The 202,500-nt window shown below is 49.1% G+C and overlaps 15 protein-coding genes and 1 long non-coding RNA gene across 23 annotated transcripts in view; 8 read left to right on the top strand and 8 right to left on the bottom strand.

Annotated features, from left to right (window-relative positions):
• Positions 1–15,726: 15,726 nt before the first annotated feature.
• On the bottom strand, positions 15,727–18,594 carry LOC120809983 (uncharacterized). 4 transcript variants are annotated; one of them, XM_078094375.1, is made up of 4 exons: positions 18,479–18,594; positions 17,831–18,186; positions 17,548–17,773; positions 15,727–17,365 (listed from the first exon to the last, which is right to left on the bottom strand). In XM_078094375.1, exons 2-4 carry the CDS (start codon positions 18,155–18,157, stop codon positions 15,984–15,986), a joined length of 1,935 nt encoding a protein of 644 aa, XP_077950501.1. In that variant the 5' UTR covers positions 18,158–18,186; positions 18,479–18,594; the 3' UTR covers positions 15,727–15,983. The 4 variants fall into 4 exon arrangements, with proteins under 4 accessions (XP_077950501.1, XP_040020093.2, XP_077950500.1 ...); XM_040164159.2 differs by having other exon boundaries at positions 17,548–18,186; XM_078094374.1 differs by lacking the exon at positions 18,479–18,594 and having other exon boundaries at positions 17,831–18,446.
• Positions 18,595–19,095: 501 nt separating this feature from the next.
• Positions 19,096–36,326, bottom strand: megf8 (multiple EGF-like-domains 8). Of its 2 annotated transcripts, XM_078094372.1 has the most exons (44): positions 35,893–36,326; positions 35,069–35,258; positions 34,808–34,971; positions 34,521–34,730; positions 34,225–34,405; positions 34,044–34,132; positions 33,419–33,632; positions 33,133–33,316; positions 32,868–33,019; positions 32,612–32,722; positions 32,384–32,535; positions 32,189–32,290; positions 31,949–32,096; positions 31,454–31,617; positions 30,922–31,125; positions 30,465–30,662; positions 30,080–30,322; positions 29,869–29,987; positions 29,632–29,763; positions 29,354–29,467; positions 29,141–29,224; positions 28,538–28,777; positions 28,214–28,398; positions 27,885–28,107; positions 27,560–27,803; positions 27,344–27,476; positions 26,835–27,085; positions 26,624–26,734; positions 26,417–26,535; positions 26,096–26,333; positions 25,846–26,017; positions 25,572–25,735; positions 25,346–25,481; positions 25,024–25,255; positions 24,806–24,932; positions 24,517–24,727; positions 24,098–24,312; positions 23,802–23,997; positions 23,511–23,679; positions 23,230–23,422; positions 22,979–23,149; positions 22,752–22,882; positions 22,409–22,541; positions 19,096–22,104 (listed from the first exon to the last, which is right to left on the bottom strand). In XM_078094372.1, the coding sequence occupies exons 1-44, from the start codon at positions 35,920–35,922 to the stop codon at positions 20,578–20,580; spliced, it is 8,706 nt and encodes a 2,901-aa protein (XP_077950498.1). In that variant the 5' UTR covers positions 35,923–36,326; the 3' UTR covers positions 19,096–20,577. The 2 variants fall into 2 exon arrangements, with proteins under 2 accessions (XP_077950498.1, XP_077950497.1); XM_078094371.1 differs by having other exon boundaries at positions 25,346–25,735.
• A 118-nt stretch (positions 36,327–36,444) lies between these two features.
• On the bottom strand, positions 36,445–42,585 carry trim35-28 (tripartite motif containing 35-28). The gene is made up of 6 exons (XM_040164160.2): positions 39,451–42,585; positions 39,025–39,120; positions 38,157–38,387; positions 38,043–38,065; positions 37,693–37,811; positions 36,445–37,567 (listed from the first exon to the last, which is right to left on the bottom strand). Exons 1-6 carry the CDS (start codon positions 39,859–39,861, stop codon positions 37,032–37,034), a joined length of 1,416 nt encoding a protein of 471 aa, XP_040020094.2. The 5' UTR covers positions 39,862–42,585; the 3' UTR covers positions 36,445–37,031.
• Positions 42,586–44,705: 2,120 nt separating this feature from the next.
• cxcr3.1 (chemokine (C-X-C motif) receptor 3, tandem duplicate 1) lies at positions 44,706–48,736 on the top strand. Of its 2 annotated transcripts, none has more exons than XM_040165588.2 (3): positions 44,706–46,167; positions 47,119–47,538; positions 47,617–48,736. In XM_040165588.2, exons 2-3 carry the CDS (start codon positions 47,128–47,130, stop codon positions 48,352–48,354), a joined length of 1,149 nt encoding a protein of 382 aa, XP_040021522.2. In that variant the 5' UTR covers positions 44,706–46,167; positions 47,119–47,127; the 3' UTR covers positions 48,355–48,736. The 2 variants fall into 2 exon arrangements, with proteins under 2 accessions (XP_040021522.2, XP_077950494.1); XM_078094368.1 differs by having other exon boundaries at positions 46,127–46,188.
• A 69-nt stretch (positions 48,737–48,805) lies between these two features.
• Positions 48,806–53,302, bottom strand: LOC120810746 (C-X-C chemokine receptor type 3). 2 transcript variants are annotated; one of them, XM_040165584.2, is made up of 3 exons: positions 53,213–53,302; positions 51,480–51,833; positions 48,806–51,213 (listed from the first exon to the last, which is right to left on the bottom strand). In XM_040165584.2, the coding sequence occupies exons 2-3, from the start codon at positions 51,828–51,830 to the stop codon at positions 50,467–50,469; spliced, it is 1,098 nt and encodes a 365-aa protein (XP_040021518.2). In that variant the 5' UTR covers positions 51,831–51,833; positions 53,213–53,302; the 3' UTR covers positions 48,806–50,466. The 2 variants fall into 2 exon arrangements, with proteins under 2 accessions (XP_040021518.2, XP_040021519.2); XM_040165585.2 differs by lacking the exon at positions 53,213–53,302 and adding an exon at positions 52,724–53,151.
• Positions 53,303–53,708: 406 nt separating this feature from the next.
• cxcr3.2 (chemokine (C-X-C motif) receptor 3, tandem duplicate 2) lies at positions 53,709–56,317 on the bottom strand. The gene is made up of 2 exons (XM_040165586.2): positions 55,525–56,317; positions 53,709–55,241 (listed from the first exon to the last, which is right to left on the bottom strand). Exons 1-2 carry the CDS (start codon positions 55,651–55,653, stop codon positions 54,138–54,140), a joined length of 1,233 nt encoding a protein of 410 aa, XP_040021520.2. The 5' UTR covers positions 55,654–56,317; the 3' UTR covers positions 53,709–54,137.
• A 1,759-nt stretch (positions 56,318–58,076) lies between these two features.
• On the bottom strand, positions 58,077–61,671 carry LOC120810382 (lysosomal thioesterase PPT2-A). The gene is made up of 8 exons (XM_078094369.1): positions 61,290–61,671; positions 60,403–60,556; positions 59,915–60,010; positions 59,696–59,800; positions 59,544–59,627; positions 59,345–59,429; positions 58,788–58,842; positions 58,077–58,666 (listed from the first exon to the last, which is right to left on the bottom strand). Exons 1-8 carry the CDS (start codon positions 61,464–61,466, stop codon positions 58,523–58,525), a joined length of 900 nt encoding a protein of 299 aa, XP_077950495.1. The 5' UTR covers positions 61,467–61,671; the 3' UTR covers positions 58,077–58,522.
• A 1,967-nt stretch (positions 61,672–63,638) lies between these two features.
• dhx16 (DEAH (Asp-Glu-Ala-His) box polypeptide 16) lies at positions 63,639–72,002 on the top strand. Its single transcript, XM_078094367.1, has 21 exons — positions 63,639–63,923; positions 64,612–64,814; positions 64,929–65,164; positions 65,450–65,621; positions 65,711–65,767; positions 65,863–66,117; positions 66,211–66,444; positions 66,611–66,802; positions 66,917–67,027; positions 67,112–67,227; positions 67,316–67,526; positions 67,671–67,769; positions 68,100–68,252; positions 68,459–68,599; positions 68,713–68,875; positions 68,971–69,089; positions 69,482–69,549; positions 69,655–69,817; positions 69,928–70,089; positions 71,103–71,276; positions 71,533–72,002. The coding sequence occupies exons 2-21, from the start codon at positions 64,617–64,619 to the stop codon at positions 71,662–71,664; spliced, it is 3,156 nt and encodes a 1,051-aa protein (XP_077950493.1). The 5' UTR covers positions 63,639–63,923; positions 64,612–64,616; the 3' UTR covers positions 71,665–72,002.
• Positions 72,003–72,174: 172 nt separating this feature from the next.
• Positions 72,175–73,701, bottom strand: LOC144389494 (uncharacterized). Its single transcript, XR_013453595.1, has 3 exons — positions 73,522–73,701; positions 73,079–73,347; positions 72,175–72,915 (listed from the first exon to the last, which is right to left on the bottom strand). It is a non-coding gene; the product is annotated as an uncharacterized LOC144389494 (long non-coding RNA).
• LOC120810640 (uncharacterized) lies at positions 73,181–74,860 on the top strand. The gene is given in 7 exon segments (XM_040165374.2): positions 73,181–73,313; positions 73,741–73,897; positions 73,900–74,295; positions 74,298–74,392; positions 74,395–74,556; positions 74,558–74,602; positions 74,604–74,860. Coding segments are annotated over 7 exon segments (1,038 nt in total). The 5' UTR covers positions 73,181–73,235; the 3' UTR covers positions 74,709–74,860.
• Positions 74,861–76,685: 1,825 nt separating this feature from the next.
• On the top strand, positions 76,686–79,364 carry mgat1a (alpha-1,3-mannosyl-glycoprotein 2-beta-N-acetylglucosaminyltransferase a). The gene is made up of 3 exons (XM_040166050.2): positions 76,686–77,128; positions 77,228–78,100; positions 78,184–79,364. The coding sequence occupies exons 2-3, from the start codon at positions 77,489–77,491 to the stop codon at positions 78,880–78,882; spliced, it is 1,311 nt and encodes a 436-aa protein (XP_040021984.2). The 5' UTR covers positions 76,686–77,128; positions 77,228–77,488; the 3' UTR covers positions 78,883–79,364.
• Positions 79,365–80,264: 900 nt separating this feature from the next.
• Positions 80,265–82,010, bottom strand: LOC144389493 (axonemal dynein light intermediate polypeptide 1-like). Its single transcript, XM_078094370.1, has 6 exons — positions 81,599–82,010; positions 81,395–81,465; positions 80,937–81,106; positions 80,678–80,856; positions 80,418–80,582; positions 80,265–80,314 (listed from the first exon to the last, which is right to left on the bottom strand). The coding sequence occupies exons 1-6, from the start codon at positions 81,677–81,679 to the stop codon at positions 80,285–80,287; spliced, it is 696 nt and encodes a 231-aa protein (XP_077950496.1). The 5' UTR covers positions 81,680–82,010; the 3' UTR covers positions 80,265–80,284.
• Positions 82,011–83,503: 1,493 nt separating this feature from the next.
• LOC120810461 (semaphorin-7A) lies at positions 83,504–102,955 on the top strand. Its single transcript, XM_040164989.2, has 14 exons — positions 83,504–83,799; positions 88,244–88,383; positions 89,519–89,581; positions 91,311–91,406; positions 91,617–91,722; positions 93,248–93,355; positions 93,738–93,877; positions 93,971–94,149; positions 95,427–95,535; positions 95,759–95,966; positions 98,710–98,825; positions 99,065–99,237; positions 99,346–99,401; positions 99,819–102,955. Exons 1-14 carry the CDS (start codon positions 83,721–83,723, stop codon positions 100,163–100,165), a joined length of 1,920 nt encoding a protein of 639 aa, XP_040020923.2. The 5' UTR covers positions 83,504–83,720; the 3' UTR covers positions 100,166–102,955.
• A 2,873-nt stretch (positions 102,956–105,828) lies between these two features.
• On the top strand, positions 105,829–115,998 carry tlr18 (toll-like receptor 18). Its single transcript, XM_040166075.2, has 5 exons — positions 105,829–105,916; positions 106,609–106,663; positions 112,035–113,028; positions 113,451–114,633; positions 114,748–115,998. Exons 3-5 carry the CDS (start codon positions 112,043–112,045, stop codon positions 115,204–115,206), a joined length of 2,628 nt encoding a protein of 875 aa, XP_040022009.2. The 5' UTR covers positions 105,829–105,916; positions 106,609–106,663; positions 112,035–112,042; the 3' UTR covers positions 115,207–115,998.
• Positions 115,999–117,974: 1,976 nt separating this feature from the next.
• s100a1 (S100 calcium binding protein A1) lies at positions 117,975–120,150 on the top strand. 2 transcript variants are annotated; one of them, XM_040166079.2, is made up of 3 exons: positions 117,975–118,103; positions 119,491–119,668; positions 119,872–120,150. In XM_040166079.2, exons 2-3 carry the CDS (start codon positions 119,528–119,530, stop codon positions 120,043–120,045), a joined length of 315 nt encoding a protein of 104 aa, XP_040022013.1. In that variant the 5' UTR covers positions 117,975–118,103; positions 119,491–119,527; the 3' UTR covers positions 120,046–120,150. The 2 variants fall into 2 exon arrangements, with proteins under 2 accessions (XP_040022013.1, XP_040022011.1); XM_040166077.2 differs by having other exon boundaries at positions 118,083–118,535.
• A 79,125-nt stretch (positions 120,151–199,275) lies between these two features.
• Positions 199,276–202,500, top strand: part of prdm1a (PR domain containing 1a, with ZNF domain) — a 10,400-nt gene continuing 7,175 nt past the window's right edge. The window contains 5 exon segments of the mRNA XM_078094366.1: positions 199,276–199,436; positions 201,672–201,800; positions 201,802–201,912; positions 201,914–201,958; positions 201,960–202,052. Coding sequence (XP_077950492.1) covers positions 199,410–199,436; positions 201,672–201,800; positions 201,802–201,912; positions 201,914–201,958; positions 201,960–202,052 — 405 coding nt within the window. The 5' untranslated portion in view covers positions 199,276–199,409.

Genomic DNA, 202,500 nt, shown 5'->3' with positions numbered 1-202,500 from the left:
AATTGGAACACGAGGATTCACAGAGTCGATGCTTTTCCTGCTCCAGTTAGACGTTTATGAAGTTTGTGCACAACATGACAGCCTCTTTCATTTCTTCGTTAATTGCTCTTCAGCCATTGTTCATTGGTGGATCATGAGATGTCATTTAAAGCGTTTTCTTGAGGTTGATGGTCCCCTCATGTGCCGCGTCATGACTTAAACCTGACGTCTGCCGCTGAGCTCGAGCTCACGCGCCAAACACCTCGCGAGGTCGCTGACCGGCTGCTTCCCGCCTCCCTCCGTCCCGCTTTGCTGCACCCGCCCTGGCGTTGGTGTCTCGTGTGTCTCCCTCTCTCCCCCACTCTCTGACCACAGCACGCAGGGTGGCCAAACCTGGTAAGTATTGACAGGGAGCTCCAGTGACACGGAGAGAGCCAGTCAATGCCCAGACACCCAGGGCAGGGGTCAATGACAAAAGGCAGGCCGCCGGGAAAGAGGGAGGCAGGGAGGAGAAGCGGGAGAAGGCGGGTGATAGATGGCGAGGCGAGGCGAGGCAGATATTCGGCGAGATAGTGTAACTTTGAGGCGAGATAAATACAAGGTGAACGAGGAAAAAGCACATGGCGGAGGAACAAAGAGATATGAAAAGAAAGAAGTTTGTATTTCAAGGACGGCGTCGGAACGACCAAACTAGACTCGCACATCAAACTATTGTTTAGTGGGAAACACGAGAAAATAAATGTAAACAAGAACATTTAGAGAAGACAACATGGAAGTTCAAGAGGAACGGCGACGCGTGGAATGAGTGGGATCGACATGGACGTTCCTTTGAGATCGCGGATGGGACGAGGGAGAAAGGAGGCTAGACACACACACACGCACACACACACAGACACACACACACACAGCGTGGGTTTGTGTATTGACACAGAGAAAGAGTGTCAGGATATATTGAACGGCGGGCGGTAAGTGAGCCCTCCTCTCCCGCCCATCCCCTCCTCCAGCGCTCCATCTCTCTATCGGATATCAGCCCCTTCTTCTCTAATCATTTCCTTCCTTTTGGGCCTCTCTTCTTTCTAATGCAATTATCTCCTATTCCTCCTTTCTTTCCTTCTCTATCTATCTGTTTCCATCCTGCTCTGTGGTACTTTTCTGTTTTACTTTGTAGGACCCCCCCCCCCCCTCTTTGTTTCTCTCATGTTCTGGATAACAACACTGTCCAACCATTGTCGGTTGATTGTTCCTCTTGTTTGCTCTTACCTCTTCCTCTCTCTCTCTCGCTCTCCTTTGTTTTGATCTTCAGCGATCAGCCTCCCGGAGCCTCGGTGTGTGACAAAAAGGTTCTCATTAATCAATATCACTCTCCAAATGTGATAACATTCTTCTCCGAGACTCTGCGATATGGCAGAGAGAAACGTGCACAGCAGAGGGTTTGGAGAGGACGACTGTTTGGCTGCTTGGTCATTTTACCCGGTGGACGTCCTCTGATGACCTCGTGTGGGTTACATGTGTTCATACTTTTCCTCTGAAGATACCTTTGCCGATTTGTTGACTGATACGTCACACAACTAACTTACTATAAGAAAAACCGTAGTGCAATAACAATAATAAGCTCTGCTTGCTTTATGTTAATTTGGAAACTCACAGATCCAAGCGATAATTGCCAGGTCTCTTCCAAGGTTACGATGCTGTTAATTGGTATTGAATGTAACATTGTACACAGTTGTTTTTTGTGATAAAGGTATTTAAAGATTAACTCTTGACAATCTGCTTTCAAAGCTCAAAGAGAACCTGCTGCAAGTCAGTAACTGTAACAACGACTTATTCCAATTTGTGCATCAACAATTTGCATTATTCTCTAAATTATCGTCTTTCAGATGGTGTTCTGAATGCTTTTAAATGTCTACAGGTATACCAATACATATGATCATCTGTGCAGCCCTCTATAATACATGTACATGTGCTTTATGAAAATAAAAGTGAACTGAATCAAAAAGGGGAAGATTGTGTCCTGGACACAGAGACGTCTTCCCGTCTCTTACCTGGCTGGGACACATCTCGGGTGGTTGTGTCAGGTGACGCATCCACAGGCCCCGTCGCCCCCCCCTCCCCTCCTCCTAGAGCTAGTGGAGATTTCATCATATTTCCAGATTGAACGACGCACCGACAGCATCATCCCGCCAAAGACGATACTCTTTAAACCAAAGCGCCCGTCATATTCCCCCGAAAATGGAATATAAATAACTAAAAGGAAACAAAGCCGTCAGGAAATCTAAATTTGATAACAGCTAGAAGTAGAAAGACGGAAGGATCGCATCCTTCTCACGGTGAAGTATTACAGTCTTTGCAGACGCCCTGGGCTCTTCTCATCAGAGAGGTGGAGATTGGTTTGTCTCTCTGCCAGTTTACCTTGACACCAACCATCTCCACCTCCCCCCCCACCCCCGCTCCTCTCACACACTTGGCTGAACACCTGTTATGTGTTTACAGACCAAACTTCCATTAATTGTGTATTGTGATGAATTAAACAGGTGAGGGGAACCACAACCCGTTTCCTGGTCCCTTCCTCAGTGATCACTGACATTAATCTGACGGCGTCTCCCTCTGCAGAATTATTAGTTCGTTCTTCCGTTCTGTTCTGCAACACTTTATTTTCCGCCGTCTCCGACGCGGCAGACAGGAATGCGAGCGAAAGAGGGGGGGGAGGGCGATATTTCACAACCAAGCACATTGGCAGACAACCACCTTTCCTCGTAAATTGGTGAGCCTCGCTTCCTGCGCGCCCGGCGCTCTGCCGGAAACAGATGGTTCCCGGAATGTCCTGAGGCAGAGTTCTGGAGAGCTGCTAGTAGCCCGAGAGGCGCGTGAAGGAAGGAGGGGTGCGCGTCGTCTCTCTGATGAACAGAACTTCATCCACCTCCGTAACCGCACCGCCTTCCGGTTTGATTAGGATACTTAATAATAGTTACACTTACGCTCTCTCCACGCCGTCACAAAGAGACGCACATCACAGCCTGACGGTGTCGATGAGCGGTTCAGCCTTCTTGATTTTACAGTAGGTCAATAAACATGATGTGATCTGTATCAAAGCACGTTTTAATACTAAATCCCATGAGACCAGATGACAAATTTGTCAATTGGGAATATGTGCTTGACATGACAAATACTGGTAGGCCAAATTAGCTAATATAAATATATATATATATATAATTAGGAAAATTTATCTGTGAACAAATGAGTTTGGGTGCCACCCTGATGGTTTCAGCACCTTGGAGAGCAGACGTCCCGGCCTGAGCACGTGGGGCCGAGGCTCCGCTCAGCACCTCGGACAGCGAGGCCAAGACTCCTCCCCGGCCACGCCCCCCCCCCCCTCGCCCACGCCCCCCAGCTTCCACAGAGACATCCTGCACACCACATCCAAACTCCGACCACTTCATGTGTGCCAATGTTTTGACCTTTTCACCCGTCTTTCTTTATACCGCCAAATATCTTGCAATAAAATAGTAAATGTGATGTATTATAGAATAATTTAGCTCCACCGCAACCACCTTTACATGTAGTCATCCACTAAATAGCATCAAAAAGGAGGCGAAATATAGAATATAACTAAAGTCAAAATCTCAAAAGCGGGAAGGCACCACTTAGGCCCGTTAGGAGCCATTAATGGACTGAAAGGATCCTCTGCGACTAGTCCGCTGTAATCCACTGCTCATCCCGGTTTTACGCCCCACTTGTGCTACACCCGATACTCTGATCCAGACTTCGGCACCCGACGATCCGGCCCTTTGTTGTTGAGCACGGCGGGGTTAATCTCACTGACCCGGCGCCACCTTGACCACCCACTCCCCCCCCCCCTCCCCCCTACCCTCCCCGGCCTTGAGCTTGGTTCACCGCCGCCCGGACGCACAACGCTTCCCGGGAGAGAAAGCGAGAGACCCCTCGATCGTTTCGTCAAACACGTCCCCGCTGCGAGAGCGTGCGCGCGCCGCCGACCTCCCACTCGCGCCAGCAGCGGGGATAAGGAGCGAGTCGATGCAACAGCGCCAACACGGCCCGTGATCCGTAAACACGAGCCAATGGTTCGCGCGCGTAATGAGGGCCTTCACGTGAGCTCTGCGCAAACACCCGCGAGCGATGCGCGCGGAGGGACGGGGGCGCGCGGGACGGTTCCAAGTGACCCGGACGGACGGACAGCCAAAGCGTGGCAGGAACGCATGTGCGGTCTGCTTAGACCTCGAGAGAGGCACCGATTAGTACGCGGTCTCATTGGCTTACGGACGGGAAACAAACAACATACTGGCGTCTAACAAACAAACATCCAATTTCAACACACACACACACACACACCCAGACAAACACTTGAACTCAAAGAGTGAGACGGGGAGAGAGAGAGAGAGAGAGAGAGAGAGAGAGAGAGAGAGAGAAGCACCTTTCACCGTCCCCCTCCTCCCCCTCTACCCCCCCCCCCCTCCCCTCTTCTCTTCTCTTTTTCTCTCCGGAAAAAAACGGCAAGGAGGCGCGACTCGCAGGGCCGCACATAGCTGATCAATATTCGATTTAGTTGCTAATTTAGGGCCTTTCTATAGCTGTCATCCCGTGATGTATGAGTCCTAACCCGAGGTCGCCGCGGAAAAGAAGAAGAAAAAAAAAAGAAGGGGAAAAAAATCAAACACCAGTCAACTTTTCACTTAACAATAGAGCGACTTGAATATTATTTATGGGCGAAAGACCCACTTTATGGGTGAATTGCTCCTATCGCTGGTGGGATGATGAAGCGCCTTGTAAGTACACGCCACACGGGCTCTGACACCCGCGTAAACAGACGTGCAGTGGGGTGGGGGGGCAAGGGGGGGGGGGGGGGGGGGGGGTGCACGTAAAGACAAGCCGCTACTAAAATAGGCTAAAGCCGCGCAAAGAGGGGAAATATTCATATCAACAGACGTCAATATCTCGGTCTCTAGGAGTTTACAATGCAATCCGAACGCATACATGTGATTAATGTTGTTGGTGTGATAAAGAGACCCCCCCCCCCCCTCCCCCCCACACCGGCAGACTCGCACGTGCACACAGGCAGGTTTGGAATGACACAAAATATATCCTATTTGTCAAGAGGACTAATATTATGTATTATGGACCTAATTGTTTTTTGCCACACACACACACACGCACACACACACGCACACACACGCACACACACCCCGTCAAATCTGAATGCGGCGGTTTTATTTTGCCACTTAATGTCTTCCCGATCGATCACTGTTCTAAGGATGTTATCAATAATGCGAAAGCTTGATTAACTTCAACGTTTCCATAACAATTCTACCACGTTCATCCTCTCTCAAATTTTTAATTAACGCTTGCTTAATTAGTTCGAGATCATTTGGGAGTGAGATACTTTATTTCAGGCGGAGGGCTCGAGGAAATTAACATAGAAATCTCTGCTGATAAATTGATAAATTATCAGGAAAGAAATGTTGTAGGAATTCCTAGGCGGAACGAGTCATAAACAGACATCCATCAAAATAAGACAGAGTGGGACAATGTATAATTCTTTGGCAGCATTTTTTTTTAAATTATTTAACGACTCCTCTCTTCTAATTTCTCCAAATAATGAGGGTGTAAATTCTTTCTGCACGAATCATTCACAGACAAAGAGACCCATTTATAACATGCAGCATAAACAGGAAACCAATTTCCTCAGGTGACAAAGGATATTTTAGGGAACAGTCCGCCCGGCAGCTCAGGACATCTGAACGAGCATCGTGGAGCTCAATTAAAGTGTGAGTAACTTTTGGTGATCAAGTGTAGAATGTCTTTGCATGAAGCAGCAGGCCAACCACGGAAATTGTTGATGGGAAATATCTGTATATTTGTGTGGCAATTGATGATTAAACGCGAGCGATAGGCTGCTATGTGAGCCATCGAATGAATAAAAGGCATTTTAATTAGAGTGATTAGTTAAGGAATCAATGAGCTGGCACTGGCAGCGCTCACTGCGATCAGCTAATGAAGCAGAGGAAAACTAAAGTAAGCTTTTACCTTTGACTTCAAACTCCCTTTGTCATTGGCGGGTTACTTCAACAGGAGCTTTGCAATGTTGGAAGAAGAAGTGACTTCGGCGCTCCACAGAACCAGCTGATATTGGGTCCTTTGTAACGTCGCTGAGAGATCATGTGGCTGTTTATAGGAGCTCTGTGTGATTCTCGCCGCATTCGGAATATTTACGCAGGCCATTGAGTGTGTTTAAGAGTCTCTTTGCATATAAACTAGGACACCGGGAGAGTGTGTGTGTGTGTGTGTGTGTGTGCGTGTGTGCGTGTATTGGCTGCTGCCAGCTGCCATGCAGCCTCCAGGTTGTTTGGGGAAAGTGAGAGTGTGATTTCCCCAGACCCTGCTCTCCGGGGACGCCCGGCTCCCCCTGTCTTCTCCCCAGAACCCCAACGGTTAAACGGACAGGTCATTGATGCACACGCACACGCACACACACACACACACACACGGGGGGGGGGGGGGGGGGGGGTGGCCTGCCGTTCGATCCGCTCTCCCTGGATGGGCCCCAGACGCCATGCAAAGGCCACATTTCCCTGGTCGTTACCGGCAAGTCACAGAGAGTCTCCCACCTCACGATAATCGGATCAAACCTGGAATCGCAAGTCATTAGAAATATTGCAGGAGGCGAGTCACGAGGAAATGAGCCGCTGAATAATAGCCTGCGCTGCCAACGAGACTTGTAATTGTAAATATGATCCTACCCCTCAACCACGCGGCGTAATGAGCACCCGCCATTGTTTAAATGACTCAAATGAAATTGGTGCCGACTTACCAAGCGTGAATGACAGCTCGCATGAAGATGTGTGCCGGGAATGAGATACGATGGGGGTCTGCAAACGCGCGGCCGCTTTGTGTGTCTGCGCGTGCGGGTGGAGGCGAAGCCCGAACGGGGTGTTTAACAGTGGTATTAATAATCTCCATGATCTATGAGCTCGTCTGGTGTCACTCAGCCATTAGAGACACAGTCGCTCCGTGTTCTCCACACCTCGTTTCCTCCCCCTTGCCCGTGTCAGCCCCCCAAAATAATTGCGTGTTAATGGGTGAGGAGGAGGGGAGACGGGGTGGGGGGGGATTATAGCCCGAGGAGGGAAGTATAGAAGAGTTATTGGGGAGGTGGGTCGGTGTAAAAAGGGGGGATGATTAGGCGTGATGACTGACCCTTCCCTGGCGGGGCGGGAGGTGCGAGGCCGTGATTGGGGGGACAAACAGCGAGCGGGTGAGACGAGGAGAGACAAGATCTGAGCGCGTTAATGGAAAAGTAAAGGTAATCGCGTTGCTGTGAGATAAGAAGATCCAAAGCCAGGTGAGGAAGCCTAACGCCAGTCACAGGTCCTAATCTGGGAGGAATGAGCCATGAGAGGAAGAAGGAACTGAAGGACACCAGCTAACAGGTCTCCCCTGACCCCTGTCCAACTCCCACTCTCCCACCTCTGCACTTCCTCTGCCTCGTTTCCTCTCTCCTTCCACCCTCGCTTTCCCCCCACTTCCATCTACGAAACAAAGTTGCCTGGCAGTGACGGGACCCCAGAGGCCGTGAGCGAGGAAAGGCGGGAGTCACCCTCGTCCAAGCGAAAGAGGTAAGAAAGCAAATACGGTAGAGAGAGAGAGAGCGAGCGAGAGCGCGCGAATGGAAAGGGGGGAGTGAGGAGATTGGAGCGTTTCTAATTTAAATAAACCCTTTGGCAGACTGAAACTGGCAGCGAGCTTCCCCTTTGCTCACAAGGAGAGGAGGGAGAAGAAAGGGAAAGGGGGGAAGCGGTGAGGAAAGGAGAGATGGAAAGACGGATATAGAGATGTCTCAGTGCTGCTTTGCTTATCCGCATGGGAGAGTTAGAGGCCGCGGGACGGGGAATGAGTGTGAAGTGCAATAAGAGGGAGCGAGATGGAGGAGACAAGATGCAGAGGTTCAGGGTGGAGAGAGCCGTGTGTGAATGAGGTGGAGTTCATCCACCCGCACACAGAAGTCGGTCCGATCAGTCCGATCTCACCACAACTCAGGCTGAAGTTTTTTTTGGATGGATCCCAGGTTTAATCTCGCCGAGCCGCCCCACTCTTCTCCGTCCCTCCCCCCCGTCCGTCCGTCCGTCCCTCCGGCTCGTCACAGCGGCGGCCCGCTCACCCGTCCCTGCTCCTAATGGGCTGCCGCGGTCTGAAGGCTCACCGATGGACGGCGGAGGAGGCCCGGTCGGTCTGTGTTTGGCGGGTGGGAGGAGACCACGGGGAGGCGATACGGCTCGGAGGTCGAGAGAGGAGAAGAAGCCGCAGACGAAAACCTTTCGCAAAAAAATACGAAACATCAAGACACAGTTCTTGTTGTTGCAGTGTGGCCGATACATTTCATCTGGAAATGAATCGATTGGCCTTAAGACATCAAGTCATGTGGACTCATATATAAAATAAAGCTCTTTTCAGGAGGGTTATGCAACTTTATATTTATGTGGCTGAAGGTCATGTAGAGCCTCTTCACTTCACCACTCACCGCGTCCATGTAGACCAGATACTACAGCTGTATTACCGAGTCAACAGAAGACTGTTGACAAAAAAAAAAAAGAGAAGATGAGAAGGTGTCGCGTGTGTGTAAAGGCGCTAGTTGTATAGAGGCCCACAGGTAGGGGCGAAGCCTATAGGATGGATGGTGAGGGGGTAGAGGGAGAGAAGTAGAGGGAGAGAGAGGGAGGCAAAGGGGGGGGGGGAGGCACTCCGACCCCCTCCTTCAAACATACACACCGAGAACTGGCTTCGCTGGAGTGGAGAACCATAAATCTTCATATAGCGGCTGTTTTGATTAATGCAGCCGAGTCGAGCTAGGGGGCTGGACCTATCCCATTACGGCCTAATGGAAGATGGAGCGGCGCTGTCTCCACCACTAGGCCCCTGTCATTTGTTCCACTTTGCAGTCCATTTGGCCGAGAGACTACAAGCCACTCCATCAAAAATATTTTCAGAGTTAATTTCCGCCCGCTTAATTCGCCTTGATTCGGATTGCGTATCGAATGGCAGGATCGATTTTCGCCTGGCGTCTAAATTAAATAAAAGAGAGGGGGGTATACTTTAAGTCTGCGTTTTCTTTCTTTTCTCCATTCCATTCTTCCACCTATTTTCCAGACATCCTTTACCGCGGGCGCGTTCATTCTTTTTTCTTCTTTCTTTTTTTCACAATGCATCTCATTTCCTCCTTTCTCTCAGATTGTGATGGACCCGTGTTTGCAGAGGAGGAGGAGGAGGAGGAGGAGGAGGAGGAACGCATCTGATTGTAGTTACAGATGAAGGGAGACCGATTGAAAGAGCAGCTGAGGTGGACGGATTTATGGATTTGTCGTGAATTACAAACCGATACATAAAGACCTGGACACGAGGGGGAAACACCTCCTATGACAGGTGCGTTCCACGCCGAGGCAGAAGGAGGAAGATTCCAGATCCTCAGACAGCTGCACAACGTGCAGATAGCGAGGGACGTGCCCATCGGCCGGGCCTGCGCTGGGAAAGTGGGGTAAATTAGGGGCATCGGGGTATTGAAGGGGTGAAAAATAATAGGGGGGGGGGGGGGGAGTAGCAAAAAAGAAATGAAAAGAGGCAAAAAGCACGGTGACAAATTGGTCGAGTGTGTCGCGAATTCCCTTTTAGATTTAAAGGCGCGTGTAGCCTATCGTCATATCTTTCCACAGTCATTTATTTTCTCATTTCTCTCTCTCTCTCTCTACCCTCACTGCTCTCTCTCTCTCTCTCTCTCTCTGTGGATTTCTATGGTGGTCACGTGGACAGAAGAGGGAGGGGGGGGGCAGCCAATAAAAGTCTCTGGCGACAACTGTTTCCCCCATTGGTCTCTTGTCTCCTTCTTGCGTTCTCTCTCCTGCTTTGCTTTCTATTTGTTTATTCGCTGAAGCGGCTTCGCTCCTCCTTATTTCCTCCTCCGTCGGCTGCGTTTCCTGCTTCGAATCCTCTCTCATAACACAGGACTACGAGCGATACTCCTCTCCAGAGGGGCCTATTGATTTTATTCCCCCACTAACAGCAAGCCCCACGCTTTGAAATTACCAAATCAGGAAGCTGTAGGATCCATCTCTTGCATCCACCTCAGAAATGTTCCGATAAGCGTCTCAGAAAGTTCTCAGAGGCTTACGAGTCGGCGGTGAAGGCCGGCGAGCTTCGGCCCGGGAGACACGGAAGCCACTCGCAGATCGCCGGAATCAACAACGGGCATCGACATTTGAAGCGATTCGGTTCGATTGCTCCGTCAAATCGAACAGCATGTAGTTGATACGACACATGAGCGCTGAGGAAGACCCGAAACCAAAGCGCTCCACTCAAACACGACTTTCCCCTCCAATTCGGCACACCGGAGGTCTCTGGTGGGAAGGTGCCACATTCCGATGTGATGCTTCTAGACTGTTACAAAACCAGCAAGACCACAAGAGTTCACAATTAGTACAAAGACCACAATGACATTTTAGGCAAAGTCTCGCATTCAAACTTTGACTTGAAAAGAACCGCTTTGTGCGCTCAAAGAATCCAGAGAACTTATTACACAACGACAAAATCGCCTGCTGAAATTCTCTCATCAAAAAAGGGAAATGTTTTAATTCGTTGGTGAATAAAATGCATCCCTCAGGCGAAAGGTCATTTAGAAACAGTTCCACCTTCAGGTAGTTTGTCCCCCAGAGAGCCCGTCAAACATCAGAACGTCCCGCTTGGCTCGTTTTACGCTGCCTCAACAAACACACCAAGTCGTCTTCTGGTTTTTGGGGGGGAGACAAAACTAAAATGAGACGTTTTCTGGTTTCTGCCACGAAAAACAGCTTTAGACACCTGAAGAATCTCATCACAAATGCTTATTTACGGAAGATCCTCCTTCTATCCGGTTCGAGAAGAGCCAGATTCATATTGTATATGCTGTACTATTACACCACCAGAGCACCTGGTAGTTAAATCCCAGTAAGTGGAGCTGAAATTATAACATATATTGAAACGTGTCAAAGAACTGTAGAGTACGAGCAGCCTTCTGTTAACCAACCGACACGTTTCCCTTCGTGTGTGGCGCCGCACTGAAGGGCTTGATCAATTGAAGGGTCTGCGGGTGTCCCCGGGGGGGGGGGTTCGCACTTCCACGGCAAACAGGACTGATGGCCGACCCACCCGGCGATGCGACCCGTTCACTCGTCTCTATTTCGGTCGCCACATCTGTTATTGTCTGATTCTTGAGAAAAAGAAGACGCGGGCCGAGCGGCGGATAATGAAATCAAAGCCCAACACACGCGCGGCCAACGAGCCCCCGGCAAGAAACACACCGTGTCAATATTAATCTCCCTGACACAAAGTCGAAATGTGGCATCTGTCACACATCATCTTCCCTCTCCCCCCCCCCCCCGTCTCTCTGCCGAGGGGGAAGAGATGGGAGGGAGGTGTCTCGGGGCGGGAGCCAACGGGGGAGAAGTTGTTGGAAATTCGAGGACATGGACCGGAAAGGGCAAAGAACTCTGGGACTTTAGACGAATACTTTCTTGTGGTTATTGTCTCGGGACGCATTGGGGAGCGGTCAGGCCTCCGACGCAGATGAGAGTCCAATCCAAGGGACGCTTTTAAGAGGCCGCATGTTGGGAGAACTTCTAACCAATGTTTGAAGGACTGGACAGAAGTAGACCGGCTTTCATTGGTGTTTGGTAGATATCAGAGAACTGGACTACAAGTTTATAAGAAGCTCCAAGAAACATCACTGAAACGGTTGCACCGGATCACCTCTTCCTTTATTATCCAGTCCCTTCAGAGCCGATCCCACCTGGGTGCATGCACGCTCACCATATCGCAGTATCCTTTGAATAGCCAAAATGAACACGAATGAATGAATGTACAGAATGAACTACAGGGAATGCCTTCAGGGAGGTTTCGTGAGGTTCTCAACCTCCAGATCCTGTTGTTCAGGGTTAAAATCGTAGGTCGGCGTGAGACGCGAGCTTCTGAGGGGCAGCGAAACCGGCGTTGCTCCCACGACGAGGAGCTTGAGGGAAGCGATCACGCACCAGGTCTCTGCGACGAAGTATAAACCGTCCCCCGATGTTTCGCCTTTAGTCTTCCCGTGCTGGAGGTTTTTCTCCCCCCATCCCGTATTCATCCTTCAATCCCCCGTCCCAGCCCGTTATCTCGTCCTCCCACTCCTTTCACCCAGTACACTTTCCTTTCCCCTCATCCTCTTTCCGTCCGCTTCCTTTTCCCTCCCACCTCTCTTCGTCCTCCTCCTGCCGAGGTCTTTTGGACATTTCTCTTAGTCCTTTCTGTACCCCCTCCGACTCCCCCCCACCTCCCCTCCGCCGCCTCTCTTTCGCCTGTGATGAATGGGTCTGTCTGCTCGGTGAGGTTCATATTTACTGAGCAGGCCAGCGCACACTGTCAGTCCCTCTCGCCCTCCACATCTCTATCCCCGCACGAAGGAGACGCCGGGTTACGGGGGGGGGGATAAAAGGAGGAAGGGGGCCGCGGTCGAGGCGACAGCAGCGTAGCGTAGCTTCTCAGTGCGAACATTAGAGGCAGTTGGGAGGGAGAGAAGTCTTCCTCACCTCTTGACCAAGCTGTCAACGCGGTGATACTAATAGGGAATAAACAGCGTCTCTCCTTCCCCCTTTATGTGCGACTCGGCAGCCCACTCTCAGCACTCAATGCAACACAATTTAATGGCGTTTTTCTTTTTCTCTCTCTCTCCTCCCTTTGTGCGAGCGATGCTTTTAGGCACATTTGGACCGGAGAGGGAGAGAAGCAGGAGGCGCTGCCGGCTGCAGCTTACCAAAGGCCCCACAAAACACCCGGTTTCATCTACGCCCACACACACGCGCACACACACCAGTGGGTTTGCGGGGAGTCAAACGGTGTGTTTTGACCCGTGCGTTGCCCCCGTCATGAATAAGAAGAGTGGATGTGGGCCCGTCCCGCCGGAGCCCCGGAGGGACGGGCCCCGGGAGCCGCAGCGAAGCCCCGCAGAGCCGGCGTCTCTTCCCACGCGCTGACCTCCGAGGCCAGCCGACACCAAAAGCGCCGCAGCGTGACCACAGAGGTGACACCCGGCGCCAACGCACAAAACGCGCCGCTCTGCCAAATTGACGAAAATATAGCCGGTAAACACACGGAGAATTGGACAGCCCAAATTACATCACCAAAAGAAAATGCCCTCAACTGGACTTTTATAAGATTCAATATGTAAGTAATTCGATTCTCCTGAAAGGCGAGCCGCTGTCTGTCAAGGGGGGCGGATTGGAAACGTCTCGGCCATTTGTTTCCGCGACAGAGACGGGATAAATAAATGTTTGGGTTTCATGTTTGGATTTGAGGATGATTTGCAGGAGAGCATCCGTACCAGAGCCGATTGTGTCACAGCAAACATTCCCATAATGTGGCTGTACGACAGAATCCAAGAAGGAGAGTGGAAGAGAATCAGGGGAAAATAGGAGCAGGAGGAAAAGAGCCAAACGCTGACAGAAGGGAAGGAACGCATCATGCCACAATCATCTGAATATTAGGGAAAATTGGACAGGGGAAAGGCGAAAATTGGCTGTGGGCAACATTTCTGAGGAGCACAGAAGAGCCAGAATGCACCGAATGTGAAAACAATGGTCGCCATCAAAACGTGCGGGAACAAATGCACTCTGGGTGAATCACCGCCGTCTATCACTGTTGTAAAAGCCACCGTGCAGAGACAAATGACGGGGTCAAAGGTCTCGCACAGGGAGCTTTGTTAGCTGGAACCAACCCTGTTAATGATGGATGAGACGGAGTGATGCGAAGCTCCACAGAGCAGAGAAGAAAGAGAAGGGATTCTGCACACTTTCTCCTGCGAAGAAAACTGTCCAAACTTCTGGGCGAGAGACGTTTCCACAGCTCCCCTGATCCCCGAAGCGTCGTTTCCACAGCTATCCGTTTCCCCCTGGTGCCTCCAGAGAGGAACTGCTGCCGGGGGGGGGGGGGGGGGGGGGGGGGGGTCTCTGCACCGCTGCAGGCCTCGAGCTGGGAAGGACCCGGCGAGCCGGTGCAGGCTGCAACCCCTCTATCCTGTCCGGATGCGTCCCCAGACCCCTCCCCCCCCCCCCCCACCCGGTACCCCGTCCCCGGATCATGTTTGTCCGAAAAACGGCTGCTTTGCAATCAATCTCAATTTTCCAAATCTATTAAACTTTCTTTGCGCGGCCTCGTCTCCTCCAGGCCGATCTTTAAAAGCCGCGCTTGTTCAACAATTATGATAACTGCAACAGGGGGAATTAGAGAATGCAGCCATTCATCTCTCTGCCCCCCCCCACCCCCACCTGCACAGACATGACGCGGCTAAATGAAAAATGGACACGCTTTAAGAAGTATTGATTCCAGCTTCGGACAAAAGGTACACTCAATATTATTTACTCTTAAATACATCTTTGTTATCCGCTCCGTCCTCGTAATTGCGGACGTAGAAATAATAGAGCAATTCCCCCCGAATTGACCGAGGCGGGTCCGGCTGAGGGGCCTCGTCCTGGGGGAGGAAAGGAGGCGAAGATGTCCTCATCCAAGCGACAAGGAGGGATTAAAAAATAGAAACAAAATGAAATTACAATGTTACAATTTCGAAGTTAGTAACATTAGTGAAGGTCATCTGGTCCCCGAGCCCAAAAACTACTATAGTACCACGTGACACCTTAAATGTCTAACACATATTACCAGAAATGCTTTGCTGGTTTATCTCAGTAAACACGTGTAACATGTATATTTAGCATGTCGTGCTGCACATGTCACATTGTTATGCAGATTAATATTCCTGTCAGGACACCAGCCAATAAGAAAACGGTGCTTCTCCTTCTGCTTTTCTTCCACTGCGGAAACGACGGGTGGAACAGAGAACGGACGCGGGTCCAGACGCTGGTCTGACCTCCACCTCCCCTCCACCCCCCCGTAGTCATGACCGATGGGGGCTTCTGCCAGGGCCTCAACAAGCAAACGGGACATCCAGACTAAGCTTATGAACCCGGCATCCGTCAAATAACTATTCAAATACTGAGCTCTAGAAAACTAATTAATCCCCTAACTGTCAATTTAACATCTCAAAGTAACTTCTTAAAACATCAAAGTCGTGTTAAATAATCAATTAGAAATATCAAAGGAATTCCAATCCTGGAAAGCGAATTTGTGCTGCTAGTTTAATTAGTCCAAAATAAGCTCAGAAGGGTGTTGCGCGAAGCAGCGGTCTGAGGCGGATTAGCTCAGATTAGGTGGGCGGGCTCGCCGTGTCTGCAGGTACGAGCCTGCAGGCCTCAGACTCTCTCTGCTCCTCTGGGACTCACTTACAGGTGAGATCCCTCCACCTCCCCGGTTGCTTCCTCTCTCGCTTTGTTCATTCGTACCAGTGTGTATGAACGAACATCTAATGAGGTCATGTGTTAATGTAGTCACATGGTGTGTGGGTTGTTAAGACGAGCGCCTCGGTCCCGTCGGCGCGCCCCTCGCTCCTCTTCTGCAGGACACAACGTGCAAACGAATAGAGCAGCATACAAACGATGATTTCTCTGTTTCCATCAACAGCGCACGTTCAGATTTTTGGTCTACGCCTGTAATCTATATTCCAGAGCGAGATCCATTATCAGAACAATTATGCATTATAAAACAAATGTGGATTGAGTTCTATCATCACAGGTACAAGAGTGAACTTAAGCGAGTGAATCAGGAGCCGCATGAGCAACAAACGACAGCTGAAGAGTGTCAGACGTTTAATGGGAAGGAATCACAATTCACCATTTAATGGGAAATTAAATTAAAAAAAAAAAATCTTCGGCCACCAAGCACACACAGAGCTCATGCATTCAGCAAATAAATTATTACATATTTCATTGTGCAGGGGGAGAAATGCTAACATTAAATAATCACAAACAGATGCCGGTTGGTACATTCGTTATAGCGCCCGTTGCGCGGCGGCATCCACCCTTTATTTGCGGCTCTCTCACCGGCGCTCAGCGACATCTGGCCATGTGACCAGAGAGGTGGTGGGAGCGGGCGAACCTGCGGAGGCAGTTGGGGCAGGAATACGGCTTCTCCCCCGTGTGCGTCAGCATGTGCGTTTTCAAATGGCCCGACAAGCGGAAGCCTTTCCCGCACTGCGGGCAGGCGTAGGGCCGCAGGTCGCTGTGGCTCCTCCTGTGCTTGCCCAGATCCCCGGAGGAGGTGTAGCGGTTGTGGCAGTCGGGGCATTCGTAGGGCTTTTCCCCCGAGTGGACCCTCTTGTGCTTCACCAGGTCGCCCGACTGGGTGAAGCTCTTGTCGCAGTCGCCGCACTTGTAGGGTTTCTCCCCGGTGTGGGTGCGCTGGTGGTTTCGCAGGTGCGCCAGGCGGATGAACCTGTTGCCGCAGACCGTGCAGTGGTAAGGCCTTTCCCCCGTGTGGGTCCGCAGGTGGATCTTCAAAGCCCCGAGATCTCCGATCTTCAGCCCGCACTCCCCGCACTGGTGAGCCTTCTCCGTGGTGTGCAGCTTGCTGTGCACCCTCAGGTTCCTCTGGGTGTTAAAGTTCTTCCCGCACACGCCGCAGGGGAACGGCTTCTCACCGGAGTGAGTCCGCAGGTGGAGATCCAGACTGGACTTGAACCCGAACTCCTTCCCGCACTCGGCGCAGGAATACTCCTTCTTGCCGGAGTGCGTGGTCAGGTGGCACTTGAGGTGGTGCGATCTCAGAAAGGCCTTGCCGCACACCTGACATTTGAAGGGCTTCTCCCCCGTGTGTATTTTCACGTGCTGCCGCCAGCCGCTGCGCTCCACGAACCTCCGGCCGCAGTCCCTGCAGGCGAAGGGCCGGTCGCCCGTGTGGGTGCGCATGTGGTCCTGCAGGCTCTGCGGGGTGCCCATCTTCTTGCCACACTCCTGGCACTGCACGCCAACGTCCAGGCATATCGGCTGGTCCTCGGACTCCGCGTTGGCCGCCTCGTGACACAAGTGAGGCCCCTGGCCCCAGGTGGATTTGAAGCTCTTCCCGCAGTCGGCGCAGCTGAGGTGCCCCCCCGCGGCGACCACGGACATGCTGTGCCAGCGCTGGCAGTGATTCTTCAGGTTCTTCAGGTACTGGAAGCTGCGCGCGCAGGTCGGGCAGGGGTGCAGTCTGCGGGGCGGGGCGGCCGGGTGGGCTTCGCGGGCGTGCACCCTCAGGTGGACTTTGGATTTGAAGGTGCCGCTGCAGACGGCGCAGGTGTGTTTGGGGATCAGAAGTGTGCTGCTCGCAAGGCATTTTTTCAGATTGGCAAGATACTGTTTCTGATGGACCCACTTGACGTGCTTTTCCAAGAAGTCCAGGTCAGTAAAGGAGACCGTGCAGTGAGGACACGGATAGAAGTCACATGACGACTCTATGTCGGAGAGAGAAACACGCAGAAAGCAAAGAGGTGAAGAGTAAGATCTTATGTACACAGACAATATAGAAGTATTTAAACGTATGGGAAACAAATACAGTAAATGTGTCGCATCAATGAGATCTATGTGAAGAAGAACTCTTCTCTTCTTCTACTGCAGATAGAGGGTCGGCCCCTACCTGTGCAGACCTCCTCTCCATGATCTCCTTCAGAGGTGCCCGTTGCCTCCTGCTCGTCCGGCTCTTCTTTAATCCACGACTCACACTCCTCCTTCACGGCCGCCTCCGTCACCTGAGGACCGGGTCGTTGGTCGGAGTCACACTCCTCCTTCACGGCCGCCTCCGTCACCCGAGGACCGGGCCGCTGGTCGGAGTCACACTCCTCCTTCACGGCCGCCTCCGTCACCTGAGGACCGGGCCGCTGGTCGGAGTCACACTCCTCCTTCACGGCCACCTCCGTCACCCGAGGACCGGGCCGCTGGTCGGAGTCACACTCCTCCTTCACGCCTCCCTGCAGCTGGTCCACATCTGCCCTGAGCGTATGGGAGTCTGGGTTGGTGTCTGAACAGCCGGGCGGGTCTCCAGTGTGCCCCCCACCGATGTCCTGCGGAAGCGGTTCCTCCTTGATGCGGATGTTGGGACCCCCTCCATCGGTGTCCTCTTCAGGAGAGTCCTCCTCACCCACCGGCTCCAACTCACGTTCATCCCGTCCTCCGTCCGCGCCGTGTGGTTTCTCTCCTCTCTGGGCTCTGGGCAGCAAACACTGCTTCACGGCAGATTCCATCTTCATGTTGTCACCATTGGGATTTCGCCTCTTCACTGTGGACCAGAGGAACACCTCGTTGAGAGGAACATCTCGCAAGGGAGAGAGGCAGAGTCATCAATGCGAGCGGAAACACGCCTTCGTCTACTCGTCGCTCTGTTGTCTAACGGCAGCATCACAGCTAAGCTAACCCACTAGCAGCGGTAGCGTATTAGCAGCGGCAGGCTAGCAGCGGCAGGCTAGCAGCGTCACGTTCGGCGACGCGGGTGACGTCATTCGGGACGTGTCCGCTGTGGAGAAAAGACAACCGCGTTGAATCGTCGCCGTCTCTAAAGCATCGGAGCTCACGTTCGCTTCGGCGACAACAACGCCGGAGGAGCGGCTCACTTCCGGCGGCGGCGGCCAACCGGGCTCGGACCTCCTTCCTCTCACGTCACGGGACGTCCAGTCCCGTGACGTCACCAACGCCACAGCAACCGTTTGGTTGTTATTTATTTATTTATTTATTGGGGGCTGTTTACTCAGATGGGGAAGTACTAAACCAAACGTAATTCATTTAACGAAATTGTCCACAAACACAAATACAACGAAAGTAGTAAACGCTCCTAATTTAAGATCATTATATTATAATTTTTGTTGTGTAATTTCACTAACCAGTGTTCAGGATGTGATATCTGATTGATATTGATGTTCACTGGTTCTGTTCATAAAATACAAAAACAATGTATATTGTTTGCATTAGGAATGATCCTCAGTGACATACATCTTTACATTTAAAGATCTATAAACCAGTCAGATTCCTAATTATTGAGTTTGAAATGAGCACCACGGAGATGCAGGTTGGTGCCGGCTTACAGTGAAAATGAAGTTCTTGACTTACTCAAATAACAAAGGGTAGATTTTAGGTCAGTATTAATACAAGATAATAAATGATGATGGAAATGTCAATTCATCTAAAACAATGGTTTGCAGAGCCGCAGCATTCTATTTATTGACATCTCATTTATTTCCTCAATCTCAAGTCATAACTGTCCTTTTGAAATCAACAAAACATTTAGAGGAACAGATTTCCTCCTCTGTACAAAACAAACTGTCATTTTCCACAGACTTTATTCAGTCAACTCAGGACAGAATCTTAATGCCAACTTCCGTACAACACAGTTCCCTTCTTTGAAAACAAGAAAACAACTAAAGTTATGTACAAAAATGTGTTAAAAAACAAAAACAAAGATACGAGACAACGAAAACAACGCATTAATGCTTTTTGTGAAGGGTTATAAATAGGGGCTGTATTATTTGAGCTTTAGTGTACTTGTATACGCCGTGAGTATTGAGTTCATGATAAAATACTCGTGCTACCATGATTCTGTTCACGCGGACTTCATCCACGACGCCGCGCGTCCTCCCCGCCGTGCTTCACGAGAGAAACGGGGCTCGCTGCCTCCACGCAGTGCAAAAAGGAAAACAAGTGTCAACAAACACTGAACCAGTAAATCAGTCGCATCGCAAATAAAAAACACAAAGTACAAACACAATAAAAATCTCTCCAGGAGAACTCGTTCCATCAACATTGTAATCTCAGTATTTCCCATACTGGATCTTTTTTTTAACCACATCCAATTGTTTTCTAAATCAAATCATAGCCAGGATTGGATAATACAATCTAAGCAGACAAGTTGCCTGAAAAAAGCAGTCCAGCAAAAGTAGCCAAACACCAAAATACATTTCAAACCAACAAAATGTGATGAAATGCTTTAAAAAGGACACATCTTCATTTGGATGCACGAGTTCATTTGTCTTACAAACCTTTTTAGTGTGTGGAAGCAACAATGAAAACACGATCCTTCATTTCTTTACAAGAACCATACGGCGTACGTGTTACCGTCATTAAATGCAAGCCGGTCGACTCACACACACAAGGCAAGAAGTGAAGGCAGAAGCACAAATAACAAACAGAGCAGTGAATTAATATGCAAAAAACAACTCGGGAGTCTGTTCAACATAAACAGTTGCAGCTACAGACTCACTCGGATATGAAAAACATCTCACAAGCAACTCGGACTTCTTTAACGGCGCTAAGCTGGCAGTCAGATTCGTGCACGCTGTGCGGAACCGGTTTAAGAAGCTTTTGTTCTCATTTGCCGGAGTGATTGTCACTTTAAAAGCACATCTCGGGTTCCCCAGAGCGCCGGCGTTGGTCTGTGAGAAGAACCTGCGCCGCGTCCTCCTGCGAGGAGACGGGGCGGCCGAGCTGCGTCCCAGAGTCAGCCGGCTTGGTCGCGTGAAGCGCTGAAATCCAGTACAGCAATACAATAAAAGACACTTAATTCATTACACAGTGTATTTACATCTCTGTTCAGAACTCTTTCTCATTCGTCACATGTCGAACACTTTACGGATTCATCCCATCGCCTTTGTCTCCGTCCCCTTAAATAATAACGCCGCTTCTACATCGCCATAGTGGTGAGGTGCTGATGCCCCAGCAGCCCCTTGCGCCCGGCCCCTGGGTGCCCGCCTCCTCCGTTGCCGTGGCCGCAGTATTCTTGCAGGTTCTGACGCAGAGTGACGAGTGCGGAACCCAGACAGGCACGATTCGGAGCCAAGACGCCCCCCGGCAGCTGGAAGAGGACGGTGGCCACGCCCGCCATGCCGTCGTCGGTGGGCTCCAGCGTGATGGGCCCCACCTTGAAGGTGGAGTAGGAGAAGCCCATGAGCTGAGAGAGGAAGGGGTCGGAGCGGCAGAAGTGCTGGTAGCCGCTGTACGTGGACGGGTGGTGATGGTGGGACGCCGGGGGGCCAGAAGTGGCGCTGGGGTAGTGGTGGGTGTTCAAGTAGTGCAGGGGCAGGTGCTGGCCACCGGTGCCCCCTCCACCCAGGGTGAGGTGGTGGTGGTGGTGGTGGTGAGCTGTGGGCCCGGAGTCATGTTTGTAGGAGACGGCTGCTGCCCGGCCCCTCTGGCCCACCACCACCCCTCCCAACTTGTTTGTGCGTGCGTGAGCCAGCGACACAGTGCCGCCGCCGCCGCCGCCGCCGCCGCCCACCCCCCCACCAGCCGACGGCAGGTAGATGAGCTGAGGCTCCTCTGGCTCGAAGTATATGGTGAGCTTGGCGAAGGGCCGCGACGCCATCTTGGTCATCTCCTGGATGTGGCGACGCTGCTCCCGACGGAAGTCCAGGAACTGCTTGACCTTCCACAGGAGGACGCAGACGGACAGGAAGAGGAAGAAGCAGGAGAAGAAAACCGAGAAGAAGACGAAAAGGTCGATGTGGGCTTGATCTTGTCGCAGAAACAGCAGGCCCTGGGATTCCCCCTGCCGCTGGTCGGTTCCCACGCCCCTCAGAGCGATGTAGAAGCGGCTGGACTTGAGGGAGTGCACCTCGTGGGGGAAGGTGATGACCACGCGGTCGCGGACACCCCGGACGATCAGCACCGTCTGCGGCTTCCACACGGTGATGTAAGTGATGAGCCCCTCCGCCCGCTCCCACGTGATCTCCCGCTCTGCCCCCGGCACTTTGCCTTGCAGCTGCAGGGGGGTGTGGGAGAGCACGGGACCCCCGAGGCCGGACGAGGCGTTGGCCCACACCTTTATGGGGGACGGAGGGGACTCCTTCTCTCCGCCGGCCGCCGCCGCCGCCGCCCCGCCACGAGTCACCGCCTCCTCCTCGATCCGGATGGCGTGCACCCCGCTGTGTCGGTCCACGTCCACGATGAAGATGTCGTGGGAGTTGGACACGTACACCTCCACCTCGCCGAAGGTCACGTCGATGGTGACCCGAATGTCCACGTTGGTGAACTTTGGCTGCGCCGAGAAAAACACGGTGCGGCCGCGGGGCAGGTTGCGGATGGCGGGGTCGTGGAAGCAGTTGGCCTGCGACGTGGGGTCGAAGCAGCACTCCGTGTCCACGTTGAACTGCCGGTAGCACTGGCGCCCGTTCACCGGCGTGCCGTTGAACGAGTCTTTGCACTTGGCGCACTGGAAGAAAACGGATTAGATGGATCAATGATCTCCTGCGTGTAGAAAACTACACACACCTCACATGCAGTTTATTCAGGACAGGGTAAATGTGCACGTATGTGTCTCCATCACCAGACCCGTTTCCATTTATTTATTCACTTGAATCCATTTAGATAATTCTGCACTTAAGTTCTTAACAAAATGCTAAAACACTCGGGACATTTTAATTGTTAAGTCCTCCAGACAGGACTGATTAACAATGGGTTTCACGTGCATTTATTACATGATACGATAGCCACCTACATGGGACAGAACATCTTACCTGCTGCCTGTAGCAGTCTTTGCGGTCACTCTGGGGGCTGCTGAGGCAGGAGGACGTCTCTGTGTTGTTCTGGCAGGGACATCCTGTCCCATCGTGTTCGTTGCACGTGTCCGCATGGCCATTACACTGACATCTGCAAGGACAAGGATCAGATCCACAACCCTCAGAGGGAACATCTCAGAACTATGCGAGACGGTTAGCAACAGGCAGTAAGCGTGCGTGTTGATGTCTCGTATCAGAACGGCCTTTCATGTGTGGACTCAGAAAGGCCTTTAAAACCTTTAAAAGAGTGAAATATGTGACACGCTGTGACGCTGGTCACGAGGAAGAACCCGTCACTCACTTCTCACACTTGCCCTGCAGCAGGAAGAAGCCGCTGAGGCAGCTCTCACACTTGTCCCCCACGCTGTTGTTTTGGCAGTTCACACAGACGGCGTTCTCTTCTGTGGGACCCTCGGACATCAAGCCCGGAATCTGACGAGCGGGACAGAGGGACAGACGGACCCCGGATAAGAACGACGGCAGTGTACCCGCGTGTGGCTCATTACATCCAAGGGGATGAAGACTCACGCTGCTGGGCTCCAGGTGGTACTGGCCCGGGTTCTCGAGGGCCTTCTTAATGTAATCTCCGGATAAACACACAGCGCTGTTTCCTCGGCAAAACTCCCGACACGAACGGCAGGTGCCCCCCCCCTTGGCCGAGCCCACAAACAGAGGCTTGCACTTCTCGCAGTGTCTGCCCTGGAAACGGGAAAAGAATCAGAGTCTGGGAGGGGCGGCGCCATGCAAACGTTGCTTTAACGCCCCTATAAAGCACTTACTACGGTGTTATTGTGGCACTCCAGGCAAACATCTGGTTTGCTGACCCCGGCGCAGTTGCTGTGCTTGTTGCAGCTGCACTGAGCGGAGCAGTTCTCCCCCACAAAGCCAAAGTGACACTGGCAAACGCCCGGGGACACGCACGTCCCGTTCACGCAGCCCTGCGCGCACACCGGCTCGCACTGGCCAGAGACACTGCGGACAAACAAACAGGGCGGATTCTGGTGAAAACAGATCCCGTCGCACTGCAGCGCGGCGTGCGTACGATGCCGCCCGCTCCCACCTGCTGAGTATGTAGCCCTGTTTGCAGGTGCAGTGGTAGCCCTGCGGCTGGTCGTGGCAGTCCTGGGTGCTGTTGCAGTGGTGATGGCCATTGGCGCACTCGTCCTCCGGTGGACAGTGAAGGAAGGACCAGCTGCTGTTCACCAGGGGGCAAACGCCCTCACTCACACCTGGAGGGGGGAGGGAGGGAGGGAGGGCGGGCGAGTGAAACACAAGCAGACATTTAGGTTGATTTCGGGTGGAACGAAAAAGGATCCGGTTACACATCGAACTTATTCAAGATATTTCTCACCATCGAGACCTCCCTGCAGGCAGCGTCCGGCCCCATTGCCCACCTGAGTGCCACACCAACCACACTGGGGCCTGGCAATGCACTGGGAGCACTGGGTGAGCTGGGGGCATTGGGGGGAACAGGAGTCCCCCCCGGAGAGCAGACGGCCGCACTGACCCGCCTCACAACGCAGGGGCACAAAAGAAGGGCTCATGCACTAGAGGGAGGGGAGAGGCGGCGCATGAGCGGGTTTGGTTTAAACGACAAAACAGCAGCATTACTGGGCAGAAGCTGCAGCGCGGCGGCGGCGTCCTCACCTGCTGCAGCGCCATGCTCCACACGCAGTGCTGCCAGCCCCCGTCGGAGCCCCGCGAGCCCAGGCACAGGCTGCAGTTCTGGAGGCTGTGGCAGGGCGGAGGGCACGGCATGGGGGGAGACGATTCCACCTGCATGGGCGAGACGTTGAGCAGTGCGTAGCTGAAACACGTCCAGTCGTAGGTGGGGTTCACACTCAGGATGCGCCTGGTCTCACCTGGGAGGAATCACAACGCAAACCACACGTGATGAGACGGAGGACGACCTAAATGTTGATCAGCAGAGGAGCGAATTACCTTCAGCTGCAACATTGATGATTCATCCATGATGTCCTGGATGTAACCATCATGATAAAGGAATCATAATCTACTGAAACGTAAAAAAAGAGAGCGCCGGGGAAGTCACGAACTTCTGTCCCTACCCGTGCGCTTGAACTGGCGGGTCCACATGCACTTCCCAGAAGCAGTGCACTTGGGGCAGTCGGAGGCCTCGCAGCTGGTCTCGGTGCAGTTGCTGGACAGGAAGATCTCTCGCTGGTTGATGCGACAGTCGTGTTCAGACGTGCAGCTGACGGAGCTGCTGATGCAGGCACCTTCTGGGCAGTTTGTGCACCACTTGCACTGTAGAGCCGGCTGGGAAATTCAGTGAGGAAAAAGGGATTTCAGTTGGTACGCAGTGAATGCTTGTCGGAGAGGGGTCGCGTAGGTCACCTGTGACGGAGCGGAGAATGTTTTCGGGTGTCGGGCGAGACACTCGCTGCAGGTCTTCAGTCTGCGGCACTGGTCCGGCTGCCGGGGGGTCGGCGAACAGGAACTCTGGCCGGTGAAGCAGGCCATCCTGATGGAAAGGAGGGAGGAGGAGAAATGGCGGTAATTAGCAGCTGGACGCGAAGCGGCTGAGCAGAGCCGATTCAAGCCGAACGCGTCACCTCTCAGCGGCATCAGAGGAGGCGCAGCTTCCTCGGCACCAGACGCAGCTGCCGGTGGTGACGTTGCAGGCCTCCGGGGTGGGCAGCAGCGCGCAGGGGTCAGCGGGCACCGACAGGGTCAGGAGCCGGCCCAGCGTGACGCCGTTGAAGCCTCCCGATAGGTAGAGACGGTCGCGCCAGCTCGTCACGGCAAGAGACACCGAGCGATTCACCGGATCCCCGACAACCGAGACTGAAGATGGAGATGAAGGGTTACGTACGCGGTCCTGCTAACTGGAGGATTTGATCACCACTGAATCTTATTAGACATTATAATGGTCACCTGGTTGTATCCAGGTGTTGCAGTTTATCTGGTACAGAGACACCGAGTTGCTGTAGTCTTCTGCTTCTGTCCTCCCGCCGACAATGACCATGGTGTCCTTGATCATGGCTGCAGCGTGGAAGAAACGGGACACGGGCTGCAAGGCAGAGAGATGTTCGGATTGATGAGTGATCAGTGCGCAGCAGGCGGAGGATCGTCTACCGACCAGAGGACGCCGCCGTCTTACCTTGTTGCCCTGGGAGGGGACCAGCAGAGACCAGGTGAGGTTTGGGTAGTACAGACTGTAGAGCTCGCCCGAGGGCTCCACGGTCTCCACGTGAAAGCGGTAGCCTCCGAAGACGTATATGGCGTCCGTCTGCTCGTGGTACACGGCCGAGTGGCCATATAAACCTGTTGGAGGACGCGGGGCGGAACTGGTTTGAAACACAGTCGTGCCTTCTGCCCATAAAAGTGCTGCATCAGTCAGTAAGCTGTAACCGAGGAGAGAAGGCATCAGAAACCTGTGGGCGGGGTGCCAGTGTGGGACACGGTGGTCCAGTTCCCGGTGCGAGGGCTGAACTCCAGCAGGTGGTGGTTGAAGCCGTTGTCGGGAGAGTAACCGCCGACCAACAGCACAGACGAGTCTCGGCGCACAGTCAACGTGTGGCCCGCCAGCGGCGGCACTAAGGAGCTCTGGAGAGACGGAAACGTTCGATTCGCTCAGAGGTAAAAACACTCGTTTAGATATTAGATATTTTTAGTAAGTCTAACCTTGTGTTCTCGCCAGACTAAACTGCTGAGATTGAGACTCCAGGTGTCCATGGCAACGCCGTTTTGAGTGACACCCCCCGTCACCAACATGAAGTCGTGACTGGCGCCGTGGCCCCCGGAGCCGGACTCGCGGCTGGTCAGCAGGGCGGCGGCGTGGTGATAGCGGGGGCCGGGAGTCGAGCCTTCTTCCACGGAGCTCGTCAGCATTTGGGTCCAGCGGCGCTCCGACACGGCGTATCTGAGCAAACCGGGGGGGACAAAATGTCCTTCTGTGCTCTTACACGCGGCGTAATTCCGGCTATGAAGTCTCATGGCTCTTACCGATAAACATTCCCCAGAATGCCCTCGGACAGAGAGAGTCCCCCATACATCCAGAGGGTGCCCTGCGGTCCGGACACCAGCGAGTGTCCCATCCTGTGGAGGAACCTGTGGGCCTGGTTCTGCGGAGTACGAGAACGTGTGTCAGTGAGCGCCGAGATTCAGCGGGAGGTGCGACTGTGGATTGACGCTGTGCTTTCGGGTCCCTACCGCGGTCAGCTGGGTGTCCAGCAGCGTTTCCCACACCAGGCTGCTGGCGTCGCGCTGAACGGAGCAGTCCGAGCCGGCCCAGCCGGGTGAGCACACGCACACTCCCAGAGACTGGGGCCACAAAAAGACGTGCGTAAGCAAAGCAGGGAGACTCTGAACCCTAAACGCATTGTGTTACCGCTGAAGATGGTCACGTGGTCACAACTCTTACTGTGTTACAAGCTCCTCTCCCTTCTGCGATTCCGCAGTCCTGAGGGCAAATGGGCCGGTCGCAGTGGGGTCCCCCGTACCCTTTAGGGCACTGACAGAGCCCGCCCTGGCACAGGGCTCCACCTGGACAGGCGGGGGACCCCTCGCCCCCCTCATCAGCGCTCTGGAGACAACGGCGCACCCAGAAAGACGCATTGAAGCCTTGAGGTTTGGTTGAGGAGACATTGGCCTCAAAGTAGACGGAGATCACACCTGGTGTTAAAAGACAGAGGGCGACATTTTGCTGCTGACGGTTTTCGTTAGCAATAAGACTTAATTACTTCAAAAGGATTTGATTCAAGGTGTTCATGATTGACAGTAAAAGGACTTCCGATGGAGGCGACATCAGCTGAGCAGTTGATGGCGTCCACAAGGACGTGTGGGTGCACGTGGCTCGTATCCGTTCTGGGCCTGTGTCAGGGCACATTTCCACCCACAACGACCTCTACGGGATGATAACCGGACGGGTACCTGAGGTGGCCTCGACGGTGATCGGTTGAGTCCTGGTCGTGCCACAAAACGCCCCGATCAGGTTATGATCCGAATGCACGACTCCGTTGGACAGGAAACGAGGGAGGCCATCAAACACGTAGACGTAGGAGCTCTGAGGAAAACAGAAGACGCGTGATGCCAAGGCGGAGCACACAGGTGCCTCCGGTGGCCAGTCGGGTCTCCGTCTGCACTCACTTTACAGTGCGTGTGGGAGTCTGGGTGCAGGGTGAGGGCCACGGGGGGACACGGCTGTCTGGGCGGACAAGGCGCCAGCTTCTCCGTCACCGAAAGGACCCACAGGCAGTGAGAAAGTCCGCCTCTCCCCTCTGTGCCACTTCGCCATCCCAGCGACGAGGAGAGGGGCACGGCGGCGGAGGAGGAGGAGGAGGAGAGCAGCACAGAGCGACCCTGGCACTGCCGGTAGCACGTTCCATTGTTCCTGTGGGAGCGAGAAGGTTGGAAGGACGGGCGAGTGTGCAAAAAGCCATTTCACCATGTCTGTGTGGAGACATCTCCTCACCTGGGGTCTCCGTAGTACCCAGCCAGGCAGGCCTCGCAGTGGGCTCCCTGGGTGTTGTGGGTGCAGTAGCACTGGCCCGTCTGGTTGTGACAGTAACCTCGGGCAGGGTCGCCGTGGCCGTTGCACTCGCATTGCACACAGCCGCCGCCGCCGGCGCCGCCGGCCAGGGCCGACCCGAAGCTGCCCGGGCGGCAGTGCTCGCAGTGGGGTCCCACGGTCCAGTCTGAGGACAGGGAAGGTACTTCAGCAGAGTCCGTTCCCACGAGTGAGCGCGGGAAGGATCGGGGAGGAGAGAGAGAACAAGCTGTTGAAACGCGTCAAGCGGTCACCTTGGCATTCGTCACAGATCCCCGGCGCCGTGATGCAGGTGGAATGGAAGTTGCAGCCACAGTCGACGTCACATTCGACTCCGCTGAGAACCAGGGTGGCCGGGTCCGACGTCCAGCCGAGGGAACATTCACACTCAAACCGCGGGCTGCCGCTACACTGGCCCTCGCGGCACTCGTTGTAGCATCTGAGGAGAAGGAAAAAAGGTCAAGGTGGGGTCAGAATGTCCAATTCGAGAAGAAACCCCCCCCCCGACGATTAGATGTCGAAGAAGAGTTTTAGACAAAGAGAGCGGACGCATGAAGCGACGGAGGAGCACTTCTCACGTCTGGTTGCAGTGCAGCGTGCCGTCCCCCGTGTAGCCTCGCTCACAGTGGCACTCGTACGAGGTGGGCGTGTTGATGCAGGTGGCGAAAGGGTGACAGTTGTGGAGACCCAGCCGGCATTCCTCCACATCAGGGCAGGTGGGGTAGGACCACACCGCATCTCGCTCTTGGTCGTCCAAGTGCTCCAGCTCCAGCTCCATCTCCAGGGGCCGCGGCGGGGCCGAGGTCTGGGGCTCAGGGCTGGAAGAGCAGGACGAGGTGAAGTATACCACGTGCACCTGAACTTACTGCTCCATGGAGCAATGCTGCTCTAGGTTGAGTGATTCCAGAGAGCAAAACCCAGTCGTTTATTTTGGTCAAATGGATGTGACTGATTACAATGTGATACAAGGTTTTCTTTAAACACATAAACTGGGAATTTATTGTAGAATCTTGCATTTGGGTAATTTTACTGGGAAAAGCAGGAAGAGAACAAATACATTTACAAACTTCCAGAGATGCTCCCTTCACAATACTGACAAAGTCTAAAAATACGCCGATAGAAGAAGCCCTCGTCACATGCCTCCTGCAGCAAATCATAAAAGTATGAAGTCGAGATTTTACTTTGCAGCGCGAGCCTCAGCCACAGCCACACTGCAGTTATACGCTGAGGGGTCGTCCACTCCGGCCCAGTCTCCCCTCAGACATCTAAAAAAAGAGGAGTAGAAAACGTGACTACGCGTACATCAAACACATCGGCAGATTGGCCCGTGAGGCCTTTGGCCGTATTAATGTGATGTGATGCCGCTGCGTTGGTTGTGCGCTCGCCGTACTTACTTTCCAATTGTGGGGTTGTTGTAGTCGCCGCACCAGCCGCACTGGAACGTCCTCAGGCAGTCTGTGCAGGTGCTCAAAGCCGAGCACTGCTTACACTGGGGAACCGAATGCACGCTGGAGAGTAAGAGAATATTAGATTACTGATCTGCGGATCACTGCAATTCCCTGAAACCAGAGAAACTCTCATTCCTGATCACGTGATGCCAGCGTACTGCAACAGAGCATCGGCGGCCTGTGTATAAAAATGAAAAGAAGACAAAGGAAGAGTGCCGGTTTACCTGTCGTACCAGTCCCTGCACTCTCCATAGGGGTACTTTGTGAGGTAGGCAGCGAAATAGAAGCAGGCCTGGGCGGACTCACACCATGCGCACTGGCTGGAGTTGGAGAGGCACTCGCCACACGTCTTTCTCCTACGCAAGACAAAGGGGGCGACAATCAGGTGAGTGTGAGGTACTTGTTAAAGACATGCATGGTGTGAATTCACCTGCGTTAGACAAAGGAGTCGTTCCACTCACTGGTTGCAGATTTTGGGACAGCCGGCCGGGTCACGTATGGATCCGTCCAGCCTTCCGCGTCGACTGCACTGGTAGTCGCCTTTCTTACTGGAGTTTATCTGCCACTCGCAAAAAGGGTCCTACGGGACAAATTTCAGCTTAGCCCGAGGGAGGAATACACTCCCAAGTGACACGATCTTAAAACGCTGCGTTGTGTGTGTGTGAGATGCACCTGAGTGCAGGCGGAGCAGTCCCTGTACTCTTCACACAAGGTGCAGTGCTGGGGGGCCAACAGCAGATGGCGCTGCCCCTCGGCCTTGCCTCCCTCGGGACAGGGCTCCGGGCTTTCCCTCAGCAGGCAGCGGGACAAAGACGGGCACCACCCACAGGACTGGTCGGACAGACAGGCCAGACAGGACGTGTATGCCGAGCAGGAACCGGAGCGGTACGGCTCCAGGAAAAGGAAGGAAATCTCCTAGAGGGAGGGCAAGTAATTAAGAAAACATCAATCACGGCTTCATTTATTAGAAACCCATGGAGCAGAAAACTGGCAGAGATGAAAAATGGGAAAAGAATAATGCAGCGCTTTTTTTGTCGACGCCCCCTCCAGTACTCACACTCTTTCCGGGCAATGTCCTGTTCCATATCAGGGCCATCTCACTGGTCTGTCCTGAGCCGGAGTTGTTGAGGTAGCCCTCGGCCTGAACGAGGTAATGGTTGCCTCTGGTCAGGTTGGAGAAGAGTCTGCTTCCGTCAGTGCGAGCCAGCAGCATCGACGCCCTCTCCTGGGGGGCCGCCCAACGTCCCACCGCCTCCTGTCCCGACGGGTTGAAGGTGCACAGACAATGAGATACCAAGAGCAAGTGGACCACGGTTGGGTGGAGGCTTTGGGAGTTACATTGGCATTCTAAAAAAGTAGGGAAGCAACTTTAAAACAAAAAAAAGTACACAATCACAATTTGTTACCAATTATTACAGAACCTACGTCTACTTCACGTCCTATCAAGTAAGGCGGTCAAAATGTCCAACGCGCAAGGAGACAAGGGAGATTGTTTGACATGCACTTTCCCTCACCAGTTGCCTCGAGTTGGGTCCCGAAGCCATTTGAGCCTCAAAGTGGAGCCCTTGGATGCGAGCCCACATGGAGACGGTCTCCGTGGGGGCCGGGGCGGGTGGAGGGGCCCCCCACAACGGGTGCACGAAGCCCCTGAACTGCAGGGCTACGTCCATCTCTGTGGTGGGGCTCAGGCTGATGGTGGTGCTGCGGAGGATGGACACCTGCCGGGAGGGTGGGTGGGAGTGGAAACACATCAACGGAAGCACTATTCCCTACAAACGGCTCCACGAGTTTGAGCAACTACTCGGAAGAGGAATATATTCTCTATGAGGTGGGAAAGGAACGAGGACGGACACGTGAGCAGCGGACCGTAGAGGTCGAAAGGCCAAGGTGAGAATAAAAGAGAGAGAAATATAATATTATTATACCACTGAAGTCAGAGGAGGAGTACATTCAACTTGCCAAAGGAAGGTTGGAGGCAGGACGGAGGGTAAGCATTTACAACCACAGCCGGGGCACAGTTAGCACTTTGAGATTTGGACTCCGTACCTTGTCGGGCTGGGAGTCATTGCGGGGGTGCTGGAAGGTGAGCAGGTGCAGTCCCGGGACATAGTTCTCGGTGCGACAGGAGTGGAGGGAGGTTAGGAAACGGGGACGCTCCCCCCACCAGCCGTACGCCCCCGAGATCTGGTCCACACGGCACGCACTTCGCTCTGCGAGACCGAGAGGGAGGGGGTCAGCACACAGGGAACACATGTGACCTCCAGAAAGCCTCATCACACCGCAGCGTACGGAGAAACCAGCTCCATCGGCGACTTTTGTGCGACGCGTGTTCGGAGAGAGTAAAGCCAAGTGACCTCGCTGCAGCAGAGGAAGTGTGCGATCGGACAAAGTCAAATCACGGTCTGAGAAGCAACCTCAGCCCATGCAGTCAGGTCACTGTGCTCCATCTGCGAAAACACGTCCAACAAAAGTCCCCCCCACCCCCCACACTCTATTTCTACTACTTCTTTCTGCCCTCCTTCTGCCCTCCCCGGGTCTCACCTGACACCGGCAGGCAGGACTCGTTCTGAACACACCAGCCAAACTCCCCGGGGGCCCAGCCCAGAGACGCCGGAGTGCTGCTGAACACCAGACAAGACTGGCAGTCCGACAGGAAGCGAGCCAGCTCCAGGCAGCCGGTGCTGCCGCACTGTGGGGACAAGCGGGGCGGGGGGGTGAGGAGCTGCACTGCTGGTCCTGACCATGTGGGTAGTACTCTGCAGCAGCACGAGTGAGTGTTACCGGATTAGCGGGCTGGTACTCTCTGCAGCGGCCTTCACACCAGCTGCACTCGGGGTTCTTCAGGCACATGCTTTCGTCCAGGGCCTCGGCGCAGACGGCGTCCTGTTGAGGCAACACGCACAGTTTCACCATCATTTAGTGACCCCCCCCAGCGAAACACGTCCTCCAGCCTGGCTCTAGGACACCGTCTCTCACCCGGTCGCCTTGGTCGCTGCTGACAAACAGCGGGACTTTGTAAGCCACCAGGTCTCCCCGGGCAACGCCGCTGTAACCGCCGGCCACCAGCAGCACGCGCCCCTCCATCGCAGCGGCGACGTGCGAGTAACGCCCCCTCACAGGGTCCCCTCCTGGAAAGAAAGGAATGTTTTGTGGTCAACGTATCTGAAGATGCTCTCGAGTCGAGTCTAAAGTACGGACACCTACGGAGTGACCATCTCTCCCCCGCCGACACCCACTGGTGGCAGCCCAGGTGGTAAAAGAAGATCTCCTCATCGTAGCACTTCTCCTCTTGGTAATGAATGTGTACATTTCCCCCTGCAAGGGAAAGGCCGGAAAAGGCTCGATTGACTGATACATACACAGAATGACAGCAATAAATAAAGGTAACGGACTTATATTCTGCTTTTCTTTCAACCACCCTTTGATTGGCTCGTGGTCGCTCTTTCCCCCCCCCGCTCACCGTAGACGACCATGTAGTTCCCGATGACGGTGGCGGAGTGGAACGCTCGCTCTCTGGGGCCGCTCGCTGGGAAACGGGGACGGGAACGGAAAGACGTCCAGAAGCGCTTGTCCACGTGGAACACGTCGGTGTTGTTCACTCTCACACTGAACCTGAGACAAATGTGCAATTGGTAGAAGCAGACACACGGAGATCCAATGGCAGGTAGCAAACGGAAAACGGTGTACAAAACGCCCCTGGTGGTTGTGCGTTTCTCTGTGCGTACCTGGCAGTGGTCGGCCGGTGGCCTCCGTAGACCAGCAGGGTCCGGGATGGGCTGTGGAACACCATGGAGTGACCGGCGGAGGCCGGGGGCTTCCCACCGGTGGGCTGAACCACTTCCCACCGGCCAGAGCCGTTCAGGCCGAACCGATACAGAGAAGAGGAGAACATATCGTCCGCAGTGCGACCTGAGAGAGACGAACACACCACGGCGCATTTCTCAAGGGATCAATTTGTGCAAAACGGGGGAAACGCGAGGCCGCCGAGAGAAAACGCCGCGCGGAACCCACCTCCGAACACGTAGAGGTGATCGTCCACCACTGCTGCCGCGTGATTGGCCAGTTTAGGGGACCCGGCCGAGTTCGAAAAGCCGTGCTGCTGCCAGGCGTCGCTGAGCGGCCGGTACATCCAGACGTCGCCGGCCAGGGAGCCGTTCGCCAGCTCCCCTCCGAAGACGACCATGTTACCCGCCCACTCGACCGCCGTGTGCGAATGACGAGCCGCCTGACAACACGGCCGGCGTGCAGGGAGGGAGTGAAAAGGAAACATTAAGTTGGAGCATCGTCGTGTTATAATCCTTATTTACAGATATTTTCTGGACTGATAACACAGTGAGTCTCTAAAGCCCAAAACATCTGCTATTGGATTGGATTTTACAAGTGATGGAAACCAACTCCGTGTTAGACGTGTAGATTTAGGCCTGAATCTGGACTACCTTTTATTGTTTGGAAGACTTACTTGCATGCAACAAATAATCTTATTCCAACTACCCGCTGACAATAAATAAGGTTTCTCCAGCAGATTAGTAGCCATGTTGTTGACGGGGTTTAATAAAATATTTATGATTTATGATTCAAAGCATAAAGTTACTGCAGAAGGCCGACATGGAAACACGATATATGATGCATCACTTACAGGAGAGTGACCATAGGACCTGCTCTCCCATTGGCTGGACGTGAAGTTATATTTGATCAAGTCCCCGAGGGCTTCATTCAGGTCAAACCCTGGTGGAAAACAAGTCGTAATCAAACATGAGCTCATTTCATCTGTAGAAGGTTGAGATTCAAAGTGGAAATGAAGGATATGTCACTCTCACCGCCAAACAAGTACATGGCTCCGGTGCTGGACAGGTACACGCCAGCAGAACCCGTCCTCGGCGGTGCGTCGGGGGGTCCCTCGCTTAGGCGCCACCACTGCCCCGCCCCGCTGTCGTTGTGTAAACCGAGCATGCAGCTGTGCCCGAGGAAGCCCGGGTTGCACACACAGCGCTCTCCTTTCTGAGGCAAAACGCGGAGCAAGAAGGGAGCTTTAGGCCGATCGTCAGCGCTTTGATGCATCGGGCGGACATAACTAAAGCCTGTAAGCCCCGCCCCCCCCGTCCCACGGTCTCACCTTGTCACAGCGGCCATTCACAGAACAAGCCTGGGCGCACAGGGGGGTTGTACAACCTGGTCCTCCCCAACCCTGATGGCAAAGACATTTGGACGTGGAGGGATCACAGCGGCCATGGCCGCCACAGGCGCCAGGGCACGCGGAGAAGGTGTAAGTCGCATTGAAGCCCAGGAGGTTGTAATTGGCGTCGCTGAAGAGATGTAGCAGCATCTGGAACCAGAACATTGGATAGCGGTCATGGAGTTAATTGAACGGACAGCGGAGGCTGTCGCGTCCTGATCCGTTACCTTGCCAGACTTGGCTTCGACGGGTTGAGGCAGCGTGTTGCCACTCAGGCTGGCGAGGAGAGGACTCTGGTAGGAGTCCCCATCGTACACAAAAAGGTAATCATAGGTACACTCGGTGTCCATGAAGGTGAAATTTAACACGATGCGGAGGCTGTTGCTGGGAGCTGGAAAGTATAAAAAGACGGGAAATGATTAGTGCGATAAGCTGGCGGTTGAGTGGCTACAGGTCTGTGCAGGAGACAACATCTGGGCTCATTATACCTTTGATGAGCCACTCGCAGTTCCCATTGACGGAGTAGTTTCCTGGTCCATCTGTGACGTAGCCCGGAGGGCCCCTCAGCACCTGTCTGTGGCCCTTGCAGTCCCCGGCCTGGCAAACAGGTGACTCGGCCAACAGCAGAACCACCAGGATCAGGGAGAGCGGGAGGGGGGAGGCCATCGCTGGCACCGCCTCAACAACAGGAGGCCAAAGGGGGGGGGGGAAAGAGAAGGTTTTGGTGTGGGACCAACTTTCACCAGAAATCATGCAGCAACGAACGTTACGACACAGGACAAAGCAGAGGAGCCCTGACGTGGAAAACCCGAGGGTCGTGCAGCCCGGAGCCCCCACAAACAACGTCACGTGACCCCCCCCCCCCCCCCCCCCCAGGACCCTGCAGCTGCACATCACGTTTCTTCTCCCCGCATGATTCCCCGAGTCTTCGTGACACGCACATGAAGTCCAGTTCCCGTCGCACAGCAGAACAGAATAAACCAACAGGGCCCCCAAAAGACACCGGGCCTCGGAATCAGCGAGTGTGCAGAAGCGGAGCCCGATGAGCGGAGGCGTTCGACGGCCGCCGCCGGTACACGCAGCGCTGAGCGGAGCTCGCTGTTCACCCGCGGGGCCTTTACGCTCTTTAGTGACGTTACACCCGACGAGTAACGCGGGCTCAAGAAACAACCACTAGAATCGGCGACGAGGGGCTCCGCACGGGCTAGCACAACAAGGCTAGCCCCAACAAGGCTAGCCGAAAGGCTGCTAGTCAAGCTAGCTAGCGTTAGCGGGACACCGTTAGCAATGTAATATCAGCTAGCATACTCACCAGGTCCCGTCTCTTTGGCCTCGTGGTCATTTACATCCTCGGCGACCCTTCAACGTCAGCTACGACATTTGCAGGCGAGTGGCCGGCGATCGCCCCCGACTGACAGCTAGCTGAGTTAGCTCCGACCGCGGCCGACGTCCCAACACGGCGAGCTGCTATGTTAGCTTGTTGGCTAGCTAGCTAAGCTAAATCCAGATGCGCAATCACCAGTGGCTGCAAATACATATAAATGCAATTCATTCTAACAAGGAATTGATGCTTATAAAACGCGGCCGCTGCAGTGGACGGAATTGCCGCGAGCTAACGACGGAACCTTTCAACGGGTTCGACCCGATTCCTGCGGTCCACCTTTGGCACAGATGCCCGTTGTTCTGATGATCGCGGCCGGCTAGCGGAGCCCTTCACCCGGCGGCATGTCACTGCCATCCAGCGGTGGAAAACGTTCAAACATCTGGACATCAACAACGGAGCGTGACGCTGTCATCATAAACATATGGGTTAGATGACAACTATCATAAAATAATTAGTTTCCAATTAGTCACACAGAACAAATCAGATGAATGTGTTTTATTGATCATAAGATATATAGTGTCAAAAGATTTCAAAGCAGTAGTAGGATTGTATTTACCAAATACAATTAGAAGCCAACAAATCCACACTTTATTTGAGCAGAATAAACTAAATCATGTAAAAGAAAGATTATATTAAAGGCTTTCTTGCATTTCATTCAACTGAAACTGTACTGTAACGTATTTAAGAAACCACAACTAGTATGACACCATATCATAACCCTGCAACCATATTCATTAAATTCACATTCCATGAATTCTATGAATTTCTTTATATTTCGTCACCTTTTCAAACTTTTTGGCCGGCAGCATCAACGAGGCTTCCAGCCTCCTTTTTATTCAGTTTGCCCCGTATTGTAAAATGATGACAGCGGACACGTCCATCCGACCTCCTAAGGCACGTCTAGAATTAGTTTTTTTTTTACAATTTCCTGTGCATAAAGAAAGCCACTTTTTAATATGTAATAGGACATTTAACACCAACATTCATCTATATTCGTCCCATCTTCCCCAAAATTTTTTTTTTTCCATCTCGCCTCAACAACAACCCCTCTGCGGTATATCGGCGCATCATGAGGTGTGAACGGCTATTTTTGCGGGCGCCAGAGTCGTCGGCGTGCTATACAGCCCGGGGCCAAAAATTGGAAACATCTTCTCATCAAATTTGTATTTTAAAGTGGCAAGGTGCTTCGCTGTTCCCCCGTCCCAGAAGGACACCTCTCCCTTATCAAAATCAAGCTTAACGCGTATCCTTTCAGGACGCTGCTGCACCTGCAGCTCGGTGCGCTCAGGCGTTGAGACGGTGTACACCCCTTTGCTAAGTCCTATGGACCACACGCCGCGGGTGGTGGACACCGTGAACTTCCTCTTGCGGGGCACCGACTCTTTGCAAACTCCCACAACCCACTTGGGGTTGTCACCGACCACGACGTCCCATCTGTGCTTCCCGGAGGTGTAACCTTCGGCACCCAGCACGAAGACGCAGGGGTCGAAGCGCTCCGGGTTGTCAGGGACAACCAGCCGCTCGGCGCTCTCCATCACACTGGACAGGTCGGCACTGAGGGACAGCCACGGAGAGGCCGTGTTGGGGTCCAACACCACCGGATCTGCACACGGAAGGAAACGAGACACAAATACGTTTGTTATATATATATCTAATATGTTAAGAGACCGAAGGATCCGCTCTTTTAACAACACGAATCCTTCCGCACTCCCAGTGGGGTTTACTCACTAGATTTGACGTGGTCCTGCATGCTCTTCCAAATCTTGAAGCTCAGAGCCCCAACGTGCTTGCCCATGTTCAAAAGAGTGTGGTCCGGCAGGCGAGGCTCTTCGCGCGTCCACTCGGCTCTAGAGACGACACCGTGTGAAGTTAACAAGAGACAAACTACAGCAGAAACCAGAATGAAGCACATCGTCTTGGGAGTTGAATGACAAAAATGTGTGTTGTACAAATTATCCTCCATATTACAAAATGTATTGTATGTACAAATAAATGCAAATGATGCAAATGATAATATATGGTGAAATGTACCTCCTAGTCCGTGTGCATTTGCTTTAGTGAATTTTGCAGTTACTTACTCTCTTTTTAGCTTCTGGAAATTCTAAAACATGAACGACAGTAAGTGAGATTAGTTCCACGTTCTCTTTCCCAAACATCCGATGCGAAATGACGTCTGACAAGTGTTCTCTCACCCGCAGGAGAGCGAGATCCTCGTTGCCCATCTCCCTCTGCAGCGCCTCGCTGAGCTTGGCGATGGCAGCGACGTCGTCGTTGGTGCTGTGGAGCAGCTCCTGCAGGGCAGCAATCTTCTCCTCCTCCTCGGCAGCCAGAACTTTTATGCGGCGGGCTTCCTCCGCGGCCAGCTCCCCGCGCAGCCTCTCGAACTCCGCCCTGATCTGCCGCTCCGCCTGCCCCGCTTGGTACTGTCGTTGAGAGGAGAGAGCTCACACAGGGCGACGCGGTGGAGATGGCGTGATCGTGTAACGGAGTTAGAAATACACTGTCATTTTCAAAGTATTGTATTTTATTTTTTGGTTATTATTCGACAATCTTGTTGAACGTGTGTGTGTGAATTTTATTTTGATGAGTCAAATTTGCGGAAATTGCAATTCATCTCTCCTGCGCCTCCTAGGCTTCCGTAGTCCCGTGTTACTCTGTTGAAGGTAAGTTGAGAGAAAAACGACGTCGCACTATTTCGCTATGTTCTTAATTATAACTGTTAACAGCAGCTACCATTAGCGTGGGTAACATGACCACGGTTCTCAGCTGTGGTGCGTCATTATTCTAGACGATGGAGTGGTGATAAAAGTATACGTTTGGTCATTGTTTCATTTCACGCCATTTGTACTCGCTACATCTGGTCGTCCTGACGTACACGTTCCCCTCCATAGACCCTGTGTGTAGGGAGCTGATGTGCGGAGACCAGAAGGCAATGTCTGTGTTTTATTGTCTTCTGCAGGACCAAATAAATGCTGAAAAGATCAGTACCTGAGTCGACTACTTCCATGCCCCAAACACATCTGTTACAATCGCATGGCGGCGACGCCGCAGACGCTTTACCTTGATGTACTCGATCGCGTTGCTGAGTTTGTACGTCGTCTTCTTGTACGACTCCACTTTCTTTTGGAAAATCTGGACCTTGAAGCCCAGCTCCTTCTGCGGGGTGAAAAGACATCACGAGGCCATGAAAGGACAGCGGGGATGTCTTCAGCTCCACAATGAGGAGACAACACGCTATCGTATTTACCAACTGTGGTGGCAGCAAAACGATTCAGCCAATGTTTATTACTAGTGCATCTTTGATTTACTACGAGCATTGAGTAGACTAAAGACTTTAGAATAATGTATCCTGAAATATTACAGCACAACAAGTATTTCAGCTGTACTTGGAACTAGTGAAAAACCTCTCTGATGATCATTGATTTAATTCATCAAAAGTTTGAATAAAAAGGTGTTTTTTGGTCACGTGATGAAGGACATGAGCACCTGGCACATCTGCACCCCGTCCCGCAGCGCCCACAGCCGGTGCGTGCTGTGCAGGGTGACGCAGCCCCTGCACACGGGCTCCTCGTCCTTCTCGCAGTACAGCTCCAGCGGCCGCAGGTGCAGCGGACACGTGTCCGCGCCGTGTGGCGTCCACCTGCTCGACTGCTCGCGGAAGGTGTCGCACGCGTCGCCGAGCGCGCGGTTGGAGATGGCCTGCGCCTCCTCGAACGCCTCGCGGCACACGGGGCACTTCCGGCTCACCCGAGAGCAACGCCGCAGACACTCGCGGCAGAAGCTGTGGGTGCAGGGCAGCAGCGCGGGGTCCCGGAACACGTCCCGGCACACGGGACAGGTGAGGTCCAACCGCAGCGGGACGCTCTCCGACACGTCTTCATCCATGCTGTCCGCCATGGTCCCAGCAACCACCACCACCCCCCCTTTACTTTACTTTACTTTCGGTTTGGACGCGCAGCCGCGTGGCTCCGTGCGTCAGGGCTCCAGCTGTCTGCTGCACTCACGCCACAAGAGTTCGCAAGCAGAAAACTCTCCAACTGGTCCACGTCGAGTGGGATCTTCCTCACCAGGTCCTTTCCGGCGGTTCGGTGACTTCCTCCTCTTCCTCCTCCTCCTCTTCCTCCTCCTCTCCGCGGCTCGTGTTGCTGCCCCCTGCTGGACTGGATCGTCCCCGCTCGTTCTATACCACCGCGGTCTCTCCCGACTTGAGGGTCCCGGGACGTGGGGGGGTCGTATGTGTGATTCCTGAGTGGGATTTACTAAATGAATTTGATTAGATTCAATGAAAGGTCACTGTCTCGACCAGTAGGATTCACCTGAGCGCAAAAGTCGCTGTGACGAATCACTCATGATTACTTATTTTAGTTGCACTACTTGTTCTTCTCGTGCTGCATTTCTTATGTTATGTAATTATATTTTTGAGAAACTGTTGCCTTTTCTGCTGTGATAATGTAAGTTTACTGCTGGCTGCTTCCTTTCAAACAGGGACTCAGTGACTTATGACGTTCTGACCATATGATCACTTCTTGGGGCGGTGCACATCTGCACAGTTGGACCTTTCTGCACATCTGGTGTGTTGTTATGCCAGTTGCAGCGCTACCAACAAAATGCAAAATGTTAAAATATATTTCCCATGTTTTCCTGCTTTCCATACATCATTTTTTCCAAGTTCATATCTTCCTTTTCTAAAAGTCGAATCATTTCATTGACGCGTCCACGCTGCTGCTGCTGCTGCTTTATTCCAAACACCCTCCTCGAGGCCGCTCTGTGGGATCCGTAAAACACGGCGTCGTCCTCAGAGTTGTGCGCACGGTGCTCTTTGTGTCTGTCCTTTAGATTCGCTTCGCCATCACCAACCAGCCGCAACATGAGCTGGAAACCGTTCATGTTGTGATTGTTTACCACAAGGATCAAACTAACCGAACGACACTCAGCCCCCCGTGTTCCACCTGTTCCATTGGTCTATGTGCACGTTATACATTTATACATGTGTAACATTGAAATAGTTCTGTGGTTCATGAGCACACTTGACTACAAACTCACTTTTTATAAACTTTTATGAAGCGTTCTGCCACAGAGCAAAGTGGTGAATTGTGCGCACTGTCGACACGTCATGCACGAAAGCTACATTTCAGTCATGCGTGTTGATTGTGACGCCCGAATCTGCTGCTTAACTATATCTTAGCGTGAAAATGTGGTTTCTGAACGTCATGGCAGCAAATGTCACACAGGAAATCCACGAGATGTGTCGACTTTTAAAAAAAAAAAAAACAGGAAATTGGCAGAAAGAATCTGTTTTCGTCTTAACATTGTAAAACCTTCAGGAAAATCAAAATCAAACCGGGATCGAAGTTCTTCTTTGTAAAAATGTAGAAGATATAAACTTTAGATATAAGTCAGACTTTTAAACACATGCAATGATCCCTTTAATGTTGGTTGGTGTATTTGGCCATTGTGGGCAAAAAAGTGCCATTTCCTGTTTATAGATATTTCAATGTAAAAATACAAGTTACTGCCTCCAAAGGCAAAGAAAGAATGCAGGATTATAACGGAACCTTTTGCCAAATTAAGGCGATGGATTTGTTCAACGTGTTCTGGTTCTGATGTTATTGAGATACTAACCTACAATGTGGTTACACCACTTTTAGTCAAACCAGAAGAAGGAAGGAGACTGATAAATGGAGGCTCATGCAAACCCATCTCGACAGGTGTTTTGGCTTTCTGCGGTTTCCGTTTTGACATCACGAATTATTAGTACATCGTCCATAAACAGCTTCTGAGCCGTGCGTCCAATCTGAATTTAGTACGGGATTATAAAAACTGCCATCTGGGAATGTATTTGGTTCTTTCAGTTCCTCCACAGAAATACCTCCATGGTTTCACAGTTGCTGCTGAAGAAAATTAAAATTTAGGCGAAATGCTCATAACCGCTGTTTGTAAAAATAATTATTTTACTCTTTAGTGTCTCTTTAGTGTCACAATCGCAAAAGCTTATATACACAAAAGCAATGTCATTTAAACACGTGAAAGAAGTGTTTTTTCTGTCAAACCTTTCTTTGTCGTGTTTGTGAAGTGAAACCTTTCTTTGCATTTGAGCAGGTGTCGTGTTTGTGAAGTGAAGCTTCTCAGAACTCTCAGAACTCTCGGTTTGTATCTTCTGTGGATCTCAACATGAAACACTCCACAAGGAACGAAACTTACACATCTTATTTATCTCTTTAAGTCTTCACTTTCCTAACATCGGAAATCTGTAATGTCACATTCGGTTTTTAGTCCAGCAGATAAGGTCAAAATTCCATGAGAATCAATTTGTTGATAAAAGCACAGAATTTGGCACCATTGATGTCGCCGGTTTTCAAGTTGCCGAAAATGTGAATAAAGATTTTTCATTCATATTCATAGTATTATTTGATGAAATTGCACTTTCTTGTTCCTTGTTCTTCTGGGTTTGTGTCCTTATGGTTGAAATGTTCTTATTGTAAGTCGCTTTGGATAAAAGCGTCAGATAAATGACATGTGATGTGATGTAAGACGGCATTTGTTACTCATAACTCTTTGTTTCTCATGGACAAAGTATTAGTCCAAGTGACCTTTTTTGATGCGAATTCAAATGTTTTTGATGATCAACATGAAGCAACAATTTGTTTATTGACTCTCTGATGTCTGAAGGCATTTTCTTAATGGTCTTGAATTCACCTTGAATGCCATTGCATAAATGTTACACGTGTGTGTCAGATATTTATAAATGTGCAGAACAATATCATCCCTTTGTAAGGTGACATGAATTGTCCTACCAACCAAACAAACAAAACGTTTGCACACTCTGGTCCAGGTTATCCTTCTTTAATAACAGCAGTAGGTTCTTGTGGGAAGACACCTGAGAGGAGGGATGTGTTGGAGATACAGATGTCCACACAGATCTTGCGTTATGTGTGGAAGCACCGACTGCTGGTGAAGCCCCGGCGGATTGGAGCTCAGCAGCTGCTGACACTCGTGTGTTGTTATTATTTTGAGTTATTATGTCAGTGAGGAAGACCTGTCTTGCATTCAGAGTTCAGAATTCAGAATTATAATTAGAAAGTCTGCCTTAAGCCGTCATAATCGATGAGTCTTCTCTTGTTTATTCATTGTCCCGCATCGTCCCCTGAGATATGAAGAAGTGGTTGTTCCAAAGCTGCAGGCTCGTCAGACATGTATACCAGGACAGACATTGTGTTTGACGTCTGAAGGGTGAAAGCAGGTGAAAACGAGGCGGAGGAGGTGCACACGGACAGACTGACGGACAAAACAAAAGTACCACCTAATTGGAGAAGCTTTCTGCAAGGTGATGACAACGAGACGGAGCGTTTTGAGTTTCTGGCCGATAAAATTATGACATTGCTTGTAGAAAACAACCAACCAGGGGGTCTGGAAGGCTTAAGTCCTTGAAACCTCACGCTCTGCACGCAGTTCAGCAACAGATCAGATCAATATTGATCAAGGCCTGTGATACCGACATACTTGTTCTTGCACATAATTGTATTTCTTGTACTCAGAAACCCATATTTTCATACCGAGATCATCAAAGATAGCCCAATCACCGTAAGATAAGACACTGACATGTGTGGGTTGATGTGGCGCAGTGCTACGAAGGGTGCGCTGGGAACTGCTGGGTTGGTGGTTTGAGCCCCGGCTGCTCCGTGACTCATGTTGAAGTGTCTCTGAGCAAGACACCCGACTGGCTCCCTGCGCAAAAATGTAAAAAGCCATGGGTTAAAAATGCAATGCAAATTGTTTTGGATAAAAGCGTCAGCTAAATGACCTGTAATGTGAGGTAATATGTGCATGTACACACAGTGTGCCGCAGTGGTTGTTGCACATAGTTTTTTTTATTGCACGTTTATTTGAGTACAACGTTCTGTGGTTCACTGGGTGCACAGTTGGTTGTACAGCCCGACGGCAGCAGGAAGGAAGGACCTGCGGTGCCTCTTATTCACACACTGGGAGGGTGAACCAGCCGCTGACTGAAGGGGCTGTACGGCGCTTCAAGGGCGTCCACCGTGGGGGGGCCTCAGCGTTGATAATAGCTCAGTCACCATCCTCCACCGTAGCACACTGCTGGCCTCCCTGTTGAACTGTGAAACGTTGCATTTCACAGTTCAACCAAACCGCGCTGCATCCATTCGAAATGTTCACGATTCACAATTATCTTTCAGTAATATTTGCCTTTAGATCTGCAAAGACCCAAAGTCATCCCCTCACTGCAAAAACTGCAAAGAAAGCCAAGGTGTGAAAGAAGGTGTGAAAGAAGGTGTGAAACAAACAGGAAAAAGCGATTCTGCGGAGGGAAAACAGACACTTTAATAAAGAAAAAAAAAAGTTGAGATAAAATTCTTGAAGTTGTGAAAATGATTCATGTTGAGATTGACTGATAAACTATGTGTGATATAAATAGTATTACAGGTCTCGGTGCAACAAACGGACGGTTCTTTCCTGATAAAAAATGTGCAAATAAGTTTACTTTAAATCCAGCCGTTCTGTTACGGTTCTCTGCCATTTCTGTTACTGCTTCTCCTCCTGTTTTGTGGATAGAGAGGGAGGGAGGGAGGTCAGCATTGTCTTTCCTTTTCCCACCGCAGGTCAGAACACCTTTGTTTTCTAGTCAGGAGGATGGTTCCGTTTATTGTTTTTGGCCTTTGAGACCCTGATGTCTTTGCTCCCTTTAGTTGTCCTTTTTGTGATGAATAAGTTGTTAATAAATTGTATTTACTTTTGTTGAAACTTTGTGCACGACTTATTCATCTCTGCCGTTCCACCTTTTGCCATTTTTTTTAATTGATTTTTTTACCTTTTAATCCATTTTTATTATTTAATTACGATTTGATTCGACTCGCGATTCATGGTTGCCGATTCGATTCATGGACAATCTGGGTTCATTTAGTTCAGTTCGATTTCATTCGGTGACTTGAAATCGATTCAGTAACTTTACTGGACAGTGCAGGCAAAGTTTCTGAGATCCCTGTTGTTTCTTGTAAGGAAATCAGGTTTAAATTAATTATGGATATTATGAACAAGAATACAACAATTAATAGCAAATGTATTAACCTTTTATTGTGCAACCATTTTCAATGTAAACATTACACAATAATTACACAATGTTTGGATCAATTCACAGAACCCCGGATGTTCCACCTCATCGTAGGGTCGCACGTCTTTACAGATAAACTTGTTGCTGTGATGTTGAGTTTGGTGCTGGAGGCCTGAGGCGTCTGCAGAGCTGAGTTACCTGCTGCTGCTGCAGCGGTGACGCTGCTGGAGGTCCTGACTGTCGGCGTTGTTTAATCCCGCGGCGCCTTAGTAGACGGCCGCAAAGATTCCTCGTGTTTCCGTTAGAACACCTCCGTGTTTGCAAAAGCCAAAATGTTTCCACGCGCTGGATCGATGAGTTGGTTTGTAAATGTCTCGCTCGCAGTCGTCTCCTCCACGCTGTCTGTTGTTGTTGTTGTTGTTGTTGTTCCGAGTTTCTCGCGGCTGCCGCTCGTACTCATGACGTCACAGACAGGCAGACTGCATCCAGTAACGTTTAACGTGTCTAAAGTGCTAAAAAAAAAAATTTTAAAACACGCATCCACACCGTTTTTGTACTTAAATCCAATGTGCAGTTTCCAATTATCGATACAATCGATTATGTACCATTTCAATCGATTTGTAGTCAATATATGTCGTCCGGAATGCCGATTTGCGGAGCACAGATCGATTCAGTTGGATCGCAGGAATATTAATCGATTCAGTGGATGAATCGTTACACCCCTAATGTCTATGCATGATAGGCAGGACGTCCCCAGTTCTAAATGATTAATAGTTTGGGAGCTTCTTGTCAGAAGACGAGTGTGGAAACATCTGTGTCCTTGTGCATGTGCAAAATTCTCCACTTCACAGGATACAAAGACAATGATCAAACCTTCCTTGTTCTGCATTGTCATTCTAAATTTTTTTAAGAGAACATCATAAATACTATAGTGGGCTTGAAATGAAAGACCCGTTGAATATTTAGTTTTGGCGTTTTTCTTCCCCTCCGACTCTTTGCGTGTTCACGTCGTATGCCACAGGCAGGTGCACCTTCCTCTTTAAATATCGGCTTTGTCTTGTGCTGTTTCCGACGACACTGATCATTCATGCTGCGTCCTGCTCACTGAAGACAGCACGTCAAGAGACGACAGTTCGGTGAGTCAGAAAGCGTGTTAGGTAATTAATGCATGTATGGTTTGTTACTAGGAACAGATTACATATTACTACTCAACGTTTGATCAATGCGTTTCTACTGCTTTTGTGTTTTTGGCCAATTAAATAATTACCGTTCGACATGATATGAATGGTTTTATTTGAGCTCCTCTCAAATGGACAATGTGACATTAGCAGCATTGTTGATAATTCATGCAACAAGTTGAAGCTACAAAGTCGTGATGTCATTTCTTTCTTTACTCAACTCTCCATTTTTTTCTTTTAACATCCTTCCTTTAACTTTATTTCTGTTGCAGTTTTCATTGACATTGTTATGCTTATTTAATTATTTTTGTCTCATGCTCATGTCCATCCATTATTTTCTTAAATGTGCTTTTGTTAATCCTTTAAAACCAATTTGTCCAACAAAACATAAAAACTGCTGAACAGTTTGGTGCTTCAAGATTCTTGCAGAAAACTTCTCTCTCTTTCCCAATTCTACCCGAGTTATATGACTAAAGTGCTCATAATTTCTTCCGGATTAACATGGAAATAAGAGCGTGAGGTTTGGTTATCAGCCCAACCTGATTTTATCTTATCAATCTTATCTTCTGAAGCCCTAAACGTGTTGTGTAAGTATTTCCTCTAATGCGGCTCAAAAGGTCGCGATCACAACTCCAACTGGTGTAGAACACTGTCAGATATTTCAATACGACCTAAATGTACAAAAATAATTTGACATGTTGCTAAATGGATTATGTCTGATGGACAGAATAAAAACCAGCGCGTATGGTAACTTCTGTGGTTTGCTCTAATTCTTTGGTGTGTGTGTGCGCGCTAAACCATCCTCCTCCTGAATGACACAGATGGGCGATGTTTGTGAACGGCGCCACCGTGTGTTACAGATGAGCACCAACCGGATTCACACATACATTTGTCCTTGTTTCTGTGCAGAGTTCACTGATGGACTCCGGCGTGTTGATCCCAGGAGACCACCTCGTTGCCCTCCTAGGCGGCTACTACGGCTACGACGGCGACGACGACATTTTCGGCTCCGACGACATTTACGCCAATGTCTCTTATGACGGAAGCGACCCGTGTGACACGAACGAGGCGGGGCCTTTTGAGGCGGTGTTCATCCCCGCGCTGTACTCCGTGGCGTTCGTCGTCGGCATCCTGGGCAACGGCGTGCTGCTGGCCGTCCTGGTCCAGAGCAGGAGGTCCTGGAGCGTGACGGACACCTTCATCGTCCACCTGGGGGTGTCCGACGTTCTGCTGCTGGCGACTCTGCCCGTCTGGGCCGCTCAGTCCGCACAGGCCGACGGGTGGACGTTCGGCTCGCCGCTCTGTAAGATCACCGGAGCGGTTTTTACGGTGAGCGCCGTGCAGCCGCGAACAACGCGCCGTGAGCGCGTGATGCTAAACCGCGTTTCGCCTGCTTTGTACCCCCAGATCAACTTCTACTGTGGGATCTTTCTGCTGGCCTGCATCAGCCTGGACCGCTACCTGTCCATCGTCCACGCCACCCAGATGTACTCGCGCCGGAAGCCCCGGGTCGTTCAGGTCAGCTGCTTGGCCGTGTGGCTCTTCTCTCTGCTCCTCTCCATCCCTGACTGGATCTTCTTGGAAGCCGTGAAGGATTCCAGGCGAGGCCAAAAAACCCAGTGTGTGCGCAACTACCTGATGAACGCCTCTGGGAAAGTAGGGGACTGGCGACTGGCGTCCCGCCTGCTCTTCCACACGGCGGGCTTCCTGCTGCCTTCGGTCGTCCTGATCTTCTGCTACTCCTGCATCCTGCGCCGGCTGCGCTGCGGCTCCCGGGCCCCCCAGAAGCAGAAAGCCTTCAGGGTCATCGTGACGGTGGTGGTGGTTTTCTTCCTCTGCTGGACGCCGTACAACATCACGCTCATGGTGGACACGCTTCATTCCGCCGACCACAACGACACCTGCGGAACCAGGACGTCTCTCGGGACAGCCAAGATGATCACCTCCTCCGTGGGTTACCTCCACTGCAGCCTCAACCCCGTCCTCTACGCCTTCGTGGGCGTCAAGTTCCGACGTCAGCTCCTCGGCATCCTGAGGTCTCTGGGCTGCGAGCTGAAGACGAGAGCCCACCCGCAGTCTGTGACCAGCAGGAGAAGCTCCATTTGGTCCGAGTCTGGCGACACGTCCAACTCCCTCGCCATCTAGGAAAGGGACGCGGGCGCGTTGACGGCCACTCGAACGGAACGGACCACGCAGACACGACGGGACGGAAGCTCCCATAGAGAAGAGTTCTAAATGTTTCCGGTATGAGCCCGTGCACATGCTCGCCTTTCTTTCCGTGTCTGTTACACGGCTAAAATAATTGGGTCCGTCTGTTCTCAGCAAATCTATTTTTCTTGTAAAGGAAGTAGTTATTTCCCTTTTGGGACCAAAGGGCTTCATTGCAACATGTTCGTTGGTCAGTAATGTTGCTAAAGCTGTATACCGCTTTGAAATCGATTTTATGCCACAATAAAAGGTTCCCGCTTGTTGTGCTTTTGTGAATGTTTTGTTCAAATACAAAATAAAACATTTGTTTAATGATGAACCAGTATGTTTCACACATTACTGTACAACAGACCCGACAGGATCCCTACGTACAGATACAGATACTATATGTAAACGAATGAATAATACTTTAATACTATTTCGTTTCTGTGATATTATGATCAGGTTTTTACAGAATGTACATTCAGGGGCTTCAGTGGAAATGTCTTGCATCTCTTTGGCAGGAAACCAAAGCCACTCATCCTCAAGTGGATGTTTCCGGCGCAGCAAAAGTCAAGTGACGAGCAGAGCAGCATAGTTCATCGTCTACAGGAGCCGCCGACGTGTCACAGCCGCAGCTCCCAAAGTCAAACAGAGAGTATCTGTTGAATGACGGGGCTTCGCCTTCATGAACTCTTCCCGGTCTCTCGGCACATCGAGCGCTCAGCGCTTTGCTCCTGTTCTCGTTCCCCAGCTCCTCTTTGAAGAGGAGACCCCAGCTCCGCAGGGGTTAGAGAAGGTGTGCTGGGAAGCACAAGGTTGTTCGTTCGATTCCAGGCTGCCCCATGTTCCATGTCAAAGTGTCCCTGAGCAAGACACCTGACCCCTGATTGCTCCCCGGGCAAAAATGTGAAAAAGCCATGGGTTGAAAGTGTAATGTAAGTCGCTTTGGATAAAAGCGTCTGCTAAATGACCTGTAATGTAATGTAAACTTTTGCCCTAAAACAAATCAACGCCTTCAATTCCAGGCCGACTCAACGTTCTCGTGGACGGTACAACAAAGTGTGTTTGTGCTGCAAACAGGTTTGTTACGCAGTCAAGGAAAGTCATGATAAGTTCACGAGGAGCTGCACAGGAAATGACTCTTCAATCTGAGGCGTTACTCGGTTATCAGACGGCTCGCCGATAAAAGACTTTCTCACTTGCCGAAAGAGGAAGTTGTTTTATTATCTCCTATAAACATATTTAACGCTGAGGTTCTGAAAGCACATTTGGTTGTGAAAGATCCCTTTATTTCAGGTCACATCTGTTTGCTTTAACCTGATCTGGCTTTGGAGAAACCACACACACGTCGCACCGCTGACCTTTAAGATCAGATCTTCTGACTTCTGCCTCCTTCCTGCATCCGCCACCTACGTCCTTTTTCCATCCACCACTGTCTGTCTTCCCCTCCTCCATCACATGGTGGACGACGTCACCACCTTGTGTCACCAGCGGCCGTCCGCCGACACAACGAAGGAGGGAGGAAGAAATTAAACTGGGATTCGCTGATGGGAAAATCCCTGACCGCACTGTAGTGACACACACACACACACACACACACACACACTCTCTCTCTCTCTACTGCCTGAAGATAACAACGTTGTGTGTTAATAAACTGCTTAATGGAGGATCGCAAGAACACTCACGGAATAATGATCATATTGTGGTTTTACAAAAGCTTCTCCATCACAATATTCCATTTGATTCCAGACCTTTTGGCGGTTTAAAGCTTAACAACTGTTCACTGACACATTTCTCTAACGTCTATAAAAATGTACAATAATAATAATAATAATACAAAGAAATTCATAATGTAGGTTAACAAGCTAAAATTGTGCAACAGGGATTGCAAAATAAAAAATACACTCGTGGTCAAAGTGCAGCATCAAAGAGTCATTTTTCAAATTCCTCATCCTGATGTCATCGTGAGGTCGTCCATCCCGTGAACCCCCGACACGGCGCCACGCCGCGTCGCCCTGAGGCGCCGAGCTGCTCCTCAAGTCACCGGAGGGAACTTTTGCCCATCCATCAGCACGGAGTTGCCTGCACCTGTTGCTCTCTACTTGTCATCGGTTGCAGCGCTTCCCCTCCGGGGTTCCCGTCACGCGACGCCCCCTCGCCCTCGCCCACGCCCAGCTCCCACAGCGAGCCCTCGCACTCCTCTTCAGCGCATCTCAGCATGGCCAGAGTCCGCTTCCTGGCGTTCCTGCACAGGCCGAAATAGAGCAGAGGCCTGAGGCAGGCGTGCACGCAGCCCAAGGCGGAGGTGACCGTCAGCGCTGTTATCAGCGAGCCGTCGCGCTCAGCGGGCTCCGCCGCGCGGCCCCTGGCGGTGTCCGCGACCAGCGCGACGTTGTACGGCACCCAGCAGAGACAGAAGGCCGCTACCGGCGCCAGGAAGACGGCGACGGGCCGCCGCTCCTGGAGGCCCCTGGTGACGCGCCGCCGCCGCCGCAGCAGGACGCGCGAGCAGCAGAAGAACAGGGCGGCCGCGGGCAGCAGGAAGCCCAGCGCGTGGTGGAGGATGCGTGACGCCAGCTGCCAGTCAGTGAGTGGCCACGAGTGGCCGCGAGCGCAGAGGCCCGTGGCTCGGGCCGGGTCTTTCTTCGCCCAGCCGGGGACGGTGAGCAACAGGGAGGCGAGCCAGATGGACAGGCAGCTGATGTGACCCAACCTCGGCCTTTCCCGGGCGAAAAGCCGGGTTCCCCGGACGATGGAGAAGTAGAGATCCAGACCGATGCAAGCCAGCAGAAAGATTCCGAAGTAGAAGTTCACCTGCAAAAGAAGACGGGGAAAACGTGAGCTGTGATCGGCCCCGGCGTTCCTTCCTCCCCTCCTGCTCCTCCCTTTTCATTTCCCAGAAATGCTGAAATGGGGGGAAAGCCGTGGACGTGACTGGGGAGTGAACTCGCTCAATGAAAGCTTGAGTGCGCAACAATGGCCTCCAGCCAAACACGACGTTCACACAGCTTCCCCGACGGCGACGTTCCCGCTTGCCACACCCCCACACCCCCCCCCCCCCCCCCCCGCCCGGTACTTACATTAAAAGCGGCGCCACTGATCTTACAGAGTAAACCCTCGAAGGCCCACCCGCCCCGCAGAGCCGCCTGCGCCGCCCACAGGGGCAGCGTCGCCAGCAGCAGGACGTCCGCAACGCTCAGGTGGAAGACGAAGGCGTCCGACGTGCTCCAGGGTCGCCTTCCCTTGGCCAGGAGGGCGAGCAGCAGCCCGTTCCCAAGAAGCCCGAGGACCAGCAGCAGGGAGTACAGAACCGGGGCGTACGCTGCTCCGCCGGCTCCCGGCTCGGGGTCCTCTTTGTACTGGTAGTCCTCATCCTCGTCAAAGGTGTAGTTCGGGTTGAATAATCCATCGAAGTCCACCTCCATGCTCATCTGCTGTGGAGGCGACAAGAGAGACAACTTCAATGCTGCCGAGCCCCAGAAGAGGAGCTTATGTAGTCCTGAGAAGATCCCCTGTAGCTGAGGGTCATGTGACGGGAATTAACTATGATGCAACAGTGGAGTTTGTTCGGAAAGCCCAGTTCCGCCCGGTCATGTGCACGCACTCACACACTAGGGCTGTCAACCAATATTCTGTATTCGAGTATATATTCGAATAGTAGTTGAAAACAACTATTCGAATGTAAAAAAAATTTAAAAAAAAAAAAAAATTTAAAAACGGCGGCGCGACTGTCTGCTCAGCGGGCGCGCGCCTGACTGCCGACTGTATATCGCACGCAATAAAACAGACCAGATCGGCTGCAGCAGCTTCATGCACCGCTTTGACTATTGGCCGTTTCATGAGAATGGAAAGTGGCGTGTTTACAGCACCGATCGCTCCGAGCGCTCAATGTCGGCACTGTAGAACTTTCGGTTTCAATCACCGAATGACGCATGACGTATTTGGCACAATAAGATTAGAAATGCAGAGTGCTCTTGATCAGCACTCTGCAATTTGTTTAGTGTTGTCGTTCATTTAAACAGCTTTGCCCAGAGAGAGAGAGAGAGAGAAAGAGAGTGAGAGAAAGAGAGATCTGCGGGCGTGGCCATTAGTTTATTTATTTATTTTCGTGCAGGTAATATGTTGTTAAATAGGTTTAAACTTGAATAAATTACCCATACAAGTAGTTATGTCTCGTTGCATTAATGGTCACATTGATGCGTCTAATGCGCAACCGAATATATTTCAATGTCTTTTTTAAAAGCGAATATTCGGACGCCCTTTTTGAGCAGCTTTGACAGCCCTATCACACACACACACACACACACACACACACACAACCTACACAGCCATGGCACGCACATACGGCAGAGAGGCGTATGTCACTCAATGCTGTAGAAACCAGAGCTTCTGGTATGAGCTCATCTCCTCTTCAGCTGACGTTACGCACCACGTCTCTCGTGCACGTGTAACTCATAGCCGCTTACTACGAGCGGAATGTCCGTGCACATTAAGGATAAAGCGCGCGTCGCGAAGTTCATGGATGATACTAAAGTAGGACAAACTCTCCACAGGGGTCCGCGGTTGGTCAGAAGTTACGGCGCGCGTCTCAAAAAAAAAAAAACCCATTCAGATCCAACAGGAAGACGAGCCAGATGTTTCTGTGTTGGCACGAAACTCGAGATGAGCGCGCGAATCACACGCGCTGCGTGGGTCCGCGACGCAGAAAGCGCCCGCGCGCGGAACGAGGAACCGGCGCGGACGGCCTGCTTCGCGACGCGGAAGCGCGCGCAGGAACGCAAACCGAGTCACGAACCCGCCGCTGGAAACTTACGTGCTCTTCGACGGCGTCCTGACTGGATGGTTTCGGTTAGAGACCCAACGCCTCCCAGTCTCGCACAGCGTGAACTCTTGACACGAAACCGAAGCGCTCGATTTGTTTTTCAAAATAAAACGTACAATGGAAAACCCGTGCAGCCTTACCTGATAAAATCCGAATAACAGGTTGAAAAGTGGGCGCCGCCTTTGAGTTTATTTCTATCGCCACATTAGTTGATAAGACATGGCGCGGTGCCTGCTACCTGTGTCACTATCGGGGGGTCAATGCGCTTTATTCTGAAGGCCAGATATCCGCCCGTCCGCCGTGCTGTGCTGGACACAACAATGAATCACGCAACGATGAATCGCACAACACAAGCAGCTGCTGCCCACCAGGTGGAGCTGTTGACCCCCCCCCCCCCCAACTGGAATGAACCTGTTGATTCAAGTTGTTCATGTAAACACACGGAAAGAGAACCTGCGGTGTGGATTCACATATGAACATTACACTATTTATTCCAAAATATTTATTCCAAAAATATTTGCACATCACAAACATCATGGGTTTTAATATAATATACAACTTTTCAAACTGAGCCATACCTGCCTCTGGGAGACCGGCTGAATTGAATCGTGAATTGAAAAAGAAGAAATTGAAACGTCAGCTGTTTTTACACGGTGCCACATTCCGCAGTCCAAGATGACTGTGATCAGAACGTGAGTGTGTGAGCAGGCGACATGTGAGGCCTCTGCATCCAAACTGCCGAACAGGCTCTTCTGGGTGCAGAAATGGGTCAGAAGGTCGTTGTGCTCCAAACTAAAACAGCAGACCACACAAACAGAAATCAAAGCACCAGCAGAAGAAATCCTTCACTTTCCCCGCTGAGGACGTTTTAAAGCCACAATTATGCAGAATTGATTATTTATTCAATCCCCTCGTCTCACACCATGACGGAGTACGAGGTGTGCTCGCTTTCGGCCGAGCTGAAGGACGCGGTGCTCTTCCTGAGCCTCCTCTGCTTCCACCCCTCCATCCCCCGCGCCCCCCTGCCCCCCAGCAGCCCCCCGCACATCCTGCCCAGCTCCCTGCGGAACTTCACCCCCACGAAGCCGTAGAGCAGAGGGTTCAGCGCGCAGTGCGACAGCCCCAAGCCCTCGGCGACCACGGTGCCGACGTCCATCACGTGGCCGAACCGGCAGCCTCCGGTCACCGCGCCCAGCCTGTGCAGGCTGTCCGCCAGCTGGAAGCCGTTGTACGGCGCCCAGCAGACCACGAACACGGACACCAGGGACACGATGAGGCGGAGGGACTTGCGCCTCTGCCGGCGGGTGGCGTTGCAGAGCGACTTGAAGATGCGGATGTAGCAGTAGAGCATCACCAACAAGGGGAGCCCGAAACCCAGCAGCATGCCCACCAGCTGCAGCCCCACCCGCCACCGGGTGGGGTGCTCCGTGTACCACACCACGCACAGGAGCGCCGTCCGATTGGCCCCCGTTTTCACCTCCTCCACCTGCTTGAAGGCGACGTCCGCGCCGCTCAGGCCCAGGCAGCACGCCCAGATGAGGGCGCACGCGACCTGCGCGTGCCAGGCGTTGCGCTTCCAGCCGGAGGTGACGGCGTGCACGATGGCCAGGTAGCGGTCGAAGCTGATGCAGGCCAGGAACAGGATGCCGCTGTAGCGGTTCAGGGAGAAGAGGGCGCCGGAGAGCTTGCAGGCGGCCAGGCCGAACACCCACTGGTGCGCCCACTGCGTCGCGAACAGGGGCAGGGTGAAGGCCAGCAGCAGGTCCGAGATGGCCAGGTGAAGGAGGAAGGTGTCCGTCAGGGAGAAGGCGCACGCGCCGCCGCTCTGGGAGTTTCGGTAGCGTCGGATGACGCACAGCACCAGCACGTTGCCCACGAAGGCCAGGAGGAACACCAGGGTGTACACGACGGGCGAGAACCTCTGCGCGAACCCGTAGCTGTCCTCCGGCTCGCACGGGGCGGCCCGCGCCCGGCTGGTGCCAGTGGGCCAGGTGGCGTTATCGTAGTCATAGCCATAGTCCTGGTGGAGAAGACTTATAAAAGTCAGGTTGCAACATTCCCCGAAGGGTGCAATTCGGAAACACATCACATGGCCGTTTTCTTTTGACACAACGAGGTCATAAGCAAATTCCACAAATGTCAAAGTAAAACGCGCTGCAGTATTTCGGCGATATGGAACTTTGAAGATGAATATTTGTGCAAGATGCCGCGCAACTTCAGCAACTTTGTAGTAATCTGTTGCAAACTCAGTTCACACGTCGAACCTCCCCAACGACCGAAAGATCCTAAAAACATCCACTCACCCAGTAATCTTCTGTGGTTTGAGGAACTTGACCCATAATTGTAGCAAGCGAGGAGGCAGCGGTCCACCTGAAACCCTCCGACAGGCAGGAGATCGCAGCCTGGTAATCATCCCTTTTTTTTGTCCTCATTTATCCACGAGAGGCGATCAAAAGGAGAAGTTGTCATTTCGGGAACTGAATCCTACATTTAGGACAGATGCAAACACAGCTGCGGTAGGAATAGCAGACTGCGTAAGGGAAATTGTGACATGTGTTAGAAACCCGGAGGCAGCATCAGCTCCAGCAGACAGACCGATGCGTGACTACTTCACTCAAGGTGGAAAAACATTCTATTTTCTACTGAAGAGCCGGTGGGTTTTTTTTCAATCCAATGTTTTTCTTTTTTTCTTCATAAAGTTCTTACATACATTTTTGAAAAGGAACAAAACGTGTGGGAAATGAACCCAAAGGAAGTAGAATCTTTTAAAAAAAGCAACAATCCTGCACAGATGGAGAAGTGAAAGTGCTTAGATGGAGGAATCTCCACTATCGTCCGTTATTTGTCTTCTGCTTTCTTTGGGGTATTAAATCCCGTAATATTTTGTTATTACTTAGAAAGGAATACAGAAGTAGTCTGTGATTCAAATGTCAAAATGTTACAGTTTTTCAGAGAAAAAACAGACACCAATTTCTGGGCTTTTGATTTGAGTGATTTTTTTTACCTCCGGCATGTTTTCAAACTTTGGCCGAGCGAAAGCTTTAAACGCAACCAACGTGGAAACAAAGCAATGGCTTATTGACTCTGAGATCTTGTTAATACAATAAAAAAAAGAACACAACCAGAAAGTAAAGCCGCATCGGTCGGGCCTCCGCACGTGCGCCCACCTGCCAGGTGGTGGTGGTGGTGGTGGTGGTGGTGGTGGATGCTTTCATGCACCTCTGTGACTACAATACTGTGTTTGTAACATGCAGACACATCAGCTTTTGCAGAAAGTTTGCAGAATCCCTCCTGCTGGTGTCATGTAACGGCTGATGGCAGGTGGCGCTCTGAGGGAAAAGTCCTGAATCCGGGGCACTAGAATGGCGGCTCGATGGCAGCTGGTTGCTTTTCATCACAAAGGTCTTTAGATTAAATTTACAAAGTTAGAGGTGGATGAGAAAAAGGCCCCAGCAGCTGTACGGACACTTGACATTTACAATAAAACAACCTCTCGTTTTCAGAAAAAGCGAGATCTGTCACCGCATGTTTTTAGATGCGCGGGATGCCGTAAAGAGGGCGGGGTTTGCAGCATGTTGACCAATCACAGACACGTCTCGAGGATAAAAACAAAGAACAAAGGTCAAATATGGATATGAAAGTTGTTTGAACATTTTTCCCCCCCAAAGTGACACAGTGTGAGCAACCAAAAACAGGAAGAACACCTTAAACAACGCTGATGTGTAAAGAATATTTATTTGACCACTGGACTGAATAATTCTGTTTGTATATTATTGTAGTAGTTGTGACACAGTTTGCCATGATTCTGACTTCAAAGTCCCTTTTGTTCTGTTACCTCACAATCCATCACTATGAATTAGGACAATCAATATGTTCCATTGATTGATCCCGCCCCCTAAATGCTGCTTTAATCTGCTTAAAGGGAAACGAGTCGGCACGTGCGCTGAGTCTAACGAGCATCATCAGAACATTTTAAGCAGACTGAAGCATTCAGTCTTCATATAGTTTAACATTTTTATTCGAGCTTCTTTAGCTGTTTCTGTTTGAGCTCAATTCTGTGGTCAGTTTGCTCTTCGCGGTTTAAACACTTATAGTCAAACGTTCTTGAATGAGCAGCGTGTTTACGATGGACTGAAATGAAATACTGATGCAAAACACCACATTTCAGACCTCAGAGGATCAACATTGTGAGATGCATGTAGTGGTAAAATATATCATAACATTGTTTTGTGCTAAGGCCGTGTCTCAAGTGCAAAGAGCAGCATGATACAAAATGTCAGTTTGCAGCTGTGTCCTGAGAAGGGAGGACGGTCGACTCGATCTCATAGAAGCTTTAAAACAAAGGACTCCTGTTCATGGCCTTGGTTCATATCTTATTCGGAACCTTCGTTCCGGATCCACGTTTTCACCATATGTCAATTCATTATGATTTGCACCGGCCTCTGAGGAGGATCTTGTGTGTGTGTGCTGCCCTCAGCTTCACCTGGGTTCTTATCTCAACCTGCTTTGTAGCTTCTCGTAACTGGCACAGAGAATGTTCTTCACATGTGTATAAAAACTCAGCGTTTTCACTGCTCGGAGACGTCATTACGCCGAGCGCTGAGATACGTGCTGGTGTGTTTGACCTCCTGCTTGCAAGCAATAGAATTGCTCATGTAATCTTTTTCTCTTCTAAATAAATGTTAACTTTTTCACTTTAATTGATCAACGTGCTGCGATTCTTCTCATCAACCAACTCGGGGGGATCGGAGATCCTGACAACATACACAAACAAAGCATAGACATTGCTGCTGAAAGCCTCCATCCAGTTTCCACCCAAAGGGTGGAGGACTGATGTACCATGAAGCGCCACCAGAGGGAAGTGATGGATCATTTATTATGGACAACATCAACATCTGAGCATCATGGGACAAAACAAGCAAGACCACACAGTTGTGGTAAAATAAAGAATCTTTTTTTTGGGGGGGGGGGGGGGGGGGGTTCTACAAGAATGGATCCATGGATAAACGTTCATGCTTTTCCTCAGCTCATTTATGTTATATCTCTTATCAATACCGTACGGATCAAGCCAAAATTAAAACTACAAATTTACCCTTAAATTCTGTATCTTAGAAATATTTCAGGGGTTCATCATGTGGCTTATTTATAGGAAAACAGAGTCTGTTAACGTGAATCTAAAGCTTCTGAATCTTGTCTGATCTGTCAAACCTTCCTGAAGTCAAAGAGCTCGACTCTCTCTCTCATGTCTCTCATGTCTCTCTCGCTCTCTCATGTCTCTCTCTCATGTCTCTCATGTCTCTCTCATGTCAGCCACTTCTGGATGCAGCTGGAGAACACGGTGTGGTTGGAGTGCCACTGAATGTGCTTCACTCCAGAGTGAACGCACACCGACACGGCGCCACGAGCGTCCAGCGTCTTCAGCCCAAAGGTGTCGCTCCGGTAGAACTGCAGACAGGAAGAAGAGGAAGACGAGAGAGAAATGAGGATGGGTTTTCTGTGGATACAGATGTGGTAACACCGAGGGGATGCAGATGTGATACGGAGGTGCAGATGGTTTGTAGCTTGCCTCCTGGTTCCTCATTTCTACGATGTCCTCGTTCATGTCGTAGAATCCAAAGTGGCTGTTTAGAAAAGAGGAAACGGGACGTTCAGGTGCAGCATCTCAAAGCCGGTTGCTGCCAAGTGTTTATCTATATATATAATTAGTTTAATTTAAGTTTTTTTTGTTTTTTTTACAACCTGCTCAGTTTTGCACTTTTCCCCTTACCTCATCTCTGCCTTATTTTTATTTTATGTACATTTATGTAAATATTCTATTTTTATTTTTATTTAAAAAATGTCCGGCTTTCCAGAAAAGGCATAAGAAGCATAAGAATTTCAATACACAGTAATTGACAATAAAAATCTTTGAATAATATCTATTATCAAATCATGTTTAATTCAAACTTATTTTTAACACTGCTGTTTATTTGGAAAACATAATAATGTTGCTATTACAATATGTAATTAGAAAAATCGTCGGTCTACTGTCACCGTATTTAGTTTGTCTGTTATTGAATCTAAATCTACTAACTACATAAGCCTGAGTATTAAAATCCACTTTGAAATGTGTGATGATGGAACCTGGACTGCCACGGCGTGATGACGCCGTCATCCGGCCCTCCGATCAGCACCAGCTTCTTGATGCGCAGGAAGTTCTCCCTCCATGCTGGATGGGGGAGTAAGGGGGGGGGGGGGGGGGAGGAGAGGGGGGGGGAGACGGATGGATGTTATTCACACGCGGAATCAGAGGAGCACTTCCTTCCGTCATTCCTTCCGCTACCTTTCATGTGGACGTGGACCCTCTCGCCGTTGAGCACCGGCAGGAAGTCGTTGCTGCGCAGGTAGCGGGCCCGATGGTGGGGGTCTGTGGGGGGGGGGGGCGTTAGTGCGTTACCACTTTTCAGTTGGAGCTTTTCGAGTCGTCCTTCTCACCGTTCCAGTAGTCGCATATGGACAGGTCCTGTCCCATTTCGTTGTAGCAGATGCGAAAGACCGTCTTCTTGATGCAGTCAGGAAACATCCTCAGGTAGTCCGTGTCTGGGGAGCGAGGGTCGGTCATGAAACAAGTTACTCCTTTATTTCACTCACGCCTCCTAAAAGGTGGGAGTTCCCACGGCTGCGCTCAAAAGGCGGGAAATAAGGCGAGCTCACCTCCGAACTGGCCGGCCTGCGGCGACGACAGCGAGACGAAGGTGTGCACGTTGTGGTCGGGGGTCACGGCCAGGAGGGCCCGACAGACCAGACCGCCTGGGGAGGGAGAAGGCCCACGACATGAAGATCTGACAGACCAGGCAGGTATGAAACGGAAGGTTTTACCTGATTCTAAATGGTGAAGTGATGCTGTCGCTTTACACAGCTGACTCAAAAATGCCACTTGTGTTTGAAATGTGGAAGTGAAAGCTGGAGGCCTCTGGCACATCCAACCTCAACATGTGTGTGTGTGTGTGTGTGTGTAGTCATGGAATCCACAGCCTTCCCTCTGCTGCCTTTTGTGTGGAATAAGTTTATATTCTCATGCAGGTTCTTCATTTAATTAAATGGACCTTCAGCAAACAGAGGTATAAACTTTTAAAGTGTAAGAATAAAGGTCAGTAAGAGGTACTAGGGGCATTTGGGGGAGGTGTGGGGGGGGGGGGGACCTTGAGAGAAGCACAGCAGATGGACGCCGTCAGGAGCCTTTTGTGCGATGGGGTCGAAGGCCTTCCTGAAGCCCTGGACTTGCCCCCATAAGGGCTTCAGACTGCTCAGGTCGTCATACAGGTCGATCACCGACACCTCTGTCCCAGGATGCACCTGGAGGGGGGGGGGGGGGGGGGGGGGGGGCACAAAGCACTCAGTGATTAAATCAACCCGCAGCCTGATTACCGATAATAACTCAATCAAGCCGCTCACTTTGTCCTAAACATGAAAACGAAAGAGGGAACAGAAATGACCGACTCGCTTTTCACCTGATCGGAAATCTGCTTTCAGAACAACATTTAATCTCACTTCCACAGTGGCTTTGATTAATCAATGCTTTGGGATGACTCGCATAGTTCGGTTAAAACAATCAATATTAAGTCCTCACGGCGAGGAAAGAAGCATGAAGACGAACAGCAAGTTTACTTTGAATAAAGTGGATAAACCAAACTCTTGATGCAAATTTAACTTCACTAGTGTGTATGATACTTTTACTCCACTTTCTGCTCTGCATCAAATATTCAACTTTTGAGCCACATTTTTCTTTGATAGCTGGTCACATGTTGTTTGCTGTAGTTGTCAATACAACTAACTTATACAATATAATGGATTATCACCAGTACCTACCGGCCTGCAGCGCCACAGTAAAGTAATATTTACACCTTCGATAAATGAACTATTCTGAAATGAGGCATCACACGTGCTGTTGATGATAACACGTGCATTTACTTCACTTATAAGGAACCTTTTGAACGCATCACTTTAAATAGTAATTGAGCATTTCTGAAATATCAGAGTTCAGAGGTCACTCGCACGGTTAAACTCCGTAGTTCGGGAGCCTTCCTACCTTGGTGATGTAAAGAGAAAGCGTCTTAAACTGTTTCGGTCCATCGAAGATGCCGTGCACGATGACGACGGGCCGGAACCCCTCGATGCGCGCTCCCGCGACCAGCAGCACCAGCAGCAGCGGCAGCAGCGGCGGCGGCGGCGGCGGGGGTCCTCTGGCGTCCCGCGGGGTCTTCATGTCTCTCCGAGCGGCCACAGGCGAAGAGCAGACCGGAGGACGGAGGGGCAGTAGGAGGCAGGGAGGTGAGGGAGGTGAGGGAGGTGAGTGAGGGGGGAGGGGGGAGGGGGGGAGTGGGAGGTCAGAGTCTGTCCCTCTGAACGGCTTGTCTCTGTCTCTCTCCTGTGTTTGTCCTCATCACTCCGGATGTGAACTCGTCTGCGTGTCAGCGGGTTTCTGAAGGTGTTTAAGTTCACATCCGCTTTCGATACTCGGCGAGCGACAAGCAAGAGAATCAAAGTCCTTTAACGTTCTATAAGCTTGTAACAATAACACATGAAATCTATAAGATTATGGTTGGAATCAGTATTATTGTTGCTCTTGTTAAAACATTTATTGATTTTATTAGTATTTTGAATTAGACCCCAGTTCTCTGCCAATATATTACTTGTTAATGGTGATATTTAAACTTTAAAGGTTCTTGTAGCTTTCTCTTTTTTTTTAACTTCTACTGCTGAAAAAAAAATATCGTTCGACATTCTTGATGATCTTTTCTGCTGTCCTCACCACTCTCTGCAGGGGTTTTGTGGTCCATAACACACGGCGATGCAGCTGGTCAATATGCTCTCCATGAGGATCCCAAACATCCCAAACCTCCTCAGCCTCCTCAGGAAGTACAGCCGCTGTTGAGCCGCATGCTGTAAAGCTCCTGAAGCTTACCACACTTCCATCTTTAATAACTGTGCATATTATGAGATTTGTTGTTTAGACCTCTGATCACGAGTACCAGGAGTAAAATGTGATATCATAGGCTGTCCATCGTAGGCGCCCGAGCTCTTCCTCTAATCTGTGTTTCCTTATTACTTTAAACCACATCTCTGATGTAAATCAGGTGACAACGTCCATCTGTTCAAGTAGATGCCATAATTCTGTCTCCAATAACAAGGCTTTGTATTTCCCTTCCTTCTATATAGCTCTACATTTTTCCACTTTGCTTGATAATCGTTGGTACACCAGTAAATTATCGATCTAATTGGATCTGCCAGGAGCCCATAGTAGGGCGGCACGGTGGCGTGGTGGTTAGCACTGTTGCCTCACAGCAAGAAGGTCCTGGGTTCGATTCCGCCCAGTGGCCTTTCTGTGTGGAGTCTGCATGTTCTCCCCGTGTCTGCGTGGGTTCTCTCTGGGTTCTCTGGCTTCCTCCCACAGTCCAAAGACATGCTCTGGGGATCCGGTCAATTGGGGACTTTAAATTGCCCGTAGATGTGTGAATGTGAGTGTGAATGGTTGTGTGTCTCTGTGTAGCCCTGTGATTGGCTGGCGACCAATCCAGGATGTACCCTGTCTATTGCCCGAAGTTGGCTGGGATGGACTCCAGCCCCCCCCGCGACCCTGTGTGCAGGATAAGCGGTTTGACAATGGATGGATGGAGGAGCCCATAGTGACATAGTGACATGCCCCATTTCATTCTGTCATGTTTCATATTTGATTCTTGGCCTTTGGGCCATTTCATATAAACCTTGAAATAATTTTATCCCAAGCTCTGAATTGCTTCTCAGGGATCTCGATTTGAAGTGATTGAAAGCAATAGAGGAGTTTTGGAAGTGTGCTCATTTTTATATCTGTGAGCTGAAATCTAACGGGCAGCCCACCTTTACAAATCACTCCTAATGTCTTGATATATAAAGACAATATAGTTGCCTTTACATATAGTATCAATACTTTTTGTAAATATGTAAGATAATGTAAAATAAAAAAAATGTTGTACTTTTCAATGTACTATGCAACGTTGGCCCTTTTAGCCTGTGCTGTACTTACAATAAACCTACGAAAATGATCTTAACAGGTAGTTCCTGTAATTTGTGTCACTGTTAAAAATAGTGCTGAAGTTACATATATTTTTTTTACTATCACCACATTTAGCAGTGTTTTACTGTTAGGATATGGCCTCCATGTGAGGATTTGGTTTTGATTTTATTTTAATCGTTGATATCTTTATATCTCAATTTCAACTCTTCTGGAAATGTACGAACGGGAGGATGCGTCGAAATGCTGAATTGAGTCGTCTTAATGTGTCGTTATTCACTCGACATTCTTGCTTCAACCCTCGAAATGATGAAACGTGATCGTGTTGTCATTCTTCAGATGGCCGCACGGGGGCAGTAAACTCCCCGGCTGTGTTTTCACGCGTCATTTTCGAGTGACGTATTTCCGCTTCCTACCTCAGCGTGCGTTGAGATAACCTAGCAAAACATGTATTGAGCATCTCATTTGATTAGCATTTTATTGAGAAACATTAAAGCATGAATACACGTCGAATCACGGCAATGGAGGGATTTATCCACTGAGAGTCCCGACTGGAAGCGCGTGACCTCCGAGTCGAGCTAACGGCTCTTTTGTAGCTTCGGTTAGCCGAGTTAGCTGTGAGCTAAGTTAGCTAACGCTACTTCTACCATAACAACTTGTACTTGAAACCAGGTGAGCGACGTTGGCGGCGGGGTTTCCTCTCTGATAAAGTAAAGCAACGTTAGTGCTTTTCATCGCACGTTTTCAATCTTAAGTTTAGACTCAGGCCTCTTGAAAAATAAGCAGAATATCTTACAAACTAACGTCAGGTTTAGTAAAAGCATGAAACGTTAATCAGTACTTAAAATAACGTCAGTCATAAAGCCGAATGGCCAGTTACAGAATATTCATGTTGCATTTGTGGTTTCACGTTAGTTAGCTGCGATCTATGTTTATTTGTTGATTTTATAGTGTATTTAAATAGGGGTGGTGTCGTGTTGCACTTTATTGGGTTGTGTTTGTGATATTCTGCCACCAGCAGACTGTTACTGGGGTTCTTATTGTTAATGCACTCGGTGGTACTCTTATCTTATCAGATTTCAGACTGAAAACAAAGGATCCCGTTCGTAATTCATCATGCGGGAAAACCCTGTAAATGAGGCGTGAGAAAGTGATTTGTCTGCTATAAGTGTATGAATCATTTATTAGTCTTAAGTATTCCAATGTCTGCAGAGTACAGCGATGTCTTGGTTTCTATATAGTTAATCATTTCAAATGGGAATTGAATCAAAGTATTTTCTGCTGCCGCTCCGACTACGGGGGCTGACACCTTCGGCTGCATTGTGGATAACCGCGTTTTTGTGTTGTGCTCCCTCCTCAGCCGCCATGGCCAATCTAGAGCAGTGGGTGAATGACCGTCTCCATGACATCCTGGGTTTGAGTGACAGATATGTGTCTCAATTCATGATCGGCATTGCGCGGAAATCATCGAGTTCTCAAGACTTTGTGACTCGTCTGGAGGAGACGGGCACGATTGACATCGAACCGAGCGTGGTGACGTTTGCGCAAGAGCTCTTCGACAAGGTTTATTCTACACTCATCCCCCTTCTTTGCATGCTATAACATATGTATTAATTCGTATGGATTTTAAACTTATGAAGCCTTTAGCAATCTTCTCAACCAAATTGCCTCTTCCAGATTCCTCGCAAGCAAGTCGTCGAGAAACCAGCCCGGGCGTTGGAACGGGAAGCCATTGAGATGGACAAGAAGAATCGGACGTACACGTTACTGGAGGACAGCGACAGCGACGGAGAAGCTGTGCAGGAAAAGGAGAAAGGGAAAAAGAAAAAGGACAAAGACAGAGGAAACAGGAGGAAGCACATCAGGAAGAAGAAACAAAGTGCGTCGTCGAGTGAGGACGAAGCACCTAAAAGGTAATCCAGAAACCTCATGTGGATTTCATTGTGCTTGTTTGACGGGTCTTTATTACTTGTTCCATTCAAGTATATAAATAATGGTACCACAGGAAAGCTTTCATCCCCTCCTTTTTACCTGTTTTTGTGTTCACGCCCGTACTGTCACACCATTAATCAACCACGGAGACAGCAAATAGATAAACAGCATTATTTTGTAATGTTAGACTTGAATTGTTAGTAGTGAAAACAAACGTGACCTTGTGCAGAAGCTGCGGTTTGATGCATTTTCTTTTCCAACTTCAGAGTTGATGAGGGCCACGAGTCTCCCAAAAAGGAGGAGGAGGAGGAGGAAGAGTGGGAGAAGGAAGAGAGAGAGCGACAGCAGGACATTGAAGAGAGAGATGCGTTTGCTGAGCGAGTGAAGCTGAAAGACAAAGACAAGACCCGTAACATAACGGAGAGGACGGACAAAAAGGTGGGACGAGATGGAATTGGCATTTTTTTTTAGAGATGACCGACAGCATCGTGAAAATAAACCCCTGTTTTGGCTATTTTTCTCTCCAGGCTTATGAGGAAGCTCAGAAGAGGCTGAAGATGGCTGAAGACGATCAGAAGAACATGGTAGTCGAGTTTTCTGTTTGTGCCGCATAAATCCTCTCTGCTCTCCTCGGCGTTCGAACACAGCGTTTCTGATCATTTCCTCTTTCCTTCTGCAGTTGCCAGAGCTGAGGAAGCGCTCTCGCTGGGATTACCTCAAGAAGAGAGAGTCCGAGAAGCTGGAGGACCTGGAGGCTGAGATCAAAGACGACGAGTACCTTTTCCACACAGAGGAGCTGACGGAGAGGGAGAAAAAAGAGCTGGAATACAAACGCACCCTGCGGGACCTGGCCAAGGATTACAAGTCGGCCGGTATCAAGGAACACGAGGAGAGGAAGAACCGCTACTACATGCCGGAAGAGAAGAGAAGCAAGGTAGGAACCATCAACGCCCCGTACCCGCACATGGTGCAGTCACCTCCTCGAGTGTGCATTGGTTCCATCGTGTCTCCTTCTCCCCCTGACCAGGAGGTGCCGCAGAGGGACCTGGAGCTGGAGGAAACCCCCATGGAGCTGGGAGGGGAGCAAGGCCGCTGGGAGGAGGAGAGGCTGAAGACGGCCTCCCTCAGCTTTGGCGCCAAGAGGGAGCGAGAGCAAGGGATGAGGCGGGAGCAGGAGAGGTACCAGCTGATCCTGGAGGAGGAGGAGATGATCGAATTTGTCAGCACTGCCATGACCATGAAGGGAACTCGGACGGAGGAGGTAGGGTTCACTTTGGTATCGTCGTCTTCTTTGTTTATAGTCGTGCCTCATATTTCATTCGTCTGAGCCGTGAGACCTGAACAGTATTTATCTTTCAGTGTGGAAATGTCCTTTTCTGTGTATCGGCCCCAAATGACTCCGCCCCCTCCGACCCCGTTGTGTTCAGGAGCAGGAGGCCCTGGCGCTGTCCCAGGCGGAGCTGAAGAAGCAGTCCATGCAGGAGGTTCGCCGCAGCCTCCCCATCTTCCCCTACAGAGAGGACCTGCTCGCCGCCATCAACCAGCACCAGATTCTAGTCATCGAGGGGGAGACGGGCTCGGGAAAGACCACTCAGATCCCTCAGTACCTCCTGGAAGACGTGAGTGTGGACTTGAGACAACATCAAACAATAAGTCAGCAGTGCTGCATGATAATGAGAAAACGGTTTGAAAAGTCTGAGAGGATTCTAACACTGTTCTTGATCCTCTCTCAGGGCTACACGAAAGGAGGCATGAAGATCGGATGCACGCAGCCTCGCAGAGTGGCAGCCATGTCAGTGGCGTCCCGGGTGGCACAGGAGATGAGCGTCAAGCTCGGGAACGAGGTGAGCTCCATCTCGGGTTTGTTTTAACACGCTAAAGTAGAGCGTTTCCCCCGAGCCGACGTTCTTCCCGCTGTCCACCTGCAGGTGGGCTACAGTATTCGCTTTGAGGACTGCACATCAGAGAGGACGGTGCTGAAGTACATGACGGACGGCATGCTGCTCCGAGAGTTTCTCACCGAGCCGGACCTGGCCAGCTACAGGTAACGAGAGAAGAATCACATCCAATGTCATCATTTTCTTACTTGGGAAAGCGAGAGTGTCTGTTAATCGATCTGTCTCACCCACCAGCGTGGTCATCATCGACGAAGCCCACGAGCGAACGCTCCACACCGACATCCTGTTCGGTCTGATCAAGGACATCGCCAGGTTCAGGTCGGACCTGAAGGTGCTGGTGGCGAGCGCCACTCTGGACACGGAGCGCTTCTCCTGCTTCTTTGACGACGCGCCCGTCTTCAGGATCCCCGGCAGGAGGTTCCCCGTCGATATCTTCTACACCAAAGTAAGAACCAGAAGGTCGTGTGAATGCTTAGTGCTGAAGATATAGATCATATCTTCTCTGAATCATCTGGCCAGAGATGGTGACACCGCTCTCACCTTTAAAGAGGTGTGTGTGTTCATTTGTGTGTGTGTGTGTGCTCCCAAGGCCCCGGAGGCCGACTACCTGGAAGCTTGCGTGGTGTCGGTGCTGCAGATCCACGTCACGCAGCCCACCGGAGACGTACTGGTGTTCCTCACTGGACAGGTGGGGTTTCTGCTTCGTCACAGTGGGACTGGTGTGGGAGGGGGGGGGGGAGGGGGGGTGATGATTGACATCCTAATTATCAGTATCCTTGTTCTTAAATACCTTTTTTTTATAACTGTGTGGACCAACATCTGTAGAATATCGTGAGTGCAGCCGTATTCATTTTGGGTTTTCCACACATGTGTGTTATGTTATTGGTTAAATGAGGGGAAGTCTGTTCTTGGTCTGGACTAAATGAAAATGGCGCGTGTGGGAGGGCGGGATGTTGCTGCTGCAGAGAGTACATTCGTGCTGTGGTTTGAATCTTTGTCCCCTTTGCGTTTCTCGTAGGAGGAGATTGAGACGTGTTGCGAGCTGCTCCAGGAGCGATGCAGGCGACTGGGATCTAAGATCGCGGAGCTGCTGGTCCTCCCCATCTACGCCAACCTGCCGTCCGACATGCAGGCGAAGATCTTCAACCCCACCCCCCCGGGGGCCCGCAAGGTGAGCCCCTGTGCCGTACGTCGGACTAGAACGTCAATGCCATCCTCCTTCAGTAGAGGCCGCCGTTGCCATGGAGACGCCGTACGCTAGTTGTTGTTTTCTAACCCTGCTCCACAGGTTAAGGCCCGGCCTCACAGCTGGTTTTAATCTCCCCTTCTAACAACTCGCTTTATCCCGCGGCGCCTTCTCCACCCTGTCAATCCAAGGTGGTGGTGGCTACCAACATAGCGGAAACCTCGCTGACCATAGACGGCATCATCTACGTCATCGACCCGGGCTTCTGCAAGCAGAAGAGCTACAACGCGCGCACCGGCATGGAGTCGCTCATCGTCACGCCGTGCTCGCGGGTAAGCGCCCGCTGTTCTCCTGGGAGCGTAACACTTTACACCGTCCCCTTCGCTCGTGCTACACGTCGGGATATCGTCGTACTCTAAACGTTCTATTCTGTTTTGTTCTGCAGGCTTCGGCCAACCAGAGGGCAGGCCGCGCAGGCAGAGTGGCTGCTGGGAAATGCTTCAGGCTTTACACAGCCTGGGCCTTCAAACACGAGATGGAGGAAACGACGGTGCCCGAGATTCAGAGGACCAACTTGGGAAATGTGGTCCTCCTGCTGAAGAGTTTGGGTGAGGAGAGGAGGAGGGAGGAGGGGGGTCAATGAGGAAGCTGACAGGGGCGGTATTTGCCGGCTGTGCAATAAGTTAACACGTTTTGCTTGTAGGAATCAACGACCTCATTCACTTCGACTTCATGGACCCACCCCCTCACGAGACTCTGGTCTTGGCGCTGGAGCAGCTCTACGCCCTGGGAGCACTGAACCACCTGGGAGAGCTCACCAAGGTACCGGACCCGGAGCCCGTGTTCGTCACGCGTCCAGCTTGTGGTTGACATCTTTACAATAACTGTGTGTCAGATGAAAATGTGAAACGGGTTTGCTCGTAGCGATGAACCGCCGGAGAATAATCTGCTGAAAAAGCATTCTGAACTTCTCAGAAAAGATACTGAAATTCTTGCCTCAAGGCATAATAGTGAGTTTGAGTTTTGTAAATCCCTGAGTCACTTCGTGGGGGAGGAGCGCCGATGCAGGAGAGGACTCGCTCGCTCCTGCAAGCGCGTCTCGTTTCTCGGTGATTATCGAGGACGAGAGGACGTTCCTCCGGATCGTCGGTGCCTACCGTAGTCCTGGTTAACGTTCCTCTGATGTCCTCGCCTTTGTTCTGGTGTTTGTTCAGCTGGGCCGCAGGATGGCCGAGCTCCCGGTGGACCCCATGCTGAGCAAGATGGTCCTGGCCTCCGAGCAGTAAGTCTTGTTTAATAACTATTTAAATAGAGAAAGTCCTGTGTACGTCAGCGCTGCAGGGTTCCTGTTTACTGTTTACACTCCTCTATTCTCGTCTCCTTCCAGGTACAAGTGTTCCGAGGAGGTGTTGACGATAGCCGCCATGCTGTCCGTGAACAACTCCATCTTCTACCGGCCCAAAGACAAGGTGGTGCACGCCGACAACGCCAGGATGAACTTTGTGGTGCCGGGAGGAGACCACCTGGTGCTGCTCAACGTCTACACGCAGGTACAAGTTTACCGGTCTGTCACGCACCACTGGGTGCAGATCTCCGGCCCAGAACCCCCTCCCATGGTGTGGCCCTGACATGCCGGACATCGTGTCTCTGTGCCCCGCAGTGGTTGGAGAGCGGTTACTCCACGCAGTGGTGCTACGAGAACTTCATCCAGTTCCGCTCCATGAGGAGAGCCCGGGACGTCCGGGACCAGCTGGAGGGTCTGATGGAGCGCATCGAGGTGGAGGTGGTGAGCTCTCAGGGAGACAGCTTGCCCATTCGCAAGGTCGGTGAGACCCGGGAAAACCTCGCCAATGGTTCCTGGTTTTAGAGAAGCGATGCGTCTTCGGGAACATCAGCCTGAATGTTCAGATTCAAAAGGCCTGTGGCGCCGGTGCAGGTGGTGCCTCCACCAGCGCCGGTCAATATGTGCTTCTCCTTGATGTGGTCACTCTCCCTCGGGCTCAACGGCGGTTTAATGAGTCCTGTACGTCTCCACAGGGAGGCGGGAGAGAACAAACGCGGGGCGAGTGGATGCTTCCTGGAACAAGAGCGTTGTACCAAGACGCACGTCCTATCAGGGCCCACGTGTTGGGAACGCACCCCTGAGGCACTTGAGATAAGACGGGTGTTGGTTTTACTAGTCCGGTTCCACGCCGTTTTTCATCTGTTATGACTCAAAGGTCGATAATTGAACCGATAGCTGACTGATATCTTTGGAAGCTTTGTCATTTCAGAGGATCTCGTTGCTTATATTTCTTTATTCTAAACATTTAGCTTTAGTGGCCCTCAGTGTGAGCCGGTAAGTGTAAGCGGAATGACAGACAGAGATTTGCTGTTTCCAGACAAAAGATGCAGCTTGGGTGTGACGGATGGTGTCAGTCAGCCCTGGTTTTAGTTTGCGCTGTCCCGTTTAAGGGTTAGGTCCCTGAACGCACCCAACGTCACCTGGCCGGGGCTCAAGCCGGTGAGGACAGTTCTTGGGCTTCTGTGAAAACAAGGTTGGGAATGCAGGTCCGCCTGTGGGTTTGTGAAAGAATCTGTGTGCAAATCTCACACGAAACTCCCCTTTACCTCAAAGCTTGGGGGGGGCTCTGTGCTCCAATAACTGATACTGTTGCGCCACCGTGCAACCCTGTACGCCCCCCCCCCCCCTCCACCCCCTCCCCTCGATTAGGACAAAAAATTTAAAATGCAGTTTTTCTTGAGACTCTTGTTTTTAACTGGTTTGTGACCAAACGCGAACTTCATGGAGGTTAATGGACGCCTCCCCTCTCTCTCTCTCTCTCTCTCCACCAGGCGGTGACGGCGGGATATTTCTATCACACGGCGCGACTGAGCAAAGGCGGCTACAAGACGGTGAAGCACCAGCAGACGGTCTACGTCCACCCCAACAGCTCTCTGTTCGAGGAGCAGCCGCGCTGGCTCATCTACCACGAGCTGGTGTTCACCACCAAGGAGTTCATGAGACAGGTAGCGAGGGGTGCATGAGACGGGCGGCGCGGGGTGCATGAGACGGGCGGCGCGGGGTGCATGAGACGGGCGGCGCGGGGTGCATGAGACGGGCGGCGAGGGGTGCATGAGATGGGCGGCGTGGAGAGACTTGAAGATGCTAGTTGGAGGTTTTCACTAGCAGACCGGTCAGCGATGAGGTCATCCACAGCAATGCCTCAGCATAATAAGGAGGAAGTGTTCCTGGAAAATGATTCAATGCCTCTTCCCCCCACAGGTGATTGAGATAGACAGCGGCTGGCTGCTGGAAGTGGCTCCTCACTACTACAAGAGCAAAGAGCTGGAGGACAGCAGCAGCAAGAAGATGCCTCGCAAGCAGGGCAAAGCGAAGGAGGAGCTCGGCCAGTGAGAGAGCCCAGAAAAGACTTGACATAATAAAGGACGGCGTGGGATTGCAGCTCTGTTTGCCTCCAGTGGTTTTACCGCTGAAGCCGCTTGGACCCCGTGGACCTCGTGGGGACGGGAGTCACCGGGTTAATCATAAGCCGGACCACAAGAAGCAAACACGGACGCACTGGATGTGACTGAGTGGGTCCACGGCTCGTTTCCAGCGGAGTCAAAACGTGTATTAGTCAAAGCAGCACGCTGCCTCCATGAAGCGCAACAGACTCATTTCCATAGAGCTCGTTTCCCTCTTGCGTGTGGCTCCTTGTCTTTTTATTTTTCAGGAATAAAGTTTTACAACCACTTGTTTTGTTCCATCTAGTCTTCTATGATTCCTTCCAAGCTCTCAGCTCGGGGTTCCTCCTGGAGGTTCACTGATGTTGTTCCATGTTTTATATTTATGTTGGATCGAATGTGCTCCTCCAGTCACGCTGGTGAAGTTGTGCAACAAAGTGACAACATCAATATCAAAGCATCCAAAGAGAACGACTTGTCGTCTTTAATGCAACTGTTTAAAACATTTCCCAACATGTTGCTCATTTTCAACTTTTAAACCGATGCAGAAATATGAGCACGACAAAGCAAACAAAACTTCTTTTCCGCTGTTGTTTTAAATGCGTTCCGCCCCGAACGTGCTTAGTCATTGTCATTCCAAGAGGGAGAGGGTGTAACTGCTGCTGCGTCTTTGTAGCCCTGCTGTTCTCGTTGGACCCGCCGCCGCCGCTGCTGCGCTTCATTCATTAGATTTACATTATTTACATGTAATTTAGCGGACGCTTTTATCCAAAGCGACGTACAATAAGTGCATTTCAACCACAGCGTACCAACTCAGGAGAACAAGAAACAAAGTGCAATTTCCTCAAATAAGCCAATTTACAATTTGCTATAGATGAGTGACGTTACAAGTACAATTTAAGTGCTACAATTTGTTAGTCTTTAGTCGAGGTGGAGTTCATTCACATCACGCAGCAGAACCACCGAAGGCACCGGGCCGCGTGTCACCCGCTCACCAAACAGCCGCTGCTGGGTTTCCCGCATGCCGTCGACCAACCTAATGCACCGCGTCCTCTCTGGCGCAGCGTGCGTCCGTATATGTGGGGCGAATGTCGACGTGGTGCAGGGGGTAGAGCGGGAGCGCTGGGAACCACGAGGTTGGCGGTTCGAGCCCCTGCGGCTCGGCGAAGTGTCCCTGAGCAAGACACCTGACCCCTAATTGCTTCCCGGGCAAAAAAAATACTAAAATGTAAAAAGCCATGGGTTAAAAATGTAAGCGTCAGCTAAATGAGCTGTAATGTAATAATACACACACACACCCACATGCATCAGATACCCAAATACCTAGCAAATCGCATATAAACAGATATAGAAAGCTGGCTCACCTGAGCTGGTCCAACTGGTCAGACTGGGGAGGAGGAGGAGGAGAAAAGGGGGAGGAGGAGGAGGCAGCGCTTTGCCACCACTAGAAAAATAACATGAGAGGAAGCAGAAGAGCTGCAGACTGAAGCTGAGTCTTCCTCCAGCGATGAAGTTTGCTGCATGTTTCCAGCGCCTCGGTCCGCAGCAGCAACGTTATTCCACCTGACGACGCCACCCGACGTTCCTCCACCTCAGCAGGTCAGTGTGTTATTTCCAGTGGTTCCCCTTTGTGCTTTGTGAAGAAGAACATAAAAAAGGTTTCTGTTAAGTTTAATGAACAGAAAAAGTCCCGACTCTAGTCGGAGGTTTATGATCTTTTTTTAGAATACAACAGTGAAAACAAAGGAGCCGAGGGACACAACAAGTGGCGTCCTGAGCCAGCTAATCAAGATCTTTATTTATTTACTTAGTTCCTCAGTTCTCGTGTTTACTGATGGCTTCTGTTCCGGAAAGCCTGTTAAACAAACACAGCGACACATTCGTGACTGTGCAGATAGCGTTTTAATACAAAAGCGATGTTGGGCAGAGACATTATTGCTTCATCACGGTGAATTCCTTCAGTCTGCTTCCTGCTCCGCCTGTTTCTGTGAGCGCTGAACCGATCACATCCTTAAACACCCCCCAGGTCCCAGACTCCCTCCCTCCACCCACCCATCCATCCATAAGCAACATGAGTGAGGACCGGGAGGGACGCGCAGCCGCACCGCCCCCCAACGTCAAGCCCAAGCTCGGCCAGACGGAGAGGAGGAGCAAGGAGGACACGCGGAAGAAGGAGAAGCCCCCAAGGAGAGGAGGTCGAGGAGCACCCACTCCGAGAGGGAGGACGAGAGGCGGGGCAGAGAGCGGGACCGACACCGGGGGGGCCGGAGCCGGCGGGGGAGGAGCGAGGAGGCCCGGGGCCGAGACGGCAGAGGGAGCGCCAGCGGGAGGGTGAAGCCCCCCGAGGACGAGGTGGAGGACACCGAGTGCGCCGTGTGCTTCTGCTCTTACGACAACATCTTCAGGACCCCCAAGCTGCTGGCGTGCGGTCACACCTTCTGCCTGGAGTGCCTGGCTCGCATCAACGTGACCTCCCCCCGCCTCAAGACGCTGAGCTGCCCGGTGTGCCGCGAGCCCACCGAGCTGCCCCACGGCCGGGACCTGCCCCGCCTGGGCACCAACAAGGACGTCCTCGGCAGGCTGCCCCGGACATGCGCAGGGTGCTTTCCATCCGCTTCAAGCGCAGCAGCTGGGAAGCGGATGAAAGCACCCCCTGCCGCCTGTCCGGGGGCAGACATCGCCGGCAGTCCCTGCTAGGAGCCCAGGCGGGGCAGGTCCCGGCAGTGGGGCACAGCGACCTGAGTGCTCTGGAGCAGGGAGTGGCCCCACCACGGTGGTGGACGTGGGCAGGCCTCCCAACAGGGTCAGAGGTCGCCTCCGCAGGCTGTTCCGCTCGGACCGGGTGCTACTACGTGGCGGTGGCGTCCGTCATCACCATCACCGTGGTTGCTCATGCTGGTGGGGGTCCTGGCCTTTGTCATCATCCCCAGCCTGTCCGTCAACCGGAGGCCCTTCCCCGGGGGGAACCAGACGTCCGACCGCCCCCCGGGGTGAGCTGGCCCCTGGGGCACCGGAGGAGGAGGAGGCTCAGTGGTCCTTCGGCGCTCTCGGTGGAGGAGGGGCTGGACCCTGGGACGCATTCTGTCCAGGGGGGGGGGGCGATGAAGGAAAACAATGAGCTAAACTCTGCCGTGCGCCTCCTTGTACATACATGATTTATATATTTGTATATAGGAACTTTTCTCGTATCACACGTCATTTCTCTCATTTGCATACTTTTTTCAGAGACTTTGAAGGCCCACTGGTCAGTATTTCCAAAACAAAAGACAGACTTCCTGTCCATTTGTCCTCTGTGGAGTGAAAACAGAACCCGCATGTCTTCAGACTGATACCCTCAGGTGGTGTAAACAGACAGTGGAGGAGGGTGGAGGTGGTGGGCCAACCTGTTTGGCGGCATACGTTCACGATGTGCTCAGGGAGAAAGCAAAAACACGATGGGTGGAAAACTACGAACAACCACAACAAACAGCAGGAAGAGAAAATCAGTTCCCTTACGTGAAGCTTTCCTGCAGCCTTTCGCTCGCGCTCAGTTAGCCCAAAGTTCAAATGACCGGATCCATGTGTGGAATGCAATGTGCTGTGTTTAATATTTAAAAACCAATGACTAAACGTTTATTCACTATGTTCATCACATTGCAAATTAAGAAAATATTGCTCCATAAAGAGTTGTCTTTGTATTGCACAAGTTCTTCTTTGTTGCTTAAATAAACCTGACTTAAGTGGAACTGCTGAGTAAGAACATTGACTATTTTTATATTTGGGTTACAAGCCCAAAAAGTACCGAATGTAACGGCACATTCACATGATACTTTTACCCACCGCTGCTCATAGACACATCGGAGCATTTCTCTTCCTTCGGGGGAAAAGTAGGAAATACTGAGAGAATAAACACCTGAGAAACAGAAAGATTAAAATACAGTAAAAAGTGTATAAATGTGGAGGAATTACCAGAAGAACACGTGTTCTTCCTACAGCACTTAAGAGAGATATTTTACTTTGGTGCAAGCAAAACAATGAAGTATTGTCAGCAAAATATACTAATCAAAGTACTTATTATATCTGTCTTCGTAAACTAAAAACAGGGACGTCGTGGCGCAGGGGCTAGAGAAGGTGTGCTGGGAAGCACAAGGTTGGTGGTTCAATTCCAGGCTGCGCCATGTTCCATGTCAAAGTGTCCCTGAGCAAGACACCTAACCCTTTGCTCCCCAGGCAAAAATGTGAAATGTGAAAAAAGCCATGGGTTTAAAGTGTAATGTAAGTCGCTTTGGATAAAAGCGTCTGCTAAATGACCTGTAATGTAATTGTGGTGGAGGAATTTATTTGGCATTCAGGTCTGCTTAGAATTTAATGTAACTTGAGTTTTACTATTTTATGTTGCTTTTTACATTTTAGTGAGATGTATTGTACTTTTCAATCTTTAAGTCTAGACTCACAAATTTTAAAAAATCAGCCTATGAAATATGACATATTGTTATTTAAAGATTCAAAGATTTGTATCGTCAAATACAGACCCACTGTGTATTGAAATTCTTATGCTTGCCTTTTCTGGAATTTTTTTAATCAAAATCAAAATACAATATTTACATAAATGTACATGAAATAAAAATAAGGCAGAAATGAGGTAAGGGAAAATGTGCAAGACTGAGCAGGTTGTAAAAAAATAAGAAATGAATTAAATTAAATAAGCGCCATTTAGAAAAAAAAATCTGTATTTTTCACTTTGAAGTTTTTTTGCTGCATGAATGTGTAATAAAACGTACAAATTCCAAACATACAAGGAATTTGTCTTGGCGGTTGGTGCGTGACAGTAGACATATATATATATATACATATATATGTGTGTGTGTGTGTGTGTATATGTATATATGCATATATAGATAACTGTATCCGAGGCCAGGAGGAAGGAATCCGTTTCCTGATAAACTCCACGAAGAGCCGCGCCGACTTCTGCGTGACGTCATCCCTCGAGCTGACAGCTGGGGGCGGGACTTCCCCTGACTGCGCTCTGCCCAGGAAGTCGTCGTGTTGCTGTTACGTCCTCCTCTTCCAGCCTTGGCAGGAAGCAGAAGAAGAACCAGAGCGGCGGAAAAGTTGATTTTTTTATTTTTGCAGCGGGGGGAAACTAAGAACAGGAGACTCGCCCCCCCCCCCGCCCGCCCGCCGGCGCCGAACCGTCCCCCGGGCTGCCGTCGGCTCGCCGGCTGTCACCGGGAGGAACCGGGCACGAGAAGGAGGCTCGCTGAGAGTGAGAGGGGGGGTGAGGGCGAAATTTCCACACGGTCCCGGGCTGCGGGGGGGCGTGTTTAGCGAGGCAGCCACAGGTGATCAGGGAGGATCGATCAGGCGCTGATCCATCACTCGTCGGCTCATGTGGAGCAACTAGCGGACGCGCGCGAGCCAGCAGGCACTTCCTGGTTGGAACTCTTCTTCTCTCTCTGTTAAACACGTTTGTTTCCACTTTTGTGTGTGTTTTTTCTCTCTCTAAGAGTACACTGTGTTCTTATTGGTTTCAGGAGCGAGAGGACATTGAAGGTTGAGGCTCTGCCAGAACCCAAAGATGACTCCTGTCCTCCACCTCCACCTCCCGGTGGTGTCACGTGTTCTTTCTCCACGTCGCAGTGAGCCAGCAACGCGTGGCGCCACACCTGTGATCGCATGCCTGTGATGATAAACTTGCTGCCATCGCCCTTTCCTATCGTCTGCAAGAAGAGCCACCGCCTTCCGTTCGGCCCCGGCCCCCCTGCTCCACCCTCCTCCCCCCGAGTTCCTGGGCCATGCTCCGCAAGAGAGGCTCTCTCATTTTCTGCGGCACGCTCCTGTTCGTGACCTGGAACGCCATACTGGTGCTCCTGCTCTGGGGGCGGCCCCCGGCCCCCGGCCAGCCGGGCGAGCCCGACCGGGCGCACGGGGACGCGGCCGAAGGCCCCACGGGCGACGTGGTGGGTGACGTGATGCGGATGGCCGACACCTTCGAGAAGGAGCTCGAGCTGCAGAAAAACATCCTGCTGCAGATCAAGAAGCAGCAATCGCTGAGGGAGCCGAAGGCGCCGCCCTCCCCCGTCGTCCCCATCCTGGTGATCGCCTGCAACCGGGTCACGGTGAGGCGCTGCTTGGACAAGCTCCTGCAGCTCCGTCCGTCCGCCGAGCTCTTCCCCATCGTCGTGAGCCAGGACTGCGGGCACGCCGAAACCGCCGAGGCCATCCGATCCTACGGGAGCCAGGTGATTCACCTGAAGCAGCCGGACCTGTCGGACGTGGCGGTGCGACCGGAACACCGGAAGTTTCAGGGTTACTACAAAATCTCCAGGCATTACCGGTGGGCTCTCAACCAGGTGTTCAAGACCCTCTCCTACTCCGCCGCCGTCATTGTGGAGGACGACCTCGAGGTAAACTCAGCGGCGTCGCCGTTAAATGTCACTGCGTCTCGCCGTTCACTTAACTCAACGTAGCTATTCGTCTTCTACCCCAGGTGGCGCCCGACTTCTTCGAGTACTTCCAAGCCCTGCTGCCCGTGCTGAGGTCCGACCCCAGCCTGTGGTGCGTGTCGGCCTGGAACGACAACGGCCGGGACGGCTACGTGGATCCGGGCCGGGCGGACCTGCTCTACCGGACGGACTTCTTCCCCGGTCTCGGGTGGATGCTCCTCGCGGAGCTGTGGGAGGAGCTGGAGCCCAAGTGGCCCGCTGCCTTCTGGGACGACTGGATGCGTCAGCCGGAGCAGCGCCGCGGCCGCGCCTGCATACGGCCGGAGGTCTCGCGAACTTTGACCTTCGGCCGGAAAGGAGTGAGCCTGGGGCAGTTTTACGACAAGTACCTGCGATACATTAAGCTGAATAACAAGTTTGTGCCTTTCACCGAGTTGGACCTGAGCTACTTGAAGGAGGAGGCGTACAGGGAGCGCTTCGAGAAGGAGGTCTACAGCGCTCCCGTGGTGACCTATGAAGACGTGAAGCAGGGGCAGCTCCAAGGTTCTGGGCCCGTCCGCCTTCAATACTCCAAGAAGGACAGCTTCAAGCTGCTGGCCAGAAACCTGGGCGTCATGGACGACCTGAAGTCTGGAGTCCCGAGGACCGGGTACAGAGGGGTGGTCACTTTCCTCTCCAGAGGGCGCAGGATCTACCTGGCCCCGCCTCCAGGGTGGACCAAGTATGATCCCACCTGGAGCTGATGGTCCGGGCCGAGGTTCTACGTCTCTGGATGTCTGAAGCGTGACTCGGTGATTTGTAATAATGCTGCATGGATCGTCTTTCTCTGGTGTTTTGGGGTCTTTGGCGATGCCACTCAGGTCTTTTTCATTTCCCTACAGCCTCTAAACGGCTCGTTAGAGATCTATTTTTATATTCTATACCCTAAACACTAGTTGTGCACACAAAGTCATTCGCGCAATTAATGAAATGACCTAATTTGCCTCTTTGGTGATAATTATTTGCCATTTTCTGCTGATTACGTCTGGTGCCAATATAACCTGTGGTGTGGTTTCTCACGGTGATGGAGACATGTTTTAACTGCGGTATAATGATTCTCGTTGTCTATGAAAATCAATTCTTCCTGCTAAAATAATTCTTGAATGATTCTCCAATGCAGTACACGCCTTGCAGTTTTGTTACTCTTAATTATTTTTGGAATAAATATACAATCTTTAAGTTGTAATCCGGTGGTGTAATGTTGTCATTGATGGAACTGGTTAACATTACCAGACATTAACCCCACGGAACCGTTTATTTTGAATTTAAATGGTTATAATAATCCGGGTGGACGAAATACAGCGTTCTGATTGGTAGTGTCGGGATATCTGGCTCTAACTATTTGCCGCTACATGCATCTCACAGTAGAGCGAGAGTCACGGGGGGGGGGGGAGACATATTATTGGGCGATAATGTACCTGTTCACTGTGCACTCAAAGTAGCAGGTTAGATTTTTCGCGACTGCCAGTTGACGTTTGAGCTTTTAGCTCGGTGGCGATCGGCGAAATAAGACCCTCGGAGCCGCGGTGGGAAGAGACTATTTGAGCAAACGGTCTAATTTTAAATGACAGTATAAGGAAACGTGAACTTCAGCAAGTTCGGTAGATAATACATTGTTCCTCTACAATATATTTTAGCAGCCCCGGCTGCCCTTTACTTGTTGCATAACTTGAACGCGCTGAGATCAATGCAACGTGCACTAAAACCCATGTGACAGGAAGACGAGTAAAGACAACGAGTAAAGACGAGCCTCCATGCGGCCTTTTGTGTCGTGTCTTTGTCTTCAGTAAAAAAATGACCCAGAACAAAAATGTACAACCGTCTTTTTAGAACAATGCAAATTAAGAGCAAAAAATAACAGAAATTTGGCGTCAATTTTATTGTGGCTGTAATAAACGTGTTTTGCACTGAACATATTTTCCAGCTGATCGTGAAGTGTAACCTGTGGAAAACAAATCAAGTTAATATATTTGCACTACTTTTACACCATCTTTTCAAAATGACAATAATGTGCAACCTTTGAATTGAATTGATTTATTTCATAAGAATGTTTATGAATTACGAGGCATTAGCGAAGGTGCAGTGATCCTGACTCACGTGATTATTCTATGCCGAAAGCATCCCTTCCAGTTTGCTCTGAACAGAAACACAAATAGACAGATATAAAAACATCTGGGCTGCTGTAGCTTCAAGTCTCAAATCTATTTTTCTTCTTTGTTGTGTTAAAAAGAAACGTCACCTTGAGCTGCTGGTTGAGACTCTTCAGCATCTCGACCTCTTCCTCGCGCTCCTCACTCTTCACCCGTCTCCTCTCGTCGTTGCTCTCTTTAGCGGCTTCGATGTCAGCTCTCAGTTCCTGCACCTGCTTCCTCAGCTGCTGTTTCTCCTCCTCCATCTCAGAGCTCTAGGAATGCAGAGAGCACACACGCCCTTAGACGTGGTGCTCTCTGCTGGATGCCTTTGGGTTTATATCCACGCTGAGCCTCTGGATGTCCTCACGGTTTTCCTCCTGTCAATCCCGTCCACCTCAGCCAGCAGTGCCCTCCTCACTCCGAAAAACATGCCGCTCTCATACAGCGTCTGGTGGGCGGCGACGGTCCTCCGGATGTCATCTCTGACCTTCAGCAGCAACAAACCCCTCTCGCTGCACTGGATGGTCACCGCCCGGATCAGCTCGTCTGGCAGGAACAGAACAGTCAGAGGAGACGCATCGATGTGTCGACCCCCCACGCCGCCACGCGGCAGGGATCCTCCTCACCGAAGCACTGGGAGTAGAGCTCCCTGCGCCGAGGACACAGTCCCGTCTCTCTGGCCTGCGACTGCAGCAGCTTCCTGTCCAGGAGCTCCGCGAGGCCAACGACGTCGGCCCCGGTGACAGGAGCACTGGACACCTGCTGCCACCACACCTGGTCCCCCTCCATCCACTCCCTGCAAGGGCACGGGTGACTCCACCTGGACTAAAAGACTGGAGCGCTTAAATTGTACTTCTAACGCCTCTTATCTAAACAGCAAATTGTAAATTGGCTTATTAGAGGAAATTGCACTTTCTTGTTTCCTGTTCTTCTGAGTTTGTGTCCTTATGGTTGAGATGCACTTATTGTAAGTCGCTCTGGATAAAAGCGTCACCTAAATGACACGTGATGTAATGTGATGTAATGTGATGTGATGCGATGGATGCGGATACTTGTTGAATGGTGTGGATGGCAGCAGCTCCACCTGGGTGGAAAGGTGCGGTTGAGGATCTCCTGGATTCCCTGCCTGGGGGCATCAGCGGCTGCTGACGTGGGCTGAGGGCGGGGACAGGGCGGGACAGGGCGGGACAGGGCGGGGACAGGGCGGGACAGGGTTGGTGTTGGCAAGCTTCTGAAGCCCCCCCCCCCCTCTTTCCCACAGCAGTCCCGGTCCTCCATTAAAACTCACCTGTCCTGATTTCTCGGCGGGTTTCTTGTTGACCAAAACCGGCCGGTCGTATTTCACGAGGGACTCGGGCGTCGCGGCCATTGTGCGTCGTCCGCGAAAACAACACAACGTGTGAACTACGGGCAGTAGTAACGTGCGTTACGTGGGTTGTCATGGCAACAGCGTCCCGGCACGCGTCCGGACGTTGGTTCTTTCGGCTCTTGTGAAAAGTGACGCTGTAGAACTAACAAAGACGACTCGAGCTTGTCACGCACTGTGAGTCCAAATCGACGTGTTCCGTCCATTATAAATGACACGTGCTTCAACTACGGAACCTCCGTCCCGGTTGGCACACACTCACATATTATATATAATATCTATGTTGAGTACAGCAGTTAGTTGTATGTCTTTGGATCATAATTCTGACTAAAACGTTAATTGTCCCAGCGGTCCGCGTCACGTGGACAGTGATGTCATATTGTGGAGGGGGGCTGGAGGGGGGGGGGGGGGGGGGGGGATACAAATTCAAGTTGTGTTCTTTCGTCTTCATGACTCTAACGTGTGTGTAGTGCCAACGGCGCCCGGCAGGTGTCGCCCGCGCAACGCTCCTCTGTCAGGCTCTCAGAATAACAAAGGCGGACAGGTGAGGGACCATATATATATATATATATATATATATATATATATATATATATATATATATATATATATATATATATATATATATAATATACAGTTGTGGTCACTTAAATCCCATTGAGAACATGTGGACAATGCTGAAGAAACGAGTCCATGTCACAAAGCCATCACATTTAGCTGAACTGCACCAATTCTGTCAAGAGGAGCGGTCAAAGATTCGGTGCTTGTGGATGGACACCAAAAGCGCCTATTCGAAGTGAAAATTGCCAAGGGACATGTAACTAAATATTAGCTATATATACTGTATGTATATTTTTGACCCAGCAGATTTGATCATTTGTTCTGTTAACCCATAATAAAGTTATAAAAGAACCAAACTTCATGAATGTTTTTTTGTGACAAAGAAGTATCTGTTACAATCACTCGATCAGAGAAAAATCAGACTTGACATTATGTTCTTTACAATACGTAAACGTTTGACCACAACCGTATATCTATGTATCTATGTGAGGGAGGCCCAATGCCCCCCCCCCCCCCCCCCCCCACCCCTCAGGGACCTCAATGACGTCACCTGGTAAGTGGCCCAACGTATATTTCATTATAAAACTGTTATTTGAACTGTATTTGGTGTGTCTTCTCTCACTCTCTCTCACTTCTGGTTTTATGACATTAAAAGGAAGCATTTGTGTATTTAAAGAAAAATATTTACAACTGGCTTGAAGCCATAAGCTGCTAATAAATATTCTTTCTGTTCTGGCCCTAAATGTGAAAAGTATGTCCATTTGAAAATGTTCATCAATTGGTGTTTGTTGGGGGCCTCCTGCTGTGAGGGGGCGCTTAGGACTCATAACTTTCACAAAAGCAAACACTGCCAATCGATTCCCTATCGACACGCATTGATCAGCAGATGCAAACCAAACATCCCAGAGAACAGAATAATGTATCAGAGTCTCATGTGGAGTCACCGTGTGTTCCCAGGAGGACGCGTTGTTATTGACGTCGGTGTGAATTCAGCAGATTTAGAAAATGTGTCCTAACAGCGGGAGGAAAAGCCGATGTGTGGTCGCTGCGTGAACGGATGAATAATGGGAGGAAAACAAGACGAGTGACGTGATGTCAAATATAATGTCTCACTGCGAGCAACAGGTTCACCGCGGGAACCCACGCGCCTGTAATTAAAGACTATTTTGTTTTTTGCACTGGGAAGGTTTTATTCCTGCGCCCCCGCTGCTGAAAAGCCCCCCCCCCCCCCTTCCCCCCCTCCCCCTCCTAAGCCGCCCTCCCCCCGCCTCTGTTTGTTTTCGAGGTGGAGCCTGATACCCCGACTTCTCCAAACTGAACCGCCGGCGGAGGAGTCGGATGCGACGGACTGGGACCAGGTCTCTGTGGCACGGAACGGATCGGGACGCGGCAGGTCGGGACAGGGACTTGAAACAAGGGTTTAGTGGAGCGCTCGTTACGGTCTACTTACTTGTTCATACCACACGGAGGAGCTTCCAGAAAGATGAATTATTTCATCCTCCTGTCGCTTTTTGCCACGATTGTCGCCGGAAAGTCACCGCGGCTGAAATTCGTTCTTCACGGTAGGAGCTTTATTCTCCCCATTTGACCATCGTTCATTGTTTGCTTTAAATGATGCGTAATGGGCCAACGGATGGCTGAATGGATGGATGAATGGATGGATGAGTGAATGCGTGAATAGAGTGAGAGTTTAGTCGCGAAGGGATCCTTCTATCATAAGGGTTCTGTTCCAGTTGTCCTCGTGGACCCGTGTTGTTTTGTCCTTTGATAAAGAAGCCACGCAGACTGGATTACCTCTGGATTTGTGTCCTAACGCGTCGCCCTCCCCCCACCGACCGAGTAGTCAATTACCAGCATCAGGCCGCGCACACGCGTTCACAGGCTGTGACAGGATGAACATCTGGAGTAACGGCTGATGAGGCGTTTACCGGATCGTTTCCTCGCTCGGTCTTTCGTTTCCTTTCAATTTCCAGTTGCACTTCGTGCACATCCGCGCACGGGCACATTGGGCATCTCCGGATTTGATTTTTCACAAAATTGTGCTTTTTTCCCCTGGTTGTTCTTTCGCCAACATGTGTGTTTACGTCATGTGCGCTTCTTCTAAATGCTCCGTCGTTTGTCGTGTCGGTCACGCGCACGCGGGCGTTAATTAGTGACCTCCATCTCCAGGCGCACTGAGGGAAACGCACCCAGACGCACTCCAAAAAAACACCTTCTGGAGTAACATGGCCGCCCGTTCGCACACCACAGCCCCTTTAAGCGCCGCTGCCGTGAAACGGGACCCTTAGGTTGACACGCTGGAGCCTCGCAGAGCTGCAATGCGGGACGCGGCAGCTGCTGCAGAGGAGCGCGGCTGCGAGGGGGGGGGAGGTTGCTTTAGGGTAGCAGCCCCCGTGCCCCCATAAAAACACGATGCACATTCAGAGGGGGAGGGAAAAGAATGGAAAATTCCAAGCTGGTTCCTGGTTATCCATTCCAATCACGCCCCTTTACACCTCACACACTAATGTATTCGGCAATCAGTAGGGGGAGGGGGGGGGGGGGGGGGGGGGGGGCAGTGTGTCTCGAGTGATCTGGATCCCCCCCCCCCCCCCCCCCCCCCCATGAGCACCGTACAAAACGAGGACGTGCCATTCATATCAATCAATGTCGTTGTAATGCAATTTGCCGTCTGAGCTGTGAATGCCCGTCGGAGGGGCTGAAAGGCGCATGCACACGCACGCACGCACGCACGCACGCACGCACGCGGATAGAACCCTGACAGATGAGATCCATCAAAACGCGCACATTTTGAGCCACAAGACGCGCAGCGGACCGTTGGCACCGGTTCAGCACCGCGGACAGCGCCGAGGTCTCATGTCCGCACATGGACACGTGGGAAGCTAAATGAACTTTCTCCACGTCTCCGGCCTGGTCGTAACATTTGGGTCAGAAGTGTGTTAAAGTGAGAAAAGCTGTGACGGCTGAATGCATCGCATTCTCCTGGCAGACGCCTTTGCAGAGCTATTACGATAAGTGCCCTGAATCTCAGTGGGAACAAGACGTCATCCACATTTCTAAGCTCGTTCAAACAAACAACTGAGAGCGCAGTAATGGCATAAATGGAGCCTTCTCCATAGCTGCCCCCTCCCTCTGGAACGATCTCCCCAACCTCACCCGAGACCGCAGGGACCTCTGCACATTCACAACACAAATCACTGACCTGCTTTTAATGTATGACTGTGTGTTCTGTGTTTGTTCTCCATTTGATTGGTTGTTTAGCTATTAGGATATTTTAAAATGTTCTGTAAGGTGACTTTGAGCATTAGGAAAAAGCGCTAAATAAATTAAATGCATTATTATTATTATTATTATAAATACCCCGATCACGCTTAGAATTTTTTAAAACTCTGTGTAAATTCAATATCACACCAGCGTCAACATAAACATCCTCCAAATGACCATTACGTGTAATTAACAAAGACGTTTGCTCTCTAAAGGACGCTAAAAAGCCAAGATCAATAATCCTCTGGCTTAAGACGGACCTCATTCACCTTCACATATTGATATTTTAGCCAGTCATTAAAATACTGCAGTTTCAATGAACATAATAAGAAAACCCCAAATGAAGTATATGAACATGTCTTCTTAGGAACTACAAGAATAGAATAAGGCGGCGAGAAGGAGAGAGTCTTGTTATGAGCGATGTGGAGATGCAAAGAGGTTGAGAGAGAGACAACAGCTCATCTCACGAATACTTTGACATCTTCGGCTCCCACAGAAGTATCGAAACATTCGGCCAAAGTTCAACCATTGTTTGTGTCGACCTTTTCCCTGTTTGGTCTGGACACCTCCAAGACATCGGTGTAAAGTTCATGGAGGACCTGGAGGTCCATACACAAAACGACTCTGCAGCAACACATTCAATGTAAATGAAACGGGAGCTATTGTGGGATGGCAGCACAGGAAAACCTCAAAGGCTTTTAGAGCTGAAGCCCTTTCACTTTGCGTCTGGTATTTCTTTTAAATGTTTTATTCACGTGGTCCAAGTGGAAGCTGCTCCCACAACAAACATCTGCGCTTCGCTCTTTTTTAATTATAACCTTTCTTACTGCAATTTGCGTTTTTCTCCCCATAAAACGGACTCACTAATTGGATTCCAACGGGAAGGAAGACTGCACAAGTTTAGGTTTAATGAAGCCCTTTTCTGAAAAACACGGGTACAAGGACGTTCGTCTGGTCTCCTGAGGAGCGGACCGAAGATTCAACAGCAATGATTAAGTCTCCAAGGAAAAAAGGAACGTGCTGACAAATAGGGCCTGAGGGGGAGACTTTAGGAATTTAAACCACATCCAGTAGGGGTCATTTCCACCATGCTTCCAATGCCTCCCCCCTCTAGCGTCTCCTTCTGATGTAAAGGGACAAAGTGCCGCTTTACGCTTGTTAAAGAGAAATACAGTTTCCATTTTTCACATGCACAAGTGCATAGGACTTAATAAAAGAGTTATGAGTGAGGGCGTGTGGACATGAACAAATTAAATGGGGACCCACTTAAGCCCAAAACATGGCTCCCTGGAGTTAATATTCATCAGCGTCTCCACAGAGCGTCTTTAATAGGTTGTTCTGCTCTGAATGCAACGGTCTGCTAACTTGAAATGTAAGCTGGAACGTTAAAAGGTGGTGAAATGAAAATATTAGTCATCAACTTGAGATTCTGTAACTATAACTATCTGGTTGGGGTCAGTGGTCTTTATTTATTATGGCAAATATTATAAAATAAAACTTAAGATTGGGAGAAATCTTGAATGTGAAACGAGTTCCTTCATCTCAGGCACGTGACGTCGCAATGACTGCAGGCAGCCAAACGCCACAAACGGCACACGGGTTAAATAACAGTTTATTTGTGATACGCAGATTGTCACAGAGAGAAATCCACGTTGTCAGTTAAGCTCCTTTCGTTGCATTCGTTACAACCAGATTCCCGCCATCCGGAGGGGGCCCACGTTTCCATGGGAACGTTGTCGGTTGGCTAGCAACCCCGAAGCAGTGATCCCCGCCACCTCCTCCCAGGCTGGATGAGGAGAAGAAAACCAGCACCAATGTGACCAACAGCTGTGAGGCAACACTCACCTGTTGCACAAAAAGCGTCATTAGTCGTGAATTACATGTTGAAGTCGTGATGTTGTTCTGTTGAAGTTAAAAGCGGCAGCTCGTTCTCTGCTGCTCACATCTTCCCACGTGTGACTTTCTTCATGTTGTCACAGGCGCTAACAGGTGGCCGGCGGCTTTGCCGCTAGAGCTTTTTAAGCTCTTCAAACCAGATTTCACTGAAGTGTCTCTGGTCCAAAATGAATGTAGATATATGGTTCCGGAGGAGAGATGAAAGGAGGTTTCATACACTCTTGTTTATCTACAAGGAGTGTTAGCACACGTTCTTCATGTAACCACAGTGGAACTCATCTATTTTCCAAAGGTAAGTCTGGCTGGAGCCTCTGTGATGCTATTTGTCCACCTGATATTTATGCTCCGTGTCGCCGTAAGGCCCCGTGTTCAAAGCGGTCGGCGTGCGGGTCGAGCTGGACGCGTGTTCTCGGCGTGTTACACGTGGATTAATAAGCCGAGGTCTGGCTCTGTGCCATCAGGACTCCCACACGGAGATTTGACCTGCGTGAGGAGCTCTGCAACCTTGCTGCAAATAACGTCCTGAAAATGCTGCTGACATGTTGTTATTGTTGTGACCTCTACTTCATGCTTTATGTTTTTAATACAAAACCTTGCTTTTTGTTGTTTTCCTTTAGCTGTAAATTATATTATTTCAACCGATTTGAAACATTTCTCCTTCTTAATTATTGACGCCAACAGTATAATCAGGGTTAGCGTTATGCCGACATTACTTCCTCTCCATCCCCACAGGACGCAGTTTCTGGCACAAACCCGAAACATACAATTTAAGGATTAAAAAACGACAACGCACCCAACACAAAGCGCCCGGCTCGTCTCTCTAACAAACGCTGTTGTGATCCACAGAGGCCTCCAGGTTCCACTTCAGCAGACCGGAGAACTACGTCAGCATGTACCACCCGGAGGGCAGCGACAGGCTGTACGTGGGCGGCCGCGCCACGCTCTACATGCTGACCTTCACCAGCCGGGGGGTCCGCAACCTGGAGGTACGCCTCCCTTCGATCCCACCTGCTTGAGACGGGCGGGCCGAGGGCCCCGAGAGATCAGCCGGATCACTGAGGGCCGTCTTTAAGTGCTGTTTGCACGTAAAAGCTTCACGCACAAGAGGCACTTATGTGTTTCATGCGATTAATGCGCACGTCAGCGGCTTTTTATTAGTGTTCTCACAGCGCGTTAGTATTGTGCAGCCAAAAAGCAATCATTGTAACAAAGTGACCTAAAACATTAATATTCAATTAGTAAACTAGAAGGTTCAACTCAGAGGGTAAACTTTATTACTCGTTCAACTTGACAAAGATCAGATCCATTCCTTTCTTGTTAAAAGCTTAGTTTTTTATCTGCAAATTTTCAATTTAAATCTCATAAAACCTTAATTAATATTCAGCTTGAATCCTGTCAAACTGTATATCTGCTCTGAATTGTTGTGGCGCTCAGGTCCCGCCCCTTTGTGCAAAACAAGCAGACGGGATCCAAAGGTTGAACCAGAGTTAAAGAACCCTTTTCTCCATTGAAGCTCCTCCCGGCGCCGTGCGGGCCGTACTGACATCTCAACAAGTGAAACCACTGTTAAAGCATGCAGTGGGTCAGGTGCACCAACCCTCTCTGGCCCCCCCGGCTGGGAAGGCGGGAGGGCAGAGAGAGAGAGAGAGAGCGATGAGACCCAGCCGACCCGGTCCAGTAGCATGCATTGATGCAGCTGCACGCTTTGAGGGGAGAAAACGTCTCTCGCTGGGTGACTGGTGTCAGCAGACCGACGCGTTTCATCCAAATACCACGGTGGTATTTTTAGCAACGACTGCTGGCTCTGTGCTGTCTTTTCCTCCGTGGAGACGAGGCGACTCGGAGGGCTGTTTGAAGCCCGTTCTCTCACTTAAAGGACAGTTCGTCAGTTGTTGTCTCCTAAAAAAGAGCAGCGAGAGAAGCGGCGTTGTTTCGTGGGATTAAAGAACCCAAGTGGCAGACATTCAGCGTGAAAGAGTTGTGCACGAGGCTCTACGGGTTCGTCCCTCCTGGTACTCGCAGGGCAAACAATGGGAGGGGGGACACATTTAGTGGGATGAAGGCAGACATGGCAGAGGATCGTGTCTCATGACAAACTAAACAGTCCTTCTCCTCCCACAGATCACAGCGGCGTCCGACCAGACTGCGATCGATACCTGCAAGGCCAAGTCCAGCCCGCTCGAGGTAGGAGCCCCCCCCCATCAGCTCCACGAGGCCGTCTCCTCCGCCATCATCCTGTTTTCATCCACGCCGTCATCTCCTGCTTCATGATCATTCGCAACAAAAAACAGACAGGAAAGAAATCATGCACGAGTCAGTCAGTCAGTTAAACATGAGAAAACTTCACCTCAAAGCAAACAGCCGAGAACAGAGAATCTATAGTACACATTCACACATTCCACATGAAATGAGTCCAACGGGCGCGAGGAAGCTTCGGCTCGTGGAAAGCAGCGAGGCTCAGGAATGATCCTAAGCAGAAGAATACGCGGCTGCTTGAAGTTCTACAGGAATCCAGACAACAAGGTGGGGAGAAGATCACATGTATTCTGCTTTAAGGTCGCACTCTGAATGCAAGGACCGTTTCCCCCCTTTTTAAATCGATTGAATAAACAATAATTCGGACATTCAGTCATTTTATAATTAAAGGAAATTACCAAGATCATTGAAACTCATTTTTCAGTGATTCTCTGGGGGAAAATTCTGCATTTGTTAAGTTAAAATTCCTTCAAGACTTGGCTTCTGTTCCAATGTCCCACACAGACTCATTAGAAGATACAAATCTGAGAAGCTCATCATAGCCGACAGGCCTCTTCAGAAGGGTGAACGCGGTATTCACTACCCGAATGAGAAGAATGAACCTCACAGTGAGCACGATGGTGTCCACGCTGAAGAGGAACGCATGAATCTTGATTCAGCCGATGGCTCTGGGGAGGGAATGAAGGACAGAAGGCCACGTTCTTCACACCTTCCATGGCGACAGGAAGTGATTCAATAGACTCTCGAGTGCTCCTCATGTCCATTCTGAGTGGACGCAACGTTTTGGCTTTAATTAAAGCTCCTCTCAAATCTCTCAAAAGCCCAAATGAACCAGCGCTCACAGGCTGGCATTCAGGTTTACATTTGTCATTTATGCACAATGTCGCCTTCGGCTCTGGTAAAGCTTTATAAGAATCACGTTTGGCATTTCTGCCTTTATTTGACAGTTTTAAAGACAGAGACGGGACATAGGCGGGCAGGCGGAGGAGCTGCTGCTGCTCCACGCACACCAGAGGTCTACGGCCTCGGTCCCGATTTGAGTGTGAGCCACAAACATGCAGAAACACAAGCACACGAAGCCCAAATGAACCAACGCCCTCACAGAGATCACCCGTCCGACCCACGCGTCCTCCCACACACACGTCCACCAGCCACACTTTGTGCTGCACGGCCGTCTCCAGTTTTCACTGGCCCGGTTTTCATCAGAATTTGGGAATTAATCATTTTCTAAAAAGCACTTTTGTGTGTGTGTGTGTGTGTGTGTGCTATGACCCATCAGTATGCACCACCTAAAACCAGAATCCACCCCACCACGCTGTGCTCAGTGTTCATTTCCATACTCCACCCAGTGATGCCGATGAGACAGAGTCTTGCTAAAGTACTGAAGCCCCCAAAGATGTTCAGCGCGCACGGATCACCTCCAATTCTTCCTAAATGTCTCCTCTGGCGCTCCTCATGTGTTTCATGTTGTGCTTTGTCTCTCTACTCCGCCTTCCTCTTGTCGGCTCTTTGTTTTCTTGGTCCCTTTGGTCTCGTCATTCTCTCAAATAATATCCTCCACTATCTCAACTCTCTTTCGCCTCCAAATCGGTGCATTTTTCCCCCCCCCCTCGTTCCACTCATTCTCTGCCTTTGTCCCGCTCTCTCGTTCTCACAGCTGGAGTGCGATAACTTCATCACCGTCATTCAGAAAGTAAACGACACACTATTAGTATGTGGAACGAATGCTGGAAGCCCCAGGTGCTGGATGCTGGTAAGACCTTCTTAAATGCTCCATCGTTTAGAGCCTGAATAGCATGAAGATCAATAGTGGTTATCACTTATTTCTCTGTGCTGCTGACACAAAGACGATGCGTCAGGTCTCGGGAAAGCAAACCGAGGCGTCTCCCTGCACGGGGATGCAGGACGGCGCTTTAAAAAGGTCAAACCTCCTGCAGGCTCAAAGCTCTCTGCCTCCCGCCAGGTGAACGACAGCGTGCTGACTGACGTCCAGGGCAACGGGCAGATCGGGCCGTCCTCGGACATCTCGCCCCCCTACCCGTCCCAGAGGTCCATCAGCCTGCCTGCAGGTAACAAAGCCTCTTGACATCAGAGCCGGTGGAGTTCAGGTCACGTCAACAAGGCAGACCGGGGGATTAGCTCGTAGGTAGCCGCGATAGAAGCAGCACAAGGCAAACCGCTAAGGTAGCCAGAAGCTAGCGCGCTACGTCACCAAGTACAAACAGACATGGAGCCGCGTTCAATGATCATTTCCCTTAGAAGTATTTATAGTGGATTCAGACACAACAATAAAGTTCACATTTTAATCAAAAGCCGTTGAAATTAAATTCTGGTTTGAGCAGCTCCCAATAAAAGTTATTTCTTCATAATAATTGAATTATGTGGGTTTTGGGAATCTGAGGCTTACAAAAAAGGAAATAATAATGATTTGAAACACATTTTCAAATATTGGATAATTTTGGTGTCTCTTATTATCACTCTATTCATGACAAGCACACATGCTTTTATCTGAATGACCTCATATTATGTTTCACAGAAACCTCCACCAGATTTGTACGTTAGATTTTCATCTTTCACCTTCAACAAGATGTGTTTCCTTATATAAATGTCAAAAGCTGTGAGGTGAATCCGGGCTCTACCAACCAGAGCCCCGCTACTTAGTGAAATAGAGAAGAAGATGAAGAAGAGGAGCTTCACTAAACACTGAAGAATAAAACTCCCTCCGTCCTCAGACCCTCGATTCAGAAACCAACCCGAGGGAAACAGCTTGAACACGAATAAGAGCAGCAGCACGACCCGAGCGGCTCGTGAGCCTCAGCAGATCGCTCACTCGGGGGTCCAGGAGTCAGACATCTGCCGCACGGCGGAGAACATCGTCTGAAATCATCCTGACTCGCAACAGCAACAAACAAAATACTTCTGGCTTTAAAAAGCAAATCTGGAGACAAGATTGTGCTTCACAACGGGCCGATCCTTTAACGCGGTGGGTCAAAGGTCACCAGCGGTGCATTTCTAACATAATGAACCAGCACTTATTCCCACTCTAAGTCTCTCTCTAAATCTAAATCAGCGTGATGTCCATTTAGTAAATGATGCTCCATTTAGAGCCAAACAGACCGTAAAGCGGAGGATGCTTTAGGGCGGGGCTAAATGCTGATTGACAGGTCGTTGCCATGGCGTCGGCCAAATACAACCTCCAACACACACGTTTCAAGATAACGAAACACGTTTCCAGTGATTATTCAGGCTGGGCGGTCAGAGACGAAGAGCAGTTACTCTTCTTCCTCCAAAACGGGGGATCGATTCCTTCGCTTCACATGAGCAGCGTTGTAAAAAGCATCAGTTTAATGAAGAAGCCTCTGCTGCCGTCTCCAGCCCCCCCCCCCCCCCACCTCCACCCCCCTCCCTGCATTGCTATGGAGACAGAGCTGCGAGGGGGGTTGTGATTGGTTCCTACTTCTCAGTGGGGGCAGCTGCCTTCATGTCTTCTTTGCGATGTTCTCTCTCTCTCGCTCTGCATCCTCCTCCAGCTTCGATCTCTAACCTCTAACCTCCCTCTGACCTTTGTGCCCTCTTCTCCCCGCCTGCCTCCAGATGGGAGCCTGTACTCCGCCATGTCGTCGGTGGGGGGTCAGGCCGGCTCCATCCGCCGAACGTTTGGCTCCCAGAAGCTCCTGAAGACGGAGAACGTTTGGCTGCTGAGTGAGTGGGCGGGAGGGAGTCACGCGTTTCGGTTGATGCGTGCGGAGATGGTGGGTGGCGCGCCGCAGGGGGCAACATGTAGGAGCGTCTTCTGTGGCCCTGTTTGTCGCTTGGCTCGCGATTCTATTTGCAGCAGGAACAATATGACACAGAAGACCTGCTCTTCTTTAAACACGGTTTAGACAAACTGACCTCGAGTGCTATTTATCAATCTACGTCTTCACGGTGAGTTCTGTGGTTGGAGTGGAGGTACCGGCCCAGGAGATGCCTTCTCTCCAATATCACCAGGCTAAACGTCAGTGAAAAATACATTTTTCTGTCTGGATCAATGCACGAAGATGAAGCCGCATCTCGATCCACGCGTTTTAAATCTCATCACCAGATCCGCAGTTCGCGGGCGCGGCCATAATCCCCTCTTCAGTAAAGTACAAGGAGGAGGTGTACTTCTTCTTCAGCGAGATCAACAAGACAGCCCGCGTGGACGAGGAGCCGTACAGAGCCCGCATCGGCCGCATCTGCACGGTAAAGATGAGGCGTTCACGGCGGTTTCTGGGGTCGTCTGATGGGGGGAATGATGCCGCCAGGAGACACAGAGTTTCTTAACGCGGCTCGCAGGTGGACGAAGGCGGCATCAGGGCCCTGCTGGCGGACTCGTGGACCACCTTCATGAAGGCGCGGGTGATGTGCGGCGCAGGAAACACGCAGCAGCAGTACAACAACATGAAGCAGGCGGTGGTGCTGACGGCGGAGGACAAGAGGGCCGGGGTCCTGTACGGCCTGTTCTCCAACGCATGGTGAGCCGGAGCCGATCGGCAAGGTGCTCCAACGCCGTCGCGGGGGAATCGTAGGCTGCTTCACGAGAGTGAAACTTTCATGCATATTTTGAGCAGCGTTCCTTTGCTTGCAGGTCTTCGTGACCAGTCGTCAGTCGTGACCAAAATGTGCTGGAACATGCAAATATAGAATGAAAAAACAGTGATGAATATAAGAAGCTAACGCAGTGGCTGACATTTCTCAACCCACTCAGCAGATACCAGCACAACGTGCACGCCCACACGTTCAAGCTCCTCATTCCATCGGATATTTGATCACAAATAATTGTTCACAAACTCACTTCCAGCGATATCAGCTGGCCCACATGCGATATTACAGAGAACCTCTCTGCAGGGCGATGATAAGAGAGCCGCAGAGGATTCACTTTGTATCACGTGGAAACATTCTGAAATGGGAAATAAAAAGGGAGTTAAAAAAAACCCACAGTAACCAAATATCAACTAAATAAAGACATGTGTATGTACACACTGTGTATCCCAGTGGTTGTACTTACGTGATGAGATCGATTTACTCGTCTGTCTGTAACGTAACAATAATACCAAACATTATCGTAGCTTGAATCGAATTTTATTTGCACTTCCTGTCACAGTTAAAACAAACACATGTTAAACTCTTCTAGCCTCCTAAATGGAAAAGAATATATGTTGTTGTATGTTTATAAATGTTTGACGACAACAACAAGAGAAAAAAGACATCATTTAATTGCAGTATTCCTGTTGTTGTACCTGTTACCTAAGAAGAGGAATATTCCCAATGAGACGTTTTCATGGCTAAAGAAATCACACGTCTTAATATGTTGTGTCAAAATGTGGAAAAAGTCACAATAGGAAATAATTATTCCATTAAAATCACCTTTCAGATGAATTAAAGAACGCTCCAAAACATGAATTACATCAAAATATCTGTTCTGTCCTCATCAGAAAAGTGTCTTCTCGCAGTAAGGCCAAAATGCCTCATCGTCTCACATCGTCCCACGTGGTCCCCTATCGTCCCTCATCTTCCCTCACTGTCCCTCGTGGTCCCTTATCGTCTCACGTGGTCCCTTATCGTCCCTCATCTTCCCTCACTGTCCCTCGTGGTCCCTTATCGTCCCACGTGGTCCCTTATCGTCCCTCATCTTCCCTCACTGTCCCTCGTGGTCCCCTGTCGTCCCTCATCTTCCCTCATTTTCCCTCGTGGTCCCTCGTCCTGCGGCCTCTCCGGGCCTGTCCTCACTCTGTCCTGTGTCTTCGCTCAGGGGCAGGACGGTGATCTGTGCGTACTCCATCGAGGACATCGACAAGGCTTTCTCCACGTCCAAGCTGAAGGGTTACAGCAGTTCGTTCAGCGGCAGTCGCCCCGGGACGGTGAGAAAGAATCCCAACATTTCTCTCTGTTACTTCGTCTTTCATTTGTCCCGCTGGTAAAAAGCATGAAGGTAAAAACGCGTCTTGCATGACTCAGCCGTTTCTTCCAGGGGAAACGGTTGAGCTGCTGTTTCTGAAACGGCGTTTTGCGTTGACAAAAGAAAAGCATGTGGAACTCTGTTGGAGGGCACATCGTCATCACGTCACCTCCCCCCCCCCGCAGTGCGTCCGCAAGAACTCCACGGCCGGAGATCACGCCGACATCAAGAACCTCGGGGTGATCCGGTACCACCCGGAGATCGAGGACGTGATCCGGCCCGTGGGCGTGGCCCCGCTCGACCTGCCCACGGACGACCAGATCACGCACGCCGTGGCGGACATCGTCCTGGCGGTCAACGACGAGCACTACAGCGTCCTGTACCTCGGCACAGGTGTGTGTGTGTGTGTGTGTGTGTGTTGTGGTTAATAGATGTTGGAGGAGGTGCTTTGGTTGTGTGGACGTCCATCATCCCACTGGGGTCGTGTGGGTCCTTCTGGTTTTCTCTTTGCTCTCATTTGGTCTCCTAAATAACGAGAAAACATTTGTTGTTTCACCAGGAAGCTCAAAAGAGGTTCTGAGGAAAATCCTTTCAAACGCTTCCGTCTCCCGCGGGGCGGTTTTCCATGTGATCGGAGCAGCAGCTTCTCGCCAAATTGCACTGCGCCTGCGGGAGGTTACTATGGCAACCGTCGCTGGTCATATGCTCGTGTCTCACCACGCTGGACTTCGCCCCAAAAGATGAGCAAGTGTCATCTTCCGGGGCGCAGTGGACGTGTGGCCATCGGCCATCGGGCAGATCGGGGGCTGCTTCTCATAATAGCTGCCAAAAAGAGTGAAGCTGGCCTCCTCGCCGGGGGGCTTCGGTATCTGGGTCAGCACCGGGGGGGGTTTGTGCTCCTTCTCAGTGAGTCAATTTGATTTGATTGAAGAAAGACGGGATCAGACAAGTTGCTTTGTTCCTTCGAGCTCGGAGGCCCCGTGATTCCCGTTTGATCGCGTTCCTTTTTTCCCTCCTTTCCAACGCCGCATCGCCGTCCATTGAGTCCACGGGGCCGTGGGACCAACAGTCGGCAGGACTCATTCCGAACGCGCCTTCGCCATTAAATGCACAAACGGCGGAGAGAAGCTCGCTCCTCGAAAATAATCCAATCTCTGCTGAGTGACAGGCGGCTCTTCCTGATGCTTTAGAGCGGCTCAGACTTCCACCAGAGGACGATCGTCCCCTCGTGGCCTCGTCCTCTTGTGGAGGTCACATGCTTAGTTTTCTTCCAGACCTTTTCTCGAACGTTCACGACCAAGCAGGTCCGTATGTGACGCATGCATAAATACTTTTGATACAGCAGCAGACGGGCGAGACGGTGGGTGCTTTGCTCAAGGGCACCTGGACGGGGGGCCGTGCTGAACATAATCACCTAATGTCCCACTCACATTGTTTATTCCGGTCACAGTTGTGAGCTGTTTGGAAGCCAGAGGAAAGGACTTTAAGATGTCGACCCAGAACAAACTGGGAGTCCCAGTCAGCTGAATGACCCCTTTCTAACTGCTCTCGGGGGGCTTTTCATGTGAGACGCGAGCTGACAGGGCGGGTTTGGACGCTGATAACTCCTCTGTCTTCTCTTTACCGAACCTGCAAATCATTTCGCAATCTTCGTGCACACAATCAGCAGCTTCTCTGATGACGGTCGGCTCGGAGACGCAGCCGCCGGCAGCCGTCGCGGTTTCACAGCGGACTCAAAGAGCCGCAGACGTTTCCTCCTGACCCGCTTTCTTTAATGTCCTTTCGTCCCCGCTCTGATGCTCCAGTTGACTGCTGGTATTTTAGATCTCGCCCTCGCGGGTCCTCGTGGAAGGCCCGCGGGTGTGTGAGTGTGAGAGTGAGTGGTTGGTTTTCTTTTCCCCCCTCTCGCCCGACGCCAGCTGCCGCATGCGACTCTCCAAGGACACGCGGTGTAGAAGACGACTGCGTGACGCGGCGTGAATGAGTTGAGGTCACTGTTTGAATTTATCGGCCGGCTGGAAAATGCATTCATTGACTCCGGGACAAAAGCCCAAAATTCAAAGCTGTGCAGATGGTGAAAAGGTTCTCGGGAACGTGTTCGCTGTGAAAGGATGCAGTCAGCAAAGACCAAAAACTGATTATCTCAGCAGAACCGCAGCGGTTCAACGCCGTCACCCTTCGTACCGATGACAGTACCGCACGGGTTTTGTTTATAGAGATGGAAGCAGCTGTGGACATGATTCAAGAATCACAGAGAGGAACCAACAAAGAAAAAGTTGAACTTTATGAGAAAGCGACGAGACAGTTTCAGGACAACGTGACGAGAGCCCGCTGGGGAAAATTGTGAATTTGAGAAAGCCTCACGCAGGGAGCACGAAGGAAATGAAGATGTGAGATAAAAAGGCATCACTGTAATCACGTTTTCCCAGCGGGGGAAGGTAGAAATCATCTCAAACGCCTTCCAGCAGGGAGCCGTTCCACCTGCCAAGTCACTGTTTGATGAGGAAAGAGGAAGACGATATCGTCATTCATTCCCCAAATCCAGCTGCACGCGACAGAAGACCAAACGGCCCTGAACCCAAAGTCTGCGACTGACGAGACACATTATTATTTTCGGGAGCGACCCTGATTCACAAGGCAGTGAGCGGCAAACATTCACAAAGACGTGGTCCCTTTGAATCATTCCTGCAGCACCGGAAATAAAAAGCACGACGGGAGGCTTTGCTGTCGTTCCTGAGAGAGACTTTACAAAACGATTCTGTCGACCACAGCGTGTCTCCATTTACGATCTGCATGAAATCTCATCTGTGTTATCGCACTAATGTCCAGCAACACCAGCGTGTGCACAGGCCCCATTACCGTCTCTAGGCAACCGAGCCAAGTGGTCCGGGGGTCTGGGACCCGTCTGGGACCCGTCCTCTCACTCAGGAATGAAAACGTTCTGAGGTTAATTTCCCTTTCCAGAGCAGCGTCTCCTTCAGGAACGCACGTCCAGAGAGAAGCACGTACAGTTCATGTAAAGCACTGAAACAACGAGGAGGTCTGATTTCCGAATGCGTGCACCTGTAGATGAATTTACAAGACTGCTGACCTTTGACCTATCTCCCCCCTCCCTTCTCCCTCTGTGTTTTCACAGACCAGGGCAAAATTCTAAAGGTTCTGCACACCAGCGAGGGCGTCTTCATCATATCTCAGTACTCTCTGTTCCACAATGAGGGCCCCGTTCTCAACATGGCTATTGACTCCCAGAAGGTACGAGGAATAACGTTTGGGGGGGGGGCTTGGAAACCTTTTATCTTGAATTGTATGTTTCTGCAAACCGCAGAATACAGTTGTTGTGAACATTTCTGAACCAACCATCTTTCTTTCTTTAACCCCTTGTTCAAAATCTCCATCAGAGGCTCTTTTATACCAAAAAGAAAAGAAAAAAAAACTTTTAGGAAGACAGCGACCGTTTCAGTCATTGAGTCGTCTCCCCTCCTCCTCCTCAGGGACACCTGTACGTCGGGACAGCCATGGAGGTCCAGAGACTGCCGCTGGCTGACTGCAGTCGCTATGGCGACACCTGCAGGGAGTGCATCCTTTCCCGGGATCCGTACTGCGGCTGGGACCGGGCCAGGATGAGGTGCCTGCCCATCCCGCCCGGACACAACAACACCACCAGGTAGGATGGGATTAGATGTCGAGTGATCGATCTGTGGGTTGACGCCTCTTCAGCCCTTTGTGAGACCATTTGACGCTGCTGATTTGTCCCATTTCCTTTGTCCCACAGGACGCTTGTCCAGAACCTGGACCATTCAAACTCCTCGGTTTGTGGGGAAGCTGCTGGTGAGCCCACATCTGCCTCCGCACTCCTTCCGTTAAACCAAAACGAGAACCTTCTCCTAGCCGCTGCAGGGAAAAGACGAGTATCATATAATTGAGTCCAAACACCCGCAGGGGTTCTTCTCAAATGGCCTGTCCTGTTTCAAAGCTCAGAAAGCAGTAATAGCCTCAACTCAAGATGGCAATTATCCCCTCTGTGGGGACGGCTGTCTTATTTCCAGTCGTGTGAGTGATGGCGCAGGCCTGTGACCACCTCTTTTTCCCCAGATGGTGTTTTCATCTTAACTAATATCACGCAGCAAATTGATTCATTTCACATAATATACATCATATGTTCTCTAGTACCTGGTGTGTAAACGGCGAAATAACAGATGATGATGAGGATTGTTTAGGCATGAAGAAATGTCCTTGTCCCTGCAGCTCTGAAGCAGCGCCGCACCTCCCCCAGAGAAGTGATGGTGCAGTCCAACACCTCCGTCTTTCTGCCGTGCCCCGTGCGCTCCTTCCACGCAACGTACCGCTGGGAGAAGGACAACTGCGTCAGGAACTATCCCTGCCTCTTCTCCGGAGACTTCTGCGTCCTGGGGCCGGCCGTGGACACGCCCCTGAAGAACGGCGTCTTCCGCTGCATGGCCACCGAGGACGGCTTCAAGGTGGAGGTCATCTCCTTCAGGCTGGTGAACGACGGGAGGCTCCTGGCCGCCTCCCTGGTCTCCACCCTGGGGCCGTCGCTCCTGCTCGCCATGGCCACCCTGTGGCTCCATTAACCGCAGCTATCGCTAATGCTAACCCCCCCATTCTTACTGGCCCGCAGGAGGACGAGTTCGCAGAGTATCCAAGTACACGGTTGGGTTGAAATTTTCCTACATTGATTTTTTTTTAGAGAAAGATTCCATGAAATATAAACGATAAAATGCATTTTCTTGCACAAAGCAACGTCTCTGCAGCTCGATCGATCAGAACCGACACTAAAGTGTTGCGGCCCATAGATCGACGCCCCCCTGCGGGTTCGATTAACCATAACTGGGTGCTTTGCGAACCTTTCCTCTCTGGCTCGAAACATATGGCATGAGTTGGGGGGGAGGAAACAATACCAGGCCAATTCTTTTTACCATCCCTCTACTTCTTTTCAAATTGACTGTGCTTATTTGTGAATATATAAACCTTTTATGCCGCTCTTACTTCTTCTTCTTGTTAAAGTTCATCCGTATAGCTCATCAGTACAGTAAATTGTCTGGTATTGAGATTTAAAAAGCCTTAACACTTCGGGGACATGAACTCCTGAGCACAATATTGCAGTAGAGGCGGAATCCCGCAGCCTCGGTCGGACCGGGTCGCTGCAATCAGTGCGGCCGAGTCTGAGCAGCGGCGCCGGGAGGAAGTGTCCGCTTTACGACAGGAAGTGGGCGGGTGGGCGAGAGCTCACCTTCGAACATCACTGTGTCTCAGCACCTCCTCCGCACGAGAGGCAGTTTTTTTTATCAGCTGGAATTAAAAAGTGGTTATTGCGCCTCGTTCACGGCTCTGTCCATTGTTTTATTATTGGTATTATTTCTTTTATACGCCATCGTCTTTCCTCCGCCCAGGGAGCAAAAACAATTGACAGGAGGTGTAAAAGAAAAAACGTTGCCCACAGCAGCTCAATATCAGCCTCTTGGGGGGGGACGATGGTTGCAGGCGTTATTAGTTCACAATGTGTGAAGACGTGAACAAGGTGTTTCAATAAACACACACTTCCTTCATCATAAGGGCAGACGGAGCGAAACGGAACCGCGTATTAAGATTGCATTTCATCGTTCGCTTGGAGAAAAAAAAAAATAATAGAAAAAAAGGCTTGTACTTGACTTACTGTGAAGTGCGTTCTGTACTGTATTGCTCTGCAAGATGCTGATTTCAACCACTGCTGCCTGCTAGTGTGGCATTTTGTCTTGTTTCTTTTGGGGTTTTCATGCCATAATTAGAACGTGACACGTGACCATTAACCGCTTCGCCTCTTTCCCCTGGGACATCAGCGCGAAGACACGCGAGAAAGCTGTCATTTTTATTTCTGTGTCTCTCTGCTGTGATACAAAAAGGCTCGACAGCCTCCGACGAGGCCGCAGGGTTTTTATTGAGACCAGGAGGGCTGATTAAAGCTCGGTGCAAAGGGAAATCAATTGCGAATGTGGCCGTGGTTGAGTAGCAGCCGAAATGCCCCCAGAAGAAGAACGCTAAACCTCATGAGTACCGATCAGCTGACTGGAGAAGGGATGAATTATGCAGCGGATTAGCATGTTCTCCAAAGCTCTGGGAATCCTCGTTCGCTGGCGTTACGTAAAGCCAACCATGGCGAGCCTTCCGCCCCGGCAGGGACGTCATTGATTGCCAATTAGACAAAGGAGCCGACTCCTCGTACGACTTGTTAGAGAACGTCACACGTCGTCAGGGGGCCGGAGCGCCGGGCGGCCGAAGGGTCGTGTGTTTCACTCAGCTCGCCGCTCTGGGATCGGCTCGCTTTCCTAAACCGCGACTGCAGCGAAGGGGAGGAGCCTGAAGCAATCAAACCCGGTGTCATGAGCTTCCTTCACCACGAGGCCGTGACGACTAACCCGGTCGAGAGAACGTTTCCCCATTCGACCCGCTTCGGCCTCGTAAAACAACACTGTGCGTAAAAACGTAACGTAACAATCGCACATGATCAGCAACCGCCCTTAACTCGGTGGTGTCTGATTTCATGAAGGACAGATGTGGCGGACACCTGGGTGGAAGTCCTGCGTTAGACCCACGCCGGCCCACAGAGGACCTTCTCAAATCTTACCAGGTCGCTTTCAGTAACACTGGCTCGAAAAAAATGTAGTACCATGCCAACGTGTTTCTTGATTACGAGGCTGTCAGGAGGGTTGTGGACGTTGTTCCACTTCAATTCGTCGACGCTTCGCCTCGTTTTTTTCAGTGTGCCCCCCCAAAAAAGACCACGCGTAAATGAACCAAGGATTCCTGTAACCAAGCGCTTCACTTTTCCTAAAGTTGGTGTTTATTTGGCAGACGTCTACATGGTGGATTTGGGAGTGACCTTGAGTTTAAATGGGGTCAGGTGCTCGTTGCTGTGCAGAGCTGATTATTATATTTCTCCCCATGAGGTGAAGACAAGCCCTCGCTTTGAAATGAACGTTGAATTCAGTTATCAGTCCGTCGCATGCGTCAGGGTCAGCTGGTCCGATGACGGCTTCAAACAAAGCTCCCAATTTTCCTTCAGGAAGCTATTTTGGATCTCGCTATCGGCTGTGAGCGAAGGAGCCACTGTTTTTGTTTGCTGGGGGGGGTTTGAGTATCGAGTACTGTACATTGTGTGTGCCTGCGATTCTGTGTCTCAATGTATCTCATTTTAAAAGTAACATACCAAACTATTATTAAAAAAAAAAAAAGATTTATATGCCAGTCGATTTCCATCTCATAACATGTCTTTTTGAAGAAACAAATATCTATAGTACAATAGATATTCATGTAACAAGCCCATATTCACATGTGTTTTCCTGAACATGTGCGGTGAAAATGAATAAAATATAAGTAGAAAGAAATTCTTTACTGTGTTTATTTGACAGGTTTATGAAACATTGGCTTTAGCTTTAAAAGGTGTAATACAAGTAAAATGACATAGTTTGGCGCTTTCCTTTTTTTCATGAATTAAATGGTAACTAATGTGTTTATTGTTTAGGTATTTTCCTTCTTACAAAAATTAATAAGTGCAGAAAACCCTTTGAAAATCCATTAATGCATTAAAATCCATTAATTAATAAATGTATGAATCCAGCAATTAGTTCCCCCCATAATAATAAATGATTAACAATAATCTCAATTAAATCTGCAACAGCATTGATCATGCACTCACAAACAAAAATTGGCAGAACAAAAGTGTGCGAATACGCTGTCGTATTTGTGATATGACAGACTGTCAAATTAAATTCAGGTCTCAAAACCAATGGCTTGTGCCGACAGCTCAGAAGATCCCTGCTGAAGGATTCAAAGAGAGAAGATTCCAGGAGAAATGACTTAAATATGTCCATATGACCAAACACCCATATGGAAAAACAAAATATAAATGCTTTGAAGCCAAAAGGTGGGATTGTGTTAAATCTATGATATGAATTGCATTGGTTGATATTTGATTTGATTTAACAAACTTCCCGTCACATTCAACTACATTATAGTCTGGTTCTCAAAAAAACAAAAACAATTTTGTGTGCTATTCACAAAAACGCATGACATTTTCCCAACTATGTATGTTTTTACTTGTTCAATATTAGTAAAATATTAGGTAAAAAATGTCACAAGAAAAAAGTCAAAAACGTCCTTGAAAAAAAAGAGAAAAGTAATAAAAATGTCACAGAAAAAAAGAAAAAAAATAATTTTAAAAAAGAATAAAAAATAATGTAATTAAAAAAAGTTAAAGTAAATATATTTATCAATCAATTTGGTCAAAAAATTTCAGGCAAAAAAAGACAAAATATATTAAGTCAAAGAATAATAGGTTGAATCATGTCATGAACAAAAAAGTTTAAAACTATTTGGTCAAAAAATCCAGTTGAAAAAAGTCACAAAATTCAACAATTACAAATATTTTAGGCTGGCAAATGTAATATAAAAAAAAGTTTTTTGAAAAAAAAAATGTTGTATTATTACATTTCACAGAAAGGAATCAGAAAATATTAGGTTGAAAAAGGTGGAGATATGCCAAAAAAACTACAAGGTCAAAAACAGTCAAAATATTAGTTGGAATAAAATCAGATTTAAACAAAATATATAACAAAATATATATAGTCAACATGTTTTTGAAAAAAAGTAAAAATATATTATGTGAAGAAATTTCATGGGAATATAATTAGGTCCAAAAATGTCAGGGAAATAAATTCACAATGTTTAAGGTCAAAAACATGTTTTTGAAAAAAAAGTTAAAAAATAATGGGTCAAAGAAATATTGAAAAATGACATAGAAAGAGTGTCAAAATGTTTTGTCAAAATATATTGGGTAGAAAAATGTCACTAAAAGAAAAAATGATGGTCATAAACATGTTTTTGTTTTGTAAGTCTATATATATATATCGTCAAAAAATGTCATTGAAAAAAATCTAAAATGTTTTGGTCAAAAATGTTTTTTGTAAAAAAAAAGTCAAAACGTATTAGGTCATTAAAAAAAATATACATATATGGTCATGAACGTGTTATTGAAAAAAAGTTAAAAAATTAAAATAAAAAGTGAGGTTAAAAATTATCATGGAATTATAAAGTCAAGAAATATTATGTCAAAAAATGTCCTTTTTAGATAGACTTCTATTGAACCAGAGGAGTCACCCCCTGGTGGACACAACGCAGAACATTTTTATAGTTAGACTGTGCACAGTATGGCGACTGTAAAATGAATCACACTACCTATAAAATACAGTAGTTATTTTTAACATAATAGTTGTCACGGTTTGGGGTTCACGTCCTGTTTTATTTTGTAGTTTTCTGCATCATGTCTCCCGGGTAACTTCACTTCCTGCCTTGTCCTTTCATCTCCTGTGATTGTCTGTCGTGTCATGATTGTTTTCGTGTCCAATCACCAGCTCCTCCCCAGTGTATTTAAGCCATGTGTGTCTCTTGTCACTTGCCGTGTCATTGTTGAATGTTTTGGATGGTCCTGGTTCCCGTCTGCGGGATCTAAAATAAAAACAATGTAAAATAAAGACGCTGTTTTTGTCAGCATGGGTCATTTATTTGATCACTTTCAATTTTTTACATTTAAATAAAAATTCTGCTTTGTATTTTTTTTGTGAGAAACTCTTTGATAGAAAACTGCAACATTCAGGCTATAAAATATTCAGCTTGAGGAGTGTTGAATAAAAACACAAGACAGACTTTATTTTTCCTGGCATTCTCTCTCTGGCGCGTCGTAATCCCCATAGTTCCTCCCTGGAACAGACTCTCACTGGTGTCCCTCCCCAGGCTGGTGTCCTCTTGCCTTCCCTGGAAGGACAGATAGGAAGTTGTTCCAGATCCCAATAAATTTCTTACTCTCAATAGGAATACCACAAAATGTTTCTCGACACATAAGAAGAGAAAAGGCTCACACCTCCTTGTGGTCGGTGTAAGCGAGAATAAACGCTAAATGAGCTTGAACTCTATAATATAAGTCTTTTTAGAGCATTCGAGGTAAAATCAATGAACAGTTTCTCCTGGAATCGATTGTTCTGCCAGCAGGCCTGGATTGAGGGACTTGTTCTGTGGACCGTCTCGCCGGTCTTTCTGCTCACCTGGAGTTCACCGGCTGTGGATTTACCCTCACAAAAAAACATCTTTGCTTTGCATTTGTTGCATTCTTAAGCAAATGATGGCCGAACTGGTAAGACACACGTTTCAATCCGCATCCTAATACGAGCGTCATCATGCATACCTGCATCATCACCGGGATCCACGCCTCCTCCTCTACAGGCTGCCCTTTGCATGCTTCCCGCGAGGAGAATGAAGATCTCACACCGAGTGAGCGTCTGACAAGACAAGTGGTGAGTATGCAGATGATCTTTTCCACAAAATACGCAGCTTCGACGCACGCACGACACTCGGAAATTGGGCAGATTTGAAAGTGCATTCCTCAAAGCCGTTATTGTTTTGAGAAATGTGTGTGAACAATTGTGAGAAACTGCAAACCTAAAACGGAAATGGACGTCCTTCCCTTTGGAAAAACAGGAGGGAAATACTTTTTTGGTTTTCTGCCTAAAAATCGGACCCCAAAGAGCAACAGATAACGTACATTTTCACAGTAAAAGTCAACGCATTAGAAGGTTTGTACTTTGAAAGACCTTTTACGTCCCAATTCTTCCTGAATTAAAGCAGCTGAAATAATGTTCCTCTCTCTTTATTGGGTAAAATGTAAACGTCCACATCTCAAAAGCCGGACAAATCAAACCAAGCGTAAGTGAACGGATTGAATAAAAGCCTCTTCAGGGCAACAACACTTTTTAATGGTGTAACAGAGTTCTGTGAAGGAAGAAAGTCCTCCCCACACATTCCTGAGCAGCACACACACACACACACACACACACACACACACACACACACACACACACACACACACGCACGCACACAGATTATTGAAAGGCAGACAGAGGGAGAGCGAGGGGGAGTGAGAGAGAGAGAACAACCCACGGGCGGACTGGTCCAGTTGACTCACTTCTCACACGCTTGTTTTCCACAGGACCTTCGAACCTGTCTGAGCTGGTGAGTCGGAGGAATCTGACCCCCCGTCGGAGGTGAGTTGACTTATTTCGCTGGATGTTTAGGGTTATTTTCAGTTTGATTAACACACATCATATTGTATAATATTGTGGAGTTGAAGGTTGAGCTCTGATGGTTTCGGGATTAACGGTGGTAAAGAACTGGTATCTTGTGCGTGACACAAAGCGCACACCCATTTCTCAATGTGCGTTTACATTCATCCAACTCCTCGTGTCTCATCTAGAATGAGTTTGTCTCTGAGCACAGATTAAACAGGTGTACCTGCTGACACAGAAGGAATGTCACCAGGTACACGTTTACTCAAGTACTGCACTTAAGTACAACATTTAGGTACTACAGCTACTCTTACTTCATTACCTCTCACTATTTTTAGTTATTATTCCATTACGAGTAGCTGGTAGTCGTAGTCAAAGATGACTAACAAATAAATTCAGACCAACAAACCAAGAGCTTGTGAAATCTGTTTTGACATTAATAATTACTACATTACGAGCGCAGCTAAAATCACTGAACTGGCAAGAAGCCACTTTCTGACTCGTCTGACACGGGAGAAGAGAATGGAAGTGAAGAGGTTTTAAAGGAGGATTTAAATGAAGGTTTTCAAGGCAAGGCAAGGATATTTTATTTGTATAGCGCTTTTCACACACAAGGCCGACTCAAAGTGCTTCACATCATAACATTTCATACAATAAAGTGAAATAAAATGCAGGAATTAAAAGACAATTAAAAACAGCAAAATTAAAATCTTATTTAAATTGTTTAATTAAAGGCAGAGGTTAAAAGTGCAATGTAGGTAAAGTTTAGCAGAAGGCGAAGCTAAACATAAAGTTTTCAGTCTTGTTTTAAACGTGGTCAGAGTTGGGGCAAGTCTTAAATCTTCAGGAAGTTTATTCCAGCTGTTTGTTGCGTAGTAACTAAATGATGCTTTCCCATGATGTGTATTTACTCTGGGAATCACTAACAGATTGGTGTCAGAAGATCTTAGTGATCTTGAAGGCTTATGTAGTGGAAGCATATCAGTGATATACTTTGGCCCTAAACCATGTAGTGATTTATATGTGAGCAGTAGGATTTTGAAATTAATTCTCTGACATACTGGGAGCCAATGTAAGGATTTAAGAATTGGTGTAATGTGCTCACATTTTTGGGTCTTTGTTAGAACTCTAGCAGCAGCGTTCTGAACAAGCTGGAGCTGCCTGACAGTTTTTTTTGGAAGACCTGCAAGGAGACCATTACAATAGTCCAGCCTACTAGTTATAAAGGCAGTACAAGTGTTTCTGAGTCTTGAGCTGACATGAGCCCTCTGAGTCGTGCTACATTTTTGAGGTGGTAGTAGGCCGATTTTGTTACTGATTTGATGTGACTCTCCAAGTGTAAATCTGAATCCATAATAACTCCCAGATTTCTGGCTTTATTTGATGTTTTCAGGGACAGAGAGTGAAGGTGTTGGGTTACTTTAAACCTTTCTTGTTTAGCACGAAATACAATGATCTCAGTTTTGTCTTCATTTAGTTGTAGGAAATTTTGACACATCCAGTCAGACCAGACAGAAGATCTATGGGGCGATAGTCGTTTGGTGATAGCCCTACATAGATTTGGGTGTCATCAGCGTAGCAATGGTGGTCAATTTTATTTTTTTGCATGATTTGTCCTAGTGGGAGCATGTAGATGTTGAATAAAGTCGGCCCTAAGATCGAACCTTGGGGGACTCCACACGTTACGTCGGTTGTTTCTGGTACGAAGTCACCAATGGAAACAAAATAGTTCCTGTCTTGTAGATCTGACCTGAACCAGCTTAAGACTGTGCCTGAGAGCCCCACCCAGTTTTCCAACCTGTAAACAGGCTCGGCTGGTGTCCTTTTCTAAGCGAGACGCGGCGGGAATCTCCTGCCACGGTTGTGTAGTTATGTGGTTTGAGAGGAATAAATGATTGTGTAATCCAAGTAATTGTAACCGATCAGTCGTCAGTCCGGACTGGTTTTGGAATCAATCACATGACGGAGCGCTTGGATGACATGAGGCATCCTCAATGTTTATGTCCAATGTGCCTTTAAAAAACAATTCCTTCATAGAAACAGAGATGAACCAGCAGCAGTCTTATCTGGTGAGGTGCCCGTCTCTCCCTGTTGGCACCTGTGCGGCTGCAGCGGTGCATTGGCTGAACTCCCTGTAGAGAGCCAAGCTGCTTTCTGTCAGCAGTCTGACGTAGTTTGTCATCGTAATCAAGAAGAATGCGCTGGCGATGCTACACTTGTTTTGGTGTTAGTCACTCGGCGATCTACGGGCGGCAGGCGGGAGCATTTAGGTGGAATCCTCACACACAGGTCTCATTGTTCGGTACTGTGCATTGTTTCCTCTCAGAGGCCGTAGAGACGTTTAAGTTGTTGCAACGTTTATTTTATTTTTAGCCCTTGTTCCTGTAACGGAGTAATTACTGTACACATCTCATCACGCCTCTTCCTCCTCTTCTTCATTTGTGCAATAGCATTCATGAGTAGATTTTAAGAGAGAAGAATGAAGCCGCTGAAACACTTTCTCACATTGTAAAGCCACAATGTCCCATGTGGAACTCTTGCAGTCAGGGTTCACTCGTTTGTGGTCCAGGGCTTCTCAAGGACAGATTTAGTGAAACTTTAGCTGGTCTGACTCACCGAGGTCACAACCCTCACTAATCTGTTCCTCTCCGTGGAATTCTCCTCCGTTCATTATGCGAGCAACTCTCCAAACAGCCCCGACGTCCATTTGAAAGCTTTGCTCCAGGCTGGAGTTAAATCAGATACACCAAGCTAGTGAGCGCTTTACCAACTTCAGGGACATTATTGGACTGGTGGAAAAGGGGAGGAAGGGACGCGACCGTACGCAATGTCACTCAGCCGCTGAGTTCTACCATGTGACCACAAAACCAGCAAAATGGAAGATTGAAAAGTGTGTGTTTTGTTTGCTTCGGGTAATTTTCAGTCAATCTACTACTCCCAAACAAAGAATCCTTCCATTACAAGCTGCTGACATCACAGCCTGCAGTTTGTCAAAGGGAGCACCGTCACGTCTGTTTGAGGAAGAGAAACGACGTAATGGGTAAATGTGGATCATCCATGCATGGCCACGTCCAAAACAGCTGGATCTATCTGCGGTTCCCCCCCGGTGGGAGCGGGGAGAGGACGGAATGACCTGCGAGCTGGGACGTCCCGCTCAAGTGTCCGTGCAGCTGTGTTTGTGCATCCCGCGTAAACACGTTAGCCCACGGCGGGGAAGCAGGCGGCCGCCGGATCAACGCTTCGTACACACCAAAGAGCCGTTTTGCCATTAATTATTGACTCCTGGGTAAACACGCGGTAACGGAGGCCCGAGCTCTCTCGGGCGACGTCGTCCACTTGCGCGTTCACAGAGACATCACAGTTAAATCAATAGCAGAGGGTTGAATTGATTCTTTTATCGCTGCCACCTCACAATGGAGCCTAAAGTGCAGCATGTGTTGCGTCGACTTGCTATTGATCACATATTCCCACAACGCAGTAGGACAACCTGCAGAAAGACCTCTATCGCCTATGTTGGCGTTTGGTAATATTTCTCTGCATCGTGTTGTCAGCACGGGACAACGTTGGCGTGAAATGTCCTCTAGCATGCGGAGAAGGGGATCAGCTGTCTTTGTGGCGTGTCTAATGTCTGTGGGCTAAATTGGCAACCTCTTTATTTTCTTTAGTTTTTTTCCCGTCACTGATTTAAATACACAAGCAGTGCACTTTTTGAACAACGAGACTTCCCGTCACGGCGAAAGCTTTCAGTTCTGACTTCTTTCCACTCGTGCGTTGCGACACCAATTCAGAAGAACCACTGCCGCCATTGGCCTCTGAATAAAGCCGAGCGGGCCGACCCGCTGAAGATATCGCCCGGGAAAAAGGGTCACGTGAGCCGCGAATCTCGAAAGCACAAAGGCGCGTTGGCGCTGCCTTTCCTCTGAAGCCGGAGGGATGATAACCGAGGTTGAAGTGGAGGACGGCCGGCGGCTCTGCCAGCGTATTGGTGCACATTCCTTTAACGGAAGCAAACTGAACCCGCGAGTAAATCCCACCATCCAGAGATAAAGAGTTCATTTCTAACCACGCAGGTGCATTTCTGGATCCAGAAATCTCGCTGGTTTGCAGGATTTCAACCGCGTTTTGCTGTTTTTGAATTCCTGTATGGAAACATGAAATACATGAGAGTAATATAATTCCTTTAACCAACCCATTTGAAAACAAGCTTCGTCTTTGATGTTTTGGTTTTCCCCTTTTTGGCAAACCAGCCCGAGATTCACACGCCAGTAAACTGAAACATGTTACGATCGGTCATACGTTCGTAAAAAGGAAGTGGAAGACTTCCCTTTTAAGAGATACGTTGGGATCGAGGACCAGTGCTGACAATTACAAGAGTAATATCCTCCTCCTAATTGTACACTAACGTGTGTTTCATGAGTTTCATTGAGTCAATATTATTGATCAGCAGCAGCTGTTTGTCAGACTAAAGAGCCGTGCAGCTCTCAGCATCACGCCTGCTGTATGATTAAAGAAGTCTGTACACATTTCAATTATTTAGGGGTTTATCCACTGCACACAACATCAGACACTCAATTTCATGGTGTTTGACTAAATGAATTCACAGTTATTGCCCCTTGTTTATTGTGGTGGCTGTCAAAGCTGTCAAAGGTTGCCTTATATAAATAGGGAGACACGTCACTTCTGGACTAAAACCCACACTGTTTGGTTTAGGGGGCTATAAAGCTGGACGGCTCCTCGGTATGAGGAGGAGTGTGGCCTCGGGCCAGCGTAACATAAACAAGCAGAGTCTGAGTCTGCATTAAGAGCCTTAGGCAGGAGACTGCAGTTCATTCTGCGTGAGGGACAACCGGTGGAAGCGTCTCTTTCATACGGATGAGTCCGTCAGACTTGCTGCTCGAGAGCACACAATGAAAGCAGGTAGAGTGACGCGTGGCGTCTGTGAGGTTCGCACGCCCTTCGGGAGGAGCTAAACACCAGTTTATTATGTAATGACCGAATAGGAAATTATGGAAAATTGCTTGTGGATGATCATGTCACATCATGCCTTATTCATCACGATTTCTCTGCGTGTCTCAATGCTATTTTAGCCTTTCAGGGAGTGTCTACGTCTACTTAGTGGTAAAAAAGATCCCAAGTAGCAGAGAAGAGAACAGTGTTGAGATGAGTTGAGCTAAACTACAACAACGAATGGAAATGAGAGAGACTGATGAAAATAAAGTAAACAGACATGAAGAGCACAATGATAGAAAAAAGGAGACTATTCTGTATTTATTTACTAAAAATAACCTTTTTCTGTGGATTAAAGAAGAGAAGGCCAACATTTTAATCTCTCCTCTTCTTGTTTTACAAGGCTGTCTGATGATTGGGATGCTGATCTATTTTAGTGCCGTCCTCCTCGGAGCACTCACATCCCCAACTCCGTCCTCCCCGCGCACCACCAGCACTGACGGAGGACCCTGTCGCATCTACAACCTGGGCCGCGCTGCAGACTGTACGGGGGGACAGCTGGAGCGTGTCCCCTGGAGACAGTTTCCCTCCACGCTGGAGGACCTGGACCTCTCCTTCAACGAGCTTCAGGCGGTCCACGCCGACGACTTCCACCACCTCGCGCAGCTCCGCGTCCTGAAGCTGCAGTACAATAACATCTCGCACATCGACAGCGAGGCCTTTAAAAACAACGGGCTACTGGAGCATCTGGACGTCTTCAATAACTCCCTGGCGGAAATTCCTGCCAGCGCTCTGACTCCTCTTCTGAATCTGAAGGTGCTCAACATGTCCAATAACCTTTACAAACATGCAACCTTGGCAAAAAGCTTTTCCAGATTGGTCAGTCTCAAAGTTCTATCCATGGGCGGTCCTTTGGTGATGGGTCTGAAGAAAGCGGATTTTCAGCCGCTGAAGGACATCCGGTTGCAAGGTTTTGCCATCAAGTGTTCTACTAATCTGAAATACTACGAGCCCGGAAGTTTAGAAGTCATCCAAACAAACCAGATGGGCTTCGATATGGCCATAGATCAACAGCCGAGTGCGCTCCCTCACATGCTACGTGACCTGGCCAACAAGACCTTCAGCGCCATCCAATTCCGCAACCTCTTTGAGTTCATGTACTACATGGGAGAGGAGGACATTTTCCAGGGTTTAAAATACATCACAGCCCATCAGCTCATCTTTCACAGAGGTAAATTCAATGAGAATCTGCTCAGGATGGCATTGATAAACCTACAGGTGACGCCTATCAAAAACTTGAGGCTTCAGTACATCGACTTTGCCCGCTCACCCACATTTGTCGACAGCGGAGCGAGTTCCAGCATCACAGACCTGGCACTGGACAAGTTGGATATTTGGTGAGTAGCGTCTCATTCTGGGGCATCGTGTACCTGTGGTTTTGTTGTCGCAAGCATAGACATTTAAAATGTAAAACATATTCATGAAAGTATGTGAGTATTATGTTGATTACACAAATCATAATGAGAATACAAGCAAAATCTAAAATATGCAAGTTCTTATAACCCTGCAGCTTTTGAAAGTGGATTTAATCAGTTATATAAATTGCAAGCTCCCCCCAGAGCAATCTCTCAGAACTGACTCCTTTCTAATCCAATTCCTGAAGCAAACCTTTTGGTTTCTAACACATTGGTATAATGACAGTTAGATGTTTAGCTGACTGTCAACATTTGGTAAATCACCTTTGGTACAAGAAGGCAATAAAGCAAAGTATTTTCAAAAATCAAGAGAAATGCTGATCCCAAATCGGTCATCCTCATAGGTATGTCAGCAATCCAGATGTGCTGCGATTCGACTGGCGCTTCACCTGGTTCAACAAAATTAAGAAACTCTCCATTCAGCACGTGGACTTCAACTCGTCGCCCTGCGACTCCTGGGTGGAGATGGAAGGCGTGGAGCATCTGGACATCTCCAACAATCGACTTAAGAACGAGTTCATCTTCAACCAGCGGTGCAATTACCAGGGCGCCATGCCCAATCTTCGCACCTTCCAAATCAACACCAATGAGCTGACCAGCTTGAAAGTAGTTTCGTTGCTCACTAAGGAGTTCCAGCAGCTGCAGGTGTTGGATTTGAGTAACAACCAACTGGGATCTGCTGGCAACAGTCGGGACTGCGTGTGGCACAAAAGCATCACTCGGCTCGTCGCTCACCACAACCCGTTCGAGAGCGAAGCCCTCCAATGTCTTCCCACCACATTGCAATACTTGGACCTGTCCTACTGCGAACTGGACCAGCTGGACATGGGTTATTTTAAGAGAGCCACCAGCCTAAAAGAGCTCCTGCTGAGCGGGAACAAAATCAAGTTCATCCCCTCAATGTGGAAAAGCTCGTCGCTGCAGTCGCTGGCTTTGGATGGGAACTCGTTCGGTCTTATAAGCAGGGCGTCCTTCCAGGACATGCCTCAACTCTCCCAATTGAAGGCGGGGAACAACCCTTACCACTGCACCTGTGAGCTCCACTCCTTCGTCCAGGACACGATGAACAAAGCGAAGGTCAACCTCACAGACTGGCCTTGGAACTACAGGTGTTACCACCCGGAGTCCTTGCGCAACACAGTCATATCCAAGTTCCTCCCGAGTCAAGTGGCTTGTGATATCCGACTAGTTGTCATCATCAGCGTCACCACCACGGCGGTGGTGATCTTGACATTGATGCTGATATGCTATATTTTTGACCTACCGTGGTACACTAAAGCCACGTATCAGATCGTCAGGGCCAAATACAGAGCTCACAAAGAGAAAGCGGCAGGGGAAGGCGGAGCTTTTACTTATCACGCCTTTATATCGTACAGCCACTCTGACGCGGACTGGGTGAGGAACCAGCTCCTGCCTTGTTTGGAGAGCAATGGGAACTCCTATCGTCTGTGCATTCATGAGAGGGACTTCATGCCAGGAAGGTGGATAATCGATAACATCATTGACAACATTGAAAGCAGTCGTAAGGTAACATGGCCGCCGGGTCGGAACACAAAAAACACAATGTAGAACCCAATATTACAAAGCAAATATAATCAACGTCTTCTTCATCAACGCCTCTTTTTTGTCTTCACTTCTCAGGTAATATTTGTTCTCTCTCGGCACTTCGTTAACAGCGAGTGGTGCAACTATGAGCTGTACTTCGCCCAGCAGAGAGCAGTGGGAAAGACCTTCAGTGACGTCATACTGGTGGTGAAGGAACCAATGGATCCAAACTCCTTGCCCAGCAAGTACCTGAAGCTGAAGAAGATGCTGCGCACCAAGACGTACCTGGAGTGGCCCCAGCAGGTCAACCAGCAGGCCTTTTTCTGGACCCAGCTAAAAGGTGTCCTGGGCAAGCCAACAGCGACCCAGAAAAGGACTCACAGTGTTAAGAGCCGAACGTCCTCTGCAGGAAGCGCTTCTGTGACTGGGACCTTCATTGAAGACCCGAACCTGGAAGTAGCAAAACATAGAGTGGAGAAAGAAGCAGAACCCAAGAACGAGCGGAATGTCACTGAGCAGTCAAATCAGAGACAAATCCCTATGGTTGCATTTTGACCAAAAGGTTAGCAAGATAAAGATATTTTTTCTGCGCCGTCTCAGAAAAGGCCAAGTGCCACGCGATCGGCTCTGAAAGGGCCGCAAAAGGGATCCCCCGTGTTGCACTCGAGGTAAGAAGCGCGGCAGCGGGAAAGCGCCGCATTGTGAGAGCGCCGTGCTCTGTCACGCTCAGGAGACCACGAGCACGTCAATGGCCAAACCGGTCACACGATACTTCCCAAAGGGCTTCATGCAAATAACAACAGATTTGTACTTCCTATGTCTACATATTTGTATTTCTATCCACTGTTGTTTGCACTGCTGATCATTTCTCTTTAGACCCTTTTTTAAGTCAACTTGCACGTGCCGATTTGAATGCTTTTTAAACTTGAGCTGAATGTTTCTCTGAAGTTATTTTCCTTTTCATTCTTACATGCAGTCGTTGTGTAACAACTTGAAGACAGGTTTACGTGTCATTGTGCAGTTTGCAAATGGCCAGCAGATGACACCCTTGAACTCATTATTTTCATGTTGAGAGAGAGGAAAGAGATTCAGAGATTAATTTCATCAATATACTCTAAATATGCCAGAAATATGTTGTTTTAAAATGTTGCTGTGAAATAATAGCTGCTGAGTATTTACTGTGAAACAAGCGCTGTTCTAAAGGTTCAAGCGATATTACAAGTACATGTTATTCTGATTCGATGCCTTTGTTGTTTACTTCATTTGTTAATGTTAAACTTGTCTGTACTGATGAGAGAAAGAAAACTACTTCTTAAACTTAAATATTATAATAAAATATTTGGCCCAGAATCAGACACGTATCATCATTTGTTTGCTGAGCGTTCCATATTGTTGTACTTACCAGTACCAGACTTATTGTCTGGTCGCTTACAGAATTCGGGTCATGGTGGGTCTCTGTGGTTGGTTTTAAAAGCAGTAATTAGAGAGGGTTACTTTGGTTCCCCTCACAAAAGAGAGATGACAGGCTTACTTTCACACATCCAGTTGGTCTCAGTAAGTCAAAGAAAGGGTTTCTTCTTTTTTTCTAATTGTAATCTCTATTTGTAATCTAAAGGAGGTTTCTGGTTTCCATAAATGATGCAGCTGAATGTAACAGTTGGAAACATTGTATTGGGGCAAGAAAAGGGCCACACTGTAAAAAATATACTCATTTTACGGAAAATAACTTTTCTTGCAGTACTTTTTCTGTTTTTTTAAAAGTATGTACAAAACACTGTAAAAATAAAGATATCTGTAAATTAACAGTCCAACTATAAATATAAGTAATCGTTTTAGCTTGCAGCAGGGTGCTGGAAGCGTCTTTGGCAGGTTGAATTTCTTCAGCTGCCTCAGGAAGAACAACCTCTGCTGAGCCTTCTTGGTGATGGAGCTGATGTTCAGCTCCCACTTGAGGTCCTGGGTGATGATGGAGCCCAGGAAACGGAAACAACACCTGTAGGCGGACTCGTCCCCACCAGAGATCAGTCCAATGAGGGTGGTGTCATCCGCAAACTTCAGGAGCTTGACGGACTGGTGGCTGGAGGTGCAGCTGTTGGTGTACAGGGAGAAGAGCAGAGGGGAAAGAACGCAGCCTTGGGGGGAACCGGTGCTGATGGTCCGAGAGGCTGAGACATGTTTCCCCAGCTTCACGTGCTGCTTCCTGTCAGACAGGAAATCAGTGATCCACTTGCAGGTGGAGTCGGGTACGTGCAGCTGGGAGAGTTGATGGTGTTGAAAGCAGAGCTGAAGTCCACAAACAGGATCCTGGCGTAGGTTCCTGGGGAGTCCAGATGCTGGAGGATGTGGTGGAGGGCCATGTTGACAGCATCGTCCACAGACCTGTTGGCTCTGTAGGCGAACTGCAGGGGGTCCAGGAGGGGGTCGGTGAGGGACTTCAGGTGGGACAGGACTAGCCGTTCAAAAGACTTCATGACTACAGAGGTCAGGGCGACGGGCCTGTAGTCATTGAGTCCTGTGATCCTGGGCTTCTTGGGGACAGGGATGATGGTGGAGGCCTTGAAGCAGGCTGGTACGTGGCATGTCTCCAGGGAGGTGTTGATGTCTGTGAACACTGGAGACAGCGGATCATCACAATGCTTGTGTAGGGGGAGACAGAATCCGGGACAGGCTGCTTTGTGAGAGTTTTGTCTGAGGTCATGTTTCACCTTTCTGCCCTGAGAGGGAAATTGAGATGATCTCATAACTACTGCAACTGTTTTCTCTTTTGCATTCGTGTATCAAACGCACTTAGGTCTTTAACTGGAAGCATGCAAATGTCCATAAAGCATTTATATTGGTGATCTGGAGATACTGATGTAAATCAACCCCACCGCTTTGAATTCTCCCAGAAGCCCGGCCTTCGCCTGCTTAATCCCTAGAGGCATTTAATATATATATATATATATATATATATATATATATATATATATATAAATATATATATATATATATTGTGTAACAATGTTGCATTTGGTCTAGCATGTTCACCTGGTGAATTATATATGTAAAGCTCGCTTCAAATTACTGAAAATGAAATCAAACAAAGATAAAATATCAAATAGCAATGTGTGTCAAAGACGATAGAATAAAATACTTTTCTTTAAATTACACGGATGAGTTAACACCTGTGGACGGTGTGATTGGGATCAGTCCGTGTGTGTTGAATATCTCCGTAGCAGGAGTTGAACATGCTGGGTTATTGGCCACAGCCTCGCTTCTCCTGCCATGTGAGGTGAAAGTTGGGACCAGCGGCAGTAAAGCGCCTGTGATTGCCTTACATGGCCCGGCGGCCCACCTGTGCAGCGGTCCAGGGGGAGGAGCTTACCAGATCCACGCTCATTTGCACACAGGTGAGAGGAGCGCATATAACTCATGAGATGAGAACTGGAGCCACTTCCACCAGCAGCATTCAGGTGAGTCCCGCGTTGTTTGTAAGTAGAACAAGAAATTAATTAGCGACCAGGATGAAGTTCTCATCATTTTTTCTTTTTATTTGTTGTCATATAATTGCAGTCTGGTTAAACAGTTCGTGCTTTAGCCTGAGCCTCCGTTGATTGACACTAGCCTTTGAAAGGTGTTTAATCAGCTCCCGGTTGCAGTGAATGAGTAACGGACGTCATGGAGCCTGACTGAGGGCGCGTGATGGAGCACTTTCTCCTCTCGGTCTGCAGAGACCGTTCATGCTCACTGTGACGCCTGCGCTGCATTATTAATGACCGCACGTCTCCCTTCAATCGGACAATTAATGACGGCACGTCTCCCTTTAATCAGACACGTGTCCCCTCAAACGGACGAGCCTCCTCAGACAATCCGGTGTCGACCCAAACGACCAGATATCCCAAAAGGTGAAATATGACCGTTCTCCTCTTGAGGTGTAGTTCATGTAAGGTAACGTGTGCAAGCTGCAGGAGGTCTGTCCTTTCGTGCTCCATTGGTTCATCGAGGGTGGCGGTGTAATGACTCAGCGTCCCCCCCCCCCTCCAGCTCTGGTGTCTTTTTAGTGAAAGGGAAGGAGGATTAAGTTTGGATATTTTGTTTGGATTTAACCGTTTCAACTTCGTCGGTCTCTTGTGTCATGGGAATAATAAATGCATTTAGGAGGGAATGCGACGATTTAAAGAACTTTAGGTTCCTGAGTGGGATGCGTTCTCCAGTTACAGCTGGTAGGTCATGCTGGTCCTTCACAAAGCGGATCATGGCATTGTGAATGCTGATGGACAAACTGTGCCTCTGGTCACTTGACTGTTCAGCAGCGAATGAAGTTTCAGCAGGTTGGTACCACGAGGGATGGATGGCCTCAGACCTTTATGACAAAATACTTTTCCATATTTTTAAGAAGTTTTGTGCATCTTTCTCCAAACTGACTTTTTGTTGACCAACATTTAATTCCTGCATTAAACTATATGAATATTAAATGCAATTTTAACTTATTGCGAAGACTGAAACATGCAGCCTTTGCTTTCCCGCGCTGCTTGAAACAACTGCACGTCCTCTGACAGGCGTCGATTAGTTTATCAGGTTAAACCTTTTGTAAAGTGCAGCTTAAAGATCAAAACCGTTTCATTGTTCCTCAGGGTGAATCTAAGCGGCAGCAGGTCACTTATAACTTCCATGTCAATCTTTTGTTCCATTTGCAGGAAGTTGTCGGTACATAAAAACCCGTCTGACCTTCAAAGTAACCTCTCTGCTTCCTGCAGTTATTACTTGTCCTCTTGCACTGAAACATTTGATTGTCCTCTGCAGACAAATCTACTCCGTTTGGTCAAAACAGTAACGGAAATTTTCTTTTTCCTTTTGCAGAAACTAACTTCTAAGCATTGATTTTTCTGACCGCACAATGGCTACCCAGCTGCAAACCGCCATGGAGGGCCTCATCGCGGTGTTCCACTCCTACTCTGGGAAAGAAGGGGACAAGTACAAGCTGAGCCGGGGGGAGCTGAAGAACCTTCTGCAGGGGGAACTCGCTGACTTCCTGTCGGTGAGAATCCAGACCGAAGCCAGAAACAGGACTTGCAGAATATTTGTTTTAATGTCATCTTACAGTAAGACTTTAGGTCTCGTCACTGGACGCGAAAGACCAGTTCCTTCTCCATATGAGAAGTTCATTCTGATACAACACACTAAAGATTGAGTGGGGGAGCGATAATAATCTGCTCTTTAAAAATGATTCTTCTGTTTCAGGCCAGCAAGGACCCCTGTGTGGTGGAGAAGATCATGCACGACTTGGATGAGAACCAGGACGGGGAGGTGGACTTCCAGGAGTTCGTCGTCTTGGTCGCCGCGCTGACCGTCGCCTGCAACGAGTTCTTCATCGACGCCGTCGAAAGCTCCCGCAAAGCCGCCAAGAAAGTCTAACCAATAACCTCTTTACACAAATCATTCAAGACATTAACCCTAATCGTAGAAACCCGCCGCTTTGTCTTTGTGGTCATCAGTCTCAATAAAGAATTCATCCGCTCACCCGTCTGGTCTCTAAACAGTCTTGAGGAGGTTCAGGCCTTGACTCTAAAAAAAATCTAAACCAAAGTGGTATTAAAATCTAATCACGTGTTCTTGAACATTTAGTTGTCTGAGAAACGCATGAAACTGTCACTGAGGATGCTGACTTGTTGTTGGACTTCTGCAGCGCAGACATGTGAGACTCCCCACGAAGAAGCTTTTCAGATTAAAAGCCTTTATCGGACCGCACACAACGCAGTCTGGAGAAACTCAATATGGGCCCTCAAAGTGGCATTAATTATCAAACTGTGCAGTGTTCTAAAGTAATGCGACGAATAGCATCGATCATGTATTGTTAGTCACTGCTTTAGAGATTAGATTTTAGTTAAAAGAGAAACTGGTCGGAGTTCCACTTAGAATTATCTTTTTATTTTTTTTAGTGTAGTTTGAGAACCTCCAGGTCTGCTAAGTGAAGCCGATGCTTCTTCTCCGGTTTCAAGTCTCCAATACAGCATGATGTTCATTTAGTGAATTATGCTCCATTCAGTCAGACCGTAAAGCAAGGGCTGCTTTATGGCGGGGCTTACTATGATTGACAGGTCTCTAACAGACCATAAAGTGGGACGCTTTAGGGCGGGGCTACAAGCTGACAGTCTGTATAACATAATTAGTCTGAGGTGTCCTGTGTGTATGCAGAGATAATTGGCTGAGATGTGTATGTCCTGACAGTATGTGTATTCTAATCCAACACTAAGGGAGATTTGTTCTTTATTCAATTTAATGTAAGAGATGAGTTTCTCCATCCCCCTGAAATGTCACACTTCTGCAAGCTTCTCTCAGAGTTCAGCATCCTGACGTTTTACCCTGAATAGATGAACCTCCAGGAGGCAGAGAGGGGCTCTTGGTGCAGCAGAAACTCGCACCCTTTGTCTTTATCAATACACACACACACACACAGCGAACCAGCATTTACGGTTCAGTGCAGCCTCAGGACCTCGCACAATGCTGTCTGGAGACACGAAGCACAGGGCTCAATTATGCAACAGCAGCTTGTCAGATGGACATTTCTGCAGCTCAGTTAGGCAGAAAGTGGATATTTTCAAAAATGTTGGTAATTTGTCTGAAAAATGTGTTTATATGTGAAGATTATCTTGCGGAACATAAAGCCTCATAAACCTGTTTGCCACAGAGCTTAATTTCTCTAATGGTGCATCATCCAATAGGAGGATCCCTGCAGCACTCTGTGGAGATGATGTCCCGCCCCCAATGGGGGGGGGGCGGGGCAAACGACAGGCTGATACCAAAACTTTCATAAGTGAAATCATGAGATTAAAAGTGGAAGGAAACAATATTTTGTGCTCAACCTTTCCTCTGGTAAATTGCCCTGTGATGAATGAACACATTGCGATGTCCGACCAGCAGGAGGCGACACAGACCTCACAACAACCTCACAGAGCCACAGAGGCTCTTCACTGTTTGATGTTGAATGGATGCATGTGGAAAATATCTGGCTACATCCAACAGAAGATGAGAAGTTCACCTTCCATACTGATGTTCTTGGAGGCTCTTGTCAGAATTCCCATCGATGTTTATTGAACTTCATACTTGACTGGAGATCAGGTGGTGTATCTCAAAGCTTTCGCAACCCACCAGAAATACCACAAAGACACTGGAAAAGCAAATAACTCTGCCAGGAATTCAGTGGGCAAGTCGTGCCAGTCAGGAGGGGGGTGGGGGTGCGGCCCAGCCGGTCGCGTGGGGGCTGCGTGAGTCCCGGCAGCTGCAGAGACTCTCAGCAGGGGAGGCAGGTACGGACCTCTGGTTGTTCTACAAGATAGCACAGCACGAGGCAGCTTCTCATGCATGCATATCTGACAGGCTTGTTCTCCAAAAGGGGGGCATTCTGCCCCCCCACCCCCCTCATGGTAAAGTCTGTTTCTAAGCTAAAGACCTTGCCAGCATCCCAGCTCGTCTTTCTTCTGTGAATTCCTCCAAGACAGAGATGAATAAATGTGCCCACCTGAAGCGCTTCCTGGTTCACAGACTGCATGTGCAGACCACATAATATACATACATATATATACATATATATGTATGTATATATAGATTCAATATCCTGACGTTGGTGTTCATTAGAAAGTGTTTACACACGCATGCACGAGTGTGTGTTCTCTGACATGATGGGGTAATAAAGCTTTGTCCGTATGTGTGAAACCAATCGTCCTACACAGGGTCGATAACTCAAAGTCCTGCCCTAGGCGGCTGGAGGCGACTTTTATAACTTTTATCGATCACATAGACTCAAATAGAATACTTTGAAGCAATGTCAGTGAAACAGACAGAATTCTGAGGAGCAACGTTTCTCTCTTCTGGTAATGTATTTGTGCACAAATGCCTCTTTATGTGCACATATGTTTGCTTACAGGGGAAGCCGGTGTAGGAGGGCGCCGTGTTTGTCTACACGTGTACCGATCCAGTTAGCCATTAACAGACGGGTCATCTCGTATCAGCTTTCTTCTCTTGTTTGAACCTTGTTCTGTGCTTTTACTGCTTCATCTTCATCCTCCCAGTTTGGGTTTCCCGGCTCCCTGCAACTCTTCTGCCTCTGGAGCTGCTCGCTGGTTACACCTCCAGTCCCACAGGGCTGAAGAAGGCTCTCGGTTTGAGCTTTTAATGGAACTGAGCACAGTCTTTTTTTCAAGGGAACAGTTTTAAAGGAGTGATTGTTACTTTAAAAATGGCAGAGGGCCCCAAAAGACGTCCACATTGGTAATTCTCTCTGGTTCAGTTTGAACTCATTGTCTAGACTAGGAATTCAATAAAAATAATTAAATTAAACCTTGAAAATACGTAGACGGGATCATGAAACGTACGGACTGGAAGCAACAAGTTGAGAGCAAACAGAGCGGAAACACGTGTCGTCTTACCTGCACTTCACACGGCAACAGCATTTCCATCCGAGAGCAACGCAGCGATCAGCGATAAAAGGTACTTGGTGAAGACCAAGACAAGATGAATGGACTTATGAACGGATGAACGCATTCAGTGTGGGCGAAGACGTTGTTTTAGGAGGCATTGTGGTTTACGGACAGGCCGCATAGAGGAAGTGGACAAAGTCTTCATCGCGTCACCAGTTGGTTTGTAGACACTTGCTCGTAGTTCCGCCCTAAAGCGTCCCCCTGCTTTATGGTCTGTTTGACTGAAGATGAACCTCATGCTGTAGTGGAGAAGACTTGAAACTAGAGATTGAGACCATGGACTCATGTTTACGATGTTTACTGAGGGAATAAATCAAGGGAGAAGTGGAGTCGTCTTCTGTGGGACCAGAGAGTCGCCCCCTGCTGGTCACTACAGATGATGCCGCTTAAAGACGCTTTCTCACTCAATCGTACTCCAGCAGGCTGTGGTGGAATGCAGGTAAGTAGTCGGATCGTATTGGTCGAGACGCAATCTTGTAACACATCAGATATCGTTTGAGAACATTTGAGCTATTTAGAAACGTTTCATTCATTTGTCAACTGTCAAAAAGATCTGGTCGAACAGGTCTTCTCCGACTCCAGTCTTCAGTCTGAAGTGGCCAATCAGGACTTTCAACAACGGGTCTTTGACCTGATATTACCTGGTATCCAGATATACACCTGAACACCAGCAACACTTCAATGTTAATCCGTCATGTGACAGGAAAAGTCAGTGGTCACGGTTACAAGAAACCATCTAATACTATTTGTCGGTCTCCACCTTCCTACCAAGAGGTTTGATGGCGACCCAACAACACCCGGCCACCTCCGCCTTTCCTGCTGCGACGGGGCTTTGTTTTTCACACGTCCAGCAGCAGAAACGAGCCTTAGAGTAGTTCCTAAAAAACAATAGTACCAAAAAGCACACTTCGAATCAGAGCTCTCTCACATCAAACCCCTGATCATGGACGGGTGAATGGATGAGACGCTCAGAGGTGGGAGGCGGAATGTGTTGATGTTGTTCGGTACAAGGACCCTGAGCTGAGGGGTCTGGTCCTCGCTATCAGGCGATACTCAACGTTTTACGGCCCGGAGTGAAAGAGAGTTATCAGTGCGTCCCCTGCTGTTTGCACAGTTTCCCCTGTGAAGGATGGACCTGGACAAGCGGCGATAGGACTCGGGTCAATGTTTACCTCTCACCTTTCTTATCGAGCCGGGGGGGTTGGCAGACGGGCCCCTCGCCGCTCCCCTCACTGTGTCCCAGCTGTGAGAAGCGAGGGGGCGGGGCCTGTGGAAGAATGCGCGCTCCGAACTTGAAAGAAGCGAGCGTTGCCTCGTCGGCTATTAACCCTTTTCAGAAAGGTTAAGACTAATCCCAGATGTGCCCAACATTGACTGTACGCTTCTTATCTTCGTCTCCTCGGCTCCCTCTTTCCTCTCGGAGCAGGTGCACGCATTCAAAAGAAACCCACCGCGCGTGAAACGTGTCATGTCCACTCAGAGGTGATAACTGGACAAAAGACGGGTGGACAATGTGGACGTTTTCACAAGCTCTCGTTCGCAAGTGGTAGACAAAACAGCACAGTTCCATTCGGTGACAATAGAACCGCCGACTGACCCCGAAATTGTTTCAAACTAAGTCGATTCCATAGTTTGAGTAGCGTGTCATCTCTGTAAGGATCTGTCGTCGCCGTGACCGCTGCTCGATCTCCCCCCGAAGGTCAGAGGTCACAATCTGCCCCCAAACCAGATCGCCTCATCTATCCTTCACCACGTCCCAAAGTCCAGCAGAAAAACGGAACATTCTGCCTCATTGGAGTTTTTCTAAACGAATCTTCTTGGCAGGAAGCAAAGGATTGAGTTTTTGTCCGGAACAGCTGCAGAATTTGACTTCAATACAGAAGTTATGTAACTTTTTCACATGGAGGCGCAATCTGACAACTGAGTTGTTGCACTGTTCTTCTAAACTTCCAGTTTGTGATCACGTGGCGCTGTTTAAAAAGCTTCTGCGAGTGATCACATCGGCGGTGAACACGTGTGGCGCTCACGTCTTTAACACGGAAGCCTGACGCATCTTCCGTTGACCTCCCTCTTTGCCACTTTTCATAATCTTTGAACTTTTCACACTTTGTAACGCCGCGCCTTCTACCCAAACACGTCAGAGTATGACTCCTCCGTGGTTTGTGTATGCATTTATACCTGTGTGTGTGTGTGTGTGTGTGTGTGCAGCCAGGACAAAGGCCCGCCGCCCGCAGCAGACAGAGAGTCTGCAGGCCGAGAGAACACAAAGATAAATTATGTCGACTAATGGCTCATCAAACTGTCACACTGGGCCCAGACAATGCAGCGCAGCGCCGTGCAACCACAGAAGAAGAGGAGGAGGAGGAGGAAGAAGAAGAAGACGACACGGGAAGGCTATACTTAAAGTGTCGGGTGCACAGCGTCACTCAGGATTACTCAACCAGGGGGCAAAACCCTGAGCGGGCCGTACTGACGGAGTGATTCATGCGTGTGTGAAAGATAAAAGGACGGTTAGATACGTATTCTACCGGAAATGTTTTCATGTTTTAAACGGTTTTATTCGCTACCGAGGCCGCTAGGAAAGCTCCATTGAGCTGTCAGAGTTCGAATGCCTTGCTCAGGGGCAGAATGGACTGTGAGGAATGCTGCCAAAGTTTAAAACCGTCGTGTTCCTCAGTTTTTTAGGGCCATGAAAAAAAAAACATTTTTACGCAATTCTGTTAAGAGGCAGAAACTAAGCTGCTTAATCAGCGCATTAAAATAACCGGCCTCCTCCTCCTCCTCCTCCTCCTCCTCCTCCTCCTCCTCCTCCTTCTCCTCCTCCTCCTCTTCCTCCTCCTCCTCCTCCTCCTCCTCCTCCTCCCCCTCTTCCTCCTCATCCTCCTCCTCCTCCTCCTCCTCCCCCTCTTCCTCCTCCTCCTCCTCCTCCTCCTCCTTCTCCTCCTCCTCCTCTTCCTCCTCCTCCTCCTCCTCCTCCTCCTCCTCCTCCTTCTCCTCTTCCTCCTCCTCCTCCTCCTCCTCCTCCTCCCCCTTTTCCTCCTCATCCTCCTCCTCCTCCTCCTCCTCCCCCTCTTCCTCCTCCTCCTCCTCCTCCTCCCCCTCTTCCTCCTCCTCCCCCTCCTCATCCTCCTCTTCCTCCTCATCCTCCTCCTCCTAAAATGATCGAACTCCTTTTATTGACCAAACGATGAAACATACTTGTTTCTGAGGAAACGGGCTCTTTGGTCGGTGACCAATGGAGGCGTCGCGTCCAAACACACAGAAGCTCTTCTCATCAAAAGCACCCGGCGTCCCCACTGGGAATGAAGACGTTTGCGTCCTCACTGGGAATGAAGACGTTTGCGTCCTCACTGTGAATGAAGACGTTTGCGTCCTCACTGGGAATGAAGACGTTTGCGTCCTCACTGGGAATGAAGACGTTTGCGTCCTCCTGGGAATGAAGACGTTCTCGTCCTCACTGGGAATGAAGACGTTTGCGTCCTCACTGGGAATGAAGACGTTTGCGTCCTCCTGGGAATGAAGACGTTCTCGTCCTCACTGGGAATGAAGACGTTTGCACCTTTGTTTGCCCACAGGAGACGGCGGACTGGGAGCCTGTTTCCAGCGGCACCTCCCTGGTTCACACATTTCAGTGCATTCCTACTGGGAGCCGCCCAGTGCCGCCAGTCTGCTGCCGTCGGCCTCCGTCCACCCGACGCAGGCCGGTGAGCTGACAACCCGCAGCCATCGTTCCCAGCTCGGAAAGAGAGACGTGAGGACTTAAACACGAAACAAACACCTGATTGAGTGTTAGACGCTTCGGTTTGAGGCGATGAACCGATGCGGCGTCACATCTTCTGTCATCAGCGTGACCGGTCAGTGCTGAACTCCCTTTCAGGGCAACGTGAGGACACCACGGCCCCCGGGGACAAAGTGTGCGTCTGTGTGTGTGTGTGTGTGTGTGTGGTTGTTTAAAGACTGATGGTAGCTGTCAACCCTCTCCGGCCCTCACAACCCCTGCTCGAGTCCTGTGTCGGTTATAACACACACACACACTCTCTGTATATGTGGGTATCATCAGGAATGGAGGGCATCCTAATGAATGACCTCTGACCTCCAGAAAGGGGATCCGGGCAGGGGAAGTTGAGAGGAGAGGTGAAGAGGGGAGATGGGGGGGTAAAGGACGGGGACGCCCCGGCGCCACATTACGCCTCCTGTCAATCAAACAGACACCCAAAGGGCGAAGCATCGGCTCGTCCGCTGAAAGTGAGTACCAGCAACGGGTCCACCGCCACGCCACAGAAAGACACCGGTCAAAGGTCAAAGGTCAAGGTCCAGAGGTGCTAAGCGGCAAAAAACAAGAAATATTGTAAAATTCTGAAATACTGTCGTTTACATTTATAAATCTACAGGGAGTGGATGAAAGGAAAGCTAACGGCTAACGGCTAACGGAATAAGTACACGCTGCTGAGGACGTGGTGAGTTTAATTTGTGTTTTTTTACAAGAAAGAAGACAATGTGTTGGCTCATGCTTTCCTCGTGTAGCATAAATTGATTATGACTACAGTCATTGCCAATAAATGATCCTTAAGTCCTTGAAAAGCAGAATGCAAACAGCGAAACACACTTTCAAATGAATATTGATGACGGGGTTGGTCTTACATGTTATTATGTTTTAGCGTAACGCATTGTGAAAACAGTATGAACGGTGATAGAAGTCAGAAGAAGGTTAATTTTAGAAATGAATTTGTACAAAATGTAATCAAAGGGTGTATTCTTGAAAAACTGTACAACTCGTTTCTTTGTTCCGAGAGGAAGCAGCAAGTACAGAATAGTCATGTATTCAAGAACATGCATCCACAACAGTTGGTATTTTCAACTGTGAAAATGTGCCAAATCCAATTAGGAATTTAAATGTTAAGCTTTAGTGAGAGAATAAGAGTTACTGGTGGAACACACACACACACACACACACACACATAGGAAACCTCAGAATCTGTCCTGTACGGCTGCATGTCCAGGTCCTCTGTGATTGGCTGAGGCCAACTCAGAGCCCCTCCCCCCGTCTTGACCCCCCGGGGTCGGGTTTTTTAATGCAGCTTCAGTGGGGTCAAGGCTGGGTCGCTGCACCACCCTAATGACTTCCTCCTAACAAAGACGTGATGTATGAGTGCTGTGATTGGCCCCTGAGATGACCAGCAGGTAACCCCGACACCAGGAGGGGGGGGGGGGGGGCTTCATATGCTCACATCCAAAATAGAGAACTGTATATATTTTTATATTTATCAAATATTTCAACATAATGAATGTTTTATTAAGTTATTGAAATAAAACCAACCTCTGATGTCATATATATATATATATATATATATATATATATATATATATATATATATATATATCGTTTTGTTATGCTCATTGATTCCTTTGCACCTCCCATCCAAACAGACCAATCACTGCGCAAAGTCAAACCTGGGATTCTTCATCCAATCAGACGCTGTGTTGCTGATTTTGGAGCAGCTCTGATCTCAAATGTATTGCGCAACATGATATTAGGAAATGACCTTATACGGTCATAATGTATAATAATGTCGTGTGGTCGGACGAATTGATTCTCAGAAATCGTGTGTGATTCAGACAACATCAAAAGCAGACGTTGTGGTCTGAAAGTCTCCTATTTATTAGCTGCACTATAAAAAAAACCCAAAGGCCTTTCAGGTCGGGACTAGATTAGATTAGTGCTCTGTGTAAATCTGCAGACTCAAACATGGCCGGGAAACGCGTGAGCCGCCGCCGCTAACGAGCCTCAGACATCCAGCCTGCACAGAGCAAAGAATGCATCATTAGCAGAAAAACGCTCAACTTTAAGTCGCCGACCTCGCAGGCACAAAGCGGAGAAAGTGTAACATCCTTCGTCTGGTTCGACGGGACGGCGTGGAGGCGACTGAGCAAGCGGGGGGTGGGGGGGGTTCGCTTGATGTCACCGATTGCTTACGACTTGGCGTGGAAGAGCTGGACGGGAAAAACAGGATGAGACAAAGAGGGAGGATGTTAATTAAAAGGTAGACGAGGGTTCAGGGCGACAGGAGCAGCATCCACGGAACATCCAGCACACAGCAACCACCGCTGGATGATAATTCAGAGCAGCCCACAGCTCCCGGCTGCTTCCTCTGACTGTGGCTCCGGGAGAGGATGTGTGTGTGTGCGTGTGCGTGCATGTGTGTGTGTGTGTGTGTGTGTCAGCAGAGGAGGCGGGCTGTGAGCGGGATACTTGGAAACTCTGATTCATTCAGATGTTGAGTTAAACTGTAGTAGTTACCCTGGACCGGTTTTACTGGAAGGATTACACGGCACCATAAATCCAGACATCCCCCCCTTCCCCCCCCTCCCACATCTCCCAGCACTCAACCCAGTGTTCCTTGTCCTCGTCTGGCAACATGCACAAACAAAGGTTATTCGACCCCGGTTGTTGCTTAAGACACAATACGTTTGAAAAAGGCTGCAGGAAGCTGCAGATTTCGATCTTTAAAAACTGATTTCTCTTGTTTTTAGGTTCGACTCGTGTTTCACTCCCACCTCGGCGCTCTGTCGATGAGCGTATGAGCGGTTTAATGCGTACGAAAGCGTGGGTGGGGGGGGGGGCGTGGAAGGGTCAGGCAAACAGAGCCCCCCCCCCCCCCCCCCCAAGGCAGTGTGAAGTCTTTCCACCTCACTTCCAAACACCTGCGCAGGTAGCAGCACCTGGGCGACGGGCTGAGGGAGACCCCTCTGCGTCACTCCGCATGCTTCTGACCTCCAGGGGTCAAGTGGGAATGAAGGCGGGCCTCGGTAGCAACGCGGCGCTGCCGATACCAACTCGTCCAGCCCGACGTTTTGGAGTCGTGCTCCGTCGTGGAGTTCAGAGCAAACATTTGAAATTCTGCACCAACACACACACACACACACACACACACACACACCTCCAAGCATGAAGTCAAACGCTGAGACTGTAAAGTCAGACACAAATTCTGTGAAACAAATTGATTCGACATTTCTGACTCAATTCCACAGAGCCGAGTTGCACTTTCCCTCAAACAGATGCTTCATTCTCACCCCTCCCTCCCCCCCTCACTCACTCACTCACTCACTCACTCACTCACTCACTCCACAAACCAAGGAGGCAACGCAAAGGTCAACACGACCTTCTCCTGCCAGCTGGGACGGATCTTTAACTCGGGGACGCGGAGGTTTCCTACTGAACCCTGGAGCAGAAGAAGACTGTGGCCCCTCACAGAGTCGCCGTTTAGGAGCCTCTGGAGTGAATCAGGCTGCACAAAGGAACCGAAACGGATCCTCTGTGAGGGAAGTGGTAACATCTGCATGGTTTTCCTCATGTGCCTCTTAATTCTCCAATGTTCCCTTGTTTGACACGTCGCGACCATCAGACCTTTTGACGGCTGATCTTTTGGGGAGAGGAGAACGAGCACAGCGACAAATGACGTCATGAAGGATGATGTCACACTGAGTGTCACACCGAGTGTCACACTGAGTGTCACACCGAGTGTCACACCGAGTGTCACACTGAGTATCCAGGTATTGAACGTTCACCTGGACGTCCGACTGGGAAACGAGCATCAATAATGTTTATTATCTGCAGCTGCAGTATCCGCATAAACACTAGGTGGCGACACACACTGCACACATTCTCTCTGTCACCAGCACACAGACACACACACAGACACAGACACACAGACACACACACACAGACACACACAGCAGCAGTTACCAAGACGACTTGTTCGTCCTCGTCTGCCGTTTCCTCTAAAGTTCCTTCTTCCTTCGTCAGATTTTCACTCAAACCGTCTCAGCATTTTGCTTTTGTTATTTTTATTCTGTTTTGTTCGATTTTCCTCTTTCAGGTACCGGTCGACAGCTGTTGTCCGTTCATTAAGAGTGATTCCATTTTTTATTAAGAATATGGAATATGTGATGCTATGCAGTAATAGTATGTAGATAAAAGGTTTAACAATGACCCGCGATGCCGACAGTAATTCATCCTGAATGTTAAACGTACGGCATTTACTCTGTAATTGTTTTCATCTGTCACATTTCAATTATCTTAAGTGTTTTGAACCAATAAAAAAACCCCAAAACAAGTCCAGTTTCAAAGAAGAGATAAAGAAGGACGAAGAAAAAATAAGAGATTACAAGCAGATTGGGGAGGAAGAGAAGATGGAAAAAATTAACAAGGGTATAAAAGTTAGAAAAGAGATGGAGGGGAAGAGAAAGGGGAGAAGACTTGGGGAGAGAGGGAGGAAGGGAGGAGGAGAGAAAGAGGAAGAGGGAGAGAGATGAAAAAGGAGAGGGGGAAGAGAAAAGGGAGGAAGAGCGGGGGGAGCGGCATCTGTTTCCTGTCTGGAGTCCAGCTGGAGGAGGAACAAACGACAAAAGATGACGAAGAGGAGGACGAAGAGCAAGAGGAGGAGGAGGAGGAGGAGGAGGAAGTACCGGCCGGCCTGAGAACCTGTCTCACACACATACACACACACACACAGTTCCTCAGGGAAATAAAGAAGTCTACTTCCTCTTTTCTGTCAGTGTGTGTGTGTGTGTGTGTGTGTGTGTGTGTGTGTGTGTGTGTGTGTGTGTGTGTGTGTGCCATCATGACACAGAGCGCTGCTGACTCCGTATGAGATGTTTGTGCGTCCATGCTGCTCCGACTGTAGAGACGTTTACTGAGAGCCGGCTGGAAGCGGACGCTCTGTGTGTGTGTGTGTGTGTGTGTGTGTGTGTCTGCGTGTGTGTGTGTGTGTGTGTGTGTGTGTGTGTGTGTGTGTGTGTTTGTTTGTCCTCTCATCCCAAACTCATCAGACAGGAAATCCCCTTTGGAACTAATTGTGTTGTTGCATTATCTTCATATGTAAATATAACCCCCCCCCCCCCCCCCCCCCCGCCCTCCAAAACAAGGCACCTCGTGAGGTAAACAGAGAAATGTGATCAATATTAAATCAGATACAAATCAAATATCGGCATGTGACACAAAGACACAATAAAGGGGATCAGGATGATCTGTGTATGTGTGTGTGTGTGTGTGTGTGTGTGTGTGTGCGGGGGTGTTAGGATTTCCTGATTTGTTTGTTCCTCTCACACACTTTTCTTCCTGGTCCAGGCTGGATTTAGACTTCCTGTTCAGAGCTATTTCCAGAGCGTGCACACACACACACACACACACACACACACACACACACACACACACACACACACACACACACACACACACACACACACACACACACACACACACACATGCTCATGTGTATACATCCATAACTCCTCTGCGTGTGTGTCTGTTTTGTATGATCACGGCTGGGCACACGTGTGCACATCAAAGCTCATGAAACATTAGAAACGGTTGCATTGCTTCTCACTCCGGCGACCCGGCGCTTCCCTCCTCCCAGGCTCCGCCTCCTACGCCACGCAGCCTCCCATGGAAACACATTACTCTAGCTGTACCTGTGCAACGGATGGAGGTGAACCCCCGGCTCATCCGTTCGCAGACCCCCTCTCGGGGGGGGGGGGCCTGAGACCCACATGTTGGGGGATTTCACTAAACCCGTAAAGTCACATGACATTACATCCGTGTATTCATTTCTTCTTTCTGACCCTTACTGGTGGTTTGAAAAGAAAGGCAGCAGGTGCCTCATGGCAACAACACGGTGACACACACACACACACACACACACACACACACACACACACACACACACACACAGTGCAGCTTGAAGCCCACTTTTTCTCACAGCCTTGACATTCAAAGGGCCGAATCCTTTCCTTTGCGGGCCGCGTGCGCTTCCTGTTGACGTCGGTAAACAAAGGCGTCGGCGGGTCACTCTCTCCGGCGTCGAGCTCGCCGCTTCCCTCGTTCTCTGGCCCGCCGCTCGGTGCCGCTCTGATGCGGGTCGAGCTTTAGGTACCTGGGTGCGACAGTTACTTCCCGGCGTTTACACGCCACGCCTTCAAGAAAAAAAAAGAACTCAGTTGTGTTTAGGTTGTGGAAAAAAATATGCTTTGTGTTAAAATAATTGTGACGTTGCGTCAAGTACGGTTAATTTAACGTTGACTTCTCCTTTTACTCGGGGCACAAAATGCAGTCTATTCTATTTTAGCTCATCTGCCTCATCCGCCTCATCCGCCTCGTGGGCTTCTGCTGTCTTTATTCTTCCTGGATTGCACAGCGGCATCTACAAACTGCAGAGCATTCGTTTTTTAATACTCACATAAGTAACAGTAAACGATCGCGATCCTCCGATTTCTGCAGCGTCACACCGATGTTTTCATCATGACGAAAACAGCCGGAGGAAACCACTGCATCCTCTGCTTTGATCTGTTTTATTTTGAAATGAAACGCCTCAAACGTGAGGTCGACGACCCTTGTCGTGATCACCAAAAGAAACACCCATCGGGCCCTTTCCCCGGCCCGTGATTGGCTGAGAGGGCCCCCCCGTCAGTCGCCAGCGTCGGCGGAGACGGGTAATTACTGCCGCGGGATGTTTGTGTGTCTGCAGGATCCTGCAGCGACAAAACACCCGACCCACAACCCGGAGCTCCTCCTCCGCGCCCGCTCACGGGCCCCGTCTATCAGACGCACACATCGCGTCGTGTGCCTGCGTGTGCGCCATCTGCCGCGCGTGTGTGCGTGTCTTTTGATCGGCCTGGTGAGTGAGTGCCTTCGCAACATCTGCGCGTGTTTGCATCTGTGTTTGTGTGCGTGCGCAGCGGAGAAGTGGGACCGTTTCGATGGAAACTTCAAAGCGAAAAAAAGTAGAAAGGAATCTTCTGACCTGCCGCACACGGAGAAAACGCGCTCGCGCTGAAGTTGCGGCGACACTCGCGGACAAAATACTACATTACCTTCGGGCCTTGAACCCTCAGACCAAACCGTGACCCCGTAACCGAGGCCCCGCCCTCACGCGGCTCTTTGAAGGGCCGAGGAGGCGACCAAATGTCCTCACTTTCTAAAAATGTCATGCAAAAACTCACACAGGCACACGCACAAACACACACACACACACAAGGTGGATCTGAGTCAAAGCTGAGGATGAGGAAGGATGGTCGGACAGAATGGATCCCTCAAACCGACTTCCATCATGACCACACGTCTGCCATGAGTGAGTGTGTGTGTGTGTGTGTGTGTGTGTGTGTGTTAACGTGTGTTACCATCCTTCCAAACAGATGTTTTTGTTCTCCTCTGAACTCATCAGGTTGATGGTTTGTGGTCATACTGTGAAATGGGCCGACATCATTGTGATCGCTTGGGTTCATTACTTACTCCATTGTCACATATTAAAGGGCTTTTTCACCCTCCAAATACCTCAAACACACGCGCTCGATTATCAACTTTATTTCTCTTATTTCAACAAAGGAGCCACTGCTCCCCACCTCACCTTTCACAATAAAAGCCCTCTTAAAGTATGTCAGGTTGTTCAACAGTTTACCTCAGAAAGGCCGCTGAGGGTCAACACGTCGCTGGAGAAACTACATGCTGAGAGCGATAGGAGCTCTGGTATCATGTGACTACAGTGGGAACTCCATCCCCTGATAAACACCAGTGAGATACCATTAAAGGTGTTCCTTTGAGTTGGGTTAAGTTTCTGTCCCACCAGTCAAAGCCTGAATGCTGATAAAATCATTGACGTATTTGTCTTTGCCAGCTGTTCAAATGTTACTATCTTGTACATGTCATATCTTGTTGAACAATAGGGAATAGTGTTGATTTTTTAAATACATCTATGCATAGAGGCCTACATCCAGAAATTCCTAGGTAGCTATACATAAAAATAGATAAAGATGAAGATAAAGATGTTCTTTTTAGCACTGAAGGTTGTTGTTATAATTCAAAAAGTATACAATTGTACAAGTAAACTGAGCAGGAAAAAATGAAGCGTAGAAAAACACATGTAGTATTTATTTTTCTCTGCAGCTGCAATGTAAACGCGTCCTGTACTGGAACACAGAACCACCTGATTAAACCGTTTAGAGCACAAAACATTAGTATAAAAGCACTTTTTTGCTATTGACTCCAAGCTTCATTATTTTGCTGTTAAGGTTTGATGCAGATTACCAGTTATTTAATATCTGTATTGTTATTTAGAAAAGACAAGCCGATTGAAAGCAGCAAATGGACCTTTCAGGTGTTTTCTGTTACATCTCCTCTCGTCTGCCACCAGTCGCCACCCCAACTTTAACATGTGCATTTATTTATTATTTGGCTCCAATTATACAGGAACAGAAGTTATGTGTTAATGTGTTTATTTGGGTGTGAGCTCACATTCCTCTGCTAATATCACTTGTGGTTATTGTGAAACAACCTCTTTAGTTAAAACGACTTCAGTCACACGACAGATCTTCAAGACATGGAACCAGATGTTTGCCGCTTTATTTAGCCCCGTGTATGAATCAGTTATTCTATTTGTGTGTGTGTGTGTGTGTGTGTGTGCGATAGAAGCTCACAAGTCATTTAAAGAGAAATCACACCACCGCTAACAATCCAGCGACGACACAAACCCCGGTTAGCTAATCCCACGTTTTGCTATCCGTGGCGTCTGACCGCACACGAGTCACCGAGTCGAAACCATCCAAAAGCAATCCGTGTGGATCAAAAAGAAAGGAGGGGGGGGGGGGGGGGTAAATACGCTAGAAATACCCTAATTACTCTCCAAACCACCGTTTCATCACAGGGTAATCCTCGGGGCTATTGTTAGCTTAGCCTAGCTTAAGCTAGCGCGCCTGCGGGCCCGAGGCCGCTGAGCCGGGCGGCTCGGGCTGTGGTCACCGCGGGGGGAGGGGTGACTCAGGTATGGGTGTTTGGGGGGGGGGCGGGGGAGGGGGGGCAATGTGGTCCATGAGCGGCCAAGGTGTGGAGGAAGAGAGAGAGATCAATGGTCGGGGATTAGCGCCCGTTGGGACACCGATGAGTCATCTCTGAGGAATGGATTGGAAGAAACGAGCATGATTCCAGGTAACGTTGGGTAAATCCCACCGGGTGCTTGTGTGTGAGTCAACGCAGAGTCATTAGGGACATTTCACACTCAATTACATGAAGAGCTGGAAAAACAAATGGCTCGCTGGGAATCGTGGTTCAACATCTGGACGTCGGTTCTGTCTCCTAAAGGCCCCCGTCAACCAGCAGCAACGGCAAAACATTTTCATTTATTAATGAAATGTGTACGAAGAAGAAGCACTTATTTGACTGCAACATTGTCAAGAGGAAACACTTGAAACAATGAGGAAGGAAAGACCCGGTGACCTCTGGGGCTCAGCAACGATTACACGGCGTTCAGAGAGTCTGAGCCGGCGTTACTTTTATTCTCACTTTTGCACGATGAAGTGCCCCCCGTGTCTCCAGCTGCTGACTGCTGACTGAACGTGGCCCCCGATCGGGTTAATGAGTGGAAGTCAACTCAGCCGCCGTTTCTCAACATTGTGAACGCGAGCCGCTCGAGGCCACTTGAGAAAAAAGGAGAAAAGTGTGAGAAATGTGCCGTCGTGAGACACAATGCGTCCATTCTTTGCTCCGCTGAAGTGCAACATCCTTCCTTTGCCCCCCCCCCCAACCCCCCCACCCCACCCCTCCTCCACCCGCCACAGCCTGTTTTTGTGAATGAAGGACTTGAAGCACCTGCATCAGCGGGATGGGAATGAATGAGTGGGAAAACACACACACGCACAAGTGCATCAAAAACGCACACACAGGAAAACCAACCAGACTGCCCCCCCCCCACCTCTCCTCCCCCAACTCGCCTGCATGTCACTGAGCGTTCACAATGTACTGAAGTAAATGGAGACTGTTTACTGGGAGGGTTTCAGTGTGTTTCTGGTGAGCAGCTATTTGCTTTCGGGCACAACGTTACTCAAAGTGTTGTTGTGTTGTTTTGGTAAAAAAAGCACTTTCTCTGATCCTCGTATGTGAGTGAGGAAGAAGTTGATGAATAGTTGGTGAATAGAAGTCGTCTGAACGGCTCAGAGCCGGTAAACACAGGTGGAATCGATCTTTTTAATGACGATAATGAGGATTTAGCAGCGTGCTCCTTGCTGAAGGGAACAGGGCCGTAATAAATGTTATCAAAGACACATGTGTGAAGCTGCGTCTTCATCGGTTTCATTTAGTTCTGGTTTTCTCATCATCCCCACGTCTGCTCCGTAATTCATCATTTATTCTTTATTAAGAGACGATACGGACAAACGCACCTTATTGATTATAATAAATAAGTGCAGAGCGAAGCGTCCCACTGAGCCGGCAACGGACACAAGAGACACAAACAACCACGTTAGCTTCTCGCTAAAGTCTCCTCCTGACTCACAGACAAATGCAAACGTCTCTGAAGCTTTCAGGTGAACGAAGAGAAGCAACAAGTCGGCTGCGGCCCGGGATGGGATGGAAGAATCGAGTGCAATCAAATGGAAAAACACTCGAGTGAAACACAAAGTACCTCTCGAGTGAACCCCGGCCCGGAGACCGTCACGTGGAGAAGCTTCTTTCCACAACATGTTGTTTGTCGGATTGCACAGAGAGAGAGAGATCAGGACGCGCTGCAGGGCGAACGGGCCAGAGGGCCGCTGGCCTCTCACATTCCGCGGGGATCCGAACCAGCAACCGCCGCTGTTTACATTCCTCAGTCTGCGCCCGTGCGGCTCGCAGACGCTGAGTCACGCGCTCGCGGGAATGCCCTTAATCTGCGTGTGCGTGTTTGTGTTTGTGTCTGTGTGTGTTTTTGTCCTTCGCCGTGCAGCAATAAGCAATTAATTTCCCCACATGTGGGTGCAGCTTCGTGTTTACTGTACATGTGTGTGTGTGTGTGAATCATTAATAGCCAGACATCCATCAGGTGAGTCAGCCGGTCTGACAGCTGATACGGGGTGTGGGCGTGGGGGGGGGGGGGGGGGGGGGGGAGAAGCCACACCTGGAGACAGACAGACAGACTCACTAATGATCAGGCGAAAGTTAATGACTCTTTGTTTTCCTTTGAATTCCTTCCTGCTGCACAACAGGCTCCTTGTTTAATTAAGCAACCTGTCAGTCAAAGAGGGATGATCACGTGACGTTCGCGTGCCTCCCTCACTCCTTGCCCCCTCTCTCCTCGCCATTGGCATGTTCTGACCATCCCTCCATCTTATTTATGGCATCTGTCTTCCCTCCTCCTTCCTCCTCTCACCTTTTCCTTTCACCGACTTCTGTGGCAATCTTCTCTCCTCGTCCCCCCCCCCTTTGGATTTTGTTCTTTGGATGTGTGTTTGAGCGATGATGGAGGGAGCAAATAGAACATCGTGCTCCCTCCATCTCTACTCTACGTTTCCCTCATCCCTCCCTCTGTTTTTTCTCATCATCCCTCTGACCTCATGGCGTAAAATGACACTGACAAGGAGAGACGGATAGGGAGAGTGGGTTTTCATCCAATCGGGTTTTGCCCTGACCCCGGGGGCCAAAAGCGTTGACTGATTTAAGGGTCGCCAGTCGTGAGTGGGATTGGGCAGAAATCCCCCTTTTTCCCACAACTCATCTCCCACCAAGGACACACGCCGACACACAACACAGAAGCGGCGCACTGTGCACACATGTCACATCCAGCACCCTTCGGTTCTGCTGACGGAAGCCGACGCCTTAAAGCTGCATTCTCTGTAGTGACCAGCAGGGGGCGACTCCTCTGCTCCCATAGACGTCTATGAGGAAATGACTCTACTTCTCTGTAGTGACCAGCAGGGGGCGACTCCTCTGCTCCCATAGACGTCTATGAGGAAATGACTCTACTTCTCTGTAGTGACCAGCAGGGGGCGACTCCTCTGCTCCCATAGACGTCTATGAGGAAATGACTCTACTTCTCTGTAGTGACCAGCAGGGGGCGACTCCTCTGCTCCCATAGACGTCTATGAGGAAATGACTCTACTTCTCTGTAGTGACCAGCAGGGGGCGACTCCTCTGCTCCCATAGACGTCTATGAGGAAATGACTCTACTCCTCTGTAGTGACCAGCAGGGGGCGACTCCTCTGCTCCCATAGACGTCTATGAGGAAATGACTCTACTTCTCTGTAGTGACCAGCAGGGGGCGACTCCTCTGCTCCCATAGACGTCTATGAGGAAATGACTCTACTTCTCTCTTGATTTATTCCCACTGTAAAAAAAAAGAGTTCATGGTCTCAGTCTCTAGTTTCAGGTCTTCTTCAACACAACATGATGTTCATTTAGTAATTTATGGTCCGTGTAGAGTCAAACAGACCATAAAGCAGGGGACGCTTTAGGGCGGCGCTACGCAGCGCCTCTACGTCCGTCCTCACAATTCCAAATACGCTGTGAGGGTTCATAGGATGATAAAACCACAACATTGCGACGGGAAATCTGTCAAACTGGAGGCCTTCTTCTTAAAAAAAAAACATTTTTCCGTAAACTATCACACATGGAGACACATGAGGTTGCTGAGGATTTCATTGATTTGAATTCAGACACACAGACAGCTTGACGGGTGACACAGGGTGCTTCATGGTTTGTACCTCTGTTGCCTCCTCAACTCCTTCCCCACGTCTGATGACGGTTGTGCCCGAGCGATGATACGACCCCGCGGTGCTCTTACTGAGGCTAATGACATGTTGTAGGCCGGCACCACGATATCAGCTCACAGGAAGCTGCTCATCTGAGTCACTTCGGGATGACGCAACCGCTGTGTTTTGGTCTCTCCAAACCTGCTGAAAAGAGATGAAATAATCATGTCTGTTATTGGTAATCATGGTTCTCCCGGCCTGAAAATCACAGCGCTGAATGCGGTCGACGGAAAAGGAAAGGTTTGATTAAACGTGATAATCAGCAGCTTGAAAAAGTCCCGCGAGGAGAAACGTGCGCCGCAGATGATTGCGTAACTGGAAGCAGCATTTTGTCTGTCGGGTAGTAACAGTTATAGAAGATGTGTGTTGTGTGTCCTGAGGGCCTCATCTTTCATCTCCATGTGATTGGGTTTGTTTCTGGGAACCACCAGTGGCTAACCGTTCTGTGTGTGTGTGTGTGTGTGTGTGTGTGTGTGTGTGTGTGTGTGTGTGTGTGTGTGTGTGACAACAGCACGCAACCACCTGCGTCTGCGTGTGACAGACCTGCGCTCTGATTGGCCAGCGCAACGTCAACATGTTTACGAACTGTTTCCTAGAGCGCTGTTTGCTGTGTGCGTGTGTGTGTGTGTGTGTGTGTGCGTGTGTGTGAGCCAGACAAAAACATCTCGCGTGATGTCGGAGCGTTTGCCCTCATGACACATTTGGGAATTCACACTCTGACATTTGACCCAAAACCCCAACGAATGAATTGCTAGAAAATCTGTAGCAACACAGTATATTGATTATCACTTATTGACTTATAGATGTGAACGTCCCCTCTGGCGGCCATGTTGGAATTATTTGTGTGTCCGTTTCATCGCTGAAAGTGAAATTCTGTATTTTCCAACTTCCATTCCCTGTCTGTGTCTCCCAGCGCCTCAACTTTATAATGCAGGTTTCTAAAATATATTATTTATTTATTTACTTCCATAAAAAATGAAGGCTCAGTCATTTTCAGACACAGATAAATAATGTAATAAATACGTTATTCATGGGCTGTTGAGGCCTGTCCCGTTTGAGTAAATAAAGGTATATGTATTAATATACAACAATGAATACATATCAATACTTTATTCAAAATCCATGTTTCTTATTGACATAAAATATTTACAAAAATCCATCGTATATAATTTAATTGATCAACATCTGATCTTTTGTACTTTATTCCTTTCATTTTTATTTCACTCGACCCAGAATAAACCTGCGCTGCAGTGCACTTACATCACTTTGAACGGTGAGAGTGTAACTAAAAGTTCTTGTTTAGTAATGTGCTTTTGAATACCGCTGTGTTTGTCTTTGCACGTGCGCCGCGAGGGCGCGGCGAGGAGAGACGACATCTGACATCCGTGATGTTGTGGTGAAACCCTGTGAGAGCTCGGCGTTGTGTAACCTGCTTCCTCATCGTTAATGTGACATCGTTTCACCGCATCTTCTTCACGACGCGTCGCGTATTTTCACCTGCTTGTCCTGATGCTTTCACCTGGAATTATTAGGAAAGTATTAAAAGGAGGTGACAAAACAAAACGCCATCTCGTAGACGTCGGCCATGGAAGGACATCCTCCCAGTCCGGGGTCCATTTGGCCTTCAAAGGTTTCATTCAAAGCCATCAGAGCTACAACAAACTGCACTGTTTTATCTCCACTTTCATATATTTATTAAATCATTTTAACAACAAACACTACGAGGACAACTTTAGAAAATACTAATTTCACTGAAATTTACCGTTTGCACCCTAAACCTTCCTTGGTGTGTCTCCCTGTTTGTGCTTGCAAAGTGGAGGATTACACACACACACACACACACTCACACACACACACACACACACACACACACACACACACACACACACACACACACACACACACACACACACACACACACACACACACACACACACACACAGATGTAAACACCGGTAAGCTGAGCGTTGTCAGGGGAGTCATGGTATAGCAGCACGCGCCACCCAACCCTGACCAGAGGAACCGGACACCAGCGAATATGTTAAAGACAACTAACTAACTAACTAACTAACTAACTAACTAACTAACTGCCAGCAACACGTAACCAACCTGTGTGTGCATACTTGTGCAACTGTCTTTGTGAGGACCACAGTGGGGACAGTGAGGGCGTTTGATTCGATCTACAGGGCCGCGGGACGCATTCTGTCAACGAGTGTCCTCGCAGTGCAACGTGGTGTGAGTTTGTGTGCGTTTCCAGTTGTGTGCGAGTGCAGAGGAAGCCGATCCGCCGAGAGTCAAAGGTAAACTGTATTTAGTCTTTCCGAGCCCTGTAGTCATGACACTTTGATGTGACGATTGAAATGTGTGTGTGTGTGCGAGAAGAGGAGGAGGGGACGCTGCATGTGTGTGTGTGTGTGTGTGTGTGTGTGTTAGGGCGTTTGTGTTATTGGAAGACAACACCGCCAATTGGGCCTCCAGGTGTGCCCACTGGTTTTAGGAGAAACGCCAACTTCAAACGGACCTTCGCCCCTCGTTATCTGAGAGATGAAAGGACGGACCAGGAAGACCAAACACACACACGGGGGAGGCGGGAGGGGGGCGACGGGCGAGAGGGAGGGGGGGTAGTAAAACATCTCGTTGTCCTGTGCAGATGAAGACCGTTGCAGGATCCTGTATGTTGACCAGCGCATTACTCCGTGTTTGGGTGTGGACGGCGTATTAAAGCTCCGTTAATCCTCTGAAAGCACAAACTACGGCTTTTCCATAGAACTTCAGCTCAACCACCCAGCTTATTGTCTAAGCTAAAGGGACATTTCCTTCAGTGCTCTTAACGTGATCCAACCCTAAAATATCCAAAACCCCTTTTTCTACCCTCATAACCGCAGCAATGAGGAGAACGCTCCTAATTGTTTCCCCTGCGTCTGTTAATGAATTGAAAACAATGATCCCTCTATCGGGTTTTTAATATCGACCCGCTTCGCCCTGTCTGCGGTCTCATTGGGAAACAAGGGCCGCGAGCCAGACGGCTTCTGAGGTCCCATTGATTCTGGGAGCTCCGTCTCGCGGCCTCTCCTTTCTCCACACGGGCAACAATGAGCGCTGATCTCAGGTAAAGCCGCCGCGATTAGCCGCGCACGTGAGTCACCTTCTCAGACAGACACAATCGAAAGCAAGGGGGTAACAGCCCGATCTCACACACACACACACACACACACACACACACACGTGCAGCGGATGGAAGAGGACGCAGCGAGGACAGACATGGACACACCCTGAGTAGGCGTGGGGTGGCGTTACGAACACAGGAGAGGAAAAACCGATCCGGACAGGCAGGCAACGACAGGCCGAACACACCAGCGAATCATCTCAGTGTTCCTCCTCCTCCTCACACCTCATTGCCACTCGGAGGCAGTGATGACGATGAAGACACATGTTTAATAAGCCCTGAAGATACAGGCACAGAGCGCCATGCTGCTTGATGCTGACACAAAAGGGTTACCCTTTACCGTACCTCTAGGAGTCACTGTTCTTCTTCCAGATTCAATGAACTAATGAAGCATATCTTGACATGAGAAAAAGCTAATTGATTTCAAAGCATCAATAATCACAATAACAGCGCATTGCTTTCCTCTCCTTTGAGGCCTCCTCTTCCCTCCACACGTCTCCATTGATCACGTCTGTTCGGGACGCACCGAGGCCTCCTCAACCTCCTCCATGAAGACCTCCTCCATGAAGACCTCCACAGGGCTTTTGTTTTGTCTCATTGAATGTGTTTCAGAGTGAGTGAGTGACTCAAAGATTTTCCCTGCATATAAAACATCAAATATTGTCTATTCAAGACTTGGAGGTGTGTTCATTTGGACACAAGCACTTCATCAGAGACTGTTACAGAAACATGAGGAAATGTTCTGGTCCGATCACAGCTGGGGAGTGAAAGCGTGAAAAAAGTGAAGACGCCCTGAAACAAACGCACCCTTAATGAGAGAGAGAGAGAGAGAGAGAGAGAGAGAGAGAGAGAGAGAGAGAGAGAGAGAGAGAGAGAGAGGGAGAGGCGAGGTTGAGTTACCGTCGTACATTATGTGCAACAAACACTTGCAGCAGTGAAGCCCACACAATCAACAACATGAAATAAAACGTCTACACACACACACACACACACACAAGCACACACTCACTTCCTCCAGATTTGTTTACGTCACCTGATATTAAAAATGAAGATATTGAGCGTCGAACCACAGATGATTGTCTGATTTAAAGAAGACGTCCTGCTTCTTAATCCATACGCTGAATTTATACAAAGCTAAACTGTGAATTTCTCAAAAATAAAAAATACAAATGAAGAAATAAACTTACAAAACATGAATGTCACATCCGCTGCACCTCTTCACAGAACAGGGCGTGTTGTCTCGCCAGCAGCAACTCATCTTTTCCACTTCTTGTAACATCTGTGGAACATTGATGCTGGAAACATCCATCAACTTTTAGAGAGTCTGCTCATTTATCTTGAAGGAAATATGAGGTGGAGAGAACTTACCAGCTGGACCGTTCCCTCTATGAAGAACAACATTTCAGCACCTGCTAGTTCGAGAAGAACAATACATGAAATGAGCAGGAAAAGTTAAGGCTCTTTTATAAAGGATTCCACGTTCCACCACGTTCCTCCACGTTCCTCCATGTCCACCATGTCCACCACGTTCCACCACGTTCCTCCACGTTCCTCCATGTCCACCATGTCCACCACGTTCCTCCATGTCCTCCATGTCCACCATGTCCACCACGTTCCACCACGTTCCTCCATGTCCACCATGTCCACCACGTTCCTCCACGTTCCTCCATGTCCACCATTTCCACCACGTTCCACCACGTTCCTCCATGTCCTCCATGTCCACCACGTTCCACCACGTTCCTCCATGTCCACCATGTACACCACGTTCCTCCATGTCCACCATGTCCACCACGTTCCTCCATGTCCACCATGTCCACCACGTTCCTTCACGTCCACCATGTCCACCATGTTCCTTCATGTCCACCATGTCCACCACGTTCCACCATGTCCACCATGTTCCTCCTTGTACACCATGTCCACTACGTTCCTGCATGTCCACCACGTTCCTCCACGTCCACCATGTCAACCACGTTCCTCCACGTCCTCCATGTCCACAACATTCCACCATGTTCCACCACGTCCACCACGTCCACTACGTCCACCATGTTCCACATGTTCCATCCATGCACTTCGCCCTCAACCAGGTGCAAACACCCCCCAATGTGGTGACCACAGGACACCCAGCATGCTTCACCTTGACAAAAGGTCTACAAGGTGACCTTGAGGCCTGCTGATAAACACTGGACATCCACTGAGCGCGTGCACCACCTGACCGGCGTCTGGCTGCGTGATGGCAGCGTGACTCAGAGCGGCAGACAGATGGACACGTGGAAGTAACTGACTTGGATGCATGGAGGGACTTTCCAAAGAGAAAAAATACATTCTGCTCTTTCCATGTCAGACAGGGAAGAGTGAGGAAAGTTAGGAGAAGTCCCGTTGAGATGGAAGTGACGGCGGAGAATTCTTCATGACTCTTCCTGGTGGCCGATGTTGAATCTTCATCATCTGGAAACAATGAATCAAAATATTTCAACACATTGATCGTTTTATAAAAGTCCCCCTTTTTTCATTGAATGAATCCTGAGAAGTAGCCGGGAGTCTGGAACGCGTTTGTCAAACTAAAACTGAGAGCAAAAGCGAAATGTGTACTGAAAAATGTTATATGAATGTTAAATTACTTCATTTAAATTATATTGAATTATACTGTCAGGTGAAAAAGCAACATGGTTTTGTGGACGTGTGATTGTTCCAGTAGGTAAATATGACTTATTATTTTAGGTCTCCTCCATCAGTCTCTCACACTTGATACGTAGGAGCATTTTTTATTGGTGGAGATCAAGTTACTGACGGTTGAGGCTGTATAACTCCAAGAAGTGTACAGCGCACACACACACACACACACACACACACAGAGTGGAGGCGGCAGCGGTGACGTGTAGAAAACCACACACACACTACTGATAACACTGATGTGGTGAACACAAAACTCCCACACACACACACACACACACACACACACTCACACACACACATCACTACATATTCATCACTACATTCAGAGCCCAGAGACACGCATGTTCACTTTACATTGTGTGTGAGTTACGATAGAAGTGTGGACAAGTGACCACGCAGACGCACAAACTAAAACATAGGAAGCCCTGATGTTGCCCTGATGTTGCCCTGATGTTGCCCTGATGTTTTAAACGTGTGTAACATGTGAAAAGTCGTCCTTGTATAACACTTGTGTGAGGGACACACGAGGGTGGATGAGACCCAGCGCTTGTCCAGAGGGAGCGGAGAATGGAAACAGGCCTCGGGGACGGACAGACCTCCTTTGTCTGCCAACGTCTTTGAAATAAAGAAGGACACCAGCGGAGGTTCGTTCCCCCTCCGGACCGACGGCACATGGAGACGGAGAGTCACTCCGCCCGTCTCACTTCCCTCCGCCTTCTTTCACTGGCTTCCTGTTCTTGTGTCCCGATGTGTCCCAACGTGTCCTTATACGTCCCGGTTGTGATGTGTCCCATAAATGGCGCACTAAACTAAATGGATTCTGCTGCTTGTTACAGCAATTGCTCGTTGTGTGTGTGTGTGAGAGAGAGTGTGTGTGTGTGTGTGTGTGTGTGTGTGTGTGTGAAGGCGTTTCATGTCACCCGGACTCTTTTGATTGTGTCCATGTTTACGACCCTTTATTTCACCCTAAAGCTCCTCGGGCAAAAAAGTGTAAAAGCCACGGGTTAAAAATGTAAGTCGCTTTGGAGAAAAGCGTCATCTAAATGACCTGTAATGTAAATGTAAAGTTGTTGTCTTCAGGCTGCGATGTCCATTGTTTGTTGTGTATTCATCTGTGCATTTGTTGTAACGTGCACTGTTGAAACATTTTCTTTTTATACTCTTGGGTAAAACTAAAAAAAGAATAAGAGTAAATGTTCAGCGCCTTTGCTTTCTCTCTTGCATGTTTCTGCTTTCAGTTTATTCACTTGGACATTTCCATTTTCTTTTGGCTGTGTCTGTCTTCCTCTAATTTTCTTTTCAACTGGTTTCCCTCCTTTAGTTTTGATATGATATTTATTTTTTTTACCCTTTGGATTTGCTCTCCAGCGGCCCGACTCCCGTCCTGATGTCTGTCTCTCCGTCTCCGTCTCTCTGGGTGGTCTGTGGTCCAGCAGCCTCCTCTTCTCCCTCCGGTGGTGGTGTGAGGGCGTTCTTGGGAGGGGGGTATATGTTGGGTATTTGTTGGGGGGGGTTGGAGTTACTTCCTCACCCGCTTTCCTCCCACCACTATTTACCCCCCTCCCTTATGTTTCTTCACCATAAAGAACATAATATGCCCACACACCAGCACAGATGCACAAATGCCCCAAACCGAACTCAAACTCCCCCGAAACATCCAAAGTTTAGGGGTTAACCGCTGGAACCCAATGACTGCCAACACCCCGGCCTCCCCACCGACACACACAAACACACACACACACACACACACACACACACACACACATGCACACACAGTGTAACCCCTGCTCAGCTTTGTGTAAGTAAACAGTGGTTGCCCACGGGCAGAATGACAGACAACAAGGCGTGCGGACGCACATATATACAGTAGAGTCACATTCTCCCACATTCAACCACACACACAGACTGATATGTACATGCCACACACACACACAGACTGACATGTACATGCCACACACACACACAGACTGACATGTACATGCCACACACACACAGACTGACATGTACATGCCACACACACACAGACTGACATGTACATGCCACACACACAGACTGAGACTTCGAGACTTCAAAGCGTCACTCGTCGCATCCTCTCCTCCGTGTCTTCGGTCTTCTCCGGTCTGGTAACGATTTTTGCCGTCAATAGCAACAATGGAGGAGAATGTGGTCGGTGATTGACACCTCAGGTGATTGACACCTCGCAACGCTGTCCACGTGCTTTTGTTGCGAGGTGACGATTGTCTCTCGCATCTCACGGCCGTTACTAATCCACGAGGGCAGCTCACCTGCGTGCAGCTCACCTGCGCTCACACACCGCAGGACGAGTTCTTGTCTTAACAGGAAAGTAATTAGAAAATAAAAGAGTCCGAGCCATCTGGTTGAAGACGTTACATCAGTCGTGACAGCTGATGACAGTTTAACACTGATGAGCACAGAAAATTATTCTTGTTTTCTGTAATCTGAGGTGATTATTTCCCAATCCCGCCCCTACACACACACACACACACACACACACACACACACACACACACACACACACACACACACACACACACACACACACACCACAGCTCCAGATACATTTCTTAATTGGCTTTAGATGGATTAACCAATTAGCAAGAAAAAACCGTCCCTACGATTTATCCGCCTTGGATTAGCATGAAATTAGCATTTAGCTTGATTAGCAGTTAGCAGGGAATCAGCTGTATCAATGACTCATCGACGAGGGATTAGCAAGAATTTAGCATTTAGCTTGATTAAAAATGAACAAAGCATCAGATGTGAACATGACTCATACACTGGGGATTAGCATGCATTTAGCCTTTAGCCCAATTAAAAACATTAGCAAAGCATCAGTTGATGCACAACACAGACGAGGCTGCTAAACTGTATAACTATCACTAAAAACTATTTAATTATGAAATTAAAAGTATGATTATTTTTCAGCATCACACCAAATGTAAACCAAATAAAATAATGCAATTAAGGTTCAATAGGACATTTGATTTCTATCATTATGTTTGACACCCACATGTTTGAGAGGAAAATAACAATATTGGTCACAGGCCGATCGTAGCAGAAATGCTAGACAGCGCTAACCCTGCAGACACTTAGTCACTCACATCTTCTTCAAAACACTTCTCCTTTCTGCTTTTTTTCTCTGCAGTTTGTTGAGGACAGAGAGTGTGAGAGAAGAAAAAGACAAAAATACGAACTGCGGTTATTTCAGGTTGTCCGCGTGTGAATCACGTCACCAGAAAAAAAAAAGTTCCTTTTTTCTTCTCACGCAAAAAGAAAAACAAGCGTCCTTCCTCCCACGAGCAGAGAGGAGCCGCAACCCGACGGCGTTTGTGCAAGCAGGCGCGCGCCGTCGTTGGCACGTCCGTGCCGTGTCCTCGCTCACTTTCAACACGCCGTTAGCCAACGTGCAGCCGGCCGCAATCCAACACTTTTCACTTTTGCACAATGTTTGCTGATCACTTCCCTTCGTGTGAAGCGATTTCACCGACAACTGTGAGAGAAACCTCGACGGTTTGCAAACTGTTCTGAAACAAGGGCGTAACCCCGCATCCTTTGGGGGGGGGGGGGTCGTGTGTCCCCCAATAATGAGAAAATACCAATCTGTCCCCCCCAATATACAGCAGAAAGTGTTTCCTTCCTTTTGTGAAGCGTTTGTTAAGCAAAACGCTCAGCGGGCCGTAGTGGTAGCGCCCCCCGCCCCCCCGTCAGAGGTCGCCTTTATTTAGTCGAGGACGCGGAGCCGGACTCACGTCTCTCGTTACATACGATTTCCATCTTAGTGGTTAATAAACAGATCGTCGCGGAGGAAGTGAAACCTGTGATCAAGTCACACAAATTTTTGGGGTCGCTCCTTCCAGGGGCCCGCCGCGACCTTCCTCAAGGCCCCCGCGGGGCCCCTGACCCACTGGTTGGGAACCATGCGCCTGCATGACTGTTTTTTCAGGAAGAGAAGTCTGTAAAATTACAGAAATATCTTAAACTTCTGGAAAAGCCCCTGAAAGTGACGCGCTGGACTTGTTTTTGTTTTTACTGAACTGTGGAAACATTTAGTAACTTATTGATCTCCTTCAAACTCTCAAACCAGATGTATGATTGTTGGCAGAGTGGAACATTTGAGTGAAGTGTATTTTGACGGATATCCGACTGGAGTCTGGTGCCTTTTAAGAGTATTATTTGTAGGTTTTGTAATCCTAATAAATCGTCTCTTTGAATCGCTTGAACACGTTTCCCACAGCGCACCAATGGACAGATTGACTTTAAAGGCCTCATCAGTTTTGAGTAAAAAAAGAAAAATTAGAGTACACATATTTTTTTGTTGAATTGACTTTAATGAGTTTAGATTTCACTCCCTGAAAGCACACAAATCGCTCTCGGATGTAATTCATCACACAGCTTTCACACAGTGTGCGCACAGAAAGTCACAATAAATGAAATTTGGTTCAAATCATAAAGGTAAAGTTTGGTTGTGACAAGCTTCGACCACCTGGAGGCTTCTTGCTTGCAGCCCCTGAACAGAAAACATCAACAGAATCAACACAAACATGTTGTGTTACTTTCTCTTTTCTTCCTCCTGATCATAACTGGCGAGTTGTGTTGATGCCGCTCGGTTCTTTACATTCAGCTCTTTTTATTCATGAGTAGAAACACAGAGGCCCTCAAAAACAACACGGTCAAACGTGGGAGGGTCTTCATTTTTATCTGATGCCACGTTTCTAGAATGAATAAGGACTTGCGCTCTGAAAGTTATCTTACACACTAGGAACCGTGCAATGCGTCTGTGGATCCGACCTCGCTGAGAGATGATTTAACGGAACACAATTCACCGTAAAGCCGATGGTAGTCCGACTTTCTGTGCCAAGCTGGCAAACCTTGCAGGAGTTCTGCATCGGATTAAGAGCCAAACAGCAGAGTATATTCTGCTGACGCGGCGTGTCTGCGCGGACTTTGTATCGTGACAACGACTGTTTGTCTCCGTCCGAACTCGAGAAGATGTCAAGCTTCAGTCACCCCTTCACCCCCCTTTCGCTTCACGGCTGCGACGACACGTGAATGCGTGTAAACGGTGCGGTAGGTAAAACGTGAAGGGGTTAAATCAAGCAGGAGCATCCGTCTCTTCCCTTGATTCTTCTCCTCCAGCCGCCAGCAGGAAGACGAAGTGAAAGTGTGTTGAAAGTGAACGTTTTCTCTCGATCAGTCAGACGCTCAGGAAGCAGAGAGAGACAGTGGCCTGAAGAGAGGAAGTCAGATTGCTGCGTGTGTGTGTGTGTGTGTGTGTGTGTGTGTGTGTGGTCTCGGTGCTGACTGAGCCCTCTGACTGGGAACAAACCACTTTACAGGCCGTGGCTGCTGAAGCTGATTAGAAGCAGCTCGGTGCGGCTGAACTGCAGCATTGTGCGTATGAATATGAATACAATCCCTTCATGCAAATCACCCTGCATTTCATCAGGGAACTCTGCAATAATTGGATGGGGGGGTGGGGGGGGGGGGGCTTATGTCCACATGTGGTAGGCTTGGCTTTAGGGGTTGGACCCCGTGCTGCATACTGAAGTCAGTGCATTAACAAATGTACACTGGCTTTGGGATGGAACAACAACAACAAAAAGAAAATAATCAAAAGGAATGAAGGCAAATAGCAAAAGCTAATAAGCACATATGTTTTCTTCTGTTTCCATTCAGACTAGAGGAGAGGAAATGTCCAAAATCATCATTTAGGCGTTTTATTCACCTGTAGTGGCTTCCACATTCCGTACGGCTGCTGTTAAGCGACAGTATTCGACCTGTGAGGTTTGGGGGATCGATTTCAGTGTTGCTTGTTAAAAGCTTTTTCTCTCCTCGCTGCAAACCGAGGCAGAGGAGCCCGATGGCGCTGACGGCGTCGTCACCTGAGAGCAGCACTAGTTCACGCGTGACGCATCTGCTCGGGGCGGATCCGTGCGCAGGTACAGATGTTGCGGCTACTAGACGTACAGAAGGAAAACACTTCGCATCACAGTCATATGCAGAGTTTAAAAGGACACGTTGATAACGTTGGAGCTACGTGAGTGCAGCTGTTACTGAAGTATAAGATTCAGGGATGTTTGAAACACACACACACATGTAAAAAACAACAACAACGAATATTAACAATTAAAGCCACTAAATAGCTTATGTAATATTCAACTAAAATCACTTTTCTGACATTCATGTTGACTCAAACTCAACATTTAGCTGAGAAAGAAAATGCAGCAGTAAAAGGGTGTCACCTCACTTTATGTCATGTTTTTACATTAATATGCAGTTTATTAGCTGCTCCGTCACACGTGCGTCTCATTTTTTGCTGCAATAATCCCACTTCCTCCTGTTCCTCCGTACGTGCACCACAAAGACGTTGAGTACGTGTGAAGTGACGGATAAAGAAACAAAAGACATCACAGCTTGTTTCTGACAACACACACAGACACACAGACACACACACACACACACACACCGCAACACAGTTTGGGAATTCTGTTAGTTCACACAACAAGTCTTATATAAGAGTAGTTTAGATGTGTGTGTGTGTGTGTGTGTGTGTGTGTGTGTGTGTGTGTGTGTGTGTGTGTGAGAGCTGATTAGTCCTGTCAGACGGACTAATTGACTGTGGCAATAAGGGTCTAAAGCCGCCCTGACGAAAAGAGGTAACATGTGTTGGAAAGCTTGTGTGTGTGTGTGTGTGTGTGTGTGTGTGTGTGTGTGTGTGTGTCGGGGGGAAGGGGGGGTCCCATCTGTTGTGGTCGGTGTATTCGGTAAAGCGCCGAAGCGGCGTGTTGGTCAGAAACTAAAGCTCCTTTACCGTTTTTCTCCGTTCGTTGGCTTTAGGATATTCTGATATTGTTTTAATGTGTAGAGCAGTAAACTGGTAACGTAGCTGGTGAACTGGTAACGTAGCTGGTGAACTGGTAATTAGCTGGTGAACTGGTAATGTAGCTGGTGAACTGGTAACGTAGATGGTGAACTGGTAATGTAGCTGGTGAACTGGTAACGCAGCTGGTTAACTGGTAATGTAGCTGGTGAACTGGTAACGTAGCTGGTAAACTGGTAATGTAGCTGGTGAACTGGTAACGTAGCTGGTGAACTGGTAATTAGCTGGTGAACTGGTAATGTAGCTGGTGAACTGGTAACGTAGCTGGTGAACTGGTAATGTAGCTGGTGAACTGGTAACGCAGCTGGTTAACTGGTAATGTAGCTGGTGAACTGGTAACGTAGCTGGTGAACTGGTAACGTAGCTGGTAAACTGGTAATGTAGCTGGTGAACTGGTAACGCAGCTGGTTAACTGGTAATGTAGCTGGTGAACTGGTAACGTAGCTGGTAAACTGGTAACGCAGCTGGTTAACTGGTAATGTAGCTGGTGAACTGGTAACGTAGCTGGTGAACTGGTAACGTAGCTGGTAAACTGGTAATGTAGCTGGTGAACTGGTAACGCAGCTGGTTAACTGGTAATGTAGCTGGTGAACTGGTAACGTAGCTGGTGAACTGGTAACGCAGCTGGTTAACTGGTAATGTAGCTGGTGAACTGGTAACGTAGCTGGTGAACTGGTAATGTAGCTGGTGAACTGGTAACGCAGCTGGTTAACTGGTAACGTAGCTGGTAAACTGGTAATGTAGCTGGTGAACTGGTAACGCAGCTGGTTAACTGGTAACGTAGCTGTTAAACTGGTAACGTAGCTGGTTAACTGGTAACGTAGCTGGTGAACTGGTAAAGGAACTGGTGAACTGGTGAACTGGTAACGTAGCTGGTAAACTGGTAACGTAGCTGGTGAACTGGTAAAGTAACTGGTGAACTGGTAAAGTAACTCGTGAACTGGTAACGTAGCTGGTAAACTGGTAATGTAGCTGGTGAACTGGTAACGTAGCTGGTGAACTGGTAATGTGGCTGGTGAACTGGTAACGTAGCTGGTGAACTGGTAATGTGGCTGGTGAACTGGTAACGTAGCTGGTGAACTGGTAAAGTAACTGGTGAACTGGTAATGTAGCTGGTGAACTGGTAAAGTAACTGGTGAACTGGTAATGTAGCTGGTGAACTGGTAAAGTAGCTGGTGAACTGGTAATTAGCTGGTGAACTGGTAACGTAGCTGGTGAACTGGTAACGTAGCTGGTGAACTGGTAATTAGCTGGTGAACTGGTAACGTAGCTGGTGAACTGGTAACGTAGCTGGTGAACTGGTAACGTAGCTGGTGAACTGGTAACGTAGCTGGTGAACTGGTAATGTAGCTGGTGAACTGGTAACGTAGCTGGTGAACTGGTAATTAGCTGGTGAACTGGTAACGTAGCTGGTGAACTGGTAACGTAGCTGGTGAACTGGTAATGTAGCTGGTGAACTGGTAACGTAGCTGGTGAACTGGTAACGTAGCTGGTGAACATACACGTCACTGGTTTATTTAGGGTCTTGGGAATATGCACGGCCTCGCGTTAACGGGAATATTAATTCAGGTAAATAAGGAATATTGTGGTTTTGAGAATAAGAGCAAAAGCAGTAACATTGGTGCATTTCAGTTTCTCTCTCCGTGTGGCCGTGCGAAGAGGAAGAAGAACGTCTCTCTCCACATACGCTTCATCTGTGGTTAAAAACAAAGAATTGTCATGTTTCACTCGGTAGAACCATGTGGTTATTATCACTTTACCTGCAGCTGAAATGACAGAATGTTGAACCACATCAAATGAGTATTTGTCTGCAGGTTAAAAATACATAAATCATCTTGTAGAATAAGATATTTCTCATTTGTCTTATCAGCTTTCCTGCTGATATCCAACGAGTCAGCATTAACGTCATCACGTCGTTGGGTTTTCACTTCAGCCGTGACTCACCGCTCAAATGGTTGTTTAACACTTTCAGTTCTCTTCCCATCATGAAAACAAATAAACCGCACAAGCAAACGGGCTTTTCCTCCGTGTGCTCCTACGCCGGCTGTTGAGAGGCCGAGCCGCCCGTGACTAACGAACACGAATCCCGCGTGAACGTCCACTGCACTTCTGTCTTTCGCAAAGGTCACGCTGAGTAATAAAAAAGAGTGGAAAGAACCCGATGCAGTGCTGACGTCCTCGCCGTGCATGCAGTGGTCACAGCACACGCACAGAGGTGGAAGGTGGGCTGCAGGACGCCATTGGACTGGACCACTACGTCTCCACGGGGACAGTAGTCTCCTGCTGCTTCGATGCAGGTCAAAGGTCAAACACGGCCCCAGTGAATGAGTCACGGGGATCAATGCAGTGTGCCTCTTTGGTTAAAGCGTTCACGTGTTTCTTGTTGAGAAGCAGCGGGAAGGTCTCCCCCTCGCCGCTCGTGTCCGTGGCTCCGAGCAGGGAAGCGAAAGCCAAACAGAAAGCTTGATCCCAAATACGGAGGCGTTAAGTGTCCATAAACGCACAGAGGCTTCCCGGGTTTCGCGGTGCCGAGGTTGAAATCTGCCCCAATCGGCTGGTTTCCCGTGACGTCAGAGGTGAACAAACATACGGTAAGTTTTGCAGACGGCTCACCGTCCAGGAATACAGAACAACGGGTTTCCCAACATGTCCTCATATGTCCGGCACCACAGGACGGTCCTGATTAAAGCAATAAACTCGCATTCCAACCTGTCTACTGGCTGACATCATTGTTTGGACTTGAAGCGGATCCGGTTGTTAACTAACATCGCTACATGTATTCAAACCCGATTTTGAAACCCTGGGTGATTAAAAATGAATTAAAACGGTGATGTGACCAATGACCTCGATGAAAGAAATAGGATTTCTGTTTCTGCTTTAAAGGAAATCAGCTTGTTGCAGAGAATCGAGTGTAACAGGAGTTTGTTTGAATGTTTGAAAGTCCACCTGTCTCTATCTGGCTCACACACACACACACACACACATACACACACACAAAGTGCGCTGTCATCATGTCATCTTCACGTCTGTTGCCGGGACGATGCTCCGATGCTCCGATGCTCTCTGGGTCACAGATAAAAGGCTTCAGTGTAACATGAGCAACTAAGTTTCTCTCACACACACGCTCAGACTACCGACATGGTTGATGTGTGTGCGTGTGTGTGTGTGTGTGTGTGTGTGTGTGTGTGTGTGTGCGCGCGTGTGTGTGTGTGTGCGTGTGTGTGTGTGTGTGTGTGTGCGCGCGTGTGTGTGTGTGTGCGTGTGTGTGTGTGTGTGTGTGTGAGCGGGTAAGTTTGTACTAAATGAATGCATCAGAATGGAGGTATTGCGTTGCATTGTGTTTGAAAATAAGCCCATTCTTAATGTTAATGTGTGAGTGCATGTATGTGTGTGCGTGTGTGTGTGTGTGTATGTTTGTGTGTGTGTGTGTGTGTGTGTGTGTTTTTGTGTGTCAGACTACAAAGTGCGTCATACCACAGTCTTCACTCAGCCTAATGTTGATTTCCCATGAGATACAGGCCAGTGTCATTACAAAGATGCTCTTTAACCTGTGTGTGCGTGTGTGTGTGTGTGTGTGTGTGTGTGTGTGTGTGTGTCTGTGTGTGTGTGTGTGTTTGTGTGTGTTTATTCGTGAGTGAAGGCCAGAGCAGTTTTTGTCTCAAAAAATAAATGAAGAAAACAATTAAAGCAATAACAAAACCCATTTGATGAAGTGGATCAGATGAAGTGGAATAGACGAAGTGGAATAGACGAAGTGGAATAGACAAAGTGGATCAGATGAAGTGGATCAGATGAAGTGGAATAGACGAAGTGGATCAGATGAAGTGGATCAGATGAAGTGGAATAGATGAAGTGGAATAGATGAAGTGGATCAGATGAAGTGGATCAGATGAAGTGGAATAGATGAAGTGGAATAGATGAAGTGGATCAGATGAAGTGGATCAGATGAAGTGGATCAGATGAAGTGGAATAGACAAAGTGGAATAGACGAAGTGGAATAGACGAAGTGGAATAGGTGACGGGATGTTTGGTTGGTCAGAGGCGGCGTGGCGCCGGCGTTCCACCAGCCAAGCGGCCGTTAGCACCACCAGCATGCCAGACGCCTCCGCCGCGTAAGTGGAGCCGGCCGAGTGAAACGAGAGCAGATGAGTAAATTAACGTGAACAGAAACAAGAGAAATCTCACATGAAATATTCACCGCCGACACCCTGAGCCGTGAAACTGAACGCCTCCGTCCTCCTCCACTGATCCTCCTCTCCCTCTCTCTCTTTCTTCAAGCCTCAATCTCCCTCACAACCCCCCCCCCCCCCCACCCCCCCAATCTCACCTTTACCTGTTCTTCTATGTCCTTTTGAATCGGAATGGAATAACATTGTGCTGCTATTAATCATCATAAACTGATGAGAACAAAGTGAACCAGAGCTTGAAAACCAGATTTGATTTTCGGATCATCTTTCTCCTCAAGAAGCTGCATCTGTCCGTCATGTCTCACTGTCCCTCAGGCTCCCTCCCGTCCTCATCTTGTCCCACAAACGTCAGGGAATGTGGCGTAGTCAGGAATAACTACAACAAGACGCAAGACAAATTCAAAGACACACAACTCCAAAAAAAGAACTACGATGAGACATGAAACTACTTCAAAGACACAACAAATAACTACAATGAGACACGAAACTACTTCAAATACACAACAAAGAACTACAATGAGACACAAAACTACTTTAAAGACACAACAAAAAAACACAATGATACACCAAATAACAACAAAGACACACAAAATAACTACAATGAGACACAAAACTACTTCAAAGACACAAAAATAACTACAATGAGATAAAATGACCACAAAGAGACATCAAAGAACTACAAAGAAACAATGAAATAACTACAGAGAAATAAAATAACTTCAAATTAAAATCAAACTACAATGAGACAGTATTTGACTGCAAAGAGACACACAACGACCTGAAGAAGACACACTGTGCAGCAGCGCTCCTGCTCGTGCGTTGCAGTGGGGGGGCTTTTGGCGTGTGGGGGTTCTTTTCATCCACCTGCTGCACAGCGCTTTGACACTACACTTAGTTTTGTGTTGTTGTTTTATTTGTATAGCGTATCACCACAAACACACGTGAGCACACGAGGACAATAAGGCCGAAGAATGAAGTCGATTAGTGTCTCTGCAGACGTTCTCATGTTTTAATGGTCTTAACAATTAACGCATTTCCCCGTACTTGTCTTCCCCGTTAGTCCATTTCCTGGTGTAGAATCAACGTCTCCTGTTTCACCTCCACTTGCTCTATTTCTTTCCTCCCTCGTCTCTCTCTTCTTCTTCTCCTTCTCTTCTTCTTCTTCTTCTTCTTCTCTTCTTCTCCTCTTCTTCTTCTCTTCTTCTTCTTCTTCTTCTCGGAGCAGCTGTCATTGTCTCGTCATCGTAGCAGGACAAAGCTGCCGGGACTCGGCTCGGGTTGCTCTGTGTCCGTGTTCCTGTGTTTGACTCGCTGACATTCCTGCAGCCGCTGGCCCTCCACTCGCTGCTTGTTCAGGCCGGGGGGCTGCATGCATGCGTGTGTGTGTGTGTGTGTGTGTGTGCGTGTGTGTGTGTGTGTGTGTGTGAGTCGGTACATCTCAGACACACTCCTTATCACAACACAGACGGTGGCACGGGGACGAGACGGGTTATTTTAAAGTGAGGGTGCGTGTTTCTAAGCCCAGGTGGGACAGCAAGAGGGAGGTGTGTGTGTGTGTGTGTGTGTCTGTGTGTGTCTGTGTGCGTGTGCGCTCAGACAGACGATATACCTTTTTCCATTGCGACCATGTGAAGAATGCAGCACAGTTGTCGGCTGCGGGGGAGAAGAGAGACCGACTCGGCTGAAGATTTACAATCCGGAGCTCCGAGGACCACTCTGTCCTGTGTGGGCGTGACCTACAAGGGGCGTGGCCTAGGCACCCAGAGGGGGCGCGGCCGAGGCGGTCGTCCGTTCAGATTGCAAACAAAGCGTCAGCATGAACGTCACGGCGCGGCAGAATGTCGCCGCAGCTTCAGTTTCGATGAAAACGGACAATTTGAAAAATAAACATCTTGTTTTTTTGTTATAAATAAATAAACAAGTGTTGCTCTGCTCAAATCAACACACACTCTTTTGGGTTGAGCTGGTCCTGCTGGGATGAGACCCTCACCTCTCTGCCACAGGACCCCCGGCGTAACCGTCGGCCCACCCGGCCAGGTGACAGCAGGCTGTCGCTTTCGTTGTCATTGTCGTCTCATCAGTGTGTGTGTGTGTGTGTGTGTGTGTGTGTGTGTGTGTGTGGCTCTGATGGGCCGTAACAATAGTTTCTCGTGTCCGTGCAACAACTGCTGCTGTTTTCACAGTCTGGAATCCAGGGACTCAAACCGGCAGCAGGTCGCAAACTTTTCCCTCTTTAGGTGGAGGACGAATTCATTCAGTCACACGTGCTGCGGTTCCCTTGGCGCCCACACCGTGAGTGGACGGGAGCGTCACTTAGCGGGACCACAGAGGAAGAGGAAAACACTGCGGGGAGTGGGGGGGAGGGGCGGCTGTCAATCAGGACGCGTTTGGGAGTCCCGGGCCCACCCAACCACTTCACACACACGCGACATTTGGCAACGGTTTGTGGGAGGCGGCAGCAATGATTCTCATCGTCCCACAGGGGAGGAACGCCATCCGTGGGCGCGATGCGAGGACGCCCTGCAGAGGACAGAGAGAGAGACGGGAATAAAACTCTTAACTCATCTGCAGCTTCGCCTTTGTTCAGACATGCTTCCCGTGTGTGTGTGTGTGTGTGTGTGTGTGTGTGTGTGTGGCATGCTCTGCTGTAGGTGTCAGGGCTGATTTACAGCAGGTTTGGCCTTGGCTGCGTGTGTGACGGCTCAAAGCAGGTGTGTCTATGTGTGTGTGTCTATGTGTGTGTGTGTGTGTGTGTGTGTGTGTGTGTGTGTGTGTGAGACGCAGGTGAAGAGTTCAGAGTTCGTCTCTCCTCAGAAGGGAAAGTTGTCCGGCGGCCTCGGATCGGGACGCAGCGAGAAAGAAAAAGGGAAAAATACGCCACTCTTTCGCTTTGTGCGCGTGACAGAAGTGTCACGCGCACACGCACACGCGTGCACCTCAGAGCTCCGGTTTAGGAGGCGCATGTGAATGTGGCACTAAAGTTGCAGGATGAGCTCGAGGTTACTTCTAAAAATAAAGTCCTGTGAGGGTCAAAGCTCCTGCTTGCATATAATAGTTATTATAAGTGTAATAACTCATCACCTGAAAGGCCTTTTTTAATATGACATATAGTTTATAGCAGTAGTTAACAAAATGAATATAGTTTGTGCTTGTTTGCAATGTTCCTGTTTGTCATATACAATACAAATAAATTGAATACAAAGATACAAAATACCAATTTGAAAATGTGGTCATTAATCCTGAATAATGAAAAGTAAAGTGATTACAGACTTTAGGGTATTTTGTTTAACATTCACGTCGTCAACTGGGTTCATAGAGAACAATTAAGCAACATTGGAAATTGTCCCTCAGCCGGACGGACAGTTGGTCTTCGCGGTCGCAACAGGAGGATCCTCCTCATCTGACCGATCACACGCAGGCGTTTAACCTCCAACTCAACGCCGAGGTCGACGTCCCGTTTCACGACGACCTGTTCCTCAGTCCGCCAAACGGTGGGGAGACGCCTTCAACGAGCGTCCTGCTGTCGAATTCTATTACGTTACTATTTTGTGGCGACGTGGCGTTTTCGTCGCAGCGTGGGAAGGGAATCAAGAAGTGGGGGCGTTTTGCAACCCGGCCGACCCCGTGGGAAGCTTCATCAGCTGAGGAAATGACACGTCGCGTCCAACGTGTCCCCACAACCACCTGCGTCACTGCGTCCACAAACTGTGGGTCAGCGAAAGCGTCCGGCTCCAATGACTCAGCATCATCATCTGCTGGTGTTGTCACGATGTGCTGATGGCACATCGTGGTCCTCGCATGATGAGAAGAGCTGAGAACCAAAAACCAGTGAAACACTCACAGAGGAGAAAAACAACAGCGTGCCAGATGTTGACACAGCAGCATGAACTTTACAGCAGTCCAGCTGTGAAGAGTAACCAACAGCTGAGCGCGAACTCGTCTTTTAGTCCCGTGTGGATTATTCGGTCCCTCAGACAGGAAGTGGGAAGTGCGCCGCAGGACGACCGACGGCAGCTCGCCGCCTTCGCCTGTCCCCCCACCCCCAAAAAACAGCTTCCAAACGCTCCGCTCACCTCCACCCAGTGTAACGGGATTAAAGTAATCTGATTACAGCAGCTGGAACCCTGTCGGGTTTACCTCGTCTGCTGGTCCGCTGATTCAGTTACCACACGACCAGCGTCGTGGGTTCTAATCCGCACGGACGGGTGGAAGCAGAGCAGAGCGAGAGGGGACGTCGGCCTGTTTGAGGGGAACAAAAGCCAATGAGTCATTTGGGAATTCTTCGTTGATGTGATCCGACAAACAAATAATCTGTAATCTATAATAGATCACACCCACTCCTCCGCCTCCTCCCTGACTCTGCCCGCTGCGTAAGTGCTCCACACAAAGAACCGACCCGCGCGCAGCCATAAATAAGGTCCCCCCCCCCCCCTCCTGCCTGGGTGTGACAGCGCAGGTTGAGATGAAAGGTTCCGGTCGGCCCGCTTCCCCCGCAGCTTCTTATTAAAGAGCTTTTAACATGTAAACAGCACCGAGACGCGCTCATAAAACACAGAGACAGCCGTGTGTGTTTTACTCTCCTCTCCGTCCTAATGAAGAGGCTCTTACCCGCCGGAGGCCTCGGCACCGGTTCCATCTCTGCTTGTTACCTGCACAGGTCGTTACCTGCATGCGCATCCTTTGCAAAAGAAACTATTGCACGTTATACTTTATTTCCCTTAAAACATTTGACTGTTGCACCGTTAAATCTGGCAAAATTCGAATGAATTGTATTTGACTTTTGTTGAAACATTTAAGCTGATAAAAAAAGACTCGTATAACTGCATTTTTAAATATGATTTCTTTTGGTGGCGTGATTGCATTTAACTTTTGATGCCCTCACCTGTTTCTTTACACATATTCATTTATCATAATAAACGGAAAAAATGCACTTTTTTTTAATGCAGCCTCCTGATTTCATTGGCTCTTGATGCACATTCCTTCTTCCACACATTTACAACCACACACTTTGTCCACGCCAGTGTCCAATGGGCCGTCCTGCTGGGAACAGCAAGGTAACAGACACACACACTCACTCCTGCTGGGTGGTGTAGACACAACCCCACAGAGCGGGACGGGTCCCACAATGCACCGTCAGCGGGGAGGACACAGCGCTAATCCACGTTAACATAAGAATGGAGATGCACCTCAGCCCCGAGTACACACACACACGCACACACACACACACACACACACGGTGGCACAACACTCATCAGGTACAAAGATGGCCGTCAGATCGGACCGATTCCTTCAGATGCCTCCTCACTTTCCATCAACGTTGTCGCTCCGCTGGTCTGACAAGCCCCCCGGCCCACCACCCACGCAGACGCACGCAGACACACACATTCATCCTTCTCACTGCTCACTTCCGTGGAGGTGATTCATGATCGCCGGGTTAATGGGACGGATGGATCCATTAAGGAAGGACAGGTGTGACCTCACACGCCCTGTTTAGCTTCCTGGAGGTTCAATACTCACTTCGTCAGATCAGACCGCGGCGGTTGGGGGAGTCGGGGGGGGGGGTCGGGGGGGAGTCGGGGGGGAGTCGGGGGGGGAGTCGGGGGGAGCCAATAGTTTTGTGCTTCCAGCCTCCACTATATTTGTTGGATTCGCTTCACAGAAACAATGGTTGAATATGACGTGAAATTCATCTGGCTGCCAAATATTCTCCTTAAATGAAGAATTTCAGGACTCTTCCGTCTTAGAAATGCAAATATGTTGTAATGGTCTCCGCTTTGCGAGGTCGAGGAAGTCGGGGGAGTGTGGACGCAAGCAGAAGATGGAACCAACACGTGTAGTCGAATGTTTAGAGTGGACCGAGCCTGATGTAAACACACACACACACACACACACACCTTTTAGCTATTGACACAGGCTGAGATAAGATCTCTGTAGCTGCCGGGATGGTACCTACACACACACACACACACACACACACACACACACACACACACTAAGCTGGCTAAGAGGCCTATGCGTCCCATGCCACATTCATTAAGGGGAACAATGGGTTGACGACACCTTAGGCAAAAAATGATAGCAGTTTAAATCTTACCTGACTCACACACGCACACATTCAGTCTACACGTCATGCAAAGAGATGTTTGGTTTAGTAGTTGTCTTCGGTCCTCTTCATCGAGGTCTCTCTGTGTCTCGCTCTGTCAGACGCACACACACACACACACAGTTGTGAGTTCAAAGCGCTGCCCCGGGCCGCTGACGGAGGGAGGAAGGGAGGAGCGAGTGAATGAAAGAATGAGTAAATGAATGAAAGGAAGGTAACATACCTGGAGGGGTCAGAACAGGTGGGCTTTAATGGAGCCTTTCCCTTTCAGAGGCTCCCTCACACACACACACACACACGCACACACACACACGCACACACACTGGGCTTCTTTCTCCGTGACCTTTTGCCACACAACATTTCTCCGGTAGGATGAATAATTCACTCTTTTTTTCATGGATAATATTCATTCCTCATGATAATAAACAGCTCTTCTACTGCGCGTTTTGTTCACGAGGGTGGCGTTTGTGACCTTTGACCTCGGCACCGTTTGTTTCTGGCGATGTCAGTCACCTACGGGGGGGAGGCGGCGCTTCCTCTCGCGTCGTCTCCGCCGAGGTCGACGCGTGGATTAAACCTCCAAATGGATCATTTCCAGCGTTTGTCTGAGCGTTTCTGGAGGGTCGGCGCGCAGTGTGGGAGAAACGCAGCCCTCAGTCCTCACCTTCCACTCTCGGGCCCTCTGATCTCCCTCCAGGGGAGAGGAGGGAGGGAGGGAGGGAGGGAGGGAGGGGTGCAGGTGACTCTCTCTCCCCCAGCAGTCAGAGCTCTTCCCCGGGGCGGTGACAGCTCAGGGCCTCCCGGGTCACTGGGAAGCTCACCTCGGGCTGGACCGCAGGGAGCGCGTGTGTTTTCAGGTTACGCCTCTTTGCAGAACAGCGTGTCGTGGAAAAGACCAACGATACATTCATGTTTGAGATCAGTTTCATTTACTCAAACCAAATATTCTATTGTGGATAAAAGGTGTGTTTTGATATTTCATTCGCGTTCTGTTAACGCGGAATCCAAAATGTTTATCGCGCTCACGTTAAACAGTGAGGACCTCTTTGTTTTCTCAGCGCTCCGGCTCGGATGGAAACCTTTGCGTCAAAACCATGAGATCGTCTTCAGTCTTTGAAATGGGCGGGATGAGTGCACGAGGGTCACGCACACACACACACACACACAGACACACAAACCCCTTCATTATGCTTCTAAAGCTGCAACAAAGCAAAGAGGGCAAAAAGGCCCCTATTTACCTGAACCACCTCTCCGTAAAGAACGACAGATCAACACCACCCTTCTTTTTTTACTGCCCCTTTACCTCTTTATACCCCCCACCCCCCCCCCACCCCCTCCCCCCCTCACCCCAGATCGCCCCATTGTCGGAGAGGACAAAGGCCAGGGGGGAGGCGGAGGGGGAGGACTCACCTGATAAGAAGATGAATGATCCCGTTCACTGTGGCATGAGGAGGAGAAAAGAAGAGGGATGAAGAGCTCCTCCTCCTCCTCCTCCTCCTCCTCCTCCTCCTCCTCCTCCTCCTCCTCCTCCTCCTCCTCCCGGAAAACAAAACCCTATTTTTTTTACCTTCACACATCCGTCATTTCACTTAATTTATTGCCACCTGTTGAGCCGTCTCATTAGAATAGCGCCTCCATGCTGGGATCAAACATCAGTTCTCACGTGTGTTCATCTTTTCTGCACGAATCCAACGACCAGCAACATCTGCGCCGCGTCCCAACAACGGGGCAACGGCTTGAACCAGGACAATAATCAGCCGAGACATTCCAGGACAACAAAGCGTTTGTGTCCCTCGAGCTTCTTTCCCGAAGACAACATTTGGTCTTGTTTGGTTTGGCAGCACGGCACAAGCGATCTGAGGCCGCCGGACGAGAGGTGGCCCTCGGACGGACGGTTACCAAGACAACCGAAGGCTCAGCGCCATCCGACTCAAAGGCCGCAGGCCCGGGATGGAGACGGGACGCGAGCGGGAGAGGATCCACTGGGTTGCTTCTGCTGGACGAGTCAAGTGTTGGTCAGCGCGGTGATCTTCAGGTGGACAAAGTATCCGCGGCCAGTTTCACTTGTGATGAAGTTCAGACGCTAACAGCGGAAAGGTGAACACTGAAACGTGTGTTAATGAGGGAGAAACGGAGGAGGGGGGTTAAAGGAAAAGTGTGGGGGGGGTCACATGGAGGGGAGGAAGGAGAGGGGGCGAGGCGAGGAATTTCTATGGCGGGGGGGGGGCATCGGTTATGGTGAATTATCCTGAATTAACAGTTTGTTTACTCTGGCCGGGAGGCTGCTGACGGAGGCGGGTGGCGTCGGGGCGTCAGGTGACCCGGCTCTTTGTCATGCGCTGGGGAGGGCCGGCAAACGCAGCCCCCAATGGCTGGCGGGAATGTCACCTGGAACAATGGCGTTATTCTCAACAACAGAGGCGTCCATCATCATTAACAGGAACAGGCCGCGAATGCCTTTGTTGAGTCCTACTGTCGAGGCACCGCGACTTTGACACTTGACCTCTGCACCGTCTCTGTGGCTTTGTCGGGCGAGTGATCCGCGAGTACGGAGCCACTAAATCGTTGGAGGAAAAGGATCACTGTAGATCTCTGGATCTCTCTCTGATTCCTGCAAACGGTCTCCTGTTTTTCTGTTTCCATTTGAGTGGAGAACAGTCTCACAGTGAGGGAGAATATTATAGAAAACTTCATTTGGGAAATTGGGATTCAAAATGAAACTTTTTTTGTAGTTTAATCGAGAGAAAATGACCAATTGTGGAATCAAAAGCGATATAAACAAATTCTCAGGGCAAATTCTGCCCTGAGTTCAGTTTGACGGATTTGGTGTCAAAGCAGATCAGATGTTCTGATGTTTCATCAGTTCCTTTGGGATAAGCAGTTCTTTTGGGATCATTTCCATGAGAGTTGGTAGCCTTGCTGGTTTAGAAACAACTCACTTATAGACATTAAAATGTGCAGAACCTGCAGAACAAGCTGCACTCTGTGCACAGACACACAATGTACATCGGAATTCTTGTATTTGCAGATGAATAACATCAAAACGTCCTGAATAAATATTAGTGGGTGTTCACATTATTTCCTGTGAGCTAAAGAAAAGTGTCGCAGTTCAAATAAAATAAAAACAGTTTGTTCCATTGACTCATGCATTGATAGTACACACACACACACACACACACACACACACACACACACACAATCCGCTTCACGGTTTGTTTACCTGCCGCTGTCCCCAGAGTGCTAGCATTAGCATTAGCATTGATGAACTGAATGGGACGGCATTAACTGCCTTTTAGTGATCGAAGCCCGAATCAGCATTTCATCAGCACCTCATTTACAAATCCTTACCGTTGCTTTTTGATGTCTGACGGAGACAAAAGGACAAGCATTGTCTTTCAAAACATCATTGCTGTATGTTCAGGTAATTCAACAAATGGGATTACACATGAATATCTATGCATACACTATAAAGCAGCAGAATAATAGTTGTTCCACATCACTGGATGTGGGGAGGACATTTGTCATATTTTTTAGGTCTCATGACTCATCTAAACGTTCAATCATCTGGATGATTCACCTTTTGTTCGGGCGCGAGGCGATGAAGCGTTGTGACACCATCGACCCACAGAATACAGATTTTGTATGAGAGGAAGTAGCTTTCGCGTAGACGACAGGAAGTCGTGTGTGCACGCCGTTCTTTATCGAGGTCCGGCTAGCGGCTCCGCTCGCTGCCGAGGTGCACCATGTCTCATCGTGTTCCAAGATGGCGGCAGAGGTTCGACAGCGACGGCCACGCCCACTCACACAAACCAACGCGCCGGCCGAATCCTTTGCAATGACCACATTTCGTGCAGGAGAGGGAATCAGTGCGGGTCCTCGCCGCGCGTCGGCGTGTTTAACGCCCTTATTGGCCTCATTGGGAACAGAAGTGATGCAGCGTGTTTCTTTCTGCGCGTGCGGGTCTCAGACCAGGAGCCCAGACGGTGAGCAGCTTACGGCTTGGTGGGCGAGGTGGGGTGGGGGGGGGCGAGGGGGGCGAGGGGGTCGAGGGGGTCGAGGCGTTACGTTTGTGTTGCGTTGGCTAGGAAAACTCATCAGCCTAATTCTTCACCAGTTTAATCCAACGCTCTTAATTCAAGCGTCTGAACGATGAACGAGAGAAAAGTCCTCGATCATGTGACCGAGAAACTATTTTAAAAGCTTTTAGCTCATCAGTCGTTTAAAGAAACGCCTTCATCTGCAGACCCGCCGTCTTAAGGTCTTGACGGCGCCCCCCCCCCCCCCCCCCCCCCCGCCCCCCCACGCCCCCGGGTGGAGCCCCGCTCTGTGGATTCGGTCAAACACTTGAACGTACAGAAGCAGCGTCTCCACCCAAAAGCCTCCGAGTCTCCTGAAGCAAACAAGAATCGGACGGGAGTTTCCCGGCTTTATTTAGTCAGTGAATTAAGTCAATCCGACTTTAATCCACAGAAGCTGCAGCTCACTGTTTTCTTTTCACTGGATTCCTCTTTGTTTGCAATGCGGCACGATGTTATTTCAATTTGCACAGCGCGGCTAAAACGAGAGCAGGTGACACAACTTTCCTCCATTTTTAACTTAACCCGCTTTCAGCATAATCTCCTACATTTTATGAACTCAAGCCCCTTTTAATTCCGTTCTGGCATCTTTTTAAAAAGTCACTTTGATGCTGTGATGAAGTGCTTCTTTCTCAGGAACATTTGGTTGAAACGTTTTATTCTTTGTAAACGTCAGATCCAACACGTGGACGCAGAGACGTCTTCTTGCTGATATTTGTATGTATATTACATTATATCACATCACATGTCGTTTAGCTGACGCTTTTATCCAAAGCGACTTACAATAAGTGGCTTTCAACCACGAGGACACAAACTCCGAAGAGCAAGAAACAAGAACAAGAAGTGCAACTCTGCATATGTAGACATGCAGAACCTTTCTGTAGCTGCTGTATGCAGGTTCTCCATTCAATATAACAAGTGTGTTTGTGATTGTGGGTCCATTTAAATCATGACACATTAGTTTTCCTTTAAAAGAAGATGAACCTTATATCTTCTACGCAGTTTGATATTTTACAGGATGTGGTAAAAAGATCCGGAGCTAAAGAATCTTTTCAATCTAAAGGATGTAAGAGACCATCCAGGAATGTATGCACACACACACACACACACACACACACACACGGTCACCCCGCCTTACCCCCTGTGTGGCGGCTGCAGGCCCAGATTTGAAAGGGATTTGTTTGCATTGAGGAGGTTTCGGGGTGGAAGCTGTGTGTGTGTGTGTGTGTGTGTGTGTGTGTGTGTGTGTGTGTGTGTGTGTGTGTGTGGTGGGGGGGGGGGGGCTCAGACAGACAGTAAAACATATGTCGCTCCATGGGAGTCGCCATCTTGCTAATTTCACAGTGTTGGCGCTGCGCTGCGCCGCTCAATAGTTCAGAACGTCCACACCCGTAAAAACCCTCCAACCTGCTGCTTTACAGCTCGCTGTCAGTCTGGAGGGGAGGAGGGTGTGTGTGTGTGTGTGTGTGTGTGTGTGTGTGTGTGTGTGTGTGTGTGTATACATTCTCCCTCCAAGGCAAAGAGGACTGCATGAGGTCCCCCCCCCCCCGTCTTGGTTTCTCTGCTTTAATATTTGATGATGCAGCTCTCTGATCCGAGGCATCGTTCACTAAGTTCTGTGTCCGGATACTCAGACGGGATTTGGGTAAATCCCGGGTTCACCCGTATTATCTTAAGCAGAGCAAATGAAGGTAATCGGAGCCGGAGGTTCCGTGGTGATCGACCTCCGCTCTGAAGAATGGCGAGCTCCGTTTTAGCATCGGCCTCTCGGGGGGCACGCGGCCCTTCACCGGCTCCTGAAGGCCCGGTTGGCCTTTGTGTTCCGTGTTCTCGTGTTCCCGAGAAATGAAGGGGGGGGGGGGGGGGGGGTCCTTGCAACCACACCGTCAATTGAAAAGTGTCTGGGACGTCCGAGATTAAAGAGCGGGACAACGGCGGGCGTGGCACCGCGGCTCCGTGGAGATCCGCATGAGACGTTTTCCAGAGGAGACGTCGCCGGCGGCAACCCTGTCATCAGGACCCCAATTACAGGCCCGAAGACAGCGAGCCGTCACCTGGACCAGCTCACTCTCCTGTCTCCTGTCTTTCTCCTCCTCCTGGTCTGGTAACCTCAGGTACATTCACGTGTCTCCATTCACAGGGAGGACATTCTACGCCTTCTGTTGGAGATATTTCTCCATATTTACTGTTTGGGGGAGCTGAGTTCTCCTCCTCCTCCTCCTCCTGCTCCTTTTCAGGAGGAAGTTCTGGTGAACCTGCATGATGTCGAACCCGGTGGCACCGATGACATCATCAAGTTAACAAGTACGCAGAAACATCTTGACGTCCCACCTTTGTTACCAAACAATGGACTGAAGCCGTTATTTACGCACAAAGCCACCTGACAGAATCCGTCCCCTGTTATTATGCGCTGCTGTTGTGTTGTTTGCATGTAAGGCTGAGCTCCTCGTTTGTGATTCCCCTTCTTCTTGCTGTTCCTCTCCTTTCTCCGCCGGTCGCGTGTTGTTTGTCGCTGCGTCCTGATGGAACATCCCTCCGCTCGCGTCCTTCTCTCTCAGATGTGACGTCATTTGGTTTCTGTTTACACGAAGCAGAGTTTATAAAGGAAGTCTGGTATTTACAGAGGACCAAGTCTCCCTCCGTATCTCTTCATCACTTCCTCTGCTTCTTTCAAGTTCTTGTATCAGACACGTATCTTTATTGCTTTCTCTCTTCTCCTCCATTCTCTCTGATGTGTCTGAAGTAGAAACTAGGGATGGAAATAACTGTTCTCCATTGGCCCTCTGAGGAGGTCGTGGCGTCACCTTTAAGCTCCTGATTAATACAGAAGACATCAAATTGTTTGTCAAACAATAAGTGTTGTTGTTTTTTTTAGATGAGGACAACGTGCAGATGTTGTCGTTTTTTCACCTCCACTCTCTCTTTCATCCTTTCCCACCTTTTCTCTCGCTCTCCTTTTTTCGCTTTCCTCTTCCATCCTCCTTCGTCCCTCCTCTTCTCTCCTCTGCGAGGTGACAGCTTGCCCCGCGTGAACGGAGGGATTGTGCGTTGCTAATCGTAGCAGCAGGGATTACGACACACACACACAGACACACACACATCTGTCACAGAGGCGGTTAATAAGTCAAGATGTTGCCGGCGCTCAGGGCCACAAACAGCTGCTGGGGGAGCAGCGTGAGCAATCAATCGTGGAGGGACGCGTGATGTTGTAATCTGGGAAGTCTCACACGCCGCGCGAGAGGGCGTTTTTAACGTTTGTGCGACGGAGAGGAAATATGCAGGTAAAATGGCCCAAAAGCTTTAAAAACAACGATCACGGACGGAAACACCCTGAACCCTCCAAGAAAGTAGATCTCAACTCGTTTTCTTTTTCTGTTTGATCTGTTCTATCGTCACATCTCATCGAGGTTCCTATATTTGTGCTTTTATTGTGAAAGGTCAAGGACCCGGGCTCTTTGTTGTACTTTGTGTAGCAAACAGTGTTTGTATTGAATGTCCCTGACGAATTAAACCTCTGCCACACAAAGAGTTCCTGCTTCTTTCACTTGACGGACATAAAGAGGACACCTCTTTATTTTAAGGGTTAAGAAAAGGTCAATAAAAAGGTCGGGGGGGGCACGGAGGCCTCAAAGAGCCACGTCGGTAGATTTACTGCAGGAACGACGGCGACCCATAAGAGGAGGTCCTGCAGGGCGTCTGGACCCTCAGATCTCTGCTCCAGGACTGGACTTCTGAAAACCGCTGCAGACCAAACTCAAGGCCACACTCCAGTCCCTGTTTACAGCGTGACCTCTGACCCCTGAGACCAGAGAGGAAGTGCTCAGTAACCAGAAGTAGATAGTATCTGATCCAATCACAGCGGCGTGGGAAACACACGCGCACACTCACACACACACGCGCGCGCGCCTGTCCGGGACAACAACACAGGAAGGAGCGGCTAAGTGGCCGTTACCATGGAAACGGCGGGCGCCGCCCGAGCCCTGAGCCCGCCTGTGTGTGAACTTTGGGTGCACGCGAGCGCAAGCAAAGGCCCGCAGAACATCTCGGACTTGAGAAAGTGGAGGACGCACACACACACACACACACACACACACGCACACACACACACACACGCGCGCTTCCTTTCAACAGCGTTCTCCAGATGACAAAACAAGTCGTCTCTCCGGGCTGACGGATGGAGCCGCTCGGCACTCTGGGTATCGGGAGGCTTTTTTAACTTCTAGTGCTGTTTTTCAGCGCGCTGTGTGTTTGGACTGCGGCCGCTTGTTAACGTCCCTCTGGCTACAAACACGCTGTCATGTGATTTATGGAAATGAGCCATGGACGGAAACAAAGTCGCATAAATCAAGCGCACCCGACCTGCGCGGTGTGTGTTTGGAGCGGCCCGAGATGGTAAAAGACAAGAAACTAATAAAAGGAGACACAGAGGGAAAGTGTGCGAGATTGATGGGCTTCTTTGCTCTTTGATCTTCTTTAATGCAACGTCCAACAACAAAGGAGAGGAAAGAGGCTGTAAATCCACATGCAGACGGGATTAAAAGTAAAGTGGTTCCCAAATATTACCCGCGATCCAAAAGTGAGTGAATTGAGTCAAATGGATTCTCTAAAAAAGATAAAAGAGCTCTGAGGGTTTGAAAATCAACTTCAACAATATCTGTTTTTCGCTTGTTGTATTGTGTGTTTTGCATTCCTAATTGATGCCATACAGTTTATTTTTGTATAACGCACTAATTAATCAAATTTACAGGTCACATGTATGTTTGAATTTGTTCGTAAAGATCTGCTCTGGAAGATCTGCTCTGAGGGATTCATTTCAATTCAATTCATTTTATTTTATTTTGCATAACCCAAAATCGTAAATTACGAATTTGCCTCAGAGGTCTTTACAGTCTGTGCACATGCGACGTCCTCTGTCCCGAAACCCACATCGGCCCAGGAAAAACTCCCCAAAAAACAAAAACACTCCCACGGGGAAAAAACATCTGCTCTACAGGATCTATTCTCAAAGATCTGCTCTCAAGGATCTGCTCTGAGGAACTGCTCTCAAGGATCTGCTCTGAGGATCTGCTCTGAGGATCTGCTCTGAGGAACTGCTCTCAAGGATCTGCTCTCAAGGATCTGCTCTGAGGATCTGCTCTCAAGGATCTGCTCTGAGGATCTGCGATGAGCAATACACACACGGACTGGTCGTGTTTCTCTGGGTCAGCAATGACTTTCTCTGTGTGGGAAGGAAAGGTCCTCCCTCTCCTCACCAGATTGCCCTTCAATCCGTTCAACGTCTTCTCTTGAAGCGTTTTCGTCCGCTCTCCGTGATTCTCTCACTCTCCTTCATTTTAAAAGGCGAACGTCTGTTGACGCGGTTGTTCCATCAGAAGAAGAGCAGAAGGTGTGAGGTGGTTCTCACAGGCCAGCGGCTTCAACGCTGTCTCCACCCGGAGTGGATCAGACCACCAACCCTTTATCTGCTTAACCAGGGAGATTTCGAGAAACCAAATACTTAGGGAGCCTGCGCAGCCCTCGTGTGTGTTGTGTGTCCACGCGTGTGCGTGCAGACACACAGTTTGTCTCTCCCTGACCTTGCAGGGTTTAGGCACTTGGTTGGGTATTAGTAGTTAAAATCACCCGGCAGGTTGAGAAGAGTGACCTCATTGAACCTGCAAACCGTCCCAGGAACCTGCTGACCCTCCCTCAGTCAGATTACACTCGGCGGGGGGGGCTCGGGGGGGGGGATGGTGACCATGAAGGGGGACCTTTGGCCGGTTTTATACCCTCCCTTCACATTGCAAAGCGTATGCAGCGTTGCGTAAAAATTGATAACGGTGTTTGAGGGGGAAGGCCGTTAAAATGTGTGAATCGTTGTGTTGCGTAGGAAAGTTAAACGATGTATTTTGTAAAACATAAAACTTTGGGACTGAACTAATTTAATAGAACGACAAACTTATGCTTTAATTGTTTGGACACGGAAAAGATCTGCAGATCTGTTCTTCGTTAAACAAAGTCCCTTGTGGGGTTTGGAAATGACATTCAGCCTTTATGTCGCCAGTAGCACCGTGTGGGAGCTGCACCGCTTCGACTGAAGCTCTGGGATCTCCTCTGATTGGAGGACATGTTTCCAGCCACTTTGTCACTTGAGGAACTACGAATTGAACCTGGAGAGAAATGGATGAATACAACGTTCTTTGAGCCATTTCCAACCGCAACGTGAGAAAAGACGACTGACACAAACAAAATGAAAAGCGAGCACATTTCCCACGAGGTGAGATAGTTCATATTTAAATCCCCGTGTACCAAACACACGGGCAGAACGTTAAGACTTAAAGATTTAAACCTGGAAGCAGCTTTTGGAAGCACACTTTAAAAAGTGAGGGAATTAAACACAGACTTTTATCGTTTGGGAGACGGCGATAAAGGGGAGGATCCCTCGCCGTGGGCGTCTTCCGAGGGTGTCAGGGGCCAGGCGGAGGACCAGGGATCAGGGGCCCGAACTCAGTGAACCGGAACAGTGTCGCCCTCCGATCGCCCCCCCCCCCTCCCGGGGGCCACGAGAGAGAGAGGGAGCGAGAGGGCGACACGCAGAGCTGCAGCAAACTCTCCATCAGCGGGTCTTCTTATCAGCGGAGCCGCTGCTTCGCCTCTCAGGGGGTGAAGGTGAACTCTCCCTCTCTCTCTTTCTCACACACACACACACACACACACACACACACAGATGAAGGGACCTGTGTGGGCCCATATGTGAACCTGATTTGGAGGAATTGAGGGTTTGTAGTTTTTTGATGATGAATTCCTCGTAGATTACAGCGTGTGTGTGTGTGTGTTTGTGTATGTAGGTCTACAAGCCGTGTGTGTTTGTTGTTTTCCCCGGTGTGTGTATTGTTTGCATAGCGGTTGTGTGTGTCTTCGTCCACATAAATGTTCATTTGTTGGACTGATTTTGTCAGGTTGTGTTCATGTGAAAATGTGACAGCCAGTGTGTGTGTGTGTGTGTGTGTGTGTGTGTGTGTGTGTGTGTGTGTTTGTCCAGCAGGTTTAATCAGAGAGGGCCTTGTCCAGGATAAATTTGTGGCCCCCGGCCTCCTAATTCATCCTCGCCCTTCTGGCCTTGGGCCACTAATGAAACCCCCCAAGGTTAACCAGCAACAAGCACACACGCGCTCGCATGCACACACACACACACACACACTTCCTCATCCTTCCTTCTTCCTATCTCCTTCTTCTCAACCTCCAGAGTGATCATTACTTCCTTAAATGGGAAGTTTCACGGTGAATGTATTAATTTTTAGTCACATTATTTACGTTTGATCAGCCTTTATTGTGAAAATCTGAAATGTTGTTTCGTCAAGAGGCATCTGTGTCTTCTTCTTCTTGGTGTCAGGAACACACACACACACACACACACACACACACACACAGACTGTCCTCGTTAGTGAGACTTCACTAGCGACTATCGGATGGGAATATTCAGGGCGTGTGTGTGTGTGTGTGTGTGTGTATTTGTGTGCGCGTGTGCGCGTGTGTGTGAGGTACTGGAGGGCTCCAATCAGACGCACACACACATACACACACACACACACAGTCATGCTCACATGCTACAGGTTGTCAGTTCAACAGCAGGTGATATATACATGTACGTGTGTGTGTGTGTGTGTGTGTGTGTGTGTGTGTGTGTGTGTGTGTGTGTGTGTGTGTGTGTGTGACCTTGAGTATAGGACATATCCTGTTCAGATGACACACATATCATCCTGACAACTGAACACCAGGTAATATGTGTGCGTGTGTGTGCAAAGAAAACATGATGAATTTACACACACACACACACACACCCGTGTGCTGAGGTTATGTTAACAGTTACATTGCATGATGGATTAACTTGTACATGACGTGAATGTCTGACTCTTTCTGTGTGATGCTGCGGTTCACGTGTGCCGTTGTCATGAGCTTTTGTTATTTAATATCTGCGCATTGCCATCGCATTATTTCACAATAAAAGCCTCATTTAAACACTCAAACGTCAACAAGACAACACACAAATACACACACTTCTTTTGTTTTGCTGACACAGATGTTTCTTTTTTGTCTTCTGGCGTCCAGCGAGGCCCAATGCCAGAGTGTACACACACACACACACACACACACACACTCCATTACACAAATGAACACGTGAAACACACGCACACAGTTTTACACGCACGGTTTTAACGGGCTCTTTTTCCAAACACACAAAGGCGGCTTATCCTCGCCACGCTCCTAAAGTGAAAGATCGATTCCCCAGACAGCTGCTGCTCAGACAGGTGTGTGTGTGTGTGTGTGTGTGTGTGTGTGTGTGTGTGTGTGTGTGTGTGTTGCTTCTTCCTTTCACACTCAAAAAAGAAAGACAAGAACTCAAAGAATGTCCCGTCCCTCTCTCCTCCTCTTTGTCCTCCCGTCCCTCTCTCCTCCTCTTTGTCTGTCCCTCTCCAGGATTTCTGTCTTTGTCTCTGGAAACACAATCAAGTCTGATCTTATTATTTTCATTGTTAAAAAGCTCGCTGCTCCACTTCACGTTGACATTTTTATATTTTGTGTAGATGTATTTTTTTTTGAATCCACAAAAAGCAAATAATGATGTAATATCTTTAAACAGGAGCTTGAAGTCACACCGCCCGCACCGGCCCCCCCACACCCCTTCACCTTGACTTGTGTATTCAGTTGCAGCCTTTAACTGCCTGTAAAAGCAGCATGCGGACCGCTGTGAACTTTGACCCCTGCTAGCAGGAATGGAGACGCAGTCAGGGGTCGCACACACCCTGTCTTTGCGCCAATGTGTGTGTGTGTGTGTGTGTGTGTGCAGCTTAATAGTCGAGTTCAATCAATCATTTGCTGAACACAAAAGTGAACGCCAACATGTCCAATCATTTAATAGTCTGATTAATAATCAAATCACGATCAAACCAGGGTACGATTTAAATGTGTCCGTGGATCCGGTGTTTCATAAATGAGGAGTTCTCATTTAGAGTTGCCATCCGCACGCTTCTGGTCTCGGTTCATTTAGGATTTGCATTTGAGTGAAAACTCTAAAGCAACGTTAACATGTATAGAGTTACAAACACACCAAATCTACCAGTTCGTAGTCCTTCGTCAATGGGCTCCGTCACCTTTGTGTTCAGCAAAGGACACACATTTAATCAAACGAGAAGCGGCAAGATTGACAATTTAATGAATTACTTTTGTGCAGAATAGGTCAAATCTTTATGACATATACGGGCTGTGGTTGCTGTGTATTGAAGCATCACAATCTCCTATGTGATATATGTTCATGTGATCTTATGAAAAGACAACACATGTAATTGATTATAGCTCAGCAATACGGAGACTTTCTGAAATTGATTGCATTTCATTCTAAAGGTAAAGAACAAAGTCTAAAGGTTTGCTTTGGTGGGAGTTTTGAATATCATATGAGCAAAGAAAGCAGCACTTATCAGTCTAACTTCACTCAGCCCGATTCTGTTTAATTTACTTTATTTCAAATTATTTCATATGAAGTTACAAAGCATAATAATTACCAAAGAAAGGGCAGCTTAACAAAGCTCTACCATCCCAAAACTATTGTGATCAAGTCCTCCTCACCTTCATGAGAACGATATTTCACTTAATCACTTAATCAGTGTGGCTGAAGAAAGTAAACTGTAAAAGTTACATATAGTTTTATAGAAAGTTAAACTCTCGAATGTTCTCAACTCGCAGAATTCCATTTGAAATCTGAAAATAGGAAAATTAGATGTAGTAATACTTCATGCTGCCCAGTTCTTCGTCCCTCTGTGTGAGCATGTGTGTGTGTGTGTGTGTGTGTGTGTGTGTGTGTGTGTGTGTGTGTGTGTGTGTGTGTGTGAAGTGAAGGTGCTTTAGTGCTAAGCAGAGAACAGTAAGGTGTGTAAGCCGATCTAAACTGTGGCCAATCCAGAGAGAGAGGACTAAATATCGACAGCGGCAGCGTAGCTTTCACTGCTGCCATCCCCCCGTGCGTGTGCGTGCGTGTGCGTGTGTGTGTGTGTGTGTGTGTGTGTGCGCGTGTGGTTTTGTGTGGTAAAAGAGCAGCTATAAAAAGACTAGAGTTACTGAACACAAGGTGGGATGAAAAGAAGGAGAAAGAACAACAATAGCTGATATATACTTACACACACACACACACTGCAGGGTGCCCTTTGACCCCGTCAGCTGCCGCCGAGCTTGCTTTGGGCTACGTGCCGCGCGACAGGTGAGCAGGCTAACGGACGGCCGCCCGGGATAGCTGGCACGCCTCGCATTTCGCACACACGCTCACACACACCGACAAAGGGGGTTAAAAGCATTCATACGTACATACATACACACAGGCATAAGGTCAGGGCCGGGCCGGGGCCAAAGCACACACGCACGCACACACACACACGCACACACCAGTCCTTGCATTCCTGCATATGTCAGTCGTATAATTAAAAGGCTCGCACCTCTTTTGTCACTCTCACTGTGACACACTCACTGATCCCCGTGCAAGTCGGCTGGGTGGAAAACATTTAAATACTTATAATTTATATCAGGCTCTTTATCTTTAGATGATTGACTTGACTGTCTTTCCTAACGGACTTCGTTCAAACACATACAGCGGGCTCAGCTGCATTAGCTATTAGCTCTGTTTACTGTATTAGCCCCTTGTTAGCTCTGTACCATTTATTAGACTGTGTTAGCCATTAGCTTTGTTCACTGTATAAACTCCTGTTAGCTATTAGCTCTGTGCCATTTATTAGACTGTGTTAGCCGTTAGCTTTGTTCGCTGTATTATCTCCTGTTAGCTGTTAGCTCTGTGCCATTTATTAGACTGTGTTAGCCGTTAGCTTTGTTCGCTGTATGAGCTCCTGTTAGCTGTTAGCTCGGTCCCATTTACTAGACTGTGTTAGCCGTTAGCTTTGTTCGCTGTATTAGCTCCTGTTAGCTGTTAGCTCGGTCTCATTTATTAGGCTCTGTGGTTAATAATCGTCGCACATCGCTGTGTTTTTATTTGAACAAACGTCAGAATCAATGTGATGGACGAAGGCTCATGAAAACACAACCTGAGAAGAGACATCCGGGTGTGAGGTTCTTCCACCTGTGAGTAGATGTTCCTCAACGAGATCAATGATTTGTGATGTGAGTTATGCTGCTGATTGGTTCAGGCATTCCAACGGCACCTCATTATGAAACAGGCGTGTTGGCAGCGCTCCAGTAAATACTACAGCCCAGGTGTGATAAATAATGACTGATAACGCTGGAGAGGAAAAGCTGCTGGCACACGACCAGAATAGATTCTGTGTGCGTGTGCGTGTGTGTGTGTGTTACACAAAGGTTCCTCTGGGTTTACTCAGCCCTTTATAAACCTGTTTCATTAATGAAACATTCACCGCGATGACATGGGAATGAAGCTCAAAGACTCTAATGAAAAACGGATTACAGAAACACTGCTTTAGTTTGAATTAATTTGAATTTGAAGTCATTTGAATTTGACTACGTCCTTTCAACGTGATTATTGGATATTTGGGGAGCGTCGCTGTCCGTGGCTTCGTTTCACGAGCTTAAAACTACTCACTTCTCTCCAGCGTTCTAGTTCAGTAATCCCCGTCCCCTTTGGTATTCAGACGGATGCTCACTTATTGGCGAGTGACGTCGGTGGGATGTTGACTCGTGTAGTAAACATGACTGAACACAAAGAGGCTCCTCTTCACGGCCCCCCCGACTGCTGCTTACGTCAAGAGTGAATCTACTCTGAGCGCCGCGCGCTCCTCAAGCAAAAGTTTGTTTTCCCCACGGAGAGTAAACGCTGGAGCACCGTGTTGGGTTTGAGGATGGAGGGCCAAACAAACACAGGGCTTTCGCCCCAATCATGTCTTTTCTTAAATATTTAATTATGTATCCAAATCTCGCTTCAAACCCGACTAGCTGAGTACAGAAAAACGTCAAGCGTTAAAAAAAGACACTCAGAGCTTCTATCACAGGGAATAAAGTGAGTTTAAGGCTCAACAGACATGAAAACTCATCGTGTTGAATCCTAAACCCAAAAGATGAACAAACCTTAACTTTGCATTTATGTTTTTCAGCCTTTTGAATCAGTTTATTTTCAGATTCAGTGTCAATTTTGCAGGTAAAACCCATCAAATGAATGGAAGGTTTCCTTTGGAACGTGAAACCAACGATGAAGTCAGGAATATTTGAAGTGGAGGAAGTGGAACCGGCGGCTCCTCTCCAGAGGTCAGTGTGTGTGTTGGTGAGTAAATGTGGGCGGAGCTTGAAGGCTCGGAGCCAATTACTGATAAATAACAGAGTAATAAACCAGAGGGAGACCGATAGAGGAACACAGAGTGGAGTTTAAATACGCAGCCAGACACTCTGTCTCCACAGCGCTTCGTCATTTCCACCGTGTGTGTGTGTGTGTGTGTGTCAGCCTGTTTATTACCTTTGGGGGGGGGGGGGGGGGGGGGTAGGTTCAGGGTGTGTCTTTGTGTGTGTGCTCTTGGTCAATCTGTGCGTTCCAAAATGTGTGTGTGTGCAAAAGTCAATTAGAATCAATTTGTACCCTCAGCTGTTTGACCCCCCAACAGGCCGCCTTCCCCACGACTGCCTGTGTGCGTGTGCGTGTGTGTGTGTGTGTGTGTGTGTGCGTGTGTGTGTGTGTTTCAGCTTGTTACCTTGTTATTGCAGAACTGATGGGTCCCTTTGGTCACTGTGTGTGGGTCAGTTTGGTCAGGAGAGTGTGTGTACATGTGTGTTCTTGTGCATATGTGTGTGTCTGTGTGTGTGTGTGTGTGTGTGTGTGTGTGTGTGTGTGTGTGTGTGTGTGTTTGTAAATTGGAGCAACTCAGATGATCAGCTTCCGTCAGTCAGTGAAAATAAAAACCCAAACACGGGGGGACGAGTCTCCGTCTCCTCTCGTCACAGTAATTTACTTGGAGAAAGAAAAAAGTCAAACACAGGACACCTGTTCAGGTCACTTTCAATCCGCCTCAGGTCTCTGATGTCCATCCGGCCTGTGGTTGGACTGAAAAAACAAGAGTGCCAGGGATCTGCACCAGGACACATCTGGGTTGGACAGATTTTAAGCTTCTTGAATAAGAAATATCCCATTTCACATAATATTGTTTCTATTGTAAATCAAAAGTGCTGATTCAAAAAACATTTGGATTATTTCAAAGCTCCTTTGATTATGTTTGTTCACTGTGGGGAACATTTGTAAAGTGACACCATGTCGTGTATTATGAGTTGGTCCTTGTGTAATATGTGTGTACTTATTATTCCCGGGGGGGCTATTTCATAAACGGTGACGGTTTGCCCAACGCTATGCATCGGCCCTCCTACTGCGCGTGAGATGAAGAGAAGTGGTTCACGCTCTTTGAATTCACCTTTTACATTAAAGGTTGCCAGGTTTGCTCAAGGGCTCAGTCGGGGTTCATGAGACTCGGTTGTTTGTCCCACCGTTAGCTGTGACCCGCTGACATGTTTCAGCAGGGTGTTGCAGTGCCGGCTCGTTCGGCCTCCATACTTTCTATTTCACAAACTCTGTGTGTGTGTGTGTGTGTGTGTGTGTGCGTGTGTGTGTGTGTGTGTGTGTGTGTGTGTGTGTGTGTGTGTGTGTAAACAGGGCTCACCTTGTTCCAGGACCATAAAGCTGGTGTGTTTTATCAGTGATTGATTGCTCGGGCCTCAACTCAATGCATTAGCAGCTTCCATATCTCCAGTGCCGGACTGGTCGGAGCTTGTGTGTCTGTGTGTGTCTGTGTGTGTCTGTGTGTGTCTGTGTGCGTCTGTGTGAGCGTGTGTTGAGGAGCCGATGACTAGTCGTGGTGGTTTCGGTTAGTAAAGCGTGACTCGGACTTGTTTTGTCAGAAACGCGAGCTACCTGCACTGATTATTAAGTTACGTTTCTGCGCTCGCGTGTCTTGGGTTGTGTATATTTACGTGTTTCTGTGTGTGCTGGCACGCGTGTGTGTGTTGTGGGTTAATGATTGCAGGGTATGTCGTATTTGTGGCTTCCTGTGGCTTTAAACCCAGTGCTGATAGAGAGCGAGGAGGGGGGGGGGGGGTTACATGAGGACATTCACAGCTCTTATATGGCGCATGAGACAGTTATAAATATTTGTTATGAATTAACTTGTCTTAATGAGATTTTGCGGCTGTATAATAATAATTTTTCCACTGCATTTTATTGCTAGCAGCAGGTGTTGTGGCGCTGTGCGCTGTGTGGACCCTGAATGCACTCACTGTAAGTCGCTGTGGATAAAAGTGTCAGCTAAATGAAGGATGTAAATGTAAAATGTACCTGGACTTGGTGAGTAACGTCATTAAAGAGGAATGCATGTGTGTGTCTGGAGCCGCTCTAACACACCTGTTTGTCTTGTGATGACATCTTTCTGGAGAATAATCACTTTAGCTCACACACACAAAAACGCACACACACGCGCACACACACAACACACACAAATCCACGCGTCCTTATAAAACAGTTTGCATGACACCAAATGAAAATATTATTCCTCATTTCACGGTTTTCTTCCTAAAGTCAAGCAACACGTGTCTGCTCATTACATAAATAGTATTTTACCATCTTTATTAAACTTAACTTAGTATTTCAGCTTATTGATTAAACATCAATAAATATGTAACATTTATTAAGTGTTTGTGTAAACTTAAATGTCTTTTTGTGTTCTCTTTACTTCATGGTTACAAAACGTTTTGTTCTTCCCCATATGAATTATGTTTATTTTGCATTTCGTTTACCTCTCGAACACACACACACACACACACACACACACACACGCACACGCACACACACGCACACACACACACACGCACACACACACACGCACACACCTCGTCGACTCTTTCAGCCTCCCACTGTTTCGGATCATGTGAGTGGCCAGTTAACTAAATATTAACCAGGCTGAAGACAGGCGGTCCACTGTGTGAGTGTGTCCACCCCGCTGATTATTCACAGCCATGACACTGTGTGTGTGTCTGTGTCTGTGTGTGTCCGTGTGTGTGTGTCGCAATAGTTTCATACTTCAAACATAATGACACCTAACCGGTTACCTGTGCGTTTAAGTGTGTTTGTCACTTTTGCTTTGTGCGTTGCTTTAACGTGGGCTAACGTGAGACCATCCAAGCTGTGTGTGTGTGTGTGTGTGTGTGTGTGTGTGTGTACATGCCAGCAGGGTAATTACAGGCTCAGTGCAAGGCCTGGACAAATTACAGAGGATCTCACACACACACTCCCTGTCTCCTCCAACCTCTCTGTCCCTCTTTCTCTTTCTCTCTTCACCCTTTCAGCGTCTAGCGTGCTTCACATTAAGAACTCAGATACGACCACAACAAAACACACACACACTCGTTTCCTCTCTGCTTAGGAAACACTGTCGCTGAATCTTGAAATTACTTTAAATGGTAACAAATTTAAATTCTTTTTAACGTTTGCTGTTGGCCCACGATGTCGACTTACTGGTGTTTTCTGTCAGATCCATTTAGTTTGCATATGTCTGTTTTATAAGTTATGTATTTCGTTTGTGTCACCAGGCTGTTGAGTAGGAACGTCTTATCAAAGCTGCACACAGAAAGTCTGAGGAGTGCTAACATCACCGCCACCACGAAGCTAACCGAGGCTAGCTCGGAAATCACAACCTTTTCAAATGTCGGAGCTCCTAAAAGTACTTTTCTTTCCACATATTTTGACATACATTAACAGAGCAGAATACAAAACGTCTTATAAACTCTCCTCGTTGAGGATAATTCACTAATCGAGGGACGACGAGCTAACATGCTAACACCAGCGTGAGCGCGCTTAGCTACCGCCCGAGGCCACCAAGAGGTGATTTGTTGTTTTTAAAGTGAGAAGAGTGTGGACTGTCTCCCTATCTCTGCTCATCACGGGTCGGAGGTCAGATAAGGACTGTCTGCTGGGAAATGGAGTGGGGGACGGGAGGGGGGGGTCACATGATGACAGGACAGGAGGAAGAGGAAGTAGTTAGTGTTAGCACGCTACTGGTGTTGATAGGCGCCCTCGGGAAGGTGTTTGATAAGTGAGGTTGAGGTTACTGAGTAACTAGGACTCTGTTGGGTAACAGGTTAGGGGTTCACTCCCTCCGGGGGGGGCGAGGACCAACATTGACGTGTTGGGGGTTTGATTCCCTTTAGGATTTGCTTTTTGGGTTAAAATCACCAGACGTCCCAGTGAATGAACACGTGGGAAAATAAAGATGCGTAGAGTAAAAAACACGTTACCTTAAAGCCCTTTTCTGTGATGTGTGTGTGTGACATGTTGTTGTTAAATGTTAGCGTGGCTCCCCACATGTCACATGCCTTCACTTCTTTTCACTCGTGGTTGTTTCTCTTGAATAAGTGTTTGTATTTGATGTCGGCCGTCATTGACCCAGAGCTTCTCCTGGTATCTGCACCCTGCCCCGTCACCCCGTCACCCCGTCACCCCGTCACCTCTTCACCTCCGCTCATGCTGCATTTGTCCTCATTGATTTTCTCAGGAAGACGAGGTTGATTTTCAACATTCAGACAAAAAAGAAAAGCCGCCGGCCTCTTCCTCCTCCTCCTTCTCCTCCTCCTCCTCCGCAGACCTCATGATGTGCTGCCAGTCTGTAAAACGTGTCTCTCTTTGAAGGTATGTGCTAATAGGAGCTATTACGCTCACTCTCCTCCTCTCCGCCCTTCACTCACAAACACTCTCCCCCTCCCTCCCTTTTCTCTCTTTCTCCGGCTCTCTGTCCTCTTTCTTTGTCTCTAATTAGCCGTGTGTTAAACTCGGCGAAGGAATGCCCCGACAAGCTCGTAAAAAATGACATCAAACTGCCCCGAGGCCAACAGGTTCACCCCCCCCCCGCTCGTATACGGCGCGCACCGAAAAAATATATCCAACCGCTATAAACAAAGGGTAGTTTAGATAAATGCAGCGTTCGCATCATTTACGTACGTAATCATTTCATTTGCGTTATCTTCTCGGATGGGAACATTGTGTGTTTGACGTGTTCCTTCTGCTTCGTGTTTTCAATGGAGAGTTATGAAATTAACTTTTGTTTAAATAAGACTTTAGTTTGAGACATTGTGTCAGACTGCTTATATATGTTTATATTTGATTTATTTAACGTCGACAAACACAAACTTAAGCAAATGTACACCTGACAAACGCCTCGGAAGGAGGAAAGATGGAGAGGAGGAGGAGGGGGGGGGGGGGGGGGTAGAAAGAAAGGAGGTACAGAGGAGGAGGAGGAGGAGGAGAAAGAGGGATGGCTGGAGGAAGGGTAGACTGGGGTCAGAGCTGACGTCGGGGGGGTGGATGTGGGGTCAAGATGATGAAGCAGTAATGGAAGTGTGTGTGTGTGTGTGTGTGTGTGTGTGTGTGTGTGTGTGTGTGGGACCAGAAGACGTATGGCTGGTCGACAGATTACAGCGGAAGGTGGAGAAGGTAATGGCCTCGATGTGGGCGTGTACCTGTGTGTACACATGTGTGCGTGTGTGTGTGTGTGTGTGTCATTTACATTTCCGCCTGTAATTAGTTGCTCAAACAAGTTTTAGTTCCTGAACGACCAACAAAACAATGACGCTGAGACCTTTTATGGGTCAAAGGTCACAGCATCCAGCCCAGGATAAAGACTCTGACGTATTCATTTAGTTTGAGTAGAAGATTTCTCTTTTTGTTTTACCTGCAATGTTCTCTAAATGTTTGTTCCTGGCTTTTCTCGGCTTCTCGCTGCCTCCCTGAAATGGTGTTCAGAGACGCATTATTATGATGTAATTATGATATATGGCGGGTTTTGTAGTCCTAAAGCAAGTCCTGAATGTATCGAGACTTTGTGACGGTCATAACTAACAATCCAAACATGCGGCACCGTTTAAATCTTTTGTAAAATAAATAGTTATAATCTCAATCTCAGCAGTCTATGAACAGGCGGAGAAAGACGGAGTGAACGGACGACTGGTTCTGCCTGAGCGGGACGGAGAGGGAGAGACAGAGAGGGAGAGATGACCTGTGATGGGCCGCAGCCACAGACAGAGGTCAGGTGAAAGGTCATCCAGGGGTTGAAGAGATGGAGGAGCGAGGGGCATATCAACACGTTGTCTAATATCTATCCCGTGTGTGTGCGTGTGTGTGTGTGTGTGTGATTGATCCGTCCAACCCGGTGGCCGCGGCTATAAAGCCTAAAGAGACCGGAGATGAGTGTGTGTTGGTCTGTGTGTGTGTGTGTGTGTGTGTGTGTCTGGGGGGGGGGGGCTGAGGGATGAGAGGCGATCCGTCTCCCGTGGCGACAGGCCGGACCGTGGACTCTTCCGCTTCCTCTAAATATTTACAGAGCGCTGGCCAATCTGAGCCAAACAGAGTCTACCCCCAGCCACGACGTGCAGTGAGTCTGCGTGAGTGCGTCCGTGTGTGTATTTCAAGTGATTACACACATTTTCACCAGTTTGGACTCGCTAACGTGAGTGGTGCTCCCGGAGATCCAAACTTCACACTCACTTAGCGCGTTTTTTACAATTAAAATCAGACCAGCTATTAGCCCTGACACACACACACAGACACACACACACACGCCGTCTGTCACACACGCGCGCACACAAACACGATTACACAAACACGTCAAGTTTCCCCAGAGTTATACAAAGTGGTCCGATTAACTCTCTCGAAAGCACACTCAGATTCATCTAAACATGCAAAAACACATCCATCTCTTCCTGTTACTCTCTTTCTCTCACACACACACACACTCTCCCATGCGCACACACACACACACACAGCCAGAGCACGTGTGTGCAGTGAAAGTGCTCAGCCTGCCCGTTTGAGCGAACAGTAAATGAATAAAATGTGTTCGAGCCGCTGAGAGGAAGTGGTTTCCAGACCGCCTCAGCATGTTGGGAACAGCTGTTTGTGCGTTTGTGTACGTGTGTGTACGTGTGTGAACCGGCTTGTTCATGAGTAGCATGTTTTCATCCTGTGTGGGTTTGCATCTGCGTATCTCTTGAAGTGTGTTTCCACATGTGTGTGTTTTTCCTTATATCCTGCCTGTGTGTGTGTGTGTGTGTGTGTGTGTGTGTGTGTGTGTGTGTGTGTGTGTGTGTGTGTGTGTGTGTGTGTGTGTGTGTGTGTGTGTGTGCTGCGGGAGGGGGGGGGGGGGGAGGGGGTCTGTTGACCACTTCAGATTAAACCACAGGCCAGACAGAGCTGTGTGTCATCGGGGAACCTCCATGGAGCCAAACCTGCAGCTTCAGCCACAAAGAGTTTCTTCTTTTTCCTTAAATCGTTAATCATTTACATTTGATATAATTCTTAATAATTCTCCAAAACATCTGTGGACCCCCCCCCCCCCCCCCCCCTCCCCCACCACCCACCTTACTTCTTCACATCCTGCCTTTCTTTCTACTGCTCCCACTTCCTTTTGTTATTTCCTTTAGGAGATAATGAGACCGGCCGTGTGTGTGTGTGTGTGTGTGTGTGTGTGTGTGTGTGTGTGTGTGTGTGTGTGTGCACCTCACACCCACGTTACGCAATTATTGAGGGGCGCCCATTTATGGCGTCATAATCGCGATAATCCCGCCCCCTTTTGAAGGGCGTTTTGAGGATCTCACTGAGGTTTGCGCACAGTCCCCAAACAAAATCCAACCTTCTCCTTCTTTCCTTGACACATTTAACACCTGAGGTCTGTATGAAAGAAACAAAGCCTGTCAATCACAATTCCTCCAGTCCTTCACGGTGCATTGTGCCAGTTCCGCCCTTTATATGGATCGATAATCGATGCGATTAATGCCACAAACTATTTCAACGTAGTTGCGGTACTTTTGTTACGCCGGAGGAAGCAAGACGGGGGCTGAAGATGGACGGAGCTTTGCACTGCGCAGTGGGTGAATACGGACCACTTAAAGCACCGCTATGCTAAGCTAGCTGCTAGGCTAAGCTAAGAGCCGCTCGTTCAGCATGTTCCGCCAAGTGCACCATGTGCCTCCAAGACGATCAAATGTGTGTAGTTTTGTGTTTAACAATTAACAGTGTCTAAAATACACACTTTCCAAAGTGATGACTCGTTACTTTAAAAACGACATTCATTAATCGCCATTAATCGAGACATTCAAAATGAGCGATTAATTAGTTCATTTTTTAAAATATTTTGTATAATATGTAATATTTACTAAGGCATCAGACAGCAAGCTTCTGCCCGGTGATGCTTTGATGCTCACCATGTTCTTGATCACTTTGATGGATCATCAATGACTTCAGTTGACTCCACAGAGCTGCTTCTCCTCTTCGTCCTCCTCTTCATCCTCCCCCTCTTCCTTTCTCTCTGTTTTTTTCAAACTGTGTGGCTTCAACTTCCGCCCGTGCCCATGAGCCAGATCTTCTGATCTTTACACGAAACAGATCAGGCTCTCCCTCTCACAGGCACACACACACACGCACACACACACACACACACACACACACACACACACACACACACACGCGCGCACACAGGCTGAACACGGAAACACACGCCTTCACCTCATCAAAGTGGTGGAAGTGTGTGTGGGACGATGGATTTGATGGAAAGGTTGGGGGGCTCGGAAGTGTTTTAATGTGTGTGTGCGTGTGTGTGTGTGTGTGTGTGTGTGTGTGTTGAGGGGGCGTGCACACATGGACGAATGGACGCACACACACACACACACACACACACACACACACACACATACAGCTGGGACTTATCAGTGTTTACTCTCTCCTGTCTGACTGTACTTAAACTTTACCTCCTCTCTCCACTCTCTCCACACACACACACACACACACACACACACACACACACACACACACACACACACACACACACACACACACAAAGGAACAGCCACCCAGCCAGATCGGGGGAAGCCTTTATCTGAGCTTGGCGCTAAGCTGTGAACGGTCATGTGTCTGTGTGCGTTGTGTGTGTGTACGTGTGCGTTGTGTGTGTGTGTGTGTGTACGTGTGCGTTGTGTGTGTGTACGTGTGCGTTGTGTGTGTTTAGCTTGGCAGACTGCCAGGGAAACTGAAGCCAAACTTCTCCCTACAGCAGCCACGCGCCGCCGCGCTCCGTGTGTGTGTGTGTGTGTGTGTGTGTGTGTGTGTGTGTGTGTGTGTGTGTGTTTGTGTGTACCTTGATTGAGGTGATGCAGGACGCGGATCGTCACTTTTCCTGGTCTCAGTTGGATAAATAAAATAAATTCAACCCTGAATTGGACCAAGACATGAGACAGAGATGTGTGCAGCCCCCCGTCCCCCCCCCCCCCCCCCCAAGTGCTTCAGCCCGTCCCTGTCAAACAACCACGCTTGGTTAGCGCCTCATTTAGCAGCGGCGTGGGACACGGCGAGCTTTCAACAAACGCCAACGTAAACGAGACGTCACCATGATTAGACGCTCAGAGCGGTGTGCAAAGTGCAGAGACCTGATGGATGCTCCCCCCCCCCCCCCCCCCCCCCCACCGACAGCCTCCATAGACACGTTTTGGTCGGTCGGTTGCAATCGTCAATAAATGTGAGACCACCATCTTTGGCCGAGCGAGACCACCTGCGCCTCTTTAACTTCATCTGTAATGACCACCAAATCCCAGAGCAGGGGCGGGGCTACATGCTGATTGACAGGTTCCCACCACAACACGTCTACGAGCATAAGCAATCATTTTGTGGCCTTAACGGAAAACACTTGGACTCTAAGAGACACTTTGCGCGTAGCGGCGGTTCCAGTGAACGCGTGTCGGTGACGAGTTCAGAGTCACGATGTCTCGCTTCCTTCGGTCTCTCTGGACGGAAGTAAGATTTTCCTCAGGATTAGCAGGACCTTCTGGATGGGGACTAGTTGTCCGTTCCGATACACACTCACAGGGAAACAGGCACCCGAGGTGTGTGTGGCTTTGTGTTGAGATACTGTCCTACTTACACACACACACACACACACACACACACACACTCACACACACGCACGCACGCTCGGCTCGACCTCCTTTCTCTCTCCCTCTCTCGTCCTCGCATAGCCGTGACCTCACCTGAGATAACAGGGGTGTGTGAAGCGCTTGTAGTGTTTGTTAACGCGTGTGTGTGTGTGTGTGTGCAGCTGAGAGAAAGTGTGTGTGTGTGTGAGAGAGAGAGAGAGGGTGCACACCCCCATGAAGGTTCAAGGTGCATCACGTTTGGAAGGACCAGGTGAAGGAGTTGTTTGTGACAACTGAACCCGCGGTGGACCCGACTATAAACGAGGCACTGTGGATAAGGACGGTAGTCACACCACAGCATCCACACACAGCTAAGAGGTTAGCGACTTAGCATGCTAGCTCGCTACATAAAGCACAAATAGATTCTGCGCTACATGTTGTTGTTGTCTGGTTCATTGCCAAGTAGATGATCCCGTAGACAAAGTGGTTAATGTAAAGGCACCAACAGGCTTTCTAGAGGAGGATTTAGAGGATCGTGGATGACGGGGAGACGGGTCTCAGGCTCCTTTTGCACCTTTTTTTGAACTCGAACACGAGGCTTGAAAGCGCCACACGCCGTCTGAGGGTAAAAGTTAAAGAGCTTTTCTCTTTTCAGGGCACAGCTGGTCACTGGGTTATTGTTACCAGCACTGCATGCAGATACGCATCCCAACCAAGAGCATAAAACACATCTTATCTTAACTGTTCTTATCTTATACTCATAATGCAGCTCATCACATCCGTGTACACACATACCGACATACATGTAGCATCACATACAGAACAAGTGTTTGAACCCAAACCACAGCTTGTAATCTAATCAAATTCCTTTTACTATTATCATTATTATTTGCGGGCGGCCAGCGGCCCCCCGGGTGAAAGTCCTGTGTTTGACCCATCTGTCCGTTACGAGGCCCTCGGCCTGTTTAGTGAGGCCTTCTTTTGGAGACCAGGCTGCTTATTAAACTTAATCATTCATCATTCAAATCATTTGAATACCAACGTCCAGTCGCTGTCGATCAACACGACTTTCACCTCTTGGTGTCTCGTCATTGTTCGGACCCCCCGGCTCCTTTTGGCCTCATTACAGAAGGAACACAAGCGGTGTGATTAAAATGCTTTGTCATTAATCGGGTTATTAATCTGGTTGTGAGTTGGCAGCTGGGCGCTGCAGGAGGACTCGCGCAGATTATTTTTATTGATTTTTGAGCATTGAGTCCGGGTGACGGCCTCCAGCTTGTGATGTCTGGTTGAAGCTTTGTCCCCGAGCACTGAAGATCTTTGTTTCATAATCTGGGGATTTTGTATGTTTCATTCTACGTTCCATGTGTCGTCCGTTCTTGCTGATGTGCTGATGTGACCCTCTGAAGTGGTCGAGGTTTTAGAACCTTTTGAGGGAACACAAACCTGAAGTCCGTCTCGGAGTCCTGCCGTTACAGCAAAGCACGCGGCACCTTTAATCCACTCACCGCTCTGCGGGGGGGCCTCGGACGCCTGTGAGCTCGGCCCCCCCGGACGAGGAGACGACACCTAATGTGGCCTGAGGTCGCGGAGGTTTTCCGTGTTTCCGCTCTTTGGCCACCAAGGCCCTCGGAGGGAAAACGTGGCCCCGTGTCAGAGGTGGTGGCGCTGGTGGACTTTGCGGGTTTATGCGAGGGTTAGGACTGAGGTTGGAACCCGGGGTTAAAGAGGGGGAGGGGCCTTCTAAGGGTCATCTCAACTCCAGGTTCTGGGCAGGATGGAGCAAAAGTGAGAATGCTGTTTTAGTGTTAGCTTAGCTTCACTTTGTTCGCGCCATTATGTCTCTTTTGGGGGAAGTGGAGCGACGACTCCTTCGGCCCTGATGGATGAACGTCTTAGAATGTTCTGGAGGAACATCTAGAGGTCACCTGCATCGCAGTTCAGGGCGGTCACACTTTAGGTGGTCATCTTTACATTTGGATGCAGTGCTAACGCAGCCATGGGGCCACGTCGCTGTATCGCCACAACGCCGGATTCGGTCAGAATGGCGCCTCAGAGAGGACCGCGGTCGGCACTTCGGAGGCAACCCCTGATCTCAGACGGACCCCGGGAGGCTACGTCTTGCAGGTTTCTTTGGGGGGTGGGGGGGTTATGGAAGCGGTCATCTCGGAGGGTCACAGCGCGGGTTCAGAAAGGAGAAGGGGTCATCCATGGCTCCAGGACCATGGGGGGGGGGGGGTTAACAGTTGTGGTCAGCTCCCGGTGTCGAGGACCCTCGGGGGCCTGTGTGGCGTCCAGGGGGCCGGGCTGCAGCCAGGTCAGCGGGTGATGGATGAGGCCGAGGCTGCTTGTGGCAGGTGCCCACCGGTCCTGACCAGTCCCGCTTAATCAGCAGAGCACTCGGACAACAGACCCCATTTAACCACCTAATGAGTGGTCACTCAATCTGGACACACACACACACAGACACACACACGATGAACTGAGGGACTTAATATGTTTGATTAAGTCTTCACAGCTGAGCGCACTGAGCTTCTGCCGACGCCCCTCGTCTGTCGCCAGCTCTGGGTGTCCCTGTGACATCAAGTCCCGCCGTCCAAAGGGACATATTCTGTGTGCATTCATTTCTCGTTTTGTGTCTGATATTTCAAATGTGTTATTTTGCGTGTGTGTGTGTGTGTGTGAGCTGCACTTTTGTCAGTTGAGCGTGCTCCAGCCCCCCCGCGGTGACCCACTTTCTGCTGACCCGAGATTCATTGTCTCACTTCTTTCTGCCTCATTTGGCAAAAGGGCGAGTTGTGTGCGTTTGATTCGCGCACCTTTCGAGCGTTTTTGTGCAAACTTTTTGTCTCCGCCGTTCGGACGGCGCGCCAAAGCTTCGAACGCTGTGGACTCGCAGGACTTCACCACAACTGCGAGCTCCTCCGACAGCGGAGGACGTGCAGCCTGAGGATGAGACAACAAGCTGCAGAGACTCCGTTTGTCTTTTCACGGTTTAGGAGACGGGAGACGTGGGGTGTCAACGATGCGTCAACAGTTGTCCTCACTCCTCCGCTCACCCGTGCTGCTAGGAATGTGTGTGCGTGTGTGTGTGTGTGTGTGTGTGTGTGTGCGTGATCACATTAGTGAGAGTATAAGTGTTAATTGGACAGTTAATATCAGAGGTGCGAGTTGTAATTAGCACAATGTGAGGCGGATAATGGGGTTAAGTTTGCGTATTGACAGTTTGTTTTCGTTTGAGGAAGCACACAAACCAACAAACACGTCTTCTCGGTCGCTTCCTGTCTCTCTACAGGTGACGCTGCCATGAGTCACATGTTAAGTTAAAAGTAATCAAAGTACACCGAGCACCACTAAAGGCGAGACACAGTAGGAAGACGGAGACGACAAGAGACAGTAGAGGGAATATGGACGATAAGGAAGAAAGGGAGGAGGGAAAAGGAGAGAAGGATGCAAAGGGGAGAACCTAAGTGGGAAAATGAGAAGGAAGGAAGGATTTGAGGAATAAAGATGGGGGAGGAGAGGGTGGGTTTAGACTTAAATCCTTCTGTAGGAATACCACAGAAGAAGAAGAATAAACGGCGAGAGAACGCAGGAACAGGTGAGCGCCGCTGTGACGGTTTTCCACTCCTTGCGTTGGCTGTGCTGTAGTCTTTTAAGGTGGGGTTTTATTTGGATATAATATAAGAGAAAAAGTGACTTTGTTACCACAGCGGAGACTTTTAGATAGAACATTATCAGTATTAATGTAGGAGTTAGAAGAGTCTCTGACGCGTTGGGGAGGTTTCAGATGAGATGATCTGCAGACTTTGATTTCACTCTGAAGTCAGACAACAAGGGGAAACACACACTGAAAAGACAATGCTGATCATAAAGAAGAAGAATTATCATTGGTTCTCGTGTCTTTCAGTATTCAATTATGAATTATTATGTGTCTATAAATTCCCTTTTAAAGAACAACACGCCACTTTAAGGAAAAGTAATAACACTCGAGAAGATAAGAAAGAAAACACCACAAAGACGAGTGAAGTCGCTCTTAATTAGATTTTGTTTTCCTCTTCCAAGAGCACACGGAGTCTTTAAAAGTTGCACTAAAGCGGTTTTTCCTCAGGCTCCTTATAATAGGAACTGCCCGGTTGAGTGTGTGTGTGTGTGTGTGTGTGTGTGTTATCTGCTGCTGCATGTGGTGACTCATTCCACATTTCCGCTGTTTACTGGAATATTGCTGGAACATGTTTACGTGCTGAAGTTTTTAATGGCTACCTGAGAGCGAGTATCGGGAAGCCTCACGGGTCCCTTCTCTTGTAAAGTGCTTTAGAAAAGTTGATGTATTTTAGATTCTCAGACTGGTGCTTGGACCCGTCGCGGCGGTGACGTGCGCGGCGGTGACGAGAAGGAACAACAAACAGGAGGACGAGCGCAACGATCACAGTTGTGTGAGCTGCAGATCTTTGCTGGTTCCTCCAGAGGAGCATCAGTGCAGCAGCACAGAGGAAACTTCATTCCCGTCGTTCTCATCCAGAACCTTTAGCTCCACAAGCGGCCCGACTTCAGGCTGAAAGGATTTCGGGTTTTTTTTGTCCTTTCGATTAAGCTGGAAGATGTTTTCCCCAGAAGGTCCTTTTGACCTGTGAGCGGGCGAAGAACCACTCAAGAGGAAACATCAAGAGCTCACCTGCATCGGGCAGAGACGAGCCGAGAGACGCGAGAAGGTGTGGAGGCGTCCTTGTTGTGGACGTGTCGCTGAAGGAAACGTGGGTTCTGTCTGTAATCTGCAGATCCATCCTGTGTCTGCGTCAGGTGTGCGTCTGTGTGCGCCTGTGTGTGTGTGTGTGTGTGTGTGTGTGTGTGTGTGTGTGTGTGTGTGTGTGTGTGTGTGTGTGTGCGTGCTGAGGACTCTGTGATTAGCTGCAGACACTGAGTGGGGGGAGTCATTTTGAGGGGGGGGGGGGCTGTCTGGTTTGGGTATTGCTCAAGTTTACCCGTGGCCTTTCTGCAACGGCCATCTGTTGAGTGTGGAGATGAACCCACTGGTGTGTGTGTGTGTGTGTGTGTGTGTGTGTGTGTGTGTGTGTGTGTGTGTGTGTGTGTGTGTGTGTGTGCGGGGTGGATTGGCAGGATTAGAGGAGTTGGCTGCCACACTACCTCCTCCTCCACGCGCGACGCACCTCCATCCCTCCTTCTTGAGGGGCCCTGACCCCACGCATGCCACGCGCCCCCGGCTGTCCCTCACCCCCCCCACACACACGCACACACACACAGACACACACATGGGGGGGGGGATCATGGTTGAGTCTAACCTGCCTAATTCTCCCTAATGGCTTCTCTATTCGGGGGATTAACTCCCTAAATCCACACACACACGCTCACAAACACACACACACTGAGGCTCATTGGCCAACAGAACAACCGTCATTGGGAAACACACAATCGGTCTCTTACACTCACACAAACATACACACACACACAAAGGAAATGGACAATGGCTGATCTCTTCGCAGTGATTTGGCGAGGAATCAAATGGCCTCTGGGCTGCAATTAAAATGGGACTCAAGAGAGTGAACGGGGGAAGATGGGAAGGGAGGAGGAGGAGGAGCAGGAGGAGCAGGAGGAGGAGGAGCAGGAGGGGGGAGAAAGGAGAGGAAAGAGTGTGAGACGCTCTACCTGGCATCTCCGTACGCATGTTTTTAGTGTTTTAAAGGATCCGGTGAAGAAGAAAAGTATCATGGAATACAAACAGTGAACAATCCTCTGTGGGTCCAATCACAACACAACACAACACAACACAACACAACACTACGCAACACAACACAACACAATGCAACGCAACGCAGACGGACTGAACGCAACAAGTGTAGCCGGCATGAAGCCGATGTTGAAGTCCACGTTGAGGAATGTCGATCCCACCTGCAGCCCCCCGAAGCCCCACCTCTCTCTCTGCTTTCTCCTCTCTCGACTTCACTCTCCCTCCTCCTCTCCCTCCACCTCCCCCCTTATACTCTCCCTCCTCCTCTCCCTCCACCTCCCCCCTTATACTCTCGCCTCCTCCTCATCCTCACCTCTTTTATTTTGAAAAGCCCTCAGATTGGGGGAGCCGATTTCTGTGGCTACAACGGCTAAGCGCAGTGGAACGTTTGGAGAAAGGTGTGTTTCTGTGCACTTGTATGTGTGTGATTGTAAGTGTGTGTGTGTGTGTGTGTGTGTGTGTGTGTGTGTGTGTGTGTGTGTGTGTGTGTGTGTGTGATAGAGGCCTCTGTTAAACTAACAGACACCCAGGTGGTCCCCCCCCCCCCCCCCGTCTCCTGCAGGCATGCATGCTGGGCAACCGCAGAAACAAAAAGACACATTTCAATGTGACTTCAGAGCAGTTTGTGTTTAGGGGGGAGTAAACTCTCTCATATACACCAACTGCCCCCCCCCAGGCCGGCTGAAGCTACCCCCGAGCTAATTGGCTTGCATTTGGGGCTGTGATGTGTCACTGCGTGAGCGTGGGGGGAGGAGTGGGGGGGCGGAGTTCAGGGATTTCGCCATCGGCCTCTTGGAATGCGGCCGTCGTTGCGTGTCGTTGGGTTTTTGCAACCGGTGAACAGGAAGTTGACCATATTTGGAACGAGGAGGACGTAGAGACACCCTGTCCCTCTCTGGTGGACCTGTCACTCAGCGTGTGGCCCCGCCCCTAAAGCGTTAGGGGAAACGCTTCTGCAAAGCACAGATAATGTAAATAACGACACCTTCGTGGGGTCAGAAGAAGAAGAGCAGGGCGAGCGGCCCGTGAATGACAGTTATGTGTTTACGTGACGTATAAAAAGTAGCAAAGCTCCGCCCTCACAAGGAGCCGGTTAATGTTGATGAAGTTAATTGAATCTCTGAGTGATCTAGTTGCTAACACGTACTTTACTTTAACAATCTTGAGACGTTTATGTGAACAGAATAAAAGACAAACGTAGATGTTTCTCCTGATCAACTATGTTGACAGATGTTTAATAGTCATTTATGTGTGTGTGTGTGTGTGTGTGTGTGTGTGTGTGCGTGTGTGTGTGTGTGTATGTGTGTGTGTGTGTGTGTGTGCACAGGTCCATACATCAGCTCATGTGCTTCCAGAGCTCGTGTTCCTCCTCTCTGGTTGTTTTGCAGAAGGAGGGATTGCTCGGTTGCAACGCATCAACATGTCCAACAGCTGTGGGACAGATCCGCAGCTGTGTGTGTGTGTGTGTGTGTGTGTGTGTGTGTGTGTGTGTGTGTGTGTGTGTGTTGTGTCTGTGAGTGTGTGTCGGGGTCGTCTGTTGGCAGGAAGCAGTAGGCAGCGAGTGATGTGGTCAGACCCTCTGTCACCAGAGAGAGACAGAGACAGACAGAGACAGACAGAGACAGAGAGGTCCCGTGTCCTTCTCTCTTCTTCTTCTTCTTCTCTCCTTCCTGTTGCTTGTTTTATTTTCCCGTTCATTGTTCTTCTTCACAAGAGAAGAAGAAGAACTCAGTCAGAGGCTCATTTGGCTTCTGGAGGCTGAAGAAGTTTTTACTCTGTTTGGCTTCATTTCTGAGGACAAACTGTAATGTCTCTGAAATCTGCATTGTGTTTTATGTTATTTGCATTCGGTAAAGTGTGTCGTTAGAATCCGGTGGGGTTCAGAGCATCGTCTGCTAATGTGCTGTAAAGGAATGAATGATCAACAGAATCTGACTGCATTAAATCGAACGGTTTTTCAATGGAACCAGAGTCTCCCTGCAGGAAACCTCCAGGTGACTTTTCCCATTTTTATTTCCACATTTATAAATGTTGTTTTCAAACAGGCCTTTTTTCACGACCAATATTGGATTTGATTCCTGTCCAACCGTCTTACACACATATATATATATACATTTATCTATCTGTAGACATATCGATATGTACATATCATCTAGAGGGTTGAGAGAATAGAAAGAAGCAGATAAGTGAACTAACTCTAGAGAGACAGAGAGAGAGAGAGAGGTCTGTGTGAAATCATTTTTATAAATAGTGCGGGCAAATCAAAGGGAAAGGGGGGAGACGGGAGGGAGGGGGGTGAGTAGGAGGCAAATTGAGGGAGTCGGGGGACAATTAGTTGGGAATTTCCAGTGTTAGCGAGTGAGAGAGCTTTTGTTACAACAGAGAGAGAGAGAGGGGGCTGTTTAATATAACAAAGAGACAATCATATCTCTTATTCTCACATCAGATCAATAGCCGCTCATTGATCGCCAGCCGATCATTGGGTTCATCAGTGATGAGGCTCGTTACCCTCTGACACCTCCTCCCCTCACGCTCGGCTTATTAAATGTGACCAACATCATGTTTATTGGTCCTTAAAGGTGACACAAAGAAATGATCATCATTAGAATGAGAACGTTATGGGATGTGCAGCGGGGAGGTTACTGCTTAGTTAGTAGTTTCATTTATTAGAATTGAGATCATCTCTTTGTTCGTAAGCATGTAGCACAATAAAGATCATTTACGTTTAAATTGGAGACTTGCAATTATGTCACTTTAGAAAGAGAGAGGATGAAACGGGCAGAGAAGGATTTTCATTTTATTTAAAATTGCAGCGAAACCTGCAATTTTTATCTGCAGCGTTTTCTTGTTTAAACTTATCCCAAATTTTAAGATTTTAAGAATTTAAAAATTTTAAGTTGAGTAATGTTAAACCTTTGCTTAATTATTTCCCATATTTACAGTTCTTTTCAATTGCTAACAAGCATTGTTCAATACTCAAACCACATTTTCTAAACCCTTCACATATTCAGCGACACACAAAGTGTATACGGACCGAACTGTGAATCATCTTTCATTGCTTTTAGACAAAATGCATCAATCGCTGCGTTTTTCAAAATCCACAAACACTTTTGTCATTCATTCTCCACAAACAGCAAACAACTGTATATTTTCAGGATATTTTTCATATCAAAACTGATAAAAGCACATTCAAATCAGAATTATGACAAATTTCAAACATTTCTGTAGTAATTATTTTGAAATATAGAAAATCTTAGCAGAAAATCAAAGAATTATCAATCCAAGCTAATTGCAATTTCATCTCAAAGCCGACCAGGCGTCCTGCTTTAGTCTCATCGCCATGTTGCAGTAAAAGGTCGACAGCTTGGAACTGATTTTGCTTGGAAATATGGATCACAGAAGACCGGTCGGTGGGGAAGAGGAGGGACGTGAGGGAGAGTGTGAGGAGAACAAAGGAGACAAAGACCGAGAGCGCTGATGTCTGATGAAATACTGTGGATGTTTTAAACATGGTCTCCGTGTGAGAGGCCGGTCGGAGCCTGCAGACAAATCTGCTTCGCTCAACAGTTGCGTCAATAGTTCAAATTTTCCGGCAAAACAACAGGTGAGATGATCCATGTTACAGTGATTGTTGTATTTCAGGATCCAAAGGTGCCTCAGAGACGAGGGAGAGGCTGAATCTTTTCAGATGTGCAGGAAAAACAATCATTTCTGATTCATTCTTGTTACACACGTTTGCTTTAGTACATTCGATAAATTAAAAATCTGTTATTCTATAAGGAATTAACGTTTATGCAAACATTTATTCAAACATCCAATAAAAGTTAATAATTGATGTAATGCTCCCTGCTGCCAGTGTTTCTGAATGAGAGAGAATCTGTTGCCAGCGATCGGTGGAACGAGTTCATTTTGACACATGAACGCAGTGTTTTGTTGGTCTGAGTGAGTTTTGGAGGTTAGATTAACTGTTTGTCCAAAATGAAACTCGGTGGTGAGTTTTGAAAGTGTGGCTTCAGTATTGAACAACGCTTGTTAGCAATCAAAGAAAACTGTAAACCCAAATGAGAGAGAGACACAGACAATAAGCAGAGAGAGAGAGAGAGACAGACAATAAGTGGAGAGAGAGAGAGACACAGACAATAAGCAGAGAGAGAGAGAGAGACACAGACAATAAGCAGAGAGAGAGAGAGAGATTACAAACTTAAGGAAATAAGAGCAGACCCGTCCTGCCCCCTAGAGGCTGTGTGCGTGTGTGTGTGTGCGTGCGTGTGTGTGTGTGCGTGTGTGTGTGTTTGTGTGTTTCCTGGGGAAGAGAGGGACATCCTGTGGCAGTGACTCAATGCTCCCCCTTAAAGACTCACGCACACACAGACACACAAACGCATACACACGTATATGTTGTTTACCCTTTTGAAGCTGCTAACAGACATTTCCCACCAACACACACACACACACACACGCACACACACACACACTAACAAACACACACCAGCATCATCGCCATTGAAAGAAAACTTCATCATGAGGCAGAAAAAGTTGTGTTGTCACTGTTTGCAACACAACTTTTGTGTGTGCGCGTGTGTGTGTGTGTGTGTGTGTGTGTGTGTGTGTGTGTGTGTGTGTGTGTGTGTGTGTGTGTGTGTGTTTGCGTGTAGCTCATGGTCTCAGGTGAAAGCTTCCCCGTTAAGAATCGTGTATCTGTGTGGGCGCGTGTTTGTGCGAGAGGTGGGCGGAGCCCATGGGAGGGGCTCGCTCGGGGGCGTGGTTCCGAGGGGGGCGGGGCCTCCCTCGGCTTAGTCAGATGGACGTCTGGCGTTGGTGCGGCATTTCAACGCAGGACGCCGAGTGGATCACTCGCGCTTCGACACGCACACGCGCACGCACGCACGCACACACACGCCCCGCGGTGGAGTACCGGCGCTCGGGACGGACTGCACCTGTCCGACACGCACCGTGTACCCTCACGCAGACGGACACACACACGGTCGCCCCTATGTGCGGATGGGACCAGAGTTCCACGGTGAGTGCGGAGCCCCCGGGGCCCCCCGGCTGCCCTTATTCCGCTCGGTCGGACGTGGGACGGAGGAACGGGAGAGGACGCGAGTCCCGGTGGACTTTTTTAAAGAGAATTAGATTATTAGATCCCCTTTCGTGCTTCTTTTTTATTTTACTTTTATTTTACTTGTTAATTTGTGTTAAACTTCCTGGATTATGAGGAAACAGAAAAGCAGTGAGTAGAATAAAAATGTTGGAAAAAACGTGAATCTACTTTTAAGGTCGTTTTAAATTCGATTTTCGTCTTTTTTTTGGTGTTAGTTTGTTTCTTTTTATTTGATATTTGTGACTTGATCACAATGTTTTATTTGAAACGCGTCTGCGGTATTTTTCCTCTTTTATTGTTTAATTGCTGCTCGGAGTCCTTGTGCGCTGTTTGCTCTGCTCCTCACTCGGGAGTCTGGTTTTCGTTGCACACTTGGAGGAGTTTGGAGGAGTTTACATTTAGTTTTTGAGGAGGACAGTTGGACTCAGATGGACATTCGGTGGCTCCTGGATGCGTTAAAGGCTCCCCGGGAGTTTTGTGTCTCTCAGTTGATGTGTTTCTGTTTTTGGTTTCACTATTGGTTCTCGTTGTTGCAGCTGTTATGCAAAGACTTCAGCTGAGAGCTCAAATATTGAGAAAGTTTTCAATTTGCTGATCAGTTTTTTTTAAGTGATTCGTTTGATGGAAACAAATAGAGCAGCCGCTGTTAACTGGGAGGAATTATATTTTATAGCTGGAAATTATTTTTACAATTCAAATATCTTTTCAGAGGGTTTTAAATTCAGCTGATTGCTTTCTGAGGAGTTCTTTTTAATGATCCAGATTTTAAGAGCATTTTCCTGCAAGTTGAAGGCCTCAAAACATAAAAATCCCCGTAAACATAAAGACGCGTTAATGTTGGAACCTCCTGATACTTTCTGGCTGCTGTTTGGAGTTTAATATAATCTGCAGAAGAATTGTCCGTGTGGTCTCCCGCCTGCGTGGGACGAGCTGTGTGTTTTCCCCAAAGTGTGTGTGTTGTGTGTGTAAGTGTGTGTAGGTGTGTGTTCTTGGGTGGGATCACGTTTGAAGTTATTTTGTTTGTGCTGCTGTGGCCCCCCAAATGGAAAGATTTTGGCGCTCCCTTCCTCATCACCCATTACGCACACACACACACACAGACACACACACGCGCACACACACACACACGCTGGGTTTGGGATGATTTGCCGGTTCCGCTGCAGTGCCACTCTGCTTCCAATTTTAGCTTCATTGAGACACAGACAGCGTTTCCTTCCTCTGTCTTCAACCCGGTAGGAGGGGGGGTGAGGAGGGGTGAGGAGGGGTGAGGAGGGGGGGGGGGGTCATAATCTCCTCTCACACACACAGATAACTGAGTTACTCTTTAAGAACCGTAAACACCGCGGAGGGAACGTGAGAAGTGATTTTCAAGGAGAGGGACTCGCGTTCAAAGTTTTTAATTATTTTATCTTCTGATCAAATCTTTTTTTTAATCTCTCTTCATGAGGACTCCGTCGAGGGCCTCATGAAAGTGACGCACTCTCAATTTCATGTTGTCGCTTTTATGCCCCCCCCCCTCCCCCCCCCCCCCCCCCCAAAAAAACCGGGCCGAGGCTTGAGACGGGATCGGGGTCCGAGGTGGGAAACGTTTGTTATTGATCATCAAACAAATGGATCAACGTGACATCATCATCGTCACTTAGACGCTCGTTACGTCTTCATTATTCCCTCATTCGGTCCTAAGTGCTTTTTTTCGTAAACAGTTGACAAAGCAAACTGCTTCCTGTGTGTGTGTGTGTGTGTGTGTGTGTGTGTGTGTGTGTGTGTGTGTGTGTGTGTGTGTGTGTGTGTGTGTGTGTGTGTGTGTGTGAGGCAGCAGCATTAGTCAGACCCCCCCCTCACTGAGTCAGCCCACATAATAATCACAGCTCTCCCTCTTAATCACTCTTTATCACCTTTGGGGACGATTCCTTCCTTCTTTCCTTTCCTTGTTCCTTATCTTCTTCCTCCCTCACCAGTTATCTTTTTTTCCCACTTTGTCTTTCTCATTGCTTTTATCTTTTTCTTTCTCTTTTCCTTCCTTTCTCTTCTCACCTTTTCATGTTTTCCTTCCTTCTCTCCTTCCCTAAACTCTCCCTCCTTCCCTTTCGCCATTTTTTTTCTTTCTGCACCTTTTTAAGTGCTTAAATCAATGTCTTCCTTCTCCTTCTTCAGGCGACCTCTCATAGCTCGGCCATGTTGACCAGTGAGGGGGCGCACGCCATGGAGCAGGACGACGCACACCGCGGGTTCAAGATGGTCTCCGCCGCCGCCGCCGCCGCCACCACCACCAGCTCGGGGGGCCGACGTGGAGATGGAGGAGGCGGACATGACGCGGTGGACGGAGGCGGAGTTTGAGGAGAAGTGCACCTACGTCGTCAAAGACACGGCGTGGGGAGGCGGAGTCAGATCGCGGGAGGGCGACCAGGGCCGAGGCGTCGCTGCCCCGGAACCTCGCCTTCAAAACACCCGGCCGACAGCAAGGAGGTCAGACTCACAAACGCACACGCGCACACACGCAACACGCACACACTCGGGCAGAGGAAGCCATCTGCAGTGCGCTCGTGAGTCAGATCCCGGTCATGGAGGAAGGCTGAGGAGGATGGAGGGGGTGAGGGGAGGTGGGTGAGGAGGTGGGTGAGGAGGTGGGGGGGGGGGGGGGGGGGGGGTACGTGTCTCGCCGTGAAACTAAACGTTTCACATTACAGAGACAAGTGTGTGTGTGTGTGTGTGTGTGTGTGTGTGTGTGTGTGGAAGGAGCTGCAGTACCTGGGCCTGCTGATAGGGGGCAGCGTTCAGCATCTCAACAAAGGCATCAAACTGCTTTGTAAGCCGCTAAGTGAGATTTATGGAGTTTAATTATGTGGACCTTTGACCCCCCGCCCCCCGATGATTCCTCTTTGAAAGCACATCCGGCTGTGTGATGAAGGCTGAACATCAGGCGCTCGTAATCAACCTCGAGTCGTCGATGGAGCCGGTGGTGAAAAGGTCAAAGGTTTGAAGC

This window comes from Gasterosteus aculeatus, chromosome 20 (assembly GCF_964276395.1).
Source record: "Gasterosteus aculeatus chromosome 20, fGasAcu3.hap1.1, whole genome shotgun sequence".
Taxonomy (NCBI): Eukaryota; Metazoa; Chordata; class Actinopteri; order Perciformes; family Gasterosteidae; genus Gasterosteus; species Gasterosteus aculeatus.
This window is presented reverse-complemented; position numbering and strand designations above follow the sequence as displayed.

Bases quoted from the DNA above. Each gene is read 5' to 3' on its own strand.
- megf8 (XM_078094371.1), bottom strand. From the start codon at position 35,922: ATGACCACGAGGCCAAAGAGACGGGACCTG. The intron at 34,406-34,520 runs GTGAGACCGTGG...GTTTTGCCTCAG, and splicing joins TGAATGGCCGCTGTGACAAG to AAAGGAGAGCGCTGTGTGTG. The intron at 29,468-29,631 runs GTAAACCGGCAC...CTTACTCTCCAG, and splicing joins TGCAGGGACTGGTACGACAG to CGTGCATTCGGTTCCCCAGT.
- LOC120810746 (XM_040165584.2), bottom strand. From the start codon at position 51,830: ATGAGCATGGAGGTGGACTTCGATGGATTATTCAACCCGAACTACACC. The intron at 51,214-51,479 runs GTAAGTACCGGG...CTTCTTTTGCAG, and splicing joins TCAGTGGCGCCGCTTTTAAT to GTGAACTTCTACTTCGGAAT.
- mgat1a (XM_040166050.2), top strand. From the start codon at position 77,489: ATGCTCCGCAAGAGAGGCTCTCTCATTTTCTGCGGCACGCTCCTGTTC. The intron at 78,101-78,183 runs GTAAACTCAGCG...CTTCTACCCCAG, and splicing joins TTGTGGAGGACGACCTCGAG to GTGGCGCCCGACTTCTTCGA.
- trim35-28 (XM_040164160.2), bottom strand. From the start codon at position 39,861: ATGGCGGACAGCATGGATGAAGACGTGTCGGAGAGCGTCCCGCTGCGG. The intron at 39,121-39,450 runs GTGCTCATGTCC...TTCACCCCGCAG, and splicing joins ACGGGGTGCAGATGTGCCAG to AAGGAGCTGGGCTTCAAGGT. The intron at 37,812-38,042 runs GTAAGTAACTGC...TGTCGTCTCTAG, and splicing joins TTCCAGAAGCTAAAAAGAGA to AGCCGAGTGGACGCGCGAAG.
- LOC120810461 (XM_040164989.2), top strand. From the start codon at position 83,721: ATGAATTATTTCATCCTCCTGTCGCTTTTTGCCACGATTGTCGCCGGA. The intron at 98,826-99,064 runs GTACGAGGAATA...CCTCCTCCTCAG, and splicing joins TGGCTATTGACTCCCAGAAG to GGACACCTGTACGTCGGGAC. The intron at 99,238-99,345 runs GTAGGATGGGAT...TTTGTCCCACAG, and splicing joins GGACACAACAACACCACCAG to GACGCTTGTCCAGAACCTGG.
- LOC120810382 (XM_078094369.1), bottom strand. From the start codon at position 61,466: ATGAAGACCCCGCGGGACGCCAGAGGACCCCCGCCGCCGCCGCCGCCG. The intron at 58,843-59,344 runs GTTCCATCATCA...TTTTCTAAACAG, and splicing joins ATCACGCCGTGGCAGTCCAG to CCACTTTGGATTCTACGACA. The intron at 58,667-58,787 runs GCAAGCTACAAA...TCCTGTCTGCAG, and splicing joins TAGAAATGAGGAACCAGGAG to TTCTACCGGAGCGACACCTT.
- LOC120809983 (XM_040164159.2), bottom strand. From the start codon at position 18,157: ATGAAGATGGAATCTGCCGTGAAGCAGTGTTTGCTGCCCAGAGCCCAG. The intron at 17,366-17,547 runs GTAGGGGCCGAC...TCTCCGACATAG, and splicing joins TGGAGAGGAGGTCTGCACAG to AGTCGTCATGTGACTTCTAT.
- cxcr3.1 (XM_040165588.2), top strand. From the start codon at position 47,128: ATGGACTCCGGCGTGTTGATCCCAGGAGACCACCTCGTTGCCCTCCTA. The intron at 47,539-47,616 runs GTGAGCGCCGTG...TTGTACCCCCAG, and splicing joins TCACCGGAGCGGTTTTTACG to ATCAACTTCTACTGTGGGAT.
- LOC144389493 (XM_078094370.1), bottom strand. From the start codon at position 81,679: ATGGCCGCGACGCCCGAGTCCCTCGTGAAATACGACCGGCCGGTTTTG. The intron at 81,466-81,598 runs GTGAGTTTTAAT...CCCCGCCCTCAG, and splicing joins CCGCCGAGAAATCAGGACAG to CCCACGTCAGCAGCCGCTGA. The intron at 80,583-80,677 runs GTGAGGACATCC...CTGCATTCCTAG, and splicing joins GGATTGACAGGAGGAAAACC to AGCTCTGAGATGGAGGAGGA.
- tlr18 (XM_040166075.2), top strand. From the start codon at position 112,043: ATGATTGGGATGCTGATCTATTTTAGTGCCGTCCTCCTCGGAGCACTC. The intron at 113,029-113,450 runs GTGAGTAGCGTC...TCATCCTCATAG, and splicing joins CTGGACAAGTTGGATATTTG to GTATGTCAGCAATCCAGATG. The intron at 114,634-114,747 runs GTAACATGGCCG...TTCACTTCTCAG, and splicing joins ACATTGAAAGCAGTCGTAAG to GTAATATTTGTTCTCTCTCG.
- dhx16 (XM_078094367.1), top strand. From the start codon at position 64,617: ATGGCCAATCTAGAGCAGTGGGTGAATGACCGTCTCCATGACATCCTG. The intron at 66,803-66,916 runs GTGAGTGTGGAC...ATCCTCTCTCAG, and splicing joins CTCAGTACCTCCTGGAAGAC to GGCTACACGAAAGGAGGCAT. The intron at 68,253-68,458 runs GTGAGCCCCTGT...TGTCAATCCAAG, and splicing joins CCCCCCCGGGGGCCCGCAAG to GTGGTGGTGGCTACCAACAT.
- cxcr3.2 (XM_040165586.2), bottom strand. From the start codon at position 55,653: ATGAGGACAAAAAAAAGGGATGATTACCAGGCTGCGATCTCCTGCCTG. The intron at 55,242-55,524 runs GTGAGTGGATGT...CTTCTCCACCAG, and splicing joins AAACCACAGAAGATTACTGG to GACTATGGCTATGACTACGA.
- s100a1 (XM_040166079.2), top strand. From the start codon at position 119,528: ATGGCTACCCAGCTGCAAACCGCCATGGAGGGCCTCATCGCGGTGTTC. The intron at 119,669-119,871 runs GTGAGAATCCAG...CTTCTGTTTCAG, and splicing joins AACTCGCTGACTTCCTGTCG to GCCAGCAAGGACCCCTGTGT.